This window comes from Hypanus sabinus, chromosome 13, assembly GCF_030144855.1.
Source record: "Hypanus sabinus isolate sHypSab1 chromosome 13, sHypSab1.hap1, whole genome shotgun sequence".
In the NCBI taxonomy this organism is placed as follows: Eukaryota; Metazoa; Chordata; class Chondrichthyes; order Myliobatiformes; family Dasyatidae; genus Hypanus; species Hypanus sabinus.
In genome coordinates, this window is record NC_082718.1 from 6,052,155 (window position 1) to 6,293,570 (window position 241,416).

The 241,416-nt window shown below is 42.5% G+C and overlaps 2 protein-coding genes and 1 long non-coding RNA gene across 5 annotated transcripts; 1 reads left to right on the top strand and 2 right to left on the bottom strand.

Moving 5' to 3' along the window:
• Window positions 1-7,813: 7,813 nt before the first annotated feature.
• On the bottom strand, window positions 7,814-11,791 carry LOC132403433 (uncharacterized). Its single transcript, XM_059986837.1, has 2 exons — window positions 11,158-11,791; window positions 7,814-8,532 (listed from the first exon to the last, which is right to left on the bottom strand). The coding sequence occupies exons 1-2, from the start codon at window positions 11,547-11,549 to the stop codon at window positions 8,106-8,108; spliced, it is 819 nt and encodes a 272-aa protein (XP_059842820.1). The 5' UTR covers window positions 11,550-11,791; the 3' UTR covers window positions 7,814-8,105.
• A 623-nt stretch (window positions 11,792-12,414) lies between these two features.
• LOC132403434 (uncharacterized) lies at window positions 12,415-35,766 on the bottom strand. Of its 2 annotated transcripts, XR_009515260.1 has the most exons (4): window positions 35,714-35,766; window positions 32,469-32,583; window positions 30,122-30,352; window positions 23,647-24,012 (listed from the first exon to the last, which is right to left on the bottom strand). It is a non-coding gene; the product is annotated as an uncharacterized LOC132403434 (long non-coding RNA). The 2 variants fall into 2 exon arrangements; XR_009515259.1 differs by lacking the exons at window positions 23,647-24,012; window positions 30,122-30,352 and adding an exon at window positions 12,415-12,569.
• A 166-nt stretch (window positions 35,767-35,932) lies between these two features.
• ube2h (ubiquitin-conjugating enzyme E2H (UBC8 homolog, yeast)) lies at window positions 35,933-147,245 on the top strand. Of its 2 annotated transcripts, XM_059987048.1 has the most exons (7): window positions 35,933-36,379; window positions 95,774-95,850; window positions 103,089-103,163; window positions 123,819-123,858; window positions 125,785-125,837; window positions 136,562-136,690; window positions 146,254-147,245. In XM_059987048.1, exons 1-7 carry the CDS (start codon window positions 36,327-36,329, stop codon window positions 146,376-146,378), a joined length of 552 nt encoding a protein of 183 aa, XP_059843031.1. In that variant the 5' UTR covers window positions 35,933-36,326; the 3' UTR covers window positions 146,379-147,245. The 2 variants fall into 2 exon arrangements, with proteins under 2 accessions (XP_059843031.1, XP_059843032.1); XM_059987049.1 differs by lacking the exons at window positions 35,933-36,379; window positions 95,774-95,850; window positions 103,089-103,163 and adding an exon at window positions 112,724-112,747.
• The last annotated feature ends 94,171 nt before the right edge of the window (window positions 147,246-241,416 follow it).

A 241,416-nucleotide genomic window follows, 5' to 3' on the forward strand; every position in this document is an offset into this window, starting at 1 on the left:
ATGAGGAGAAAGGAATTCGATATGGTTGCCAGTAGCATGTTATTGAATATTGAACTTTGCAGCATATCAGCCCATTGTAACTCTGCCAGGAAGAACTACTGTATCTGATTATTTCCCTTGCTAGTTCTTTCCCTTGCTAGTTCTTTCCCTGTAGCCTTGTAAATGTTTCCATGTAAATATTTTTCCAATTCCCTTTTGAAAACTGCTACTCAAATTACTTTCACCATTTCCACACTACATTTCTGATTATAACAATTTTATTTTAAACACAAGGTTTTTTTTATCTCGCCTGTTTTTTTTACATCATTACCTGGCTTCTGACCCTTCTACCTGTTTTGTTACTTGGTCAAATATTGCCTGTTTTTGGGAAATCCCTTTTCACTATTTGCTGCTGTAAGAACAATCATGGGTTCTCCATTAATCCTTGTTACCCCAATGTTCTAGTGGTCTGTACTACCTCACAGCATTAACTTGAACGTGACCTCTCCCTGCAAAAAATAAATTAAGGCAGTTTTAAACTAAACAGAAAACACTGATTTGTAACTGAAACCCTTCAGAACTTTTGATAGCAAAAGTTCATCCAGAGAGTTCATCCCGAGTTCATAAGCTGTTTTTACAATGTCCTTTGAACCTCATGAATAGTTTCAATGTTGAGATCGGTTACACAACCCAGTCATGAGAGAATCCTTGCTAGAGTAATAGGAACCAGAACCCTTTGCAGCCCTCCTCATATGTCCTTAATTTATAGAAGCACCCTTGCTGCTGTCAAACTGTGAGTTGGTGGTGCTGCTTCACTGAGACCTGGGTTGGATACTGACCTTGTGTGATGTAGATCAGTTGCAGATATGGGCAGGGAAACAGCAGATGGAGGTTAACTAGATAAACTTGAGGTGTTGCAGCTTGGTAGGGCAAATGCAAGGAGACAGTGCACTGTTAAGGGCAAGACCCTTAATGGTGTTGCTGAGCAGAGAGATCCTGAGATCCAATTCCATAGCTCCTTAAGAGCAGCTACATAGGTCGATAGGGTGGTTAAGAAGGCATATAGAATGCTTTCTTTTATTAGTCGAGGCACTGAGTTCAAAAGTCGAGAGGTTAGGTTGCAACTTCATAAAATGCTGATTAAGCCACATCTGGATAATTGGATACAGTTCTGGTCACCCCACCATAGGATGTTTTGGCTTTGAGAGGGTGTAGAAAAGTTTACCAGGATGCTGCCTGGTTTAGAGGGCATGTGCTATCATGAGAATGATCCTTGTGGAAAGTGGAGGGTAGGAACAATGTGCTTGGTGGTGGGATCCTGCTGGAGATAGCGGAAGTCACGGAGAATTATGTGCTGGATGTGAAGGTTAGTGGGGTGGTTGGTGATAGATATACTTTATTGATCCCAAAGGAAATTAGTGTCACAGTAGCATTACAACTGCACAGGTATAAAAATATTAGAAAAGAAGTAAAAAAGAATTTAAAAAAAACAAAGTACCTCGAACAGTCCTACAGGAGAGGTGGGTCATCACTTCCCTGGCTATAGGTTGACTCATTATAGAGCCCAATGGCCCAGGGTAAGAAGGAGCTCATACAGCACTCTTTGGAGCAGTGCAGTTGTCTTAGTCTATTACTGAAAGTGCTCCTCCGTGTTACTCACCCTCTGCATGCCACCTTGGCTGATCATTGTCCAGAATTGCCAGGATTTTCGGTAGGGTCCTTTGTTCTAATACAGACTCCAGTGTGTCCAGTTTGACTCCTATATCAGAGCCAGTCTTTCTGATCAGTTTATTGAGTCTGTTGGCATCACCCAGCATAGCACTGAGTAGAAGATTGTACTGGCGACAATTCAGCCTGGTTGTCCTCTTGATGAACAGAGGAACCCAATCCATGGTGGGGTGGTGGGAGGATGGGGTAAGGGCAGACCTGTGTAAAATGGAAGATCTGCAGGTGAGGGCAGTGTTGACGGTGGAGGAAGGGAAGCCTCTTTCTTTGAAGGAAAGTTGTCATCCTGAGAGCTGACACAGCAGAGCTGGAGGAACTGAGAGAAGGGGATGGCATTTTTATGAGTGAGAGGGTAGGAATAGGTATAGCTGTGAGAATCCTCAATCTTACCGCAGCCTAACTTTCTACTGACTACTCTGTTCTTGACATGCCCCAGTACAGGCTGCATTTACTGTGTGGGTGCAAAATGATTCATTCAAGAAAATCTGGATAAGCACATGGGGGTGCAAGGATGAGATGAATAGAGGTGATTGGAGGCTTTTGTGGAAATACTGTTATAAACCTAGTGAGTCTCCGTGCCAAGTGTTGAAAGCACTGTTAGGCACATTTACAACAGTACAATGTTAAATTACAGAGAGGCAGAGTATCTAGAACAGAACAATTGAGCTCGATGTTCCTTTGATTGGCATAAGAAATTCCATTCTTCTCAGTGACCCTGGAAGGGTCTCGATCTGTAATACAGAAGTCGACCCCGGTCAAATAACTTGCTGCCAGTTTACCCAGTGAGGAATAGCTATTTGGAAGGATTATTGCATGATTTTCTCAAAGGTCTTAGACTGTGGACTAAATCAGGAAACGGTAATCAGCTGCCACTAAGTCTGGCTTTGTTGGAATGAAGTGAGAATATGAAAAATAACAATAATAATAATTCTTGCAAATCTTTGCCCCAATGTATAATAAATACTTAACTGTAACAATGATGTAAAAAGCAGTGCTGTTGCAGGCAGTTGTTTGATGGACTTTTGCTCAAAGCTGTAACTAATTTTTATTAGGTGACATAGAAGGGATAAAATCGAAACCCAAATTGAATAAATATAAGAAAGAATTTATAAAAATTGCATTGACAGTAGCCAAAAAGGCTATTGCAGTTACTTGGAAATCGGATGCATACTTAAGTATAGATCATTGGAAGAACGAAATTTACAGCTGTATTCCACTTGAAAAAAATTACTTATAATTTAAGAGATAAATATGAAACATCTTTGAAAATTTGGCACTCTTATTTACAAAAGACAGGATTAAATGTATAGGTGCTCCAAAGATAAAATAATTAGTTTTTTGGGGAAATAAATAAATATATATATTAAAGTTATTACGAACTCCATGGAGCATGTGGGGATCTCCCGATATCCAGGCACTCTTTCTTTCTTTTTTTTTATAGGGATGTTAGGGGGGAGGGGTTAAGGGGAGGGGGGAAAGGTATATATATATTTTTTTTAAATATTTTTTTTCTTTCTGTAATTATTTGAAAACTCAATAAAAAAGTTTTTTTAAAAAAGCTGTAACTAATTATTGCCAGATCACAAATGTAAGCAACTTTGCTTCACTTCATTCTGCTCTCCAGACGCTTCGTCTGCAGTTGTATGGTGGTTAGACAAAGTGTTTTTATTTAGTTAATTTTACTTATTTAGTGATACAGTGTAAAACAGGCTCTTCCGGCCCAGCTACCCACCTATATCACCCTCGCCTAATCACAGGACAACTTACTGTACAATGACCAATGAACCTACTAACCGGTACTTTGGACTGTGGGAGGAAACCAGAGCACCTGGAGAAAACCCACCCATTCGTGGGGAGAATGTACAAACTCGTTACAGACAGTGTTGGAACTGGACTCCGGACACCCCAAGCTTCAGTAGCCTCGTGCTAACTGCTACACTGCAGTGGCATGAAGTACAATGTTAAGGTAAAAATATACGTATCAGATAATCGCTGCTTAACAATATGAGGTATCAGTAGGATCACAAAACTTTTGCAAAAACGACAGTTTAACCCCAAAATATCACTTTTTCCTCAACTCCCTCAATTTGGTGCTGATGCTATCAGTAACTACAGTAAGTATAACCAGGGTGTCTATCAGAAGAATTGTGTTACATCCAAGTCTAATCGGTTTACTGTGCATTGATCCCCATGTTCTTGAAGAATGATGATGTATCAGTCAGAAGCTAGATCTCAGGATAGGGGGCATGGTAGCATAGTGATTAGCACAACGCTTTACAATCCCAGCAACCCGGGTTCAATTCCTGCTGCTATTCTCCCCGTGACTATGTGGGTTTGCTGCAGTTTCCTCCCACAGTCCAAAGACGTAAGGGCTAGTAGGCGAATTGGTCATTGTAAGTTTTGCCGTGATTAGGCTAGGGTGAAATCTGCGGTAGCTGGGCAGTGCAGCTCAAGGGGCTGGAAGGGCCTACTCCCCCAGTATGTCAATAAATTAAAAATAAAATATTCAGAGAGAATAACAGTGTTAGGTCCCATTTGCAACAGCTCAGATAATGAAGCACCTTTGTCCCATTGTGGAAACTATTTCCATAAGGATCAAGTCTAACCACTTCCTTTTGGCGTTCAATGAATCATTCCTACTGATACCGTTAAACAGACTTGAATGGATAAGCACACAAATTCTGGGGCAAGACAGAGGCTGGGTTGCTTTGATTGCCCTCCAAAGCTTTCCCACCATCTACAAGGGACGGGGTCAGACTGACTGAGTCAATTAGAAAAGAGGTGATAGAGTCTGAGGAGAGGATATTGTAGGTGGTTAGAAAATGCAAGGACAAGAGCAGTTCTGATGATGTGGTCAAGTGGGATTATAAATCTAGGATATGTGACTTTATATGTGTGGGTGCTAAGTACAGTGTATTTTGCAGAGCATCTGATCTCAAATCATCTTGAACCTCCTTGCCATTGGACCAAGATCTCATCCTGTTGAATTCATGTGTTACTGGTGCATAACAGCCAGCCCATGTTAACAGGAAGACTCACAACTTTACCTTCCACTCCTCAAAAGCCATCCTCAAATCTGAAGGCCTGTGAAGAAGTTTAAGCAAATCCACGTGATTTGGATAAAAGTTATAACCATTAGACCATAAGATCCAGGAGCAGAAGTAGGCCATTCAGTCCATCGAGTCTGCTCTGCCATTCAATCATGGGAGGATCCAATTCTTCCAGTCATCCCCAATCCCCTGCCTTCTCCCCATACCCTTTGATGATCTGGCTAATCAAGAACACATCTATCTCTGTCTTACATGCACCCAATGACATGGCCTCCACAGTCACTCATGGCAACAAATTCCACAGATTTACCACCCTCTGAGTAAGGTAATTTCTCTGCATCTCCATTCTAAAATGGACATCTTTCAATCCTGAAGTTGTGACCTTTTGTCCTAGACTCCCCTAGCATGGGAAATAATTTAGCCATATCTAATCCGTTCATGGATTTTAACGTTCAGAATGTTTCTATGAGATCCACTAAGAGCTGCCAGACGTTCCTCATATGGTAACCCTTTCATTCCTGAAATCATTCTCATGAATCTTCTCTGAACCGTCTCGAATGTCAATATACCCTTTCTAAAATAAGGAGACCAAAACTGCAACACAATGCTTATGGAATAAACACAACATTCTGCAGACATGCAAAATGCTGCAGGAACTCAACAGGTCAGGCAGTATCTATGGAAATGCATAAACAGTCGACCTTTCAGGCTGAGACACTTCATTAGGACTGGAAAGGAAGGGGGAAGACGCCAAAATAAAATGGTGAGGGGAGGGGAAGGAGGCTAGTTGGAAGGTGATAGAGGGTGGATGTTTGCTGTTGTGTGCTGGGGTAGCAGACACCAACAGAATCAGCAAACTCATTCGTAAGGCCAGTGATGTTGTAGGGGTGGAACTGGACTCTCTGACGGTGGTGTCTGAAAGGACGGTGCCATCCAATTTGCAAGTCATCTTGGACAATGTTTCCCATCCACTCCATAATATACTGGTTAGGCACAGGAGTACATTCAGCCAGAGACTCATTCCACCGAGATGTAATACTGAGCGTCATAGGAAGTCATTCCTGCCTGTGGCCATCAAACTTTACAACTCCTCCCTCGGAGTGTCAGACACCCCGAGCCAATAAGCTGGTCCTGGACTTATTTCCACTTGACATAATTTACCTATTATTTAATTATTTATGGTTTTATATTGCTATATTTCTACACTATTCTTGGTTGATGCGACTGTAACGAAACCCAATTTCCCTCGGGATCAATAAAGTATGTCTGTCTGAAAGGTCAAGGGCTGGAGAACAAAGAATCTGATAGAAGAGGAGAGTGGACCATAAATGAAAGGGAAGGAGGAGGGGACCCAGGGGGATGTAATAGGCAGATAAGAAGGGAAAGGTCAGACTGGGGAATAGAGGAAGGGAGTGGAATTTGTTTACCAGAAGGAGAAGTTGATATTCATGCCATCAGGTTGCAGTGTACCCAGTCGGAATGAAAGGAGTCACTTCTCCACCCTGAGAGTGGCCTCATCCTGGCACAAGAGGAGGCCGTGGACCAACGCATCGGAACAGGAATGGGAATTGGAATTAAAATGCTTGGCTACCAGGAAGTTCTGCTTTTGGTGGTTGGAGCAGAGGTGCTCAACTAAGCAGTCAGTTCACGATGGGTCTCAGCAATGTAGAGGAGGCCACATCAGAAATGCCAGACACCGTAAGGCACAGGAGCAGAATTCGAGTCTGCTCCACCATTCAACCATGGCTGATCCTTTTTTTCAATCTCCTCCTCAACCCCAGTTCCCGGCCTTCTCCCCGTTACCTTTGATGCCATGTCCAATCCAGAACCTATCAATCTCTCCCTTAAATACACCCAACGACCTGGCCTCCACAGCTGCATGTAGCAACAAATTCACCATCCTTTGGCTTAAGAAATTTCTCCGCATCTCTGTTTTGAAAGGGCTGTGCCCTCTTGTCCTAGACTCTCCCACCATGGGAAGCATCCTTTCCACATTTGCTCATCTACACAATAGACGATCGCAGCAGATTTGCAGGTGAAACGTTGCTTCACCTGGAGGGTCTGTTTGGGGCCCTGAACGGAGGTGAGGGAGAAGGTGAATGGGCAGGTGTAGTGCTTAGGCTGCTTGCAGGGGTAAGTGCCGGGATGGAGATTTGGGTAGAGGAGGCGAATGGAAAAGGGAATTGTGGAGGGAGCAATCCCTGCAGAAAGGGGAGGTAAAGATATATTTCTTGGTAGGTATGGAAATTATCTGGTGTTGCACAACTCAATCCTGACTTACTGTTTCATCAGAATTTACTGGAGATGTGGCCTGTTGACCTCCAATTGGGCTGCCAAGCTCTGACCCGCAGACTCTCATTCCATCAGCTGCACTGCTGTAATTTACATAACCTTAACAACCAGTTTATGCACAGCAAACGTAAACATTCAATTAAAAATCTGGTGGATTTTTGAGTAAGATCCTTGGAAAATCCAGGGCTTTCTAAAAGCACAGCCAAATATTTAATGCAGACAGAATTACACAGAACATGCAAAGGTTATTTAGCGAGCCTACTCTTCCTGTTGGTTGTGGTTCTTTTGAACTTCTTCCCTCATGCCTTCTTCCTGTATATGTTCATCTACATTTCCTAAAATTACAACAATGTCATTTGCTTCAACAGCTCCATCAGTAAACTCCACATTCTCAAAACCCCTACATCATATTCTGTTTGGATAATTTTTCTTCCAAATTCCTGATAAAAATATAAATTAAAGAGTCACAGTTCTCGCTGTACTTCCTAAATCCATACATTCCCAAAACAATTTACGAAGTTAGAAGTTTGGTCACCTTTTATTCAAGGAAGTGGTGCAGCCAGTTGCACAATTCAAGGGCCCGAAAGCAACAATATGATTGTGCCTCATAATCTGATTTTAGAGGCAGGGTCAGGACTAGAAGCAATTCCCCTGAATTTCTTCAGACTGTGGCCATGGGATCTTCATGTGGCAAGTGGGGCCTGTGTAATGCACCATCAATAACTCTGAGATGTGGGTTAAGGTAGGCTTTTATTGGCTGGAAGAAAGCACAAGCAGCAAGTGACCACCACACAACATCCTGGAGACTGAGGCCGGGGCTCAGTCCTCAATCGCCTTTATACTGGGGTCCGTGGGAAGAGACACAGGAGCAGTCAGCAGGGGAGTGTCCAGACAGGTATATGTAGTTCACCACATTCACCACCCCCCTTTGTTTTAAAAGAGAGTCCCCGGGGAGGAAGTTTTTCACAAGTATATTTACAGGTTAAGTCTATCAGGTGGTCGAATCTGTCGCTGCGATCTACGTAGCTCCGGCTGTGATTGCACCGGTGCCGGTGATGATTACACTGGAGTCGGTGGTTGTGCTGGTTCCGGCCTGACTGGAGGTGTCAGCCCACTAGGCGTCAGTGATCCCTCATGCGTGTGCGAGGCGCCTGGTATATGCACGTGCAAGGCGCCCGGTATGGAAGTGTCATGAGGAGTCTGTGTAGGGCTTGGTGTGCGCGGTGTCACCACGGGTACAGGGTTCATAGTTACCGTGGAGTGTTTGGGGTAGTGGTCTGCTGCTCCTGTGGGTGCCAGGTCGCGGATGGAGACCATGTCCTCCTGCCCATCAGGTAAGACCACATAGGCATACTGAGGGTTCGCATGTAGTAGGTGAGCCCTCTCGACCAGCGGGGAGTATTTATTGCTCCTCACATGTTTCCGGAGCAGCACTGGCCCTGGGGATGTCAGCAAAGCCGGTAGGGTGGTCCCAGTGGCAGACTTCCTGGGAAAAGAAAAGAGTCGCTCGTAAGGGGTGGCATTGGTGGACGTACATAACAGAGAGCGGATAGAGTGGAGTGCCTCGGGGAGGACCTCCTGCCATCGAGAGACCGGCAACCCCTTTGACTTAAGGGCTAAAAGTGTGGCCTTCCACACTGTGGCATTCTCCCTCTCCACCTGTCCATTCCCCCGGGGATTATAGCTCGTTCTTCTACTAGTAGCAATACCACTAGCCAGCAGGTACTGGTGCAGCTCGTCACTCATAAAGGAGGACCCTCTATCTATAGCAGGGATATCCAAACAGAGTGAACAGCTGATGCAGGGCTTTTATGATGGACGTGGCAGTGGTGTTGGGGCAGGGGATGGCAAAGGGGAACTGCGAGTACTCGTCAATAATGTTGAGAAAGTAGACATTGCGGTTGGTGGAGGGAAGGGGGCCCTTAAAGTCAACACTCAGTCGCTCAAAGGGGCGGGTGGCCTTGATAAGTTGCGCCTTTTCAGGATGGTAGAAGTGCGGTTTGCACTCAGCGCAGACTTGGCAGACCCTGGTCATCATCCTGATGTCCTCAAAGGAGTACGGCAGGTTCCGGGCTTTCACGAAATGGTAAAATCGGGTGACCCCTGGGTGGCAAATATCTGCATGGAGGGTGTATAGCTGGTCCAGCTGTGCACTGGCACATGTTCCCCGGGATAGGGCATCAGGGGGCTCATTGAGCCTTCCAGGCCGGTACAGGATATCATAGTTGTAGGTGGAGAGTTCTATTCTCCACCGCAAAATCTTATCATTTTTGATTTTGCCCCGCTGTTGGTTGCTGAACATGAACGCAACCAAGCGCTGGTCGGTCAGCAAGGTGAACCTTTTGCCGGCGAGATAGTGCCTCCAGTGCCTAATAGCTTCCACTATGGCCTGGGCTTCTTTCTCCACCGCGGAGTGCCGAATTTCAGGGCCTTGAAGGGTACAAGAAAAGAATGCTACTGGCCTGCCTGCCTGATTGAGGGTAACAGCCAGCGTGAAATCAGAGGCGTCACTCTCTACTTGGAAGGGAATGGTCTTGTTCACCACTTGCATCGTTGCTTTGGCAATGTCCCCTTTAATGCAGCTGAAGGCCGCGCAGGCCTTGGCAGAGAGGGGAAAAGTGGTAGACTTGACCAGGGGGCGGGCCTTGTCTGCGTAATGGGGGACCCATTAGGCTTAATAGGAAAAGAAGCCCAGGCACCGTCTGAGGGCTTTGAGGGTGGTAGGAAGAGGGAGTTCTAACAGGGGGCGCATATGGTTGGGATCAGGGCCAATGACCCCGTTCTCCATGACATACCCAAGGATAGCGAGTCAGGTGGTTCCGAACACACACTTGTCCCTGTTATAAGTAAGGTTCAGGGCTTCGGCCACTTGGAGAAATCGTTGGAGGTTGGCGTTGTGATCCGGCCAGTCGTGACCACAGATGGTGATATTATCCAGGTAGGGAAATGTGGCCTTCAGTTGGCACTGGTCCACCATCCGGTCCATTTCCCTCTGGAAGACAGAGACACCACTTGAAGGGGACGCACAGGAAGTGATAGACCCTGCCACCCGCCTCGAAGGCAGTGTAGGGGCGGTCCTCCAGGCGGATGGGGAGCTGATGATAAGTGGATTTCAGGTCAATGGTTGAGTATACCTTGTACTGAGCTATCTGGTTGACCATATCCGCGATGCGGGGGTACGCCTCAAGCTGCGTGAACCTATTGATGGTTTGACTATAGTCCACGACCATCCTATCTTTCTGCCCAGTCCGAACAACCACCTGGGCCCTCCAAGGACTTGTGCTTGGCTCAAAGATCCCCTCCCTGAGCAGCCGCTGCACCTCTGACTGAATGAAGGCCCTGTCCCCCGCGCTGTACCTCCTGCTTTTAGTTGCCACAGGTTTACAGTTGGGGGTCAGGTTGGCGAACAGCGATGGGGGAGGGATCTTGAGGGTGGAGAGACTGCAAGTGGTGTTGGTAGTGCAGCTGTCGGCATGGTGCTGGGTGGGACGTGTGGTTCGGTGTGTGTGTGTGGTCAGTAGTGGGGTTTATGGCGAGGTCCCACAAAACTGAGGATTCCTGACAGTGAGTGGTGGGAGGGGCCCGTCATATGCCATAGTCACACTTTCGAGATGGCTCTGGAAGTCCAGCCCCAATAACACAGGCGCGCACAGTTGAGGCATGACCAGTAGCGCAAAGTCCTGATATTCTGTGCCCTGCACCCCCAATGTTGCTACACAACCCCCCCGGATGTCTGTGGAATGCGACCCGGAAGCCATGGTGACCCTCTGGCTTACTGGCCGTGTCACGAGTCCGCAGCTTTGCACCGTGTCCGGGTCAATAAAACTCTCAGTGCTGCCCGTGTCAAACAGGCAGCTAGTCCTGTGCCGCTCCACCAGGGTGTCCATCATTGACCTTGCAAGCTGGTGTGGGGCGCTTTGGTGGAGGGTTACGGAGGCCAGAGTTGAACTGCTGTCTTGGTGCCCGGTAAACATCTGTGGGTCGGAGGCGGGGCGAGGTGGCGCTGACAAAGATGGCCGCCCCCATGCCTCGCACGAGGCGGGCAGGCAAAATGGCGACCCCCATGCCTTGCATGAGGTGCTGCTCGACCCCACTCGTGGTTCAGACTTACAGACCCTGGCGAAATGGCCCTTCTTTCCACAGCTGGAGCAGTAGCTTCTCGGGCCGGGCAGCGTTTTCGGGGGTGCTTTTTGAGTCCGCAGAAGTAACACTGTGTGGACTTGCGACTGGCAGCAGCTGTGGTTGGTTTCGGGGAGTTTGTGGACTCGCGAGTGGCAGCAGCGGTGGTGGATTCGCTCGCGGGTGGCGGGGTCTGCAGCATTCACGGAACCGACAGGGGATCATGTGGCTGGACAGCGTCAGCGTTGTGCAGAGCAGCCTCCAGCATGTCGGCCATCTCAATCGCCGAGCGTAAGGTAAGATCGGCATTTTCCAGCAGCCGCTGGCGCATGTACACTGACCTGATCCCTGTAATGAAGGCGTCTCGTACCAGGAGCTCTGCATGCTGCTCCGCCGTCAGTCCCCTGCAGTCACAGGCCCGCACGAGTGTCTGTAGGGCCCGGACAAACTCCCTGCTCGACTCGCCTGTTCGCTGCCACCTCGTCGCTAAGCGATGTCTTGCGTAGACGTTCACCGGCCGCAGGTACTGTCTTTTGAGGATGTCCAATGCCCCTTGGCAGGTTGGCAGCTCCCTGATAAGGGCGTAAACTTTTGGGGTGACCCTCAAAAGGAGGATTCTGTGCATAATAGCGGGCTCAGTCACGGGAATCTGTTCCAAGTATGATTGGAAGCATGCAAGCCAGAGTTCAAAGGCAAGAGCTGCTTCTGAGTCTTGAGGGTCAATGTCCAATTTTTCCGGACGTAAAATGCTTTCCATGTTTTAAAACTTCCAGCCAATAAGATTGATGCACCATCAATAAACTCTGAGATGTGGGTTAACGTGGGCTTTTATTGGCTGGAAGAAAGCACAAGCAGCAAGTGACCATCACACAACATCCTGGAGACTGAGGAAGGGTCTGTGGCTCCAATTGTCTTTATACTGGGGTCTGTGGGAGGAGCCACAGGAGCAGTCAGCGGGGCGGGGGGCGGGGGCGTGTCCAGACAGGTATATCTAGTATCTAGTTCACCACACTGGGGTAACGTCCTTTGTGAAAGGCAGCACTGTAAGTGGTGCAGCAAAGAAGCGTCAGCCTAGATTTTGTCCTTGCTTCTGAGAGGGGAAGGTTTGTGGCTTAAATACCATCTACATTTGGAGATGTAGAAATTGATTGGTCTCATGAGACAGGGAAGGTTTCCCTGAGGAAAATAATTGTAATGTCCCATGATTTCACTTTACTGCTTATTCTAGATCTTTATTATCTCAGTTTAATGTCACAGGCACATGTCGTTATATTTGTTAACTTTGTGGCAGCAGTACGATGCGATACATGATAATAGAGAAAGAGAAACCCGTGAATCACAGCCTGTCAGTCTTTGCTCGTGGTTTTTTGATTCCATTGTATTTCTTTGTTCCATGGTGAATGCCTGCAAGGAAATGAATCTAGTGACATATACTGTATGTATTTAAACAATAAATTTGCTTTGAACTTTGAAGGCAATTGGCCCAGCCTGCTCAGTGTGTACTATTTATCAGAGATTGGATATAAACAATATAGCTGCCCAATTGAACATAATTTGGTTTTATTAACCCTGTATTTTCCTTTGCAGATTGTTTATTTCCCTTACCTTGTCCGAGGCCTATCAAACCCAGTGTAACCACTCTTACTAAACGTAGTCATGCAACATGAAGCACCTAGAATTCCACTGTCCCAACCTCCAAAAGTGAGGCTCTCCTCACTTGGTCAAAATATTCCTCAATTTATGTTGCTTAACACATCCTCGGACCTCTTTGTGCTTAGACTCAATGACTTGTGATTCCAATCACAAACAAGAGAAAATCTGCAGTTGCTGGAAATCCGAGCAACACACACAAAATGCCGGAGGAACTCAGCAGGCCAGGCAGCATCTATGGAAAAGAGTAAACAGTCAACATTCCTGGCCGAGACACTTCATCACGACTTTCCTCTGCTTTTGCAGCGGGAGGGAGTGAACCGGGGAGGAACACAGGACAGTCAGTTCCTACAGGAGATAAATCTGAATTCTGCCTCAAACTAGAAAACCACAGAACACTACAGCACACTACAGGCCCTTCAGCCCTTCATGTTGTGCCAACCCATATAATCCTTTAAAAAAGAGTACTAAACCCACACTACCCCATAACCCTCCATTTTTCTTTCATCCATGTGCCTGTCCAAGAAGCTCTTAAATACCCCTAATGTTTTAGCCTCCACCACCATCCCTGGCAAGTCATTCCAGGCACTCACAACCCTCTGTGTAAAAAAACTTACCCCTAATGTCTCCCCTAAATTTCCCTCCCTTAATTTTGTACATATGCCCTCTGGTGTTTGCTATTGGTGCCCTGGGAAACAGGTACTGACTATCTACCCTATCTATGCCTCTCATAATCTTGTAGACCTCTATCAAGTCCCCTCTCATTCTTCTATGCTCCAAAGAGAAAAGTCCCAGCTCTGCTAACCTTGCTTCATATGACTTGTTCTCCAAACCAGGTAACATCCTGGTAAATCTCCTCTGCACCCTCTCCATAGCTTCCACATCCTCCCTATAATGAGGTGACCAAAATTGAACACAATACTCTAAGTGCGGTCTCACCAGAGATTTGTAGAGTTGCAACATGACCTCACTACTCTTGAACTCAATCTCCCTGTTAATGAAGCCCAGCATCCCATAAGCCTTCTTAACTACCCTACCAACCTGCGCAGCGACCTTGAGGGATGTATGGATTTGAATCCCAAGGTCCCTTTGTTCATCCACACTCTTAAGTAACTGACCATTAATCCTGTACTCAGTCTTCTGGTTTGTCCTTCCAAAATACATCACCTCACATTTGTCCAGATTGAACTCCATTTTTCTGCCCAACTCTGCAGCCTGTCTATATTCTCTTGTAACCTTCGACAACCTACAGCTTCATTCACAACTCCTCCAATTTTTGTGTCATCTGCAAACTTACTCACCCATCCTTCTGCCTCTACATCCAGGTCATTTATGAAAATCACAAATAGCAGGGGTCCCAGGACAGATCCCTGCGGCACTCCACTAGTCACTGACCTCCAGGCAGAATACTTTCCTTCCACAACTACCCTCTGCTTTCTTCCTTTAAGCCAATTTTTTATCCAAACAGCCAAGGTTCCACTTATCCCATGCCTCATGACTTTCTGAATGAGTCTCTCATGAGGGACTTTGCTAAAGTCCATGTAGACCACATCCACTGCCCTACCCTCATCAATTTCTTTTGTTAACTCTTCAAAAAACTCAATCAGGCTCGTGAGGCACAATCTTCCCTTCACAAAGCCATGTTGACTATCCATGAGTAGACTGTACTTCTCCAAATGCTCGTAGATCCTATCCTTAAGAAGCCTTTCCAGTAGTTTGCATTCCACCGACGTAAAACTCACCTGTCTATAGTTCCCAGGTTTCTCCCTATTACCTTTTTTAAACAAGGAAACTAAATTTGCCATTCTCCCATCCTCCGGCACTTCCCCTGCAGCCAAAGAGGATTCAAAGATCATAGCTAATGCTCCTCCAAAGCTGACATTTATCAGTTCAAGGAACAGGGAAAAATTACATGGTACAAGAATGTGACAAAACAATAACCCTTTTAAATATTAGTTGTTTGCTTTTAGCATTTGAGCCTTCTACCAACAACAATTATTTAGCATTATCAAGATCAGGTTCTCAATTCACAAAGTTGCCTGAATGTTGATAAGATGGACTACGTCTCACTAGACCTCATATCCAAATCACACAGCTACTGCTGTTCTTATCTTCGATATGGTTTGCTTTTACATCATAAACACAACATGCTCTGGGGATGAGTGATGGTCAGCTGTGTTTTTTTAATTAATCTTCATAAACACTGGAGCTGAATGCAAGTTTCATGCCTAATCGTTGATTCTAAGCTGCTGCCTGGGTCACGGAGAGCTGCAGTAAGCTTTAATAGACACTCAATTCCCAATCAAGGCAATTTAATCAGAGAATAATGACTCAAGTGCCTATGCAAATCCATCATACTCTTTAGGTTTTAGCATGTTTAGTGATTTAACAAAAAGAAATACTTTTTTGATTCCTTAAAACTGTTTAAATGTGTTAACAGTTGCTAAAATAGAAACCATGCATTAAATAGTGATCTGTTGGATATTTCTTCAGCGATCCATGTTAAAGTGGGGATGAAGCCACATGCAGGCCAATCCAGGTCTGCAAGGTGATGTAACATGAAGAAATAAAGCAGGGCTGGGCAAAAGCTCTGCCCCCCCCCGCCCCAAGTATCTTTTAGAGAAGAAGAAATAAACCTTTCATTGTCAAGTTGGAAGGATGAGAGTAGGCCTGAGTGGGCACTTATACTGTGGGATTGTCTTCAAGACGGAGGTTATGAAAGAAAGGTAAAGCCCCAGTTTTGTCCTTTAAAGAATTTTTTTTTCTTGAAGCCTGCTAAAAGCACATCTGCAGACACAATCCTTACTGACATCTTGAACCAGCTGAGAGAACTATTTTTCCTGCTTCTGTCAGCATCCAGGACAAACTATAACAGCTTTTCAAGAATGGTTTTCCATCCCCATGGGATCACTCTGCATGGTGATTAGTTACATGTTAAGATTCACCTTTTGCTGGTTGAATAATGTACTGACACACGATATGCACAGACCTTTTCTTCAGCTCCAGTCTATCTTCACTTCACATTCTTTGCAGTAATTGGTGCATTGAAACGAGGACAGCTGCTGGAATTAATTAAATATTTTCACAATCCCAGATGTGCCTCAGTTTAGTGTCATTAGTTGGAGCAGATCATGTAAAACAGCATTTACCTTCTCTTGAACTGGGTGTAGCCAACTTTTATACCTCATTTGCCAAGAAACTTGTTTACTCTTCTTTAAACATAGGCCTGTATTTTCCAGTCAGCTCACCCCTTCTTCCTGATTCCCTAAGTGTTCATGCCTCTGACTCCAATAACCAAGTTACTATTCAATCAGATAGTGATCCGGGGAGTGTCCTGCCCCCCCCCATGTGGTCCGGGGAGTGTCCTGCCCCCACATGTGATCTGGGGAATGCCCTACCCCCCATCTGATCTGGGGAGAGTCCTGCCACCCATGTGGTCCGGGGAGTGTCCTACCCCCCCATGTGGACCGGGGAGTGTCCTACCCCCCCCATGTGATCCAGTGAGTGACCTACCCCTCCCATGTGATCTGGGGAGAGTCCTGCCACCCATGTGGTCCGGGGAGTGTCCTGCCCCCCCATGTGATCCAGTGAGTGTCCTACCCCCCCATGTGATCTGGGGAGAGTCCTACCCCCCCATGTGGTCCGGGGAGTGTCCTACCCCCCCATGTGGACCGGGGAGTGTCCTACCCCCCCCATGTGATCCAGTGAGTGACCTACCCCCCCCATGTGACCTGGGGAGTGTCCTACCCCCCCCATGTGATCCAGTGAGTGACCTACCCCCCCCATGTGACCTGGGGAGTGTCCTACCCCTCCCATGTGATCTGGGGAGAGTCCTGCCACCCATGTGGTCCGGGGAGTGTCCTGCCCCCCCATGTGATCCAGTGAGTGTCCTACCCCCCCATGTGATCTGGGGAGAGTCCTACCCCCCCATGTGGTCCGGGGAGTGTCCTACCCCCCCCATGTGATCCAGTGAGTGACCTACCCCTCCCATGTGATGTGGGGAGTGTCCTAACCCTCCATGTGATCTGGGGAGAGTCCTACCCCCCATTTGATCTGGGGACTGTCCTACCCCTCCCATGTGGTCTGGGGAGTGTCCTGCCCCCCCATGTGATCTGGGGAGTGTCCTACCCCCCCCCATGTGACCTGGGGAGTGTCCTACCCCCCCCATGTGATCCAGTGAGTGTCCTACCCCTCGCATGTGGTCCGGGGGAGTGTCCTACCCCCCCATGTGACCTGGGGAGTGTCCTACCCCCCCATGTGGTCCGGGGAGTGTCCTGCCCCCCACATGTGATCTGGGGAGAGTCCTACCTACCCCTCCCATGTGACCTGGGGAGTGTCCTACCCCTCCCATGTGATCTGGGGAGTGTCCTACCCCCCCCATCTGATCTGGGGAGTGTCCTACCCCCCCATGTGGTCCGGGGAGTGTCCTGCCCCCCTCATGTGATCTGGGGAGAGTCCTACCTACCCCTCCCATGTGACCTGGGGAGTGTCCTACCCCTCCCATGTGATCTGGGGAGTGTCCTACCCCCCCATGTGATCTGGGGAGTGTCCTACCCCCCCCATGTGATCCAGTGAGTGACCTACCCCTCCCATGTGATGTGGGGAGTGTCCTAACCCTCCATGTGACCTGGGGAGTGTCCTACCCCCCCATGTGGTCCGGGGAGTGTCCTGCCCCCCTCATGTGATCTGGGGAGAGTCCTACCTACCCCCCCCATGTGACCTGGGGAGTGTCCTACCCCTCCCATGTGATCTGGGGAGTGTCCTACCCCCCCATGTGATCTGGGGAGTGTCCTACCCCTCCCATGTGGTCCGGGGAGTGTCCTACCCCCCCCCCCATGTGATACAGTGTGACCTACCCCTCCCATGTGATTTGGGGAGTGTCCTGCCCCCCTCATGTGATCTGGGGAGAGTCCTACCTACCCCTCCCATGTGACCTGGGGAGTGTCCTACCCCTCCCATGTGATCTGGGGAGTGTCCTACCCCCCCATGTGATCTGGGGAGTGTCCTACCCCCCCATGTGGTCCGGGGAGTGTCCTGCCCCCCTCATGTGATCTGGGGAGAGTCCTACCTACCCCTCCCATGTGACCTGGGGAGTGTCCTACCCCTCCCATGTGATCTGGGGAGTGTCCTACCCCCCCCATGTGATCTGGGGGGTGTCCTACCCCCCCCATGTGATCCAGTGAGTGACCTACCCCTCCCATGTGATGTGGGGAGTGTCCTAACCCTCCATGTGATCTGGGGAGAGTCCTACCCCCCATTTGATCTGGGGACTGTCCTACCCCTCCCATGTGGTCTGGGGAGTGTCCTGCCCCCCCCATGTGATCTGGGGAGTGTCCTACCCCCCCCATATGACCTGGGGAGTGTCCTACCCCCCCCATGTGATCCAGTGAGTGTCCTACCCCTCGCATGTGGTCCGGGGGAGTGTCCTAACCCCCCATGTGACCTGGGGAGTGTCCTACCCCTCCATGTGGTCTGGGGAGTGTCCTGCCCCCCTCATGTGATCTGGGGAGAGTCCTACCTACCCCTCCCATGTGACCTGGGGAGTGTCCTACCCCTCCCATGTGATCTGGGGAGTGTCCTACCCCCCCATGTGATCTGGGGAGTGTCCTACCCCTCCCATGTGGTCCGGGGAGTGTCCTACCCCCCCCCCATGTGATACAGTGAGTGACCTACCCCTCCCATGTGATTTGGGGAGTGTCCTGCCCCCCTCATGTGATCTGGGGAGAGTCCTACCTACCCCCCCATGTGACCTGGGGAGTGTCCTACTCCCCCCATGTGGTCCGCGGAGTGTCCTGCCCCCCTCATGTGATCTGGGGAGAGTCCTACCTACCCCTCCCATGTGACCTGGCGAGTGTCCTACCCCTCCCATGTGATCTGGGGAGTGTCCTACCCCCCCATGTGATCTGGGGAGTGTCCTACCCCCCCCATGTGATCCAGTGAGTGACCTACCCCTCCCATGTGATGTGGGGAGTGTCCTAACCCTCCATGTGATCTGGGGAGAGTCCTACCCCCCATTTGATCTGGGGACTGTCCTACCCCTCCCATGTGGTCTGGGGAGTGTCCTGCCCCCCTCATGTGATCTGGGGAGTGTCCTACCCCCCCCCATGTGATCCAGTGAGTGTCCTACCCCCCCATGTGACCTGGGGAGTGTCCTACCCCTCCCATGTGACCTGGGGAGTGTCCTACCCCTCCCATGTGACCTGGGGAGTGTCCTACCCCCCCCCATGTGATCCAGTGAGTGTCCTACCCCTCGCATGTGGTCCGGGGGAGTGTCCTACCCCCCCATGTGGTCCGGGGAGTGTCCTACCCCCCCCCATGTGGTCTGGGGAGTGTCCTACCCCCCCATGTGATCTGGGGAGAGTCCTACCCCCCCATGTGATCTGGGGAGTGCCCTACCCCTCCCATGTGATCTGGGGAGTGCCCTACCCCTCCCATGTGATCTAGGGAGTGTCCTACCCCTCCCATGTGATCTGGGGAGTGTCCTACCCCCCCCCCCCCCATGTGATCTGGGGAGTGCCCTACCGCTCCCATGTGATCTGGGGAGTGTCCTACCCCCCCCCCCCCATGTGATCTGGGGAGTGCCCTACCGCTCCCATGTGATCTGGGGAGTGTCCTACCCCCCCCCATGTGATCTGGGGAGTGCCCTACCGCTCCCATGTGATCTGGGGAGTGTCCTACCCCCCCCCATGTGATCTGGGGAGTGCCCTACCGCTCCCATGTGATCTGGGGAGTGCCCTACCGCTCCCATGTGATCTGGGGAGTGTCCTACCCCCCCCCATGTGATCTGGGGAGTGCCCTACCCCCCCCATGTGATCTGGGGAGTACTACACTAGGCCCATTATATTTCCCACACACAGGCATCAAATCTCCTCAGATCCATCACCATCTACATACTAGGAACAAGTTCTTCAAAGTGTCCAGTAATCGCTTCATGTCGCTCTAGTACATTCTGTAATGATCTAGCGTCATTAAAATGATGTAGATTCCTCCATTTAGGAGAATTACTTTCAGTGAGCCTCTTCCCAACAGATTCGATCTGGAGCCTGCAATACCTCATTACCATGTAAGCAACTCCAATTTCTTCAATGGTTTCATCAGTACAACCACATGCATTCTTAAATTCAGTTGCACTTTCAGCTCGCTCAATCTGGTTCATCAGTATAAGTCTGCATTCTCAGTATAACGTCACATTCCTGCCATTCATCTTCATGACACTGTTCGTGGTTCCGCCTTGGTTAGAAACACAAGAGATTCTGCAGATGCTGGAAATCCAGAGCCACACACACAAAAAGCTGGAGTATCTCAGCAGGTCAGGCAGCATTTACCGAAATGAAGAAACAGTCAATGTTTCTGGCTGAGACCCTTCATCAGGACATCTTTGTTAATTAACCTCTTCTTATAAATTATCTTGAGCAGCTCCTCTGAATTACTCAGTGTCTTTGCTTCCTTTTCTTGATAAAGGATGGTCCATAATTTGGAAATTTTGCGCATCTTCCTTTGATTATGTTTGCTCAATATTATGCTTATTCCCAGGAGCTTTAGTAACATGGCCTTTTGAACCACATACATGATCTTTTTACCTTTTCGAACCAACATTCAAATGGAATATGCTTCATGCAATAGTGGAACAGCCTTTGTTTAAAATCTTTCTCAAAAAACATTCAGTTTGTTTGAAGACAGTGTTTTGCCACTTGTCCTTTGTGCCTGCTGTTACTTGGAACAGTCAGAATGACTTGCATCTCGCTTTAAATCAGTCGCATTTTTGTTTGGATTTCTTCAATATGAATGAGACAAACTTTTTCACAATCTCTCCTGGCTTTAGGTTAATATACTTACTCAAAAACAGAATTTTTTTTTTATTTGAATTTTTACATGTTCTTTGGCTAAGAGAGTTTCACATCAAACTCCACATGAGGACACTTACTGTTGTAATTGAGATCAGCCTATACCAACTTTTATCATCAATGTCATTTGCATTGAAGAAACAAGCGGTATTTTGTAATACTCCTCCCAGTTCTAGGTTTGAGAATTAAATGTTGCAATCAAACCTATTGTAGCCATTTTCTTCTCCTTTTTTATGCAGATCAGAATCAGAATCCAGTTTAACACCACTGCCGAATCGGGTGAAATATGTCGTTTTGTTTTTCACAGCGTGGAACAGGCCCTTCTGGCCCCTTGAGCCACGCTGCCCAGCATTATATCCCCTGATTGGATCCCACAATTTACAATGACCAACTGACCTACCGACTGGTATGTCTTTGGACGGTGGGAGGACACCAGAGCAGTCACAGGGAGAAAGCACAAAGTCCTTACAGGCAGTGGCAGGAATTGAAAACAGGTCTCTGGTACCATAAAGTGTTACGCCATCCACTACGTCTTTGAGCAGGAATACCATGCAATATATCATAATGGAGAAAAAATATGAATTACAATAAATATATAATAGTTAAGCAAGTAGTGCAAAAATAAAAATTAAAAAAGTAGTGAGGTAGTGTTCATGGGTTCAATGTCCATTCAGAAATCAGATGGCGGAGGGCAAGAAGCTGTTCTTGAATCCCTGAGTGTGTGCTTTCAGGCTTCTTCACCTCCTTCCTGATGGAAGCAATGAGAAGAGGGCATGACACACAAAATACTGGAGGAACTCAGCAGGTCAGGCAGCATTTATAGAGAAAAGTCCATCGGCACTGCCTGGCCTGCTGAGTTACTCCAGCATTTTGTGTGTGTTGCTCTGATTTCTAGCACCTGCAGATTTTCTCGCTTGCGAAGAGGGCATGTCCTGGGTGATGGGATCCTTAATGATGGATGTCTCCTTTTTGAGGCACCACACCTTTAAAATATACTGGATTCTGTGGAGGCTAGTGCCCATGATGGAGCTGACTACGCTTAAAAAGTTCAAAGTACTTCCTGGACTTCCTCAGGAGTCTGCGGAGATTCAGCAGGTCATCGGAAACCTTGGTGAACTTCTGTAGATGTGTGGTGGAAAGTGTGCTGACCGGCTGCATTACGGTCTGGTTTGGTGAACTTCTATAGACGTGTGGTGGTGGAAAGTGTGCTGACCGGCTGCATTACGGTCTGGTTTGGGAGCACCAATGCCTTTGAGCAGAAGGTCCTACAAAATGTAATGGATTCAGCCCAGTACTTCGCAGGTAAAAACCTCCCAACCATTAAGCACATCTACATGAAATGTTGCCGTAAAAAAGCAGCATCCATCATCAAAGATCCTCACCACCCAGGCCATGCTCTTCTCTCGCTGCTGCCATCAGGTAGAAGGTATAGGAATCTCAAGACTCACACCATTAGGTTCAAGAACAGTTACTACCCCTCAACCATTAGGCTCTTGAACGAAAGGGGATAACTTTTGCCAAGGTTTTCGGTACTTTTAGGACACTGTTGTATTTTTGTTTCATGCTTGTTATTTATTGCTATTTACTGTATTTATATCTGCACTTGCAGTTTGTTTACAGTTTACAGTCACTGTTCTATAGATTTGCTAAGGATGCCCGCAGAAACTGCATCTCAGGGTTGTATGTGGTGACGTGTATGTAGTCTGATAATAAATTTTACTTTGAACTTTAGTTTTATCTTTCAGCAACTTTATTTTTTCAAGCCTGCAAGGTGCATATCTGCAATCACAGTGCTGACAGATCAACCAAATATTGACTGCCAGAAATTAAAACAGCACCATGTTTGGTCTGTGAAGAACCATCAACTATTTGCATTCAGTAAAATGAATGTGATAACAGAAACTAAATTAGCACAGATTGGACTGTGGATTATACACAACGCTAGTCTAATTGCTAGGAAATATTGGATGAGGGTCCTTGGCATGGGAGGGATTTGAACTTCCGTCTTAAGGTAAAACATCAGGGATGGCAGTTGTCATGCAAACTGTTCCAATGTGAGAGCACTGAGTTAAGTAATAACTGGAATGGGCAAAAATGCAGTTAAAACCACAGCTAAAGGAGCCAATGGCTGCAGATTCTAATTCTTTAAAACGTTACAAGGGCATCTTTAAATTCCTTGCTTTTGTCCTAAAGCAGGTGGGATAGAATACTCCATTAGCAACTTGTCGGGAAATATCCAGCCATGGCGTTCTGGGAATTAGGTTGCAGGAACGAAGGACTGTAGAGGAGATTTTTGGGCTTGAAGAGAGAAGGGTTTGGAGGAACATTGATCATGGTGGGGCTCATCAAACAGGGAGACAAGACTGGTTGTCTCTTCCCTGAAATGAAAAGAACACCGAAAAACAAGAAAAGAAGTAGAGTTTTTTATGATCTACAGATGTCTCACAGTGGTTTTTGGCCAATTAAGTGCATTTTGGAAGTGAGGTTTATTAGTGTAACAAAGTGTTGCTTGCTTCTGTTCTTTGCAAGATTTGTGGTTTCCACCCCCCCCCCCTTTCTCTGTGCATCAGCTGATGGTTGTATAATGTATACATTCTATGATAATAAGTGTACTTTGAACTTTGAAACACGTAGACTGTGAGATCCTCCATAACAGTTATGAGATAATATTTAGTTGAGGGATAAGTACTGAAGCACGTTTGGGATAAATTTCTGTGTTTTTTTCAGATACTGGGATGCTTAGGCTAGTCTGAAAGATAAAATTAAATTGTGCTGCATTCTCTTAGTTTTTCTCGTGGGGCTGGTAACCTCTGTATTGAGGTCGAGGTCAGGACTTTTGAAGGAGAATATAGATCCTTATTACTTTGGCTCAGTGAGTGATACCTAGTGAACCATGGCTTACCAGCAAACATCTGGGAACAAGGTCCATAAGAATACAGAAAATGGAATAGAAGAGACTATTCAGTTATTCACAGCTTCTGCACCAATTAACAAGATTACAGTTGGCTTTTTACATGAATGACACTTTCCCCATATCCCTTAATGCTCCTGGCTACAGATTTTTAGGCAAGTTGAAATACACTCTGTGGCCACTTTATTAGGTATTTATTAATGCAAATAGCTAATCAGCCAATCATCTGGCAGCAACACAAGGCATAAAAACATGCAGACATGGTAAGACGTTCAGTTGTTGTTCAGACCAAACATCAGAACAGGGAAGAAAAGTGACCTCAGTAACTTCGACTGTAGAGTGATTGTTGGTGCCAGATGGGGTGGTTTGAGTGTCTTAGAAACTGCTGATCTCCTGGGACTTTTGCACAACAGTCTCTAGACACCTCCAGTGAGCAACAATTCTGTGGGCAAAAGCACCTTGTTGATGAGAGAGCTCAGAGGAGAATGGCCAGACTGGTTCAAGCTGACAGGAAGGCGACAGTAATCCAGATTACCAAGTTACAACAGTGGTGTGCAGAAGGGCATCTATGAAAGCATGACATGTCGAACTTTGAAATGGATGGGCTACAGCAGCAGAAGACCATGAACATACACTCAGTGGCCACTTCATTGGGTACAGAAGTTACCAAATAAAGTGGTAACTAAATGTATTTTTGCAGTAAATATAGCAATATAATAGCTGAGAACTAGAAAGTATTGTGAAGCTTAATTGCAGAAATAATTGTAATTCTCAGAAAATTGAGGAGGTGTTAAACTTCTCTTTCTGCATGTTACTCAAGGCCCTTCTGCACTAGCTGGTGAAAAAAAGAACCTCAATCATCCGCAGTGAACATATGCTGACTGCGATCCACTATCAATAGACAAATATCAGATGGGATAAAGTATTAATTTAGCACCCACCAAACATCCACTTCCACAGAAAAATAATTACACTGAATCATTTACCCTGCTTTCCTCCCTCATACAGATGATCTAATCCCAATCACATTGCTGTTCTGATACCTTCCTCTGTGCCATATTGGCTGCTGTGCTGCCATATGACAGCACTTCAGGAAGTAGATCATTAGCTAGAAACACCTTGGGATGATCTGCGTACATCAAAAACACCTTTCTTTCTCTACCAGCCTGATCTGCTGAATACTACTGCCATTTTCTGGTTTAAATTCTGATTTCTTCCATTTGTAGTATTTTATTTGACCTGCAGCTTCTCCCTCATTTTATGAAATATTGATCACACATCTTGTTTATCTCTCGGGGTTAAACAGTTAATGGTTTAACTGAATCTTTCTTCAGGGCTCATTCAGTAACAATTTGATCTACACAATCTTCCATTGTCTCTGCCAGGATTCATTCACGTTGGACCCTGGCAGAGAGAAGTCTCTAACTACCAGTGCTTCCATCCCTAGGTTTCTGTTTCACTCTCCAGTTCTGAGATCAATTCATGGGATTTGCTCCTTTTATCAAAACCTCATTTGCGCTCCTTTTATTTAATACTTAAATGATGTTGCATTGTTGAATTAAAAGTTGCTCAGATGTGCTGAGAATTTTTTTTTCCATTCAGTTATTAATGCAAAGATTGAAAACCCCTGGTGCTCATCAGCTCTGAATATGGAACAGAGTAAAGGATAGGATAAGGTAAGCATTGAATTAGTGATCTGAAAGGGCTATGGATTCAATTTTCTTTACAAGTTTAAGGTGGTTAGATTTTTTAAAAAGTCAACAAAGATGAGTAATTAATTGAATTGAAAAATATCAAAAGGCTTTCTTTATGCAGTCCTGATCTACAATTCTACATGTGACACACAGAAGACAATATGACTAGTGGCCTCAATGAGAGTTAAAGAATCAGTTTTTTAAAATTGATTCATCTCTCAGCACCTGAGAGTCCCTGGCAGGTCACTTACCGCCCGTTACACCGCGGGCCGTCAGGGCAGCAGTGAAGATCCTCCATCTCTGTCTGTCCTTCGCCACTCATGTGAAGAAATTTTCATCCTTACTGTTTCCGTAACAGTTTTGTTTTTGTCAGCCCTGAGCTTGGAGGACCAGTGGTCCACTCTTGGCCCTGTCTCTACACTTTGACTTGTTCGGCTTGGTGAACCTACCAAGAGCCAGAGCATAAAACCATCCAACACAGCTCTCCAGATCACTGAGGCATGCAGGCCTCCAAACCATGAGAAGTCCTCTTGGAAGACTGGCAAGGTCAGCCTATCTCTAATTGCTCTACCATTCATTGTCAAGTCTTATGCTGGTTTGACTTTCCAAAATGCATCATTTCATGCTTATCTGTATTGAAATCCACCTCGGCCCACTTTCCTAAGTGATCAAGGTCCCCATGTAAACAGCAAACTTACTGATCAAGCCTTGTTCATTTGCATTCAAATCATTTGTCTAAGTAATGAATAACAAGGGTCCCAGTATAAAACCCTGTGACACACCACAGATCACTGGCCTCCACAACCTTCAACCACCACCCTCCGCCTCCTGTATCCAAACAGTTGTGAATCTGCCCAACCAGCTCTTCCTGGGTTCCAGAGGAACTGACCTTCCAGACCAGCCTGCCACCTGGGGCCTGTTGTAGGCCTTGTTAAGATCCACATCGACAGCACCCACTGCCCTATGATCCACCCTTTTGGCCGCCTCTTCAAAAAGCTCTAAAAGATTAATCAAACACAAAGTCACACTGACTCCCCATAATCAGGTTCTGTCTATCCGAATGCTGGTAGATCCTGTCCCTCAGAGTTCCCTCTGGTAACTTCCCCATCACTGATGTCAGGCTGATCGGCCTGTAATTCCCTGGCATATCCTTGCTACTCTTTTTAAACAAGGAATAATATTAACCACCTTCCATTTTTTTTGGGGAAATGCCTAACGATGAAGCAAATATTTCTGCAAGGGCCTTCGCAATTTCTCCTCCAAGCTCCCACAAGGTCCAAAGATGCATTTGGGGATTTATCCACTTTAATGCACTGTAAAGCTGCTAATACTTTCTCCCTGGTAAAATAATCGTCCTTCAAAAATCTCTACTTATTTCTTTTATCTCTTAAGCAATCATGATTTTCTCCTCAGTAAACATCAAGGAGAAATACTTGTGAAAAGTCTCACCCTTCTCCTCATTTTTAGACAGAGGTAGCCCTGCTGAACTTTTGAGGGGCTTTTCACTCTTAATACAGGTGTAGAACCTCCTATGACTTTCCTTAACCTTACCTCCCAGATCCTTCTTGTACCCTCTCTTTGCCCTTCTGAGTTCCCTGTTAAACGTATTCTCAATTTTTTTTTTACAGTCATCAAGGGATACACTCATCCCAGTTCTTCTAAACCCAAAGCATGGTTTCTTCTTTTTCCTGACCAGAGCCTCAATGCCTCTCATCATCCAAGGTTTCCTAAACTTACCAAGTTTACTCTTCTCTCTAACTGGAAAATCCTACAAAAGGTAGTGGATTTGGCCCAGTACATCTCAAGTAAAGCACTCCCAATCATTGAGCACATCTATGTCGTAGGAAAGCAGCATCCATTATCAGAGACCCCCACCACCCAGATCAAGCTCTTTTCTCGCTGCTGTCATCTGGTAGAAGGTACAAGAGCCACAGGGTGAAGCTCTTGAACATCAGGTTCAAGACCAGTTACTACTCCTCAACCATCAGGCTCTTGAACACCAGGTTCAAGACCAGTTACTACTCCTCAACCATCAGGCTCTTGAACACCAGGTTCAAGACCAGTTACTACTCCTCAACCATCAGGCTCTTGAACATCAAGTTCAAGACCAGTTACTACTCCTCAACCATCAGGCTCTTGAACATCAGGTTCAAGACCAGTTACTACTCCTCAACCATCAGGCTCTTGAACATCAGGTTCAAGACCAGTTACTACTCCTCAACCATCAGGCTCTTGAACATCAGGTTCAAGACCAGTTACTACTCCTCAACCATCAGGCTCTTGAACATCAGGTTCAAGACCAGTTACTACTCCTCAACCATCAGGCTCTTGAACGACACTCACTTGCCCCATCATTGAAATATTCCCACAACCAACAATCTCACTTTAAGGACTCTTTATCTTGTTGTCTCATTTTCTCGTTATTTGTTGTTATTTATTTATATTTGCATTTGCACAGTTTGTTGTTTTCTGCATCCTGGTTGAGCTTACATTGATCCTGTTATAGTTACTGTTCTGTAGATTTGTTGAGTGTGCTCGCAGGGAAGTGAATCTCAGGGTTGTACGTGGTGACATATTTGTACTTTGATAATAGAATTTACTTTGAACTTTGCCCCTGGACTTTTGATTTCACACTCTTGAAAGCCTACCACTTGCACTTGTTCATTTCCCTTCAAACCAGCTCTCCAAATGACCTCAGCTAAATCTTACTTGCTCCTCCAAAATAGACCCTGCTCCAGTTTAGGACCCTGAAATGTGGATCTGCCCTACCCTTTTCCATCGCTTCCTTAAAACTAATAGAATAATGATTACTAGAGACAAAGTGCTCCTTAACTTCTTCTCCAGTTATTTGCCCTGCCTTGTTTCCTAAGAGAAGGTCCAGTACTGCCCCATCCCAAGTAAAGCCCTCTATATATTGACTCTTGAAACTTTCCTCAACATAGTTCACAAATTCCACCCTGTCTAGGTCCTTAACAACCACAATTTTGTCATAGGGTTTGGAGATGTGCATGCCTCAATGATGCAGAGAGCTCTACTGGCTGGATTCAGGGCTTTGTGCTTTGGCTCTTAGTAGGGTTACCCATGCCAGACTGGTTAAAAGGTGTAGGCCAGACTAAGAGTGATCCATGGGTCCTCCAGGTTTGGGGGTTCAGCTCAGGGCCAACAACCCTGACTGGTCAAACAAAAAAGTTACAGAAACAGGAATGAAGAATCCTCCTACATCTGAGTGTGACGGTATTCCTGAGTCTCCACTCGGGAGATGCATGACAGACAGTAGTGAAAACCAAGAGGAAGCTACTGACATGATGAAGGAAGCCCTGAGCACCGCCAGAGATGGAGGACCTTCATTGCTGCCCAAAAAGCCAGTGGCACAATGGGCCTAGAGTAAGTAGGTCCTTAACACTCCTAATGACCCAATCAATACTGAGGAAAATAAAATCTTCCACTAATACAATCCTATTATTCTTACAACAATTTCCTACACACCTGCTCCTCAAGTTCCTAATGACTATTGGGGAGCGGGGGGGGGGGGGCATGAATTTAGCAACTAGAAACCACACAGTATATATACATACATGTAAGATTAGTTTATATATTCGACTGGTTGTTATGTGTAAAGTAACATGAGGCGCACGAGTACCTATACCTAGGTGACTCGGACAGGAAATGGTGAAGTGACAAATAGACTGAGGAACTGCCAGGTAGCGACAGGGCTTATGAAAACACAGTAGGACAGCAACTTGGTTCTGTAATGGCTGGAGGGCCTGATCAGCCTGATGGCTTGGGGAAAGTAACTGGTTTTGAATCCAGTGGTCCTGACGTGTACTGCTCACAGCACTTCCTTATCAGAAAGGCTACAGCCCCTCCCTGCTCTCTAGCACCTCTATCATTCCTGCAGCATCTGTGCCATGAGCCATTAATCTGCCAGTCCTGCTCTTCTCTCAGGATGTCTCTATTAATGGCAATAACATCCCAGTCCTCAGAGCCAATCCATGCTCTGAATTTGTCCTCCTTATCTGTTAAGCCTTGTGCATTGAAATAAATGTAGCTTAACCGAGTTTTCCCTCTCTTTACTGTAGCAGCATAGCGGTTAGCGCTATGCTCTTACAGCTCAGGGTGTCAGAGTTCAGAGTTTAGTAAGTTTGTACATCCCTCCCCGTGTGTGGATTTCCTCCCACAGCCCGAAGACGTACTGGTCAGTAGGTCATTGTAAATTGTCTAGGGTTAAACCACTGGGTTGCTGGGTAGCACAGCTCAGAAGGCCAGAAGGGCCTATTCTGCACTGTTGTCGGAATAAAATAAATTACTATGTCTCTGGCCATCCTAATGACATAAACTGCTTTCGCTGGTTACTGTTCCATCCCATGACTTGCTCCTTCTCAGAGTCCCACCCACCCCGCCACCTCGCCAATCCAATTTAAACCCTCCAAGTAGCACTAGCAAATTTCCCCACAAGGGTATTGGTCTTGCTGCAGTTCAAGTGCAATCTCCTCCTCTTGTACAGGCCTTGTGTACCCCAACAGAGATCTCAATGATCCAAGAACCTGACTCCCTGGCCCCTGCACTAGCTCCTCAGCCACACATTCATCTGGCCTATCAAACCTAAATCACAGTGCTCCCTTGAAACTGTATCAGCATGAGGGGTATAGATAGAGTAAGTGCAAGCAGGCTTTTTCCACTGCGGTTGGGTGGGACCACAACCAGAGGTCATGAGTTAAGGGTGAAAGTGAAAAGTTTAAGGGGAACATGAAGAGGAACTGCTTCACTCAGAGGGTGATGAGGGTGTGGAACCAGCTGCCAGCACAACTGGTGCACACAAGCTCGATTTCAACGCTTAAGAGAAGTTTGGATAGGTACCTGGCTGGTAGGGGTATGGAGGGCTACGGTCTGGGTGCAGGTTGATGGGAGTACGCAGGCTCCCTATGTGAAAGATTTCATCTTTCCTTTCAGTTAGTCCTGACGAAGGGTCTCGGCCCGAAACGTCGACAGTGCTTCTCCCTATAGATGCTGCCTGGCCTGCTGTGTTCCACCAGCATTTTGTATGTGTTGTTTGAAATTCCAGCATCTGCAGATTTCCTCGTGTTTGCTCTTTAAAAAAATAACAAAGATTTTATGGAGCCAACTCCACACTTCCTTAGGTGTCTGCAGAGATTCAGCATGACTTCTAAACCACTGACTAACTTCTATAGATGTGTGGTGGAGAGCATATCAACTGGCTGCATCACGGCCTGGTATGAAAACACCAATGTCTTTGATGCAAAATCCTACAAAAAGTAGTGGATACAGCCCAGTACATCACAGTAAAGTCCTCCCCACCACTGAGCACATCTAGACGAAACACTGTCACAGGAAGGTGGCATCTATTATTGGGGTCCCCAACACTAAGGCCACACTCTCTTCCTGCTGCTGCCATGAGGTAGAAAATACAGGAGCCTCAGGACTTGAGTCATCAGGTAGAAGAACAGTTACTCCCCCTCAACCATCAGGCTCTTGAGTAAAAGGGGATAACCACACTCATTTGCCCTATCACTAAAATGTTTCCACAACCAATTATCTCACTTTTAAGGTCTCTTTATCTCATGTTGTCATTATCTATTGCTATTCATTTATATTTACATTTGTACAGCTTGTAGTCACCTACACTCTGGCTGATCTTCCATTGATCCTGTCATCATTGCTATTAGATAGATGCCCACAAGAAAATGAAACTCAGGGTTGTAAATGGTGACTGACATGTACTTTGAATGCTGAACTTTAATTTATGGTTAACAATAATTATCTGTTTGTATGATTTATTTTATTATGTTTTTATAATAAAGAACAAAGGAATTAGTGGTAAACATGGTGCGATCATCACAACTAACCCCCTTGCTTTTTTCTTTAAGTTAATGCCATGAGATGTTTCACGTAAGCTAGAGGAAGGAGGGAAAGGTTAACATCTCCCATGAAGGGTAAGACCACCATCAGTTCAGCAGTCCCTCACTGGGACATCAGCCCAGAGCTTTCTGCTCAAGTCTCAGGAGCACAAGTCGAATCTACAAGCTTCTTACTTAGATATGAGAGCACAGTTCGCTGATCATTTGCAGACACAAGAAGGTAGCGTTGATAAGCAATGACATAGTGTTCATGATCTATTCGCTTTACACGATCAGAAAATGAAAGGCAAATGACCAAGTTTACACTAAAGAGAGAACACACCCTTATAACCTTTAAGCAAGTTCCTGCATGTATTTTATATTAATTTTATATATACATATTTCACAGCTCATGACATCTGTATTCATACACCTCCCAAGTGATTTAGTTTCCTTCTGCCCGAACACTAAGGGAGGGAGTGATGAGTGAAACGCAGTGTAGTTATGGGAGAAGGAAATTCACTTCTCCTGCTCTGTGAGCTGTGGGGAACTGACTTTCTGCCTTACATTCAGTTTACAATATGGTGAAGATGGACTACTAAGCTACAGACCCTAATACATACACTGCTCTGCCTCTGAATCACGAATGAAACCCACTAATCAGGTGTCAAAGGAACAAAGAAAGGTAAATAAATACTGAAAAAACAGGCTAGGTGGATACGACAAGAGAAACAGTCAACGTTTGTGGTGGCTGGAGGAAGAAACCAGAGGTCCTTGTGCCAGATTTCATTTGGGGATATAAATTCCTTGCCGTTATCATATTTGAATACCTGTACTGTGACTGGCACGCATGTGCCACTACAAAGAAGCACCACCATTCCTCTCTCGTCTTAGAAGTTTGCACAGATTTGGCCTGTCGTCTGAAACTTTGATAAACTTCTCCAGATGCACAGTACAGAGTATCTTGACTGGTTGCATCGCAGGCTGGTATGGAAACACCGATGCCAGTGAACAGGAAAGCCTGCAAAATGAGGTGGACACAGCCCAGTCCATCACAGGCAAAGCCCTACCCACCGCTGAGAAAATCTATTGTCACAAGAAAGCAGTATCCATCGTTAAGGTACCCCACCATCCAGGCCAATGCCTCTTTTTGCTGGGGCTATTGAAGAAGAGGTACCAAAGCCTTAGGTCCCACTTCACCAGGTTCAAGGACAGTTATTACCCTTCAGCCACCAGCCTTCTGAACCAGCACGGAAAACTTCACTCTCCTCAACCCTGAACTGATTCCACAAACTGTGGACTCACTTTCAAAGAATCTATAACTCAGGTTCTCAGTATTGTTTACTTACTTACAGTATTTCTTTTCACTTGCACAGTTTGTCTTCTTTTGCACATTGGCTGTCTGCACACCTGTGTGTAGTTGTTCATTGACTCTATTGTATTTCTCTGTTCTACCGTGAACACCTGAAAGAAAATGAAGTTCAAGGTAGTGTACATACTTTGATAATAAATTTACTTTGAACTTAATGAGAACCAGGAAAAGTTAGAGCTGATGCAACACACACAAAATACTGGAGGAACTCAGCAGGTATCTATGGAAATGAAAAGATAGTTGACGTTTCAGGCTGAGACCCTCCTTCAGACTGGAAGGGAAGGGGGAAGATACGAGAATAAAAAGGTGGGGGAAGGGGAAGGAGGACCAGCTAGAAGGTGAAGCCAGGTGAGAGGGAAAGGTAAAGGACTGGAGAGGAATGAATCTGAAAGGAGAGAGTGGATCACAGGAGAAAGGGAAGAAGGAGGGGATGCGGGGGAAGTAAAAGGAGGTGAGAAGAGGTAAAAGGTCAGAGTGGGGAAATGGGGAAGAAAAAAATGGGGGGGTGGAATTTGTTTACCAAAAGCGTAAATCGATGCTCATTGATTGTAGAACTGAAATACTTTCTCACTTGCAGAGAAAGGAAGGAGCACAAGTGGGGAGATCTGAGGCAGATTGTAGGTCAGAGCCTCCCCTTCATGCTTCATGGGCTCTCTACATGTCTTGCTATCGTGGTAATATGCCCATCCCAGGCACTCTCTCTTCTCTCACCTGCCATCAGGCAGAAGATGCAAAGCATGTGTCACCAGCCTCAAAGACAGCCTCTATCTCACTATCAGAAAACTATTGAACAGTACGCCAGAATGATAAGATAGACTCAAGAGCTCGTTCTATTTCTTTATGTCCTTGCACCTGATAGTCTACCTGCAGTAACCGTAGCACTTTGTTGTTGTTTTATCTGGACTGTCTCAGTTCACTGTTGTAATGAATAGATCTGTACGAATGGCACACAAGACAAGGTTTTCACTGCACTTCAGTACATGGGACAATAATAAACTCATTTACCAAAATGATATCAGTGGTGATGCTGGCTGAAAGAGAATGCTGAAGGACAAAATGTCCAGTGGAATACAAATAGCAAGAGATGGATGAAGCCTGAAATACCAAAGGAGATGAATACTGGAAGCATGAAATATCTGATTATGTAGACATTATTGATTTCAGCACTCATAGTGCTGCTGTCTCATAACTCCAGTGACCTGGACTCAGTCCTGAACTCTGGTGCAATCTGAGTCAGGGCTGCATATTCTTCCTGAGACCTAATGGGCTTCTTCCAGGTGCTCTGGTCTCTTCTCAGATTCCAAAGACATTTGGGTTGGTGGGTTAATTGGCCACTGTAAATTGTTGCTGGAGCGCAGTTGGTAGAATCTGGGGAGAGTTGATGAGAGTGTGGGAAGTGTTCAAAGTTAACATTTCAAAGTAAATTTATCAATCTACATAAATGTCACCATTTACAACTCTGAGGTTCATTTCTTGCAGGCATTCACAATACATAATAGAAACACAGCAGAATCAATGAAAAACCACTTATACAGGGAAAGACAATCAACCAAAAGACAACAAACTGTGCAAATACAAACATAAATAAATAAGCATTAAATATCAAGTAAACGAGTTCTAGAGTCCTTAAAAGAGAGTCCATAGGTTGTAGAATCAGGTCAGTGTTGGGTTGAGTAAAGATATCTGCTCTGGTTCCAGAACCTGATGTTTGAGAGATAATAACTGTTCCTGAACCTGGTGCTGTGGGTCTGGAGGCTCCTGTACCGCTGTGGTGAACTACGTGTGCCTGTCTGGACATGCCCCCTGCTGACTGCTCCTGTGGCTCCTCCCTCAGTTCCCTGTATAAAGGCGATCTGAGGCCTATGCTCTCTCTCAGTCTCCATGACGTAGTATGATGGTCACTCACTCCTGGTTCCTTCTTCCAGTCAATAAAAGCCGATATCTCGCCTTACGTCTCAGTGTGAGTTATTGATGGTGCATCAATCACCTTCCTGATGGCAGCAGCAAGAAGAGAGCATGGCTTGGATGCAGTTCTTTGATGATGGATGTTGTTTCCCAGTGACAAGGGCTCTTTGTAAATGAGCACATGGTCAGTGGGTTAGTGAAATCGGGTGTTTGATGATTGGCAAGGACTCAGTAGGCCAACCAACCTATTTCCATGCTGCATGACTCTACGAGTGCCAAGTCCTGAAGCCTGAGAAATGCCAAGTCGGGTTTACATTGAACTTCACTGGAACAGTGTAAGGGTCAACGCAGCAGTAGGATAAAGAATTAAAATGGTAGGCAATTAATATACAGACTTAACAGAGGTATTCTAGTAAGCTGCCAATCTGCTTTTGGTTTTTCCTAATATAGGTTAGATCACTTGGTGACCAAATGCATGATATTAAATTGGATGAAGTACAGATAAATTACAGTGCGGGTTTGTCTCTACTACAGTTCCACAAGGAGATGCTGTGAGAATGGGCAGGCACTGCTGAAGATGAAAGAGTGGACCAGGCAATCAAAGAGGGAAGAGTCCCTTCAGACTGCTGAAAAATGTTTTATCTAGAGGATGTTTTAAATATACCAAGGGATTTGTTGCAAAACAAGGAATCTTCTACAGCTCTGAGAATTGGAGAGTGAGATAAGGTATGGTGGAAGATGAAGCTGAGGAGAAAAGATCTGGACCATTGTTAAAACATCTCAGTTTTAAAGGCCTCCCATTGTTCAGCTGAAGCTTTCTCTGCCAAGTTTTGATTACGTTTCAGCAATTCTGATCTGTTCTCTTTCTATTGAAATTGGCCCTTCTCTATTCACCACAGAGTAGATGTTATCCTTTTCGATTGCTGTTCTAGAACTTCTGATCATTGTGTTCAGATGTTCTCCACTGGTAACTGATTCAGTGAGCTTGGCTCATCTCCCAGAAACACATCCATCAATGCTACTTTCCTCACTAGTTCAGATATGTTTCTATTTCTGAGGTCTTTCTACATGCTAATTTTAATGCATCGTTCCAAAACGTATATCCTCACCACATCTCTGCTGCCCTCACTATCTCCTCTCAATTAATAGCTAGTTCATGAGCGAACTACAACTCCCGTCATCCTTCACCACACAATTACATGTGCTCTATTGACTCATTTATTTGGATAACGCCTATCTTCGCGACTTTGGTATTTGGAAAACCACCTACCTACCCCAAAACGTGCGTATAAAGTATAAAGGGACAAGAAATCTTACTGAAGCTTATCTTTTTAAAGACTTGTGTCAACACTGAAGACTACGTGTCCCAGAAGGGTTTTCGGGGAAGAGGCGGGGCGAGCGGTGACGTAAGCAGCACGTACAGCGGCGTGGAGGACGACGCTGACAAACAACAACGTCAACGTCACGGGCGAGTGCTGGAGAGAAGGCTGAGGATCGGAGTGAGAGGAAGCTCCGGAGGAGGCGAACAGAGGCAGAGGCAGAGAGGGCGGGAGGGGAGGGGAGGAGAGGAGGTGCGGTGCGGTGCGGTGCGGAAGGGGAGGAGGAAGGGGTGGCGGTGCTGGTGCTGGTGCGAGGAGCGAGGCCAAAACAAACAGCCGCCATCACAGCGCCCATTGAAGTGAGCCGGAGACGGGCAGAGTGGAGCCGGACAAAGTGGCATCGAGTGCAGAGTGGGGGACGCTCCCCGCCGGCCCGCGGCCTGAATGATCGTACCCGCCGATTGACTCTCCCTTTCCACCGTGCCTCGATTACACCTGAGAGAGTTTGGTGCTTTCCTGCGTGTTGTGCTCTCGGGGGTTCGGAGGAAGACAGGCCCAGGGAAGGATTTAAAAGCCAACTCGCCTGCCGCCACCTCCTCAACAGCACGGACATGTCATCCCCAAGTCCTGGGAAGAGACGAATGGACACCGATGTGGTCAAACTGTATCCTTCAGACCAGCAAGGGGGCTTCATTTTGCTCCCTCTCTCTCATTTCGCCCTCCTTCTCCCTGTCTTCTTTGTCTCGCCTGTTAATTGTCGTGTCAACTGCGCCGTTTGTTTGTGTTAAAGGCGGATTTCTTCCATTTCATGTTGTACCGCAGGTTTAGCCCATCAGTGCAGATCGTGTATCTGTACTTACGAGAACACAACTGACATGACGGCTGAGTTTTTTTTTGAGGTTCCGTTTGTCAGTTTTTCGGGATGTTTAATGGTTCATACATGAAAAACTGTTATCGTTCAAATGGAGACGGCTTTTAAGGCGTCCCCCTATATTTTAAAGTTGTAATACTCTAGAAGTCAACCTTTTTTGTTGAAAATATTTAATTGGAATTTTAGGAATGTTTATTTAAATGAGCGGTGTGTAGTTCTGAATCTGTGATAGTATTTGACGGTATTTGGTCGTCATGTCAAATTGTTCTGATGCCTGTTGGGCCTGATCTGGGGGGGGGGCAGAAAATCTTATTTTCTTCTGTCGTTGGAAGACCAGATGTAATGCTTCAGCAGACGGTCTATGATTATAAAGCACGGTCATATCTCATGAAACCGTGTATGTTATGTTTTCAGGGGTTGGGGATTGTCTGACGTCGTTTATTTGCAGGGTATTTTTGGCTTGTTGATCAGTCCAGGTTTAGTTGAGAGGGGGATGGGAGAAAAACTAAAGGAATTTGATCGCCGATTGCAATCAGTTTTAACCACATCACGTTTATGCATCCACATGCGCATTCTACGGGGCATAGTGACTTTTCTGAATATTTGCTGTCTAATTATTGTTTTATTTATCGTTCTTATGAATAATTTTGAGTTTTGTGTTTCCTGTTGTTTTGAAGTACCAGCTTGTCACTTTCTTTATTTAAAATGTATGAAATAAATTAATTTCTCTCTTTGGAAGGGTGGGTAAATGCTACATTTTTTAAATATGTTTTAGCCCCTCGCCCATTTTGGCCTTGTTTTTAATGGTGCTACCTGCTGGAACTCGTTGGACAGCAACTGTTGGTCCTAAAGTGAGCTGCAGAGAGCGATTGGTTGCACTGTTACCAGCCGGAATTGGGCTGGAGGAGGAGCTTGTTTTAACACACAAACACTCCAGCCGATGCTTCAAAGGAAAGACTTACACACATCTAACTCTTAGTTGAAGGCAGAAACGCAAATGGTTGCAGATTGGTACCAATAACTATTTGGCTTCCCCTCACTTACCACGGTTAACCACATCAGCTACTTTTAAAACATTACAAAATTCACTTTTTTCCCCTGAAAAGGTGGTTAATCCACAAGTTACTTGAGTGTCAAAAGGCCACTTAATTCAGAGAGGTTGTTTAATTCTCTATAATGGATTACTTATTCCCAGCTGTCTACGGTTTGGAAGGTCAGTACTGCATGTAATTGGAGGAAAAATTTTGAAGTTTAGCCACCCTTTGAAAAAAAATCTAAATCTGGGTTTCTTGTCTAAATTATTCTTTGGCTCTTTCAAACATATAAGATGGCCACGGAAGTATCTGTTAAATAAAATACCTTTTTTAAGGCATCAGCGAGGGCTATTGCATTTTTAATCATACAATCATTTGTACAGATGCTGGCTTGACACAGTGTTTTCTATTATCTGACCATCGTAGCCCAAGAGGACAAACGTGCAGGTTATTCCTTGGCCAAGCAGTTGGTGTATAGTCCAATGCACAGAGGCTCCCAAGTTAATATTTAGTGTCACTGACTGCTAGTCCTGTTTCTTTTTCTGCAGTTGTCAGGAAGGTAGTTCCACCTGGCATGTTTTTTCAAGCTTTGACTGATTTGTATTTGCACTTAACTGGTAGCATTATACAAATATTAGCATTGTACTGCTTGATGACATTAGTTCTTCTGTCAGAATGCAATGTAGTTCCTATAATTATTTGAATTTGATTAAAATAACCTGTGCACCATGGACATATCTGATCTAAAACTGGTGTTTTGTGACAGTGTTGAATTGAGGAAAACGTTAGGTTGGGATGGTGGGGGAAATTCATTCACAAGAAGCTGAATTTGATGGATTGGTATTTGGTTAGGCCTGACAGCTTTTGTCCTTGAGAGTAGGAGTTGAATGTTTTCGCAAACCTCTCCTCAAACCTGTTGAATTAATACTACGTTCATTACTTATCCATCCTGAATGTGAGGGTAAGGAGAAAGGAAATGGAGGCTTGGGGGGTAGGGGGAGATGGTATTTTTTTGTCATTTAATATTAATCTTTCAGTTAGTACCTTTTCAAAACTAATTGTCCCAGCTGGTATCCTCAAGTTCACAGCTCCAGCACATTCCTTTCATTCTGATTTCAGTTTACAAGCTGGATTATAAATGCAGGTACTCTGACCTTTAAAGGGCAATGCGTCTATGCAAGGTCCATGTGCCTTTACAAAGCCTGTAATGGAATTGCCTCTCCCACCATCACTTTTGTAGTTAAATTACTGTTGGTATCTCTAGCATCACCCTGTAAACAAGGCTTTGAAATCACAACAAATTCACTAAAACTTTTCCAGAACACTTCACAAAATGGGAAAAGGATTCAAACATGATTGAAAATACTGAGTAAAGAATTAGCATGAGTTTTGATAATTGAAGTTGGGGAGAGCAGTCAATGCAAATATTTTCCATAATTGAGTTTGGGCTATTCTCACTAATCAAAGTGCAATGCATGAAGTTGTATGGTAAGGTTCAGGGGAGTGTTAAGCTTTTAAAGATCTACTTTTGCAGTGTGCATTTGGATTGAAATTACACCCATATGTAACTGAATCTAAGACTGTTCATCTGTCTTTATTCATTTAATCCAATCTGTTTTTAAAAAGGAACTAAAAGTGATCTATCTAATTTTGGAATGTGCTGTACAAATGGAATTGGCTGTACTGTGGATTAATCATTTTTTTTGAGTGATTGTGCAATTAATTTGGCAAAACTGAGCCCGAGAATATTATTCTGCTCTTGACCTAATCAAGGTAGGAAAATAAATGAGCGTTGAAAACAGGGCTGTCTTACAGAAGAATGTAACTTATCAGAGCATCAGTTGCTGATTTTGTTAATTATATTCTAGTTCATTTGCAGTTTGGGTTTTGTTGATTAAAGAAATTACCAAGGCTCATTCAATGTCCATATAATATGCTCCATCAATCCTGCTTCTATAAAAATTTTAACAAGTTATTCCTGCCTGTTTGGATTTCACTGTGCTTCTGAACTTGAACTCTGGAGTGAGAGAGAGAGCTCGGGTCAAGAATGAAATCCTGGTAGTTCTAACTGTTACATAGAACTGGCTAGAATTTGTATTAATGGGTGAAAGTCTGTAGGAAACCATTACCATTAATACTGAATTAGGTATTTTAACTAAGACATTTCCCTATGATACTAAAAGCTAAATCTAGGTAATGCTTATGCAACTTAGAGGAAAGAAGATGCTGATCTTTCAGATGCTACAGATCAGATTATAAAGGCACAATGTTCAAAATAAATTATTGAAGTATGTATACGTCACAATATACAGATTCATTTTCTTGCAGGTATTCACAGTAGAACAAAGAAATGCAATAAATATCAATGAGAAACTATACACAAACTGACAAATAACCAACATGCAGATATGAAGAAAAAAGTCATAATTAATAAATATATACATAACCTGAGTTGCATGGTCCTTGAAAGTGAGTACGTGAGAGTAGTGTCAGTTCCCTGTTGAGATGAGTGAAGTTATCTACGCCGGTTGGAGGCAGACAGTGAATAGGTCAGGCAACATTCGAGGATAGAAAAACTTAACATTTTGTCAATTAACTTCATCAGAATTTATTGGCTTGAAATGTCAACTTCATTTTTCTTCAAGGTCATTGGCAATTTACATTTTTAAAAAACAATGATGTGTTACTTCAGTATCTTTCCCAATTATAGCCAAGGTATGAACACTCTTGGTGCTTTTAGTCTGCATGGCATTTACAGGACTGAGACTAACAGCCTGCTTGATAGCCACCCTATCCACTCATTCCACAGTAACAGCAATCTGTATATTTCCAGGGCGCAGTGCAGCACCTCACAAATCCTGACTTGGAAGTGTACCATTATTCCTTCAGTGTCATTGTGTCAGCATCCTGGAACTCTCCCCTAACAAAATTGTACATTTCCCCCCCAGCTTAAGCACAGTAATGCTTTGAGAACCACATTATCACCTACTCAAAGGCAGTTGGAGATGGACAATTAAATGCTGTCTCTGCCCGCAAAGCCCACATCTCTTGAATCAATAACTTTAAAGAAAAATTAACAGTTGAGTCATTGAGGAACCTTAACACTAGATTCAACAGTTAATTTGGTTGTTAAGATTTTATTTTAGTTGGTGATATCAATAGATTAAATGGGCACAACTTCATTATGATAGCTGGGCTTGTTGGATTAATTGGGCAATTTCATGTCAGCTTTTTTTTATATTGTGAAGAAGTGTTAAATACCTTGCCCGTATTTGTTAGAAGTAATGTATTTGTGTATGATACCTCCCAATTTTAGCTTGAAATTCCTCGATGGTTTTAAATAGAAAATACAGGAGTTGGTGGAAGAGAGAATGAATTATTTCAATAAAAATTGCACCTCCCGAATAGAAACAAATTGTGGTTTCTGAATGAAATAATACAAGGTTGAAAGATAGCATGGGGGTTCAGATAAGACAGTGACTAAACCTGCAGAGAGGGACAGAGCCCATTAAAAACAGATGCAGTTATGCATAATATTGCTTCTGATTACTAATTAAGTTTGTAATCCTTTACATAGTACAGGCAGCTAACTGAAATTTGACTTGTGGCCACGTGTAGATCTGAGAGGATGATGTACTGTGGGTTGGTCACTGTAGTTGCCCATGAATGTGACCATGCAGTTCAAAAAGTAATTGATTCAACAAATTTTTAATTATTTTCTCACAACAAATTTGCATATCAACTTGGCTACAGTTGGCATTACAGTTGCCATTTTACTGGTGTACAGTAAAACTCTGTGAAACTGCTTGGAACTGCTATTACAACTACTACGCAAGTGACAACTTGATTGCTGTTAATTGACAGATGGAAATATGGCTTTTTATGTTTAAGTAGTTTTGATTGTTTTCACGTTGTAGGCATTTTGGCTGCAGTTTGATTTTATTTTGGAAGGATAGCCCCATCTTGTTGGTGTACATGCTAATCTCCCCTCTTAAACAGCCAAATATCTTTTCACTTCAGGAAGTATGTTTATTCTCTAAATGTACAGTCACTGTACATTTAATGTTTCATAAATATTGTTTTGAAGTGATTACTGAAAAAAATCAGACTGGTTTTGTTAGTTTTTTGTGCATGGAGGGGGCGGTTAAAGATCACATTGCCATTATTTTTTGTGTGCTAGAGGATGGTGGAATATAATTTTTTTTGGAACAACTTCCATGGTTTTCTTTGTTTTACGGCTGTCTGGAGAGGATGGATCTCAGAGTTGTATACTGAATACATAACTTGATGATAACTGAACCTTTGAACCTTGGTGTCAACTCCATTCTGATTTCTCCCTCTTTGCTTATTAAACAATAGGCAATTCTTTATCTAGAAAATTTCCTGTTGAAGTTTTGCTGCTGCACATGAATATTATCCAAAAGTTAAATTTTATTGTGGGTAAGTCTGTAATGTGTGAGATCAATCATACTGTGGATCAAATCATAAACACGAGAAAATCTGCAGATGCAGGAAAAATGAGCAACACCCAGAAAATGCTGGAAGAACTTTGCAGGTGAGGCAGCATCTATGGGGGAGAAAAAGTACAGTTGAGGTTTTGGGCCGAAATGAAACGTCAACTGTACTTCCTTGCATAGATGCTGCCTGGCCTGCTGAGTTCCTCCAGCATTTTGTGTGTGATTCTGTGGATCAATGTGGCAAAACATGAATGCAGCAGGATCAGTCTTCATCACAAATTGCCTCTTGTTAATTGACTTGTGCCTCACTGGTGGTCAGCTCTTGCTTTTAGTCGGGAAAGTAGTGCAACATGAAGGAGCAGTGAATCTTGGAATCAGTGAATCAGACAAGATTGACAGTCCGCTTTGAGAATCTAGAATAAAAGGTGATCTTAGGACAAAGAATTGACTGTTTAGGACTGAAGTAAGAAATTTATTTATGGAAAATATTGTGGCTATTCTATATTTGAGGTTGAGATTGAATATTAAGGATTGCCTGTAAAAAGTGGATGAAACACAACAATCATATTTTTCATGGAAGACACAGACTTCCAAGAAAGAGTGAAGGAAAATGATCTGATTATTTTCAGAAGTATTTGAGAAAATAGATTGAAACTGATTTGGGCACCAGGATCTGGTTAACAACTCTCCAAATTTTTGGAAGTAAGTTCTAGATCCATTTTCACTGATTGGGAGTTAGCAATTAGGTCCCCTCTATTAAACAAAATTGATAGGCTGACACCAGTAAGGTAGAAATAGCTGGAATCTTTTAAGTGATAACAAAAGTTTGAAGACAGAATTAGATTTTCAGAAGGCCTTTTGTTGTAGAGTAGAGCAGTGAGGATTATTGGCAATGTGATGTGGATTGAGGATTGCTTTGTGGACAGCGGAGCCATATTTGAACTGGGAGGCCTGATTTGTTGGCAGCTGCAGTGACTGGGGTTGAACCTTGGTTGTTCAAAAGTCTACATAAGTGATATTGATATGCATTGGGGGCACAAGTATACTGTATTTGCATTTGTTGCTGATGCCAGGCTGAGTAGCAGTGTAACTCACGAGGAGGAGGGGAGAAACTCCAAGTGGAAAGAGGCAGCTTTAGTGAGTAGGTAATAACAACATAGTTGGGATGTAATATGGGGCTTTCATCCACTTTAATAGCAAAGCAGAGATTTGTTTTAAGTGGTGAGAGCTTGAAAGATCTTGTTGTAAAGAGAGACCTGGGTATGTACTGCTATTGCAAAACAACAGATTTCACAACATATGTCAGTGATTATAAAAAAAAAAGCTGATTCTAGTTCACAAATCACTGAAGGATGGCATACAGATAGGTACAAGAAATGTTCACGGTATGATTGGCCTTATTGCAAGCAGGTTTTTGTACAATAGCAAAGGCTTCTTTATATACAGTAAGATTGAAAATTGAATATTGTGTGCAAATGTGCTTTCCTTGCCTAAGGAAGAATATAGTACTTTCTGTAATTGAGTGCAATAAACACTCAGTATGTTGATTACTGGGATTTGGAGGGGAAAGCCCTAGGGGGAGAGCTTAAGTAAATTGGGCCCATACTTAGAAAATCAGTGGTGATTACATTGAAAACAATAGATTTCTTGCATGGCTCGACAAAGTAGATGTGGAAATGATGTCTGTCTGGTCTGAGGTATCTTGAACCTGGGAAATGTACAGTCTCATAACTTAAAAAAATTCATTGAGGATGAGAAGCAACTGTGTCCAGAGGATAGTGAATCTTTGGAATCATCTACTCAAATGATTATGGAGGTTAATGCACTGATTGTATTGAAGAGCAAGTAGATTTTCAGATATTAGTGATGTCCAGGGATATGGGGTTGCTGCAGGAAAGTATTAATGTATCAGCCTTGATTTCGTTAAATAGTGGGGCAGGCATGGGGGCCAATTGCCCAATTCCTGTTTCATATTAAATTGTATTAAATATTGCTGCAGTAAAATTATTACCAACTGCAAAATGTAGGGTGAGGAAATAGTTAACGTTTCAACTCTGATCTCTCATCAAAAGTTCCTTGATCATCATTGACCTGAAATGTTATTTGTATCTCTTAACAGATGCTTCCTATTGTTGAGTATTTTGGAATTCCTATTATTTCAGATTTCCAGCAGCTGCATCTTTTTTTTGCATTTCAACAGTTGAATATTATTTTATTCTTGTAGTTGAGAACTATTGTAATGTATTTGTGGTCTGGTTGCAATTGCAAGACATGAATTTCCCTATCTCCAGTTAACAAAACTCCTGAAGGTACATGAGATTAAGATTTTGTTGTTTATTTTGAAAAGACAGAACTGTTTAGTTACGCAGGTGTTTTCATTTGACCTCTTGTTTTTATGATCTGTTTTCTGGTCATTTGCTTGACTTCTTGGTAGGTATTCCATCACCAACACATGAGTACTGTACAGTGAAGCAATAAAAGGTTGTCCTTTGTCACACAGACAAAGACAATGTTACTTTAAAAATGAGGTTTGATTTATGGGAGTTTTACTCTTCAGAAGTAATTTATTTTAATGTAGTGAATGTCTTGATGAATGTTCACAGATTAATCATCCCATTATCTTCAGAAGTAATTTATTTTGATGTAATAAATGTCTTAATGCTCACAGATTAATCATCCCATTACCTGTTTGCAGATCAATAGGAGGCTATTGCAGCCTTGCTGATCTGTGGCAGGTTGTTGATTTGAATCCCATTTGAGATGACTGCAAATGGATTACTCTCTACTGGCGTGTTAAGGAAGTGATAATGTCCCATAATTTTTCCTCAAACTATTGCCCTCAAACCTCAAGCATCTGACAGACAGGCTGACAAAGCTAATTACCAGGAGCCAGATTGTCTGTGTCTGTGTCTGGATGGCCCAAAAGCTTGCTGTAATTAACATATGATGCTGTTTATTTTTAATATAAACCATTGGGATTGCAGTGATGAGAATGATGAAGAAAAATCCAAAATGTAATGCTTTTTCATATATGCCAACTCAAACATGCACCAATAGGATAGAAATGTGTAATGATGACATGGGTTCTTTGGCACTTTTGAAACATTTAAGGGTCCAGACTACTGAGACCCAACTTTATCAATAATAGTCAGTGACCACTGGGAAAAATACTTAATTCTGAAGTGAAAATAGAAACTGCTGGTTATAACTCAGCAAGTCGAACTTAATCTTTCCACAGGTACTGCTTTGCCCAAGTTTTTCTAGAATCTTGTGTTTTCATTTTAGATTTCCAATGAAAAGTTTTTTTTAAATGTTTCCTTAAACTCCTTGGCCATTTACTCTGCCACTGATGTGCTGCTCTTGACTCCATTCCACATTAAATTATCTGGTCCAGGCGAAGAAGAAATCAAAAATCATAGGTCATTCAAAAAACAAGAAGGCCTCAAACTGACATTGTCCCTGCTGAAGTTCCAGCTTGGCCAAATTGATGGCCTTGCCTCCTGTTGTGGACATGTGAGAAGACCACCTTTAAGACTGGTATAAATTTAAGAGTTCTTTCTGCTGTGAGCCAAATGGAAAAACCATTGTAAGCATCATCCTGATCTTCATTTTCAGTGATCAAAACGTTTCTCCTCTTATTGCATTGTGGATTTTCTTCACTTTGATGCATGGTGGATATGATTTTCACTGTGTTAGTTCCAAGGGGAAGAATAGGAAGTAGCATCAACTACTGCATGTGAACTTTTGATGTCAAAGCTTTTAACTTTGTCAAATGAGATACTTCACCACACTTGGAAATTTATCTCCAGCCTGTGTCTGAAGTCATGCAAGTAGTGATTGTAATCACTATTCATGTAGATCACAATCTTAAGTGCAGACTATAGTTGAGTACCACTGTATCTTTACCTCAACACACTTTTTTATTAACTTTTTTTTGAGATGTGGCATGGAATAGGCCCTTTAGGCCTTATGGACCACACCATCCCGCAACCCACCTATATAACCCAAGCCGAATCAAAGGACAATTTACAATAACTAATTAACCAACTAACCAGTGTATCTTTGAACTGTGGGACGAAACCAGAAGACCCAGAGTGAGAGAAATGATTAAATTAAAGACGGTACTTAAGGAGTCCATTTAGAATGTGCTGACACAGAAAGAACGTGCAAAGCAACTTGCAGGGCAACGTATAAACCAATTTGCAAAATCAGGATGAAACAATAGCTTGCTGATTAAAGAAGCGATACGGGTAACGGGAAGACATGCTTAACGGTTGAACAATAACGGTGTTAATGCGCTGAGGCTGATAAGTGGGCCAAAGGGTAATCACATTTGTAATTTTGTAATGAGATTAAGGAAGAATGTCTGCACCTCACATGGGTGCAACTCACAAAGTTGTAAACAAGTAGGGTATAAAAAACTGTGCAAAGTGTAATTCGGCACTCAATCTAGCAGGAGCTGGTTGGGTCCGACTCTGCAGACTCGAAAAATAAAGTTTACCGTTCTGCAAATTGCTGAGACTCAGTGTGTTTCTGACACAGAGGAAACTCGTAGGGAGAGCATACAAACTTCTTACAGACGGTACCAGAATTAAACTCCGAACTCTGAATGGCCTAGGCTGTAAGAACATTGTGCTAACTGCTGTGCTACCATAGCACCCAATGCTGCATCTCATCTGCTGTTGGAGTTGATCTACAGGAGAAAAAAAGCTGTTCAATCTACATCACCACCACTGCAGAACCGAGAATATTCCGAACTTGCAGTACACAGATGATGCTTGTGTGCTCAGTTGGAGGTCCAGTCTCTGTAATGATTGACTTGGGCTCTCAAGCCTTGTTGAATGTTTTGTGGATGTCCACCAGCCTGCTCCTTCTGCCAATCAATGCCAGTGTATAGTAAAGCTCCACACAAGACCTGGAAAAAGTAGAATACTTTCCATAATGACTAATCCAGCTTTGGCTGTTCCGAGGAATGCAAATCAGAATTGCACACCTGTTGCAACCGTAAACACAAGGTATTCAGCAAATGCTGGAAATCCAGAGTATCACATTACAAAATGCTGGAGGAGCTCAGCAGATCAGACAGCATCTATGGAAAAGAATAGTGAGTCGATGTTTTGGGCCAAGACTCTTCATCCAGAGGTCCTTGACCCAAAATGTTGACTCTTTATTCCCTTCCATAAATGCTGCCTAACTTGTTGAGTTCCTCCAGCATTTTGTGTGTGTTACACCTAATGAAAGGCTATTTTGCCAGCATGATCATTGATGGGAAGTAGTGTATGTGGCATGGATATTGTGTACTTCAAGGCATCAGAGGTACCTCTTGCAAAATTCTTCCAGATTAATTTCTGAAACAAAAGAATTTCTGAAAATCAGATGAAGCGATTACGTTAACATTTTAGATAGACCAGAGAGAAGTATTGCATTACTTGTTTCCTAACAATTAGATTCCCATCATCATTTGAGTAATAAATTGTATGCACAGATCTTATTTGCTGGTGTCTAGAATTTGTCCATTTAGAGTACAAAGGAAGTAAGTAGCATGCAGGAAGAATTAAAGCAGTTTCAAACAACAGTAAGAGTTTTCATTAACAGAAGGATGCATAGCCAAGTGCATAAATTTGAATATCTTTTCTGCTGTCAACAGCTTTTGACTGGTTATCTATTGAAGTAAATCAGTAATAATTAGACTGAAATAAGAGAACTTTAATTTAAAAATCTTATCTTTGGCACTGAAGCTTTTTAATCTGTTACATAAGCATTATGCCCAGTTGCTAGATGTTACCACTTATGATTTGTGCTCCTCGTTGTATAGTTTCTGACTATGATCTTCTAATTAAGAAAGTGTCTCTTTTCTCATTTGTAAATATTAATGGAAGAAAAGTAGCTAGACTTTTGAGTATTCAGAAGTCTGATACATGTAGGTCCGATATAAATCTTAAGAATTAGATAAATATGAAGCTGATCTAAAGAATTCTGATAATTAAATTAAATATTTTAAAGACTATTTTTGTCATTAGACATGATTATGTCCTTGCTTTCAGCTTTTTTTTGAATTTGCAAGTCAAGCCATAAGTAAGTGCAAATGAAAGTCTTTGTGGATAAGATGCTTACTAGAATTTTGGGAGTCTTTTAAACTGTATAGGTTTGTACTATGATGGTTTTTAAACTTTGCCAAATCTCATAATCTGTCCAAGTCAAAGTGGCAGAAGGGATACAGTGTAGGGAAGTGCATATGCACTTAGTAGAAGGAATATAGCTGTGGACTAACTATTTTCTAAATGAGGAGTAGATTCAGAAATCGGAAGTACAAAGGGACTTGGGAATCCTAGTGCAGTATTCCCTGAAGGTTAACTTGCAAGGTAAGTTTGACAGTAAAGAAGGCAGATGTAATGTTAACATTCATTTCGAGGGAACCGGAATATTAAGTTCAAACTACATTCATTATCAAAGTATTTATACTATATACAACCTTGAGATTTGTCGCCTTACAAAACAAAGAAACCCAATAGAACACATTATAAAAGAACCAATGTGCAAAAAGAAAAGAACAAATCAATGCAAACAATAAAAACTAAAGTTCAGAAGAGTGAATTCACAGCCACGAAGCCAGTCATCACTTCAGCTGGTCTCGGAGTCACTTAGTTGCAGTCTGCAGCCTCAGTTCAGCCCAAAGATGAGTTAACCTTGTGGATCAGTGAGCTGAACTCCGATCAGTCCTGCATCTCCAGCCCCAGCACTGCAACCTTTTCAGTATGACCTGCTGTTTAAATCGGTCAGACATCGGCTTGCTGTTCCTCTTTGGCCCAGCAATGCTGTAACCATCCTGCACCTTTGAGACTTCAATTCACACCGCCAAAATGCCAGGCTTTACAGGTGGTTCAAAAGCACATTGCTGAAAGGGAAGTAACAGGCTATTGATTGCAGTGAATATCCAGAAAAAGGGGATTTAATAGAGTTGTTAGTAGATTTGTTAGCTGCTACTAAAGCGTCACTGTGCCACACTAGCAACATCTTAAACATGCTGAGGCTTTATAGCTCCTCGATCAGAGGGAATTTGGAGTGTTGTCAGTCGTTTATTTGTATTTAGCGATACAACGTGGAAGGCCCTTCTGACTCTTCGAGCTGCAATACCCAGTAACACCCAATTTAACACTAACCTAATCACAGAACAGTTTGCCTACTAACTGGTATGTCTTTGGTGGGAGGAAACTGGAGAATTTGGAGAAAATCCATGCTCTCCACGGGGAAGATGTATAGACTCCTTACAGATGTTGACAGAATTGAACTCCGACCTTTGACACCCTAAACTGTAATACTATCTTTTAGGGCCCCTTATCACAGAGGATGTGCTGGCATTGCAGAGAGTCCAAAGCAGGCTCATGATCCAGAACGATAGGGTTTACGTACAAGGAGCATTTGATGGCTTAGGGCCTGTACATGCCGGAGTTTTGAAGTAACTAATGAAATCTACTGAATAATGGATAATAGTAATCTAATCTGCGCATTGCATCACTAGCACCAGCCTACCCACCATCAAGGACATGTATACAGGAAGGGGCTAGAAAAGAAATAATAATATCATGGAGGATCCCACCCACACTACTCATGGATTGTTTGTCACATTTCCATCAGGGAGAAGGCTACACAGCATCCACACTAGGACCACCAGACTCAAAAACAGTTACTGTCCACAAGAAGTAAGGCTGATGAACACCTCCACCCACCACTACTTTGTTATTTCCTGTCAGTCATCTTATGTCTATACGAGCGACACTTTAATGGGCATGCAATCAATCTATGTATATAAGCTATCTAATGCATTTATTGTGTTCTTGGGTTTTTTTTTTGCTGCATCAGATCTGGATTAACAATTATTTGTTCTCTTTTACACTAGTGTATGTACAGGAAATGATTAAACAATCTTAAACTTATTGAAAGACACAGATAGAGTAGACTTGCAGAAGATGTTTTCCACTTGTGGGTGAGTCTAGTGCCAGAGGGCTCAGACTCAGAATTGAGGGATGTCCTTCAATAGAACAGAGAGGAAGAAGAATTTATTTAGTCAGAGGGTAGTGAATCTGTGGAATTCATTACCACAGACAGCTGTGGAAGCTAAGTTACTGGGTATATTTAAAGCAGAGGTTGATAAGTTCTTGATTCATCAAAGGTTACAGGGAGAAGGCAGGGGAATGGAGTTGGGGGGGTCACACAATAAATCAGCCTTGATGGAATGGTAGATTAGACTTGATGGCCTTATTCTGCTCCAGTCTTACAGACTTTTAGCTTCCTGGTTCTGAAAGGTTGGCTTTGCCAGAAGTTATTTGTTGCATATTATCTTGTATATGGCTGTCTTATTCATGTGAGCCTTAACCTGGATCAAGTGTCAGAAAGCTATCTGATTCCTCTGCCGTTATGCAGGAGTTGGTGAGGCTATATTACAGCAGTGACTGAGAACCCTGCTCATGAGTTACCAGTAGTGAAATGGGCATTATCACAAGTAGGAACCTTGCTTAGATTTGCTAGTGGTAAACTAGAAGCCAAAGGTAATTTTGTTGTTGATTCTGAGATAATTGAGGTATTGATCAGGAATGATCCCATTACTGATTTATAAAGCTTTATTACTTGTGGACTCGGCTGCAAAGAGCCTCCTGTAATGTGAATTTTTGACACAAATTTGCATTTAGTTTCACAGAATGAAAACTGTTGTTTCTCTGAATTGGGAGAGAACAGGAAATGATCTTGTTTACATTGACTTAGAAGAGGCAACTGGGTATATCATAAAGCCAAGGATGTTGGAACTTGAGTACATGTAACAAAGCGATAGGAAGGGGAAGGGATGAATGTCTTTGAAAGGCAATGTGTGTCAAAAAAAATGATTTGGATTGGTGGCTGGAAGGTTTGCTAATTTTAGGACACAACTGATCTGGCCTGTTAAGTGCACAACTTTTAAAGGTAGCAATTAAATTTTAAAAAAACGTAAAGAAGTTGCTTTGATCTGTCCTAGTCTAATAAATTTCAATGTTCAGTTAAATGGGGAAACTGATCTGTATATTCAAGTATGTGAGAATGCTTTGTTGGGCTAAAATAAAATTTCCAACAATAGTAATAAAAACTGTCTAAAATTTTAGTTATATTTTGGTTCTTTGTTTCACTGCATCATCTAAAACATTATATAATGCCTATGGATATGTGTGGCCTTGACTTAAATTGTCCAACCAGTAATGACAGAAGGCGTCTAGTGCCTTGTCCAACAGCATCTACCCTCAGTGAGTTATTTGGAGATGCTGGGGGAGGAGTTTTGCTGTATCCAAGATTGGTTATATTTCCACATTTATCATCTCAGAATTCCAGCTTGCTACTTGTTTTTGTTTGGTGTAATTCTGGGATGGCAAAGTGCTCTAGGTTTATGTTCAAATCTGCTAACTGATAAATATAGGACTAGTGACTTGGGAGAAAGGGAAGACTGAAGACAGACAGGCGTTCCTTTACTTTAGAGCCTTTCAACATAAAATGTGGTAAATTACACATCATGAACAGTACTGCACAGTTCAGAAAGGCCTAGGTGTGAAAACACCAAAGACAGACATGTTAAAGACTACATAAAGTGGAGGATACAACCCAGCCCATCACAGGCAAAGTCCTCCCTACCGTTGAGCACATTTACAAGGAGTACTGATACAAGAAATCATCATCCTTTATCAAGGACCCCCACTATCCAGGCCATGCTCTTTTCTTACTCCTACTATTAGGCCAAGGTGCAGGAGCCTTGGGTCCCCTACCACCAGGGTTAGGAACAGGCTCCTGAACCAACAGGGATGAAGCAAGGAATCGAAACTGATTACATAACCTACAGACACGCTTTCAAGTACTTTTTATTTGCACAATATTGTATTTCATTATTTTCCTGTAAATGGCTGCAAGAAAATTAATCTCAAGGTAAATATATGGTGACATAATGTTCTTTGATAACTTACTTTGATTTTGTATTTGGAACTTTATTACAACATTACTGTCCTGAAGATGAGCTTTCATGAATTATAAATTATTTGAGCCCTGTAAAAGCTACAGGTCTATAGCATACTGAAAGTGGTAGCACAAATGGATAGGGTTCAAATGGCAGCTTACAATATGCTTGCTTTCATTGGTTGGGGTGACACATAAAAGATCACATATATAAAACTAATTGAACCTGTATAAAATTTTGTTTAGACTGCTTTTGGAGTATTGTGTATAATCCTGGTTGCCACATTGCAGGAAGGATGTAGAGCTTTTGGAGCGGGTTCAGAAGAGATTTAATGGGAAGTTGTTTGAATTAGAGTGTTAGCTATAAGGTAAGGTGAACACACTTTGTTTTGCCTGGAGTGTCAAAGACTGAGGGGGTTACTTGATAAGGTTGGCGTTTCTGTCTTGAAGGACAATGGGTAATCATCATCACAAGCCTGATTGGAAAGTATGGCGATCCTGAGATGTCCAGTGGTCAAGATTCCCCTTTGGCCTCACCAGTGTAGTCCGAAGGAAAGCTTATGAAGCAATACGTTTGGCATCAGCTTGGCTGCAGGAGTTGCCGGAAGGGTGTTCAGTGATGTCCAGCTGCCTTAGGGGCTCCACTCTGGATTTGCTGTCTGGGTTTACTCCCGTAGCCTTTGTCTCTCCTGAGGCTGACCACCAGGCAATGGGGCTATTTACCCATAGCTGGGGATCTGGTTCACCAGCACCAGGGCATGTCCAGGTGATAAGAATATATAATAAAATGAGATACATTGAGTGAATGGTTGGAAATTTTCCCCAAATATCAGATGATGTGGGTTTAAGATGTGGGTTGGGGATGGTGTGGAAGGAATTTAAAGGAGATTTGCAAGGCAACCTTTCAACACAGTGATGGGTGTTTGAAACGTGCAGCCAGGGTAGATAGCGGAAGCTGCAATAGCAATGTTTTAGAGGCTCTTTAACACAAATGGAATAGTCATATAGATTGTGTGCGTGCATGCACACGGAAATGCTTTCGATTGGCATCATGGTTGGTGCAGACGGGATGGGCCAGAGGGCCTATTCCTGGCACTGGAGGGCACTGTTCTGTGTTCTCTGTGAAAATTGGTCCAATGTTTGCAGTATGAGTCACTTCACCATTGCTAAGCTCACTTAGTAGCAGCTAAAAGATTCTTTGCTATTTTGTCAAAAATAATTGAACACTTAAAAACAAATAAATTGGGAGAAAGACTCCGCTCCTTAAGCCTACTCCACAACTGAATAATGCTATGACATGTATTTGCACCTCAGCTCGCTCCTGCTCACCTTTCATTTCTCTGCTTATCAAGAATCTACATATTGCAAAGATTGTACTTCTACAACCGTTTAAGAAAGAGTGTGAAAGATTCTTGACCTTTTGAGATGGGGTTTAAATGTACAGCCTCATTTTTGAAAATTGACATCTAGTTCTAGATTTTCCAAAGTCAAATTGCAGTTGTACATGTACAATAAATGGTAGGGTGCTGAGGAATGTGGATGAACAGAGGGACTTAAGGAGGGATTCAAGGTTAGTTAAGAAGACATGGCAATCTTGCTTTTATAGTAAATAAAGCACAATGGAGGTGGAATAAAAAAATACAGGGCATACTGTTTCGACCACATTTGTGGGTATTGTACTATTTTGGTCACCACACTGAAAGATATAGCTGTTCTGGAGACAGTGCAATAGAGATTAGCTGGTCCTGTGTTTCCTCCAAAAGTTGACTTGACCTTTTGATTTGAGCCTTCCTTGAATAAGGGTGCCAGTACTGCATGTAGTACTCCTGATGTGATCTCCCCAGTGCCCTGTATAGCTTCAGGATGACCTCCCACTTGTGTATTGTGTTCTGCTCCAATACCCTTTAGTTAGTTTTCCTATTTACAGGCTGTAGATCATCTTGACTCTTTGCATCTGAGAGCTCTGTAGTCCCAGCGATAAGATAATGTTTTATTTTTCTTGCTGTAAATGGACAACTTTTCACTTTCTCAATATGTTCTTCAAAATGGCAGATATTTGTCCGGTCATAATCTATATCCTACTGTAGGCTTTTTTTATTTCTTCACAATACACTTTACTGCCTGTCTTTGTTACATTAGCATAGTAAACTTGGGAACTGTTCCTTCATTCCCTTCCTTCATCCAAAACATTTATAATTGCCAATCTCTGCCCCATCGCTCATTAATCCAGGATTCAGCATGATACAGGCCAGTTGGAAATGTGTGCTAAGAAATGACAAGTGGAGTTTAATCCAGAGAAGCAAGAATTCTTGAAGACAAGGGATTGTAGATGCTGGAACTTGGAGCAACACACAAAACGCTGGAGTAATTCTGCAGGTAAGACACCACCGCTGGAGGGAAATGGATAATTGAAATTTCTGATCAAGGTCAATCATCTGGAAGTGAAATTTGTTACATTTTGTTAGGTCAAATGTACAAGGCAAAAATACAGTAAATAACAGGACCCCTGTAAGGATTGTTGTACAAAGGGATCTTGGATACATTTAAAACGGAGGTTGATAGGTTCTTGATTAGTAAGGGTGTCAAAGGTGACAGAGAGAAGGCCAGGGAATGGGGTTAAAAGGGATAATAAATTTTCCATGATGGAATGAAGTAGACTCAATGGGCTGAATGGCCTCATGTCTCATGGTCCTTAGCTGTGGAAGTGACAATGCAGATAGGGTGGTAAAGAACGCATACTGAATGGTTGCTTTTCTCAGTCAGGTTGAGGTTGCAGCCTTATAAAACTCTGGTTTGGCCTCATGGAGTTGCTCACATTTCTGGTTGCTGCATAACAGGAAGGATATTGACCAAAGTGCAGATGAGTTTCATTCGTATGTTGTCTAGATTAGAATATTAGCTATAGAGAAAGGTTGGATAAATTTGAATTGTTTGTATGTTGGAAGTTGTGAGGTGACCTAGTAGAAATTTAAAAATCTTTACCTTGGGGTTGAAATGTCAAGTACTTGAGGGCGTAGCTTGTGGTGAGAGGAGAATGTTTAAAGGAGACATGAATAGTGGTTGTTTTGGTTGTACAGTGATGGATACCTGGAACATGTTACCACGGAAAGTGGCAGAAACAGATGCAACAGCATTATTGAAAGGGTATTTAAACATTTGAGCAGGCATGAATTGAGATTGACCTCATGCAGGCAGCTATATTGTTTAAGTTGGAATTATGGTTGGCACAGACTGTTCCATTTTCCCAATCAGAAAATGTTTTTTGCTCCATCCCCTGATATCCAGCCAATGTTCCATCCCTATCAATAATACAGTGAACTATTTCCCTAAGTAATACAGCTCTATCAGTGTTACAAATGTAGTTATTGTGCAATGACACCTGAATGGCTTGTTAATCTGTGCAGCATATTAGAAGATTGCAGCTTTTGGTGGGAGGTTGGACGTGATCTGGGTTTGTCGGGAGAATTGATCAAAATGCATCAAGCTTTTATGGAGCTTTTATTTTTTCTGGATTTCCATATTTTGGGTGATTTCAATTGCTAGTAAGCATTCAGTTTCTAAACTTATTTGCTTCGTTCTCACTATCAATAAAGAGCTCAAATTGCGCAACATGTTTTCCTTGAATTTCCATGAACTTCAACAGAGAAACTGTATTTAATGTTTAAAAACCAGACTTTGGATTGTGGTGGTTGAGTGATACCCAATCATTAGCCAATAACAGGTTGTGCAGCTCTCATGACAAGCCTCAGTCTTGACCTTGGTTGCTGTAGACAAGGAGTTTGTGTATTCTTCCTTGATTATGTGGATTTTTGCAAGTGCTCTAACCTTCCACTCTTTAAAGATGCACCGGTTGGTAGGTTAATTAGTGGCTGTAAGTTGCCTTGGTCTGACTCAAACAATACATTTTGCTGTGCGCTTCAATTATACATGTAACAAAGCTAATCTCTTAAAATGTGGGTGGGTGACAGGAAAATTGTTAAAGCTCTTGCTCCTATGAAAGAATGCTATGGGGAAGCAAGAGGGTGAATAGGATTTTTCTGAAAGCCAACTATGACTCAGTGGGTCAAATCTGCATCTGAGTGGCTACTTGTGTTATTGAACTTGGTTTCCATTTGACTGTTCAGTGTGGAACTACAGAAGTGTTTGGAATTGTGAACAACTGGACTGAGGAAAGAAAACTAACTAAATCTACTTCTTTCTACTGCATGATCACTGGAATGTGTATGTGTTTTTCTTGAAGGCACTGATTTTGCTGTGATATCTGCTGTATTTCAGTGATCTGCCAGTGTTCCCATTGTAGGCTTCGATTTGAAAGTCCCAGTTGTATGTGGCACATCAAAACTCCCAATGAGAGAAAGGAAGTGCTGGTCTTCATAAACATTCTCTACTTATTGGCATTCAAACACTTTGAAGGTTTTTATGATTTTCTAATTCTCAGTGCAATGGCTTAAATCTAACTTTTTTTTTCCCCATTGGCCAAAGTAAAAGAGATGTCAAAGGGAAAGGATTACAGGGAAGAATAATTCTGGGAAAGAAGCCCATAAGTGTGGTATTCAAAAACTAATTCATGCAAGATTACAGGTGAAGCAAAATTAAGAATGGTGTAAAGTTTGTTTCTCTCCATTCATCTTGGTGGGTGTAACGAACATAATAGGGCTTGTGTGTGTTTTATAGGGATTACTTGTGTGGATTAAGTGGACTAATTAAGTTGATAGGGTCAAGGAGTTAGCAAGAAGATATATTATCAAATTAATATTAACTGAAGAAAATAATAACTGAAGTGCAGCTCCAAGGTATTACTGTGCCTGCTATTTGTGTAACTTTACTGGCCAGTTTTCCAGATCTTCCTTTATGATTGGCAAAAGGAAGTTTATATTGCACTTTCCACTTTGTATTTGTCTTTCCTCCAGGCTTCTGTATACCTGCTTGGGAGATATTCAAAAAAGCATGTTAAATTTTGTAACATACAAAAAATGCTGGTGGAATGCAGCAGGCCAGGCAGCATCTATAGGAAGAAGTACAGTTGGCGTTTCGGGCCGAGGCCCTTCGTCAGGACTAACTGAAAGAAGAGATAGTAAGAGATTTGAAAGTGGGAGGGGGAGAGGGAGATCCAAAATGATAGGAGAAGACAGGAGGGGGAGGGATGAAGCTAAGAGCTGGGAAGTTGATTGGCAAAAGGGATACAGAGCTAGAGAGGGAGAAAATCATGGGACAGGAGGCCTAGGGAGAAAGAAAGGGGGGGGGGGGGAAGGGGAGCACCAGAGGGAGATAGAGAGCAGGCAAGGAGTGATTGTGAGAGGGGCAGAGAGAAGACAAAAAAAGGGAAATAAATAAGGATGGGGTAAGAAGGGGAGGAGGGGCACTAACAGAAGTTAGAGAAATCAGTGTACAATTTTGTACTGGGAGGGTACTACAGAGATTGGGTTGGTACTTGGAGTTGGTTTTATCAACTGGTTTGATCCTAACATGGGTTTCAGATTATAATGTAGTTTGGTTTTTTTTGTACCTAGGTCCATGATGGTTTGGGTTCAGTTTTAATATTCTCAGTTTAGAGCTGGATAGCCTAAACTGAGAGCAAAATTGTTATTCTTAACAAATGGCATAATATGTATTACACCAGCATTGAATTCGATTTGGCACTTGTGGTTCTGAGAGCAGAACAAAGACCAAGCTGAACCTTCACTCACTTCCAGATCCTGAAAAATCTCTTTTAGACACTCCTTTACTTTGCCACCTACCTATTCCTTGTAAAATCTCGAAGGCAGAGGAGGAAGAACTGGCTCTGTTTTGTTTAGGGATTGGTTATGATTCCACATCTTTTTTCTTAGGACACTACTGGCATAGTCAGTTTTAGTTATTTGTCCCCAAAACAACTTCATTTGTATTTATTAGGTGGATTTAATGTTTGTATGAGTGTCAATATTTGTTGAGACAGTTTTGCACTAAATATTCAGTTTCAAACTGCTCAGGTCCGCACTGAGTTTTAATTTTATTCTCTCCAGACTTGACCACACCTTTTTACACTTATTTTTTTGTGAATTTAGACTTTTTTCTGTTCAGCAATTCAGTAATGGAGTGTATCAGCAGTAAGGGGATTTTGGAACACTATCTTAAAATATTGTTTTCTGAAAGAGTGAAATTTCACAGCTTGCAAAGATCAGATGTTAAGAAATCTGCTGTTTTGTTTTTTGACCATGTAACAAACAGCAAAACCTGTCATGTACCAAATAATAGAAAATGCTCAAAATTCTTGGCAAGTTAAACATGTATCATGGATAGAATACTTGGGTTAGTAATTCTGGTTTGAGCTTGTTTAAACTTGTCGCATCTAGAATGGTCATACAAAGTAGAACTTGGGCAGGATTTGTGATACCATAGATAGCAGGAGTAATGTAATCAAGTGTTTATCACACAAAACAAGGGGAGATGAGGCAAACAAAACATGGGTCCACTTCATTAGTGTCTTCATTTGTGGTGTCGGAACACTACAGCACAGAAACAGGTCATCCTTTGCCAAGTTCTAACAACGTCAATTACACTGCAAGCCTGTACCATCTTCACCAATGACAGATGAAGGAGCAGTTCCTTTATCTCTTCCATCCCATCATTCAGGTACCCGAACTGTCCTTCCAAGTCGACTAGTGATTCACTTGCAATTCTTCCAGTCAAGTGTGCATTCATTATTCAGTGTCTACAATATTCTACTTAACGGCAAGTAGTGCACTCATCAATCTGTAGGGGTGACTTGGAGCTCTCCCTGGCCTCCCACTTTATTCCTGCTTTCTACTTCCCATTGTAACCTATCACCTGCTCTGTAACAACAATGCACAACTTCATCTCATCTTGTGATTATAGGCACATTGTAACCTTCTGGACTATATTGAATTCTACAACTTTGGGCAATTTGCTTTCATTGTTTGGAACTGAATTTCTGCAGTAGGTCTTAAGTCTGATAAATTAATTTTTTTCCTTCTCCATTAGCACAGACTGAACTGCAGGATGTGATCTAGAGTCCTGTGTGTAACAATGTTTTGAGTTCCTTGCATTCTTTAGCTGTCCCCATTTTACATTTTTTAAAAACTTTTTTTATCTTTATTTTCTCCATTAAGCCATTGACTGGGTAAGTTCTGCAACTCATCCCTCTGGTGCTTCTCTAGCAAAGATATTCACTTTGTTCTGTCCTTCCCTCTCCACTCCCTCTGATGTTGGGAACTTGGTTGTCTGTTTCCCAGTTATGACAAGAAGAAGTTGATCTGAAACATTAGTATTTTTCCTGCAGATGCTGCCTGACCAGCTGAGTATGTACAGCATTGTCTGACATTATTTCAGATTTCCAGCGTCTGCTGTTAATTGTATTAAAAGTTGGATCTAAATCAATATTTTACAAACCTGTTGTGTCTGGACCTGGTTGGGCAGTACTAGGAGTGGGGGACTAGTTATAAGTTGCTCCTTGACCTAAATCTGTGTACTGGCTAGTTTTAAAAAAAATCACACAGGCTGGCTTTCATTGGTGCCTTTTTATGCATGTGGCAATGAGAGTAGTTGAACTGTTTCAATGTGAGACTGCCAGCAGAAACCTGAACCCTCCATGGGGTTTCTGGTATCGTGTTTAGCACCAGGTGGGGCAGGAATATGCGCTAGGTTCCTGGCATAAGTGTTGTTGGTACAGTGGCAACTTTTTTTTAAGGAAAGTGCCAGGATGTTGTGTTTTAAACTGGACTCCCATTATTGAAATTTCCTGACCTGAAATGACTTTCCCAGTCCTTAGATGCAGCATAATATACTGTGTGATTTCAGCATTCTCCATTTTTATCTTTTGAATAAATTGTTTTAGAAATTGGCATAGATCCATCATTTAGCTCATTCAGTGGAAGGATGCAGATGCACCAACAAAAATCTAGATTGATTGCTGTCATCCCAGCCAACTGCTCTGCACTCACTCAGTGTGGCAGTGCGCATCAAGGAAGAGGAAGGACAGCATGCAGAGCGATGCACACAAGTGTGGCAGATGAAGGAGCAGACAGACTTCACTAACTCCACCCTTCCTATTTCTTATCTAGGAAATCAATCAAGTCATGACAATGTATCCTCCCCCACAATACCCTACTTCCTTTGTTGTAAGACTGGCTGGAGTGATTCTTTTACAGTTGCTCTTCTGAGCAATCCAATACTGGTTTGAAGCTCATATGTTGGTGAGGTAGAAAAGAACTCTGGTCGAGATGAAAATAACTGCCAGCAGTGTTAGAATCACTACCAGTATCTGCTGTACAAAAAAAAACTAGTAGTAGTCTGATCCCATTCATGTACAACAGAAAGGTGGATGAGAAAAAAGGTTTGGATACTGGAAAGCTGCTGAAAGTTGTACGCAAGACCAGAAGATAGAGGAGCAGAAGTAGGCCATTCAGCCCTTCGCATCTGCTCCGCCATTCAATCATGGGCTGTTCCAGTTCTTCCAGTCATCCCACTCCCCTGCCTTCTCCCCATACCTTTTGATGCCCTGGCTAAACAAGAACTTATCTATCTCTGCCTTAAATACACCCAATGATTTGGCCTCCACAACCGCTCGTGGCAACAAATTCCACAGATTTACCACCCTCTGATTAAAGTCATTTCTCTGCATCTCTGTTCTAAATGGACATTCTTCAATCTTGAAGTCATGCCCTCTTGTCCTAGAATCCCCTACCATAGGAAATAACTTTGCCATATCGAATCTGTTCAGGCCTTTTAACATTCGGAATGTTTCTATGATATCCCCCCCTCATTCTCCTGAACTCCAGGGGATACAGCCCAAGAGCTCCCAGACGTTCTTCATGCGGTAACCCTTTAATTCCTGGAATCATTCTCATGAATCTTCTCTGAATCCTTTCCAACATCAGCACATCCTTTCGAAAATAAGGAGCCCAAAACTGCACACATTTCGAAGACTTGGCCCTGATCTGGTGAGAATCACTGAACATATTAGAAAAATGAGTGGGCTCCCCAAAAGGAGTGGTGTAAAGTTGGTTTGATTATTTTGATCTGGATTCATTTATTTAACGCATGTACATTGAAACAGTGAAATGGATAGAGTGGACATAGAGAGGTTGTTCTAATCTACTGTGAAAGACTAGATAACACAGCCTTAGAATACAAGGACGTCCCTTTAGAACAGAGACAAAGGGGAATTTTTTTGAGCCAGAGGGTGGAGAATCTGTAGAATTTAATGCCACAGACAGGTGTGAAGGCCCAGTCATTTGGTATATTTAAAGCAATGGTTGATTCTTGAGTAAGGGTGTCAAAGGTTATGGGGAGAAGGCAGGAGAATGGGGTTGAGAGGGATAAGTATACATGATGGAACGGTGGAGCATGCTCAATGGGACAAATGGCTTAATTCTGCTCCCATATATTATGGTCTTATGGAAATGAGTCATTTTGTTAACAACCAACACAACCTAAGGATATGCTGCAGGCCTGCATTTGTGTGCCAATACAGCATACTCAAAATGTTTGCTTGGATTTTGTAGCTGATTGGATCAAAGTGCAGTTTTATTCCAGCTCTTTGTTCTGAGTAAAGCGCAGCAGGCTTCATCTCCCTTGGCACATTCCAGGAAGTGAGCCTCCAACCTTTCTGGTCTGGCTCTGTTTGTAACCTGTGACATCCATTCAACGAAGAGTTTGCACATTGATTTTCAATGATGTCTCTTGAGAGTTTTAATGAAAGGTTAGAACAAAGGCTTCAGTAAATGTTGTAAATGAGATCATATTGCTAAGCCCCTGGCTAGGGGATGGATTATTACGCAGGCAAGTCTTTAAATCTACTGTGAAAGACTTGAGATGTGTTGTGGATCCTTACAGTTAATGACAAAATATCTCCATTTGCAGGAATATTTAAGAGGTACAGGGGGTTACAACTGATCTGACTTCAGAAATGATGGAAATTATATATAAAGCTAGTAATAATGTTTAATAACATCCTTTAATGACTGGATACAGTACTGTATATACTACACCAACAAGGTGATTATTCAGTGAAATGAATTAGAATAATTTTGTGTGTAGAGCAATATGATACAGGTAGTTATAGAAAATAGGTTTCAAGCTTGCAGGCAAGTCTTGGAAATGAAACCCTTGTGTAACCTGGGGACTGCCTGTTCTCACCAGGAAATGGCATTGATGCAGTCCAAAGTAGGAAGTAATGTGCAGTTCAGAACACTACCGTAGCAATTCATATCTACAATGTTAATGCAAACCTGGACAATGTGGTCGTATTACTCTTTTTGGGGGGTGGAGGGGAATAAAGAGCTGATTTTTTGCTTTGTAAAGGTGCCAGTAAAATTTTACGAAAATGTCATGGTTTGATTAAAGCCAGGGAATTGCTCGTACTAAATGGGGAAGATGGTGGTTAAAATCTGAGGGAAAAGGGAAGGTTGTTAGTAACTGGTGACCGAATTTCATCATTAAGTGGCATGTTTGTTTGCTCATTTCTTACATATTTTGTAAAAAACTCTATATGAATCTCCCTGGTTTCCTTGGCTGCATGAGTCTAGGGAAGGCACTCCTGTCCCGCCAAACTTACTCTCCCACCTCAAACCCAGGTTTGTGTGAAGATTGTATAATTTGCTACCTTGGTCCACGAAGTAACAGACAGTGCACTGCATGCAATTAAAGGAATTACATTTATGAATGCATATACTTAACCCTCAGGAGAATATTTTTTAGGATGATGGTGACAATGATGACAATGATTAAGTTGCTGGACTAGTACCTGAGTGCTAAACTAACTATTTCCATAGAGCAAGAGATAGAACTTGGCTTGAAGTACATTTTGGGATGGGAAATGAATGCAGCCCTTGTCACTCATGCAGAGAGCTCTCCCTTTCCCTTTCCTCCTACCCCACCTCCTTCCCATGCAATAAAAAGTGAAATGAAGTCACTATGTGCAAGAACAAAATTGGGAACTGAAGTGTAGTGGTTTGAATACCATTCTTTCTTCTCTAAAACCTGTTGATTTCTTTCCTTAGATCAGTGTGTCCTGGCTTTACACTGTTGTCTTAAAACTAATACTGTTCATTGTGGTATTGGTTCAGAGCCCCAAACTGCTGTTCACCATTAATTCACAGCAAGCAGCAAAGTTTCGCTGTGATTGTAGTGGAAATGTGAACTCTCATGAGTTGGAACCAGCTTCATGAGGCTGGGACATAAAGGAGCACTTCTCTGAATCTTGCAAATTCCCTGCAGATTTGGCAGTGGAACAGAAAAGTAATAATAAACCAATCCCCTTTTGAATAGAAATACATCATAAATACTTTGGCAGAAGATAACATGCTGTTCTTTTTGTATGGCATCCTGATTGTTCTAATATTCCCTTTTTGGCTTCATGGAAGATTCCCTGCTACCTTAGCCTCAGTAGATTCCCTAAGTGCAGGCTGGTAGCGTAGTGGTTGTTAAAGTGCCAACAATATGGGTTCAATTCTTGCTGCTGTCTGTAGGGAGTTTGTGTGTTCTCCACGTAACCATGTGGGTTTCCTCCAGGTGCTCTGTTCTCCCTCATCTCTAAAACATACTGGTTAGTAGGTTCAAACAACACACCCAAAATGCTGGTAGAACACAGCAGGCCAGGCAGCATCTATAGGGAGAAGCACTGTCGACGTTTCGGGACTTCTGACGAAGGGTCTCGGCTCGAAACGTTGACAGTGCTTCTCCTTATAGATGCTGCCTGGCCTGCTGTGTTCTACCAGCATTTTGTGTGTGTTGTTTGAATTTCCAGCATCTGCAGATTTCCTCGTGTTTGCTGGTTAATAGGTTAATTGGTCACATGATGTAATTGTATGGTGCGGCATCCTGCAATAATCTTCTGTGCTCTCCACCAACCTTCGTGACACCTTTAAAACGTAGAATTGTTGAACTGAAGGGCCTTTATCTGTGCCATTTTGCTCTGTGACTACAGAGCTGTGATCTGACGTGTGATTTCTCAGCTATGTGTGTCGAATATTGTTTTAGTTCGGCATGACTGTCATGTGTTGCAACTCACTAGCCCTTCTAAACTTACTGAACCACCACTTAGATGCACTTTCTATTTCTAAATGCTTGTACATCTCCAAATGCAATCCCTCCATTATTGAAGGGTATTTCTATAGCTACCAGAGACTGATATTCTTTGTGGTTTCCTACCAAAACCCCTTTGTTTTTCTCCTCTCTCTTCAAGGCTCTTGCTTGAAGTACTGAGCAGGTCAGGGAAGAAAAGAATTAATATTTTGTGTTGAGCTCATCATGTTGTAAAAACTTCTGTCATCTGCCTTGTTATTTATTTATTGTTTGGTCAGTTTTTATCTGGTAGTCTGAAAATCCTTGGAGAATTTTGTTACTTCTCACTGACTTGACCCTTTTCTCACTGTTACCATCAGCCTGAAGGCACACACTCAGCGATTTAGAACAGCTTTTCCCCCTCTGGCATGCAATTCCCAAATGGACATTGAACCCTTGGACACTACCTCACTTTTTTAAAAATATACTGTAATTCTGTTTTTTTATATTTTTAATCTGTTCAATATATGTAATTGATTTACTTGTTTATTTATTATAATGCTTTAATTTATTATTTTTTTCTCTCTGCTGGATTATGTGTTGCAGTGAACTGCTGCTTCTAAAGTAACAGATTTCATGTCACATGCTGGTGATGATAAACCTGATTCTGAATGGATTATGTAATTACTTTTTAGATTCTTCTCCCAACTTGTTATTTTTTGGACATGATTTGCAATTCATCAGCTCAAAACATTATTCATTTGTGGTCTGTTGCTTAAGTACTTGCATGGTATGTCTTCTTGGAATTTGGTGTTAGCTGCCAGTGTTTTAATACTGTTGTTATTTCTCTCCAAATCCTTGGATTAGCTGCTATTATAGAAGAGCAGTTTGGGGTTCTAAGCATGTTACTTTATAGTTCTGTTATTTACCTCGGATCATATTATATGAACTGATAGTCAAATCAGAGCTACTGATAATTCTGTTAATAATCATAGATATTGTGTTGTAAAAAATGTTGTTCAATGAAGTTTTGAAAAATGGATACATTTTGGTGCAATTTAGGATATGACTTGGCAGTGTATAGTACTTCCACAACAGCTTACTTTTGATATTGTTGTCTTTTATTGAAGAAAATTTGAGGCTGTATGTTAAAAATGAAGCCAGTAAAATGAAGCAAAAAATAAGAGATCTTAAAGTAAAGAAAGGAATGGTGTAAACAGTAAACAAGAAGCACCGAATATCAATGGGAGTAGGCAATGTGAACCTGCTGCTAATCTGCCTTGCTGTGCACATCACTTTTCCATCTCAGTTAAATGGCCAGATTTGTAGTAGTTTGCTTTTGAACACCCATCATCCTTGTTGTTTTAAATTTTGAATGCATCTTAGGCGGTGGATTGTCTAGTCAGCAGTCACCTGGCTTCTGTGGAGGTCCTAAGGCAAAGATGTCTATTCAGAGGTAAACTGTAAAATTGATGCCTCCAAATCAGTTGGAACTGTACACAGAAGAAATTGGTTTTGCCTCTTTCTCGGGGGTGGGGGTAAATATTTTAACTTCCTGAAGTTAGAACAATGGACACCAGATCTTCCCTGTCCATATACTTCATTGTACGTTTCACCATGTTCAGCTGGAAATCATTAATATCAATAAACTTAGTTTCAAGAAGAATAAAATATGGCACAGAGACTGGCAGGGATAATAGTACAATAGAATCTTAAAGCCATTTGTGCATGTACCATTCTGAGATTTAAAAAAAAAATTACTGTTGGAGGTAGTAAGAAACTGTAACCTTCAGTAGAGTATCCTAGTGTGAGCTGTTAAAGAGTGCAGCTACACCTAGAAATGAAAATGAGTGGGCCTGATATCGACCAACTATTCTGTCACTGAACTCGAGGCCCAGTTGGGTCACGGGATAGATGTGGGGGGAGGGGTAGTGGGAAAGGAGTATACACTTCACTCCTATTGCCCTGCCTCCTCCTGATCTCTACCTGAATATTTCAAGGGCTGCTTTCTCTCAGGTGTGCTGTGTACACGGGGCCCTTAGCATTGTCAATGATCCCAGTCATCCGTCCCACAATCTCTTTGACTGCCCCTCCCCCCCCAGGGTGTGAGACTACTGAGCTCCCTGCGACCAGCCAGGTCTTCATCACTTATGAAACAAATAGTGTTATACTGTTTAAGTTTTAGCGTGTTTTGTGAATGTACCTTATGCTGAATGTCATTCTTCTGAAATGTATTATTATTTGTGGTAATGCAGTATACTTTAGTGTGAGTTGTATGTACTGTGTTGTGCACTTTGGTCCGTAGGAATGTTTGCTGGTATACAGGTGAATTATGAGATTCAAAATTGTCTTGTCATTTCCTGTATGCAACTGTAAGGAGAATGAAGTAATTGTTACTATGGATCTGATACAGCACAAAAAACCAGGAAAGATGAAGAACATAATATAGTAATAAAACACAATAAAAATAAAACAAAAGATTGCTTATATACATTGATTGATTATATGTCCATAACATGTCCATATGCATATAACATGGCTAATAGGAAATAATAAAGTTTTGATGGCGTTGGTGGGTGGGGGGAATTGATCAGCTTTGCTGTTTGAGGAAAGTAACTGTTTTCGAGTGTGGTGGTCCTGACGTGGATGCTGCGTAGCCTCCTCCCTGATGGGAGTGGGACAAACTGCCCATGAGCAGGGTGGATGGGATCCTTCATAGTGTTATTGGTTCTATTCCAGCACCTTTCTGTTTATATGTGCATTTTCCATACCAAGTTGTGATGCTTGATAATACATTTGATCTTGAACTTAACATATTTGGTGACCTGTCGTGTGCCCACAATTTTTTGATCAAGTCATACTGGATTAACAGTAGTATAGCTGTTAGCACAATGCTGTTGCAATTCAAGGTGCTTCAGAGTTCAATTTCTGTGCTGTTCTGTAAGTAGTCTTTGTACATCCTCTCTGTAGAATACGTGGGTTTTCTTCAGGTCCTCTGGTTTTCTCGAACAGTGCAGAGACGTACCGGGTAGGTTAATTGGGAATTATATATTGTCCCATGATCAGGTTAGGGTTAATTTGGTATGAAAGGGTCTAAAATACCACAATCACATTTGACAATTTTCTATTTGAGAATAGAAGGACATACCTATGAAGAGGAACTTCTTTGGCCAGGGGTGGTAAATCTGCGGAATTTATCACCACAGATGGCTGTGGAGGTCAAATCATTGGGTGTATTTAAAGTGGAGTTTGGTAAGTTCTTGGTTAATCAGGGTGTCAAGACAACGGGGTTGAGAGGGGAAAGTAAATCGACCATGATGGAATGTCAGAGCAGACTTGATGGGCTGAATAGTCTAATTCCACTCCTATGTCTCGTAGTCTTGTGATCCAAGAGTCCTCCATATCCCATAAGAAATTTGCAGAGCATTTTGGAATAGAATTCCAGTACAACGTTTCTTTGCTTTGACAATAGTAACCTTAAACATCTTGCGAGCAATGTTAAGTTGATTAAGCTATATACATTCTGTCTCCTGCTAGAAAAATACCTGGTCACCTTTTTGTTCCTAATTGCCATCACTAAAATATCCTTATGTTCCCACTTCCTGCAGGCCTTCATTATGGAAGCAACAATGTCTTCATCAAAATCTGAAGATGAGGTTTAAACAAACTCTTTCAAACTAAAATTAATAATTTTTCATGATCCACTTCAAAATGTCACATTTGGACTGAATGTCTTTTTTAATATATACTGGTGACCTCCACGTTATGAGGGTGAGTCCCATTTCTAGAAAAAATTCTGTATTGCATTTTCTGTAATGCAAAGCCATGTCATTAGTGCACGGTTTATTTTTCATTAAAGGTCCGAAGAGAATATTTTATTCCACATTTCAAATCAGTGTAGAGATGTGAGTTTGTGACATCTATAAGGGCAAATTTCCATTAATCAAATTGTTGTAATGGAGGGGAGAGTCTCCCTGTGTTCCATAATCAGACCAAGTTATCAACCTAGTCCCAAAATGTACTGGTCATTTACTCCACTTCTCATGGAGACCATGTTCCATGACATGTCTTCATTAAAGAATAAAGTTTCTGATATTGATTGTACTACATTTTCAGTTCTCCATTGTATAGTGCTGAAGGCAAGTCGTAAAGTTTGCACCATTTCAGACAGTAATACTCGCCAAAGAAAAATTAACAGATCTGTGTACTTACAACAGACAGGATCTCCTGGTGGCTACTCACTTCAGTTCAACTCTCTATTCCCACACCAGTATGTCTGTCCATGGCCTTCTATATTGAACAGGTTAGGTCTTTATTCTTTGGAGCGTAGAAGGTTGAGGAGGGACTTGATAGAGGTATTTAAAATTATGAGGGGGATAGGTAGAGTTGACGTGGATAGGCTTTTTCCATTGAGAGTAGGGGAGATTCAAACAAGAGGACATGAGTTGAGAGTTAAGAGGCAAAAACTTAGGGGTAACACGAGGGGGGAACTTCTTTACTCAGAGAGTGGTAGCTGTGTGGAACGAGCTTCCAGTAGAAGTGGTAGAGGCAGGTTCGATTTTGTCATTTAAAAAAAATATATAAAAATTAGATAGGTATATGGACAGGAAAGGAATGGAGGGTTATGGGCTGAGTGCAGGTCGGTGGGACTCGGTGAGAGTAAGCGTTTGGCACGGACTAGAAGGGTCGAGATGGCCTGTTTCCGTGCTGTAATTGTTATATGGTTTTATGGTTATATTGCCATGATGATACCAGACAGTTTGGAGGAGCAATACTTCATTTTCTGTCTGAGTAGTTAGTCTCCACCATGATGTCATGACCATTGATATTTCTAACTTCCAGTAAATAGTCTCATCTGTTTTCCCCTCTTGTTTTTTCCCCCCAATTCTGGTAGCCCTCTCACTCCTCTTTTCTTCCTCTACCTCATGACATGCCCATCATCTCCCTCTGCTTTCCCAGCACCTCTATTCCATGGTCTGCTGCTGACCTATTGCCTTCCTCTTTTAGCCCTTTGCCTCTTGCCCAAACCACTCTATTTTCTCAGATTATCTTCCTCCACCACCCACCCCCACCTTCCCCAATACCTATCACCTGCCAGCTTGTACTCTTTTCCCCTCTCCCTATGTTCTTGGTCTGCTTTCTGCTCCCTTCCTTTCCAGTCCTAATGAAGTTTCATGGCCTGAAAAATTGATTTGTTCCCCTCCATAGGTGCTACCAGATTTACTGAATTCCTCCAAAATTTTGTGTGTGTTGCTCCAGATTTCTGGCATCTTCAGGATTACTTGTCTTTTTAACATCTTGTATTTTGCTGTTAACAAAACTATTTGTGGTCTGCATTGCTGACAGGATGCAGTATATATTACATTAGTTTAATTACAGGTATCATTAAAGTGAATAAGGATTTCAGTTATGTGTAGGCAGAACAATATGCTGTCAGTTACTATAGAAAATGTACATTTCTGACTTGCAGAAAGAATTGGCTTAAAGGCACTTCTATAGAAAGGACAGTTGCATAACCTGGGCATTGCCTGTAATGGTTTCTGAATTAGGCATTAAGCTGAGGGGTAATCTAGCTTCCTGTACAAAAGGCAACAAAAAAAGGCTTGCATTTATACAATAAAACTCCTATAACAGGCACCTTGGGACTTGCTGGACTTGCAGATTTTCCATGGGAACTGTGTTATTCTATTCAAACACTCCATTTCACTTTTTAAAACATTACTTATTAGTATATCAATTTTCCAATGGATTTGGAAATGTGACAAGGACTCCAAAGTTTTATTGTCTGCGCTTCCTAATGCAATTTGCAGCTGTTCTTGAAGTGTAGTCGTTTTAATGCAGGTGACCCCCTATGTTCTGATAAACTCTGCTGAGGATCTTTATACTATCTATTAAAAACATGTTCTGGATCACTGTATACACCCTTTATTTTGCTAACTGTCAATCTAGGTCATGTCAAAGTTCATAAGAACAATTCATTGGCTCTAGGGAATTCTTGAATGTTGAAGTACTTTGAAGATGCTAAATGCTAATTTTTTTCTAGAACCTCTTGAAGAAATGGCCTACCATTTGTTTGAATTATGTCACAATGCACATCTTTTTTAACTCAGTACTGATTCAGAGCCAAGTCCAGTAACTTTGCCCTTGGAGGGATATACTAACTGTCATGTACCATTCAGCTGGGTCTTCTAATATAAACTACAACAAATTGAGAATGGATCATATTATAGTGCATTTATTATTTTACTTGCATAGGAAGTTCTATTTTCTAGGCAAGTTTTGCCTGGAAAACATTTTCAATCTTGTGTCTCAGACAAAGATGGAACAGTAATTAAGATGCTCCATTCCATAACATTCCTCTGTTATTTTCATCCTTATCGGTTCTGACATTTGTTCTTTAGAAGCTCTATCCTGTTTACCTCTTTTTGTCAAAACATCCCCCTCCCCTCCCCAAGCCATTAAAACAAATCTCCTGTCATTTTAAAAGAAACACACTGCTTCTATCAGAAAGCACACCCAGTCTTGTAAGCCTCCCATCCAAACCAGCAAAGCATCTTGGGATTTCATGGGTTGCAATTTTGTCAAATTACATTTTACAGAAGTTAAAAATTCATAAAGACTTCAGGACTTACAAATATATTTCAAATAGCCCTGGTACGCTGTGAGAAAACTTTGTTTTGATTTTGCTGTCATGCCTACATGCCATTTGAGAGAGACAAGAAATACATACCAACTCTCTGCCAAGGTTGCTTTTAAATTAAACTTGAATATTACTACAATAAATTTGACAATCCCTATTGAGGAAATTGTTTTATTTTGTTTAAAATGTGGAATAAATGGGACACTTCATTAATTGTAAACTCATTTAGATGTCCTTCTTATGCCTGACTTGTACTTGACTCCAATCCAAACATGAACTTTGATTCTTTTTTTAGAAAAGAACCTAAAATAAAAACAAAATGATGGAAGATGTAGCAAGTCAGGCAGCAGTTGTAGAGAGAAACAGTTAATATTTTATGTCAGACTCGTCATCGAGATTTTAGGATTTCCAGTATTGTTTGAGCTGTTTATTAATTAGACAGTTATTTGGTGCTGTACAGGTCAGTAATCCTAGCAGTAATATCCATGTGCTGAAAATGAATTGTAATCTGATTAAATAGAAGAAAATCCTTCAACTTTACAAAAATAGTTCTACAGCAGATTCCCAGCAAAACAAAAATCCTCCCAGCTAGATAGTTGGATGTATTGCGAAAGAGCAAATTAAAGTTATCAATAATTTTTTAATATCAATAAACAATTGGATCTCATTTGTGGATAGATTTTCCTTAGAATTTTGGAGGCTGCAGTTGACTTTTGTGTGTGTGCATAATATATATTAGAATAATTGTACTTTGATCATTTTTTGCTTGCAAGCTGACACTTCTGATAATACTGCTCAGTTGCTTGGATTTGAGCTTTAGATAAGTAGCTTTGCTTTTCAAAAGCTAATGAGTGAAGTAAGACCATAAAATGCAGGAGCCCATCGAGTCTGCTCTGATGTTAGATCGCGGCTGATTTATTTTCCCCCTCAACCTCATTCTGCTGCCTTCTCCCAATAACTTCAAGACCCTTACTAATTAAGTACATATCAGCCTTCACTTTAAGTATACCCAATGACATTACATCCAAAGCCATCTGTGGCAATGAATTCCACTAAAGAATGGATAAAGAAGTTCCTCCTAATCTGTCCTGCAGGGATGTCCTTCTATTGAGTCTGTGCTGTCTGGCCCTAAACTCTGCATGATAGGAAACATCCTCTCCATATCCACTCTAGCTAGGTCTTTCAATATTCAATAAGCTTCAATGTGATCCGCCCTCATTATTCTAAAAGTCAGTGAGTATAGCCTCAGAGCCACTAAACATCACTCGTGCATTAACCATTCCATATAACACCAGCATATCCTTTCTCATAGGCCCAAAACTGCTCATAATACCCCAAATATGGTGTGACCAATGTCTCATAAAGCCTCAACATTACATCTTGCTTCTATATGTTAGTCCTCATGAAATTAATGTGAACATTGCATTTTCTTTCCTTACTATCAACTTAACCTGCAAATTACCTTTAGGGAAGCATGTACTTGCATTCCCAAGTTCCTTTGCATCTTAGACTTCTGAATTTGCTCGCCTTTAGAAAGTAGTTTACATCTTTTTTCCTTTTACCGAAGTGCATAACCATGCACTTTCTTGTGCTGTATTACATCTGCCACTTTGCCCATTCTGCTAACCTGTCCCAAGTTCTTCTACAAACTCCCTGCTGCCAGAATTGCATGCCTCTCCATCTTTGCATCATCAGCAGTCTAGGCTACAAATTCATCAACTTCCTCATCCAAATCATTAACACAGAACGTGAAAAGTAGCAAATCCAACAGTGATGCCTGCTACCAATCAGGAAAAGGCCCATTTATTCTTACTTGCTCTTTATAGAAATTATGGTTGCCCTTTCATGAACAACTCATACATGCAGTTCTGAATATTGCTACGTATAGGCGTTTGGACTGTGACTTTGGTTATCGGTCTGGGCTGAATTAGTGATGTTTAGTCCTGGTGTGCTGATGCTGGCAATTATCTTATTAGTCAATAGGTGTCAGAAGGAGGAACTCCAAACAAATATGTTATTCCTGGCCATACCCACTGATCCAACTCCATCTCCACCAATTTCCAGTTCCCTCCACCACCATCAGCCACCTACCCCCCACTCCCCCCCCAAATCATTGCAGTGATCTGTAGGTTCATACATTGAGAAAGCTATCTCATGAAGGGCCATTGAATTGTATTGAATGATTGTGGGATTGTAAACAGGCAAGAATCATACTTATGTGAGAAGAGGGTACTTAATTTTTTAAATCCTGTTGATCTGGCCAACATGTCATTGGGCCCCGAAATGAATGGCTACTGTTTCAGTTTGGTTGAGTAATTACTGTTGGTCAGACTCTCAGTGAGAATCTCTTCACTCAGATGGTGGTGTGAGTGTGGAACAAGTTGCCAGTGGAAGTGGGTTTGATTTCAACATATAAGAGAAACTTGGATAGGTAAATCACAAATGAGAAAATCTACAGATGCTGGAAATCCAAGCAACACACAAAATGCTGGAGAAACTCAGCAGGCCGGGCAGCATCTATGGAAAAGAGTGACCAGTCGAGGTTTTGGGCTGAGACCCTTCATCAGGACTGGAGAAAAAAAGATGGGAAGTCAGAGTAAGAAGGTGGGGGAGGGGAGGAAAAGTACAAGGTGATAGGTGAAACTGGGAGAGGGGGGTGTGAAGCAAAGAGCTGGGAAGTCATTTGGTGAGAGATTAAAGGCCTGGAGAAGAGGAAATCAGATGGGAGAGGATAGAAGGCCATGGAAAAGAGGAAAGGGAAGGAGAGGGGGTGGTCGATTTCTGGAAGTTCGAGAAATTGATGTTCTTGCCATCAGGTTGGAGGCTACCCAGACAGAATATAAGGTGTTGTTCCTCCAGTCTGAGTGTGGCCTCATCACGGCAGTAGAGGGGGTGATGGTAAGGGTATGGAGGGCTTAGAGCCAGTGCAGCTTGATGGCAGCAGGCAGATTAAGTGTACAGCATGGACTAGATGGGCCAAAGGTCCAGTTTCTGCTTTGTAGGGTTTTATGACACTATAAACAAAGATGTGTAATTTCATGAGGTGTTTTACTGTTCCCTGGGAGATTGTTGGCCCTACCGTTGAAAATGAAGAGGGGAAATTAGTATAGACTTTTGGTTTCATTGAGGATTGTGGCAGCTTGGACATCTGTGATCCAGCAATACTAGATTGAAGCAGCTAACACAGCAGCAAATGTCTGTATCTGATTTAATGGCCTTGCTATTCCAAATCTTTACAACCTCTGTCACTGTTGTAAAGTTAATGTACTGTGATATCTCTGCATTGACTGAATGGCCCTGTTGTGTTTTAGAGCTATTTGATCTGCTTTTTGTTACAGATAAATTGCATTTCATGAATTGTATCTTATCATTCATTAGGTTCCCTCATTTTCTATCTTGAGCTTGTGCAGTAACAAATTATACAATTTTCAGCAGGGTTAATATTAATAGATGATTCAAGCTCTAATACTGGCTAATTTTTATGTTTTCACTATTCTTCCTGCACCCTTGCACACCAACTTCTTTCTTCAATTTCCCCACCACAGTTTTCCTATCTGCCAATCTTGATTCTAGGATCTATAGTACACTCAGTGATCTACAAGAGGAATTAGTCAAGTTTGAAAAATTGGTTTATGTAATGAGACATTGGTTGGGCAAGTGGAATGGAAAACAATCTGAATTATTAAACACAGCTAATTATTTCATTGTCAAATTGAGTTCATACTGAATAACATTAAAACTAACTGTAATGTGCTGTTTAAATTGGCTTATTTTTAAACATCAGTGAGGTCTTCTGTTGGTCGTGTTTGAGCATAGAATGGTAGAGACCGATGCAGTTTGGCACCAGCAGTGTCAAAGGAGTTGCCAGTCAACATTGAACTCAACGTAGGACTGCCTTAGGGACTGCAGCTGTGGACTTTTCTTTCGAGGTTTACTCCCAAAGCCTTCCACATGAGTGGGTATAGCCGCAAGGTGACGTAAGTTGGATCAGAGTTTCCCTTCTCCTAGATGAGCTCCCAACCATGCCCGATGAGCCTCTTTTGCCATGAGCACTAATAGTTTGTAAATATGCACTTGGGGTTGGTCAGTGCTATTGAATTGTCTCTTTAATGAGATCTAATTTTCTAAAGCAATTCCCTTCCTGAAAACCCTTCCTCTCTTCCCTTCCTACAAATAGGCTTTTCAAGTGAGGGACCAGTATTAGAAAGCCTGCCATTGCATGAGAAAGTGCCGTAACATGGAGCGGTTGCAAGCGTGGAAGAGCTGACCAGGGAGTTACAAAAGGGAGTGATGTTTTTCTATTTGTAATTTCTTTCATGGGACTTTGTCATTCCTGGTTCCTAGTCTGAATTTGGAATTCAGTGTAATTTTGTATTACACTTTTTTAAAATCTTTGTTAAACTATAGTAAGTGAGGTAATTGATTTTGTTGAGTTTCTAAAGAGCACTTGCTCTTCAGTTTTTTTTCCATTCTGATACGTTTAAAAGACGTGTATGGCTTCAGAGAAATTGCTTCATTTTTCACTATAGGTTCTTAACCATTTAGATTGTCTCTCCATTGTTAATGAGAAGCCACTATGTTCCTAGACTGTAGATACTGCTTCCTTTATGTGCATGTGTGTAATGTGTAAGATAACAGTGTAGTAATTCCCTTGCCCAGTCATTCAAGTATGGAGGAGAAGACCCCTGATGTTCTGTATGAGACCAGAGATGTGGCGGGGTGGGCTGAGAGGGGCAGAGGTGTTGATTGTATTATGCTATCTCATCCATCTCATTCATATGTGAACAGTCTTGGTAAGGGCTCGGGATCAGTCTGATCTTACCCATGTCCTTGAATGCACTAACTGTTTTCAGTGAAGAATTATATCCCTGGCCAATTATAACGCCAAACTAAGATCCAATAACAATATAGACAGAAAATTGTAAATCCAAGAGATTCTGCAGATGCTAGAAATCCAGAGTAACACATTTAAAATTCTGGAGGAACTTGGCAAGTCAGGCAGCATCTGTGGAAAAGAATAAAGAGTTGATGTATCGGGCTGAGACCCTTCATCAGCATTGGAAAAGAAGCCAGAACAAGGAGGTGCGGGGGAGGGGGGGGAGTGGAAGCAGTACTAACCCTGGAAGGGGGATAGGGGAGGGGAGCTAAAGTCAGAAGCTGGGAGGTGACAGATGGAAAAGATAAAGGGCTGAAGATGAAGGAATCTGATAGGAGAGGACAGTGGCCATGGGAGAAGGGGAAGGAGGAGGGTCACCAGGGGGAGGTGATGGGCAAGTGAGGAGAAGAGAGGAGCCAGAGTGGGGAATAGAACAAGAGGGGAGAGAGAAAATTGCCAGAATTTAGAATCAATATTCATGCCATCAGATTAGAGGCTATCCAGACAATGAGGTGTTCATCATGACAATAGAAGAGGCCATGGATTGGCATGTCAGAATGGAATGAAGACTGAAATTAAAATGGTTGGCCCTGGGAAATCCAGCTTGTTGAGGACAGCGAAGGTGGTTAATGGAGCAGTCTCCCATTCTGCATCAGGTCTCACTGATGTAAAAGAGGCTTCATCAGGACCATCGGATATAGTAGACACCTCCAACAGTTTTGCAGGTGAAGGACTTGGGTGCCTTGAATGGAGTTGAGGGAGGTGGTGAATGGACAGGAGATTCTATCTAGGTCCTTGTCTTTAAGACAAATCCAAAGTAACGTAAAACAAAATGCCATGAACTACACCGCAGGTCAAGTAACACCTGTAGTAGGAACTAAAGTAAATGTTTCTAGTTAATGTTTAATTATTGATAGAGGTTTAGCCTAATAACAGGAAAACTGTCAACTGAAAGGTATCATTTTGAAGTTGCCAAACAGCCCAGTAATTGATGTTAAATCTCATCAATTTACAGTGTATTGTAGTCAAATTTGCAGAACATACAAAGAAATGAAGGTGATCAATTAGTGAGAACACCAAACCTGTAAAGGGCGGGATAGAGAAGTTAAGCCAATGGGTGAAAGTTTAGCAGAAAGTATGAGGTGAAATAGGAAGTCATCCACTTTGATAGAATAGGAAATCACAATATTTAAATGGATCGATTTCCTGGACTGCTTCAGACCAGAGGAATGTGGGTATCCCCATACATTATGTGGATTTAGCAAGTAAGTAGGCAAGGAGAAGTGAAGAATAATAGTAGGAAACTCTTGCTACAATTATATAGAATGTTGGTGGAGACCATCTCTGTATGGCAGTTTGGAACATCATTAATTAAAGGGGCAGGAGTTTGTATTGGAGGTGATTTGGAGAAGGTGTAGTGGGTGAATGCCTGGGAAGGAGGAGTTTTATGAGGAAAAGTTCACTGATGCTCAGTAATTATCCTGAAAGATGAGCTTGTTGAAACACAAGATGCTGAAGAGGCATAGCAAGGCTGATTCAGACAAGATGTTTACCCTTCTGAGGGAATCCAGAACAAATGTTTTAGAACAAGTAGTCATATATTTAGAAAAAAAAGTTTAAGAGTTTCTTCTGTGGGTCGTGAATCTTGGGCATTCATTCCTCCAGAGAACTGTTGAGGCTCAATTAAGACTGAGGAATTTACAATCCTATTGAATGATGTATGCCTACTTCCAGTCCTATTGTTATGAGCTGGTGGTTAAACTACAATATTATTGAACATCGCTAATGACAAGTTTGAGTTGAAAGCAGTTTCAATGATAAACCATTTAATGGAATTTGGAGTAATAATTTGATACAATTATTGCAAAACTAATGGCTTTGAGACTTCAGGGATGGCTTATGAGAAGATAAACCTGATTAAATGTTGGCTCGTTCACAATCAATTTTCAAAGTATGGCAAAGTGAGTGGGAATTCGCAAACAGGTTACTGATGGGATTTATGGGAGGTTCAAAGGTTTCAAAGAAACTATTGTAGTTCTCCTGTCATTGTGATTTAGGATTTTGAAATGGTCCACTGTCCTACTCATTCATAACACTGTGGTCCATCTGCTGTTGAAATATAAGCTCCAAGATGGGGAATTTTTAGTACTAGTCATAATGCTGGTTTACAACCAGAATGATGCCTAGAATTGGTGAAGAGATTCTCTCGCTATCTCATGTTTTATATTTTTCAATATCCTATGAATGCCGTTTGAGCACTTCCTGCTGTACATCTTTCTGAATGGATATGGATGAGATTTTTTTCCCAATTGTAGATTATAGATTGGCTCTCTAACCCCTCCAATGAAGTTTATTATTCCTGTGGCCATTAAAAATAACTCGGCTATGTTTGTGATATTATTTAACTTGCTATCCTCCTTGGACAGCTCTTCAGAGTTGACAGTGATTTGCTTTCACTCTAGTTTTTGGCAGCGATTATCAAGCTAATCAAATAGTAAGCTTTTATTGACCATTTCTATGGAATTGAGTAGTTTTCTGGGTCATTTCAGAAAACAGTTAAGATTGGTTGGACCTGATAGAAAGACAGTTTTCTTTGTTTGAAGCAAGTGGGGTTTTTAATGATACCTGCATTTTGATTCCAAGTTGATTTAATTACTTGAATTTAATCTTCCAGCCACTGGTGTAATTCAAATTTTCTTCAATCGTCGAGGCAGCGGGTGCTCGGCTAGGAATTTAGCCACTGTACTACTATAACCTTCATATTTGCTTTGTCTGCAGTTGTCTCATTTGCACTATAGCCTGAACCTAGATTATCTGCTCAAGTCCCTGGAGAGGGATAATTCTTCAGCAAGTTGATTCTAATGATTGTTACCACTGAACCAAAATTAATCCATTAATGGTGCATAATAATGATGCTGATTGTCCTCTGAATAAAAAATAGTTGCATGATTCTCTTGCTTTCTGATCTTACATTGCTAGTACATTTATCACCCCAATTTAGGTGACTTGATCACCCTTCAGAGGTTCTTCACATACAAGCCATGAATAATTTTGACTCACTCCATACAGAATGATTATTAGTAGTGCCACCAAAGCTTTTGGTGATGTTTCCTGAACTTTGGTTAGTAATACTTGAGAGTAGCCATTTAGGTCCAGATTACTTCATCCATTGGAAAGCTTTACATTATGAGCTCTTGTGGTAAGTATTAAGACTGGTGATTGTTAAATCTTTTGTTGGGAAGTGAGAACTGAGTTGCCGTACCAGCAGTTGTTGTTTGCTTTCCCCAAGTGTGAAAGGTGGACTTCAAAAGCTCTTGTCAGTGTCCTGATCGCTGAAATTCTTTACTGAATCAGGTATGAAGCATAGATTTAGAAATAGAAAGTCATGTGTTACGTTAAATATTGATAGCTGTCTACAGCATCCACTTCTGCTGTGATGCCCCAGGCTTACTATCCAGATTCAAGAATGAAAGAGGTGGCTGTGAGGGTTGTGCATAGTCAGTACTATAAAAGAGGGTAAATGGGCCAAGAAAGGGAAAACTAACTTAATTGTTTTTAGATTCATTGGATGTCATTTGCCTGCAGAATAAAATGTCCGTAGTAATATTTGAAGATGCTTTTTAAAATCAAAGCCCCATGAGATAACTGAAAAATTGAAATTTTGCAGTTAGAGCAGTGATTATGAGAGAAAGCTGGCATGGAACATAAAAACCGACTGTAAAAGCTTTTATAGATACGTGAAGAGAAAAAGATTGGTCAAGACAAATGTAGGTCCTTTACAGTCAGAAACAGGTGAATTGAGCATAGGGAACAAAGACATGGCAGACCAATTGAATAACTACTTTGGTTCTGTCTTCACTAAGGAGGACATAAATAATCTTCCGGAAATAGTAAGGGACCGAGGGTCTAGTGAGATGGAGGAACTGAGGGAAATACATGTTAGTAGGGAAGTGGTGTTAGGTAAATTGAAGGGATTAAAGGCAGATAAATCCCCAGGGCCAGATGGTCTGCATCTCAAAGTGCTTAAGGAAGTAGCCCAAGAAATAGTGGATGCATTAGTGATAATTTTTCAAAATTCCTTAGATTCTGGATTAGTTCCTGAGGAATGGAGGGTGGCTAATGTAACCCCACTTTTTAAAAAAAGGAGGGAGAGAGTGACCGGGGAATTATAGACCAGTTAGTCTGACATCGGTGTTTGGGAAAATGCTAGAGTCGGTTTTCAAAGATGTGATAACAGCACATTTGGAAAGAGGTGAAATCATCGGACAAAGTCAGCATGGATTTGTGAAAGGAAGATCATGTCTGACAAATCTAATAGAATTTTTTGAAGATGTAACTAGTAGAGTGGATTGGGGAGAGCCAGTGGATGTGGTATATTTAGATTTTCAAAAGGCTTTTGACAAGGTCCCACACAGGAGATTAGTGTGCAAACTTAAAACACATGGTATTGGGGGTATGGTATTGATGTGGATAGAGAATAGGTTGGCAGACAGGAATCAAAGAGTGGGGGTAAACGGGACCTTTTCAGAATGGCAGGCAGTGACCAGTGGGGTACCGCAAGGCTCAGTGCTGGGACCCCAGTTGTTTACAATATACATTAATGATTTAGACGAGGGAATTAAATGCAGCATCTCCAAGTTTGCGGATGACACGAAGCTGGGCGGCGGTGTTAGCTGTGAGGAGGATGCTAAGAGGATGCAGGGTGACTTGGATAGGTTAGGTGAGTGGGCAAATTCATGGCAGATGCCATTTAATGTGAATAAATGTGAGGTTATCCACTTTGGTTGCAAGAACAGGAGAACAGATTATTATCTGAATGGTGGCCGATTAGGAAAAGGGGAGATGCATTGAGACCTGGGTGTCATTGTACACCAGTCATTGAAGGTGGGCATGCAGATACAGCAGGTGGTGAAAAAGGCAAATGGTATGTTGGCATTCATAGCAAAAGGATTTGAGTACAGGAGCAGGGAGGTTCTACTGCAGTCGTACAAGGCCTTGGTGAGACCGCACCTAGAATATTGTGTGCAGTTTTGGTTTCCTAATCTGTGGAAAGACATTCTTGCCATAGAGCGAGTACAGAGAAGGTTCACCAGATTGATTCCTGGGATGGCAGGACTTTCATATGAAGAAAGACTGGATCGACTAGGCTTATACTCACTGGAATTTAGGAGATTGAGGGGGGATCTTATTGAAACATATAAAATTCTAAAGGGATTGGACAGGCTAGATGCAGGAAGATTGTTTCCGATGTTGGGGAAGTCCAGAACGAGGGGTCACAGTTTAAGGATAAAGGGGAAGCCTTTTAGGACCGAGATGAGGAAAAACTTATTCACACAGAGAGTGGTGAATCTGTGGAATTCTCCGCCACAGGAAACAGTTGAGGCCGGTTCATTGGCTATAATTAAGAGGAAGTTAGATATGGCCCTTGTGGCTAAAGGGATCAGTGGGTATGGAGAGAAAGCAGGTACAGGGTTCTGAGTTGGATGATCAGCTATGATCATACTGAAAGGCGGTGCAGGCTCAAAGGGCCGAATGGCCTACTCCTGCACCTATTTTCTATGTTTCTATGATTTCCAACAAGGGCAGTACCAACTCCCTCCCCTTCCCTGAGGTGTGCTTATGTGTCCTAAAGGGATGTTAGCAGAAATAGAAGTTGTTGGGGGACATTCCAAAATTCTTGGGGAGGAGGTGCCAGTAAGCAGCATCCTAACTTGATGCACAAGAGCTGGCCAAAAAGATGAGGTGTTGTAACACAAGAAGAACCATAGTTTTGCCAGCAGTGAACACGTGTCATCACAATGCATCGGAAACTTGGCAATTGCACTAACCTAACCAACCAGACAGACATTGTTGGGGGTGCATTACTTAGCAGCCTGGGTGGCCAACAGTTCCCTTTGACTCGTAGCATGGAACGAGTTCATGTGATTTAATGGTTGCTAAGTCAAGTACACCCTCTCAACTTTCTCTACAGATCTACAAACAACAGGTTGCACAGTGATGCAGTGCTAGCTGGAACCAAACAGTGAAATAGAGCCACTGTTGCACTGGCTCTCTGACTCCAGATCAGCAACACCCCATGTGTCTTATTTGTAATGCTGTACTGTCTGATGAGGCCATGAAACCATCAAGGTTGCAGGAATGCTTCCATGAAACACACCCTGACAAGGCTACAAATGATATTACTCAGCTCCAGAAGATAAAAGAAGCATTTGAAAACCATTGCACACTCAAGTCATTTGCTAAAAATTACCTTGATAATGGTCTCATTGCTTCTAATAACATTTCTAAAATGAAAGCTAAGTGTGGAAAATCTCATACAATTGGTGAAAGATAAATAATGCCTGTTGTATTAGAAGTGCTCACCACTGTTCTCAAAGTGAATACCGGTATTTTAAAATCAATTCCTCTGCAGCTTTTCCGGGGTACCTAGGGTTGACTCAAGTAGCAACAGAACTCTCGATGGATATGATTAAGTATTCTCATTTCAGCCTGTTACAGCTAAAAAGCACAAGTGCTTCCAAGGTCAGTACGGTCAACAAAGATGTCTTAATGCATTTATATGAACTATCGCCGCTTAAAATTGAGGGAAACAGCACTGTGGTCAGGAGCGTTCATGGAGGAAGCATAGCTGTAGATCAGGGACACAAGTGCATTTAAGGAAACAGGGTTTTAAACTCCCAATACCAACGATCTTGCTGGCAAATGTGCAGTCTCTGGTGAATAAAATTGATGATCTCAGAGCTAGGGTGCCAAATCAGATGGACATTAGGATCACGTGTGTCCTTTGCTTCATGGAATCCTGGTCAACCCCTTCTGTACTGGATACAGCGATTCAGATGGAAGAGTTTACTATACACCGTCAGGATAGATCAACAAGAGTCTCTCAAAAGCAGAGGTGGAGGAGTATGCCTCATGATCAATTCTACTTGATGCACAAATATATCAGTGCTCTCCCAATTCTGCTCACCAGACCTGGAATATCCAGCAGTTAAGTGCTGTCCTTTTTACCTACCTTGGAGTTCTCTGGGGCCAATTTGGTACCAGTATACATTCCACCTCAGGCCAATGTCAGGCTTTAGATGATCTGAGCAGTGGGATCAACATGTACAAAACAGCGCATCCTAACATCTTCACCGTTGTTTTGGAAGATTTTAACCAGGCCAGTCTGGGAAAAAAGTCACTAAGCAACTACCATCAACAGATCACTTGCAATACTAGAGGAAACAACACACTGGACCATTGCTACACCACCATCAAGAATGCCTAATGTGTTATTCCATGTCCTTGCTTTGGGAAGTTTGATCACCTGACTGTACTTCTACTCCCTGAGTATAGGGAGAGACTGAAGACCAGTAGTGAGGACCAAGAAGGTTTGGACAAGGGAAGCACAGGAGCGCCTACAGGACTGCTTTGAATCAGTGGACTAGTCTATCCAGGGATTCATCTTCGAACCTGGATGAGTATGCTGCATTTGTTACTGACTTCATTAAAATCTGTGTGGCTGAGTGTGTGCCTACAAAGACTTATAGTACATTCCCAAACCAAAAGCCGTGGATGAACAAGGAGTTATGTCATCTGTTGAAGGCTAGATGTGTGGCATTCAAGTCTGGTGACCTGGGCCTGTTACAGAAACCAGGTATGATTTGCAGAGAACTATCTTAAGGGTGAAGAGACAATTTCCAATGAGGTTGGAGGCAACATCAGATGTGCGATAACTCTGACAGGGTTTGCAAGACATTACTTCCTACAAAGCGAAATCCAATAGCATGAATGGCAGTGATGCTTCACCTGCAGATGAACTCAACGCCTTTTATGCCAGCTTGAAAGGAAGAACACACCTACAGCTGTGAAGATCTTTGCTGCACCTGATGACCCTGTGATCTCTGTTTCAGAGGCTGATGTTAGGCTATCTTGAAAGAGAGTAAACCCTCGTAAGGCAGAAGGTCCTGATGGAGTACCTAGTAAGGCTCTGAAAACCTGTGCCAACCAAGTAGCAGGAGTATTCAAGGACAGTTTCAACCTTTTAAATGCGGAAGTTCCCACTTGCTTCAAAAGGCAACAATTATACCAGTGCCTAAAAAGAATAATGTGAGCTGCCTTAATGATTATCAGCTGGTAGCACTCACATCGACAGTGATGAAATGCTTTGAGAGGTTGGTCATGACTAGACTGAACTCTTGCCTCAGCAAGGACTGGACCTGTTGCAATTTGCCTATTGCCACAATAGGTCAATGGCAGATGCAATCTCAAGGCTCTCCACACAGCTTTAGACTACCTGGACAACACAAACACCCAATGTCAGGATGCTGTTCATGGACTATATCTCAGCATTTAATACCGTCATTCCCACAATCCTGATTGAGAAGTTGCAGAACCTGGGCCTCTGTACCTCCCTTTGCAATTGGATTCTCGACTTACTAACTGGAAAATCACAATCTGTGTGGATTGGTGATAATATCTGCTCCTTGCTGACAATCAACACTGGTGCACCTCAGGGATATGTGCTTAGCTCAGTGCTCTACTCTTTATATACCCATGATTGTGTGGCTAGGCATAGCTCAAATACCATCTACAAATACCTTTTGACGATACAATCATTGTTGGTAGAATCTCAGATGGTGACGAGAGAGCGTGAAGGAGTGAGATATGCCAACTAGTGGAGTGCTGTCGCATCAATAACCTGGCACTCAGTGTCAGTAAGATGAAAGAGCTGATTGTGGGCTTCTGGAAGGTAAGACGAAGGAACACATACCAATCCTCATAGAGGGATTGGAAGTGGAGAGAATGAGCAGTTTCAAGTTCCTAGGTGTCAAGATCTCTGAGGATCTAACCTGGTCCCAACATATCAAAGCAGTTATAAAGAAGACAAGACAGTGGCTATACCTCATTAGAAGTTTGAAGGGATTTGGCATTTCAGCAAATACACTCAAAGACTTCTGTAGATACACAGTGGAGAACATTCTGACAGGCTATATCACTGTCTAGTATGGGGGGGGGGGGAGCTACTGCACAGGACCGAAAGAAACTGCAGAGAGTTGTAAATTTAATTGGCCCCATCTTGGGTACTACCCTTCAAAGTACCCAAGACGTCTTCAAGGGGCAGTGTCTCAGAAAGGCAGTGTTCAATATCATGCCTGACTAATCTACTATTTTTTGAGGAAATTACAAGCAGGGTAGACAAAGGAAATGCAGTAGATGTGGTGTACTTGGATTTTCAGAAGGCCTTTGGTAAGGTGCTGCAAATGAGGCTGCTCAGCAAGATAAGAGGCCATGGAATTACAGGGAAGTTACCAGCATGTGTGGAGCATTGGTTGATTGGCAGAAAGCAGAGAGTGGGAATTGAGGGATTCTGTTCTAGCTGACTGCCAGTTACAGGGGTTGGTGGGGGGGTGGAGTTTCAAGATGGCGACGTAGACATCTGCCTTTTAGGCGCTCTTCACTTTTTAAGCTATAATCACCCTTTAATCAAATCTTTTCGTACTTAATTACATGGGTTGATATTTACGATTTATTTCTCTTTTTAAAAATAACACTGGATTTAATTTTTTCAAACTTAAAATGTCTGTACCTAAGAAATCGTCTAAAGACCATATAACTCTCGATGCAATCTCCAGTCTTCTGGATACTAAACTGGATACTAAACTTGCAAGTCTGGAAAACAAACTTACTGCGAAAATGTCGGAGCTTGAAGAAGTCGTTAAATCATTTGATATCAAGCTTCAATCGCAGGCAGCAGATATTGAACGCCATGAAGAAAAGTTTGCAGCTCTTGACAAGATAATTTGTGAAAAAATACGTACAATTGAAACTTTGGAGGAGAAGGTACGATCGACGGCTAAAATAGTGGAGCAGTATAAGTTTAAAATCACCGATCTTGAAAACCGGTCTCGCAGACAGAATTTGCGTATTATTGGATTTCCCGAAAATCTCGAGTCTGGTGACTTAACTGAATATTTCTCTAATTTATTGTGGGAAATTTTTGGCGAGGATGCTTTGCGGGTTAAACCTACAATTGATTGTGCCCACAGAGTTTCGAGATTTTCGGCTGCGAAAGACAAGCCACGAGCTGTGATTGTCCGTCTCCATTATCCTCGGGAGAAAGAGCTTTTAATTCGATTAGCTCGTCAGAAAGGTATGATTTCTCACAGAAGCAACAACTTTCGTATTGTGGAGGACTATTCATTCGAGGTAATGAGGGCGAGAATTGCTTTTAAACCGGTGATGGCGGAGGTTCATTCGATTGGACTTAAACAAGCTTTAAGATATCCAGCGAATCTCAGAATTACGTTGAGCGACAACAGTCAGCGTTTCTTTAATACTCCGGAAGAAGCGAAGAAATTTGTTGAAGAATATCGCTCTTCTAGTCCAACTTGAACTATGTGTTATGTGGAAGAACTTTTGGAGAGAAGACACCATTCCGTTTTAGGCTTTAACTTATGAAGCTGCGGTATAGCTTTTTATTTTGGTCTGTAGACCTGGTTTTTTTTTATTATCATGATTTACAGATGCTTTTTTAACTTTACTATAATGTCTTTTTTCTTAATTAATTTTTTTCCCCTCTGGATTAGATATACATGTTAAGACTTTGTAATAATGATTTATTTTTTAAGATGTCGTTTCTTCTTCCCATAAGACTTTGCTTTCCGTAAGCGTTTATTTGCCTGTATTTGAGAATGGGACGAATGTTTTGAATTTTTGAACCTTTTTTTTATATATATATTGTAGTGGTTATTGAACCCTTTTTAAATTTTATTTTGATAACCTTTTTTTAAAAAAAAAGTGATTGGTGAATTTACATTTATATTTTGTAATATGGTCCTTTCAAAATGTCGTTTCTTCTTCCCATAAGTCTTTGTTTTTGAAACGTCATTTCCTTATATTTGAATATGGAATCTTTTTTTAAAGGCATATTACACTATTTTAAACTTCAATGGTTATCCTTTTTTTTATTAATGATTTTTTGCTTTTTTATATTATTTTTTCATTTTGATTGATATATATTCTTTCTTTTTACAACCCTGTATTTATATCTGGGTGTTATATAGTTTCTCTTTTCTTTCTTTTCATGAAGTCGCCATCTTGAAAATGGGGGTAATATTAGTGTTAGTTTGTGCGCCTGCCGCTTGGCTTTTTTTCGTGGGGTTGGGGGAGGGGGTAGGGATCTTTTTTCACGCTTTTGCTTTTAGTTTATGGGCCGACTTTAAATGATTAATATTGTTGAGGTGTCATGTTCTCCGGTTGCTCCTGAATCATTTTTCCTTCTTCCTGAATTATGGGTTATGTGTCTTTTTAGCCTTTTATGATATACACAACTAATATTGGCATGATGGATAAGTCTATTAACTTTATCTCCTGGAATACTAATGGTTTAAATCATCCGATTAAATGTAAAAAAATATTTAAAGTATTCCATAGACTAAATGCTAATATTATTTTTGCACAGGAGACCCATATTAGGAGGGAGGATAATCAATGCTTTTTTAGGTTCTGGAAAGGTCAACAATTTCACTCGAATTGTACCGCCAAAATTAGGGGTGTGTCTATTTTTATAGACCCCTCAATTTCATTTGCACATCATGAAATTATTTCTGATCCACAGGGCAGATTTTTGTTGATAACTGGTTCACTTTTTAATCGAAAAGTGGTTCTAGTTAATATTTATGCTCCAAACTTTGACTGCCCTGAATTTTTTAAACGTTTTTTTTACTTCCTTTCCTAATCTAAATGAATATATGTTGATAATGGGTGGAGATTTCAATTGTTGTTTGAATGGATAGATCTAAACCTATTCGAATTCTTCCAAATAGATCAGCCTTACTTATTAATTCTTTTATGGTTGATTCGGGAATTACTGAAATATGGCGGTTTTTGAACCCTAAAGATAAAGAATTTTCATTTTTTTTCACATGTATATCACAGTTATTCTAGAATTGATTATTTCCTTATTGATCATCATTTATTAACAGATGTTATTGATTGTAAATATGATTCTATTGCTATTTCGGATCATGCACCTTTGAAGTTATCTATCAAGATTTCGGACTTTTCTAATAATACTAGATCTTGGAGACTTAACGCTACTTTGCTTCAAGATCCAGAATTCATCACCTACATAAAACAGCAAATTGACTTGTTTTTCTCAACAAACTATACAGAAGAGATTGACAGAGGAATACTTTGGGACTCTTTTAAGGCTTTTATCCGTGGACAAATTATCTCATATTCCGTCGGTAAAAGAAAACAAAGATATTTAGATATTGCTTTATTAGTGGATAAAATTAAAGAAATTGATAAGATTTATTCCGTGACTCCTACCAAAGAACTTTATAAGAAGAGAGTTGAGCTACAAATGGAGCATAGCTTATTATTATCTTCTTCAATTGAAAATCAATTAATTAGGACCAGGGCTCAATTTTATATCCATAGTGATCGAACTGGCAAATTGTTAGCTAACCAATTAAAAGCTATCTCGACTAAGCGACAAATTATTAAAATTTGTAAACAAGACGGCAATCTGACTACTGATCATAAAGAAATCATAACACTTTTCAAGATTTTTATAAATCTTTATATCAATCAGAATTTGATGGCGATCTGTCCATGATGGATAACTTTTTTAACAATTTGAATATTCCCAAACAGACAGATGTAGATCGTAGCTTGTTTGATGCTCCTATCTCTTTGGCCAAAATAGGAGAGGCCATCTCATCAATGAATTCAGGGAAAGCTCCTGGTCCTGATGGTTATATTATAGAATTTTTAAAAACTTTTTCTTCTTTGCTTTCCCCATGGTTATGTGAAATTTTTAATGATGCATTTGTTAAGAGATTACCTCAGTCTTTTTATGAAGCTACTATCTCTCTAATTCTTAAAAAAGATAAGGATCCCACTTTATGTGCATCTTATCGCCCTATATCACTATTAAATGTAGACTCTAAGATTCTTACAAAAATTTTAGCTATTAGGTTAGAAAAGGTACTATCACAGATTATTTCAGAAGACCAAACTGGTTTTATTAGGAATCGGTATTCCTTTTTTAATATTAGAAAATTGATTAATATAATTTATACTTCATCATCCACAATTCCAGAATGTGTTATTTCACTAGATGCTGAAAAAGCTTTTGATAGAGTTGAATGGGTATACTTATTTAACACTTTGAGATATTTTAATTTTAGTCCTTATTTTATATCATGGATCAAACTAATATATCATAAACCTTTTGCTTTTGTTCTTACAAATAATTACAGATCTTTTTTTCAATTATCTCGTGGTACGAGACAAGGTTGTCCCTTAAGTCCTTTATTGTTTAATATTGCATTAGAACCTTTGGCCATTGCTATTCGTGAATCTCCTAATATTTTTGGTATTACCCGTAATGAGAAATTATACAAGTTATCACTTTATGCTGATGACTTGTTGTTATATATTTCTGATCCTGACAGGTCTATTCCCGCTATTTTATCCTTGTTGGCTCAATTTGGTAGTTTTTCTGGTTATAAACTAAACTTGGATAAGAGTGATTTATTCCCTTTAAACGCGCAAACTTTATTGAATGAAAGGATACCATTTAAAGTTGTTGATAATAACTTTATCTATTTAGGTATAAAAATTACCAAGAAATATAAAGATTTATTTACATTGAATTTTTTACCTATGCTTCATCAAATTCAACAACTTACTACAAGATGGTCTCCCTTATCCTTATCATTAGTTGGTCGGATTAATGCTATTAAAATGATGATTCTACCGAAATTTTTATATTTATTTCAAGCTTTACCAATTTTTATTCCTAAATCTTTTTTTGATAACATTGACTCAAAAATTTCTTCATTTGAGTGGCAAAATAAAAATCCTAGGTTAAGTAAAAGGCAATTACAAAAATCTAAAAAAGATGGTGGTTTAGCTCTACCAAACCTTAGATTTTACTATTGGGCGAATAATATTCGTAACTTAATTTATTGGAAATCAGATTTGGATTCACCATTGTGCCCACAGTGGGTAAATTTAGAATGCAGTGAGGCACAGGGATATTCTCTATTCTCCGTTCTGGGTTCTTCTCTTTCTGCCGATTTAGTTAAATTCAATAAACAGATATCCAACCCTGTTGTCAAACATACATTACGAATTTGGTTTCAATTTCGTAAATTTTTTACTCTGAAAAACTTTGTTCTTGATAGCCCTATTTTACTTAATTTTTTTTTCAAACCTTCTTTGACAGATCAAGCTTTTAGCATATGGAAAAGGAAAGGTATAAAATGCTTTCGTGATCTCTTCTTTGAAGGTAGTCTTTTGACCAACTTTCCAACAAATTTGAGTTACCTAAATCTAACTTTTTTAGATATCTACAAATCAGAAATTTTTTACATAAAATTCTACCATCCTCCCCCAATTCAACTTCAATGGACTTTTTAGGTATGATTTTTACCTTAAATCCCTATCAGAAGGGATTAGTGGCTTTTATTTATAATATGATTATGAAGATACAACCAGAAATATCAGGTAGAATTAAACAAGAATGGGAAAAAGAACTTCAATATAATATATCAATAGAAAAATGGGAAAAAATTTTACAAATGGTTAATTCTTCTTCTATATGTGCTAAACATGCTTTAATACAATTTAAAATTGTACATAGAGCTCATATGTCTAAAGATAAGCTTGCTCGATTCTATTCTCATATTAACCCTCAATGTGACAGATGTCATTCAGATGTGGCTTCATTGACCCACATGTTTTGGTCATGTCCCACTTTACATAACTATTGGAAGGTCATATTTGCTACCATTTCCTCAATTTGGAATATCGATTTACAACCTCATTTTATTACTGCAATTTTTGGTATACTAAATGAGGATGGTAATCAGTTTTCCCCTTCAATTAGACGAATGATTGCTTTTGTAACATTAATGGCCAGAAGGTCTATATTGCAAAATTGGAAAGAAGTAAATCCTCCTACCACATTTCAGTGGCTCTCTCAAACTATTTCTTATCTGAGCTTGGAAAAAATTAGAAGCACTATTTTTGCCTCATCAGTTAAATTTGAAGAAACTTGGGGACCGTTCATTCGACATTATCATATGAATTAATTTGACCTCTCCCAGACCTTCTCTCTGTCTATTCTTGTTCTTGTATGGAGTTCCGGAGTTTTTGGCACTATCATATACAAATAAACTGTTATTATTGCCCATGTTAGTTTTTAATATTTTTTTTCTCAATATATATTTTTTGCTTGTATTTTTACAATTTTTCCTTTTTCTTTTGACGATTATTCTTATTTTTTTCATATAATTATTATAGGCTTGATTGATAATGTACTATGTTTTTCTGTTGATATTTTAAAAGGATATTGTTATCCTATTATTAATTCAATTTCAAGTCTTATGCATTTATAACCTATTCATTATTATGTTATGTTTTTTTTATATATATGAAATTCAATAAAAAGATTGAAAAAGAAAGAAAGGGGTTGGTGTTGGGACCCCTGCTTCTTACTATGTATGTCAATGATTTGGACTGATGATACAAAGATAGGTGGAGGAGCAGGTAGTGTTGAGGAAACAGCCTACAGAGAGGCTTAGATAGTTTAGGGGAATAGGCAAAAAAGTGGCAATTGAAATACAAAGTTGGAAAGTGTATGGTCATGCACTGAAGAAATAAATGGGCAGACTGTTATTTGGATGGAGAGAGTATTCAAAATGCAAAGGGACTTGGGAATCCTTGTGCAAGATACCCGAAAAATTAAATGTCCAGCTTAAGTTGGTGGTGAAGAAGGTAAATGCAATGTTGGCATTCATTTCTAGAGGCATAGAGTATAAGAGCAGGGATGTGATGTTAAGGCTGTGTAAGGCACTTGTGAACCACACTTGGAGTAGTGTGTGCAGTTTTGGGCTCCTTATTTTAGAAAGGATATACTGACATTGAAGAGGGTTCAGAGAAGATTCACAAGAATGATTCCAGGAATTAAAGGGTTACCATATGAGGAATGTCTGGCAACTCTTGGGCTGTATCCCCTGGAGTTCAGGAGAATGGGGGGGGGGGGAATATCATAGAAATATTCCGAATGTTAAAAGGCCTGAACAGATTAGATATGGCAAAGTTATTTCCTATGGTAGGGGATTCTAGGACAAGAAGGCATGACTTCAGGATTGAAGAATGTCCATTTAGAACAGAGATGCAGAGAAATGACTTTAATCAGAGGGTGGTAAATCTGTGGAATTTGTTGCCAGGAGTGGCTGTAGAGGCCAAGCCGTTGGGTGCTTTTAAGGCAGAGATAGGTTCTTGATTAGTCAGGGAATCAAAGGGTATGGGGAGAAGGCAAGGGAGTGGGGATGATTGGAAGAATTGGATCAGCCGTGATTGAATGGTGGAGCAGACTCATTGGGCTGAATGGCCTATATATCTTATGGTCTCGTGGACAAAATAAATATTTTGAGTATGAAACTGCAGGATGAGAAGTCAATTTAACCCAGGCAAAAATGCGGTGTCCAATTTTATCAGAAGATTGGAAATATATAAGTAAAACATTGGGAGAAGAATGTTCTCACAGTTTTCCTGCATGGAAAGTATAGGACTGTGGTTACTGAAGAAGGAATTTCAGAATCAGTTAAAGGGTTTGAATGAGCTGGAAATCTCAGACTGGGTAATTAACCAATTTTTTTGCAAGGTGAAAGAACAGGAAGAGAACTTTTCAGATGAAATAATCAAAATTCAGAATGATGAAGAAGCAAGCATGCTTTTCAAAAATATTGGCTTTTGTTCTATGTGTCTACACTGTCATACAAAGTGTCCTGGTCTTTGGAGAAGAGCCAAACTGGTCTTCCTTGCAATTCCAATCTGCTATCTTCTTGAAAGTCCTCAGTGCAGTGGACCACATACTTAAAAAGAACAGAAACCATTTGGACATTGTTATGTGTGGGGACTTGAGGCTTTTGCTGTCACAATTTGAACCAGATATTTCAACTCTTGCTAAAAACCTCAAGGATCATGTTGATATCGAAGCTGCTGTACAGTACATAGGTACTGTGTAAGCTAGGTTTAAAGCCAAATAAAAATTTAAAGCAGTCATTTTTTCTCATGTTAGCATATGGTTGATAGTGTTTTGCACTATGGAAAGTATAGTGTGCCTAAGAGGGCATTGGCAAGTATGAAAGTGTTGAGCTAAAAAAAACCCATTGGGGAACTCTGAGTTAGAGGCTTTTCAAAAATTAATTAATTCTCATTTAGTTCGGTTATCACCAAATAGCATGTTGTTGAAATTCTTTTAAATTGTTCTTTAATCTGTTGAAAACAAAACAACAGCAGTTCCACACATTCCAGTAATTCTCTAGCTATATTCAATAATAATTGTTTGTAATTACCTGGACAGTGTCAGGCTGGTTTGTGAGGAAAAATCTTAGCCATATCTGTGTTTACCTGGTGTCTGTTTGAATTTCCTGGTATTAGTTACAGATTAGAGATCAGTAACAAGACTTGTGTGTTTCTTTTTCTTGAATAACTCCAGTTAAATTTAAAATTGAGAATTGCATCATTCCTTGCTTTTCAGAGGTATGGCACAACCTGAACTAACTATAAGCTGGATACAGTATCAATCACATGGAAGTGGTCCCTGAGTTGTTGGGCCCAGGGCCACAGAGCAGGAAACTGTAAGCCTGAGTTTGCTGTAATGGTTCTGGCAAAGTTACTTATTGAAAGAGTAATATAGTGGGCAAAATTGCACTTCAAATTGAGGCCACATTCAAATCACTGGTGTAATGAGGCAAAGTATATTTCTAATTAATTGAAATAATTGAGTAATTTAATATCAATTTAATTTTCTTTCCATTACACTCTTCAAAAATAGACTTTGTAATATAGTAAAGCCTGTACAAGAACAATTTCTTTCTCTTGTCCTAATTTTGAGCATTTAGCCCTATTGTATAAAATGTTTCCTTGGCATGCCACTCACTCCTCGTTCTTTCTTAGGAAATGTCTATTCCAGTTTAACAACTTCTAATGCCAGCATCAAGCTGGATGAGGTGCTGGATTCTGCAGATCTTATGTTAACTTTGTGAGTAGTGAATAGTAAGTTTTTCTCAACTTCACCCCATTACCTTTCCAGCATGACTTGCCTTTTCTTGACCTTAAAAAAACACTGATGACTATTTGCTTGTCATTCGTAAAGCAAAACTACCTGATGCACAAAATGGATTATCTGTGGCATGTGGAAAATCAATAGTTCCTTCATTGGTGAAAACTACTACCGGTAAATGTATTTCATGGGTCCTAGAGATCTTACTTGCTGGAAAATAACTCTAGAAAAACCTCATTTGTTTGAACTGATCAAGAAGTTAAATTACCAGTCTCTCTCAACTTGCTAGAGTTGGATGCCCTCAAATTAGGTTTTCATTTAATGCAAGATTTTCTGCCACACGTAAAGGACTAAATTGACCTCACTCCAGCTTGTATGGTGGATTGTGATGCCTGGTGTTCAATTTGGATTTTGTCATTATTGCCACTAGTTATGAAGATACTAAGCTACTCAGCCCATTGAATCTGCTCTACTATTTTATCATGGCTGATTTATAACTCTTTCAACCCCATTCTCCGTCTTCAGCCCCAACGGGTCAGGGTGCATCTGTAACCATATAACAATCACAGCACGGAAACAGGCCATCTCGGCCCTCCTAGTCCGTGCTGAACTCTTAATCTCACCTAGTCCCACCTACCCGCATTCAGCCCATAACCCTCCACTCCTTTCCTGTCTATATACCTATGAAGTTACTAGATGGTAATTGCCCAAACTGAGCAATTTCTGTAAAATAACAGGTATTTTATCCAAACTTATTACTTTGTTGCTTCCCTTGAACATAGCCACCCTTCTCTATATCCATCCTATTTTACTGTATGTCTTAGTGGATTAAATCACATTAATGGAAGGACAAGCAAACCTATCTTTTCATGAGTATTGGCTCTTTGTTACCATCTTGGTCCATTATTTTCTAAAATAATACAATAATACATATTCATCTACTCTCTCTAAATATTTCTTCATTTCCTCTCTATCTCTAAATCAACTCCATTGTAAACTCTATCATCATGACTACCCACCCCCCATCCAATGCACTCATGCGCATAGACACAAAAACTGTTTTTCCCTCTTCCTGCCTTCCAGAATCTCCAACCTCATTGACCCTGGTTCTTCTGAGAAGTCAAATTCCCAGTCAGTTAGTTAACATCTTTCTAAGTTAAATGTGCACCGGAGTTTGTTAAAGTGGATGGGGTGATGCTATGTGAGGAGCAAATAAAGTTTGGAATGGCAGGAGACCTGTGTGGAAGAGTTTTAAAGTGGGAAAGCTGTTGCACTGAGATAGTTCTGCTCTCTTGACATTGGAAATCCAGGCCCAGTTCTGTGAGTAGTTGTCACAAACAGGGGTCTTCCTTGGCTGCAGTGGATGATCATGACTTTATCTGTGCTTTGTCATGTCTTCACTTTCCTGAAACTTTGCAGAATTACTTTCCTGGCCATTGGATCTCACTGTTGATTTCATCTGCCTAGGCCACTGGAGATGAATTCACATGCGAAGGCATGTCCTTGTCTCACCAGGGTACGAGGCCAGCCAGCTATCTTCATCTGGTTTAGCTCACCTGTTGGGGTGTGGCTGCTGTCGCATGCAAACAGCTACTTGGAGCCAAAGGTGAGAGCTGAATCTCCTTGGAGATCCGACTGTGAGTGAACTATCCTAAAATGACACGGCAAGCCCATGAGGTGCTACCTTTCCCCGAACACCCCTGGGAGTAGTGTATTAGTCTGGTAGAATAAAGTTGGGATCAGAATCTGATTTATTCTGAACACTTGAAGCTGTTTTTAACAAAATGGTATGCCCTACAATATTCATTAAAAAGAACTGCAAATGGTGGAAGGCTGAAGTAGATATAAAAATGATGGAAATGCGCAATTTCTGTGGAAAGAAATCTGCTTCAGGCCAGTCAAGGAGTCTGGGACTTGATCGTAATTGTTTTTTTTCCTACAGATTGTGACTAACCTGCTGAGTGTTAATGGTATTTTCTGTTTGCCTTCTGCAGGGTTCGGACTATTTTGTTCAGTACTAGTATAATTCATTGCATTTCTACTTGTTATTTTAAAAAATATATAATTCAGTTAAGATCCTTTAGTGGATTAATTTGAAGTTGTTTGTTCGGTTTCTTGTGCTTTCCTTGACATTTTTTCAGTATTGAAAGCAAGCATGAAGTTACCATACTCGGTGGGCTGAATGAATTTGTAGTCAAGTTTTATGGACCACAAGGAAGTAAGTAGACTTGCAATTTATAACAAAGTCGTGCCAATGACTTGCACCTTACTGGGTGATGGGAGGGGTTGGACAGATAAATATACAACTTCTGAATAATACAATAGCATTATGCCTGAGGGCCTGGGTAACATTTGCTTTGTTAACTTGTACTACATGAAGAACTTGGTTAGACCCACATACTTATGTCTATACAATTAATATTCTCTCAGTCAAAATTTATCCAGTCTGAAGACGAATAGTACATCACTTCACCTGTGTGAAACTTGTACCTCTTTGTAGTGCCTCCTAATAGAATTTTTTTTTGGCTGTTATAGGAAGAGCTGCTCTTTACATCATTTACCATATTCTTACAAAACCACTTGGAAAAAGTGCAGTTTTTTGTCCTTGTCAAAAGTGATAATTTTTAAACTGAAACTTGTTCTACATTAGGTACTACATTAAGTCCCAATTTGCCTTGAATGTCTGCAACTGCACTCTTCAGCCTATTATATCAAATGAGATTGAGAGGTCTTGGGCATGAAGAATGTTCACTAGGCCAAGGTGATGGAGACTAGCGGCTGTGGAAATAAACTTTGGCTGAATGTCAGCATCTCCAGAAGGAGAAAATTAACATGAAAAATGTGCAGAAAGTCCATGAGTGCAGATGGCTATGTCTTGCATCCTTGCCATGACCATCATAAAAGTCATTATACTCTTAATATGTGAAACATGTCAGTTTTAAGTTTACACGAGTGAATCTGCAGATGCTGGAAATAAATAAAAACACAAAATGCTGGCAGAACTCAGCAGGCCAGACAGCATCTATTGGAGGAGGTAGTGACGACATTTCGGGCCGAAACCCTTCTTCACTCCTGATGAAGGGTTTCGGCCAAAAACGTCGTCACTGCCTCCTCCCATAGACACTGTCTGGCCTGCTGAGTTCTGCCAGCATTTTGTGTTTTTATCAGTTTTAAGTTTAACTTTTTTTATTCTGAAATGAATGATTAAACTAGTATTCACAATCAGTACTGTACAACTGAAGCAGAGACTTGCAATTACTTTATAAAATTTAATTTGAAGGGTTGAGGTGGATCATTAATTGTAGATCCAGCAACTGGTCTCCATGTCCATGATATTGAAAACTAAATGCTGTAACTTTGTGAACTCAAAGCTTAGGGTTAACCTTCAGTTCTCTTTTGATCTGGTTCGAAGTCACCTTTGACCATAGCAATTTGATTGATAAATCTGCCTACAAAGCATGATGTTGAGATTGCATGTTCGATATTGGAAAAAGAGTAAATAAAATTGCAGAGGACTTGCAAGAGTCTCTTTCTGTACTGTGTTAGAACCAACTTACCTGTGATCGGGGTAGTGTATGCTGACATGACCTTTCCTGATTTTCGGTTTAAATCTAATTTTGGAAATCTGATTAAATCTAATTGGATACGCTTTGAGATGGTCATACTGCATACAAGCAGGTCTTGCGGTTTTTGTGGCCATCAAGTGCTCGTCTGTCATAGTTATACCACTTGGAAGCAAGCCTTTTGGTTCAACTTGATGTGTTTTTCCACATTGGGCTATGTCGCTGCAAATCTTTTCCTATGCACGAGCCTTTAACCTCTACCTTCAACATTACATCAGCTTCTACCACTTCCTCTGGCAGCACGTTCCATAAGCCCTTTTCCTTCTGTGGGGAAGAAAACTTGCCCCTTGGATCCCATTTAAATCTTTCTCCTCTGCTTAAATTTACGCAGTCTGGTCTCCCCTTCCCCTCAAGGAAAGACTGACAATTAAACATCTTCTACTTTAGAGGTCATAGCTTTAAAATGAGAAGCAAAGAAAAACTTCTATTTAAGGCATTTTTTTTTAAAGAGAGTTACCTGGGGCGCACTGTCTGGGCATGTGGGGGGAGCACTTCCACTAGCTTCTCTTTCCATATTTGCAACACCCTGTGAGTGAAGTAGTTCCCCGTCATATTCCCCTTAAATACATATTTTGACTTTTACTCTAAACCTATCACCTCATTCCTATATTAGTATGGTGATCAGAACTGCAAACTATTGTAATATTAATCAGATTTCCAGAACTTGGCCTACAGCCTTTTGTCATAGGACATTTTGGTGCTCTTTGAAGTACATTTTGAGTACCTTGGGCAATGTGTTCCACATTCCAACCACACTAAAAAAAAAAATTCTTTCTTAAATTCCTTTCGAAATCTCCTATTCCATACTTTAAATCTCTGACCTCTAGTTCTACACAGTACTGCTGTGGGAATACTTGCTTTCTACCCTGTCTGTGCCCCTCATTTGAGCAACCTTGCTGGCACAGCAGTCCTGGGGCCAAGCAGAATGAAGTGCAGCACAAGTGCAGAATGAGCCATGCCTGTGACGCTCAGCTGGAAACCTCTGACAGACGGCAAACTCATGCCTCCAGAAATGCCATCTGTTAAAACACAGGAGTTTTAGTAAACGTTTTGTGTACCTAACATTCAGGCAATGAAATAACTGATTTCTTTAGTTTTATTATAAATAGCCTCAGTTTTTTTAAAATGTCAAACACAATTTTAAAGTGGACTCGACATTTTCACAACTATAATGTTACCATTCAAATGATTCTGTTGGCCCACTTGCCAGGTCGAGAGCAAAGTCTGTAATGTAAAAGTGAAGAAGGTTTCTGCTATTCAGACAGAATTCATCTAGAAAATCTGCAGAGCTCTACCAAGTTTGAGGCTATTGCATTTGTGCAGGAGTTTGGATGCTGTGATGTTCTTTCCAGGACATCAGAGAAATGTCTTTAATTATTGGCTTTACCTTTTTTTAATACCCAAATAATTAACTGTTTAATGTTATTGTCCTACTGCCTGAACAAATTGTATTTTCATATGTTATTACAAAATGTTTCTTTTGAAATTCATTGGTTACTGGGAGCATAAATAGTTTAGTATGCAGCCAACACATTGTATCCTTAAACCTTACATGGCTTCAGCACATCATGCGTCACTCTGTCATTGGGTTAAATGCTGGAAGGCTTGATGTTCAATACTGAGCCTGTCTCTGGTAACAAATGAGTTTGTTATTACAGACATCCTAAGCCACCTTCACACAAGCCAGAAAATACACAAATCACTGCATAGTAACAATTTCTTTACATTATTGAATTGTACAACAGCACTGAAGACTAGCAGAAAACAACAATATAAGAGTGGGAAGAGGAGCCAACATGCATACATCAGACTTGTATATTTAATGATATGATGGGAGCTCGTTAGTGGTGTATCAGGCATTCCTAATTCTTGTCTTATGTTTCTAATATTATAGTGCCATCCTGACTAAAATAACAGAAGATTCATTATGTAGAAATTTTCTGACTAGCTTGATGACACCAATATGAGATTTGTAACTTGTTCTTGAGTAAGAAACAATGTTTTTGAACTTGCTTTCCTTTTTGATATCAAGGCAATTTAATTGTTTATCTTGGACTATTTGTTGTTGATACGAGTACATAATTCTAATCGCCACTCTACAGGAAGGATGTGGCTGCATGGAGAGTGTGCAGAAGAGGCTCTCCAGGATGTTGCTAAGAATGAAGCTGGAGTTGGAAGAGATTGGATAGGCTATTTTATTCTCATCAGATTATAGAAGGGAGGGTAAGTTGCTGATGGCACAAAGATTGGGGATATTGTGGATAGTCTGCAGGGTTGTCAGGCTACGGTGGGACATCGATTGGATGCGGAACTGGGCTGAGAAATGGCAGATGGACCAACCCAGTAAATATGAAGTGGTTCATCTTGGTAGGTCAAATTTGAAGGCACCATATAATATAAATGGTAAGACTCTTGGCAGTGTGGAGAATCTGAGAGAGCTCAGGGACCGTGTCGATAGGACACTCAAAGCTGCTGCATTGGTTGACAGTGTCATTAAGAAGGTGTATGGTGTGTTGGCATTCATCAACTGTGGGCTTGAGTTCAAGAACCATGAGGTAATGTTACAGCTATATAACACCTTGGTCAGACCCCACTTCGAGTACTGTGTTCAGTTCTGGTCACCTCATTACAGGAAGGATTTTGCTACTATAGAGAGAGTACAAAGGAGGTTTACAAGGATGTTGCCTGGATTGGAGGGCATGCCTTATGAGAATAGGTTGAGTAAACGGCTTTTTCTCCTTGGAGCGAAGGAGGATGAGGGCTAGCTTGATAGAGATGTATAAGATGATGAGGTGCATTGATCATGTGGATACCCAGAGACTTCTTCCTAGGGCTGAAATGGCTAACACAAAGGGGCATAGTTTTAAGCTGCTTAGAAATGGGAACCAAGGGGATGTCAGGGATAAGTTTTTTCCACACAGAGTGGTTGGTGCGAGGAATGCACAGCCAGTGACAGTGGTGGAAGCAGATACAAAAGGGTCTTTTAAGAACATCTGAGTTAGGTACATGGAGCTTAGAAAAATAGAGGGCTATGCGCTAAAGAAATTCTAGGCAGTCTCTAGAGTAGGTTACATGGTCAGCACAACATTGTGGGCTGAAGGGCCTGTAATGTGCTGTAAATTTCTGTGTTCTGTGTTGGGGCATTGAGGTTGACTAAGAATTTAAGGGACGTAGGTAGGATGGTCAGAATTTTTTTTTCTAGGACAGAGTCTAAAACTTGAGGCACAGGGTTAAGGTTGGAAAGGAAAAATTGAAGGGAGTTCTGAAGAACAAGTAGTTTAGAAGATAGTTTATCTGATTAATGGTATGCCCTGTGTGCTTACATGTTACATCAAAATCATTCTTTTTAAAAGCTTGAGTTCTTAAAGAAAGTCTCAAGTTATTTCTTAAGAGCAGAGATCAGTATTTATCTCTTTTCTCAGAGTATTTTGGCCAAGGATACTCTGACCTCATGTTTGTCTGAGTGCATACCAGATCAGGATTGAAATAGTCTGCTCAATTTTCACCTGGCAATTACACCATCTTGCTGTTCTGAACAGTAAGGTTGAAAGAGTTTGCTTTCTTTAGGCAAATCAAAAGTAAAGCCATCATGAACCCTACAAAACCTTTAGGCTGCACTGTGGGAGTAGGCCAAAGCTGCTTCCACAACATCTCCAAATCCTGTAACCATCACCACCTGAAACATCTAAGAACTCCCTACCTCCCATCATTGAACATGTCACTGTATTTGCAGCAGTTTAAGGTGGTGCGCTTTTACCTGCTTGAGGATAATTAAGAAACAAGTTATCTTTTTTACTCATTCTTAAGATGCCAATAATTACTTGCTCATTTTTTGCCATTATAGAAGTAGTTTATTGTAGAGGCAGAGAATTATACTGATCTTTGCTAAATAGAACTTTGAGCACTGTACTCCACCCTGCATACCTATTTTCCTTTTATTTCTCTCTCAGTTTGATAGTTGGAAAGTTCTAAGTGTTTTCTGTTTGATTGGATAAAGGGCAGATGGAAGCAGGTGAGGCTTCCTAGCTTTGTTACTTTGTTCCACTCTGTCACCTGTTTCCACCTGCCTATTACCCAAATACTTAACCTACTGGGTCTGCTGTCATCTATCTTTGCCCCCCCCCCCCCACCCCCATCCACACCAAGACTAGCTCCATCTCCCCTTTGAGTATCTGGCAGCTTCTTGAGACTACACTTATCACCTTGCAGCCCCTGTCTCTATCTCCAGCTCCACCCACCCCTTCTCTTCTAATCTGTTTGTACCTATTATGAACCTGCCATAGTTACTCAGTCCCACCCCTCATTCTTCCCAACAAAGCTGCATCTGTCCATCCACACCTCTTCAAACTGCTGTTTCCCATCTACATTCTACCTCGATGCAAGATTTTGTCCGTCCCTCTGCCTCAATAGTCTACTTGACCTGTTGAGTTCCTCCAACAATTTGTGCTTTGCTCTCATAACTGGCGTCCTCCATTCCAGCCAACATCCTGATGAATTGCTTCTCTGGTCTTCATTGCTACCACATCCTTGCTGTACTATGGCAACCAAAACTCTTCATGATTCTCTAAATGCCATCTAACCAATGTTTTGTCCTGTTACAATACAATGTCCCTCTCAGTGCCTGAGCTTATGAAGGCAAGCTTATCAGATGCCTTCACTGCTTGTAGCTTCAGTTTGTCAGCAGTAAAAATTCAGTGCACTTTGCTATAGAAACAGATAAGTATGTTGCACATTTCTGAAAGCAAAAAGGCTTTGCTAATTTCTGCAAGGCCTGTGTGAGTCTTTACACATTGGTTATGTAATAATATTGGTGTTGGCCCTATCTCCAAAGAAGTTATAGCAAGAGGTTTGTATTAAATCATATCCTATTTCTGATTCATTACAACTTCCCTCTTATTTCAGCCATTTCTGAAGTGTTTGATGGCACTTGTTGCCAAGTTCTTGAGATTTTTAGGAAGCTGCATCATTTTTGGTTTTACATTGAATGTGCTGCAAAGTATCTTGCAGTATGTAATGAAATTTCTCACTACTGCTGTCTCAATGGCTTTTCCTGATCCAGTATTTGTCTGCAACCCAGGTCTCTTTCTATGACAACATTTGCCTGTCACTCTACCCATTACTACATCAAATTTTAACAAGGCAATTTCTACTTGTTGGAGCAGCACTATTTGCTGGATGATATTGTTCCCTTTGTTCAGGATGTATATTGGAAGGCTGTTGAAACCATCACAACAGAACCTGCTTGCCCAACATCTACAGCACATGTTCACAAGTGTTTGCAGTGGAGTTGTGAGATAACCAACAGGGATCTAAATGCTGTCAATTTTGCTTTTTCCTCTCTCCCTACTATTAAATTAACACCACTGCTTTTCTTTTTGTAAAGTTAACCAAATGGGCTGAATGAATTCCAAGACTTTTATGGTGTTTATGGCTTGGCTGATATCTCTTTTAAATGTTAAATGGATAATGATGGGCTGGAATCAAAAGAATCCTGTAATTACCAAATTCTGGCTACTTACAGCATTTCAGCTGTATGTGAGCTTTATTAAAAATTTCTGCATTACCTGGTCATTGGTGTGATGGCTTTAAATTAAAGGGGATACTGGCAAAACCTATTTCAGTACCCAACAACAAGGGAAATCTGTTAATTTGTAATAGATCTTGTGTTGTAGCAATAGATCAAAATCTGCAAAGGGAATTTGGATTGAATATATTAAAACGGCATAATTTTTGCATGTTGATCCAAGCTGTTTGTTTCTAAGCATCTGTTTGTTCAGGGTTTATTGTGTATCAACTTGTCTGCAGTTAAATTACTTTCTTTTAATTTGTTTAGCTCCCTATGAAGGTGGTGTATGGAAAGTTAGAGTGGACCTACCAGACAAATATCCTTTCAAATCTCCTTCCATAGGTAAGGACTTAATGTCTTTTATGTCCAAGTGATTCAACCAAAGAACGCTGTATATAGAGAACCATAAAGGTTTCCTTGATTTTAAGATTTATCCAATGAACAAACCGTGTAATGTTGAAAAATTAAATCCTGTATGTAGAGCACTGCTTGAAGAATTTGTATGGATAAGCTGGTGAGATCAGGATGGGGATCAGATAGAATTAAGTAGCATGCTGGAACTTGTTCTTGAGGACTCTTTAGCGTTTGGAGCCAGTAGGTCCATTTATTAGAGTGTAACTGCAACTCTGAACTGTTCCTTGCAAAGTATTTCTGGCTTTATGGAGAAAAATGCTTGAGATAAAAGGACAGAGTCCTGCCACTTTTCCTTGGTCCTTTGAACACCTAGTATGCTTATGTGTTAAGGTGTACAGGTAGTCCCCAAGTTACGAACGTCCGACTTACGGGCAACTCGTACTTACGAACAGAGAAAGGAGAACACCGTCCACCATTTTAAGTCAGATCGCGACGCTGTCTGCCACTTTAAGTCATTGCCGTTGACACTGTGTTGAGTGTTTAACTTTGTATTTGGCTTAAATTTTTCATAGTAAGATTCACCCTGACCTCGCGCCCTCCCACCCCCCATTGTTCTGGTCAGCTGGTGGCGCAGTGAGATCAGCCCCGGGCTTGAGAACAGAGGTTTCTGAGTTCTATCCAGTGATAGACCGCTCCCGTGGAGGGTTGATGTCAGTCCAGTGACTCCAGTTCCATCTGTGTCGGACCGGGTTGATGTCGAGCTTGCAACTTGACCTCATAAAAAAAAAAGCATTGCCACCTCCAATTTAAATTCCCACGCAGAATATTGTGGAGGATCAAATACCCAAACCCAGCTCAGCCCCCACTTGTCCCATTTAGCCTGTCTCAGTGTGGTGGCCCTCAGGACCCAGCGAACCTCGGGAGCTGGCGTAGCTTGCGACCCACCGCCTGCAGTACTTCTGTTCCATTGACAGGAAGCGATCGTGATTGAAAATAAAGTGGAAATAATAAAGCGTTTGGAAAGAGGTGAAACATCATCGGTCATTGGAAAAGCGTTAGGCTACAGTCGGTCAATGATAGGAACAATTTTAAAGGATAATAATGGAGCATGTGAAAGGCCCTGCCCCGATGAAAGCAACAATTATTTCTAAGCAACGCAGTGATTTAATTATTGAAATACATACGTTTCTTAAGTGTTTTAAATGAATAGAAAGGTGAAATATATACTATGTAGCGATGTACTACATACAGAGCTAGAGACGACACGCAGTCGGTAAGTTGTTTCGAGACTAGTTTATTCAAACTTCATGGCACTGGCATTTAATCCCTAACGCCTGCCCTCTCCAGGCGGAAATGACGTCAGAGGTGCATTACCCAAAGTCTCCCCCCGCGCGCTGGCTATTTGTGAGCCGGTTCACCTGCGCAAAAAGCGGGTTGCCAGAACTATATAATAAGACAAAGGTTTGACTAATTGATACTAAATAATACCAGATGTACTTGTTCCAACTTACGTACAAATCCCACTTAAAGACGGACTCAGGAATGGAACTCGTCGGGGACTGCCTGTATTATGGTGCCTCAGTGTTCCTGTAATCAGTGCAAGAGGGAACATTTCTAATGCTGACCTGAAACAGTATATGTATCAGCAAGATCTTAGATGTATCTTTGTAGCAGTGTTAATTTGGAGAGGACTGCAATGAGTTCTTGCCTTTGTTTCTTAGGTTAATTGAGATTAATGTTGATTTTGGCATTGAAGATACCCTGCTGTGTATAAATTAGTTTTAATTCTGATGCATTTGGATTTGGAAGCACCCGGAATCCATCCATTTCACATTAATGATATTTGTTTTCAATTGTGATGTAGTAATTGGGCAAACAAGCTGTGCTCCTATGCCATCCTAAATCTTTTTTTATGATGCATGAAATAGTTTCAGATGTTAAGCAATCTTTCCTGTCAAAAACCTGGGTTTGAAATACAAGGAACTGTTGAGGCTGAAAAGAGTAAAACCTAGTTAATTGACACCAAGATGGTACCTTATACATTATACATATATAAATTAAAAAAACTGGGGGGGGGGGGCTACAAATGTATGAAATACCATCTTGGTGTCAATTAACTAGATTTTACTCTTTTTAGCCTATACCTATATACTACTACAACTCTCATGCTCTATTTGTCTGTTTGTGACCTCCAATTAGCGCAAACTGTGTATTACAGCGGCACTATTTTTGGCTAAATCAACTTAAAATGCACTAACTTACAGAATGCAGGCAAAGTTCAGGGTTATATATTCGTATAAAATTGCTCGCTCGCCAAAATCACCAGCCTCGCTTTCACCCGAGAGCCGATGTCAGCAATGATGGAAACCGCGATGCGACACCACAATGCATGCGCACAGCCAGCCTCAGAAGCGACTCACGATTCTCACAGCAGTGACACTAACCGGAGCAAAAGGGCAGGGCAGCTCTATTTCAAGCGGTCACATTCTGCTAATCACCATCAGCACGTGCAGGATTGGGACAGATCAAACTGCCACCCGTCCATAAGAGATAATTAAATTTTATTCTAATGATGAACTTGGAGACACCCATCAAACCCTTCGCTGCAGTCAAAGGACAGCAGTGACTATATCATGTCCATTTAGGGAGTGCCAACCACAGCATCAAGAATAATCAGCATCCTGGAGGCTTTGGTGTTACTGCTTCGTGTCTTCTATCCAGCATTAGGGTAAAAAAAATATGGTCAGCCTAATTATGACGTGTGGAAAGAGAAGGGGGACATTATGGGCAAGAGATGATGCCACACGTCGTCGGGAAGCGGCAAGGAGAGGGAGAGAACAAGGATTGGATGAGGCCAGGGCCGCACGACTCCAGGATCAAAGAGTCAGTATAAAAAAGATAAGAGAAGAAGAGACAGAGGAAGAGAGGCATGCACATCTCAAGAATGACAACCACTGGCATAGAAGGAAGAGAGAGGAAGAGACAAAGGAGCAGAGAAATGCACGTCTCCAAGATCAGAGACAAAGAATAAACAGCAGAAGAGGTGAAGAGACAATGAACGAAAGGGCTGCATGTCTCCAGAATGACAACAAGAGGCACAAGGGTGGCAGATCAACCAGAAATTATGCCATCAAAAAGTGTCCTTCGTTAAATGAGGAGGAGCTATATTTGCCTTGCTACATGTTATTCTTTAAATTTTCCTGATTGCTATTGGTATTGCTTTGGAAATTGAAGAAGAAAACCTCAGTTTATTAATATTCATTCTGGTCACATCAGACTACACTACCTTTCTCGCAACGGGTGCCCCAACAGGTCACCCTGTTGGGGGGAGTGTGTGTGTGTTTGCGTGTGTGCCTTTGCCTTTGACGTGCTCTGGAAGCCATGGTACTTGTATGGCTAGACCAGTTCACTTTCCTGTTAATGGTAACCCCCAGGATGTTGATAGTAGGAGATTCAGTGATGGTGATGCCACTGAATGTCAAGGGATGATGGTTCAAGCCTCTCTTGCTGGAGCTGGTCATCGCCTGGCACTTGCATGGCTCAAATGTTCTTTGCTGCTTATCAGCCCAAGTCTGGATATTGTCCAGGTACTGTTGCATTTAGGTATGAACCGCTTCACTATCTGAGGAGTCACGAATGGTGCAGTCATCTGTGAACATCCCCACTTCTGACTCCATGATGAAGGAAGGTCATTGTTGAAGCAGCTGAAGATGGTTGGTCCTAGGACATGTGTACTAAATTTTTAGTGCTGCTTGTTCTTTTCAATCACTGTCCTTGTATAAGACCCAAGTAGTTCACTTTTGACATTCGATGTGATTACGACAAAAACAAAACTCCTAGTCTTCCTTGACTTTTCAACAACATCAACTTCAAAAAGTTTCTTCAGTGTTTGATCACACTTTTCAAGTTCAGTTTGGAATGATCCTTTTTTAACCAGTGAATTACTAGCAATAGCAATCTTCCTGCAGCTATGCTGTGACCGATAGTGTCTCCAGAGAAATAGTTTCTGCATATATATTGGCACCCAAACATAAGCAGTTTCAAGTTCCTGGGTGTCAGCATCTTTGAAGATCTATCCTGGGCCCAACATATATTGCAATTAGAAAGATGGTGGCTCTATTTCAATAGGAGTCTGAGGAGAATTGGTATGTCAACAAAGACTTTAGCAAATTCCTACAGATATACCGCAGAGAGTATTCTAACTGCCTGGTATAGAGGGGCCACTGTGCAGGATTGGGAAAAAAACTGCAGAAGGTTGCAAACTCAGCTCCATCATGGGAATTAGCCTCCCTGCATTGAGGACACCTTCAAGCTGTCATTAAGGACCCCCCCCCCCCCCACCCCAACACCCAAGATATGCCTCTTCTTGCTACCATCAAGGAAGAGGTAAAGGAGGCTGAAAATACACACTCAATGTTTTAGGAAAAGCTTCCCCACAGCCATCAGATTTCTGAATGGACAATGAACCCATGTACACTACCTCCATATTTTTTTTGCTCTTTTTGCACTACTTAATCTAATTTATATATTTTTATTGTAATTTGTAGCTTTTATGTATTGCAATGTACTGCTGCTGCAAAACAACAAAACAACAAATTTCACAATGTATGACACCGATAGTAAATCTGATTATGATTTTGATGAGCATAAGCCAATTGCAGATTTTTCCCCCATTGTGAACACCCTGTGACTGGAAGGTTGAATGATCAAATGTAAGGAAGGGATCTGAAGATAGGGGATCCTAATTTTATCACTTGCAAAGGAATAATTGTTTTGGAGAGAAGAAAGAGGCAAAGCTTAATTAGAAGTTCACCTAGCAATGTTTCAATGGCTGGCATTCTCAACACTCAGGTAAAGGTAATTCATGTCCAGAAGTGTACAGACAAATTTCTGGAATGATGCATGAGGACTGAAAATGCATATGAATATTAAAGTGAGGATGAAATCTATTTTCGAAGGTGAGTGGTTGTGGGGTGGTGTTAAGAGATCTCATGTTTGGCCTTCATCTCATTTGACTGCTCCCTTGTCCCTAATTTGTTAGACATACCTCTCTGATATACAGTATTCAATGAAAAGAAACTTTTTCCAATTAAATAATGAAAAATGTAAGGACTATGGTTCTCACCAAGAACTTCTAAGCTGTATGTATTGACTTGATCTGACACCCTGGCAACAGTACATTGGAGAAGGAAGGTAAATTGGGGACTTTTTACAACCTTAGTATCATATTTGAACTTGGATTGGTCTCAGATTACTTATTCACACCACCATTAAAAATGCCCATTTATATTGTCTTAACGTTGTCCTGCTTCAGTCCATCTCCAAAACACTTCATCTCTACCTATATTATTCCTTAGTGCTTAAAAGCATGATAGGCTAACCTCCAAGTCCAGGTACTCTCCTTAAAAATGAGGTAGTTGAAAACTGTGCTGCAGTATCCTGATTTCTATTCATTCACTATCCCTATGTTGTTTTCACCTTCTATGTATTTCTTTTTGCTGGTATTGCAAAGATAAATTGGGAAAGCAAATTAAAGGGAGAATGCAAAAAGTTGTACAGGCGGCTAGTAGGTTGCATGTGAGGAAATGTAAACCTGTTTAATCTGGCAGGAAGGAAAGAAAAACTACCCTTTAAATGGTGAATAATATGTATCAGTATATGGAAGAATTTAAATGTGCTTGTTTCTAAAGTGTAGGAAGTTAACAGGCAGGTGAAACAAATTTTTGTCATCTTCAACATGGTATTTAGCCTTTATTGGGTTTAGATTAAAAAGTAAAGAAATATTAAAGCAAATAGTTTCTATATCCAAGGATAGGCTGAGGCTGGTATGGAGTAAATACACCAGACTGATTTAGGAGATAAGTGGTTACCCTAGGTGATTTGAGTAGAAATGTATAGAGAAGACAACTTGTACTGAAACTTGAGGTATTTAAAGGGTTTATCACAGTAGAGGCCGAGTAACTGGTTCCTATGGTTGCAGAACTTTAAAATGGAAATGAATGTTGCAATAACTTATCATTTGGATGTTTCTTTACTTGTTAAGATTAAGAAGCTTTGGGAGTTTCTCCTTCAATGGGCCTGCAAATGCTCACTTTTTGATAATGTTGAGGATGGATATTGATCAAAATTTTGAGGTATCAGTCGAAGGATGCAGGGGTTGAAATATAAAATAAAAGATATTGTAAAAGCCAGAATTTTTTAGTAATAAAGCAAGCATATTCAATTCCTTTTTCTTTTTGTGGTTAAGTCATGCCTTGATTTTAAAATTATTATTCTTGTTTTCAAATCCTGTAGTGCTTTGCCATTCTGTATCTTTGCAATCTCCCCCAGTCTTGTATTCCTGCAGGATATCTCTGAATATCCAGTTTGTCTCCTCTTCCCACCTTCCCTCACCCCCATTGCTTCTGAACATATTGCAACATTTATGGTTGTTCCTGCATTACTCAAGAATTCCCTCCATGAATCTTTCCCACTGAGCAAACTTAACTTTTCAAAGTCTGTCCTTAAAACTACTTGTGCAGTGTCTTGGTATCTAATTTGATTTAATACATAACAGTTTTCAAAGGTACATTTAAAATCAGAGAAATATATATACAATATACATCCTGAAATGCTTTCTCTTTGCAACCATCCATTAAAACAAAGGAATGTCTCAAATAATGAATGACAGTTAAATGCTAGAACCCCAAGCCCCCCCCCCAGCTTCCCCCTCCCAAGTGTAAGCAGCAGCAAAACAACAATCCTCTCCCCCACCAGCAAAAAAAACCCATTGGCACCCACCACTGAACTCTCAAGTGTGCAGCAAAACAACAGCAAAGACACAGACTTGCAGCACCCCAAAGACTACTCATTCACCCGGTATTCAAGATACCACAGGCTCTCTGTCTCTCTATAATAGGAGAGAAAGGTGTCTCCATTTTACAGCAAGAGGGGAGACATTACAAGCAACTCGCTGGTTTATGTTGTTAAAAGTCCATTGTGTCACTTTTTCTGAGCTTTGAGCCCAAAGATCTCTGGGCACACAGCTAGAGATCTTCCGACTTCCACGACATACCGATGTCCTGCTGGGACACTAACCTTCGATCATCCTGCCTTCAGAGCCACGAGATCTTGGACCCCTGAAGGCGAGCTGGGTTCTTAGGCTTCACCCTTGGCATGTTGAATAATGGCCAGTCATGAAATCCCGAGAGCAGGTCCCATTCCCACAAAAGAACCTAAGTCAGCGTGTATCTCCAGGTGAGGGTCTTCAAAAGAACCCTGAAAGGGAAAAATAGAGATATTAAAAATGGAAATAGAGCTGTTTCCGAAGATGCAAGCAAAGCAGTTGCTGTTGCTTTGTTGGTAAATAAGAGATGGAAAGGAGGTACATCTTGGGATGGTTTTGAAAGAGAAAGAGTTGCGTACCTGATGCCTCTGAGGGTGAAAAATAACATGTAGCCAGTGTGTTAAGAGTTTAAATGAATGACAGTAGTCTCTATTTATGTAGTGTTTTAAACAAAGTAAAATGGCAAAATATATTCAATGATGATAATTGAACCAAAGTGGGTAGTTATAGGAAAATTCTACAATAAGCAGTGCAGCTATGGCCCCATTGAAGTGATTTTAAAATGGGGTATGTAAAGGGCCATAATTAAAGATCTCAGTAGCTTGGATAACCAGAGGAAATTAGAAATGTGAAGTAGTTAAATAGTAACATTTGGCCCTCTCAATTCCATTCTCCTGCCTGCTTCTCAACTTTTGACACCCTTACTAATCAAAAATCTTTTCAGCCGCAACTTTAAGTATACAAAATTACTTGGCTTCCATAGTCATCAGTGGTAATGAATTCACAGATTCACCACATTCTGGCCAAAGAAATTCCACCTTATCTCTATTCTAAAGGAACATCATTGTATTCCAAGAATGTGCCCTCTGGTCTTGGACTCTTCAGTTATAGGAAATGTCCTCTCCATGTTCACCTTGTCTAGGTCTTTCAATATTCAATAGGTTTCAGCACAGCCACAGTTGAACATTACACAGGGTGATATGCAGTTGGATTGAGTTGGCTGATTAGATTTTTCAATGATTAAACAGAAGATAAATCCAACATAATAGTCTCATCCACTAGCATGGGCTCTTCCAAGACTACTGTACTCAAGATCTGCTAGGGGGTCAGGAAGAAATTCCATTGACAAGGTGAGTGTGACTGACTTGGCAACAAGACTATATTGATAATAGTGTCAAGGAGCTATGTATAATTGAAGTTTGTAGAAATTAAACTTTAATGGCTGGAATTGTACGAGGCACTAAGTAGTCCAAATATCTTCATTTGCCTGATAACAACCGGAATTGACATGCAGTTTCAATATATATATGAAGAAGGGTCAATGTCTGTTCATCTCTATTTATGAAGTTATCAGATATTGGTGCATGTAACACACATAACAAAATGCTGGACGGCATAATGGAAAAGAGTAAACAGTCAATGTTTTGGGCTGAGAGCCTTCATCAGGACTGTATCCCATTTTGCAAAGCATTTTCTCCTTTTCTGCTTCATACAGGAACTAACTTGACTTGCTTTCTTTATTCCTTCTGAGAATTGGCAGGGCTGCACTTTACACTGCAGTATTATTCTCACTTAAGTAATGAAATTGATGTAATTGCATGCTGGCACTGCAAAGAAAACCATCTGCAGTGCGTAATATCACAACTCTTGGGCTCCGAAATCCAGACCTGCAGAGTTGATGACAAATGGCAGAAAAGTAATAATAGTTGTTTTTAATACATAAGGAGAAAGCTTTTATGTGTATGAAAGAAAATACTTTAAGGTTAACTTCCCTGCCAGTAAGTACAGAAATAACACCTTATATGCATAACTCGGATACATTTCATAATTTGATTGAAATGTAGGGTTTCATAATTTTCTAATTTCCTTAAATTTTAATGGTAGAGGATTTAAAAAGTGACAATATAGTGTGAAGATTGAACAAATGGTAGTTAGAAATTTGGAACTGGAAGGAGATTAGAGAGGAAGGAGAAGCAAAATGGGAATGGTGATGATTTCAACATTAGGATGAGAATTTTAACATTGCTTCTGTTCCAGGACTTCAGTGGGTTCCAGGTTGACAGAGGTATAAGAGGATAGTTCTACTTCTGAATTAACTTTATGGAAAGCAGTGCAGAGATCCCCAGCCAGGAATGAACAGGCAACCAGGACTGTGTGCAGCCTGGCTTCAATTGAAATGGGGTAGAAATTCAAGATCAAGTGAATCAGAGTCAGAAGTAGTTTTAATATCACTGGTATATGTTGTGAAATGTTTGCAGCAGCAGTGCTTGCAATACCTAACAAAAACTATAAATTACAATATGATGTATTTGTGTGTTTATGTGAGTGTATAAAAGTGAGTGTATAAAAATTAGTGCAAACAGAGAGCCAAAATAAACAAAATAGTGAGGTAGTGTTCATAGATTCATTGTCCATTCAGAAATCTGATGGTAGAGGGGAAAAAAGTGTTCTTAAAATGTTGATTGTGTGTTTTCAGGTTCCAATACTTCCTCCTTGATGGCAGCAATGCGAAGAGAGCATGTCCTAGGTAATGGGTCCTTGATGACAGATGCCTCCTTTTATGAGGCATTACCTTTTGAAGGTGTCCTCTGCTGGGAAGGCTAATGACCATAATGGAGATAGCTGGTTTTGCAACTTGCAGCCTTTTCTATGCAGTGGCCCCTCTACAGTACCTTAGTGACAAGTCTCCTCAAGCTCCTAATAAAGTATAGCCACTGCCTTATTGTCTATATAATTTGTAAGGTTGCTTCCATCCGTTTCTATGCTATGCTGCCTTCATAACTGCATTTTCCTCATGTCAAGGCAGATTCCAGCCAACTTAAAACTGCTTCCCAACTGGATATTCAAACGTGGTAATCCAGAGACAATGAAAAGGTTAAGCCAGGTGATGAGGTAAAAGTTAGGTGTCATTGGCTATATACTAACTAACATGTATTTGGACTACATTACCAGGAGTCAGTAGATGATTGTGGAATAGAATGGAGGTGAGGATTGTTCCTTGAGAGGGGCAACAGTGGAGGCGTGCAAAAAATAAGCAATTGATAACATTTTTGGCAACAGATGAAAACGAGAGTAGAATGAAATGGGTGTTGTATTACCTGGAAAACTTACAATGGGGAATTGGAGGAAGAATGTGGCATTATAAATCATTGCAAAAACAAGTTGTAAGTAGTGACATTTACTAGAGCTGGATGAGTAGAATAGCAGTGACAATAGATTGATTGGGGGTTCAAAGCAAATGTTTGGGAAAGAGCACACATTTGAGGGCGCCAATATGTCAAAGCAAAGTAAGTTGGAGGTGGAGTGATAATCTGCCTTGCAGGTTTAAACAGAAAGGGGGCCCTAGTTAAGAACAGATAATAGGATCAGAAAATAAGCAAATGACACCAAGATTGGCAGTGTAGTCGATGGTGAGGAAGGCCATCAGGGCTTGCAGAAGGATCTGCATCAGCTGGAAAAATGGCAGATGAAGCTTAATGCAGATAAGTGTGACGTTTTGCACTTCAGTACGACCATCCAGGGTAGGTCTTATACAGTGAATGGTAGGGCACTAAGACGTGGTAAAACAGGGAATGAAAATTCATAATTCATTGAAAGTGGCATCATGATTAGATACTGTCATAAAGAAAGCTTTTGGCACATTGTCCTTCATATATCTATGTATTGAGTACAGGAGATGGGATGTTATGTTGAAGTTGTATAAGATGTTGGTAAGGCCTAATTTGGAGTAGGCCTAAGTGGGCAGTTTTGGACACCTACCTACAGGAAAGATGTAAACAAGGTTGAAGGAGTACAGAGAAAATTTACAAGGATGTTGCCAGGTCTGGAAAGATTGAATAGGTTAGGACTATATTCCTTAGAACGTAAAAGTCTGAGAGGAGATTTGGTAGAGGTATACAAATTTAAGGGGTATAGATAGGGTTAATGCAAACAGGCTTTTTCCACTGCGGTTGGGTGGGACTACAACCAGAGGTCATGGTTAAGGGTGAAAGGTGAGAAGTTTAAGGGGAACATGAGGAGAAACTTCACTCAGTCATGAGAGTATGAAATGAGCTGCCAGCACAAGTGGTGCACGTGAGCTCTATTTCAATGATCAAGAGAAGTTTGGTTAGGTACATAAATGATAGGTGGGTGGGGGGGGGGGGCTATGGTCCCAGTGCATGTCAATGGGAGTAGGCGGTTTAAACGATTTTGGCATGAACCAGATGGGCTGAAGGGCCTGTTTCTGTTCTGTACTACTTTGACTATAATATGCCACCTAATTTAAGCAGGAGGAAGAGAAGTTCTTTTAATTGCTGATTTTAATAGGAATGGGCAGTAGTTGGCATGAGGGAGTAATAATTTAAATGAAGATTAGAATATCAAAGGTGGTAGTTGGCTTTTGTTTGAAAATCAATAGCGACAGAAATGCTGTAATAATTGGGATACTGGTATTGAGCTGGTTGAGGTTTTGGTATTGAGCTGGTTGAGGTTTTGAAGTACCCGCGTAATTGAAGCAGGTGAGTGTTTTTCCAGTGGCAGTACACAAATTAGTTTGAGGAATGAGGTGGAATACAAAGATATTAATCACAAATGGCACTGTTGGTGATTTAAGACAATGGAATTGCAACACTGACAGCAAGGTCAAGGGATTGAGAATATTTGATGAAAGCCTTTATGAAGGAATGGAGGACAATGAATTTGAGGCAGAAAATGAGGTGGCTTACTGAGTATGAGAAGCCACTAGGTGCCAAATCTATCAGGTAACGCAGTAGAGTTAACTTTTGAGGGAAGTATGTTATTGCATTTAAGAAAATGTTATTAAAATAAGCCCCCAATACAGCAGGGTTACGAGCATCTATGTAGAGAGAAAAATCTGTTTGGGTGAGATCTGTGACCAAACTTGGCCTACACTTTAAACACGTGAGGTTCTTGTTTTCTCGTACTGACTAATGCTGTTCACAAAGCAGTAGGAAAGGCTATTAAACATCATGCTAGAGAATTGCCTTTCAGATTCTTTGCCAGATTGATCCAGTTCAGTTCGATGAGCATTGAATGGATGTGTCTTTAACCTTTATTTAATAACTTGTTTTAGGTATTTAGTTGACCCCTTTTCCCTTAATTATTCAGTAGTTTATAAACATCTGAGCTGGGCAGGGCTTACCGACTAACAAATCTTCAGCAGCAGGAGGCCTCAGTGCACCTCAACCTCCTGCCACTGGCTAAACCATAGCACTGGAGGTCAGGATGCCTTTGACCAGCAAGGTGAACCCTCTGCATTGCATCAGTGTGTATGTGTGATGATTCTGGATGGGCAGTACCTGACTAGGATGTTCTAGCCCATTATCTCAATTGTGACCACTTCATTGAGTCATGTTCCATCTATTGTATTAGTGAGGCCAGAGCAGCATGACCCTGCAAGTCTGTGAATAGGCACCTGGCAACCAATTTTACTGCTCCCCTATTGTGTTTGGATTAATTTTTAAAACCTCAGTCTTTCTGAATTCCATAATAACCAACAAGTGACAAACTGTTCAGATTGGCAAGCAGAATAGAGCTTGATGGAATTAATGTGAGTTTGCATGAAGGGAGGCTGTTAGAAAAACTCGTTAACTACTTGGACAATTAGGAGAGGTGAAATAAAGTTCTTCTTGAACCCATCACTCCTATTGGGGCATCAGCTGCAGCTATCAACTTGTTAGAGTCCTCTGCCTTGCCTAGTTTTTCAGGTTACTCCAGATGTTGCCCATCTTCCAATATCCTTCCTCTCCCATGGATGGGGTTTTTGATGTTTCTGTTGGTGTTATTGTAGCACTGGATTTTTATGGGATGGTTTGCTAGCCCTCTGCCCAATCCTCCTTTTACAGCTGGGCTTGGCACTTTCCATGGTGGAGTTATGAAGCCAAGTGGAGGAGGTTTATTTTGGACACAAATACAAGCACAGATCTTTTAGGCTCAATAGCCAACTTAAAATCTAAATGTATTTAATAAATTTAAGGTTGTTTGTTGGATTTTTTAGACTTTTGAAAAGTACATGTGTGTACATAATATATACATAATTTGTATTCTAATATTGCACACACACACAGAGAAAGGTTACAGAAATGAACCAGTAACATCACGAAGGATCCCATCTACCCTGCGCATGGACTGTTTGTCCACTGTCATCAGGAAGGAGGTTATGTATCATCTGTGCCAAGACCACCAAATCAAAAGGTTACTTTCTCTAGACAGTAACGCTGATCAACACCTCCTCCCGCTAACTCCACTACTTTATTATTTCCTGTCAGTCACATGTACAGCCTAGCATCACGTTATGGACATGCAATCAATCTTGTATATTGAGTGCCTATAAAGAGTTTTCATGTTTTATTTTTTTCTACGACATTGAATCACAGTGGATTTAATTTGGCTTTTTTGACTCTGATCAACAGAAAAAGACTCTGTCAAAGTGAAAACTGTTCTCTACAAAGTGATCTAAATTAATTAGAATTATAAAACACAAAATAATCGATGGCATAAATATTCACCTCCTTCAAGTCGGTATTTAGAAGATGCACCTTTGGCAGTAATCACAACCTTGAGTCTGTAGGGATAGGTCTATCAGTTTTGCACACCTGGACTCTGCAATTTCACCCTATTCTTCTTTACAAAGATGCCCAAACTCTGTCAGATTGCTTGGCGATCATGAGTCAACAGCCCTGTTCAAGTCTAGTCACAAATTCTCAATTGGATTGAGCTCTGGACTGACTTGGCCACTCCAGAACATACATCTTTGTTGTTTTTAAGCCATTCCAGTGTAGCTTTGGCTTTATGCTTGGGGTAATTGTTTTGCTGAAAAGTAAATCTTCTCCCAAGTCGCAGTTCTCTTACAGACTGCATCAGGTTTTCCTCCAGGGTTACCCTCTACCTTCACAAGCCTTCTAGGACCTGCTGCTGTGAAGTATCCCCACAGCATGATGCAGCCTCTGCCATGCTTCAAGGGATGGTGTGTTTTTGCTGTGCATTGTTTGGCTTATGTCAAAGTGTTTAGTCTGAAGACCAAAAAGCTCAATTTTGGTTTCATCAGACGATAAAACTGTCTTCCAGTTGACTCCAGAGTCACCCTCGTGCCTTCTGGCACTCTAGCCGAGATTTCTTTGTGAGTTTTTCTTTCCAACAGTGGCTTTCTCTTTGCCAGAAAACTGCGACTGGTGAAGCAACCAGGCAGCAGTTAAATGCGCAGTCTCTCCCATCTCAGCCACTGAAACTTGTAACTCCTCCAAAATTATCAAAGGATCGCCCTCACTAGTCTCCTCCTTGCATGGTCACACATCATCGCAGACTTCAAAACTAAGCGCAGTGATGCTGCCAACGTTGCTGCCTCTCTCCCAGATCATTTTAACGCTCACCAACACTGAGCCCCCCGAGGAGAGCCACCAAACCAACCTGCACCTTGGTCATCTGAGACTGAAGTATGCAGGTGTTTCCAACGTTGGATATCACAAGGCTGCGGGACCAGACAGCACCCCAGGCTGGGTACGCAGAGTGTGTGTGGCACGACTGGCATTTTTATTATCTCCCTCTCCCAGTGTAGAGTGCCCACCTGTTTCAAAACATTCACCATTGTCCTGTACGTAAAATGATCAAGGTGTCATCGTGTCTAAATGACAGGTGTCCTGTCACACTCGCCTCAATAATAATCAAATGCTTTGACAGGCTGGTCAAGGACTACATCTGCAGCATGCTACCACCCACACTGGACCCCTCCAGTTTGCCGAACAAAAGATTCGATCAACAGATAACACAATAGCCACAACTCTACGCACTGTCCTTACTCACCTGGAGAAGAAGGATGCTTATGTGAGAATGCTGTTCTTGGATTACGGTTCAGCATTCTACACTATAATTCCCTCCAGGCTTGACAAGAAGCTCGGAGACCTTGGCCTTCATCCTGCCTTGTGTAGCTGGATCCTGGACTTCCTGTCAGATTGCCGGCAGGTGGTAAGAATGGGTTCCCTCACCTCCACCCCTCTGACCATTAATGCAGGTGCCTCTCAGGGCTGTATCCTAAGCCCCTCCTTTACTCTCTCTATACCCATAACTGTATCGCCACCCACAGCTCCAGTCTGCTAATTCAATTTGCTGACCATACTACATTGATTGGCCTTATCTCATTTAGTAAAGAGGCAACTACAGAGAAGTCATTACTCTGACACAGCGGTGTCAAGAAAACAACCTCTCCCTCAATGTCACAAAAACAAAGGAGCTGGTTGTGGATTACAGGAGGAATGGAGATGGGCTAACCCCTATTGACATCAATGGGGTTGAGAGGGTAAATAGCTTTAAGTTCCTCAGCATACACATCACCTAGGATCTCACATGGTATGTATATACTGGCTGTGTAGTGAAAAAAGCACAACAGCGCCTCTTTCACCTCAGTTAAGTTTGGTATGAGTCCCCAAATCCTAAAGAATTTCTCCAGGGGCACAATTGAGAGCATCCTGACTGGCTGCATCTCTGACTGGCATGGGAAATCGCAGGACCCTGCAGATAATGGTATGAACAGCCCAGCACATCAGTAGATGTGAACTTCTCACTATTCAGGACATGTACAGAGATGGGTACATAAAAGGATCATTGGTGACCCGAGTCACCGCAACCACAAACTGTTCCAGCTGCTACCATCTGGGAAATGGTACCATAGCATTAAAGCCAGGACCAACAGGCTCCAGCATGGCTTCTTCCACCAGATTAATTCACGCTGATACGATTGTACTTCTATGCTGTATTGACTCTCCTGTTGTACATACTATTTATTACAAATTACTTTAAATTGCACATCACACGTTTAGATGGAGACATAAAGATTTTTACTGCTCATGTATGTGAAGGATGTATGAAATAGTCAATTCAATTCAGTTCAGTTTTTGAGGATGCCTTGCTCTAGACAGATTTACAACTGTGCCATATTCTTTCCATTTCTTGATGATTGACTTAACTGTACTCCAAGGGATATTCAGTGACTTGGAAATTTTCTTGTATCAGTCTCCTGACTTGTTCTTTTCAATAACCTTTTCGTGGAGTTGCTTGGAGTGTTCTTTTGTCTTCGTGGTGCAGTTTTTGCCAGGATACTGACTCACCAGCAGTTGGACCTTCCAAATACAGGTGTATTTTTACTACAATCAATCAAAACACCTTGACTACACACAGGTCTCCAAAAACAGATCTCCATTTAGCTAATTATGTGACTTCTAAAATTAATTGGCTGCATCAGTGGTGATTTGGTGTGTCATATTCAAGGGGGGGTGAATACTTGTGTAATAATTTTGTGCTTTGTATTTGTAATTAATTTAGATCACTTTGTAGAGATTTGTTTTCACTTCGACAGTTTTTTTCCCTGTTGATCAGTGTAAGAAAAGCCAAGTTACATCCACTGTGATTCAATGTTGTAAAACAGTAAAGCATGAAAACATCTGGGGGGAGGGAGGGTGAATACTTTTTATAGGCACTGTAAGCTATCTTGTGTATTTATATTTATTTTTTTTAATTATTGTTGTGTCCTTTATCTTTTGTGTTTCTGTTGTGCTGCATTGGATCTTGAGTAACAATTATTTCATTCTCCTCTGCACATATGTACAGGAAATGACATTAAGCAGTCTTGAAGTATATGTACTAATTCATTACATTTTTGATGTAACATATCTTTACTGTCAAGAGACTCTCTACCATTAAAATTTGCTGTGCTGGTGTGACTGGAAGCCTTTTTAATTGCAATATGAAAGCAGTATATGTTGCTGGCAAATGGGACTGGGCTGTGTTATTTGGAGAACCTGAACTTTTTGTGTACTTGTAACCTGTTGGCATTTTGGGGAAAATGAGTGCTGGCATGTCTCTTGCCAACTATCAACGTATATAAATTACTGGTTTATGGACAGCGTATCAAGAAGTTCCCTGCTGTGTTCTGTTGGAAAGGAGCCTTTGTTTACATAGGTTTCAAAATCACAATTTATAATTATTGCTGAATGCAAATTTCAGACATTCACTGGAAATAGTTCAAACACTTGAGTGTGTTTATTACTATATTTACAAGGGATTATGCAGATGCTGGAAATCCAGAACAATGCACACAAAATGTTGGAGGGACTTGGGTCAGGCCGCATCAATAGAAATGAAACAGCTGACATTTTAGGTCAAAGCTTTTCATCAGAACCCTTCATTGTTCATTTCCATGGATGTCGACTGATGTGCTGAGTTCTTCCAGCATTTTGTGTGGTGTTTATTTCAATACTGTGTTTTTAGAAGATTATAAGTTTATTTGCTTGGAGATCTTCCTGATATAAGATTTAGATCCTGTTTGGTATCTACACTTTATTAGAGTTATCTCCACATTTTTATTAAATGCAGTAAGTCTGTGACCATCTCTTGATATGTTAAGATCTTGGTATACAGGCAACCCTCGCGTTGAAGGATAGGTTGTAGTTGTGAAACTCGACAATAGTATATTTTGTGATAATTTCTCCATAATGTAAAGCTGCATCATCTGCACACGTGCCAAAAACACAGGTTGGAAAAAACAAGTTATTTACTTTGCTTTCATAAACTCCAAGAGAGTGAATTTTATTCTGCATCCCAAATTTTAGATAGTGATTTGTGAATTCTGTTAGGGCAAATTTTCATGACCTGAACAGGTGTAAATTGGCGGTTGCCTGCATATTCTGCAATGGCTACAATCAACTATTATTCTAAATCACCACCACCTGAATGTATAATATTGTTTTTGATTTGTAGTAGTTCTGCCTTTCCTTCAATTAAATTGCATATTTTTCATCAAGAATCACTATTTTCAATCCAATACTGGTGATAACAACTGATGTTTTTTTTTTGATTTTTAAAGAAAATAGAACATTGAACCTTACAGCTCAGTAATGCCCCTTTGGCCCACAAAGTTGTGCAGATCTATATAATAAACCCATCAATCTAACCCTTCACTTTGCACAGTTCATAACCCTCCATTTTTCTTGAATCTTTGTGCCTATCTAAGAGTCTCTTAAATGTGCCCCATTATATTAGTCTTTACCACCACCCTAGCAGTGCATTTCATGCTCCCATCACTCTGGTTTAAACAAAAATCTTCCTCTAATATCTGCCCTAAACTTTCATCCACCAGGTATGCTCTGGTTTTGCCCTGTTTTAGTTAATTCCCCATACGTCAGTTTCAGCCTTGTGAAACAGTATAATCACAATGTAATCCTAAATGCAAGAGTTTCTGCAGATGCTGAAAATTCAGAATAATAAAATGCTGGTGGAACTCAGCAGGTCAGACATCATATCTAAGGAGTTCTGATGAAGCGTCTTGGCCCAAATTGTCAATTATTTGATTTATTTTTAATATTTCTCTCCATAGATGTGGACTTGTGCTTTGTCAATGGCAGGAAAGTTTTGGAGTGTCAAACGGTGAATTACCTGCTTACAGGATACCTAATCTTTGACATGCTCTTTTGTCCACAGTATTTAAGTGGCTGGTCCAAATGAGTAGGAGTCAACATTATGTGTCATCACTATAATGACTGAGAGTAGACTAACTGGGTGACAGTTGTCTTTGCCTTGCTTATGGTGTATTATTACATATGTGGGCAATTTTCCACAATGTGTTTCTGTACTGGAACACCCGGGCTGGATTTAGCATTAGCTCTGTAGAGCAAGTCTTCATTGTCACTGGTGGGACATCTTTAGTCCCGTTGCCTTTACTGTATTGAGTGCTAACTACGTACTATTCTTGATATTGTGTGAAGTGAGTTGAATTAGTTGAATACTGGCTACTGTGGGGATCTTGGAAGGAAGCCAAGATGAATCATCTATTCAGAACTTATGATTGAAAGTAGTACTCTAGTACTGTCTTTTGCACACTTACTAGATAAGACCATCCTTGGCGCTGCCGCATGTCGTTAACTGTCTAATTGTCCATATTACTCATAATAACCACTGATGTCATTGCAGACCTCATTGTGGCTTCGTCCATTTGCTTGTTTTGTTGCTTAGCACACATAGCCTGCAGTTAGGCTTCACAGCGACGGTGTCTCATTTCTGCCTAATACTGTTTCAGTGTTCTTTTGCTACTCTGCAGTAGTTGCAAGACTACACTGTTGCTGATTGTCACGTGTACAGTTTTGCTGATTTACGGTACCTTGATGCTCAATTTTTGAGCCACCAAATTTACTGTGTGATTTGACTCCATTGCATATGATTAATGCCCATACCTCAAAGACTCAGCTTTGCCTTATTAGGTAATTCATTACCTTTTTATTATGATTTTTTTTAAAGCTGTGGATATAAAAATGTGATCTATTATGATTATAAAATATAATATTTTAACTGTATAAAGTATCAATGCATCGGTTGGTAGTTTTCTGTCATCTTAAAGTTGGCCTTGAATTGGCTGTCTGTGCTAATTTCCTGTTTGCTCTCGGCAGCTGGGCTCCCCCTTGTGTCCAGCAAATTGTGCGACAGGTTAGAACTGACAACAGGAATTTGTGAACATGTTAGATTTTTAGGAAGTCCATGTGTTAAGTGAGATGATGACGGCCTGATTATCATTTGCAATGGTTCAACTTTTCAGGCTAGTTTCTTTTATTCACTTTTAGTGGAAAGTGTGCTTCAAGTGACAGGTAGGGATGTGATCAGGCTTTGTTGCTTTTCTGTGAACAAATTTCACCCGGCAGCTGGATTGGTTGTTTTTTTTTGTCCATGCCGTTTACTTAAATGATCATGAACCAATCAAGAAAAGCAAAAAGTAAGTAATTGTCATGCTGTTGAGAAATATAGTGAGGTTTGTACTGTATTAAAAAATAATTGAAAGCAGGTTAGTCAATCTTTCTCAATGACATCATTACTCTCATTTAGTATGCTGATCTAATACTTTACTGCCCGGTTTGACTTTTCCCTAGACAACAAGGAGACTAACTTGAAATCTAGTGAAGTTCACTGCATTTGTGTTTAAATATTGATGTGATCTTGAATGGTGAAATGAGCTACACTATCAGCTTGATATATCTGATTACGAATTTAAACATGGTTCCAAATGTCCTTGCATAATGCAACTTGGTCACTGTAGACTTGATATTGAAGCCTGTTGATGGTGATAATGGGTTTCCTGCTTTATCCGCTGCTGTTTTTCCTTTCCCTATTCGTTTATAGGGCTCAGTCTGGAAATTCTTTACACAAGTAAACTCTTTCATTTGAAAAATCTTGGGAAGGAGTTGCAGGGCTATATTACAAAAAACATTTTGATAATCTGTGGTAATTATGCAGCATGTTTTGACTTGCGGTGATTGAGCCAAGCTAGCATCATGTACAGCAACATCATACAATTTCATTCAGTTTCTGGTGTGCAACGTATTTCCTGGGAGTGTTGCATCTGTGCTGTTAACATAATGGAAAAAGTGCTGTATATTTAGAGCAACATGCCATGTGGAGATCATTTTTACTTTATGAAATATGTTGTCTGTTACCAGTGCCCTCCACACACTTCAAAAGAACACTAGATCCAATAGTTTGTGTTCCAATTTTGTCCATATGTTGCTGTTTTTCTTTCCACTTCTCAGCAGCTAACTGATTTTTGTATGCTTGTTTTTTTTCAGGGTTCATGAATAAAATTTTCCATCCAAACATTGATGAAGCGTAAGTAACTCTATCTTCAGTAACAGCTGAGAGAGTGTATTAGGATGAGATGAGAATGATACAAGACAAGATAAAGTACTGGAGAATCACCTTGATACTATTATTGGTTAGGATGGAGATGTCGTTAGATTTCCTTGGTTGCATATTGCTAAGACAAATTGGGCCAATCTAATTTTTCAAAGCACTAAAATTAAATTTCATTGTGCATTCAAAATGTATCTATTAAGGCATGTATTCCTATAGCTCTTCTACATATGGTAAATGTAAAATTCAGAAGAAACAAAAGTCTATTTTGGGAAATGAAGAGTTTTGGATGTAGAAATTCAAGCAGATATTTTTGTTATTGGTGGATTCAAAGACCATTCATTGCAGAGTGTCATCAAGATTTCAGTACTATTATTGGAGTGAGTAATTTTTTTAGTATTATTTAATTTAGAAATACTGGATCTTTTCTACAAAATCATCTAAAATTCTATACTATCCGTAAGTCTCAGAGCCAGAATGAAATAGATTCTTCATGGGAGCAGACTCACATTTTTGATGCATCTGTTCCATTACTTTATGATCAAGAATGCTTGTTCATTTTATGTTCTTTCAAGTACCTCTTCAATCTTGCCAAATGCCTACTGGAAACAGAGTCAGTTACAATGAGGCTAGATATGAGCTGATAAGATACCTTAATTCATAGTTCTGTAGTTATGATCATATGTTGTTTATTCTCTACAGCTTCATGAAATAGTACAAAATAAAGGGAATCCAATGGTTTCCTATGTCAGAGGGTTTGCTATCTTGAGTAATATAAGACGCATTCCAATTGTCAAACAATATTTTTCGTTTGGCAAAAGCACTTGCAATATTTTTCCTTAAAATCTATCTGCTATTACAACCTTCACTGGCATTTTTTGCATTTCTCTTTTAGCTGCATGGAAATGTCTGGAACCAGACACTTTCTGGTACAGTGGGTATGAGGTCTTGTAGCTGAGAACATAATCTCATTGTTCACAATTTTAAGGGAAAGGTATTTTAATTACCATGTAGAATGTACCATTTAAAATCTGTTCTTTGAACCTGCCGTCCAGATCTTTTTATTCAGCAGGCCTAGTATTTATCTCACGTCCTAAAATGTAACTGCGTGGTTTTGTCTTTTGAAAGTATTTTTTAAAAAACCTCCAGCAGTATTTTGTTTCCTAAACCATCAAGCCAGGAATTGGTCTTGATGAGGCTGAATAAACTGAGGGAATGATGGCACAGAAATGTGAATGGCAGCCATGTATTTGGAAGCAATGAATAAAGAATATTGCTACTAAAACAATGAATTTGCCTTGTGCATTGACAGCGAAGTAGAAACTATAATGAAACTCTTTAGGGATTTCCTTCAATTATTGTAGCTGAAATTGACTGTGCAGTTAGTAAACTAAGATTTCAAGATAGTTTAGTTGTATTTCTAGTATAGCAGAGTACAGGAGAATGAAATAATTGATATTCTGGATCCGATGTCGCAAAAGTAAAACTAAGATAAAGAACACCATAATTAAAAAGACACAAATATAAATGCATAAGATGGCTTATATGCATTGATTATATGCCACATAGCCTCCTCCCTGATGGAAGTGAGAGAAACAGTCCATGAGCAGAGTGGGTGGGGTTCTTCATGATGATAATGGCCCTTTTGTGGCACCTTTCTGTATTTATGGCTTTGATGACAGGTAGGCTCTACCAGTGATAATGATGGTTTCACTCCACCATTTTGTGCATCACTCTAGACTGATATAACTCATTTAAAAAGAAAACTGTTCCTCCTCTATCAGCAGTCTCACTTTTTTTTTAAACCCCTTGTTCCCTGTCACCACTGAACATGATTTTGGACAGGGCCATTGGTTGCTAGACTCTTAACTTGGTTCAAATGTCACTGTTTACTTTTTCCAGGTCAGGAACTGTATGCCTAGATGTAATTAACCAGACATGGACAGCCCTTTATGGTAAGTAGCTGAAAATGTGTTTTGTTCCTCGTGTTCTAAATAAGGGATGCCCAATAAATGCTTGCCTTTCCAGAGCCACCTGTGGCCATTATGTGAATAACAATGTCTTGTATTGGAAGACAGCTATAACCCCTATTAAGTGAAGTTGGTTTCTTGTCTTGATAATATAGGTAGTGGGATCAAAACGACAATCTTGAGTAAATTTATACAGCATTGCTTGTGCTTTTATGTTTAGTCTATGATATTACACTGACCTTTTAGTCTATTCCAAGTTCAATTTCTCACTTCTCTTCTGCATAGCCCTCCAGTTTTCATTGTGCTTGCCTAAGAGCCTCTTTAATCTCCCTAATGTAATTGCATCTACCACCACCCCAGCAGTCCGTTCCACACACCCACTACTCTGTAGTTAAAATAGCAGCCTACCTCTGACAAGCCTTCCCTCCAATCACCTTAAAATCATGCTCGTGTGTTAGCCATTTCAGTCCTGTGAAAGACACTGGCTGTCCACTGTCTCCTATTATCATATACACTTCTATCAAGTCATCTCTCAACCTCCTTTGAGAAAAGCAGAGAAGAGAAGACCCCAGGATTGCTCAGCTATTCCTCTTGAGACATGCTCTCTAATCCATGTAGCACCCTGCTAGATTTCCTCTGCACCCCATCTTAAGCCTACCCAGCCTTTCTGTAATGAGATGACCAGAAATGAATGCTATTCAACTTGATGGTAACTGATGCTTTCAAGAGACCGATTAATATGGTTGTACATGTAGTTAATTATACACCTAGATAATCTTTCACAGAAGTTAAACAGCAGTAAGAAATGGCATCATTGAATTCATACAATTGTACAGTGATCAAATATTAATGGTATTTTTTTTCAAAAGCATTTGTAAATTTACCATACATTGATGCTGTCAAATATTTTCAGTCATTTAATCTGTTATATGTGGACACTTCATGGGTGCTTAATTATAATCAATAAGAGCTGCATGTTAATCTGCCGGTTAAGCCTCTGGAGCAATTAAAGTGGTGGATTCAAGTGAACTCAAAAGGTAATTGAAGGTTACTTTGGGACTGACTCATAGAGAACTTACAATTTCTTTGGAAATGTGTGAAGTTTTTAACTACTGAGAAGAGATTATGTGATGTAAAATGAGGTAACATAACCTGATGTGTAGTGCTGTTTTAATGGAGTTTGCATGTTGTTCCCGTTATGGCAAAGGTTTCCTCTGAGTGCTCAGGTTTCCTCCCCTATCACCAAAGCATGCAGCTTACTAAATTGATTAGCCGCGGTAAATTGCTCTGAACGTGTAGGTAAATAATGGGATTTCAGCCAAGTTGATGGGAACCCGAAAAATGGGTTAGCAAAGGATTAGGATAAAAGTGTGACTGATTTTTGGTTTGGACTTGGTGGCTCAAAGGGTATGTTAATGTTGTATCCCTCAATGATCCTGACTTTAGGATCAGACTTCCATCAAAAGAGAACTGTTAATATATTCCCAATAAGTAATTTTGAAAGCTTTAAATGTCTGTAAACTAATTGGTACAAGCGTCCTTGACTACCAAGCACACCACTACTTTGCAGTTTTATTGTTGATTACATTAGGCAGTAGCTAATTTCTGTCTTATGGACTTACCACTTGTTGTGATGGAAAATAACTGGTTCTTTGAGTCTCAACAGTAGAGGCCTGGACACACAGTTTTAATAATAAGGAATTTATTTACAAGGGGAGGTCGGGTCAACACAAGCAACTGCAATACACAGGAAGTGGTGTGGGGACAGGGTACGGTTACACAAACAAAGAACAAGGGAAAAGCACAACGACAGCAGTGCATCTGTCATGTGGCCGGAATCTCTGGATACACCACTCCATTCTCCAAATCTTTTTAGAACAGTTGTTTTCTCACAATTGTAGAATGATACTACACACAGTCCAGGCTATCATGGCTGCACCAGCTTTTGGGACAGCTGTCTGAGCAACATCAGAGTGAACCCAAGAAAAGACAGTACCTGGCCAAGTACTGAAGACCCGTGCTGACCAACCGGCTGGTGTTCTCGCAGATATTCTCAAACTCTCGCTTCAGCCGTGTGTGGTACCCACCTGCTTCAAGCAGGCTTCAATCATACCAGTGCCCAAGAAGAGTGTGGTAACCTGTCTAAGTGACCATCACCCAGTGGCACTTACATCCACAGTGATGAAGTGTTTTGAGAGGCTGGTGTTGAAGCATATCAACTCCTACCTGAGTGGCAACTTGGATCTGCTCCAGTTTGCCTACCAAAGCAACAAGTTACTGCAGATGTCATCTCATTGGCTCTTCACAGAATCCTGGAACATCAAAGATGCATACATCAGGATGTACTTTATCGATTACAGCTCAGTATTTAATACCATCATCCCTTCAAAACTAATCCGTAAACTTCAAGACCTGGGCCTTGAACCCCTTGTACAGTTGGATCCTGGATTTCCTCACTAACAGAACTCAGTTGGTTCAGATTGGCAAAAACATCTCCACAATCATCATCAGCACAGGAGCACCACAAGTATGTATACTTGGCCCCATGCTGTACTCACTTTACTCCTATGACCCTAGTACAGCTCCAACACCATAATACGAGTTTGCTGACTGTTATAGGCTGTTTCAAAGCTGGTGACGAATCAGCATACAGGAAAGAGATTAAAAATTTGGCTGAGTGGTGTAATAACAACAAACCTCTCACTCAATGTCAACAAGACCAAAGAACTAATAGTAGATTTCAGGAGAGGGAAACCAGAGGTCCATTAGCCAGTAATCATCAGAAGTGTAGGCAGACTATAACTTTAAATTCCTGGGTGTTCAGATCACAGAGGACCTGTCCTGGATCCATTATATAAATATAATTGCAAAGAAAGCACAATGGTGCCTCTACTTCCTCAGGAGTCCATGGAGATTCAGCATGTCATCAAAAACCTTGGCAAACTTCTATTAGATGTGTGGTGGTGGAAAGTGTGCTGACAGGCTGCATTATAGCCTGGTATGGGAACACCAATGCTTTTGAGCAGAAAATCCTACAAAAGGTAGTGGACTCAGCCCAATATCTCACAGGTAAAGCCTTCCCAACCATTGAGTACGTCTACATGAAACATTGCCATGGAAACGCAGCATCCATCATCAAAGATTCTCACCACCCAGGCAGGCCATACTCTTTTCTCGCTACTGTCATTAGGGAGAAGGCACAAGTGTATCAGGACTTGTACCATTAGTGTCAAGAACAGTTACTACTCCTCTTGAACAAAAGGGGAACTACACTCATTCTACTTTTGGTGTTCCCATCACAGATGGTTTCACTCTAAGGACTCCTTTTCATTGTTTCATGCTTGTTATTTTTTACATTTGGATTCGCACAGTTTGTTGTCCATTGATCCTGATTACAGTTATTGTTCTGTAGATTTGTTAAGTATGCCCACAGAAAAAGAATCTCGGGGTTGTATGTGGTGACGTTGTATGTACTCTGATAATAAACTTGACTGAACTTTGGTGCCAGTCTTTGCTTTTACCCCATAAGTACTTCTCTCAAGTGTTTTCCCACATCTTTTATCGTTTAGTGTCTTTCTTCTATCCTTTCAGTCTTATTTCTATTGCTTAATGGCTTTCATCAAGTAATGTTGCATATGACCATTTTGTTGTCCTTTATTTTGCTCATGGGGAACAGGGCAAAAATATAAAGGCCAATGACTTGGGAGGCACAGTGGTACATCTAGTTAAGCTGTTACTTCATTATTCTAGTATCTTAGTTCATTCTTAACTTTGGGTTTCTGTAGAAAGTTTGCAGTTTCTCAGATTGTGTGGCTTTCCTCTGGGTAATTAGTTTTCCTCCTACAACCCAAAAACACTTGGGTTGGTAGATTAATTGTCCTCTAAATGTCCGCTTGTATACAGGTGGTGAAGTCTGGAGGGAGCTGGTGAGAGTGTGGGGGAAATGAAATGGGATTGATGTAAATGGATTCAGGATGGCTGGGGTGAACTCAGTACAGTACACCGATGGACCTATTTCTGTGCTGCGTGAGTCTGGATAGTCCTGAGTCAGCAGATGTGTATTCAAGTCACATCCAGAACTAGGGACTAAATACAAAGTCATTCTTTAGTGCAATGTGTTAAACCAAGCTTGTTTGCTCTGCTGGATGTAAAAGAATACAGTCCACCCCTCCCCATCCCCACCCCCACACTCTGGAAGAACAACAGGACCATTATTTTGCTGCTGTGTCCTAATGCATGATAAATTTTGGCCTTGCCAGCAAGACGGATTCTGAAAACTGGAGTATATATTGGTCCTTAAATGAAGGGTCTTGGCCTCAAACGTCAACTGTTTATTCCCTTCCATAGATGCTACCTGATTTGTAAAGTTCTTCCAGCACTGTGTGCGATGCTCAAGACTGCCAGCATTTGCAGATTCTCTATGTTGCATTATGTTTTTTGCACTGGCAGCAGTGCTTGAAAGTGAGTTGTGTTTCTGAACAGCCAGATCTAGAGATAGCTTTCAATAAGTGGGACAGGTGAGTCTACATTCATTGACTTTGAATCTTGTAATGTAGTAGGTGAACATTTGGCCATAGGAGTTGATTATGGGCACCATCTTAATTATGGTTCTGTACCAATGTGCAGTAATTTTTGCACCTAGTCACAGAATACATGCATAGACAGCAATGATATTTGAATTATGGGGAATGCATAGGAAAGTGAATTATGAGCAAATCATCTATGAAGTTATTAAATAATACTGCCACCTCAAGGAGCCGCCTGACTTCTGACCCCATTTCTTCTTGTAACATGTGCCCAGAGATTAATTTTATTCAGCTGTGTTGTAATTTCTTAATAATTTGGTATCAGTCATAATTCATAATTTGCATTAGAGTCCAAGAGATAAAATCGTAATTATAATGTCATTCTCTCCATTTCAGCAATGCTGGTTCATCACTGATCATTTGATTTGGTTTGGAAATCTTGAGAAGAGTTGTAACTGGCTTGAAATCTAACTGTGCACAACTAAATTAAACTTTGATGAATAGGGAGATGAACACAGCAATTAAATGAAGAATTGTACACTTTTTCAACTTCTAAATGCCATATAAGTTTTGCCAATCAGACCCTATCCTTTGACAAAATCTGTTATACCTTCATAAGTTCCAAATATTTCCTTTAATATCCCCACAGAAGTCAGATGTTCTGGAAGTTTAAGGGTTTTTGCATTTTTTAAAAAGGTATCATTTTTTTTGAGCATATAGATAATAAGAAAGAGGAGGTGCTGGAGGTTTTGGAAAGCATCAAGTTGGATAAGTCACCGGGACTGGATGAGATGTATCCCAGGCTGGTGAGGGAAGAGACTGCTGAGCCTCTGGCAGGATGAAATTTGAATCATCAATGGGAACAGGAGAGGTTTTGGAGGATTGAGGATGTTGTTCCTTTAATCAAGAAAGGGAGTAGAGATAGCCCAAGAAATTAGTGACCAGTGAGCCTTACTTCAGTGGTTGGTAAATTGATGGAGAAGATCCTGAGAAGCAGGATTTATGAATATTTGGAGAGGTATGATGTGATTAGGAATAGTCAGCATGGTTTTGTCAAGGGAAGGTTATGCCTTACAAGCCTGATTGAAATTTTTTGAGAATGTGACTAAACACATTGATGTAGGAAAAGCAGTAGATGTAGTGTATATGGATTTCAGCAAGGCATTTGATAAGGTACTCCATGCAAGGCTTATGACAAAGTAAGGAGGAATGGAATCCAAGGGGACATTACTGTGTGCATCCAGAACTGGCTTGTCCACAGAAGGCAAAGAGTGGTTGTAGGCAGGTCATATTCTGCATGGAGGTCGGTAACCAGTGGTGTGCCTCAGGGATCTGTTCTGGGATCCTTACTCTTCGTGATTTTTTTTAATAAATGACCTGGATGAGAAAGTTTGCTGATGACACAAAGGTTAATGGTATTGTGGATAGTGTGGAGGGCTGTCAGAGATTACTGGGGGACATCGATAGGATGCAAAACTGGGCTGAGAAGTGGCAGATGGAGTTCAACCCAGATAATTGTGAGGTGGTTCATTTTGGTAGGTCAAATATGATGGCAGAATATAGTATTAATGGTAAGACTCTTGGTAGTGTGGAGGATCAGAGGGATCTTGGGGTCCGAGTCCATAGGACACGAAGCAGCTGTGCAGGTTGACGCTGTGGTTAAGAAGACATATAGTGTATTGGCCTTCCTTAATCGTGGAATTGAATTTAAGAGCCAAGAGGTAATGTTGCAGCTATATAGGACCCTGGTCAGACCCCACTTGGAGTACTGTGCTCAGTTCTGGTTGCCTCACTACAGGAAGGATGTGGAAGCCATAGAAAGGGTGCAGAGGAGATTTACAAGGATGTTGCCTGGACTGGGGAGCATGCCTTATGAAAACAAGTTGAGTGAACTCAGCCTTTTCTCCTTGGAGAGACAGAGGATGAGAGGTGACCTGATAGAGGTGCATAAGATGATGAGAGGCATTGATCGTGTAGATAGACAGAGGCTTTTTCCCAGGGCTGAAATGGTTGCCACAATACGACACAGGTTTAAGGTGCTGGGAAAGTAGGTACAGAGGAGGTGTCAGGGCTAAGTTTTTTACACAGCAGTGCGTGTGTGGAATGGGCTGCTGGCATTGGTGATGGAGGTGGATATGATAGGGTCTTTTAAGAGATTTTTGGATAGGTACATGGAGCTTAGAAAAATAAGAGGGCTATGGGGAAGTCTAGTAATTTCTAAGGTAGGGACATGCTCAGCACAACTTTGTGGGCCAAAGGGCCTGTACCATGCTGTGGGTTTTCTATGTTTCTATATGCTTTCTTTGTAGTGCTTTTCATGGGGTTGCAAAGTTTCCCTGCGTTCCCAAGTACATATTTGCTACAGTTATTAAGAGTTGCCCACACAATTCTGGACATACGTTGGTACTTTCTGAAAAGAGCATTGAACCTGAAGACACATGGAATTTAAGATTATGTTTTGTAACATGTTCTTCTTTTTCTATATGCATATCTTTCTCCATGGCGGACTTAAAAGTTGGAAGTCTTCACAAGGTCTTATCTGCTTGGGTAAGGGTGCAGTGAAGAAAGTCTCTGAAGGCAGGGTTAGAAATTGGAGTATACTCCTTCACTACCACTAATGACCAACAGAGGGAGATGTGCATTTCATACAAGAAATCCAGAGCAACACACAAAATGCATGAGGAACTCGGCAGTTCAGGCAGCATCTATCGAGCAGAAGAAACAGTTGATATTTCAGGTTGAGACCCTTCATGAGGACACACATTGAGTGATTGGTAGAGAACCACTATATTTTTGACTGTGAGCAGCACTACCAGATATTGATCCTTTTACAATGTAATTAAAAAGAAAGCATTTGGAAGAAATGTGATGTATCAGAGGGCAGATATACATATTACCTTGGACATGAAGGATGTAAATACTTGATGATCATCGTGGTTTGTGTCTGAGAGGCAGATTTGTTTCCTCTTCTAATAATTCCTGTGATCAAAAAGTTGTTCATTTACCCCTGTAAGTTCAGTTTACTTTCTATTTTCAGACCAGAAATGAAGCTAATTGCCACTTGACTGTTATTAAAATAAATGCCTCCTTCTAGCATATTTGTTTTCCATTGCCTTTTCTAGAAAAAAAAGCCCCCCCCCCCCCATTTCTTTCCTTACATTGTTTTCCCTTGCAAAGTGAACAAATCTCCTCAATCTCTGTTTGTTCATTTTTTCCAGAATCTAAAACTTGGGCAATTCTGAACAGTAGATGAGCCCAAGTTTCCAGTTTGAATTTAAATTGTGAATTAACATTATTATGCATTCTTGGGTTTATTCCTAAATTTACACTTGCCAGTGTAAGATGGAACAAGCTTGGTGCTTTTCAAGTCCTTAATGTTCCAAACTGCTTCACAGCTAACATTTCAAACTGAAGGGAAATCAAGCCCAATAGTAATGTCATAGATGAAGAATAGATTCAAAATTCCCTCAGTTGATCTTTACTGAATAGAGCAATAATTAGTGATAGGATTTTTGCCTAGGCAGCTACTGAAGTGTAAAATTCAGCCTGAAGATGTTGGGATAATTGGATTAGTGTAAATGTGAGAGAAGCATATTGAATTCACTGTGCTACTCCTGTTGTTTAATGGCCTGTTCCTGTGTTCAGTTTCTGCACTTTTAGCTAGTGGCCCCTTGAATAAAGTACCTGGAAATAAAACCATAACACAAAGGAGCAGAATTAGACCATTCCATCATGGCTGATTTATTATCCTTCTTAACCCTATTTTCCTGCCTTCTCCCTGTTACCTATCAATATCCACTTGAAATACACCCAATGACTTAGTCTCCACAGCTGTTTGTGGCAATGAATTCCATAGAATCCTATCATCTGGCTAAAGAAATTCCCCATCTCTGTTTTAAATAGATACCCCTCAACACTGAGTGTGCCCTCTGGTCCTGGACTTCCCCACTGCAGAAGACATTCTCTCCACATCCATGCTATCTAGTCCTTTCAATATTCAATAGTTTTTTTTGAGATCCCCTTCATTCTTCTGAACTCCAGTGAGTACAGGCCCAATGCTCTTATGTTAACCCTTTCATTCCTGGAATCAATTTTGTGAGCCTCCTCTCCAAAGCCAGCATGTACTTTCTTGGGGTATGGGCCCAATACTGCTCTCAGTACTTCTCTAATACTTCAAATGTGGTCTGACCAATGCCTTTTAAAAGCTTAGCATTTCATCCTTGCTTTTTTATTCTAGTATATATTCTACTCTCAAAATGAATGCTAACATTTGCAAATGTATGACATATATGAAACTAGACTCGCCCCTTTTGAGAATAGCAAAACTAATTCTAAATTATGAAGGCAAGAACTGGATGTGACAGTGAACTTAACAATTGGCAGCAACTTTAACTTATTTCCTTGTAACGGAGAAGGCAGATCTATGGCCCATCAGGTCTATGCAGGTTCTCAGAATAATCACAATGAATCTATTTCCTACACAATCATTTGTGGATGTATGCTGTCATGTTTGTTAAAACAAATTCTACCACCATACACCTATACTTAGGGTTATTTACAGTCGCCTGTTCAGTTACCGGCATGCCATTCATTTCTCAAAAAAAGTGGCCTTTGTATGAATGCAGCAAGAATAACAGCTTTGTGGCATATATAGTTGTACCACATAACTGAGGGAAAATTAGCATCTCTGTCAGCCACTTAAATGGTAGACTACCAGAATAGGTCAGAAGCTAAGTGTCCTTGGCAAATAACTTTCACATCCTTATCCCAAAAGTCTTTTCATTTTCAAGAAGGCACAATAAGAGCAATATAATGCAATAGTCTGCATAGATGAGTGCAACTCTAACAAGGGACCTAAGAATAAAGCAATTTGTTTATCACTGAACCTGCCTCCCTACCAAAGATACATGGCTTCAGTGTCTAGCAGTAAAAATGGTGCACCACAATTACTTTCAAACACCCCAGCAGAATATCCTATTTCCACAGCTGCTATTTAAAACTAAAGGTATGATGCAAAAGAATAGTGTTATCTGCAGTTTTTTCTCTAAGTATTTCACCATTTTGACTTGAAAATGTGTCATTGGCTGAGTAAAAATTCCAGAAGCTCCCTACCCAATAACGTTGAGGGAATACATTTTCAGAAAGGTTGCACTAGTTGATGGCTCCGTTACCACCATCTCCATCGGTTGAAGATGCTGACCTTGCCAGTAATGTTCCTATCTCCTGTGTCACTGCTAAAGAAAGTCCTCTGCATCAGTACAGTTTGTAAAGCTGCTTTCTTTAATAAAACAGTGCTAGCATTTCTATAGTACTTCTATTGATAATTAGCTTACCAGGAAAGTAGATCTAATATTTTTAGATTAGGAATCTTTCCACTGAGCCAGTGCTCTATATAGGTTAACTGATGGACCTTACAAACACTGTTTGATCTGAAGTTAAAACCCTTCTACTTGTGGAGAGAACTAGGTCAGTTTTAATGTTGTTCATTGAGCTTCCTTACGTACAGAGAACTGGAAAAGGGCCTGTTTCTCAGTTTATGAACTTTGACCACTCAGGGTCTACTTTTTGTCAATCTTTCGGACTAGGGAATTTCGGTGATCATGGCATTTCTGTGAGGGAAACGGGTTTCTCTGTCTGAGGCTGTCATTTGTGGATTGGGGTGGATATCTGTTGTAGGAATCTGAAGCCTTGATTGTTGCAATGTGCTCCTGAATTCCTTGGAGTAACTGAATGAAGTGTTGCTTTTTCTAGAAAATAGGAACCACAGTATGTCCGTTTGTGTTTAAAAGATGTTGGAAATATCCAGCTGGGCAGGCTGCATCTGTGGGAAGAGAAACAGTTTGTTAGCAGTTGAAGACCCGTTGACAAAACAGTGCTGACAGAAGTCTTTGATTTACAATGCTAATAATGATTCTCCTCTCACAGCCTTCCAGTATTTTCAGAGATTTTCAGCATTTGCAGTTGCTTTGATCTTCACAACGGCATTTAGAATTTTTGAACCGGGTGATATATTCTTTCGATATCTTGCTGAAAAAGCACATGTTCCTGGGTTCTGGATTTGGCTCTTTCCCTACCAGTGACTTGGCCTAACACACCTGCGGGTGTAGCAGGGTGGCAGTTTCTATGTTACAGTTGTCCTGGCATTCAACATGGACTAATCAGGATGATGTATTTTCCATGCAGATCTCACCAATATATTCGAGTCGTTCCTCCCCCAGCTTCTGGCCTACCCAAATCCAATTGACCCTCTCAATGGAGATGCCGCAGCGATGTACCTCCATCGACCAGAAGAGTATAAACAGAAAATAAAAGGTAAGAGTTGCTTTACAGTAGTATTTAATATAAAGTGATTCAAAGTTCAATCATTTAAAAAATGGAGAAAGGATGGTTCTGAATAATCCAGTGCTGTTATCAGGCACTCCTGAATCACAGAGAGCATAATTAGAGAGGGACTGTAGTCTTTGATGAATGTGCAATGTACTCTCTCCTACATCTCTGTGCCATTTGTCTTTATGTTCTTTCCAGAACTGTGCAGAATGAAGCTGTCAATTTATTGCAAAATTTGATGGTTTTAGAAACAGCAAAGTTGCATTTTGTGGGTAGTGAGCCCCCATGCAGAGAACATACTATGATAGAATCCTTTTTGTGGCTCAGAATCAATAGCTAAGTGAGAAAGTCTGCACCATTCCAGCTTGAGACTTGTAGAGCATGTTCGGGGGGTGGGGGTGGGGGGGTTCAGCTTAAATATTTGCAATGCTCTCTGATGCCATGTGATGGCATATCTCACTGGAAGTATTAAGCCAAAAATACTAACTATGAATTGTAATTTAGTGAATATGGAAATAGGATGGAAGCTCAGATGAATCCATGGTGCAGGAGAGGGACTTCTATATTACTGGAAAGGTGTCTGGGAAGGTGATGATACAAGCTGGATGAGCTGCACCTGAACTATGAAGAGTCCAGCATTTTCTGAATTATTTGGAACGGTTAGGGATAATTTAAACTAATTTAGGTGAATGGCTCACAGGGTAAGAGTACATTAGGGCGTGAAGAGCAGACAAATATAGAAAGAAAATTAAGTCTCCAGGCACATGGGAGGAATGCAAGCCTGTGCTGTTAGCTTCAATAGAAAGTCTAAGAAGCAAGCTTTATTATCTGAAGGCAGAGATTAATTTCATATTGTTGCTATCATGGTTATGGTTAAAAGATAGGCAGGTCTGGTAACTCAGTGGTTCAGGGTTTGAAATCTTCGCAGGTGACAGAGGAGGAGAGATTTAGGGAGTAGCACTGCATTACTAATTAAGAAGTCTAATTACTACAGCAGCAAGCATGTCCTAACTGTTCTTTGAATGAGGATTTTGGTGGAAATTAGCAAGAATGTGGTGATTGCTTTTCCAAAAATGTATTTATAGACATTCTAGCAATTAGTGGATAGATGAACAGGTGTGTAGATAGATCAGAAAAGTCTAAATATAATAGAATAATATTTCCCTCAAAAATAACAGGATTGTTTTAATATGAATGGTTTAGAGGGACTGGAATTCTTAAGGGTGCATCAAGTTCAGTTTTTTTTTGAACCACTATGTAGATAGTCCCATTAAAGAAGGCATGATTTAGGCGCTGATCTTTGCAAATATAGCTGGACAATTGGAGGGAGTGTCGGGTGAATATTTTAAGAATAGTGGCCATAATTCCTTAAGCTTTGTTGTGTACAACCACAGACTAGAAACTGAAATTCTGAATTGAAGGAAGACACTGAAAAATGAAATAGTTAAAGCTTGTCAACTGATGAATTAAATTGACTTTATTTCTTACGTCCTTCACATGCAAGTAATTTATAATAAATAGAACAGCCAATGTAACATAGAAATACACACAAATCAGCGTGAGTTAATCAGTCTGGTGGCCTGTAGGAAGAAACTGTCCTGGAGCCTGTTGGTCCTGGCTTTTATGCTGCGGTACCGTTTCCTGGATGATAGCATCTGGAATAGTTTGTGATTGGGGTGACTCGAGTTCCCAGTGATCCTACAGGCACTTTTTACATACCTTTCTTTGTAAATGTTCTGAATCATGGGAACTTCAAATGCTACAGATGCACTGGACTGTCCGCACCAATCTCTGCAGAATTCTAAGATAAAGGGAGGTACAGTTCACATACCAGGCAGTGATGCAGCCAGTCAGGATGCTCTCAATTGTGCCCCTATAGAAAGTTCTTAGGATTTTGGGGCCCATACCAAACTTCTTCAACTGTCTGAGGTGAAAGAGGTACTGTTGCGCCTTTTTCACCACACAGCTGGTGTGTACAGACCATGTGAGATCCTTGGTGATGCGGATGCCAAAGAACTTAAAGATGTTTATCCTCTCAACACCAGATCCATTGATGTCAATAGGGGTTAGTTAGCCTGTCTCCATTCCTCTTGTAATCCACAACCAGCTCCGTTGTTTTTGCAACATTGAGGGAGAGGTTGTTTTCTTGACACCACTGTGTCAGGGTGATGACTTTTCCCCTGTTGGCCACCTCGTTATTGTTTGAGATTAGGCCAATCAATGTAGTGTCATCGGCAAATTTAATTAGCAGATTAGAGCTGTGGGTGGTGACTCAGTCGTGGGTACACAGGGAGTAAAGGAGGGGACTTAGTACACAGCCCTGAGGGACTCCTGTATTGTGAGTCAGAGGGGTGGAGGTGAGGGAGCCCACTCTTACCACCTGCTGGTGATCGGACAGGAAGTCCAGCTGCACAAGGCAAGGTCAAGGCTTAGGTCTCTGAGCTTCCTGTCGAGCCTGGATGGAATTATGGTGTTGAATGCTGAACTGTAGTCCAAGAACAGCATTCTCACATAAGCATCCTTCTCCTCCAGATGTGTAAGGATGGTGTGTAGAGCAGTGGCTGTTGCATCGACTGTCGATCAGTTGTGTCAGTAGGTGAATTGTAGTGGGTTCAGTTAGGATGGTAGCAAGCTGCAGATGTAGTCCTTGACCAGCCTCTCAAAGCATTTGCTTATTATTGAGCTGTGTGCGTCAGGACGCCAGTTGTTCAGGCATGTTACCTTGGTCTTTTTTTGGTACAGGGACAGTGATGGATAATTTGAAGCAGGGTACACTACACTGGGAGAGGGAGAGATTAAAAATATCAGTAAACAAGCCTGCCAGTTGTACTGAGCACATTCTGAGTACTCAACCTGGGATGCCATCTGGTCCTGCGGCCTTGCGACTGTCCGCTCGTTGGAAACATCTGCGCGCCTCAGAGATGACCAGGTTGTAGCGGTGGCTTTCCTTGGAGGCTCAGAGTTAGCGACATCGAACTGAGCGTAAAGGCGATTGAGCTCATCTGGGAGAGAGGTTGCAATGTTGGCAGCACCACAACATTTGGCTTTGAAGTCTGCAGTGGTATGCAACCCTTGCCCCACAAGTCATGTGCTATTCGTTGTGAATCTTGACTCAATCTTGTCCCTGTACTGTTGTTTCGCAACCTGATAGCTTTGTGCAGATCATAGCTGCTTTTCTTGAGCTGTAGATGATCGCCAGCAATGTAAGCTCGATGTTGTGCGGTAAGTGCTGCTCGCACAGAACTACTGATCCAGGGTTTCTGATGCAGGAAGACCTTATGGTAAAAGCTAAGGTCAATAAGTCCATGGATCCCTTAATGATGCATGATGAGGGTTAGGTAAAATAAAAGCAGCTCGTGGAAAACTTAGAGGATTGAAAACAGATGGTCATTCAAGAGTGTATTATATTTGGGGTGGGACACTTCTTACAAAATGTAATTTGGAGCAAGAAGGGGAAACATGAAGTGACTCTTGAGAGTAAACTTAAGAAAATGCCAAAATACTGTATTTTGTAAATATTTTTGGGAAGGTGGTACCCAGGGAAAGAGAAGGCCTTATTTGGCAATCTGTACAGAGGCAAAGGACATTGGCAAGGCTGAACTGGAGATGGATATTGTAGTTGGAGAATTTGGAGAGAGGAATGGTGATATTCTCGAACAAGTCATTAGAAAGGAGACTACTTGATGCTCAGAGTTACAGGAGGCTTAATCACCAGGACCTGATGATTTCAGTTGCTATTGTGAGGCAAATACTGTTCTGGACAGAAATTTTCAAATCTCTTTTTACAACAGCAAAGGTGATGGATGACTGGAGGATGGTTAATGTGGTATCTCTAATCAAAACGGTCATCATAACAAGTCATTTTATTACAAGCTAGTACTGTGTCTAACATCAGTGAGAAGGAAATTAGTGGAAGAATTGAATATTACTCTGCAGACAGAGGTGGGATTAGTCAACATAGTGTTAAACACAGGGAGAGTAGTCCAACTAAATTAACTGAATTTTTCAAGGAACTGACAAAGTGTGCTGTTAGAGATTGTGCAGTTAATGTCTAAAGATTTTAGTAAAGCCTTTGGGAGTCTAGTCCAAAAGGCAAAACCCAAAGGATCCAGGACAATTTGGCAAGCTTGATCTCAAAAGCAGCAAAACGACAATACAGGGAAGAGATCCACACTCAACTCTCCACCAACAACACACGCAGCTTATAGCAAGGTCTGCACACCATTGCAGACTTCGCTTAGTGCTGCTAACATCACTGCCTCTCTCCCAGATGAGCTAAATCTTTTTTTACACTTGCTTTGTATCGCCAACACTGAGCCCCCGAGGAGAGCCACTCCTTGGTCATCTGAGGCTGAAGTACACAGGTGTGGACCGTCACAAGGCTGTGGACCGAACGGCATCCCAGGGTGAGCACGGCACAACTGAGGAGTTGTGTTTACAGACATTTTTAATCTCTCCTTTTCCCTGTGTAGAATGCTCTCCTGCCTCAAAACATCCACCATTGTCCCTGTACCTAAAAAGACCAAGGTAACATGTCTGAACGACTGGCGTCCTGACTCACTCACCTCAATAATAAGCAAATCCTTTAAGAGGCTGGTCAAGGATTACACCTGCAGCTTGCTACCACCCATCTGGACCCTCTACAATTCATCTACCAACACAACTGATTGACAGATGACCAATAGTCACACCGTCCTTGCACATCTGGAGGATGCTTATGTGAGAATGCTATTCTTGGGCTACAATTCGGCATTCAACACCATGATTCCTTCCAGGCTCGACAAGAAGCTCAGAGTCCTTGGGCTTCACCCTGTCTTGTGCAACTAGATTCTGGATTTGCTGTCAGATTGCCAGCAGGTGGTAAGAGTGGGCTCCCTCACCTGTGCCTCTCTGGGCTGTGTCCTAAACCCTTCATTTACTCCCTGTGTACCCATGACTGTGTCGCCACCCACAGCTCCAATCTGCTAATTAAATTTGCTGGTGATATTACACTGATTGGCCTAATCTCAAATAATAATGAGGTGGCCTACAGAGAAGAAGTCATTGCTCTGACACAGTGGTGTCAAGAAAACGACCTCTCCCTCAATGTTGCAAAAACAAAGGAGCTGGTTGTGGACTACAGGAGGAATGGAGACAGGCTAATCCCTATTGACATCAGTGGATCTGGGGTTGAGAGGGTAAACAGCTTCAAGTTCCTTGGCATACACATCACAGAGGATCTCAGGTGGTCTGTACACAACAATGTCTCTTTCACCTCAGATGGTTGAAGAAATTTGGCATGAGTCCACAAATCCCAAGGACTTTCTACGGGGCACAATTGAGAGCATCCTGACTGGCTGCATCACTGCCTGGTATGGGAACTGAACTTCCCTCAATCGCAGGACTCTGCAGAGAGTGGTGTGGACAGCCCAGCACACCTGTAGTTGTGAACTTCCCACTATTCAGGACATTTACAAAGGCAGGTGTGTAAAAGGGGCCCGAAGGATCATTGGGGTCCCAAGTCACCCCAACCACAAACTGTTCCACCTGCTACCATCCAGTAAATGGTACTGCAGTATAAAAAACAGGACCAATAGGCTCCAGGACAACTTCTTCCACCAGGCTATCAGACTGATTAATTTATGCTGATCCAATTGTATTTCTGTGGTGTATTGACTGTCCTGTTGTGCATACTATTTATTACAAAGTACTCTAAATTGCACATTGCTCATATAGACGAAGGTGTAATGTAAAGGTTTGTGTATGTGAAGGACAAAAGAAATAAATTCAATTCAGTTTAGTTCAAATTGGTTTGGTAATGGGAAGAAAGGGATGATAGTTGAGGATTGATTTTTTTGTTTTTGCAGAACTTGCAGCCTGTGATGTATTGTAAGAATTGTTGCTGGAGTCCTTGCTCTTTTTGTAACTCAGCAAACTATGAATATAGGAAATATGGCTAAACTAGCAAATAACATGAAAATTGGTGATGTGGATGTTTAGGGTAATCTTTTGGTTCCAAAACAAAATTGATCAGTTGGTAAGATTGGTGAGAAATTGCAGATTGAAATATATAGCAATACTTTTTGGTGGGACTAAAAGTTTAGTATATGCAGAATCAGGTTTATTATCACTGGCGTTGTGACGTGAAATTTGTTAACTTAGCAGCAGCAGTTCAATGCAATACATAATCCAGCAGAGAGAAAAAAATAATAATAAAATAAAACATAATAATAAAAAAACAAGTAAATCAATTATGTATATTAAATAGCTTTTAAAAACATGCAAAAACAGAAATACTGTACATTTTTTTAAAGAAAGTGAAGTAGTGTCCAAAGCTTCAATGTCCATTTAGGAATCAGATGGCAGAAGGGAAGAAGCTGTTCCTGAATCACTGAATGTGTGCCTTCTGGCTTCTGTACCTCCTACCTGATGGTAACAGTGAGAAAAGGGCATGCCCTGGGTGCTGGAGGTCCTTAATAAGGGATGCTGTCTTTCTGAGGCACCGCTCCCTGAAGATGTCCTGGGTACTTCATAGGCTAACGCCCAAGATGGAGCTGACTAGATGTACAACCTTCTGCAGCTTCTTTCAGACCTGTGCAGTAGCCCCTCCTTATGAGACAGTGATGCAGGCTGGCAGAATGCTGTCCACGGTACAACTATAGAAGTTTTTGAGTGTATTTGTTGACATGCCAAATCTCTTCAAACTCCTAATAAAGTATAGCTGCTATCTTGCTTTCTTCATAACTACATTGATATGTTGGGACCAGGTTAGATCCTCAGAGATCTTGACACCCACTAGTAGGCATATCTCACTCCTGTATACCTCTTGTCATCACCTGAGATTCTACCAACAATGGTAACAAATTTATAGATGGCAGTTGAACTATGCTTAGCCACACAGTTATATGTATATAGCGAGTAGAGCAGTGGGTTAAGCACATACTCCTGAGGTGCGCCAGTGTTGATCCTCAGTGAGGAGGATATGTTATCACCAATACACACAGACTGTGGTCTTCTGATTAGGAAGTTGAGGATCCAATTGCAGAGGGAAGTACAGAGGCCCAGGTTCTGCACATAGCAAAAGATAGGATTCCAGGAAGTAAAGTACCTCAGTGTACATATCTAAGGATCTTTGAAGAAAGCAGCAGCATATGTAGAATCCAGGCTGGGCTAGTTAATTGAATACACACTCTGCTTGATGGTAAGAAACAAATAGTGATGGGAACTGGTTTCTCAGGATGGAGGTCTGTGACTAGTGGTGTGCCTCAGGAGTTGGTGCTGGTTGCATTGTCTGTCTTCAATGTGTCAACTATTTGGATGAGAAAGTACAAGGCATGGTTAGTAATTTTAAAGCTGACCCTAAAACAGGTGGCAGTGTAGGTAGTGAAGATTATTAAGAATTAGTCAGATCTTGATCAGCTGGGTCAATAGGCCAAGGATTTGTAAATAGTTTAGCTCATGTGTGAGGAAGCAAACTCCAGATAGTTCTTTCAGAGTGAAGAGTAAGGATGGGGGAGGGGGGGGTGGAGACCTAAGAGTACAGAGAAATGGTTTGCTGTGAGTGAGGGTTCTGAGTTGTGTCGTACTTGAACAGGATACGAGTAAGGTAGCACTTGGAATATTGTGCTCAGTTTTGGTCACCTGCTGTAAGTTTGGCATTACACCAGAAAGAGCAGCAAAAAGAAAATCTAGAAAGATGTTGCCAGGATTTGAGGGGCTGAGTTTAGGAGAGTTTGGACAAGTTAGGACTTCCTTGTGCATAGGAGACTGAGTGTTATATAAAATTGTAAGAGGGGCAGAAATAGGGTGAATGTACTTGGTCTTTCTCCCCCCACAGTTGGGGGAATAAAGAGCTGGAGGGTATCGGTGTAGGGGGAGGGACAGGTTTTTATTTATAGAGAATGGTATGTAGTATATGGAATGAACTGTCGGAGAAAGTGGTTGAGGGAGGTACAACAGCTTCTAAAAGACAGTTGAACATATTTATGGGTAAGTAAAGGTTTAGAAGGATGTAGGCTAAAAATGCACAAATGGGACTGGTTTGGATAGGCCTTTGGTTGGCAAGGACCTGTTTCTATCCTATAGAACTCTGACTCTACAAGCTGAATTTATTTGTGGAGCAGATAAAACTGAGGGTGACCTGATTGAGATATTCAAAATTGAGAGGCATGAAGAGCAACTTTTCCATTTATCGGAGGTGTCTGTGAAGGCAGTGGTTTCAGGTAAGGAACTGGAACGTTGCAGAGGATTTGAGGATTTTTTTTGCCCAAAGGAAAGTTGTAATCTGCAACTCACCAGGAGAGTGGGTGGTGGAGAACATGGATACACTCAACACTTAACTCAGCAATGTTGAGAAGCACTGTGGACTGAAGTGGGATTAGTATAGAAAGTTACATGATCTTAGGGTCTCACCCTAAGCAGATTTGTTGCACATAACAGGATTATATATCTGCCAACCTTGCCAAATGATTAACTTTGTTCTGCAGACAAAGACTACCCTTCTCACTAACCACAATAATAGTCTCCATGTCATCTTCTAACCTTGATTATGCCTCCTACAATCGCAGCTAGATTGCCAATGTATACAACACAGGACAAGATGCCAATGAGATGCTGAGCTTGAAAGGCCTGTTCTATCCTTTATGACTATGGCTTAACACTTCGTTAAACTTGCTGTTGTTTCAAACAGGTCTATGGACAAGAACCGATTTAAGGAAATTAACTCTGAACTGATCAGCAAAGCTCAGCATCTTAAGTGAATTCTTGCACATACTTTAATAGATGGTGACAGTGTTTATGGATACATCTCTGCTATTGTTTAAAGCTAAAGTTGACATGTTACTATAAAAAAAATTCTTTAAGAGTGTACAAAATGCCTGTAAACAATAGAGCACTTAGTATTTCAGTCAAAAATTGTAGTGTACATAAATGTAAGTCCCTTGCATGTGGCTGTTTCTTTCAAAATCTGTTGGGCTTCTGAATTTACACCAGTTTAATCTGGTACTGGTTCTGCCACCATTACTCAGTATAGCTGATAGGAAACTGCACTGAGTTTGCTCTCCACTATAGCAAAAGATGCTGCATTTTTTAATGAGATTTTGGGCTAGTGTTTTTTTTCTCTCTGCACAACCACCAGCCTCTGATTCCAGCTCAGTTTTGTTTTAATTTTGAGTTAATTTCCTGTTTAGAAGCATATTCATCTTTTGAGTTATTTTGGATCCCTCAACATGTGGTTTAAGCATGCAATCACAGTGCAAAGTCTGTGGTTGTGGCCTTTTGTCTGTGGTCTTGAGTCCGGGGAAGTGAGACAGCTTTACGTTCTGACGTGGCAGTAGCAGTATCAGTAACTAACTATGCCACTTTTCAAAATCAACTCACCATTTGTTTTGTTGCTGCTTGGTTCAAGTTCAAGTTTATTAACACTTAACTGTGTATACGTACACTGCCAAGTGAAACAATGCTCTGCCAGAATTGATGTGTTGCATTGCTTTAATATTACATTTGAAATTGAGAGATTTGCCAGTTGCTGATAGTTTTTTCTTTTCTTCCTTCCCCCAAACCTTAAATAGAATACATCCAGAAATACGCAACAGAGGAGGCACTAAAGGAACAAGAGGAAGGAGCTGGTGAAAGTTCATCAGAGAGTTCCATGTCTGACTTCTCCGAAGATGAAGCCCAGGATATGGAATTGTAGTAGTGTCCCCAACCTCTTTCAAAGAGACAGACTATATAATTTCCTAACCATTGAAAAGCAGACTATAATATTCATATTTAAAAACAAAAGAGCAATTTTTTTTTATTACTAAAACCAGGTTTTTATGGATAGCATTGGTATATTATTGCCCTGGATTTTTTTTCTCTCCTTGGTCATTGCTCCAACTTGAGGTGCATCTTACCCCACATTCCAATGGTAGCTATGTGAGGCCCAAATGCATGTTATCACATAACCTTGGTATTCCTAACTCATAAGTATTTTGGCCCCCAAATGGAAGAGAGCAAGAAAAAGAGAGCGGCGGATTGGTGAGATCAGGATATCAAGCAAGCAAGAACAACTGCTTACCCTGTCTGTATCTTGACCAGAAAAGCAGCACTAGAGAGAACAAAGTTTCAGTGAAATCGAAGCACAATGGAAGGTTTACTAGGCAGAAGAAAAACTAATTTTATTTGCTCTGCATGTTTTTTGTTTCTGTTTTTCCTCGTGAATAAAATTGGACGTACAGATTACAACATCCTTTTTTTATTGTGGCATGATATGGAAGAATACAACTTGTTTAGGACTTTGGTTCGTAAAGCAGATTTAATTATAAAACAAAACCTAGTGTTTGTGGCTTAACCTGAAGGATAGTATTAAGTAATTACTAGGTAGTGGTGAACTTGATTACTCTAATTAGCACGTTGTATTATTATTGGGGGAATACTTGCCAGCACCCTATCTTGCGATATAGATTTTTTTTAAATGCCTATTGCTATGTGCTGACTTATACCTGTTTGACTTATTTAGGGTTAGTTAGTATGCTCGCTGGTGATTTCAAAATAAAAAAAATGTATATTTTCATTGTTACCATGGTTGATTTGGAATTGATTGTAATGGTACCAGTTGCTCTAAGTACTATATATACTACATGAGAAGGTTTGAATCCTTCTCCTTCATGATCTACACTCACTTCCAGCCACTTCACCATCTCACATCACTTAGTCTTTGTAATGTGGTTGAATATAGGGAAATCAAGATAAAATTCCTTTGTATCCATTATTTCTAAAGAGTGCTCCCAAGTGTGGACTTATTAAGCTCGGGAAGAGCCATTTCACCCAATTTGCCTGGGCCAGATCTTTGGAAATATCCATCTACCTCTACTGTTTCCTCATAGCTTGTGGTCTTACCCTGATATTTTTGTTTCCATGAAGAAAACACAATATGTTAAAATTTTGAGTTGATTCATAATCAAATTAAGAGATCACATCATTGGGAAGTTGCACCATTACAACCTTTTACCTCCTACAAATCAGTACTTCTTGATTGAGACTAGAAGCATTGTGCAGTAGATTCATACAGCTGGGATTGCAATCAAAACTGCTTCAATTTATTTGGAGTACAATCCTAAGGTGACATTGACACTCTAAACTGAGATGGATTAAATTCTGATGAAAGGTTGGTATCTCATCTAGTACACTTCACAATTTCCCAGATCATCACTTAACACATCACATTCAATTGTTTGCTTGCTTACCAAGTAACAATATGTTCAAACCCAATTCCTAAGGCAAGTCTTTGCAAGGATCAATAGTTAACGGTAACCTGTCTGCATGTCACATTTTCTATTTTTAAAGTCATTTAGAATTCTATAAAATGCAGAAATTAATCCTGTGGTGCAGGGGAACCTAACATCTTCAACTGGAAATCTCAGATATTTGTACACAATTCTGGAATTGGCAATGGCATTGTATACATTACCACTGACTGCAAGACACTCGGTTCAGACTGTTGGTAGGACTTCCATGTTCTAAAAACACATTGTGGGTGGGTGAAAGTATATGTTTCTCTAGTTTGCACAGATCCTTTATTTAGGTATTTTTATTGTGATGGGCATGTGTCTGGTGCTTACTTTTTGGGTGGTACTTGGGTCACAGACCAGCTGCATCACTTCATCTCTGAATTGGTTGCTGTGATATGTTGAACTTGGGCAATTGAGTTGGATTGAATCTGTCTCAACAAAGAACATCTAAAGATCTTTGATCACTGCACTATCCCATGCATATCTGGAGCATTATGGTGCAGCTTGTTTTCTGAATGAAAGGTTTTACTCTCTTCTGAATACAATATGGAGAATGAGAAATGTAGAGGATCTGTGCAACCTCTGTACTGACTTGCAGCTCTTATTTCTGGACTGGGATCATGACATGGCTGACCAGATGAATTTGGCTACTGCAGAATGTAATTTGAGCTTATCATAATTTGAGCTTGTGCAGTCAACACAGTGCTCATCCATTTTGTTTTAAATAAGTTATTTTGCTTTGTAATGGAATGTAAAGCACCTTTTCTGTCTAGAGGTTGGTGCAATATCAGCATGTTTCAGATTCGCATAAAGTTCATCTACAGCTTCACTGCTGAAGTCCTTGAGTCTCTGGTGGTTCAGGAGGCTATAAAGGATACAACTTGAAGGATGAAATTCATGCATTACTCTGCCAACATTCCTCAATCTGTGAAACAAAAGGCAAGATGGCTTTTGATTGCTAATTTTGGATTATTGTTAAATGAACAATGGATGCTGCATTTTCCGAGATAGCTGATGAACAGTAGTTATTCATGTTTTGAGAACTGTGACCAATGCTGTATTGCAGATCTGATTAGCTGAAAGGCATTGTGTGCAGGTAGTGATTGACTGATTGGTATGTGTGTAAAACTGATTTGGGTGAAAAAATTATCTAAATGAAACATTGATCCCACCTTCCCCTCTCTGCAGATGCTGCCTAATCCATGGAGTGTCTCCAACACCATTTTTTATTTCAGAAATGTTTTAACACTGCCCTGGTGTGAAATACTGGAGATCAAATGCCTGCATAATTAGTATCATATTAGAAAAAAAGACCCTTCAATTCAAATACAAGTGGTTGTAAAAATTGGTTAAATATATATTGTGACATTTAAAAAGAAAGTCCTTTAATAAGTTTGGATGCATAAAAAGAATAGATTCATTTAGCAGCCATATTAATGGTTCAGTGGTTCTCTTTAATATCAGAGAATGTATACAACCTGAAATTCTTACTCTTCGCAGACATCCATGAAGAACCCCCCCCCCCAAGAATGACAGAAAAACATTAGAAACCAGAAGTCCACCTTCCCCTTCCCCTCCCCCTCCCACACACACACAAGCAGCAGCAAAAGCATCAACCCTCTGCCTTCCCCCTATTTAACCTGGCAGAAAGCATTAGCCTCCCCATCACCCACCATGCAAGCAGTAGCGAAACCCTAAAGAGACCATAATCTAGAGCCTATCACAAACCACTGTTCATCCCAGCAGTTTGACTTCCACGGGCTCGTTCTTCGACAAGGGAGAGAGAGCTATCACTCATTCCACAGCAAGAGGGCAGACCAACAGCTCGCTGTTTCAATTTTGCAATACCTCTTCTTAAAAGATCCTTAAAGCCTACTTTTATTACATGCCCTACTCCTGTGGACATTCATATTTGTAGATACTGTTTTAAAATGGCTTTTCTCCAGATGCCTGGTAAATTCTGGCTTCAATCAGAATCCAGCAGCGTGAGTTGGTAGATTAATTGGCCATTGTAAACTGTCCTTGGTATATCGGTGAGTAGTAGAACTTGCAGTTGATGAGAATATGGCAAATTAAAATGGGGTCAGTGTAAAAGAAAAAAAGTGATGCAGCTTCAACAGGCTACAAGGCTTTGTGACACTAGGCTAACCTCATTCTGTGGATGTGGAAAGCACTGGGGAAAACAGAGTGAACTTAGTAGGCAGCCATCAATCCCAGGGGATCATGTGTTCACGCCTCCGGTGGACTCTGTCCTCTCCAGTTCTGAAGCCTAGGTGGGAAGAGTTGGATGTTGCCCATTCAGCAGGTCCCCCTCTCCACGTCACTGACATAGTCCAAGGGAAGGGCAAGCACCGATACAGCTTGGTACCAGTGTCGTCACAGAGGTTGCCAGAGTGAAGCTGTAAATAACTTCAAACTGCCTTAGGGATCCCGGCTCCAGATTTACTCCTGAAGCCTTTCCCGTGGGTGTGCATGGCTGCAAGGCCGCGCAGGTTTAAAAACAGAGTTTTTCTTCTCCTAGATAGGCTGCTGTGCTAGGCTGACAAGCCCTACCTGTTGGAAGCAACTGATTTTGAGGTGCCAGTGATCTGCCTTCGCCCTTACTCTTGTCAGTAGAAACAGTTCAGCTTGGCCTAGTAGCTAAGTCACATGTGAGGGCCAAGAGTTGGACTTGTCAGAGGCAGTTGCAGACCCGTGCCATTTGGAGGACTTTTATAGGTAGTGGGAGCTTATCCCCACTTCCACCCTGGCTAAGACAACCTGTGGAACCAAGAGTGAACTGACATCTAATATAGTGAAGTAGAATGAGACTACTCACTGCTTTAAATTGCACATACAAATGTATGCTTTTTCATTATTTGAAAAGTCCCATAATGCAAGGCTAATGGCACCCGTAACAAATTGATAATAGAATTTAGTTCATTTAAGCATTGAACTACTAAGCTATGACATCATGGGCTTGAAGGGTCTGTTCCGGCGCTATGTTCTCTCAAATGGCCTGCAAGCCATTGTCCCTGGATATGCAAACAAGTGAGTTCCAGCAGTAACTTCACAGTAGATGTCCATGACCCAACAGACATAACGAAACTGCTGGAAGAGCTACAGGATACAGTGGTAAAAATGGCCAAGATAGGGCACATTGTAATATAGTTGAGTGCAGTGGTTATTGCCGAACCTACACTGGGGAAGCTATATCAGGGTTTATTCACGCTGAAACCATTGTCAGGAGGCTGCTGGCAATATATGGAATCTGAGCACTACAATACTGAAATGGGCCGTTTATCCCATCCAGTCCATGTAAATCTGTTATTCTGCCTAGTTCCATTGAGCTGCAGTTGGATCATAGCCCTCCCATCCATGTACTTACCCAAACTTATAAATGCTAAAATCAGGCCTGCAACTACTACTTTATTCCACACTGAGTTCGCCTTTTGTCCTTGATCCATGACCTCTAGCTTTAGTCTCCCCCAACCTCTGGAAAAAGCCTGTTTGCATTTACCCTCTCTGTCTTTCTCAATTGTATATACCTCTGTCAAATCTCCATGCTAGGAAATAAAATTCTAACCTATTCAGTCTTTCGCTGTAAGTCAGGACCTCAACTCCTGGCACTATTCTTTAAAATTTTCTCTGTACTCTTCCAGTCATATTGATACCTTCCTTCTAGGTAAGTGACCAAAATTGAACAGAATGCCTCAAACTTCAACATAACATCCCAACTCCTGTACTCAATGGTCTTTTTTATGACCCTACCTATCTGAGATATGACTTGGAAGGAATAATGGATCTATACTCTCAGAACCCTTTGTTCTACTGCACTACTCAGTGCCCTATTTGTAAGTCCTACCTTGGTTTGCCCTCCCAACGTACACCTCACACTTGTCTGTATTAAATTCCATCTGCCATTTTTCAGCTGGTCCAGATCCTGCTGCAAGCTTTGATAGCCTTCCTCGCTGTCCACTACCCCCCAATCTTGGTGTCATCTGCAAATTTATTGATCCAGTTAACCACATTATCATCCAAATCATTAATAAAAGATGGCAAAGAACAAAGCAACTATCTACTTCCACTCCCTGGCTTCTCCCACGAAGCCAAAGATCTGTTTTGTACTTTCTTCAAGTGCTATCTGTGACCATTTGCGTCCTACCTTGCTTAAATCTTGATCATTACATAGGTAATGAATAAAGCATTATCTCTACCTTAAAGAAGGGGATTAATTAATTAATAATTCTATTAATAACTGCACTGTTATTTTCCTAGCTGCTGAAGATTAGGCCCAAGTTAATTCAATGACAAGAATCCAGTCTGCTAGTCTGAGACACAGGTGTGTGCAGCTCCAAGCATGCTGAGAAATGAGGGTAGGTTACATATTCCCTTGAAGAGTTAATGTCATTAAAAAGATTTGATAGCATGAGTGCAGGTAGGTTTTCTCGTGCTGTGCTGATAACTATCAAGGGGACATAATCTGCTTGTTTGGAAGGAAAGAGTGCTTTTCCACAAAAGTCTTCCAAAGATGGGAGCATTACTTTGAAGGCCAAGCAATAATTTGAAAAGTGAGGAATAGGAAACAAAAACAAGAGTGTCTTTCATTCATTGGTGCTTCCTTTGCATTATAATAAAATCATGGCTAATGCTTTATCATTTTACAGCTCTTGCCTTGTATCCCTTAATATCCTTCAATAAATCAATGGGTTTAACTATACACAGAATCTCCATGACCTTCTTGGAAAGGGACTCGAAAAGATTCATTCCACCAGGCTGAAGGATTAAGATGTAGAGAAATTCCTGAACACCCCATCCAGAGGGAATGCCTGCACATTTCGCTGAGATGTTCTGTCATGCTTTTACTTGTTTCTTATATAGCAAGCCAACTTCTCAAAAATATTCAAGTGAACATTTGCTGTGTTCTGATCACAAACATACCCTTGTTCAGGACAAGATCTGTTGTAATATTTCAGATTCTGCCTCACCAGGGACCCATTTAGCCACAGGAATTTTTCTTTACACTTCTACTCAATACATTTGTCCTAAATGCTTGTACCTTTGTTAATTTCCAGTAATTCATGTACACACAGTTATCCAGGCTCCCACAGTGTCTGTTCCATTGCAGCCAGTACATCCTCGTCATGGTCTTTGTATATTTAACAAATTTCAATTACACACCAAATCTTTCCAAACCCTTCAGGTCTCTGGCCAAAAATAACCCCTTCCTACTGTTTTTCTATCAGTTAAATAATCCAGAATAACATCATACCTTGTGCTTGCATGAGGGTTAAGGTGATGGTGAAAACTAAATTTGCAGGGGGCAGGGATCCAGAATGTGAGAGAGGATAGCGAGAGGAAGAATAAAGGACAGGTGGGGACTACATGGTTCCGGAATATTAAGTGTGTAGTAGAGGAAGGTGAGGCGGAACGAGTGATGAGGAGGACACATGTACAGAGGGATGGTCTGACGGAACATGGAGTTAAATGTGCAGAAAGAATAAGTAAATTTAGGAAGGACAACAAAATTCTAGGGGCGTGTAGCCCGATGGGAGTTTGGGGCACTGTTGTTAAGCGATTCAAACAGAGAGAGGAGAAATGGGCTAAAAATTGTATATCTGAATGTACGGTGTCAGCATTAAGGCGGATGAGCTTGAAGCCCAGGTGCGAATGGGTAACTATGATGTTGTTGGGATAACTGAGACATGGCTGCAGGGAGATCAGACCTGGGAAATGAATGTACACGGGTATATGTGCTATCGTAGGGACAGAAATGTGGGCAGAGGGGGTGGGGTGGCCCTGTTGGTGAGGAATGAGATTCAGTCCTTTGCAAGGGGGGACATAGGATCAGGAGAAGTGGAGTCTGAGTGGATAGAATTGAGGAACAGTAAGGGCAAAAGGACCCTAATGGGTGTTGTCTACAGGCCACCAAACAGTAGCATGGATATTAGGTGCAAGTTGACTAGGGAGTTAACATTGGCATGTGGCAAAGGTAATGTCGCAGTAGTTATGGGGGATTTCAACATGCAGGTGAACTGGGAGAATCAGGTTGGTGCTGGACCCCAGGATAGGGAGTTTGTAGAGTGCCTACAGGATGCATTCTTGGAACAGCTTGTACGAGAGCCGACCAGGGACAAGGCTATTCTGGATTTAGTCTTGTGTAATGAACAGGATTTGAAAAGTGATTTTGAAGTAAAGGAGCCATTAGGAGGTAGTGACCATAATATGGTAAGTTTTTATCTGCAATTTGAGAAGGATAAGGGCAGATCGGAGGTGTCAATGTTGCAGTTGAACAGGGGAAACTATGGAGCCATGAGGAAGGAGCTGGCCAAAGTTGACTGGACAGATATCCTAGCAGAAATGACAGTGGAACAGCAATGGCAGGTACTCTTGGGAATAATGCACAAGGTGCAAAATCAGTTCATCCCCCGGAGAAGGAAGGATTCAAAGGGGGGAAAGGGGCCACAGTGGTTGACAAAGGAAGTCAGAGATTGCATAGCATTAAAAAAAAGGAAGTATGACAGAGCTAAGGTGAGTGGGAGGACAGATGATTGGGAAGTTTTTAAGGAACAACAGAACTTAACTAAAAAGGCAATACGGGGAGAAAAAATGAGGTACGAATGCAAGCTCCCAGGAATATAAAGGATGATAGCAAAATAGCTTTTTTAGGTATGTAAAGAGAAAGAAGATAGTTAGGAACAATGTTGGGCCCTTGAAGAATGAATTGGGTGAAATTGTTATGGGAAACACAGAAATGGCAGAAGAATTTAATAAGTACTTTAGATCTGCCTTCACTAGGGAAGACACAAGCAATCTCCCAGATGTATGGATGGGCCAAGGACATAGGGTAACAGAGGAAATGAAACAGATTGACATTAGGAAGGAAACGGTGATGAGTAGACTGATGGGACTGAAGGCTGACAAATCCCCAGGTCCAGATGGTCTGCATCCTAGGGTACTAAAGGAGGTGGCCCTGGAAATTGTGGATGCATTGGTAATCATTTTCCAATGTTCCTTAGATTCAGGATCAGTTCCTGAGGATTGGAGAATGGCTAATGTTATCCCACTTTTTAAGAAAGGAGGGAGGGAGAAAACAAAGAACTATCGAACTGTCAGCCTGACGTCGGTGGTGGGGAAGATGCTAGAGTCCATTATTAGAGATGAAATAGTGGCATATCTAGATAGCAGTGATAGGATTGGGCCAAGCCAGCATGGATTTACCAAGGGTAAATCATGCTTGACTAATCTGTTGGAGATTTTCGAGGATGTAACCAGGAAATTAGACGGGGGAGATCCAGTGGATGTAGTGTACCTCGATTTCCAGAAGACATTTGATAAGGTCCCACATGGGAGATTGGTGGGTAAAATCAGAGCTCATAGCATTGGGGGGAAGACATTGACATGGATAGAAAACTGGTTGGCAGATAGAAAGCAAAGGGTAGCGGTGAATAGATGTTTCTCGGAATGGCAGGGGTGCTACAGGGCTCGGTATTGGGACCACAGCTGTTTACGATTTACGTCAACGATTTAGATGAAGGCATTGAGAATAACATCAGAAAATTTGCTGATGATACTAAGCTGGGTGGCAGTGTGACATGTGATGAGGATGTTAGGAGAATTCAGGGTGACTTGGATAGGCTGGGTGAGTGGGCAGATACTTGGCAGATGATGTTTAATGTGAATAAGTGTGAGGTTATCCACTTTGGGAGTAAGAACAGGAAGGCAGATTATTATCTGAATGGTGTAGAGTTAGGTAAGGGAGAAATACAAAGAGATCTAGGAGTCCTTGTTCATCAGTCACTGAAGGTGAATGAGCAAGTGCAGCAGGCAGTGAAGAAGGCTAATGGAATGTTGGCCTTTATTACAAAGGGAATTGAGTACAAGAGCAAGGAAATCTTCTTGCATTTGTACAGAGCCCTAGTGAGACCACACCTGGAGTATTGTGTACAGTTTTGGTCTCCAGGGTTAAGGAAGGACATCCTGGCTGCAGAGGAAGTGCAGTGTAGATTCACGAGGTTAATTCCTGGGATGTCTGGACTGTCTTACGCAGAGAGGTTAGAGAGACTGGTCTTGTACACGCTGGATTGAGATTGAGAGGGGATCTGATTGAAACATATAAGATTATTAAGGGTTTGGACAAGATAGAGGCAGGAAATATGTTCCAGATGCTGGGAGAGTCCAGTACCAGAGGGCATGGTTTGAGAACAAGGGGTAGGTCATTTAGGACAGAGTTAAGGAAAAACTTCTTCTCCCAGAGAGTTGTGGGGGTCTGGAATGCACTGGAGGCCAATTCTCTGGATGCTTTCAAAAAGGAGCTAGATAGGTATCTTGTGGATAGTGGAATCAGGGGATATGGGGACAAGGCAGGAACTGGGTATTGATAGTAGATGATCAGCCATGATCTCAAAATGGCGGTGCAGGCTCGAAGGGCTGAGTGGTCTACTTCTGCACCTATTGTCTATTGTCTAAATAGCTTGAAGTATGCAACAGCTGTAATCCAGTGGACATGTGGTCCTGGTGCAACTGCACTTGAAATGTAGAGGTCTGATCTGTGAGGTTTTTCTTAGAATATGAAGGTTTGCATGATCAGTTCCTGGGATGATCTGTATCTATTCTGTTTGTGTGAAGTGGAGCATATTGTCATGACAAATGGCAAATTGCACTTAAGATAGCTGGAAATAAAATCTCCTGCACGTTAATGCCCCTTAACACAGAGCATGAACAAGCATCTGATAATGTAGCATTTGTACTTTATATTCAGGGTGAATTTAATAGTATTGTGATCACTTTTCCCTGAGGGTTCTTTTACCTTAAGCTCTCTAATCAATTGTGGTTCATTGCACAACACGCAATCCATAATAGCTGATCGACTAGAGGGCTCAACCTGCTCTAAAAAGTCATGTCATAGGCACTCTAGAAAATGTACCTCCGGTAATCCAGCACCAAAATGATTTTCCCAATTTACCTGCCTATTGAATTCCCCCATGACTATTGTAACATTGTCCATTTGGCATGCATTTTCTATTTCCCACTGTAGATCAGAGGCCACATCCTTACGACTGTTTGAGGGTCTATATACAACTCCCATCAGAATCTTTTTAACTTTGCAGTTTCTTAGCTCTATCCACAATGATTCAACACCCTCTGGCCCTATGTCCCCTTTTTCTACTGATTTGATTTCATTTTTACCAACAGAGCAACACCTCCTGCTCTGCCTTCCTGCCTATCCTTTCGATTAAATGTGTATCCTTGGACATCGTCATCTTCTTCTATAATCTTTCAGCCATTATTCAGTGATGACAACATCATTCCTGCCAACCTCAAACTGAGCAGCAAGTTCATCTACCTTATTCCATCTGCTGTGCGCATTCAGATAGAGCACCTTGTCCTGTATTCACTCTTTTTGATCTTGTCGCATCAACCTTTTGATTCCTATCTTTGTCTGAGGTCTTACCAACATCAGTCTCCACAACCTCTCTACTAACTATTCTCTCCACCGTACATCTATAGAAATTTCTAAGAGCCTTGTACATATCAAATCTCTTAACTTCTAAAGAAGCAGAGGTGCTGATGTGCTGCCTTCGTGTTGGGCTCAGGATCAATCCACTAAGATGTTAACATCCAGGAACTATTTTTGCTGCTGGTAGTTTCCATATCTGGCCCCTCACTGATCTGTGTTCAATCAGCTCCCCTCCACTGTGTGTGTTCTCTCAATATGAGGGGAGCAAGTCATTTGGGTATATTTAAAGCAGAGCCTGATTGGTTCTTGATTAATAAGGATATCAAAGGTTTTGAGGAGAAGGCAGGAGAATGGGGTTGAGAGGGATAATAAATCAGCCACAGTTTGATGGGCTGAATGGCCTAATTCTGCTGCATATCTTATGGCCTTCCCCTTCCTTGGGTCTCACTTGTGGAATGAATGAAAGCGTTCTGCAAAGGTGAATTTGCATTTGGATATCTCGAACTGGAGGAAACTAATTGTCTCTATATATAATTTTAATGTTTAGTACTGGAGTAGAAAGCCTTGCAGTACTGTCAGTACACCAGGAGATGGTGCAGTAATACCAGCTGGATTGGCCTTTTCCTGCTAATTTGTTAGTATGTAATTATGCAGCGTTGTAGCAGTGACTGTACTTGACAACAAGTACTTGGAGCACTCTTTAACATTCCTCAGTCACAAAAGGTACTTTTAAATTCCAAAGGGGCTTGTTCTTCCTCCAGGTTGGTTTAGGCTGTGTTCTCAGTTCTCCTGGGTCACTGAGTTTTAGTGTGGGCTACCCCTGGTCAGGAAGGGTTCCGTTGTATTGGATTTCATCCTGGCATCACCAGCCTTCAATGATGCTTCAGAAGTTTATTTAGGATATTCTGTCAAACCAACCCCCCAACATGGTTTACATTGACAAGTAGCACTGCCACAAGAAAAAAGTATCCTTCATCAAGGCCCTTCACCATCCAGGCTGTTTCCTCTTCTCATTGACCTTAGGTCCCACACCACCAGGTTCAGGACGCCAGGAGGTTGAAAATGCATGCCAAAAGGGCAATGCTACAACAATCATGGGGGTCTTCAATATGCCAGAAGATTTGGAAAATCGGGTTGGTGCTGGATTATATGAAGGGGAATTTCTAGAATGGTTATGAGATGGCTTTTCAGAGCAGCTCATGGTTGAGCCCACAGGGGGATCAGCTATTCTGGATCCGGGGTTGTGCAATGAACCAGACTTGATCAGAGAGCTTAAGGTAAAAGAAAACTTAGGGGAAAGTGATCATAATATGATCAAATCCACCCTGAAATTTGTGAAAAAGCAGCTAAATTCAGATGCTTCAGTGGAGTAAAGGGAATTACAGAGGCATGACAGGAGTTGGCCAGAATTGATTAGAAAAGAGTATTGGCAGGGCAGTAATGGCTGGAATTTCTGGAAGCAATTCGAAAAGCACAGGGTACTGTTTTTTCATACCAAAGAGGAAAGAACATTCTAACAGAAAGATGACACAACCATGGTTATCAAGAGAGGCTAAAGCCAACATAAAAGCCAAAGAGAAGGTATATAATAGAGCAAAGATTAGTGGGAAATTAAAGAATTGGAGAACTTTTAAAGACCAACAGAAGGCAACTAAGAAGTCATTAAGAAGGTAAGGAATACAAAAGTAAGCTCACCAATAATATTATAGAGAATACCAGCAGTTACTTTAGATACTGTAGTATATCTGTAGTACTGTAGTATTAGTGTAGGAGAGAGGTGTGAGAGGATATTGGGCCAATGGAAAGTGACGCTAGAGCAGTCATAATGGGAGACAATAAAACAGTTGATGAACTAAGTAACTATTTTGCATCAGTCTTCACTGAGGAAGACACTAGCAGTCTGGTGGAAGTTCCCGGTGTCAGTGGTCATGAAGTGTGTGAAGTTACCATTACTAGAGAGAAGGTTCTTGGGAAACTGGAAGGTCTGAAGGTAGATAAGTCACCTGGACCAGAGGGTGTACACCCCAGGGTTCTGAAATAAGTGGCTCAGGAGATGGTGGAGACATTTGTAATGATTTTACAAGAATTACTAGATTTTAGAATGGTTCCAGAAGACTGGAAAATTCCAAATGTCACTCCACTCTTCATGGAGGGATAGAGGCAAAAGAAAAGAAACTATAGGCCAGTTAGTCTGACCTCAGTGGCTGGGAAGATGTTGGAGTCAATTATTAAGCGTGAGGTCTTGGGGTACTTGGAGATGCATGATAAAATGGGCCTCAAGGGAAAATCTTGCCTGACAAATCTACCGGAATTCTTTGAAGAAACAACAGGCAGGATAGACAAAGGAGAATCACTTGATGTTGTGTACTTGGATTTTCAGAAATCCTTTGACAAGGTGCTACACACAAGGCAGCTATAAAGATATAAACCCATGGTATTACGACTATAACCCATGGTTATAGGAAAAGTATTAGCATGGATCGAAGATTGGCTGTCTGGTGGGGACAGAGTGGGAATAAAGGGAGACTTTTCTGACTGGCTGCTGGTGACTAGTGATGTTCCACAGGGGTCTGTGTTGGGACCAATTCTTCTTCTGTTATTTATCAATGATTTGGCTGATGGAATTGATAGATTTGATGCAAAATTTGGAGATGATATGAAGATAGGTGACGGGGCAGGTAGTTTTGAGGAAGTAGAGAGGCTACAGGACTTGGGCAGATTAGGAGAATGGGCAAAGAAATGGAAGATGGAATACAGTGTCAGGAAGTGTATGGTCATTCACTTTGGTAGAAGAAAGGAAAAGGTTGACTCCATTTCAAAATGGAGAGAAAATACAAAAATCTGTTATACACAAAGGGTCTTAAGGAATCCTTATGCAGGGTTCCCTAAAAGTTAATTTTCAGGTTGAGTCTGTGGTGAGGAAGGCAAATGTGATGTTAACATTCATTTCAAGAGGACTGGAGTATGAAAGCAAAGATGTCATGTTGAAACTTTATAAAACACTGCTGAGGCCTCACTTGGAGTACTGTATAGTGAGCAAGTTCAGGCCCCCTATCTTAGGAAGGATCTGCTGAAACTGGAGAGGGTTCAAAGGAGGTTCAGAAAAATGATTCCAGGATTGAATGGCTTGTCATATGAAGAGTGTTTGATGGCTCCAGGCCTGTATTCACTAGAATTCAGAAGAATGAGGGGTGACCTATTGAAACCTATAGAATGGTGAAAGGCCTTGATCGAGTGGATGCGGCGAGGATGTTTCCCATGGTGGGAGAGTCTGAGACCAGAGGGCACAGCCTCAGAATAGAGGGGCATTCTTTTAGAATGGAGAAGAGGAGGAATTTCTTTAGCCAAAGAGTGGTGAATCTGTGGAATTCTTTGCCTTAGGCAACTGTGGAGACCAAAAGTTTATGTATATTTGAGGCAGAGGTTGATAGATTCTTGTTTGATGAGGGCATGAAGGGATACAGGGAGAAGGCAGGAGATTGTGGCCGAAAGGAAAATTGGATCAGCTGTGATGGAAATGGTGGTGCAGATGTGATGGGCCAAATGGCCTAATTCTGCTCCTATATCTTGTGGTATAATGGTATAAGGATCTGGAGAACAGAGTGTTGCAAAACAGAGTGGGCAATTTTCATTTAGCACTGATTTACCTTTGATATGATTGTGTTTTCCAATGCCAACATTGAACACTATTGTGACGTCATCCAGTGCCTTTCTTAATTTGTTGACCTCTACTGAAGGGGATGTGGTATACGATTGGTGGATGGATCTCCAATCTGGTCCTAGTTGTCCTGACTACTTATGTCCCCACAATGATGGCTCTCCTGTTTTTAACATGTCCAGGCCCAATGTGGCTCATTGGTTGTTGGATTTCACTGTTACAAATGTCATTCTCTGTGTACCATTCTTTTCACCAGTATCAAATCTTGGTTGGATATCTACAGGCTTCAGTTCAGTATCTTTGAGGCGCTGTTCAAACTCATTTTGTGGACTGACTGAAACAGCTGGGGCTGGGTCAGTATCCAATTACATTTTAATGAATTTGTCTTTCACTTCTTGATGTAAGCCATATCGCTGATCTCTTATTAGTTTTCACATTGTAAATCTTAAGGCTACTCAGTCCCCTGTTACTCTCATCATTATCAGATTTTTCAGCTATAAATCTGGGGCCAGTGTATCATTCATTGGCAACACTTGTGTAGCCTTAAAGATGGTCTCATTAAACTTCCATCCAGTCTCAGCAAGGATGCATTTGTTGTCAGCAAGGTGTTGATCAAACAGGATTTAGATGCAAAGGAAACTCCTCATTTCCTCCTCAGCTTAGTTAACATCGCACAATACAGCACATTACAGGCCCTTCAGCCCACAATGTTGTGCCAACCATGTAACCTACTCTAGAGACTGCCTAGAATTTCCCCAGCACAGCCCTCTATTTTTCTAAGCTCCATGTACCTATCTAAGAGGCTCTTAAAAGATCCTGTTGTATCTGTTTCCACCATCACTGCCAGCAGTGCATTCCACACACCCACCCCTCTGACCCCTGACATCTCCTTAGTACCTATTTCCAATCACCATAAAACTGTGCCCCCTCGTGTTTAACCATTTCATCCCTGAAAATGCGCTATCCACATGATCAATGCCTCTCATCATCTTGTACACCTCTATCAGGTTACCTCTCATCCTCCGTCGCTCCAAGGACAGAAGGCCAAGTTTACTCAACTTACTCTGATAAGGCACGCTCTCCAATTCAGTCAACATCCTTGCACTCTCTCTGTAGTATCCACATCTTTCTTGTAGTGAGGTGACCAGAACTGAATACAGTATTCCATGTAGGGTCTAGCCAAGGTCTTATATAGCTGTAACATTACCTCATGACTGTTGAACTCAATCCTACAGTTAATGGATGCCAACACACAATACGCTGCCTTAACAAAACTGTTAATCTGAAGTTATACTTCTTCCATTCCACTTTTTCTCCCCTCGGACTCTCTCAGCTCTTCAGAAAACCCACAATCCATCCAAACTTCCAGCTGGCTCCCATGTGTGGTCAGCATTCCTGAAACTGACAAGAGCAACACACTGACCCCCACCAGTTCCCACAATATTCGATTGCCCTTCTGATACGTGCTGTGCGGAATTATAAGGAGAAAATGTCTCATTTGCACAAGGTGTGTGGTCAACAGTAGGTATTGTATTCTGCCAGTGCTGGCTTCATCCTTAGGACTGGACAAAATCTCCGGATTTAGACCTATCCCCAGGGAATTTTGCAACGTGCCAAGCATTCATAATGCGATGTCTGTGGCTTGTCCTATCTGGACTAAAAACGTCTAAGGTGTTCTACATTAACAGAACACATACATAGTTATGTGAATGTGGTGATAAGGAAGCCATATGGCACAATTGTCTTCATCAGAGGGGGCACTGAAGAATTGTGTATTATTATAGCTGTACAAGACTTTGAAACTACACTTGGAGTATTGTGTGCTGCCATACTGTAGGAAAAATGTGCCTAAGCTGGAGGGACACAGGACGGAATTACAAAGGATTTGCTGGGATCGAGGAGCCAAATTAGGATGGGGTTAATTTAGCATATGGATAACCTGAAATCCCAAAGTGAGTTGGCAGTTCGGGACAGCTAGTGATTGAAAGGACAAACAATCTTCTATTTGTTTGTTCTGGGAATGTCATCAGCGAAGTGACATTGGGGAGAAGGCAACATGATATCTAACCTGTACAATCATTGGTGAGTCAGACTTCCCAGGGGAATCTCCACCTGCTGTGATTCACTGCAGGTGAAATCTGCCCCTACATTTTACACAGCGAGTGCTGATGTGAGACCAATGTGTCACCTTCAGACTCCAAAATATTCTTTAATCCATTCCTATACAGAACTAAATTTACACATTTGTTCTTATTTAGGTACCAAATATATTCACCCCAAACTTACTTTCCAACAATGATCAGAAAGGTAAGTTACCATGGAAAATTCCACTATACCACAGTGGCTTGAAGTAGGGTGGATGAGGTGGAGGACTTTATTCCCAGGCTTCCTGATCCCTTCTCACAGAGGTACAGTCAGTGCTGACACCATTCCTGCTTTCTATTCTGAATTTCGATCAGTGAATCAATCAGACGGCAGCCAAAATATTAGAGGGAGATATGGGGGGGGGGGGGGGAATCAGCCTGTTTATTTTTTAATGTACATGGCAATCAAAGGGTTAACCACTACAGTGTAAGCAATGAAATACACAGTCCCTGCTCTGCATTGTGATAAACAGGTTGTCTGCAGGTCGTTTTGCTGCAGCCCAGAGATGAGGTCATGGGTATCTGTTGCCTGGCGCTGCTATGGGAACCCACTCGTATGACAACAGGCTATAGGTTGTACTTAAAGGGGTTGCTTCGAGGGGATCTTTGAGTATTCACAGAATTCTTCTGTGTGTTTTCTTTATTTTAGGAAATAAACTATTTTTGTTCTCTGATAGGGTGATGTTTGTAACATTTAAGCCTTGAAAGGTGGGTGAAAGGAGGGACCAGAAGGATTACTGAAGCAAGAAGATCTTGCCATGTTAAACCTGCATGAGCTGACTGTGGTTGCTCACAAAAGATAAATTTGTAGATGCTGGAAACCCAAAATAAAAATAGAAACTGCTGCATGCCAGCAGCCGGTCTTCAGAATCTCATCCTGGATGTAACACAAAAACAGGGCCCTTTGGTCAGCAACCTCCCATTGCACTAATCCCGGACTTTCTAAATATAAAAAAAACCCCGGATTTCACCGCTCGGGCATCCTAAGGGCCTTTAGTAATAGACTATTAATATGCCATTTACAAGTCTTTAGGATGAGGATGGACACTCCACAAAGTCACTGGTCGCTGGAAAGAGAAAGAGTTATTAGTGTTTCAGGAAGGTATCTTATTTGTAGGGAATTTGGCAGAGAAATGGATGCAAGCTTTCTTGGGTTTGAAGGGTTTCTAACCTAAAACATCTCTCTGTCGCTGCCTTTTTGTAGCATTTTCAACCACAATAAATAAGCATGAGTTCTACCCTCCTGACTTGTGGACCGCAGTTACAGTGCATTAGGTTTGGATGAGAGCATGCTCAAAGAATGTCAATTTTCCACCAGTCTGGCACAAGTTCATTGCAGTCTTTAAATGATTTCATCTTAGTCGCACGGCAGGTTAAATTCCCTCCAGGAATTAATTTTGCAATCTCTTGTCCTTTCATTTTTGTATAGTAGGGGAATTAAGGGTTATGGGTAAAAGGCAGGTTTGTGGAGATGAGTCCTTGGCCAGATTAGCCATGATCTTATTGAATGGCGGAGTCGGCTTGACAGGCCGGATGGCCGACTCCTGCTCCAATTTCTTATGTCCCTGTCACACCCCAGGGTCTGTTGGTTGATAATGCAACCTATGCATTTCGCTGCATGTTTTGATGTATGGGCAATACAATAAATCTAAATTTGATACAAATCATACAAACTCTTCTCCCTCCTGCCGTCTGGGAAAAGGTACCGAAGCATTCGGGCTCTCACGACCAGACTATGTAACCGTTTCTTCCCCCAAGCTATCAGACTCCTCAATACCCAGAGCCTGGACAGACACTTTACTGCCCTATTGTCCTGTTTATTATTTATTGTAATGCCTGCACTGTTTTGTGCACCTTACGCAGTCCTGGGTAGGTCTGTAGTCCAGTGTAGTTTTTATCTGTGTTGTTTTTTACGTAGGTCAGTCTAGTTTTTGTTCTGCGTCATGTGACACTATGGTCCTGATAAACGTTGTCCTATTTTTACCATGTACTGTACCAGCAGTTATGGTCAAAATGACAATAAAAAGTGACTTGACTTGATGTTAAATCTGATTTGCTTTGACTTTGGTCCAGAGCTTGAGAACAGAAGAGTGCGATCCCGCAGTCGTCAAAATCTAGTGTAGCGGTGAAAACAAGATTCTGAAAGCTGAAGGAGCAGAGAAGTTCAGGTTATCCGGGCTTGCTGCAGGGAACCTGAACTAACATTCAGTAAGGGATGTCTGTGCATACTGATGCTGTAAAACGCATCTCACCCTCTGACCATCTCAATGATAAATCGCGCCTTTCCCACTGCCAGGAATGAATGAGCTGTCTGGTGTTGAGGACGTTGCACAGGGGTCGTTTCCACACTTGTCAGCTTTCTCCCGGTAGCAAGTTCTTGATAGTGTGGGATCATTCGGCATGGAATCTGGCTCTTTGTTATTTTGCCCCAATGAGCCAGTGTCAAGGATGAAGCATTTACACTAATTTTATTCTCCACGTTGGCATCAGCTTCCTTCCTTCTCTTTTGCTCCCGGGTACTACTGACACCACACGCCATTCTTCTGCAAACTAATTAATCTATCAAGCCAGCAGGGGAGGACACAAGAGCACCTGGAGGAAAGCCAGGTGGTCAGCTGCAGAGAGTATAAATCACACAAACAGGACCCGAGGTTAGGATTGAATCCGACTCCCTTGTACCGTGCAGCAGCAGATCCATTGTCTCCATTAACGTACCCAAATATACACCAGCCTAGACACAGAACGCCCACGGACCATTTGACTGTGAGAGTCTCCACTTCCCGGTTTGGCCCTATCCTCATTCAGTCGGAGATATTTAAAGTCCCAAGATGTAGTTGAGGCTGCAAGATTGTGGCCAGAATTCCTGCTGCTTGTTGACTTTCTCTGGCCCAGGAATGCAGATTAATGTCCCACACACATAAGTGCGCGTATACGCACACTCACACACACAATCAAATGGCAATGTCAATTTGCACTTGGAACTTTATAGTATTCTAATGTAGTTTAATAAGTCTTGGAGAACATCCTGCAAGTGATCACCAAACAAACAGGACTCCAGTCCAAGCCACTCAGGAGACGGAGCAGGTGCTGACTGTCCAGAATAAATACCGAAAGTGCTGTGAAGCCTCAGCAGTTTCGGTAGAGAGTTTTCTCAATTTCAGGTCAGTGACCTTTCTTTAGGACCCTTGTCTCAACAGCTGGAGATCTGGTATAAAATTGTCAGACAGAGGTAGGTACCGACTGTTTCTATGGATGCTGCCTGATCTGATGTGTATCTGCAACACTTTTGAACCAAGAAATTAAGTTCTCAGTGGCAAAGTGGAAAAGAGAAGGTAAAGGAGTTTAGGGAGGGAACTCTAAAGCTGAGGGAAGATGGAAGTAGAAAAGTTGGGCAGCATCCTATCTGTCAAGGCAGAAACAGTCAATGTTCTGTGTTTACCTTAGCCAACATACATGGTGTTTACCCATCCCACCCCAGTCATGCTCTCATCTGCCCTTTCTTGTCAAGCAGAAGATACAAAAACTTGAAAGCACGTACCACCGGACTTGAGGAGACTTTCTATCAGACTCCTGAACTGACATCAGATGAACTCGTAATCTCCTTGTCTAACTTACAGAGGCACTTGCACGATATATGTCCGCCTGCACTGCACGTTGTGGCTGCTTGTCCACCCTGTTTTCTTGTTGCTTTTTCAGTGTGTTCCTGTATGGCACACAAGCAGAAGTACTGATATCAGTCAAAGCTCTTTCTGAAGCTGAGGGCTGTGGTGGCTGCAGGCACTGAACTGAATTTGGAGGAGCGTTTGGAAACGGTGAGAATGGTGGGCTGGATGATTCAGGAAGAATGGGACCACAGAGGGATACGGATTCAATGATGTTGGTTCATAAGTCAATGCTGAGCCAGACAAGAGGCCATCAGCTTGTGCTAAGTGAATGGAGCTGGATGTAGAGTTTTAAATGGGCTTGTCTTTGAGCGGGTTGGAGGATGTGGCAGTTGGGAGAGGGAGCTTGTATAAAGGGGAGATGAGGCTAGACTAGTGTTCCAGTCATTCTCATCTGTGAACTCCTATCTCAGACTTTGGCAATACACCTACACAGGCTCAACAACTCTGAATAAGGACCAAAGAAGAAACACCTTAAACCCATCTGCACCCCCCCCCCATGTGTCCAGTGAGGCTTGCTGACAAGGTATGAGGGAAATTTGATGGCATTAATGTCATGGATAGATAAGTTCAAGAGCTAATTAAACAGAAAGCTCACCTAAACCAAGTTGTAACACAAGCCCTGTGTTTCCAGTGACTTTGGATCCTCTCAGGTTTCATTCTTCGGTTGTGTTACCCTCTGTGAATAACCTTCCATTTGTCTGCAATGTCTGGTTCTTTCCACCAGCTACGCAGTTGATGGATGGAGGCTGTGACGAGCAGCTGGGAGTTGGTCAACCGGAAACTTCCGCCGCTTGTCCCACCATAATGCAGCCCTTCCCGTCGGAGGTGCCCATTGAGCACGTTGATTGTCCGCTGAGCAGGATCAGAGCTGATCCATGAGGAAGGATTCAAGAGGTTCATTCAGAGTAGTGAGGCAACCTCCACCATTACAGCAAGTTCTCGGCCATCAATATACAGTAAGAATGTCAATTACATTGTGTTTCGGCTCTAGGTCACAGGGTATCAATTGGGGTAAAACAAAAACCACTGAGAGTATTAACCTGGCCAACCAAATGACAAAGGTCCATCTGAGGTAAACAGTGCTCATATTAGGACGGAAAGAAATGGCTGATAGGAGGTTTAAAATGGCGACAATAAATGTAAGTGAGAGCTGCTTTGTGTGTACAAGTAAAAGGCACAATGACTTCTGATCTTTGAACATGATGTTCAAAGTAAATTTATTATCAAAGTACAAAACACTCCAGCGTGTCGTGAAAACTGCCCAGCGGATTATCGGTACCCAATTGCCCATCATTGAGAACATCTACCATAAACGCAGCCTGGGCAGGGCGAAAAGCATTATCAAGGATGCATCTCACCCTAACCATGGACATTTTACTCTCCTCCCATCCGGTAGGCGCTACAGGAGCCTCCGCTCCCACACCAGCAGGCACAGGAAGAGATTCTTCCCTGAGGCTGTGACCCTGCTGCACCTCACATCACAGCGCTAAGCAGTATTACACCCATATTGTACTGTCTCAGTACTTTTATATCTGTGTGCTGTAGCACTTACTTTTTATTCACAGTTATTTTGTAAATAACACTGTTCTTTGCATTTCTGGTTAGATGCTGACTGCATTTCATTTGGCTTTGTATCTGTACTCGGCACGATGACAATAAAGTTGAATCTAATCTAATCTAAAAAATATGTCATCATATACAGCCTTGAGATTAATTTTTTGTGGCATTCACAGTAAATACAAGAAAAACAATAGAATCAAAGAATAATCCCTGTTATGTTTTGTAACTCCAGAAAATAATCAAAAGATAAACACTGGAGCTGCGATACTTGCCTGCTTAGTTTCCTTTCTTTTCATAAGGTATTCACATATGATGTGGTGTAATGACGTATACAATTCGCATACACCCTACATACCTACAATTCAATAATGAATTATGTAAACAAAGAATGTTTAGTCAAACAATATATTTACAATATTACTCAAATACTACTGAAAAGTTAAATACACATCATTCCTCCCTGCTTAGCTATAAAACAGAGAACGCACCTCAACTCAAGTATGTAACGTATTTGCTCTCTAGTCATCATATATACAGTGTGTGCATATGTGATATATACTGTATATACAAATACTGTAAATATGTATAATACAATACAACTAGTAAACAGACATCCACTGCATTGTAAAGTTTACATTGTCCCATTCAGGCCAAAAGATGTAATCACTGGAGGAGTTCTTGCTCTTGTGGGATAATGTCTTTCCTGACAGTGGTCACTCTGGCAGGTGAGACTTATGGCTGTGAAACAATCTCAGGTTCTGGGGTTCCCTCTGTGGTGGTTGTGGGAGTTGACTGCAGGAAGTGGTTCTGACAGCCCTGAACACCTTTCTTCTCTAACAATTGACTCTGCTCTCCTCAACCGCTCGATGTGTCAGCTCCAGATGACATCAGAGACGATCTCCACTGTGTAGGTGAGTGGGCCAGTTCTGTCCTTAATCTTTCCAAGTACCCACTTTTGATCATCTCTATGGTCCCTTGCCAGGACTGCTTGTCCAGGAGTGGAACATCAAATGTCCTTGTTTGAGGAGCCCTCGATTTGTCTCAGCTGTTTGTCCTGAATCCTCCTCCTGACACTGGGTTTGAGAAGTGTGACCGCATGGGATGATCCAGGAACACCATAGCTGGTAAGGTGTTGATTGTTGCAATGTGATATGCTAGGAGGAAATTGGTGAGCTTCCGATTCCGTATTAGACCAGTGTGTTCTGCTACGTTGTTGGCAGCGTCTGGACAAACCTTTCTGGCAAGCCATTTGCAGCTGGGTGGTACCGTGCAGATGTAATATTATTCCATTTATTTTCAGGAATGACAACAAACTGTGGTCCACTGACTCTAAGTGTTCTGGAACCCTCCTGGAGAAGAGGCTTCTCGACTCATCAACAATATGCAAAGCTATTGAGAACACGCTGGCCACTTTGTAGCTGCAACAGAATTGTGCCCATGAATGGTCTGGCAAAGCCCACCTGAACCCTCTGCCAGTCACTCCCAGGGATGGAGAGGCACTGCTCTTGGCATCTTCTGGACATGTTGGCATCCTGAACTTCGCACGGCAAGCTGCCCAACCTGCTGGTCTCCCCCAGACCACCAGACAAAGCTTCAAGCCAGTGTTTTCATTTTGACCACACCGAGATCAGAATCAGAATCCGGTTTATTATCACCAGAATGTGATGTGAAATTTGTTAACTTAGCAGCAGCAGTTCAATGCAATACATAATATAGAATAAAAAAATAAATTAAGTATATGTATATGAAATTATGGTGTTGAATATTGAACCGTAGTCCAAGAACAGCATTCCCACATAAGCATCCTTCTCCTCCAGTTGTGTAAGGATGGTGTGTAGAGCAGTGGCTGTTGCGTCGTCTGTTGATCAGTTGTGCCGATAGGTGAACTGTAGGCTAGTTCCAAGATGGAACCGACTAAATTTACAACCCTCTGCAGCTTCTTTCGGTCCTGTGCAGTAGCCCCTGCCCACCCCCTCCATACCAAACAGCGACCAGCCTGTCAGAGTGTTCTCCGCAGTGCAGCCAGAGGGGCTTTTGACCAGCACTTCAGCTCTCAGCTTGGATGGTACAACATCTCTCAATCCCCACAGAAGGCAAAGCTAGTCAAGGCCAAGTTCATTCTGGTGCTGGTAAAAATGGGGAAACTGGAATTTCTGCTGAATTTTGGGTGGCCATGTAGGCATGACACAGTGTGGGGTCTTTTCTGGTTTCCCTTTGGATCATCTCTGCTGTAAACGGGAGACTTTCAATTTGCATTGGGGAGAATATGTCAAAAGGAGTGTCCCCTTTTGTAAGGAAAGAAGGTGAGAAGCAGGGCCTCGAAGGTTGTAATCTTGGGATTACTGCCTGTGCCACGTGAAAGCGAGTATAGGAATAGAATGAGGTGGTGGATAAATGCATGGCTGAAGGATTGGAGCAGGAGGCAGGGATTCAGATTTCTGGATCATTGGGACCTCTTCTGGGGCAGGTGTGACCTGTACAAAAAGGACAGGTTAAACTTGAATTCAAGGGGGACCAATATCTTGGCGGGAAGGTTTGCTAAGGCTGTTGGGGAGAGTTTAAACTAGAATTGCTGGGGGGTGGGAACCGAACTGAAGAGACAGAGGAAAAAGAGTTTGGCTCACAAATAGAGAAAGCTTGGTGACAGTGTGAAAGGGAGGATAGGCAGGTGATTGAGAAGGGATGCACTCAGACTGATGGTTTGAGATGTGTCTATTTTAATGCAAGGAGTATCATGAATAAAGCGGATGAGCTTAGAGCGTGGATCAGCACTTGGAGCTATGATGTTGAGGCCATTACAGAGACTTGGATGGTGCAGGGGCAGGAATGACTACTTGAAGTACCAGGCTTTAAATGTTTCAGAAAGGACAGGGAGGGAGGCAAAAGAGGAGGGGCGTGATAGTGTTGATCAGAGATAGTGTCACAGCGTCGGAAAAGGAGGAAGTCGTTGAGGGATTGTCTGCAGAGTCTCTGCGGGTGGAAGTTAGAAACAGGAAGGGGTCAATAACTCAATTGGGTGTTTTTTGTAGACCGCCCAATAGTAACAGGGACAACAAGGAGCAGATAGGGAGACAGATTCTGGATAGGAGTAATAACAACAGGGTTGTTGTGGTGGGAGATATTAATTTCCCAAATATCGATTGGCATCTCCCTAGAGCAAGGGGTTTAGATGGGGTAGAATTTGTTAGGTGCGTTCAGGAAAGTTTCTTGACAGAATATGTAGATAAGCCTTCAAGAGGGGAGGCTGTACTTGATCTGGTATTGGGAAATGAACCTGGTCAGGTGTCAGGTCTCTCAGTGGGAGAACATTTTGGAGACAGTGATCACAGTTCAGAGATAGGAACAGATAAGTTCAGGAAATATTTAATTAGAGTAAGCAAAAATACGAGGCTATCAGGCAGGAACTTGGAAGCATAAATTGGAAACAGATGTTCTCAGGGAAACGTATGGAAGAAATGTGGGGAATGTTCAGGGGATATTTGCGTGGGGATCTGAGTAGGTACGTTCCAATGAGACATGGAAAGGATGGTAGGGTACAAAATCCGGGGTGTACAAAGCCTGTTGTAAATCTAGTCAAGAAGAAAAGAAGAACTTACGAAAGGTTCAAAAAGCAAGGTAATGATATGAATCTAGAAGATTATAAACTCGCAGGAAGGAGCTTAAGAATGAAATTAGGAGAGCCAGAAGAGGCCATGAGAAGGCCTTGGCAGACAGGATTAAGGAAAACCCCAAGGCATTCTACAAATATGTGAAGAGCAAGAGGATAAGACGTGAGAAAATAGGACCAATCAAGTGTGGCAATGGAAAAGTGTGTATGGAACCGGAGGAATAGCGGAGGTACTTAATAAATACTTTGCTTCAGTATTCACTTCAGAAAAGGATCTTGGTGATTGTAGGGATGACTTGCAGTGGACTGAAAAGTTTGAGAACGTAGATATTAAGAAAGGGGATGTGCTGGAGCAGATGGGGTGTACCCTAGGCTACTGTGAGAAGCGAGGGAGGAGATTACTGAGCCTCTGGCAATAATCTTTGCATCAATGAGGACGAGAGAGGTTCCAGAAGATTGGAGGTTTGCAGATGTTGTTCCCTTATTCAAGAAAGGGAGTAGGGAAAGCCTAGGAAATTATAGACCAGTGAGCCTTACTTCAGTGGTTTGTAAGTTGATGGAGAAGATCCTGAGAGGCAGGATTTATGAACATTTGGAGAGGTATAATATGATTAGGAATAGTCAGCATGGCTTTGTCAAGGGCAGATCATGCCTTACGAGCCTGATTAAAGTTTTTGAGGATATGACTAAACACATTGATGAAGATAGAGCCGTAGATGCAGTGTATATGGATTTCAGCAAGGCATTTGATAAAGTACCCCATGCAAGGCTTATTGAGAAAGTAAGGAGGCATGGGATCCGAGGGAACATTGCTGTGTGGATCCAGAATTGGTTTGCCCACAGAAGACAAAGAGTAATTGTAGATGGGTCATATTCTGCATGGAGGCCGGTGACCAGTGGTGTGCCTCAGGGATCTGTTCTGGGACCCCTTCGCTTTGTGATTTTTATAAATGACCTGGATGAGGAAGTGGAGGGATGGGTTAGTAAGTTTGCTGATGACACAAAGGTTGGGGGTGTTGTGGATAGAGTGGAGTCTTGTCAGAGGTTACAGCGGGACTTTGTAAGGATGCAAAACTGGGCTGAGAAGTGGCAGATGGAGTTCAACACAGATAAATGTGAAGTGGTTCATTTTGGTAGGTCAAATATGATGGCAGAATATAGTATTAAAGGTAAATCTTGGCAGTGTGCAGGATCAGAGGGATCTTGGGGTCTGAGTCCATAGGACACTCAAAGCAGCTGCACAGGTTGACTCTGTGGTTAAGAAGGCGTATGGTGTATTGGCCTTCATCAATAATGGGATTGAGTTTAAGAGTTGAGAGGTAATGTTGCAGCTATATAGGACCCTGGTCAGACCCCACTTGGAGTACTGTGCTCAATTCTGGTCGCCTCACTATAGGAAGGACGTGGAAACCATTGAAATGGTACTGATAAGATTTACAAGGATGTTGCCTGGATTGGGGAGCATGCCTTATGAAAATAGTTTGAGAAAACTCAGCCTTTTCTTCTTGGAGCGAAGGAGGATAAGAGGTGACCTGATAGGGGTGTTCAAGATAATGAGATGTATTGATCATGTGGATAGTCAGAGGCTTTTCCCCAGGGCTGAAATGGCGAGCATGAGAGGGCACAATTTTAAGGTGCTTGGAAGCAGGAACAGAGGGGATGTCAGGGGTAAATTTTTTACGCAGAGAGTGGTGAGTGCGTGGTATGAGCTGCCGGTGGCGGAAATGATAGGGTCTTTTAAGAGATTCCCGGATGGCTACATGGAGCTTAGAAAAATAGAGGGCTATGGGTAACCCTAGGAAGTTCTAAGGTAGGGACGTGATCAGCACAGCTTTCTGGGCCGAAGGGCCTGTATTGTGTTGCAGGTTTTCTAAGTTTCTATGTAAAATTTTCAGGTACTTTTTTTTCCAAGGCCAAGCAGGGAATCCATCAGCATTCTTATGATTAGTTGTCCCCTTGAATTTTATCCTCCTAAAAACAGAGCCCATCTCTGCATTCTTGTTGCTGTTGGTGGAACACCCTTCTGTGGATTGAAAATGGACACTAGTGGTTGATGAAGGTAAACTCTCTCCCATACAATCACTGTTTGAAATGTTTTACACCCCACACCAGACTCAAGGCCTTTCTGTCAACCTGTGCGTAACTTTTCTCTGCAGAGGTAAGGGAATGCAATGCAAAGGCTATGGGGTGTTCACATCTATCACTCATAACGTGGGACATGGCTACACCTATACCATAATGCCAGGCGTCTCAGGCCATCTTCACTGGATGATGCAAATCATAATATATCAGTACAGTGTCTGACATCACCATTTCCTTTACCTTTCGGGAAGCCAGCTCACACTGCATTGTCCATTGCCATTTCTTCTCAATCTGTAGTTCGATGAGTTCAAGGGGTGAAGCACAGTAGGCAGGTTTGGCAGGAGCCTGTCATAGTCATTGACCAAGGACCCCAACTGTGACATATGGCCTTGGGCATCCACCGCTGCTTGACTTTGCTCAGCACACTTTGTTAATGCTTGTGCATCAGTGCTGTTTGGTTTAAAGAATTCACATTTGTGCTGTGCTCTGAGCCCATAATCTTTCCAATCCTTTTACCACAGTCTTGAGGTATTGGAGAAGTCCCTTGTTATCCTTACCAGTAACAATAGTATCATCCAGGTAACACCGAGTGCCCTTGCTGCCCCTGGTCCATATCTTTCTACCGAGCGCAGGTGCAGAAATAAGCTATTAGAGCGAAAAAGCCCTCGAGTGTTTATGGTGAGAAATACTTCGGAGTCTTCTTCCATCTCTATCTGCAAGTAGGCCTCAGGTAAGTCCACTTTGCTAAAGGGTTTCCCTCCAGAAAGGTTTGCAAAGATACCCTCCATCCTGGGCAGAGGGTATTGATCTACTTTCAGTACTGGGATGACTGTGACCTTAAAATTACCGCAAATCCTGACAGACCCATCCTTGGCTACAGGAACCAGTGACATTGCCCGTGGCCTCCACTCAACCTTGTAAAGAACTCCTTCAACCTCCGTGCAGTCTGGCTCACTGGCTACTTCATCACGGATGGTATAAGGAACCAGCTGTGCTTTGTGAAACTTGGGTGTGGCATTTTCATTTAACACTATTTGACCCTTGATAGTTTTGAATTTTCCAATGCCAAGCTTGAGTACTGTTGTGGCATCAACCAGAGCCTTTCTAAATTCGCTTTATTGCAGGGGGTGTGGCATGCAAATACTGGATGGATATCCAATCAAGTTGTAGATGGCTCAGCCAATCACGGGCCCACCCCACAATGCTGGTCCTCCTGTTTTTACCACATACAAGCCCAACGTGGCTTGTTGGTTGTTGTATTTCACTGTTGTGAATGTCATTCCCACAGGGGTTAACGTGTCCAGTATTGGTTCTGTACCATGGAGATTTCATGATATCTGTAAAACTCTTTTCAGCTGGCTTGGTTGGAGGAGTTAACTAAACAAACACATAAACACAAGAAGAGCAGCAGATGCTGGAAATCCAGGCAGCACACACACAATGCAGGCCAGCTGTATCTATGGAAAAACACGGGAGCCAAGTTACTTGCTTAGTGAGATTTTTTTCCCCCTTTTTTTTAGTGAGGCGATCGCATATGACACGTTGGTGTGATGATGTGCATCATTCACATACTTCATTCATAAAACCCGTAATGAATGATGTAAACAAAGAATGCTTAATCAAACAATATATTTACAATATTATTCAAATAGTATGGAAGTATTAAATACACTGGTACTGCCCCCATCCAATGTGCAAAATACAACAAACTGTGCAAATAAACAATAAATAAATAGGTAGGTAGATAGATAGATAGATAAGCAATAAATATCAAGAGTGTGAGATGAAGAGTCCTTGAAAGTGAGTCCATAGGTTGTGGGAAAAGTTCTGTGATGGGGTGAGTGAAGTTATCCCCTGTGGCTGAAGAGCTTGATAGTTGAGGGGTAATAACTGTTCCCAAACCTGCTGGTGTGAGTACTGAGGTTCTTGTACCTAGTTCCTGATGGCAGCAGCGAGAAGAGAGCGTGGCCTGGATGGTGGATGTCCTGAACGATGGATGTTGCTTTCCTGCAATGGCATTCCATGTAGGTGTGCTTAATAGTGGGGAGAGCTTTACCCTGGATGGACTGGGCTGTATCCACTACTTTTTGTAGGCTCTTCCGTTAAAGTGCACTGATGTTTCCATACCAGGCCATGATACAACCAGTCAATATATTCTCCACCACACGTCATAGAAGTTTGTCAAGGTTTTAGATGACATGTCCAATCTTTGCAAATGTCTAAGAAAGTAGAGGCACTGCCGTGCTTCTTTCATAATGGCACTTCTGAGATAACACTGAGGAATTTAACGTTGCTACTGTTATGTTTTGTAACTTCAAAACATTAAGCTAATTCAAAGGAAAACAGGAGAGCTGAGAGGCACGAATCTAACTTAGTCTTACTTTAAACGAGGCACGCATGTATCACATGATTGTGAAACAAATCTCAGGTTCCGGGGCCTCCTCTATTGGTGGTTGTAGGAGTTGTCTCTGGACACCTTTCTCCTCCTACCTTTATCTTCTAGTTTGTGCATCTTGACCTTGGAAAGGTGCATTTAGTTCTCTTATTAATCCTTCTATTGCTCTTTTTATGATCCGATCTCTCCTCTTAGTTTCCTCATCCACAACACCATCGGATGGCTGCTCTGTTTCTGTATCTCCATTGACTCCTCTCTTTTTGGCCTTCCACTCATCCAGCTGGCCTCTGGTCTTTGTAGCTGCTTTTACAAGCAGTGTTGTGACTCCCAGGAAGCTCAGGAAATCACCTTAATGCACACAGAATAGATCCTGCTTCTTTGTACTCACAAAAGCCGAATGCTTACAACTTCCTGAAACTCTTTGAACTCTCTTCCAGCTTAAATCCAAGCCATATTTCACAAGTAACTGCCTGATTAAACTATCAGGAGCTTTCTCAGATATGTTACCTACAGAAACTGTTGTAGTCAGACCACCGTTTTGTCACTTCCATATTTCCTCTGAGCAGCATGCTCCTTCCTCGGTCCGATATGCCTTCCAACTATCGGCACAGAGACTGGCACCAGCACCTGTTTAAAGACAACGGTGTACAGAAAACGGAGAAAGTTTTGGCATTACCCAGTACCTTTCTTAATTCCCTTTCAGTTGGCTTCATTGCAGGGAATGTGGCATGCAAATGATGGATAGCTGTAGTCTCAGCCAATCGCACTTGGACAATGCTGGTGGTCCTGTTTTTATCACATGGGGCTTGTTGGTGGTTGTATTTCACTGTTACAAAATGCCACATTCCCACAGGAGTTATCTTTTCTCCAGTATAAATTCTTAGAATCAGAATCAGCTTTATTATCATGTGACGTAAAATTTGTTAACTTCGCAGCAGCAGTTCAATACGATACATGGTATAGAAGAGAAAATAAATGAATAAATAAATAAATTGCAGTTTTTGGTATATTTTAAAAAATGAGGTAGTGTCCAAGGGTTCAATGACCATTAGGAATCAGATGGCAGAGGGGAAGAAACTGTTCATGAATTGCTGAGTGTGTGCCTTCAGGCTTCTGTACCTCCTACCTGATGGTAACAGTGCAAAAAGGGCATGTCCTGGGTGCTGGAGGTCTTTAATAATGGACGCTGCCTTTCTGAGACATCACTCCCTAAAGATTTTTTGGGTACTTTGTAGGCTTGTACCCAAGGTGGAGCTGACTAGATTTACAACCTTCTGCAGCTTCATTCGGTCCTGTGCAGTAGCCCCCACCCCCATACCAGACATTGATGCAGCCTGTTAGAATGCTCTCCACAGTACAATAGACATTTTTGAGTGTATTTGTTGACATGCCAAATCCCTTCAAACTCCTAATGAAGTATAGTTGCTGCCTTGCCTTCTTTATAACTACATTGATATGTTGGGACCAGGTTAGATCCAAGAACTTGGAAATTGCTCACTCTCTCGCTCTATGAAGATTGGTATGTGTTCCTTCGTCTTACCCTTCCGGAAGTCCACAGTCAGTTCCTTTGTCTTATTGACGTTGAGTGCCAGGTTGTTACTGTGGCACCACTCCACCAGTTGGCATATCTCACTCCTGTACAACCTCTCATTACCATCTGAAGTTCTTAGTTGGATACCTGCAGGCTTCAGTTCAATATCTTTGAAATGCCGTTCAAACTAATTTTTCAGAATGACTGAAACAGCTGAGCCAGTGTGCAATTGCTTTCTAATTAATTTGCCATTCACTTCTGTGTAAGCCATGTGGCTAGTCTATTATTAGTTTTCATTTTGAAAATTTCAATTCCCAGTCCTGTGTCACTCTCATCATTATCTGTATTTTCATCAACAGCATGCAGATTAATGCTCTGTTTGAAAACGCAACTTGACATTTTAGCTTTCCCTCTTCCCTGTGCAGTCCAGTTACTTCTGTCTGCCCGGCATGCTCTTTGTATGTGTCCTACTTTGTTGCATTTTCTACAAGCTTCACCTTTAAATCTGTATTGGTCTGATGTATGATGAGCCATCATCCACAATGGATTGTCTGGCCAGGGAGGTTTCTGTTTAGGTGTTGCAATTATGTTCTTGTCCACCTTCATTCCTGGCTGCAACTCAGTTGCTTCTCTGCCTGCTGTTTCCATTGATACAGTGATTTCAACAACTAATTTCAATGTGAGTTGTGCTTCAGTCAGGAGCTTTCTTGTAAGATTCCACAAACGCACTGATCTCCCAGTGTACTTTTAAGCCTGTTACCGACTGCTCAGATAACTTCTTCAATTCAGTCACGTACGCTGAAATGGACTCTCCTATCTTCTGATTTCACTTATGAAACCTAAAGTTTTAAGCAAACAACAGTGAGTTTCTTGATGTTACTGTTGGAGCAGTCAAACTTTGAAGCGAGTTGTATGCCTTTAAACCGGAACAAGAGAAAATCTGCAGATGCTGGAAATCCGAGCAACACACACAAAATGGTGGAGGAACTCAGCAGGCCAGGCAGCGTCTGTGGAGAGAGCACAGGCTACGTTTCCGGCCGAGACACTGTCCTTCACCAGTCCCTTTCCCCTTTTTCCTCTCTCACCTTATTTCCTTGCCTGCCCATCACCTTCCTCTGGTGCTCCTCCCCCCCCCCCCCACTTTTCTTTCTTCCAGGGCTTTCTATCTAATATCCCCAGCTATTAGATTCCCCCTTCTTCAGCAATCTCTTTCACCAATCACTTTCCAGCTCTTCACCTCTCCCCCTCCAGGCTTTTCCTGCCACCTTGTGTTTTTCTCTCCCCTCCCCTACCTTCTAAACCTACCCCTCATCTGTTTTCCCTCCAGGCTTGCCAAAGAGTCTCAGCTCAAAACGTCGACTGTGCTCTCTCTTTTCCACAGATGCTGCCTGGCCTGCTGAGTTCCTCCAGCATGTTGTTGGGGTTGCCTTTAAACCCAATGCACTCAACAAAATTGGTATTGGTTTCTCAATAGTTGTTTCACTTGCTTTAAAATACTGCTCAGGGTGTGCAGTGGAGAGAACCCAATGATCTGTTGTGTAATCAAATGTGACAAGTGTTCCAATGTAGCTAGCCATTTCAGTGTTTACGACATCAACCTGCGCATTCTTCCATTTTCTGTCTTTAAAAAAAAACCCATCATGTCTTCCCTTCAAAGAACACATCTGCACTGCCTTTTAAAGAAGCTCAACCATTCCTCACTACGCTGCTCCATCTCAGGTTCATCACGACATTTGCAATTCACGTATTTTGCATATAACCATAGAGAATTATATGAATAACAAAGAATACTTAACATATTTACAAAATTACTCAAGTATTAAATACCCTGATGAGGACTGGACCTCGGGTTTCCTGCTGCTGGAGTCAACGATCAGCTTGTTGGTCGTGCTAATGCTGAGTGAGAGGTCCTTGTTCTGGATCCACTCAGCCAGATTTTCAATCTCTCTCCGATGTGCTGATTCATCACCACCTGCCTGGGAGGTGGCTAAGTCTGGAATGCCAAAAAGGGTGAGGCCAATTTCCATTAATAGTCATTGCAACACGAGATGAGAGCAAGGTCACAGTGGGAATGCAACAGAGAATCGTAGTGGTTAAGGTTTAGGTCTCAGACTGCCCTTCCACATACTGGCATGCAACATCTCTACTAAAAAAGATGAGAGGTGTACCTCTTAATAGAAAGATGGCAGCTGCATAAACTCACCTGGGTTAATTTAGCAAGAGCTGCCAAAGAGAAGGGATATACTATCACCTTCCGCTTCCAATGAAAGGACAAATCACTTGTTCTTTATCACCAAGATTGCCAGAGAACACCAGTGGGGCATGAACGTCTCCGCCAGGACTCCAGTCGCTCGAAGCCAAGGATCACCCCCATGGAGCGGTGAAGGGCATTCCGACTCTCCACCTGGCTCCATCGTTGAGGGGATGTTGAAGGGGTATTTCAGTCAGTAGCTGATGACGTTGAGTTTTATTCAACACTATCCATTCAGTCCTAGAACCAAAAAATAGGTTCAAATGGGAGGGGGAGGGAGGGAGACCCTCCAGCATATGAAAGGACTGAGATACCAGTGATGGACACAAGAATGAGGTCAGCAATGTGCAAGATGAGGTTACCTGCGCCCTGGAATCAGTGACACAGAAAACAGGCTGAAATACGTTGAGCACGAATGTGAAGGTGGAACGTACTGTGAGGAACGTCACACACAAAGTGCTGGAGGAATTCAGCAGGTCAGGCAACAGCGATGGAAATGAATAAACAGCTGACGTTTTGGGCCTAGAGTCTTCACCAGGACTCGTGATCTATTAGGAAAAAGATCTCTTGTTCCTCTAGTCCATTGTCCTCAGTCACAATCACCTCCCCCCTCATTTCTGGGACGGCTTTGTAGATTCTTGGACATCACCAGGGCTAGATCCCAACCTCGCATAGTAAACATGATGGGAGAATGTATCATAACTCCAGTGGTGCTCCACATTTTAAAGTCCCCTGTCACATCAAGTTACAATTCAGATTGAAGGATCTTTGTGCCTGTGTGATTTGTGTACATTTCTAACACCCTTGATCCTAAGGGACAGCATTAGAAGGAAAAGAAGATACAAGAGAGATTGAAGATGCTGGCTAACTGGAGCAACACACAAAGTTCTTGAGGAACTCAGTGGGTCAGGCAGCATCTAAGGAGAGAGCTTAGCTCGGAAGAGAACAGGAGAGAACAGTTCCGAATGAGACACTTTGTCGGGTCTGGAAAGGAAGAGGACAGAAGCCAGAACAGAAGGGTGGGTGGGGGGAGAACATGGAGTAAGGGAAGATGATACTTGGGTCTTGAACGTACTTAAGTCTGTGTGAACCGTTATCACCCTTTTGGTGTGCACATGCACTGTGTGTATTTTGCTCCTTATGCATAAGATTGTTCATGAGTTTGGGTGTGGTTTTGATTACGTGTATGACTGCCTATTTATGGACACAGTCACATGGCAGCTCTAGCATGACTGAGAAAAGAATTTTTAAAGACACAAATATTAAATAAGGCACAAAATATATCAAAGTCAGAGTAAAATTATTATCGGTGTATGTATATGTCACCATATACTACCTTGAGATTCATCTTCTTGTAGGCATTTACAGTGCAGAAATACAATGGAATTTATAAAAAAAACTATACATAAACAAAGACAGACAAATAACCAATGTGCAAAAGAAGACAAACTATACAAATATTGAGTGAATAATACTGAGAACATCAGTTGTTGAGTCCTTGAAAGTGAGTCTGGAGTTAGGGTGAACGAAGTTATCCACGCTGGTTCAGGAAGCTGATCACTGAGGGTGATAACTGTTCCTGAACATGGTGGTGTGGGACCCGATGGTTGAGGGGTGATAACTGTTCCTGAACATGGTGGTGTGGGACCTGATGGTTGAGGAGTAATAACTGTTCCTGAACATGGTGGTGCGGGACCTGATGGTTGAGGAGTAATAACTGTTCCTGAACATGGTGGTGCGGGACCTGATGATTGAGGGGTGATAACTGTTCCTGAACATGGTGGTGTGGGACCCGATGGTTGAGGGGTGATAACTGTTCCTGAACGTGGTGGTGTGGGACCCGATGGTTGAGGGGTGATAATTGTTCCTGAACATGGTGGTGTGGGACCCGATGGTTGAGGGGTGATAACTGTTCCTGAACGTGGTGGTGTGGGACCTGATGATTGAGGGGTGATAACTGTTCCTGAACATGGTGGTGTGGGACCTGATGATTGAGGGGTGATAACTGTTCCTGAACATGGTGGTGTGGGACCTGATGATTGAGGGGTGATAACTGTTCCTGAACATGGTGGTGTGGGACCTGATGATTGAGGGGTGATAACTGTTCCTGAACATGGTGGTGTGGGACCTGATGGTTGAGGGGTAATGACATGGTAGTGCGGGACCTGAGGCTCCTGTACCTCCTTCCCAATGACAGCAGTGAGAAGAGAGCATGACCTGGGTGATGATGGATGCTGCTTTCCTGTGACAGTGCTCCATATAGGTGTGCCCAGTGGTGTGGAGGGCTTTTCATGTGACGGGCTGGACTGTATCCACCACTAGACTGTTATTGACAAACAGCAGAGATTGACTTTTTAATGCCCTCTGAAATGTCCCACCATTCCAGAGAGAGTTAGGCATAAGTGATAAATTCTGGTTTTGCCAAGGGCACTCACATCCAATGAATAAACAAGGTGCATTATTGTGTCCTAACGATGAAGGGTCTCGACAGTGCTTCTCCCTACAGATGCTGCCTGGCCTGCTGTGTTCCACCAGTATTTTGTGTGTGTTGAAGGTGCATTATTTCACTGATTGCGTGTGTTTGTAGGAGCAGACACTAATATATATTTATATGCACTTATATCTCTGCCCTTCTCCAAAAAGGAAAGTTTTAAACACTCTTGCACTTACATAGTATGTTTAAGGTATAGGAGCAGAATTAGGCCATTCAGCCCCTTGAGACCTCTGTCCTATTCGATCATGGATGATTTACAGTGTTATCCTTCGAAACCCCATTTTCCTTGCTTCTCCTGTAAACTTTGACACCCTTACTATTCAAGAACCCATCAACCTCAACTTTAACTATTCTCAACCTCAATAAAATCATATCTAGTTTACAACTGCTGAGGATTGTAACCACTAATGTAAGGTAGAACATCGAGCTCCAATAAGCAGTGATAAAGAGAAGATCATCTGTTTTTAGTGATGCTTGGTGAATGACAAATATTGCTCAGGATAGCCCTCCTGCAGTCTGTCAGAATCCAGGCCCTGAATCCCTGCTGGAGCTGACCTTGCACTCTGCATCTGCCAGCTCCCATGTGATCGGCAGCACTCAGTTTTGTCACACTACAAGATGGGACTGTGTTATCATGAAATTCGAGCTTCCTTCTCTCTGTTATGAGAATAGGCAGACTCAGCGAGCAGGCACATGGAATCAAAAGGCTTTGGAAGGCGGGCTCCAATTACAGAACCCAATGTTCCAGATGTCAGTGACCCGCCTGTCCATGAAATTAAACTGTTCCATATTTTATTAGCCCTTGTTCTCCTCCAGTACTCAGGAGTTTGTAGGTTCTGTTTAAAAGAATACAGCACAAGAAAAAGGAGCAGTAACTTTTCAACACTCGAGACATTTTCCTTATATGTAGCTCTCTTTCAGCATCTCCTCTCAAACCTCTGCTGCCTCTAAGCTCTCAGAGTACTCATCTGACATATCCCGTACTGGATACACAGAAACTTCCACAACTGATATATTGGGATCACCAAAGTCAATTTCTCGGCAACCTCAGTTCCTTGCCTGCCCTCCTGCCTCCTCACTCCATCCTCCCCACTCTCCTACGTCCCTCGCCAGACCAATGCTTTCACATAGGGGCAGTGTAGTAGTGTAACACTAGCACTACATTTTACGGCACCAATGATCAGGGATCGATTCCCGCCACTGCCTGTAAGGAGTTGGTATGTTCACCTGTGACCGTGTGGGTTTCCTCCCATTTCCTAAAGATGTATGGATTAGGGTTCGAGAGTCGCGGGCATGCTTTCCAAGATAAAGTGATACCCAGTTCTCCGAACGTAAGTCTGGTCGCAGATCACAGGAAGTTCAAACTGCAGACCCTGCAGACGGAGGAAGTCTGAAGAAGCCCTTTGACTGCAAACACTAACTCTGTTTCCCTCTCCACAGATGCTGCCTGACTTGTTGTGTATTTCCAGCAATTCTGTTGTTATTTTTGTTAAAATAATTGTTTAGTTTGAATAGAGCCAGAATTTGATTAACACAGGAATGAAGGAAGGAAGGTAAACATTATAAGTAGCAGGAGTTGAATCTTTAGACCTTTAAGATGCCTTGCTGTTCAGTGACATCATGACTGACCCCAAGTGTCCAGTCTACTTCCCTAGTGATCTCCGTTTTCTATAAAACAGGAAGTGGTGGACACAGCCAGATCATCCCTATCATTCAACACATTCATAAGGAGTGCAGCCACAAGAAAGCAGCATCCATTATGCAGGACATCTCTCCTCTCACTGCTACCATTGGGCAGGAGATACAGGACACTTAGATCACACATCACCAGGTGCAGGAACTGTTCTTACCCTACAACCATCAGGCTCCTGAACCGACATAGATAACTTCACTCACCCTAACTCTGAACTGATTCCGCAACCAATAGACTCAACGTTGAGGACTCACGTTCGACAGCTCATGTTCTCAGTATTATTTATTTTTTATTTGCATGGTTTGTCTTCTTTTGCACATTGGTTGTTTGTTAGGCTTCAATCATACATAGTTTTTCATAAATTGTACTGTATATTCCTTATTTTCTTGTAAATGCTTGTAAGGAAACGAATCTCAAGACAGTATATGGAGATGTATAGACACTTCAATAATAAATTCACTCCAACTTTGACTCAGCCTTGAATACCCTCAGTGACAGAACTTCCCACCCCTCTGACACTAAGACCTTCAATGATATAGAAAGCTGGGCATAAGGGAATTTCTTCTCATTTCACTCAGAAATGACCATCACACTCTGAGATCACGATCCAAACTTCTAGACTTTCCTTCAAGAAAAAGCCAGCTCCTGGCCTCTAGTTTATCAATCCTATCAATGACGCAGAGTGAAATTGGCTTGATGAAATGTCAGATTAGCTCAGCTCTTCCCACCTTGATGTGGAGTTATAAAGCTGCTTTTCTACTGATGTGCCTGAACTTTTCTACTGATTTGCCTGAATTTCTCTACTGATCTGCCTGAATTTCTCTACTGATCTGCCTGAATTTCTCTACTTATTTGCCTGAATTTCTCTACTGATTTGCATGAACTATATATGCATCTGCATTGAAACCCACCAAGTCCAGTCAATGTAGCGTGAAAAAACTCTTTGAAAACGCAGCAGAGATAAGAAAGGTCCGTGTCAAGTGCCATTTAGATACACCTCAAAAATGTAAACAACATTGAACAACGTATCTCTTGTGGCACTGGGACTAAGGAAGTGACTCCCGCAGATCAGATTACAATCAGGGCACTTTATTGAGAAGGGGAGAATGAAAGGACGACCCAGATTTTAATATCTAAGTTAGGAACATTCCTCGCCATGGCTGGTCCCACACAGGGTCCTTGACTTCTTGCTCTTAACAAAGCAAAGCCCAGTGATATTTTTTGACAGGCTTCAGATCCAAGGAGAGTTGCTGTAAAATTGGAAACGTATGCGTCATTACTTTAGCAAGAAGGCTAAGGAGTTATGACGCAGATTGTGATTGTCATTGGGATTATTGAAATTAGAAGTTGGCTAGATTTGAACTATTTAACACAGCTCAGCTCATCACGGAAACCAGCCTCCCCTCCATAGAGTCTATCTAAACCTCTCGCTGCTTTGGTAAAGCAACCACCATAATCAAAGACACCCCCTCACTCTGGACGTCCTCTCTTCTCTCCCCTCCCATTGGGCAGAGGGTACAAAACTCTGAAAGCACAAATAACCAGACTCTACAACAGCTTCTGCCCTGCTGCTATACAACTATTGAATGATTCCCCAACTCAACAAGATGGGCTATTGACCTCACAATCTACCTCATTATGATCTTGTACTTTATTTCTATCCACACTGCACTTTCTCTATAGGATTCTGCATTCTGTTATTGTTTTATCTTGTTCTATCTCAATGCGCTGCCATCTCCATGAACAGTATGCAAGACAAGCTTTTCACTGTATCTCGGTCCATGTGACAAAAATAAACAAGTTCTAGTTCCAAAAGAGGATAGAAAACCGCTGGTACCTGAATCATGAAGACGCTGACTGATAGAGGATGGGGTTGGGAAATGTTGAGGTGCTGGGTTCTGTGAACAGTGGGGCTGGATACTGGAGACAGAAAAGGTTGTCCAATTGTTACGAAAGCATGTTCTTCGGCCCAACTTGTCCAGTCCCATCCACTTGCAATTGGCCATGTTCCTCTGACCCCTTCCTATCCATGTACCTGTCCAAATGTCCTTTAGATGTTGTTATTTTACCTGTCTCAACCGCTCCTTCCGGCAGCTCATTTAAATGCCGGGCCAGATAGACTGAAAAGTCAGCGTTTCAGTCAGGTTGAGAGCTCACGTCGCTCGCTCTCCACGATGGTCATCTTCACGGCACTGCAGTTATGAAGTCTGCCTCGGCTGCTGTGCTCCGTGCCTGCTAATATGTTGAACTGATACGCAAGGCTTTGGGTCTGCTCCAGGCTGCTCCACTGTTCAGATCTGAGCACTCAGGTTGGTTCGGAATGCTGTTGATCATTTCAATTGTTTGCATGACTTGTATTTTTTTTCTTTCTCTTGTGCATCAAGTGTTGGTCTTTTATATTTCTCCCTATTTTTCTTTAATTGGACTCTTTTGGGTTTCTAGCTCAGTAGCTGCCTGTGAGCAAGCAAATCTCAAGGTTGTATAATTTCTACATTCTTTGACAATGAGTGTACTTGAATCTTGAATTATTTCAACTGACAGACACTTCTTCCTAATCACGCTCTGTGTGGAGAAGTGTGCCCTTGGGCCCTTTTAAAATCTTTCCCTGCCCACCTTAAACCTGTGCCCTCTGGTTTATATTCCCTTTCCCTGGGAAAAGGACTGTTTGCATTCACCATATCTATGTCACTCATGATTTTATACACCTCCATGAAGTCACAATTGGTCTCCTTCACTCCAAAAATAAAGACCTGCTCTCCCTATATCTAGGCCCTTAAATCCTGGCCACATCTCTTGCCTAATGATGTTCCTATATTGATCAACTATAAATTCATGGAATATTCATGTTCATCTTTAATTGTTGTCCAAGAACTTCTTGCTGTTTCCTTCTCCTGACATCACCCTTCTCTCCTTTCCCCCAGAATCATTGAAACATAGTTGGACATTCTCACATCTAGGAAAAGCTATGGAGTCTTTTAATCGAATATCAGCCTATGAATATTCCTGAGTGATCCCGGGATTGAAAGGATTAACATTTGAGGAGTGTTTGATGGCTCTGGGTCTGTACTCATTTGAGTTAAGAAGAATGAAGGTGAATCCCGTTGAAACTTACCGGATATTGAAAGGTCTGAACAGAATGGAAGTGGAGAAAATGTTTCCAATAATGGGGGAGCATTGGACGAGAAGGCACTGCCTCCGAATAGAAGGACATCCTTTTAGAACAGAGATGAAGAGAAACTTCTTTAGCCAGAGGGCTGTGAATCTGTGGAACTCTTTGCCACAAATGGCTGTGGAGGCCAATTCATTGGGTATATTTAAAGCGGGGGTTGATAGTTCTCCATTAGTCAGGGTATCAATGGTTATAGGAAGTAGGCAGGAGAATGCATTGAGAGGGAAAATAAATCAGCCATGATTGAATGGCAGTGCAGACTCAATGGGCCAAATGGCCTAATTCAGCTCCTTTGTCTTATGACCTCTGGCCTTCAGCGTTAATGAAGATGTGAATTTAGCACAGTCAGGTGGTCAGGAGAGGATGTGGGGGCCAAAAGGCCATTTATATATATATATATGGTTCTGTTTTCTTCTGAATCATTCAGATGTTAGTCCGAGGATACATCAGCTTCTGATAAAACATGGAACTGCTGGCTTTAACAGAGGCTCCTGTGACACATCATCTGCTGATGAACTCCATTGATTTCAGAGGAGACAAACGCACTTTATGTGTGGGGGGGAGCAGACGAAGGTTTTACAGGGGAGTGCATGAAGACTGCCGAAAGTGGAACAATAGAAGACCCGAAACCTTTCAGTGATGGACGTTGTGAGCAAGTGGAATGGCATGTGTTTCAAAGCCCATCTCCATCTGATTATCAAGCCCTAAAAATTATTCAGCAGTAGGATCTATTTTCATTATTTATGTATGAAGTTCAGATTAGAAAGGGAATGCTATCGCCTTGAATCCTGCTGAGTGACAGTACATTCAACCATTTCATTTTGATATAAACCATCCCCAGCTAGAGTTGCAACATCATATTCTTGTGTCTGACATTACAAAAATGGCACATACGTGGCTCCTAAATAAATCACGATTGTAAAGAATCATCAAGGTGAAGGATATTATCTCTGATAATTGAATCCTTTCAATTTCAGGCACCTTGTCTGTATCAAGTGTGTTCAGGTCAGTTACAACAGGGTTAGGTAAAGGTAAAGATCTCTCCACAATGAACAGAGGAAAGATCCCTTGACACTACTCCTGACTGACAGCTATCGGGTCGAACATTTACAGGACATGAGGGTAGGGGATCACTCAGGTGAAGTGACTGAGTCATTAATCTGCAGGTTTCGACTATTGATATATACACATAAGTTCAAATCCCTCTCCAATAAAGTTATAAAAATGTTTCAAAGGTTTCGAAGGTACATTTAATGTCAGAGAAATGTATACAATATACATCCTGAAATGCTTTTTCTTCACAACCATCCACGAAAACAGATAGTGCCCAAAGAATGAACGACAGTTAAATGTTAGAACCCCAAAGTGCCCCCCCCCGCTCCCCCCCAGCGTGTGAGCAGCAGTGAGCAACAAACCCTCCCCCCTCCCCACATCGGCAAAACAAACATCTGCACCCGCTCCGGGCACTCGAGCAGGAGCAAAGCAACAGCAAAGACACAGACTTGCAGTTACCCCGAAGACAACTCGTTCACCTGGTATCCGATGTACCTCTGTGTGTGTGTGTCTGTCTCTCTCTCTCTCTCTCCCCCTAATAAGGGAGAAAAGTTGTCTCCATTTCACAGCAAGAGGTGAGACATAACAAACAACTCACTGGTTTGTGATGTTTAAATGTACATTAATTTAAAAAATAATATCAAGGCTAATCACAATTAAATTTCTAGACTGCGTAGAAGCACACATGATTAGCATATCTGCATGTCTTGACTGAGACCAGAAGACATAGAAGCACTTTTAGGCCATTCAGCCCATCGATTCTACTCTGCCATTCTATCATGGCTGATTTATTATTCCTCTCAATCCCATTCTCCCACCTTCTCCCCATAAACCTTACTAATCAAGAACCTATCCACTTCCGCTTTAAATACACTCAATAACTGGGCCTTCACACCCTTCTGTGGCAATGAATTCATAGATTCACCACCCTTCAGCTAAAGAAATTCCTCCTCTTCTTTGGTTTAAAGAAACGTCCTTCTATTCTGAGGTTGTGCCCTCTGGTCCTAAACTCCCACACCATGGGAAACATCCTCTCCATATCCACTCTGTCTATTCCTTCCAATATTCAATCACAAACAAGAGAAAATCTGTAGATGCTGGAACTCCAAGCAGCACCCACAAAATACAGGAGGAGCTCAGTAGGCCAGGCAGATCTATGAAAAAGAGTACAGATAACGTTTCAGGCCGAGACCCTTCATCACGACTCCTGCTGAGTCCCTCCAGCATCTTGTGTGAGTTGCTTTCAATGAGATGGGCTGAATGGTCTAATTCTGCTCCTATGTCTTACAGTTTTATGGAAACCTCCTTCTCTTCATCTTAACTAAGAGTTGGTCTTCCTCTGTGCTGGACAGAGCACTGAGTCTACAGAATGGAGACTATCTTGGGTGAGGAACTTTAACATCCATCAACAAGCCTGGTTTTTGGAATAACATAGTGACCTTGGGCATGTAGCAGGTGGTGAAAGAAACAACATGAGTACAGTATACATCAGTTTTAAGAATGGAACCACGTATGACCTTGATACACTGTTGTAGCAGACACTGTTCTGTAATTTGACAATGCTGCCTGGAATAGAACGTTCTCTACATTGGTGAGATCGCCCGTACCTTCTCCATTTCCCGAACTTCGCGCTCACCTCATCTTTCCGCTACCTTAACAGTGATAGAACTCCTCATGTCCTTACCTACGACCCCATGAGCCTCCATAGACAACACATCAACCTCCAGAATGCCTGCCATCTGCAAAGGGATCCTACCGCTAAACGTACCTCCCCCTCCCCCTCTGCTTTCCACACTGGTCACTTCCTCTGTGATTCCCGTGTCCGTTTGTCCCTTCTCACTAATCTCCATCCTGGCACCTATCCCTGCATGCTGCCCAAGTAGTATACCTGCCTTACACTTCCCCTCTCACCTCCATTCAGTGCCCCTAACAGTCCTTCCAGGTGAAGCAACACTTTGCCTGCCAATCTGCTGGAGTCATCTATTGTGTTGGCTGCTCTTGAGGTACCTCCTCTACATTAGTGAGACCTGTCATTGATTGGCGAGCCTCTTCATCGAGCACCTCTGCACCATCCACCAAAAGCGAAACTTCCTGGTGGACTCAAGTTTCAACATGTTGGTCCACAGTCTCCTCTTGTGCCAAAATGAGGCAATGCCCAGGGTGAAGGAACAACACCTTATATTCTGTCTGGGTAGCCTCCAATCTGATGACACAAATACCGATTTCTCCTTCTGGTAAAAAAAAACCTTCTCCCTCCTCTCTTCTTCTATTTCCCACTGGGGCCTTTTACTTGTCACCTGCCTACCACTTCCCCCTGGGTCCCCTCCTCTTCCCTTGTCTCCTGTGATCCACTATCTCCTGTCAGATTCCTTCTTCTCCAACCCTTTACCTCTCCTACCCATCTGGCTTCACTATCACTTTCTAGCTAGACTCCGACCCCTCCCCCCACCTGTTTATTCTAGCATCTCCCCCCCTTCCTTTCCAATCCGGAAGAATGGTCTCGGACCGAATCATCGACTCTTTACTCTTTTCCCTAGATGCTGCCTGGGCTGATGTTTCCTTTAATAAATGATGTTTTGCTGTTAGTTCTCATTAGTTTGAATGAACTTGCTAAAAATAATTCCACAGGCACCCCAGTGAAGGAAATGTCATTCATTCATCTCTCAGTTAAAGTAAATGCATTTGCATTTGTCCTTGATGGTATTAATGGGTGACACTAGTCTTTGTCTTCACAATAAGGACATCTCCAGCATTATGCCAAATTGCAGAGGGCTGGAGCCAATCTGGAGCTCGATATTGGCAATGTATGAGAAGTCACGGGCTATCCACAGCAGAGCTGTGCACCCTCACTCAACCACCACGCTGGCTTATTGAGAAGAGCACAGAAAGGCCACAGCTGGCACACGGTGTAATCAAAAACAAGGTGCCAAACACTAAACGGTCAGCAGAATCAGTTTGCTGAAGACAAATCTGGTGACCCTCAACCTAGGGAACATGGTGAGGCTCGGTATTCCGGTTGCATCCAGGAATGATGATGGCTATACGGTAGTGTGGCAGTTAGTGTAACGCTTCACAGCCCCGGCTGTAAGACTGGGGTTCGATTCCCACCGCCGTCTAATGTAACTCTTAAAGAATTTAGAGGTCACTCACCTGCATAGAATGAACAGTTAGATCACACAGCGAGCACAAGTAGGGGAAGACTGCTGGCAAAAAACCATGGTAATCATTTATGTTGTTCAATGAAGGAGATCCTCGTTTTCTCTCAAAAAGAGACCTTTCATGAGTACAAGGAGAAGGAAGACGAGCAGCTCTTCCATAATCAGAATCAAATTTATTGAAATTGTGCGAGGACTCAGAGAGGTGCATTTCCTCTCTGGAAAAGTCTCTAAGGAGTTTGTACATTCCCTCCGTGACCACGTGGATTTGCTTCCTGTCACGTCCCAGAGATGCACAGGTCAGGGTTAGTATATAGTGAGTGTGGTGCTGGAAGAATGACATTACTTGTGGGCTGCTCCCAGCACATCATTGGACTGTGTTGGTTGTTAGCACAAAAATGTATTTCAATATACATGTGGCAAGTAATTTTAAAATTTCCACAGGAAGCCAATGCAAGTATTTCAGAAGGGCGTCACTGTGAAATGCCATGGGCAGTTTGGAAGGAGACAGGAAATGGAGATTTATAAGTGCAAGTCACAGATCCCCCTGTAACCAAGCTGATCCAGTCCAACTACAAAACAACTTCACAGCTCTGTCAACAATGCCTTCACCCATTTGATGACGTTTTAGAATCGGCAGATGGTCAGATTGGATCTGTCCTGTCTTTTCATGGCTGGCAAATTTTCAAACAATACAAGAAACCAAGTGACTGATATTTTAAAGGTTAAGAACCAAATGTTGCCCTCCATATTCTCCCAGTTGCAATGCATGTAGCTGTTGTTCATTTTTTTTCCAAACCTCTTCCATGAGTGTAACAGTTGTATGCAGAGCCTCTCCCATCTCAGCCACTGAAGCTTGTAACTCTTCCAGAGTTGTCATAGTTCTCTTGCTGGCCTCCCTCACTTGTCCCATTTTTGCACGGTTCCTCAATTTTTGAGGACAACCGACTCTAGGCAGATTTACAGATGTGCCATATTCTTTCAATTTCTTGATGATTGGCTTAACTGTACTCTAAGGGATATTCCAGTGACTTGGAAATTTTCTTCTATTCATCTCCTGACTTGTGCTTTTCAATAACCTTTTTGTGGAGTTGCTTGGAGTGTTCTTTTGTCTTCATGGTGTAGTTTTTGCCAGGATATTGACTCCCAGCTGTTGGACCTTCCAGATACAGGTGTATTTTTACTGCAATCAATCGAAACACCTTGACTACACACAGGTCTCCAAAAACAGATCTCCATTTAACTAATTATGTGACTTCTAAAACCAATTGGCTGCACCAGCGATGACTTGGTTTGGGGATCCTGCATATAATAACTAGGTTGCCTAAGACTTGCACAGTACTGTATTTGTCAACGTGAAGCAGAGAGCAAGTTTGTAAATCTGGTGGGAATGGTGAGGTTGGAGCGTTGTGGGAGGAGTGTGGGTCAGATAACGGAGAAGGAGTGCCAAGGGTGGGGTCACTGCAGATTCAAACACACCCAGCCCTGAGACACCAGGCAAGGTCACTTGATTCTGAACAAATGGTTTATTGATCATTACAGAATCTCTCTCTGGTGCTTCCCACTCCCTCCCCTTTCCTTTCCCCTTCTCCCAACCATGATTCCCCTCTCCCTGCCCCCTTCCCACGCTCAGTCCACAATAGAGACCCATATCAGAATCAGGTTTATCATCACTCACAAATGTGATGAAATTTGTTTATTCTTGTGGCAGCAGTACAGTGCAATACATAAAATTACTACAGTCCAATGTAAAAGTCTCAGGCACTCTAGCTTATATATGTATATGTGTCTCTTTCTGTCCTTTCTCTCCATTTATCTGTTATCCATTCATACACCTACAGTACATATTTCTCTCTCTCTCTCTCGCTCTCTCCGTCTCCCTCTCCTTTTTCCCCTCTCCTTCTTTCCCTCCCTCTCTCTCATTCTGCTCTCTGTAGCAGATGTAATCTTGATGGTCTGTTGGCTTTGGGAGTACATCAATAGTCACCTAATTCCATTACATCAATATTTCAACATCATTCGATGCTTGTTTCTGTTCCAAACTCCCTGAGCTCAGCAGCAAGGCACTGAACTAATCACCTTCTCTCATAACCTGATTTCAAATTTCAGTCTGCTCTGCTCCAACTATTCTCTGACATTCTCATCGGTCTATCAGCAGGTGGGCTGTAGCTTTTGATCAGAAGTTCACTATAACTGACAATATCTAGTCAAACAACTCTGTGACCCAGAAACTCACTTGTTATGTGACCCTTTCCTTCTGGAAAGATGGGTGATAAACTTATTAAGTTTAGTAAGATGAAATGTAAACCAAATGGCTATTTTATACTAAATATACACTTGGTGGCCTCCTGCACCTGTACCACTGAGGGTACGTCTGTAGTCTTCTGCTGCTGTAGCCCATCCACCTCAAGATTTGACATGTTGTGCATTTAAATCAGCTCTTCTGCATGCACTGTTGTAATGTGTTGTTATTTGAGTTACTGTCGCCTTCCTGTCAGCTTGAACCAGTCTGGCTATTCTCCTCTGACCTCTCTCATTAACAAGGTACTTTTGCTCACAGAACTGCCACTCGCTGGATATTTTATTTTACCCCATTCTCTATAAACTCTAGAATCTGCAGTCGCTGAAAATCCCTGGAGATCGTTGACACAGCCAGCTGTGGAGGCCAAGTCTTTATGAATATTCAAGGCAGAGTTTGATAGATTCTTGATTTGTCGAAGCATGAAGAGGTAAGGCAGGAGATTGGGGCATGGTAAAATGGCAGAGCAGACTCAATGGACCAAATGACCTAATTCTGCTCTTATATCCTATGCGGTTATAGAGATCAGTACTACACGATCTGGCACCAACAATCATTCCACAGTCAAAGTCACTGAGATCACATTTCTTTCCATTCTGATGTTTAGTCTGAACCTCTTGACCATGTCTGCATGCTATTATACATTGAGTTGCTGCCACGTCATTGGTTGATTAGTTATTTACATTAACAAGCTAGTGTATTGACTAAAGTGGCCACTGAGTGTATATCGTCATGTTGAACAGTGTATGTTCTATGGTGCTATTAGTCCATTCATCCTCTATATCATTACAAAAGAAAGCTCATGGGGTGTTAGCTTTCATAAGTCAAGGGTTAGAGTTTAAGAGTCGTGAGGAAATGATGCAACACTATAAAACTCTAGTTAGGCCACGCTTGGAGTACTGTGTCCAGTTCTGGTCGCCTCAGTATAGGAAGGATGTGGAAGCATTGGAAAGGGTACAGAGGAGATTTACCAGGATGCTGTCTGGTTTAGAGAGTATGCATTATGGTCAGAGATTAAGGGAGCTAGGGCTTTACTCTTTGGAGAGAAGGAGGATGAGAGGACACATGATAGAGGTGTACAAGATATTAAGAGGAATAGACAGAGTGGACAGCCAGCACCTCTTCCCCAGGGCACCACTGCTCAGTACGTGGCTTTAAGGTAAGGGGAGGGAAGTTCAAGGGGGATATTAGAGGAAGGTTTTTACTCAGAGGGTGGTTGTTGCGTGGAATGCACTGCCTGAGTCAGTGGTGGAGGCAGATACACTAGTGAAGTTTAAGAGACTACTAGACAGGTATATGGAGGAACTTAAGGTGGGGGGTTATATGGGAGGCAGGGTTTGAGGGTCGGCACAACATTGTGGGCTGAAGGACCTGTAATGTGCTGTACTATTCTATGTTCCATGTTCTATATAAGTTCCACAGCATATATGAGGGACCATAAACTTGTTTCTGATTTTAATTCTGAATCTCTGACTGCCATTGAACTTGCATTGGTCACAGTCCACATTTGAACATTATTTAAGACCATAAGATATAGGAGCAGAATTAGGCCCATCAAAGCCTAATCAAGTCTGTTCCATCATTCAATCATGGCTGATCCTTTTCTTTATCTTCTCCTCAACCCCAGTTCCCGGCCTTCTCCCCACAACCTTTGATGCCGTGTCCAATCAAGAACCTATCAACCTCTGCCTTAAATACACCCAAAAACCTGACCTCCACAGCTGCCTGTGGTAACAAATTCCACAAATTTAACACCCTCTGGCTAAAGAAATTTCTCCACATCTCTGTTTAAATGGATGATCCTCTATCCTGAGGCTGTGCCCTTTTGTTCTAGACTCTCCCACCATGGGAAACATCCTTTCCACATCTATTTTGTCTAAGCCTTTCAACATTTGAAAGGTTTCAATGAGATCCTCCTTCATCCTTCTAGATTCCAGTGAGTACAGGCCCAGAACCATCAAACATTCCTCACTTGATAACCCTTTCATTCCCAGAATCATTCTTGTGAACTGCATTTGGAACCTCTCCAATGCCAGCAGATCCTTTCTTAGATGAGGAGCCCAAAACTGTTCACAATACTCAAGGTGCGGCCTCAACAGTGCCTTGTAAAGCCTGCTCTTGTATTTTAGACCTCTTGAAATGAGTGTTATCATTGCATTTGCCTTCCTCACCACTGACTCCACTTGCAAGTTAACCTTTAGGTTGTTCTGCACAAAGACTCCCAAGACCCTTTACATCTCAGAGTTCTGGATTTTCTCCCCATTTTGAAAACAGTCTGCACGTTTACTTCTACTGCCAAAGTGCATGATCATGCATTTTCCAATGTTGTATTTCATTTGCCACTCTCCTAATCTGTCCAAGTCTTCCTGCAGCCGATCTGTTTCCTCAACACTACCTGCCCCTCTAACAAAGTTTGTATCATCTGCAAACTTGGCAACAAAGCCATCTGTTCCATTATCTAAATCATTAATGTACAGCATAAAAAGAAGCAGTCCCAACATCGACCCCTGCAAAACACCTCTAGTCATTGGAAGCCAAACAGAAAAAGGTCCTTTTATTCCCATACAAGTGTCAAAAGCCCAGGTATAACATTTTGAGTCCAATCATTTTAAACAAAGACTAGAATATAAAACCAAAGGTATAATGTTAAGAATTTATAAAGCACTAGTGTATTGTGACCAGTTCTGAGTCCCTTATCTAAGAAAGGACTTGCTGATATTGGAGAGGGTTCAAAGGAGGTTCACAAAAATGATTCAGGAATTGAAAGGCTTGTCATATGAAGAGCATTTGGTGGTTCTGGGTCTCTTCTCACTGGAGATCAGAAGAATGAGGGGTGGGGTCTCCTTGAAATCCATCAAATGCTGACAAGCCTTAATAGAATGGATGTGGAGAAGATGTTTCCTATGGTGGGAGTGTCTAAGACCAGAGGACACAACCTCAGAATGGAGGAAATAAGAATGGAGATGAGGAAGAGTTTCTTTAGCCAGGGAGTGGTGAATCTGTGGAATTCTTTGCCACAGGAAACTGTGGAAGCCAATTCTGTATGTATATTTAAGGCAGAGGTTGATAGATTCGTGACTGGTCAGGACATGAAAGGATATGGGGAGAAGGCAGGAGATTGGAGTTGAGAAGGAAAATTGGATCAGCCATGATGAAATGGTGGAACAGACTCGATGGGTCAAATGGCCTAATTCTGCTCCTATATCTTATGGTCTTATGATCCTTTCTGCAGACCACATTTGAGCATTATTTAACTATCAAAGCCGAGGTTTTGCCTTTTGACTTCAATCATTTTAGATAAAGATTAGAATATAAAAGCATATTAATAAATATATAAGTCTGTGTGGTTCTGGTAGATGTGAGGGTCAAAATAACATTCTAAAGGTATTGTTCAATTGCTTGGTGGTTCCAGGTTGAATTCTCAGTCAATAAAATTCAATTAGTTGGGAAGGGTCCAGACCCTATCCGAAGTCCATAATGCTCTATTAGAGCAGGAGGGGCAGAGTTACACCTTCAGTGGGGTAACTATACTTTTAGACAGCGTGCACTCATGTTATCTCCTCAGGCTAAAGTGGTTTTATTTCTTTGTGGGAGGTCTAGTTTGTGCTAGAACTTTTATTACACATGTGGAAGCTTTAGAGAGAATGTGAAGGCAACATACCAGGATGCTGCCTGGATTAGAGAGCGTATCTCATGGGGAGTGATACAGGACTTTCCTCTTTACAGTGAAGGAAGGTGAGGGGTGACGTGATAGAGGTGCATAAGATGGTAAGAGGCATGGACAGAATGGTCAGCCAGCAGCTTTTTCCCAGGTCAGAATGTTTAATACGAGAGGGCACAATTTTAAAGTGATTGGTGGAAAGTATAGGGAGATGTCAAATATAGGTCTTCAACACAGATGGTGGTAGGTGCATGGAACACCCTGACAGGGGTGGTGGTACACGCAGGTACACTAGGGACATTTAGATAAGCACATGACTGATAAAAATATGGAGGGTTATGTGGGAGAGAAGAGTTAGATTGATCTTGGAGGAGGTTAAGTAAGCAGAACATTGTGAGTGAAAGGCTCTGTACTGTTCTGTTCTATACTGTCCAGTGCAGAGAATGTTGACACTATGAAACTTATGGTTTTATGGTATGGTTTGAAATTGATGGTGAAGATACTCAGGACCACTCATTCCCAGTTCTGGAAGAACAGGATCTGTCCAGGGATTGTGATAGGATGAGTCTGGCATGTTGGATGTGTTTCTTGACTGATCTGTGGGAAAGTTCTCTTGATTTAGGTAACACAGTCTGCAATGTTTATCAGGAGAACTTTGCCACATTGATTGGGCTGAGGGTAGTGCTCCCATGTTTGAACCTGGTTGATTCCAGCCTCTGCTTGCAGCAGTTTTGATGTGACTAAATTGCTCGAAGATAAAAGACAACCTCGGTGTTGTGAGATTGGAATCGTAATAGTTCCGTGCGGGGAGGCGAGACAGATTTTCATCTCTAAAAGACACGAGTCTTTGATTTTATTTCTTGTTAAAAATTGCTGGATATGTGAATTCCACTACTAAGTCCAGCTTTGTGTTCTTTTAAATATTTGATTAATTAAATAATAGGGATTTGAATTCACATCTTTGGATTATATGTTTGAATTTGTGGATTAATATAAATTTCAAGCCACCATTCCTGATAACTTCAGGATCTGTCAGTGCAATTTTCTGTTAAAATCTACATCTGAACCAGTTATCCATCGAAACTGCAGTTTCCTGTTCCTGGGTGGATGAGGGACTTGGTTGCTTTGTGGATGAAAGCACCTGTTACATTGGAATCTGATCTCAAGACAATGCACAGACCAGTCTGGTGATTTTTGTTTCTCTTTATCCAAGCTCAGCACACAAACCTCCCCCCAGCACTGACCAGCACACACAAACCTCCCCCCAGAACTGACCAGCACACACAACCTCCCCCCAGAACTGACCAGCACACAAACCTCCCCCCAGAACTGACCAGCACACAAACCTCCCCCCAGAACTGACCAGCACACACAAACTCCCCCAGAACTGACCAGCACACACAAACTCCCCCCAGAACTGACCAGCACACACAACCTCCCCCCAGAACTGACCAGCACACACAAACTCCCCCCAGAACTGACCAGCACACACAAACTCCCCCCAGAACTGACCAGCACACACAAACCTCCCCCCAGAACTGACCAGCACACAAACCTCCCCCCAGAACTGACCAGCACACACAAACTCCCGCCAGAACTGACCAGCACACACAAACTCCCCCCAGAACTGACCAGCACACACAACCTCCCCCCAGAACTGACCAGCACACACAAACTCCCCCCAGAACTGACCAGCACACACAAACTCCCCCCAGAACTGACCAGCACACACAAACCTCCCCCCAGAACTGACCAGCACACACAAACTCCCCCCAGAACTGACCAGCACACACAACCTCCCCCCAGAACTGACCAGCACACACAAACCTCCCCCCAGAACTGACCAGCACACAAACCTCCCCCCAGAACTGACCAGCACACACAAACTCCCCCAGAACTGACCAGCACACAAACCTCCCCCCAGAACTGACCAGCACACACAAACCTCCCCTCAGAACTGACCAGAACACACAAACCTCCCCCCAGAACTGACCAGCACACAACCTCCCCCCAGCACTGACCAGCACACAACCTCCCCCCAGCGCTGACCAGCACACACAACCTCCCCTCAGCACTGACCAGCACACACAACCTCCCCCCAGAACTGACCAGCACACACAAACCTCCCCCCAGAACTGACCAGCACACACAAACTCCCCCAGAACTGACCAGCACACAAACCTCCCCCCAGAACTGACCAACACACACAAACCTCCCCTCAGAACTGACCAGAACACACAAACCTCCCCCCAGAACTGACCAGCACACAACCTCCCCCCAGCACTGACCAGCACACACAACCTCCCCCCAGAACTGACCAGCACACACAAACCTCCCCCCAGAACTGACCAGCACACAACCTCCCCCCAGCACTGACCAGCACACAACCTCCCCCCAGCACTGACCAGCACACACAACCTCCCCCCAGAACTGACCAGCACACAAACCTCCCCCCAGAACTGACCAGCACACACAACCTCCCCCCAGAACTGACCAGCACACAAACCTCCCCCCAGAACTGACCAGCACACACAAACCTCCCCCCAGAACTGACCAGCACACACAAACTCCCCCCAGAACTGACCAGCACACAACCTCCCCCCAGAACTGACCAGCACACACAACCTCCCCCCAGAACTGACCAGCACACACAAACTCCCCCCAGAACTGACCAGCACACAACCTCCCCCCAGCACTGACCAGCACACAACCTCCCCCCAGCACTGACCAGCACACACAACCTCCCCCCAGAACTGACCAGCACACAAACCTCCCCCCAGAACTGACCAGCACACACAAACCTCCCCCCAGAACTGACCAGCACACACAAACTCCCCCCAGAACTGACCAGCACACAAACCTCCCCCCAGAACTGACCAGCACACAACCTCCCCCCAGCACTGACCAGCACACACAAACTCCCCCCAGAACTGACCAGCACACACAAACCTCCCCCCAGAACTGACCAGCACACACAAACTCCCCCAGAACTGACCAGCACACAAACCTCCCCCCAGAACTGACCAGCACACACAAACCTCCCCTCAGAACTGACCAGAACACACAAACCTCCCCCCAGAACTGACCAGCACACAAACCTCCCCCCAGAACTGACCAGCACACAACCTCCCCCCAGCACTGACCAGCACACACAAACTCCCCCCAGAACTGACCAGCACACAAACCTCCCCCCAGAACTGACCAGCACACACAAACCTCCCCCCAGAACTGACCAGCACACACAAACTCCCCCAGAACTGACCAGCACACAAACCTCCCCCCAGAACTGACCAGCACACACAAACCTCCCCTCAGAACTGACCAGAACACACAAACCTCCCCCCAGAACTGACCAGCACACAACCTCCCCCCAGCACTGACCAGCACACAACCTCCCCCCAGCGCTGACCAGCACACACAACCTCCCCCCAGCACTGACCAGCACACACAACCTCCCCCCAGAACTGACCAGCACACACAAACCTCCCCTCAGAACTGACCAGAACACACAAACCTCCCCCCAGCACTGACCAGCACACAACCTCCCCCCAGCACTGACCAGCACACAACCTCCCCCCAGCGCTGACCAGCACACAACCTCCCACCAGCACTGACCAGCACACACAACCTCCCCCCAGAACTGACCAGCACACAACCTCCCCCCAGCACTGACCAGCACACACAACCTCCCCCCAGAACTGACCAGCACACAACCTCCCCCCAGCACTGACCAGCACACAACCTCCCCCCAGAACTGACCAGCACACAACCTCCCCCCAGAACTGACCAGCACACAACCTCCCCCCAGCACTGACCAGCACACACAACCTCCCCCCAGAACTGACCAGCACACAACCTCCCCCCAGCACTGACCAGCACACAAACTCCCCCCAGCACTGACCAGCACACAACCTCCCCCCAGAACTGACCAGCACACAACCTCCCCCCAGCACTGACCAGCACACAACCTCCCCGCAGAACTGACCAGCACACAACCTCCCCCCAGCACTGACCAGCACACACAACCTCCCCCCAGAACTGACCAGCACACACAAACCTCCCCCCAGCACTGACCACCACACACAACCTCCCCCCAGAACTGACCAGAACACACAGACCTCCCCCCAGCACTGACCAGCACACAAACCTCCCCCCAGAACTGACCAGCACACAAACCTCCCCCCAGAACTGACCAGCACACAACCTCCCCCCAGAACTGACCAGCACACACAAACCTCCCCCCAGAACTGACCAGCACACACAAACTCCCCCCAGAACTGACCAGCACACACAAACCTCCCCCCAGAACTGACCAGCACACACAAACTCCCCCCAGAACTGACCAGCACACACAACCTCCCCCCCAGCACTGACCAGAACACAACCTCCCCCCAGCACTGACCAGCACACACAAACCTCCCCCCAGAACTGACCAGCACACAAACCTCCCCCCAGAACTGACCAGAACACACAAACCTCCCCCCAGAACTGACCAGCACACAAACCTCCCCCCAGAACTGACCAGAACACAACCTCCCCCCAGAACTGACCAGAACACACAAACCTCCCCCCAGAACTGACCAGCACACACAAACTCCCCCCAGAACTGACCAACACACAAACCTCCCCCCAGAACTGACCAGCACACAACCTCCCCCCAGCACTGACCAGCACACACAAACTCCCCCCAGAACTGACCAGCACACAAACCTCCCCCCAGAACTGACCAGCACACACAAACCTCCCCCCAGAACTGACCAGCACACACAAACTCCCCCAGAACTGACCAGCACACAAACCTCCCCCCAGAACTGACCAGCACACACAAACCTCCCCTCAGAACTGACCAGAACACACAAACCTCCCCCCAGAACTGACCAGCACACAAACCTCCCCCCAGAACTGACCAGCACACAACCTCCCCCCAGCACTGACCAGCACACACAAACTCCCCCCAGAACTGACCAGCACACAAACCTCCCCCCAGAACTGACCAGCACACACAAACCTCCCCCCAGAACTGACCAGCACACACAAACTCCCCCAGAACTGACCAGCACACAAACCTCCCCCCAGAACTGACCAGCACACACAAACCTCCCCTCAGAACTGACCAGAACACACAAACCTCCCCCCAGAACTGACCAGCACACAACCTCCCCCCAGCACTGACCAGCACACAACCTCCCCCCAGCGCTGACCAGCACACACAACCTCCCCCCAGCACTGACCAGCACACACAACCTCCCCCCAGCGCTGACCAGCACACAAACCTCCCCCCAGCACTGACCAGCACACACAACCTCCCCCCAGCACTGACCAGCACACAACCTCCCCCCAGAACTGACCAGAACACACAAACCTCCCCCCAGAACTGACCAGCACACAAACCTCCCCCCAGAACTGACCAGAACACACAAACCTCCCCCCAGAACTGACCAGCACACAAACCTCCCCCCAGAACTGACCAGAACACAACCTCCTCCCAGAACTGACCAGAACACACAAACCTCCCCCCAGAACTGACCAGCACACAAACCTCCCCCCAGAACTGACCAGAACACACAAACCTCCCCCCAGAACTGACCAGCACACAAACCTCCCCCCAGAACTGACCAGAACACAACCTCCTCCCAGAACTGACCAGAACACACAAACCTCCCCCCAGAACTGACCAGCACACAAACCTCCCCCCAGAACTGACCAGAACACAACCTCCCCCCAGCACTGACCAGCACACAACCTCCCCCCAGCGCTGACCAGCACACAACCTCCCACCAGCACTGACCAGAACACACAAACCTCCCCCCAGAACTAACCAGCACACAACCTCCCCCCAGAACTGACCAGAACACACAAACCTCCCCCCAGAACTGACCAGCACACACAACCTCCCCCCAGAACTGACCAGAACACACAAACCTCCCCCCAGAACTAACCAGCACACACAACCTCCCCACAGCACTGACCAGAACACACAAACCTCCCCCCAGAACTGACCAGCACACAAACCTCCCCCCAGAACTGACCAGCACACACAACCTTCCCCCCAGAACTGACCAGCACACACAACCTCCCCCCAGCACTGACCAGCACACACAACCTCCCCCCAGCACTGACCAGCACACACAAACCTCCCCCCAGAACTGACCAGAACACAACTTCCCCCAACACACAAACCTCCTCCAGAACACACAACCTCCCCCAACATGCAAATCTCCCCTCCTGCACAGACAACCTCCCAACACACTCTCCCTCAGTACACACAACCTCTCCCCAGAAGAGACCTGCCCTTTTCTCTGTTAAGGCTAGCATGAGAGGGTGTAGGTTTAAGGTGTTTGGAAGTAGGTACAGAGGAGATGTCAGGGGTAAGTTTCTTACGCAGAGAGTGGTGAGTGTGTGGAATGGGCTGCCGGTGACAGTGGTGGAGGCAGAAATGATAGAGTCTTTTAAGAGACTCCTGGACAGGTACATGGAGCTTGGGAAAATAGAGGGTTATGGGTAACCCTGGGTAATTTTTAATGTAAGTACATGTTTGGCACAGCATTGTGGGCTGAAGGGCCTGTATTGTGCTGTAGGTTTTCAAAGATTCCATTATGATTATTTGCGTTATGGGTTTTTGAGTATGCCCACAAGACAATGAATCTCAGTATTATATATGGTGACACATATAAGTAGTTTGATAATAAATTTACTTTGAACTTTCCTTCTCAAACTGCAGGGCGAATGATATCATATTATGATCTCTGCCTCCGAAGTGTTCCTTTACCTTAAGCTTCCTAATAAAGTCTTGATCATTACATAAAATCCAATGCAGAATTAGCTGGTCGGCGATGTCGCGGCATCAGTACTGGATTCGAATCTGGCGGACTCCTTGCACGCCTTCCACCCCTGCTGGAGCATCAAGCGAGCAATTCAGCCTCATAATAAACAGACAGATGCTGAGGAAGCAAAAGAAATGCTGCCCGATGCAGCACGGGACACAGGAAGGAAAAACAACAATAATAATAATACAGAATTGACATTCCCTTACTGGGCTCAACCACAAGCTGTTCTAAAAATCCAGCTCCTTGGTGTTTAACTTCCCTCTCTTGGGGTCCAGAAACAAACTGATTTTCCCAATCCACCTGCATATTGAAATCCGACTTCTCTATCCCCTTGTGTAATTTGTAACCCACATCTGACCTACTGTTCGGAAGTCAGTATTTATCTCTCATCGGGGCCTTTCTTCTTAACTTTAGGCACAAGGATTCTACATCTTCTGTTTCAAGGATTTGATTTCAAAGCTATCCCATCTCCCCTGCCTACCTGCCTGTCCTTTCAATACATTGTGTACTCTTGGATGTTAATAACCATATAACCATATAACAATCACAGCATGGAAACAGGCCATCTCAGCCCTCCTAGTCCATGCCGAACTCTTAATCTCACCTAGTCCCACCTCCCCGCACTCAGCCCATAACCCTCCACTCCTTTCCTGTCCATATACCTATCCAATTTTACCTTAAATGACACAACTGGACTGGCCTCTACTACTTCTACAGGAAGCTCATTCCACACAGCTATCACTCTCTGAGTAAAGAAATACCCCCTCGTGTTTCCCTTAAACTTCTGCCCCCTAACTCTCAAATCATGTCCTCTCGTTTGAATCTCCCCTACTCTCAATGGAAACAGCCTATTCACGTCAACTCTATCTATCCCTCTCAAAATTTTAAATACCTCGATCAAATCCCCCCTCAACCTTCTACGCTCCAATGAATAGAGACCTAACTTGTTCAACCTTTCTCTGTAACTTAAGTGCTGAAACCCAGGTAACATCCTAGTAAATCGTCTCTGCACTCTCTCTAATTTATTGATATCTTTCCTATAATTCGGTGACCAGAACTGTACACAATATTCCAAATTTGGCCTTACCAATGCCTTGTACAATTTTAACATTACATCCCAACTTCTGTACTCAATGCTTTGATTTATAAAGGCCAGCGTTCCAAAAGCCTTCTTCACCACCCTATCTACATGAGACTCCACCTTCAGGGAACTATGCATTGTTATTCCTAGATCTCTCTGTTCCTCTGCATTCCTCAATGCCCTACCATTTACCCTGTCTGTTCTATTTGGATTATTCCTGCCAAAATGTAGAACCTCACACTTCTCAGCATTAAACTCCATCTGCCAACGTTCAGCCCATTCTTCTAACCGGCATAAATCTCCCTGCAAGCTTTGAAAACCCACCTCATTATCCACAACACCTCCTACCTTAGTATCATCGGCATACTTACTAATCCAATTTACCACCCCATCATCCAGATCATTTATGTATATTACCAACAACATTGGGCCCAAAACAGATTCCTGACGCACCCCGCTAGTCACCGGCCTCCATCCCGATAAACAATTATCCACCACTACTCTCTGGCATCTCCCATCTAGCCACTGTTGAATCCATTTTATTACTCCAGCATTAATACCTAACGACTGAACCTTCTTAACTAACCTTCCATGTGGAAGAATCTCCCAACTCTGATCTTCTTCCAGCCAGGACTCGAAGATGCAGACATCATCATACCCGCCAATCTCTAACGGTGCCACAAAATCATCCACCTCATTCAAAATGCTGCATGCATTCAAACATATCACCTTCAGACCTGTATTCATCACCCTTTTCAGTTTTGGTCCCTGGTCAACTTTAACCTATCCTACTGATTACAATTTTTCCCTATCATCTGCCTGTCTCTCCTCACAGTCTCACTACACACTACATCTAGTTGTACACCAACTGTCCCATCCTCAGCCCTATCACCCCAGCTCCCATCCCCTTGCCAAATTAGTTTAAACCCTCCTCAACAGCTCCGGCAAACCTGCCTGCTACGATATTGGTCTCCCTTGGGTTCAGGTGTACCCTGTCTGTTTTGTACAGAGTATACATTCCCAGATTAGATCCCAATGATCCAGAAATCTGAAACTCTACCCGCTGCATAAATTGTTCAGCCACGCATTCATCCACCAAATCATCCTATTTTTACCCGCATAGGCACGTGGCACAGGCAGCAACCCCAAGATTACAACCATGGAGGTCCTGCTTTTTAGCTTTCTACCCAACTCCATACATTCTCTCTTCAGGACCTCTTCTCTTTTCCTACCTATGTGGTTGGTACAAATACGTACCATGGCTTCCTGCTGTTCACTCTCCCCTTTTAGAATGCCATGAAGCCAATCCGAGACATCTCGGACCTTGGCACCTGGGAGGCAACATACCACCTGAGTACCTCTTTAACGTTCACAGAATCTGCTGTCTGCTCCTTTAATTGTCACTACTGCACTCCTCTTCTCCCTCCTCCCCTCTTCCCTTCTGAGCCACAGAGCCGGACTCCGTGCCAGAGACCAGGTCACTGTGGCTTCCCTGGTAGGTCATATCCCCAACACTTACTATTGAGGGGAACGGCCACAGGGGTATCTGCATTGGCTGCCTATTCCCTTTCCCTCTCCTGGCAGCTACCTGCCTCCTACAGGGGGGTGACTTCTTGCCTGTATCTCCTATCTCTCACTTCCTCATTCTCCCATGTGAGCTGAAGCTCACCCGGCCACAGCTCCCGTTCCTTAACGTGGTCTCTATAGAGCTGCAGCTCGGCGCACTTTGTGCAGATATAGTTCGCACATCTCAGACAAAGAACATACCACTTCTTCTGGACCCATTCTCAACACAGTGGCTAAAAAAATACCAGAAACTTACTTAGAATCTCTACCTGTGCCTACCCAAGCCTGTTGAGCCAAAGTTGAACCACCCTTGCAGATTTTCTCATGTCAGGACCACTCTAACAACGGCCCACTCCCCTTTATTCACCAGCCCTCTTGCCTTCCTTACTAGTTCTCTTTCTCCCTTTATATCCCCTCCTTTTCTCCTTCCTCCCATTCTCTGAACTTCCTGTTATTTTCTTCCTTCACTTTACTTTCGAGGTTACTTTTGTGGATTCACTCATTTAATGTGTCCACTGTGATCAACCAGTGAAAAATGACTTGTGTATAATTGGAATTGGTTTTTCAGGCTTTTGTATCTTCCTCCTAATGGGAAATGGGAGAAGGAATGTCCAGGGTGGGTGGGGTCTTTGACTATGCTAGCCATTTTTATTGAGACAGCAAGAAGTGTAACAGAGTCCCTGTGTCCATAACTTCTGCAGTTTCCATACCAAACTATTATGCATCTAAATAGAATGTTTTCCACAGTGCAGTGATAAAAACTGATGAACATTGACAGGGTCTTGCCAAATGTCTTTTGTCTATCAGTGAAGTAGAAGGTATTGGTGAGTTCTCTTGTCCATGGAATTTACGTGGTTGGATCAGGAGTTATATTCAATCCTTGGAACTTGAAGCTCACATCTCTCTCAACCTCAGTACTGTTGAAGACAGGAACACGTTTACCCCCACCCCTTCCCAAAGCCATTGGCCAGGTCTTTGGTTTTGCTGACATTGAGAAAGCTTATTGTTGTGACTCTGTAATAATCTTCTTCCTGTACACCAACTATAGTGGACGGAGTGGAAGGCAGGAAGGGTATCATAACTTGCAGAGGGATCTGTATCAGCTGGAAAAGTGGGCTGAAGGAATGTACTGCAGAAAAGTGCGAGGTTTTGCACTTCAGTAGGACCAGCCATGGGTAGGTCTTACACAGTGTACAGTAGGGCACTGAGGAGTGTGTTAGAACAAAGGGATCTGGGAAAACAGGTACATAATTCATTGAAAGTGCCATCACAGGCAGACATGATTGTAAAGAATGCTTTAGACACATTGGTCTTCATAAATTAATGTATTACGTACAGAAGATGGTACATTACTTGAAGTTGTATAAGACTTTGGTGGGGCCTAATCTGGAGTATTGTGTGTAGTTGTGGTCATCTACTTATGTGAATGATAAGAGAGTCCAGAGAAAATTTACACAGATGTTGCTGGGTCTTGAGGACATGAGTTTAAGGGAAGATTGAATAGGTTAGGACTGTATTCCTTAGAATGTAGAAGATTGAGAGGAGATTTGATAGAGGTATACAAAATTATGAGGGGTATAAATAGGGGTAAATGCAAGCAGACTTTTCCCACTGAGGTTGGGTGGGACCACAACTGGAGATCATGGGTTAAGGGTGAAAGGTGAGAAATTTAAGGGGAACATGAGGGGAATCTTCTTCACTCAGAGGGTTGTGGGAGTGTGGAATGAGCTGCCAGCACAAGTGGTGCACGCGAGCTCGATTTCAATGTTTAAGAGAAGTTTGGATAGGCACATGGATAATAAGGATATGGAGGGCTATGGTCCAGTGCAGTTCATTGGGAGTTTAAATGGTTTCAGAATGGAATAGACGGGCTGTAGGGCCTGTTTCTATGCTGTACTTCTCTATGACTCTATAACTCATCATTATTTGAGATGTGGCTGTATAGTTGTAGATGAAGTTAGATCGGAGTCTGGCCACACAGTCACAAATGTACAAGGGGCTGAGAACACAAGCTTGTGGAGCACCAGTGTTTCAAATAATTGTGTCCTTATTGATTGTGGTCTGTTGGTCAGGAAATTGAGGATCCACTTGCAGGGAGAGGTGTTGATTCCCACATCTGAGTTTGGTGATGAGTTTACTTGGAATAATAGTATTGAAGCCAGAGCTGTAGTTAGAAAGCAAGGAGTAGTGATTTTGTACATGGGATTCGACAGAAACTGTGCCCAGCATAATTCCATGTATCTCTATTATGGTCCATATCTTTCTTCAGCTCAAATGAATCGGTTTCTTTGACTATAAGGACCCTGAGTGAGAGTCCATAGCATGGAATTGCTCCAATGAGCCATCAATTCTTACTGAAGATAAACATATGATTGATTGCGGGAGATTGAAACACAAGCAGTGTAAGGAGTTTGTACGTTCTCCCTGTGGCTGTGAGGGTTTCCTCCAGGTGTTGTGGTTTCCTCCCACACTCCAAAGATGTAGAGTTGGGCTAGCGAGTTGTGGGCATGCTATGTTGGCACCAGAAGCGTGGAGACACTTGCCCAGCACAACCCTCGCTGATTTGATTTGACGCAAATGATACCTTTCACCAGATGTTTCGATGTTGCAATGTACATGTGTCAAATAAAGCTAATCTTGAAACAATTTAAAGTTGCACATCGATGATTCTCCATCAGGAAACCTACTTGAGTGACTATGGTTGGGAACACTAGGGCCAGCTTGGCAGACAGAAAGGTAATGGTTTCCTGTTGTCACAGTGTTCATGTACTGCAGTGCTTCATGCTCTGTCTATAGAGTGAGACTAGAATCACAAACATGTAAAGGCTCAGTCTAATACTACCCACCACACTGCCATCTTAATGTATGTAGCAATGGCTTCTTCATGGCCAAGGACTGGGAGGATATCAAGTATAGATATCAAATAGGAACTATTTCGTTTAACTTATCTCATAAATGAGAGATTTTTTCCCAATTGCAGGGAACTTATTCCAAAACCAACTGATTTGCATTTTAACCAAAGGTCAAGCGGTGGATGGGAAAGATACTTGGGTTAGATTTGTGGGGGCAGACCTTGGAGGCAGCACAGAATAACAGAAATGAATCTCAAAAACTCAAGATGCTTGTTTGGCTTCAGTGAATAAGTAGGGGTGCTTTATAAAGAGTGCTTAGTATAATAGCAAAGAATGAGAAATACTAGCAGAATCAGGTAGGGAAAGATAGATCAAAAATGAAACAAGTTTTCACAGTGTGAGAAGCAAGAACCAGCGGACAATTCCTACAAAATAAAGAGTCTATTGTTTAAATCTGGGGAGTATAGGCGTTTCTTCTCTCACTGATTTTTAAATATATTTAAGGTATGGATATATAACGATTTGAAAGGTTGAGGAATTGAAGGTTATGAACAACCAGCACAGAAGTGGAGTCAATGCCAAGAAAGATCACCATGGCGGTATTTAATTGTGGAGCAGGTTGGACGGGCCGAGTGGTCTCCCCTGCTCCTAATTTCTTATGTTCCGGAGCTTTGTTACAGAAGGACTCTGTGGCCAGTGCGTTTTGATTTTATCAGCATTTCCCTCAGTTCCGAGGAAAGATCGATGTTTGTAACATTACTTACACTGCCGCCAACGGTCTCTGATTAAACTCTCCAAGGAGGTTACTTACGTCACCGGTCCACCTTACGTCACTGGTCCACCTTACGTCACGGGCCCACCTTCCCGCGGTTCCACGAAGACCGGAAGCCGACGAGACCTTCCCCCAACATACAGAGGCATTATAACGCCCCTCCGCCAACGGCTTCGGCCATTCTCCGGGGTACTGGCCCGTTCCAGGTCCTCTGTCACCGACAATGGCTTCATAAAATAACGGGCGAGAGCAGGAAATCTCTCTTAGCCGTGATAGGACCCAAACTCAGACATCCAGAATGAGAAACAAAATACCCAACAAGTCAGTCAGCGTCTTTGGAGAGAGAAACAGAGCTAATGATTCGGATTTGGGATTTTCTGCACCTTATCCTTGAATTCCAACGTCGACATTTTTTTTACACGATCGACATTTGAATCGTTTAATTCGAATGTCGATACAGACGTGTTGTAAAACGGAGTTAAAGCTTTCGAAACAACTCGTCCCGCAATCCACCAGGTCACGATCGCTAGAAACGGACCACTGGGTCGATGGCGTTGACACCTCAAGGCGGGGCTCAGAACAGCAGAAAATGGGCAAAAAAAAACCCCGTTCCCCGAGCGAGTCCAGATCAAGCTCTCGGCCCCTAAAAGTCGACTGTTTATTTCCCTCCTGAGTTTCTTCAGCATTTTTGTGTGTGTTTTGTGAAAGGAACTGACGATGTTGGACACAAAACGGTAGAAATCTCTCTCTTCACTTGTTCTTACTACAAGCCGGGACTCACAACACGAGAAGATCTGCAGGTCTGGAAATTCAAAGCAACGTACTGTACAGAAAATACTGGAGGAACTCAGCAGGCCAGGCAGCATCTATGAAAAAGAGTGACCTGCCCGAGACCCTTCATCAGGATTGGGATCTCTGCCCGCGCTGGAATCTCGAAAAGCCAGGAGAGTTTGTGAGCAATTTTACTCTGAGGGATCCGGGAGTTGTCTTCACTTCCCCGACTTCAACAAGATCTTCCCATAAAAATAAATTCCTCGCGAAGGAAGGAAACCTGTTTTCTTTTATAGCGAACAGCGCACCGTGTTACACAGAATTATTATAGACCAATCGCCACAAAGTAAAGCTTTAGAAATATGACCAACAATCCTTTCCCTAAAAGATCCTCTCTGTTGAATAAGATCACACCAAAACTAAATGAGATTTTAGCCATGAGGTAGAGTTGGAATTGACTCATTGTGGGAATACCTTTCCTCGATTCGCTTGTCTAACTTCGAGAAGTAAATAATTGTCCTAATATTGAGAATAAGCTTGATTTAATAATTTTGTTAAAGCGCCTTGCGACTGGATCTACATATGAATGATCGGATTAATTAGGTGCACCAACCCCAGTGTGCATTGTAGGGCCGGGGCGCCCGCCAACTGGGAATCTCAAAATTCACCGGATGTTTAATATTCCAGACGTTTATGCAATTTCTATCGCGTTTATGAATTCCATGGTCATTGGTGGAAATGTAAAACGGTTCTAACTAAGCATTTCCTAACGGTGATATTTAAATTAATACAGTAATATTGTAGGATCTTGTTGCCCGAGTTCTTATTTCATCTCCTGCGTCCCTTAAAGATTTAAATTATTAACAATAAAACAGGGAAATGAGTACTTCAGGCCTGGAAAATAAATGAAACTATTAGCTGTGTTATAAAATAACCAGCGTCAGATCATCTACAAAACGCAACTCCTTTCTTTCCCAATTTAAACATTTTTTCTCAATTTTGTTATGATTGTTCCTCTCTACTGATGTTCTCCGGCTGCGAAGTTCACCCATTCACATCCCGATATTATCAACCAATTCTTATTTATCGCGTTAATAAACACGGAGGATGTAGAAGACCCTCGGTAAGTCAGCCGGCATTGAGAGAAACTGGATGTCAACGCAAAGGCCTTCCTCGGACACACCCGTTTCCATTTCAGATTTCCACCATCTTCTTACATTCTTGGTTGCGAAATGGCCGAGAATGAGCCCTCCGAAGAGTGTTAGCCGCTCAGTAGCCAAGGAACATTCGGGGTGGTGTTGAGGACCGCGGGGCCGTGCAGACTAAGCAGCGGAGGGCGTGAGGACACGCACAACCCCTGAGTGCTAACCTCATTAGCCACCTCGGGAACCACGTGGAACGGAGGCCAGTAACCCTCAATCCGGAGGAAACGGCCTCAGAACGCTCCCGCCGTCTTAATGCGTCGACGGCGCGGTATATGCTGGTGTGCGGGGTGCACCGTCAAACGAAGCCAAGGTAGGTCTGGCGGAGGTAAATACAGAGTGAGGAACCCCTATCCTGCCCACTCCTCACTTCCCACATCACCTTCCCCAGACATGCTAGGGTTATTCTGAGATAGGAGAGGGGCTTTGGGCCCGTATTCACCAACTACCCCATCTTCTCAGACAGCAGAGACAGGATCCATTCATGAACTCCGCGTCCCGGAAACAAGAATTGCTTCAAGTACTCAGCACGTCAAACAGCATCTGTGAAGATATCAACGGGTGTTAATATTTCTGGTCATTGAGCGTTCAAACACTGACACATTTTTAACTCCGTCGCTGTCCCCACCGATGCTGATCGGCTGGCTGGGGGTACTCCTGATATTTATTTCAGATTTCCGGTGTCTGCAATATTTTGGTCGAGTTTTTGTCTGCAGTGCGGAGTCGTGGAGAAGCAACCAGGAAGGCCCGGGCACGCAGGGGCCAGGGGTGAAGAGTGGGATAAACACAAAAGAATCTAGTCGACCTACATAGAGGGGCAGCCCTTCTCCCTCCCGTGGCGGAGTCAGCAGTTAATACCATTGCCGAAGGACCACTTGAGAAACAGACCCACACTGAGAGACACGTAGAGGAAAATACAAATATAAGAATTAGGCTATTCTGTCTGCCTAGTCTGTCATTCCATCGTGGCTGATTTATTATCCCTCTCAATTCTACCCTCCTGCCTTTTTCCTGTAACCTGTAACGCCCTGACTAATCAAGAACCTATCGACCTCTGCTTTAAGTATAACTCAATGAGGCCCTCGCAGCTGTCTGTGGAAACGAATTTCACAGATTCACCACCCTCTGGCTAAAGAAATTCCTCCTCAACTGTGTTCTATGTGGATGATCTTCTATGCTGACTCTCTGGTCCAAGAATTCCCCTCCCCACACACACACACGCCACTCACTATAGGGAATATCCTCTCCACCTCCACCCTATCCAGGCCTTTCAATATTTGTTAGGTGAGTTCCCCACATTCTCTACTACACCAGCGAGTGCAGCCCAGAGCCATCAAACGCTCCTTATACGTTAACCCTTTCATTCCCGGGATCGTTCTCGTGAGCCTCCTCTATGTGTGTATGAGGAACATACTTTGTATGTAGAAACACGGACACGGTCAGGGAGCCATAAACACAACATCTCCCCAGCCGAGACTGCTGTAGCCAATGTACTTAAATCTCCCGAGCTGTGACGGTCAGTTTTAACTCAACGATATATAACATCCCTCTTTAATTTTCCCTTTTCGCCCTTACATCAATGCCTGGCCATCGGGTGCCGTTGCGCGTTACTTTACCACAGCAGCGAAGGAATTTTCTCAAAGCGATACAAGCCAATATGACCGGAATGTCCTTGCAATTATGAAGTGCGTACACATGGAAAAATAAAATCCGCTGCCCGGCGAGTGTAGCCACCCTAAACCGCGAGAGATTGCATTTAACTCGGCGCAAACTCATTGTTTTCCTGGGTTTCGGTTACACAGACCGAGCCGCCTCCATATCGCACAGGTGAGCCGGTGTCACACCTGGCGGGGGCACAGAAACTGGCTCGGGGCGTCATTTGGAGGCTGCCGCTGCAGCATGTAGTTCAATCCGGCAATGTAAAATATTCAGCAGCCCCAGTCTTCGGCCTCCTCCTCTTCAGAGGCCGGCAATAGTTAAGGTTTCAGTCTTGGCTCCGGTTCAGACGAGTCGATTTTCTTGAATTTCTGGGATCGGGTTTAACACGTGTGGGAGGGAGACAAAAGGTTCTGGTTGGTTTCATTTTCAATGCGCTTGTTGAAGCTGGGGTGGGGGGGGGGGTAGAGAGAGAGAGAGAGAAAGGGGGAGGGGCGGGTTGAGGGAGATTGAGGATATTGAAAGAGGATCAGGTTTAGATAGTTTATAAAATATGGAAGAAGCCGCGTCTAATAGTATCCTTCTAATTGTGAACAGCAGGTAAATGAGAGGACGGAAAACTAGCCGAATGACCCCAGGGTAATTCGGGTCGTCAAATGGTATAAAGGCAGTGAGAAAGACTGCGGCTCCTGGATCTGAGCTCCACACTCGCCGGCCTCCCGTCTTTCATCAGCCTCCGCTCGCTGTTATTTATTTTGCCGCCCAGCTCTGAAAGAGCGAACGCGGTGGCTGGAGTCGTTTGTCGTTCGATTCGGTTTGTGGGGCGCAGGAGCTGAGAAACCCGCCGCACGCCGTCGCTGACTTTCAGAGGAGGGAAGCGCCCGCCACCTGGACGGGACAGGTACCACCACGTCTAAGGGGTTTGAGCATCCGGAGGCTAGGAGGAGATTGTGGGGGTGGGAGGGGAGAGAGAGTACTTCAAACCAACGAGTCTTTTGTGAGTTGCGTTTACACATCCTGTGTTGAAAGGAGTAGCGAGAGTCTCAATGGAAGCTTTTTAATTTCTACCTACCCCGGTATACGGCAGCCAAGTAAACCCGAAGCAATCGGAATTGATGTATATATGTGCAAAATTAAGCCGGATTAACTTTCTGCGTCAATTTAATCAAATCCAATATTCTGACCGGATATGATTGAAGTTGTCCAGAGTTTGTCTATTCCAAAGGAACAGGTTTCTCCTGCCTACAAGGAGTGGGGAACTAGATCCAATATGGTTAATGGACAGGCAGTGGGGAACAGGATCCAATATGGTTTATGCACAGGGAGTAGGGAACAGGATCCAATCTGGTTTATGGACAGGGAGTAGGGAACAGGATCCAATCTGGTTTATGGACAGGGAGTAGGGAACTGGATCCAATCTGGTTAATGGACAGGGAGTAGGGAACTGGATCCAATCTGGTTAATGGACAGGGAGTGGGGAACTGGATCCAATCTGGTTTATGGACAGTGAGTGGGGAACTGGATCCAATCTGGTTTATGCACAGGGAGTGGAGAACAGGATCCAATCTGGTTTATGGACAGGGAGTGGGGAACTGGATCCAATCTGGTTTATGGACAGGGAGTAGGGAACTGGATCCAATCTGGTTAATGGACAGGGAGTAGGGAATTGGATCCAATCTGGTTAATGGACAGGGAGTGTGGAACTGGATCCAATCTGGTTTATGGACAGGGAGTGGGGAACAGGATCCAATCTGGTTTATGGACAAGGAGTGGGGAACAGGATCCAATCTGGTTAATGGACAGGGAGTAGGGAACTGGATCCAATCTGGTTAATGGACAGGGAGTGGGGAACAGGATCCAATCTGGTTTATGGACAAGGAGTGGGGAACAGGATCCAATCTGGTTTATGCACAGGGAGTGGGGAACTGGATCAAATCTGGTTTATGGACAAGGAGTGGGGAACTGGATCCAATCTGGTTTATGGACAGTGAGTGGGGAATTAAATATCAGACAATATTTATAAATCTGTTCATGGCCAAAATGTAGAGTTGTGTGAATAGAGATGTAACCTGATACAACCTGGACAGGGAGCAGAGGAAGTTGCTTCAGACTGGTTTATTAAAGGGACAATATTCATAAGCAGGCTGCTGATTTGTATTGAATATAAACAGACTCTAACCCTTTCCTTTTGTTCAACAATTGGAGATTAGTCTTTAATTTTTCTAAATATTTGCAGGAGAAATGTCAGTTGCTCTTCTCTCCTGTGTCAGTGAAACGTCCTTCACATCCCCACTGGCACTGATTTTAAAAGGAGTTGTCTTGGCTTTAATGCCCAATATGTGCTGTTTGAAATTGAGCTGGTCACAAATAGACGTGTGCAGAGTTTACCCTGTGACAGCCTGCATGAATTGGGACAGAAAATCAAATACAAATCATAACACCCGTACAATGAATTTGCTTAACACAATCTGCACAAAATATATTAGACAATCGAAATGACATATTTAAATTCTTCTTAAACCCTTGCAAGGAGAAACACTGGCACACCAGGGAGTGTTGTGGACTTGCCTTTGATTGTGTTCCTTTTGCACTCATGTTTGTAATAGCTTTGCTTAATTTTCCGGTATAATTTATGTTCTGTGTGTGGCCTGAACCTATGTGTCTGTAATGAATTGTAAGCAAGATTTTCATTGTATCTGTACCTCACCATACTTGTGCAGATGACAATAAACTTAACTTGACATGAAGTGACCATGAAGAATTCAACTGATGCACTGATGTTCTATAAGGAACTAAACGCTACTCTTCCACATAACAACAGGTTCATAGTGATTCTCCTAAGACTGGAATCATTCTCTTATCCATCAGTAAGAAGCCTGTAGTACTCTTTGCACTGTGCTTGTAATACTCCTATACATTTTGTTTATAACTTCCCTTCATTATATTTGTAGCAGTCCATATACCATGTTAACCACAGACAAAATGCTGGAAGAACTCAGCAGGTCAGGTAGCATCTGTGAAAATGAATAAACAATTTTGCGTTTTGGGCTGAGACCCTTCCTCAGGAAGGGAAAGAAGGGGGAAGATGCCAAAATAAAAAGGCGGAGGGAGGGGAAGGAGGACAAGCTGGAAGGTGAGGGGTAGCAAAGGTAAGGGGCTGGAGAGGAAGGAATCTGATAGGAGAGGAAAGTGGGCCATGTGAGAAAGGGAAGAAAGAGGGGCAAACCAGGGGAGATGATACACAGGTGAGGAGAAGAGGTGAGACCATTTGTAATGCTCCTAGAGAGTCTTATAGAACACTTTGCACAGAGCACGTGACACTTTTACATTGTGAATACATTCCATACATGATGCTTTACAGTTTCATACATTGTGTGTAATACACTTTCACATTCCTACACCATTCACACTCACACCATGCTTTCACCCACTTCCACTCTATTTGGAATGGTCTTTGAACTGTAATTCCCTTGTACAGTCTTGTACCAATCTTTCACTTTGCTTGTAAAATGCTTACATTGTGCTTAAACATCCTGTGCTTGCAACACCATTATACTGTCATCGTAACACTCCTACATTGATCACATTGTACCTGTGTCTGGTGCAGAAAACATTCTTGCATTGTGCTTTGATTTCTTATATTGTGCTTGTAATAATTTATCTGATACATTAACACTCATAAACTTTGCCTCGCTTGCTTAGAATGTGCTTGTAACATTCTTGTGCTATATTTTGTAACACCTACACTATTCTATTCAAGTCAAGTTCAAGTTTATTAAACCATTTCCATGCTTACCACCTAAATGAAACAATGTTCCTCTGGACCAAAGTGCATAACACAGTACATATAACTCACACACACCACATAAGGTGATTACATAATGCTTTAATATGCCTTACACTGAGCTTGTAGGACTTTAGATTGTGCTTACATCCCTTTATGTTCTTTACAGTGTGCTGGTGAAATTCTTATGTTACATGGCACTTGTAGGACGTGCCTGAAACACTCCTTTTGCTGGCTGGCCCTTCTATTCTACTTTTGTAATCCTTTACATTGGGCTTATATTTCTTACTTTTTCTGTCTTCCACTGTACTTGTAACACTCTTACATGTGATTTACTTCCCCTATACTGTGCATGTTACACGATACACCATTACAAATTACATTGCATTTATAACAGCTTACAATGCACGTAATAGTCATGAATTGATATTTAACTATTTGCACTGCATATATAACAATTTACCATGTGTTGGTAGCACTCTAATATCTGATTGTATCAGGAAAGGAATTATCCTGCAGCAGATCTTTTGATTTTTGGACCGTGAACATGCTTTTGTAAATATATAAATACACTCACTGCCACTTCATTAGGCACACTGGGCACACCTGCACATTAATGCAAATATCTAATCAGCCAATCATGTGGTGTCAATTCAATGCAGAAAAGCTTGCAGACATGGTCAAGAGGTTCAGCTGTTGTTCAGACTAAACATCAGAATGGGGAAGGAATGTGACCTCAGTAATTTTGACTCTGGAATGAGTGTTGGTGCCAGAAAGGGTGGTTTGAGGATCTCAGATTCTGCTGATCTCCTGGGATTTTCATGCACAACACTATTTAGAATTTACAGAGAATGGTGCGAAAAAAAACCCCCAAAATGTCCAGTGAGTGGCAGTTCTGTGGGTAAAAACACCTTGTAAATGAGGGAGGTCAGAGGAGAATGGCCAGACTAGTTCAAACTGACAAGAAGGTGAATAATCACATGTTACAACAGTGGTGCACAGAAGAACTTCTCTGAATGCACAACGTGTTGAATCTTGGAGTGGATGGGCTACAGCAGCAGAGGTTACCTAATAAGGAAGCCTCTGAACATCTATATCAAGAATACAGGATAGACGCTGTTACATACAAAACTGGAAGCAGGACAAGTTTATGGTTCTAGGATCTAGTCTGTAGTGGAATATTGGCCTGGGAAAGACTGTGGAGAATTGTAACAAATAAAATTTGCAAGCTGAATGAATTTATAGGCAAGAGGAAAGACACAAGAACAGAGAGAGTCTTGAGGTTAGAATGAACGGGCGGCACAGCATCACAAACAGAGTATGCACTATGGCTTTCTTGCAGGTCACTTGTGTTTCATCATGTGGGGACGTACAGTACTTCCATACATGCTCACTGGTATATGGATGATTGCCGCACAAATTGGAAGAGATACGTTCACAGATATTCATAACTACTCGTGCAGCTGTTCAAAGATACACGTAGATATGTTCAGTCACAGAGACCCACAAGTATATAGAGATATATACAAATACAGAAAGACACATGGACATGCACTCATTTACAGAGATATTAACTGCAGAGACTCACAAAAAAACTCATATGCACGTTTATATGGAGATGCAATCCCTTATGAAGGTACAAGCCCACATATTGTACTTTATTGTGCAACACTCTTATGCTGTGCTTACATTCCTTACAAAATAGGTCTTGGGGGGGGGGGTACTAAACCAATTGAGCACAAACTTGGCCTCCTTACTTAAAAAAAAGAGATATCCTTGCTATAGATAGAATTATGTAAAGCTTCACCAGCCAGGTTCTTAGGACAACAGGTCCAGCATATTTGGAGAGATGGAATCAACTGGGCCTCTATTCCCTGGAGGAAAGAGGAATAAAATGAGACCTAATTCAAACAGATGAAATTTTTAGAGGAAATACAGAGGTCTAAACCCCTAGAGGGCTTGTCAGGATGGATGCAGGAAGAATGTCCTGATGAAGGATCTTGGCCTGAGCCACTGACTCTGTTTCTCTCCACAGATGCTGCCGAGCTTTTACTGAGTTCCTCCAGCAGTTTGTGTCTGTTACTTAGGAAGAATGTTTCCCCTGGCTGAGCAGTTTAGAACTAGGGCTCATTGTTTCAAAACAGGGGACAGGTGAGGTCAAATATCTTCACCCAAAGGGGGGTAAATCTTTGTAATTCTTTACTCCAGAGGGTTGTGGCAACCCAGTCATTGATAGTGTTCAATAATTTTCTGCTTCCTCAGGGGATAGGGAAGGTCAATGCTTTTGAGGTAGAAAATCATCCATGATCTGGTACAATGGTGGCACCTGCTTGATGGGCTGAATGTCCTTTTCCTGAACCAAGTTCTTGTGTCCTTCTGTTGACATCTCGGCCCAACATGTCGACTGTTCATTCCTTCCCAAAGGGGCTGCTGGAGTTCCTCCAGTAGTGTGTGTGTTACTCTGGATTTGCTGAATAATGATATATGTACGTATAAGCACAAGAGTATACATACACAAGGGGCAGCACAGTAACACACCCGGTGGAGAGACTGTGTTGTTGTTCTGCGCTCCTGCAGGATTCTCCAGTTCCTTCCCACATCCCAAAATTATCCGGCTTGATAGATAACGGACTACGGCAAATTGCTTCCAGTGTGTAATCAGTTATAAATATAAGGGTGTTATTGCAGAGAATAAAACGGGTTGGGGAAGTTTAGTGCAGACTTAACAGACCATTGTTATCTTTTTGTGACTTTGTGACAAGAAAGACCATATTTGCAGATATATTCATTGAGACTACACATGGTGAGGCAAACATACAGATACGTGCTTTAATACATAGAAATCTATATTTGTGTGTGTGTGTGTGTGTGTGTGTGTATAACCCAATCTGACACCAACAATGATTCCATGGTTAAAGTCACCAGTCACATTTCATCCCCATTCTGAGGTTTGGCCTGAACAACAACGGAACCTCTTGACCAAGTCTGTGTACTTTTATGTATTGAGTTGCAGCCTCATGATTGGCTAATTAGATATTTGCATTAGAAAAGCAGGTGCACTGTTGTACCTGATAAATTGGCGACTCTGTGTGTGTGTGTGTGTGTGTGAATAAATTATATATATATATATATATATACATACACACACAAATATTCATAAAGGGGATATTAAAACAAAGTTTTAATATTCACAAAGGGGCAGCTTGTGAATATTAAAATTGAGCAGAAAACTGATAAAATAAAAGTTAGAGATGCAATTTAGAAAGGAACAGAAGGAGTGGGAGCAGTAGTTGGCCTTTTGCCCTCTGAGCCCGCTCCACCTTTCATTTACATGCCAGCTGATCCAGCGCCATTTTTCTGCACTGTTCCAACAGCCCTCGGTTGCCCCAATATCCCGAAATCAACTGACCTCTGTTTCTTATGAATTTGTTGAAAGAGCCTGTCACCCCACCGGGCTGGAGACAAGTTCACCAGCCTCCGAATGAAGAGATGAGGTGTCACCCCAGTCCAAAACGAAATTCGCCACCGTTCCAAGAAAATCATCTCTTATTCTTCTGAAGTATTGAGAACACAAAATCTGTTCTGCTCAGTGTCTCATCATATGACAAATCCCGGAACCAGTTTAGAGAAACGTCGACTGTTTCCATAGATGTTGCCTGGTCTGCTGAGCTCCCCCAGTATTTTGTGTGTGTTGCTCTGGATTTTCAGCATCTGTAGAACCTCGTGTGTTTTTATCTTTTTGGGATGAACGGAGAGGTTGCAGTAATCTTTGGGAAATACCCTGAATTAGTGGCAAATGGCCAGTAGATTGAAGTAGACTGGTAACTTAATAGTGTCTACAAAATGTTTCTTTTCCATCCAGGAGGTAATGAACCTAACAGGTGAAGTGTGTGTGTGTGTGTGTGTTGAGGAGGGGTGCAGCTATATTACAATAAACAGTTCTTGGTAGCAATGAATTAAAGCGAGAGGACCGATACGCAGATTAATTGTGGACGAGGAACAGCAGTGATATTGTGATATAACAGCGAGAACGAAACTAAAGTGTTGGGTGAGAAGCAGTTGAGTTAAAGGAGAGTGGAAGAAACTGAAACCCTTGTAAAACAGAACAGTAAAGACTAAACTGGTGAGCAGATTGAGAAAAGAAACATCTGTGTGAGAGAGGATCAGGTTTGAATGAAGCGCCCGCGGCGAAAATGCAGTGGGATCGGAGGCCGTGTGCGGCGCTGCTAAGTGTCCAACGGGGTGGGTGGGGGGGGGGGGGGGGGGGGAAGGAGGTTAAACGGCGCATCCGCACTGCAGAAATGTAACTTTCTGCAGTTCGGGATGTGAACCCAGGTATTCCCTCCCTCCACCCGTCAGAGCCGTGCGGGGTGTGTCTTTTCTCCGCCAGTGAGAGAAAGGGAGACTCGGGGTGCAGGGGAGTTGAGCAGCCAGGTACGGCGACACGAGGGAGGCGAGGTGTAGGACCGTAGGCTCGAAGGGTTTCAGCCGTAGATATTGGTCCGAAGGCCCTGCGGCATGAGGCAGGAAGGTGTGTCCGGGGGGAATTGATCCCTCGGCGCGCCTCTGACAGCACAACTTCCCCAACCAGTTAGAATGCAGCAATCCGTTCAAACCGAAGGATCTCCTCGAACAGACAGCGCTCTCATTAACATATGGTCTCTGTCTTCCCTCCTCCTGTCCTCTCAAACTCACAGCAGCCACAGGCCTCGAAACACTCTCTGCTTTCCCAGACTCAGCCCCCACCCCCAGCATAACTCCTCCCTTTGCCGTGCAGATCGGATGGTAGATCCGGGCTAATTGATGCGAATAGTATGCGCTTGTGGTTCTTAAGGTGAGTTTGAATCACTTGTAAACCACCTGGGCGGAATGCGCACTCGCCCAGTGACTTTGGCGAAGGGCTGGGATAAGATTACCAGCAGGGGTAAGATGCTTACAGTTTTAGCACAGGAAATCTACCTCGGGCACCGTCTGGCTCTGTCTTTAGAGGAAGACAGGGACCGAGAGAAAGAAAAGGGAGATGGAAAATGGCGAGAGAGAGGAGAGGGAGAATGAGATAATGAAGGATGGGGTGGAGGAGCGAGCGAAACGGTGTTCGAAAAACTGAGACAGAAATGGTTAACAAAAAACAGGGGCACAAGAAAGCGGACTGTAAGAGACAGTAGGTAAGACAGACAGTTGTGCTAAGTTGTGATCTAATATCACGGAAGTCAGGTAGCATAAGAGCCTCCCCGTTCTTTGTGTATTGTTGAGGATGAAATAGCTCCCGGGCTTGGCGGAGATTCGGGACGCAGTCACGTTACAGGCTGTCCAGAGGGGAGGGTTTTAGGGGTTTTGAGCCGCAGTGGAAGTTCAAACGAATGTGCACCCTGTTTGGACACATCCTCCCAGATTTTATTTCTCTTTGAGCGGCATCCGGGAACAGTAGCAACTGAAGATGGGTCTCATTTAGTCCCTCAGCCACTCCGTACCCGCAGGGTAGCACAGACCCAGCGCATTGCTGCAGTTTTAAAAAAAAACCCTCCCATTGAGGCAGGAGCGACTGCAGGTCTAGAATAAGAGTGGCTGTAAAATGGCGAAGCTCCTGCGGCGAATTTCAGGTAAGTGCACCGATAGTGAACCTTTCATTTTTCCTTCCACTGTCTCTTTTAGGGAAAAGATCGTGGAAATTTATTTTAACCATTTCCAGCGGACATGTCTTATGTTGAGGATTTTCGAAAGGTTTTGAAGGGCTGCACAAAATTATCTGAACCAGTTCGCCCGATACCTCAGTCTCCATTGTCCCAACGAGCGTACGGCAGAATTGTTTTGTTTTGCAGCGGAATGTTCCCTGTCTCGGTTTCTAAATTTATGGACGCCTTATTAGCGTCTTTTTAAAGCTAAATTGCGTAATCTTCGTTAGGATTTAGCACTATGAGTCGTTCTCACGTTTGCTACCAAGCCGTTTGCAACTAATTTTAGGCGCCAAAATTTGAAGTTAGGAAATTAGTTGAAGAAAGTTCCTTCCACATATTTTCGTTAAATTTCGCCTTTTTTAGGGAAATGATAAATGCACAAGCTTCAAATTTCTGGTCTCCTCAACGACCGCCACCCCATGCTTGCCCTGGGGTTTCTACTCACCTTGAGAAAGAAACAAAATCGGATAATCTGCATAAAATTGTGAAGTCGCAGTGTAAAGTGTAAAACAAGCGGGGGGGGGGGGCGGCAAGAGAACTTAGCAATGCCATCTAATGCATTCTCACAAGGCAGTGCCGTCCCCGCTTTCTCTTGGGGAGGGGGAGATTTTAAAATAACATCAAAAGCAGCGGGTTCTGCCATTTAGCAAGCATTGTAATTGAACTATCAACAAAGCCTCGCTAATTCGGAATCGTTTTGCTACCAGGTGAAATGTGTCCATTTGAAATGTACAAATCAGATAAAAATTAGAACATTAGTAAGAAGGAATCGAGCGAGCAGATTATCTTGAATTAAACGAGGGCGATTTGGATCTTGATAATAGAAGTATTCATTTTAAATTTGAATTAGTGCTTTGAAACAATACGCTACTTGTACGTTTGCATTTTGTAACGGTTTAAAGTACTAATTGGTGCATAACTGAAGGAATTGTTTCCTAAAAGTTCTTCATTTGAATGTCTACCGAGATGGCCTTCGGGGTATCTATACCTGTATTTCTGTTACGGTGTTTTATTTAAACAATGCAGCACTACTTGTTATTTTAAACTCCAGAGACAATGACACACTTTGTGCGATAGGCTGAGGCAGCAAAAACGTTTCTTCGTCGCTTTTTTAAAAAGGACTAAGTTCTCTTTTGGTTGGACAATAGTTCAACCATCTTAAAGGCCACATCTTCAGTTAAATTGATAGGGTGTTGGGTCGTGAGGATGCTGCACCATCTTCGTTCTTTGTTGGATAAAGTGTAGTCCAGCTCCATTAATAGCCCTCCACCCACGCCCCAAGATGCTGCGGTTCATCGGGCAGTGCATTTCGTCATAAGGAAAATAACGCATAATACCTGCCCCAGGCCATAAAAGTCCATAAACCAAGTCTTTATTTACATCCAGATTCTGATTTACTCGCGAAGTTACATGATACAAGAAGCAATAAAATTATAATTTAAATGATAGAAAGCTGTGAAAATTGATAAAAATTAATTAGTTTTGGAAATCTAATCTAGATATTGAAGAGACGTTTTTTAACAATATCTCCGGAATGTGGAGGATGTTGGAATTTAATTTTCCTCTCTGGCCAGCTGCAGGCTCGCTAAAGAGGTGACCATCATCTTGGCACATTTTGAAATATCTACGTTAACAGTAATAACTTCGAACAAATCATGTACACAGTCAGTTCCAACGGCTCCGAAATATTTTATCTTCCTGAATCCTCTGTCTTATGTCAAGTTGTAAATGAAAACAGTGTTTTCCAGCAAGAGGGAAATGCTTTCAGATCGTTTTAATGCAATTCTCAATGTTTCTTATCCAAATATATCTTTTTACTCCATCATTTGTTGCAATGAAATGAGGGCACTGAATTAATTATATACTTGGAGGGCACGTGAATTTCAATCGTTGTTTTCTTCGTCGCTGTCTCCCTGTCCACCGAAGCCCGTTTACTCTCTTTCTCCTCGCAGCATTCATTGCTTTGATATTTCATGTATTCTGCCTTCTCTCTCTACCTGTCCCTTTGTTCACCTCCCCATCAAACATTCCTCTTCGCACCCACCTGTCTGTCTCCCTCCCCGCTCCCCGCAGTCCACCCGATCAGCTTAGTTCTTAAAAAGCTTTCGCGCTTCTCTTGGAGCACGCCATGTCCTCGCTGGTACTCCGCGCCTGCTTCCCTTCACCGTGAGATTCGCCGGGTGTTTGAAATAAAAACAGGTGCGCGAAGGGCTTTGAAACTGCATTTAGCTTACTTTGTGATGTAATGGAATCGACAGAAGCGAGTTTATTGAAAACGGGGTATTTATTCTTGTTTGGGATCAGCTAAGTATGCTGAGGGATATTTCGTTGTTGACATAAAATGCATACATACACAGGACCGGCAGGATTCAAGTGAAATGTTTTACAAATTATATTTTAATAGATATAGAATGGAATATAACTTAACGGCACACAATCTCCGATTGAATGCAGGGTGGAGAAATGATGGGCGGTGGTTGCGGGGACGGCGTTTGCCAGTGCCCCAGGGACACGGAGTGTAACTGGATATCCGATCTAAAACCTCTCACTGTCCCTTTCTGTCAGTGTAATCTCTCTGTTCTCCAGCTCATTCCCTCGACCCGCGCCCACCCCACCCCGCTCGCTCTGCGGAGATTCTGGTAGGGTCGTCCATTGCGATGAGACGCACTCTGCGGCATCAAAGAGATTTTAAAAAGCGGGGTTAATCCTTTCACAACTGCACCCCACCCGTCCAACTGTGCCCCCACCACATACCTATAACAAGAACAGCAGTTCTGGGCAAGATTCCACGACCCCAGCAGCATTCGAGAAGAGGAAACCAGAACCCGGGGAATGGCGAAATGGTTTTTACCGGTCAATGTTTTGACAAACTGCCCAAGTTCCCGCTGAACATGAAATGCGGGTGAAAGGGGGAGAGCGTCAGACTGTCGGGACATCAAAATAGACCCGTCAGAGACGCTGAACCAGTAAGAGCTTCGTTAAGCCCGAGAGCTGCGTCCAAAGCCACCGATACTCGTGCTTTTTACATCGAGTTAGCAGCCGCCCAACTGCCCCGTGTCTATCTGTCGGTTACTTTCTGCGTAAAAGGGCCCGAATCGTTTAACAAGGGCCCGAATCCCCGCGAGTGGCCGAATTGTAGGTGTGACGCGTGTTGTTGTTAAAATAACACGAAAGTGGAAAACTGAGACCCAAAGCAAAACTAAAAGCGCATTGTGAAAGAGAGTCAATGAACAGTACTTCATGGAGAATTACCAGCTCCGTCTCTCATTCTTTCCCATTCCTTGTGCAATAACTTCTCCGTTTTAATGCATTAGTTATAACGTTGTCCTGCAAAATGAAATAAAAAACAATAACGTTGTTCTTCCTTTGGTAATGTTCTGTGAAAATAAAGGTGGAAAGTGGTTGAGCAAGATGCAGCCGGTTGAGTGATCAAATGCCATCTCAGACGCGGGGCGGGGCGGGGGTAATTGAAAAATAACCAGGATGACCTTTGCTGTCGCTCTGACCGGGCGTGTGTTAGTTATTTTAAAAACTGATAACCCTTTTCCAAATAAAACAATAACCTCACTTCCATCAAGCAGATTTTGATTTCGATCTTTGCATGACATTGAACATGTCGCGCTTTCTCAGGGTACAAATTCATGGTAACGGGTCTGATTTCTTGTCGCCTTTTATTCGCTGCGTCTTTGGAAGGGTATTTTACCGGGGGGGGGGGGGGGGGAGGTGGGAGGTGTACACAGCCCATAATCATTTGCAATGTGCGTAAATGATGGAGTAACGCCGAATAATGTGGGAGCATTAATAACGACGTTCCCCGGTGAGTCACGAACCTAATTTCTATGTCAAATGTTTCCTCTGTTTTTAGCCTCGCGAGTTCTAAGTTACTCCGACTGCAGTTGTCAGAGGAGAGAGAAGCATCTCAGTCACGTGGTTAGGAACATTAACTATTACTGCGTCCAAATAATGCTGAGATCAAAACAGAAACGAACTGGAAAATCTTAGAAAGACGTTCTGTTTTGTGATCAATTTCATCCTCTTAAACCTGACAAGGTAAGCAGCTTCTTGTTTCCGTAATAGTTTTTAATTCCAGTCTGTATAAAAACATTAATCCGGTGATGCAGTTTATAGATAATTCAATAGCGCATTGTCGCTCGATAATAAATGATGTGCAAGTTTGAAATAAACACGAGATTCTAACGATGCTGCGAATGCAGCCTGCGACGGTTCGAAACGGCGACTTCTCGTTCCTCTCTGTAGATGCTGCCCGACCTGCCGAGTTCCTCCAGCATTTTGTGTGGGTCACTCGAAGTATGAATATGCCTGTTCTCTGGGCGGGACTGGTCCAAGCGCTCATTGTTGAATACAGCACTCTCTCCTATAAACCTGAAATGTAATATTCAGAATTGGGTTTTGTTCGGTCAGGGACAGGGAACCAAAGCATTACCCGATACCGGGGTGAATGGTCTACTCCGGTTCCGATAGCACCAGGAGCACATTCAGCGTACAAGCGTCTTTCCCCACTGTCAAGATTTGCAGGGTGCTGAGTCCATTGAAAGCGTGCCCGCAAAGTAGAGAAATCCTTTCTAAACAGATGCTTTATGATTTCGGCAAAGACCTGCAACATACTGTAAATGGGAGGGGTTGTTGTGCAGTTACGGAATTCCTCTCCTACAACAGTCAAACTGTCCATATTTACATGTCAGGAAGATGGAAAAGAACAGGGAGAAAACGGCAGTCTGGCCGTGTCCAGTCAGATACCGCCGTCATTCTAATCATATGCTGCACATCTTTCCGGAGAAAATACTGTTAGTTTAAACAGACTTCCACTCCCCGCCTTCGCCACGGGACCGATCAGAACAACAGCATCGGGCTGTGGACGCACTCAGTTATCAAGAGGTTAAACACCGACGGGTTTGTAATTTATTGGGGTATTTAAAAAACATAGAATATAGGTATTTGCACAGAAGCGTGTGCATCTTACACTCAATCAAATAGCAATGGTGTTCAAGTAACTCACGGCTCCCATGGTTTCCATATTCAGTAGTTTTAAGGTTAGAATTCGTTCATAGTGACAACAAGATGCCTTTAGAGTAAATTTGCTTAATTCCGTCTGGTTACAAGAGATTCTGTGGACATTTTTCCGCTTAAAGATATGTTTGGAAAAATCATATACCGAACGAAATAGAGAGTCAATTTATTAACAAACATTCGGTAAAACCTTATTTTTCAAAGCCATACGCGAAAAGTTAGCACAGAAACAATGACTTCTCTGGACAATAACGCTGTTAATTTATAAATGGACTGAAGCAATGACATGTCGAAAATCGTTCCATTCAGCAAGATGCAGAGTCTGTGCGGCTTTACTTCGGTCGAAAGTCTCTGGCCCGGACGCTTCCGTTCGTTCTATTCACCCTCTCTCTTTGTGTTTCTCACTGTTCTGCCTCAACTCAGTTTTGTCTTTTTATTCCCTTTTCTCTCTGTCAACTTCCTTTCCCTTGACTTTCTCTATCTTTGCATTTCTTCATTTCCCTTCCCCAGTTTTCCCTCTCTCTGTCTCTCGCTCTGATCCCAGTTTAAGGAGATCGATTACATCAGGAAATGCGACAAATTAGCGCTGCTTTAGTGAGCCATTTGGGCGTCGAAAAACATCACTTAGGCATCCCTGCAGTCGGAAATCAATCATTTCTGAACTTCGCCTTTCAAACTCTCTCTCTCGCCCTCTCTCTCCCTCCCCCTCCCTTTCTCCCTCTATCTCTCTCCCTCCCCCCTCCCTCTCTCACTCACACACACGCGCGCTGTCTGCCTGTCTGTCACGAACACACATAAACAGAGCTGTGTTTCTGGGGGAGGGGCAGAAGCTAATGCACCGATGTCGCAATACTGCGGCATTTTCTGGTCAATATGTTACTCCAGATGTCTGGGCTATTTCAAGTACAGTAGAAAGACAGGGAGAGAAAGAGAGATTACAGATTGAAGGGGCTGCCCCGCCTACTCAAGGGTAGACACATTGAATATGTATCGAGCCAGGTGAATAAATATTATTTAGTGGTGGTTAGGAATAAACAAAATATATGGTAACCTATCGTAATCGCAACTTTAAAATTACAATGGATCTTCAGGTGCATGTAGCGAGATAGATTGATAAAAGTTTACAAAGACTGTGTAAAGAGAAATGATAAGTACAAATACTAAATAACCAAAGGGAGGTTTACCCAAAGATAGACGGAGACAGCAAAAACAGAAATGTAAATACAAGGGACAGATGAATAGATAGAAGTGACGACAGGTGCATTTGTGTGTCGGGAGGTTCAGATGGAGACGGTGATGTCCATGGATAAACTAAAGGGGATTGTTTTTTAAAAACATATTTCCGTTCTCTCCCGATCCCATCAATGAAGAAACTCCGCTTAAAAAAGAACTGAACGGGTGCTGACAACCCAAATACATTCAGTGAGCACGTCAGCGGTGCAATTAAAACTCAGCAACCAATCCAATAATCAACAGATGGATAATCTGATGCTATTTAGTAATGAGGTGTAGATCGAAACCCGCTCGACTTCATCGTGAAACAATATCTAAAGCAAACATGAACCATCCTCAAAATCGAATTCTCAGTCATTAGTTACTTTTCATTCTTTTGTTCGTTATTCCTGGAATTTCGTTTTTCCGTTAATTATATTTCGTTATTGTTCGAATTTCGATGTTTCAGGTCTGTTTTATTATTCCTGGAGCTGGCAGAGGGGTGATGTATCGTCCCTGGGACGCTACTGTCCCAGACTCAACATTGTTATTTCTGAAACGTGTAATTCCAGGATGTCCCTTGTACTTTTTGTTTATTTCCGCTGGGGTTTGATGACCCCTGGAACTCATACAGACTGAAGAGGCGGGATCCGACCCCCCCCCCCCCTTTGCTGTCCGATGAGTTTTAGGACGCCGAATTCAAATATTAACTTCGACAAATCATCCGACACTATTCTGGGAGAAATTGACCGAGTTTCCAATCTGGATAATGTAACGAAAAAAAATAATAAGTTATTTATAAAGCACTTTTCATACAGACGATGTACTTCAAAGCGCGTTACAAGGGAGCAAGCGCAAGCAGGAAAAAGAATCAAAAAGATGTTAGTTAAAAGCAAGGTTAAATAAATAGGCTTTGGGCCCGCGTTTAAACGTGTCACCTCAGACTGCATCCCTTACTGTTTCAGCTACTGAATTCCACAGTTTAGGAGCGTGGTTCTATAAAGCTGACCTGCCAATTATCTTTTGAGGGAGATTTACTTAAATTTAGGAGACCTTTAGATTTCAGCTGAAGGAAGCGAGAGTTGCCCCACAAAATGAAATACCCCGTAGGACCCGTTGAAAGGATCCCAGTGCCGATAAAAACATCAGCGCCTCGATGACTGGACCGCAGTGGGGCTATCGGCTGGAAATCGGAAAAGGGCATCACGAGATAGCAGCATAACGTTTCGTCTGCTGCCGCTGAGAGGGAGAGGAAATCGTTAATTTATCGTGTTCGTTGCTATTTCAATATTTCGTTAAAGGCTTGATCTTAATGAGTGAGTGAGACAGCTGCGAATGAGAGGCACGGCGCCGGAATCCGAGAGGATTTAAACCACAGAAAAAGATTTAAAATCTAGGGACATGCAGATAGGCCTCGCTAATCCGGAGACATCGGATTACTCACTTATTGTTTGAGAGATTAATATTTCCAATTGCATCTGAAACTAACGCACCAAAAACGAGTCCAAAAGCTGGAAAAGAGGGGAGAAGCCATGGCGTTCCAGCTTCTCAGATCTTTATCTGATTAAAACCATTATTTCATTAAACGGTTGCACCTGGAATTACGATAAGTTCATTGAAGTGTTTACAATCAGGCCTCTGACGCACAAAGGTCTAAAAATGGAACCAGATCGTTTACCTTCTCCTCGCCGGTTTACCTAGAGTGTTCCTACTTTTAGAAGGAGAAAGGTCGCTGATTTAACCCGCTGACAGCAGAAAGATACCGAATCTGTTCTCGCTTCCACCCCTGGGTTCACCTGTAAAAATCTTTTTCAAGATAAATAAAGCTGTGGTTTGGATTATGTAAATACAAAGTTGTTGAGAGTCTGGCACCAGAAGGACCGAACGATTTTTGTCTTGCAAATCTCCAAAAGTTTCAACTGAAGAACTAACCCGCCCACCTTGCCAATTTTATCGCAATCATTTCCCCCCGTCATTCAACAATAGATTCTGACGGGCTCGTTTCTTTTTTTTATTCCTGACTTTCTTTCTTGCAACGGGCGGCGACAAATGCACTTCAAGGTCGAAAATGAAAGTTTTACTTAGGGAGATGGGGCCGAGCCAATGGGCCGTTTGGCGCAATGCAGTCGCTCTCCACCCCATTCTGCGCCATTCGGGCTGGGCTCCCATCACCCGCACTCCTTGCCCCTTCATGTTAATAAGGTGGCACGAATTCAGCAGTCAGATACTGCGTACTGTGCTAAACCTGAGCATTTCTCAAGGAGCTCACCCCCGGAAACACCACAAACATACCATTGGCCTTAAATCAGGAGTGGATCATTCCTCTCCTGTATTCCACAGCGAGGTCTCTGCTAACTCCATCTCATGAGACTAACTTGAACTTCATTGGTACTTGGGTCTCATGGCATTAAGTTTGTACCCATCGCCATTAAAGCGGTTCATGAATCGCCAGATTCGGGTCTGATGGAAAGTGAATCTCAAGGTACGATATGGTGATATATACGCATTTTGGTAATAAATCTTCTTTGTACCTGGACTTTGTTTTACTGTATTGGGACTACTGATTTCACCAAGTTTTTTTTTGCTTGGAATTACTTTGCTGATTCTGAGAACAGGGCGCCGGGCATCTGCCAGGCCGGCGCTACATATCGTGCCAACTCCCCTCGTTCTCCCTCCTCCCCCAGTGTCGCTGCAAGCCTTTGACCAAATGGGAAATCTCTCAACTCGCCCTCTGCCTTCCAGTCTCTGCTGTTTGGGGTTTTTGTCTTGGTTCAGTCACGCCCAGATTTTGAATTTTCTGAATTCTCAACAGAGATTTTAAAACTTGTGCAAATGTCTCTCAGCATTTTTTTCCATTTCCTAGTATTTCAGAAACTACAGATCACAACTCAAATAAATATGCCCTGCTTACTCTGACACTGAGTCGTGTGACATCACTCCCTGTGTCTCAGCCTCTACATCCTTGTCACCTACCCTAATTCACCCATTCATTCTCACTGAGGTCACATGGTGTGTCGCACTTGTCTAAATATCAGCTCCGCCCTGGACCTCTTGAGAAGTGTAACCCACCGCTGTTCCTAACCGATATCAATTGCCCCCTCCTCCCTGCCTACCATGGCCGCTGTACATACGCCGGGTATCTACTGGTTTAAGCAGGCCAGTGGCACGGTTTCGAATCCGGCCGGCTCCTTGAACGCTTTCCATCCGTGCTGGGTTGAGCGTCGAGCTAACAACCCGGCTTTGTAAAAAAAAACAGACAAGAAATGCTAAAGAAACGGTAAGGTTGCTGCCCGGTGGGGAAAGGAGCAACACCCAGTATTTGTAGACTTGTCCATCTCACAAATATTACTTTATGCTTATTGCTTGTAGATCATATCCACAAAATTCTGCAAAATAACCTTCAAGATTAAATCCATAATCCATAAATATCATTACATCTTCCCCTCTAACTGCAGCTTTTATGTACCCGGTATCTAAAGTTAATTCTTTATTAAATATGATAAATATTAGATTATATAACATTTAAACTCATGCCTATAATCTCTGTGATAACTGGGATATAATGTACATTTGTTCTATTAGAATCCATATTCTTTGAGTAGGGGTTCTCAACCTGGGGTTCGCCAACCCCTATTGGCTGGGGACCACTGACTTAGAGGCTGTACCAGCAAAACAGAAGGCAGAGCTTTACTGGACAGCAACAGTATCCAGTGGCATTCACAAGCTTGTGAACGATTTATCCACATTGGAGAGAATTCAAATTCTCTACAAACACCATTCATCATCTCACAACGTTGTAGAGGGAATCCAAAAAGGAGCTCACGAAAATTATCCCCGGAATTAAACAGTTAAGATACGAAGAGTGTTTGAAGGCGCTGGGTCTGTATATGTTGGGTCTGTATATGTTGGGGGGGATGTCATTGAAACCTATTGAATATTGAAAGGCCAGGATACAGTGGATGTGCAGAGGATGATTCTAATAGTGGGAGAGTGTTAGGACCGGAGGGTAGTTCCTCAGAATAGAAGGATGTCCCTTTTGAACAGAGATGAGGAGGAATTTCTTTAGCCAACGGGTGGTGAATCTGTCGAATCAATAGCCAGTGATGGCTGTGGAGGCCAAATCATTGGGTGTACTTAAAGTAAAGGTTGGCACATTTTTGGTTAGTCAGGGTGTCACAGGATACAGGGAGAAGTCAGGAGAATGGGGATGAGACGGAAGTTAAATCAGCCATGATCAAAAAGCAGAGCAAACTCAGTGCCCACTCTGTTCTGTAACTCATAAAGTGGTCACTGAATGTAAAGTGGTCTTCTGCTGCTGTGGACTTTAAGGTTCAATGTGTTGTGTGTTCGGAGAAGCTCCTCTGCACACCACTGCTGTAGTGCATGGCTTTTGAGTTACTGTTACCATCCTGTCAATTTGAACCAGTCTGGCCATTCTCCTGTGATCTCTCTCATTAACAAGGCATTTTCACCCACAGCACTGCCACTCACTGAATGTCTTTTAATTGTTTCTTTTTTCACCATTCTCTGTAAACTCTAGAGACTGTAGTTCAGGAGATCAGCAGTTTCTGAAATACTTAAACCACCCCATCTGGCATCAACAATTATTCTGTGGTCAAAGTCACTTGGATCACATTTCTTCCCCATTCTGATGTTTGGTCTGAACAGTAGTTGAACCTCTTGACCATGTCTGCATAGTTTAATGCATTGAGTTGCCGCCACATGATTGGCTGATGAGATATTTGTATGATTGACCTATTGAAGTAGCCAGTGAGTGTTCATCAGTACATACCAGATTATCACCTGGATCTGATCTGGCAACAGTCAGGCAACTGTGACACTCTTCATACTGTCAATTCCTCCCAGTGCAAGATCTCTAAATGGGAAGAAGTTTCAAACATCAGAGGCTCAGAGAGACTTAGGAGTCCTCGTGCAAGACTCCCAGACGGTCAATTTATAGGTTTAGTGTGGTAAAGAAGGCAAATGCAATGTTGGCATTTATTTCAAAGGGAATAGAATATAAAAACAAGGAGGTAATGCTGAGACTTTGTAAGACACTAGTCAGGCCATATTTGGGGTTTTGTCAACAGTTTTGGGACCCATATCTCAGAAAGGATGTTGAGAGGGGGTTTACGAGGATGATTTGGGAGTGAGGGGGTTAACATATGAGGAGCGTTTGGCACTTTAGGCCTGTACTCACTGGAATTTAGAAGATTGCGGGGAGATCTCGTTGAAACCTTCTGAATGTTGAAAGGACTAGATAAGATGGATGTGAAGAGGATGTTCCCTATGGTGAAGGTATCCAGAACTAGAGGTTACAGCCTCAAAACTGGGGGGTGACCCTTTAGAACAGAGGTAAGGAGGATTTTTTTTAAGTCACGGACTGTGGTGGAGACCAAGTCTTTCCATGTACTTAAGGCAGAAGTTGATTGGTCAGGGCATCAAAAGGACATGGCGAGAAGGCAGGTGTATGAGGTTGAGTGGGATCCGAGATGAGCCATGATGGAATGGTGAAGCAGACTTGATGGACTGAATGGCCTAATTCTGCTCCTCTATCTTATAGTCTTATCTCCAATGCCTTTCCTCCCTCTCCATTATGTGTGTGTAGTTTCTGTCCTGTTAGTGAGCATCTAGCACAGTTCCAGTCTGGCAAAGTTGAACCATGTGCTTCTCACAGTCTTTCATTGTCATGCTCACCTTCCCTCTGTAAATCTCTCCCACATTCACACAATCTTTTAACGGTTCTGATCTCACAGACAGAGAGAGAAACATATACCTTTTCACCAGTTAATATTGCATTACTGGGTTTGGGAATTAGTTCTGAATCAGTAATTGGTGCCCGGTAGGTGATAGAACAAATAAGTTCATATTAAAAATGTAAGCATCACTGGCAAAGTTAGGATTTCTAATCCATCCCTCAATGCCTTGAACTGGTTTGCATTCTTGGCCTTCACAAAAGCTATCAGATTGATGAGTCTGGGGTTACATAAAGACTGGGTCAGATCTGACCAGGTAAGAATGGTAGATTTCTTCTCCAAAGATTTCTTCGATGAAACAGTTCTGCCGTTTTGTGCTTATCAGTGCTTCAGGCTATTTTTTCTTACTGTTGTGTAATTGTCTAACTGATTGTTGGTGCCAGACAGGGTGGTTTCTTCTCAGAATCTGTCGATCTCCTGGGATTTTCGGGAACAACTGTCTCTAGAGTCTAGAGAATGGTACGAAAAACAAAAAAGCTAGTGAGCAGCAGTTCTGTGGGCAAAATGCCTTGTGAATGAGAGAGGTCAGAGGGGAATGGCCAGACTGGTTCAAGTTGACAGGAAGGCGACAGTCACTCAAATAGCCACAGGTTACAACAGTGGTGTGCAGAAGAGCACAACACGTCGAACCTTGAAGTGGATGGGCTGCATCAGCAGAAGGGCACGGACATACCCTCAATAGCCACTTTAGTAGGTACAGGTGGTACCCAATAAAGTGGCCACTGAGTGCGTATTTGAAAAGAGATATTTACAGCATTATGGGGAGAAAGAGGAGAGAGAGGCTAATTGGTTGGCTCTTCCTGAACAAGCATCTCTGGTGTAATCCCCTCTCATATCCCACACGGAGAATTGCACGTAAGAGCCACATAGGAAGGAAGTGAGGGAGATAAAGACAACATTGTGCAGCTGCTGGAAATCCAAGCAACACACCCAAAAAGCTGGATGAACTCAGCAGGTCAGACTGCATCTACAGAAAGGAATAAAGGGTTGATGTTTTGGGCTGAGACCCTTCATTAGGTCTGGACAGGAAGGGGGAAGAAGCTGGAATAAAGAAGGTGAGGTAGGATAGGGAGGACACTTGATTGTTGGCGTACAGCAGCTTCCCAAATACACCCAACAATCCGTGGCTCTATCTCCACGTCAATAGTACCTTCGATCACTGACCTGATTTAGTCACATGATCAGAGGGCTGGAGTTCTAATCAGGTGGGTCTCATTTCTGATCTTCGATTAAAACATGTCTGACTTGCCATGTTTTTATGCTTATTAAATACTTACCAACAATGGGTTTCAGTGTCTGTAACTATAGCATTTATTATGTGGATCAGAATGTGTGTCACTGACTTCTGGGAATTGTGTGCAGTAGGAGACACTGAGGTTCTCAGAGCCGAGTAACAGTATTACAAATGGAGAGTGTGTGAATATTACGTCGAAAAAGTATTTTGTCTCTGGTATTTCTCTTTTATTCTGAGTGAACAAGTGTTAACTGTAACAATGTTACTGTTACAAACACTGAAAAACTATTGTTGGTAACTATTTAATCAGAATAAGATATTCCCAGTGAACAATTTTGTGTCAGAAGGCTCCCAGCAGTCTGAGTACTGGGTGTATACAAATGCAAGTGGCTGTACAGCTCAATAACACCCGAGGAGGGGAAATGGATTGAATAAGTCAAGGTGGTAGTGGTGTGTATTTTGGAAGAATGGTGAAGTTGGAATGATGTTTTTGTGTGTGTGTGTGTGTGACATCTTTAATTTCATTACACTCTGATCCACCACATATTGCATTTCCTATTCTACTGTGAGCGGTAGATATCAAACAGTTCCATTCCTGATCAGCAGGAAGGATTAACTATTAATCCTTATGGGTGTCATCTCCCTTCCATTATCTTAAGTAATCCCAACAGCAGTGTCCAGAAATGACTTAAGATTATTTGCAACATGTAATATTTTTGAAACTGCAACTTGGCTGTGGTGGCTTTACTTACTATTGACTGTCCATTACGCCACTGGTGTTTCGGGCAGCAGTGAAGGTCCTCCATCTCTGGCGGTGTTCAGGACTTCCTCCATCGCGTCAGTACCTCTTTCGTTTTCACTACTGTCAGACTTACAAGTCCCGGGTGGAGACTCAGGAATACCGTCACACTCAGATGTAGAAGGATTCTTCATTGCTGTTTCCATAACAGTTTTGTTTTACCAGTCAGGGTTGTTAGCCCTGAGCTGAACCCCTGAACCTGGAGGACCAGTGGACCACGACCTCTACCTGTCTGGCCTCTACCCTTTGACCTGTCTGGCCTGGGTGACTCTACTAAGAGTCAAAGTGTGAAGCCCTGACTCCAGTCAACGTAGCTCTCGGGGGTCACTGAGACACGCAAGCCTCCAAACCACGACGAGGTTGTGGTCCTCTTGGAGCTGTGGTGACTTCATAATCAGTTAATAGCTTCACCTTTTCTCCCTTCCAGCTTCTCCTCTTCCTCCAGACTCCTTTCCATCCCTCCTTTCCGTCCCTTCCCTTAAGGCCAGCCCATCACCCCTACTGGGGCATAGGTCGCCAACAGTAGCTCACCAGAGTCCTCGGTCCAATAGGTGAAGATTCTAGTTTCTTTCTGTCCCCCTGGGGGGGGGGGGGGAGGTCTTTAGATTTCTGTAGCTCTGGGTTTTTACGGGATGGGGTCGCTGGCCCCATGTCCAGCCCTCCTCCTTCTGCAGCTGGATGAACTCAGCTGGGTTTGTGACCGTCCTTTAAATGTCCACAAGAAGCTGGAGGAACTCTGCGGGTGCTGCCTCACAATCCCATATCAGAGCTACGATGAATGGCGATGGGGGGCGGGGGGCGGTGTTTCTGTGTGCTTTCCAGTGTCTGGAGAAACTCTTCTGACTAACTGTACTTGTGCTAAGGCACACAAAGGTTTCATACATGTCACTTATCTACTTATTCCTTCGTCATCAACAATTCCTCAAATCAATTATGGCCATGCATTATTTGAGAATGTATTTCTCTGCCACTTGAAATAACCATCTCTGTAGAGGGAATAATCATCTGGTATTACACTGGCCATGCAGCACAAACCCTCAAGCTATCCAGTCTCTGTTACAATATCTCCATCACGTTTTACCACCATTCTGTCCACATATTTATCTAATTCAATTTTTATGAAGAAATATTAATTATTGGAAATGGTTGCTTTTGTTTTGCCCATGGATGGGAGGGCTTCATCTGAGATTTAGACTCTCAGACTCATCGATCCATCTAGCACAGAGAAAGGCCCTTCAGCCCAACCTGACAGTTCCAGCTGTGCTTCCTATCTACGCTAATCCCATTTACCCGTATTAGGTCCAGTCCTTCTGCTCCTTTCCAATCCAAGTACCTCTCTAAATGCCTTTTAAATGTTGTTAAATCTGCCTCTACCAATTCCTCTTGCCGTTCATTCAATTATAGTCACCACCCACTGTGGGGGAAAAAGTGCTCATCCGATCACTTGGAAAGATCTCCCTTTCACCTTAAAACTTACCCTGGTGAAGAACTCTACCCTATTTATGCTCCCATAAACCTCCATTAGGTCACCCCTCAGTGATGAGAATAAACACAGCCTATCCAGTTTCTCCTTATAAACGGGCCTTCCATTCCAGACAACATTTGGGTCCCGACATGATGTCCCAGCTTTAGACTCACACCCTGACCTATGAAGGAAAGCATGCTAAATGCCTTCTTCTCTAACTTTAGTTGCTATTTTCAGGAAGTTATGATCTTGGATCTCAAGAACCTACTGTGCATTGAGAACCTCAGGAGCCTGATACTTGCTGTATATGCCCCATTAGAATTTGATGTCCCAAAATCTCATGCTAGCTAATTCTTTCCTTTATTCATATTCAAGAGAAATAGTCTTTGGCTGTTTTACATTTTAACAGTTCACCCCTGGATCACAGTCATGTCTCTCTTCTTCCTTTCCAGTGGCACAGTATAAATCATGAGGACTGACCTTTGCTGCGAAACTCCCTCCACCGTCTCGACGTCTCTTTGCAGGTAGGGCTTACAAGCTTTATGTTCCAAATGCAAATACATGAGTCAACAGTCCATGGTTGGAATACTGTACAGCAGTATTGAAGCTCTTCCTCAATCCATCATGCAATGTTTGGCTAGCACTGTTTCTGACAGTTTCCCGTTGATTTAAAACCACTGGTTAATAGCCAGATTTCATCCTGCGGTACATTGAGATTAAACTTGTCTCCTCACCACACTACTACTCTGCTCAGCACTCAGGACACTGATCCAGGAGTGAGAACGCTAATGGAATCAGAACCAAAAGCATCATTTTGTAACGAGAGACAAGTTGTTGACGGCACTGCTGTACTGGGTGCCTGATATGAATTCCTGCCCTCTCTACTGCTCTGAGCAATTACTTAGAATGTAGAAATTTACAGCATATTACAGGCCCTTCGGCCCACAATGTTATGCCAACCATGTACCCTACTTAGCTGTGCTGGCATTTCCGAACAGTTCATGAAGCCATGAACACTGGCTCTCTTTATGCACAGCGTAGTCTTTGTACTTCCTGTTGTAACGTAGAGTAATTGTTTATGTACTGCTGCCCTTGATAAGCCCATTACCCCTACTGGGGCACAGCAGCTGCCGGAGTCTGCTGAAATGGGCTCGTCATTAGGCTAAGATCCATTCTCTCCCAGGGACGAGGTCTTTGGAGTTTCTGTAGCTCTGAGATTTTATAGGCTGGGGCTGCCCTCCTGCTTTCACAGCCGGGCTTGGGATTGTCCATGGCAGAGCGTAAAACCACAACAACTGTCTGTGATAATGATTGTGCCTCTCATTCTGACCTGCATTTCCATTGCTGGGGACAAACAATCAATAGCCTTACTTTTGCTGGAGGGAGTTTTACTTACTCGATGCTTCCTTTACCAACTCTGCCAAGGGAAGTCCTGTCACTACACACTGTTGCACTGGCAGTGGATGGTACTGGTGCCAGGCCTGCCGTGTCGAGTGTGTCTGCAGGGGATGGACAACTCTTCAACAATGGACTCTTCTTGGACAATCATTTCAAGCTTTGTTTCAAAATGGTTAAAAATGCATACCAACCATGCTACCAGCAGTCAGTCAGTCAGTCTGCCAGAAGCAGTGTTTGTCAGGGAGGGCAGAGTGTGGAGAGGAGGCATCACAGTCACAGAACACCCTTCTGTCCAGCTAGCCCTCGCTGAACCGGTATTCTGCCCAATCCTGTTGACCTGCACCCGCACCGTAGCCCTCCGCATCCCTCCCATCCACGTATTTATACAAACTTCTCTTAGTTGTTGCAGTCCACCACTTCTGATGGCAGCTCATCCCACACTTGCACCAGCTTCTGAGTAAAAATGTTCCCGCTCAGGTTCCCCTTAAATGTCTCACCTTTCACTCTTAACCTTTGACCTGTAGT

Excerpts from the sequence above, each read along its gene's own strand:
- LOC132403433 (XM_059986837.1), bottom strand. The coding sequence starts at position 11,549 with ATGCAGAGCTCCTGGTACGAGACGCCTTCATTACAGGGATCAGGTCAG. Across the intron at positions 8,533-11,157 it reads GGGCCATTTCGCCAGGGTCT|GAAGTCTGCCACTGGGACCA; the intron begins GTAAGTCTGAAC and ends TTCTTTTCCCAG.
- ube2h (XM_059987048.1), top strand. The coding sequence starts at position 36,327 with ATGTCATCCCCAAGTCCTGGGAAGAGACGAATGGACACCGATGTGGTC. Across the intron at positions 123,859-125,784 it reads CATCCAAACATTGATGAAGC|GTCAGGAACTGTATGCCTAG; the intron begins GTAAGTAACTCT and ends TACTTTTTCCAG. Across the intron at positions 125,838-136,561 it reads GACATGGACAGCCCTTTATG|ATCTCACCAATATATTCGAG; the intron begins GTAAGTAGCTGA and ends TTTTCCATGCAG.